This window comes from Molossus molossus, unplaced genomic scaffold, assembly GCF_014108415.1.
Source record: "Molossus molossus isolate mMolMol1 unplaced genomic scaffold, mMolMol1.p scaffold_m16_p_17, whole genome shotgun sequence".
Classification (NCBI taxonomy): domain Eukaryota; kingdom Metazoa; phylum Chordata; class Mammalia; order Chiroptera; family Molossidae; genus Molossus; species Molossus molossus.
In genome coordinates this window covers 16,084,415-16,340,728 of record NW_023425352.1, presented here as the reverse complement: position 1 = coordinate 16,340,728, position 256,314 = coordinate 16,084,415, and the positions used below count along the sequence as shown (strand labels likewise).

At 40.5% G+C, this 256,314-nt stretch overlaps 1 protein-coding gene and 2 pseudogenes across 8 annotated transcripts; 2 read left to right on the top strand and 1 right to left on the bottom strand.

The window, feature by feature from the left end:
- Positions 1–19,855: 19,855 nt before the first annotated feature.
- Positions 19,856–20,198, top strand: LOC118632771 (annotated as a pseudogene).
- A 54,593-nt stretch (positions 20,199–74,791) lies between these two features.
- ADD3 (adducin 3) lies at positions 74,792–201,122 on the top strand. Of its 8 annotated transcripts, none has more exons than XM_036264569.1 (15): positions 74,792–74,950; positions 169,992–170,212; positions 180,835–180,973; positions 184,972–185,123; positions 186,085–186,165; positions 186,979–187,128; positions 188,090–188,233; positions 188,345–188,443; positions 189,578–189,760; positions 190,337–190,594; positions 192,090–192,209; positions 192,620–192,706; positions 195,780–195,903; positions 197,789–197,884; positions 198,475–200,708. In XM_036264569.1, exons 2-15 carry the CDS (start codon positions 170,018–170,020, stop codon positions 198,765–198,767), a joined length of 2,121 nt encoding a protein of 706 aa, XP_036120462.1. In that variant the 5' UTR covers positions 74,792–74,950; positions 169,992–170,017; the 3' UTR covers positions 198,768–200,708. The 8 variants fall into 8 exon arrangements, with proteins under 8 accessions (XP_036120462.1, XP_036120461.1, XP_036120465.1 ...); XM_036264568.1 differs by lacking the exon at positions 74,792–74,950 and adding an exon at positions 76,738–77,039; XM_036264572.1 differs by lacking the exon at positions 74,792–74,950 and adding an exon at positions 77,152–77,734.
- Positions 93,714–93,956, bottom strand: LOC118632695 (annotated as a pseudogene).
- Positions 201,123–256,314: the final 55,192 nt, after the last annotated feature.

Here is a 256,314-nt window from a genome sequence, read left to right as displayed (position 1 = left end):
GGAACCCTTTTGCACTCTTGGTGGGAATGTAAATTGGTACAGCCATTCTGGAAAATAATATGGAAGTTCTTCAAAAAATTAAAATACAACCACCATGTGATCCAGCAATCCCACATCTGGGTATATGTCCAAAGGAAATAGGCCACCATCTTGAGACTGTCTGCACTCCCATGTTTATTACAACCTAAGTGTCTATTGATGGATGAATGGATAAAGTGTGGTATGTGTACACAAAGGAATATCATTCAGCTTTAAAAAAAAAAAGAAAAGAAAATCCTCCCATTTCAGACAACATGGATGAACCTGAAGGATATTATGCTAAGTGAAATAAGCCAAACACAGAAAGACAATTATTACATGATCTTACTTATATGTGGACTCTTTAAAAAAAAAAGTCAAATCATAATAGCAAAGTATAATGATGGTTACCAGAGGCTCGGGGTAAGCAGAAAAGATGAGATATTGATCTAAGGGTACAAACTTCTAGTTGTAAGTTGAATGAGGTCTGAAGACCTAATGTGCAGCATGAATATAGCTAATAATGAAGTATTATATACTCGAAACTTGTGTTCTCACCACACAAAAAAGTAACTATAGGAAGTGATGGATATGTTTGTTTCATTGTGGTAATCATTTCACAATGAATACATATGTCAAAACATCACATTGCATACCTTAAATATATACTTTTTTTGTTTGTTACAGGTAAATAAATAAATAAAAATTTAAGTAAACTAATGCTGCTATGAGCATTCATGTATAAGTTTTTTGTAGGTATATGTTTTAATTTCTCTTTTTTTAAAAATATGTTTTTGTTGGTTTTAGAGATAAAGGAAGGGAGAGGGAGTAGAAACATCAACTGGCTGCCTCCTGCACGCCCCCAGGAACTGAGCCCAAAACACAGACATGTGCCTGGACCTGACCACGGAATTGAACCAGCGACCTCTTGGTGCCTGGGATAACACCACACTCAATCCACTGAGCCACACCAGCCAGGTTATTTTCATTTCTCTTGAACATATACCGAGGAGTAGAATTGCTGGGTCATATGGTAACTTTATTTAATATTTTGAGGAACTGCCAAACTTTTCTAAAATGGTTATATTATTTTTATGCCCACCAGCAATGAATAAGGGTTCCAATTTCTGCACACCCTTGTCTGTTCTTACCATTCTTTATCAATATACTTGTTCTTCCTCCATCAACTCTCCCCAGACTTTAAATGAAATTCCTAATGACTTTTTCCACTGGAGAAGTGAGTTGGAACTTCATTTTAGAGTGAACCCGTACTTAGCCTCTCTTTTTATGGAAGCCATTTGAAAAAAAGTATACTTCAAAGGTCCCCCTTACTCCAGTAAATCAAATTTTTTCCCACAGTGCACCGTGTGAGTCTAAGCACCTAGTCTGGATATTTTAGACGCAAGCAAAAGAAAGTCATTTAATCACTTAAATTAAAGCCATAGATTTATGGAATTTTGAAACTGGAAGGACCCTAAAGATCCCTTCACCAAGGCTTTCCCTTATAAATGAGGATGCTCAAACCAAGAGATTCACGTGAGCAAGTCCACATAGCTGGTTTACTGGGGAAGCAGACTGGAACCCAGTGCTTCTGATTCCCTCAATCGCTTTGTCAGTTCAACCCAGTCTCGGTCAGCTGAGCAAACCCAGCTTAGCAAACATGGGGCACTTACAATTTCAAGAGCAAAGGCTGCATCCATACACAGACCAAGCAAAGAATTGGGTGATCCGCGAGATAATGCTTACCGCAAAACCCATTCAAGTGAAAACCTCGATCAAAAGTTGTGAACTGGGTACCGAGGCTTATCCTACATAGTATTCTAACATGTTTTTTAAAGTTATCAACTCATAAAAATGAAGTGATTCACCCCCACACACCCCCCCCCAAAATCTGCTTAAACTTTCCAACAAACAGGCTGGGGTTGAAAAACACTTCCCAGTGCCCACCCAATGGGCCTCTCTCATCATGCTACCTGCCTAGCTCTCGAACGTATTTAAATAGGACTCTTAATCCAGATAACAGAAGTACAAGAGGCTTTGGTGCCTTTATTGTGTGTAGGAGTACTACCACTCTACATGGCCCTGGTTAAAAGAGAGAAAGACAGACACCAGACAGACAGACACATACGGACTGGTAGGCAACTGAAACATTTGCAGGCTTGTAGGGCTTGGGCTGGGGAGGGGGAGGTGATCAAAACAGAAACACCAGAGCGCTGTGAGAAGTCGGTGCGGAGGAGGCTGCGGGGCCTCCTTTTGGCCTACGTTCACAAAATTAGCAGCAGATGCTGCAAGGCTTCTACAGATTTCAAAGAGAAATAAAGACAGTGTGTTGCCTCAGAGCACAAGTCCCCACAGAGAAAGTCTGGGAACAGCATGCAGTCTCGTGAGCAGTGGCCCTTCACCTCCCCCGGGCTCGAGGAGCTGGGCTTGTTTCCAGAAAGTGCCATCCAGTTTGCTCCGCTGTGCAGCACACCAGGCTCTTCTAATCAATTGCTGATTGGTGATCAGGAAAAAGGCTACCTGACTGCAAAGGCGATTCTGAAGACTAAACAAAAGAACGCAAGAAAAGCACTTTCCACTGTGTCTGGAGCCCAGAAAGGACACCATACGTGTCAGCTCTGTTACTACTGGTGAACTCTCACGGTGCATTTTGAAAATCTGTTATCAATGCATCTTCACAAAATCAGGACTGTCAAAACCGGAGGACTCCGTGGAGAGCGAGTTCACTCAACTTATGAGAAAAGCAGTTTCCTCCTCCAGAAGATGAGGTGGCGGCCTTGACGAGTGTGTGGTCCCATAGGTCTAGGGTTTTGTCAATGCCCTCGTTGTGTAAAGCAGGCACACCTGTAGCACGAGGGGAGCTTTGCCCATGGGGGAGGCCTCGCTGTTATGCTGAAGAGTCACCTTTCCTGGCGGCTTTGGCTGACGACTTAACAGTCAGAACTTAAGAGACCCCTGGGTGAGGCTCAGAGACAAATGAGCTGGGAACCCACGTGGGCGGGCATGATTTACATCCTCTCCCTCCTCCCTGGAGTTGCCCGAGTGTATGAGTGGGATGGAAGGCTCTGGGGTTGAAGTTCAGCACAGCTGTAAAAACAGCCTGTCCGCGTGGCTCTCCCCAGCTCTTTGGCACAGAGAAGCCGTGGAGTGGCTGGAGGAGGCAAGAGCAAAGGAAGAACTGCTTCTAAATGCAGGGAGAGTAAAACAAAAATCTCTGTTGTGTGACATCACCAACCAGGTCTCTCTCTTCCTTTCTTTGAAGTTAGGTGGAATTGGAATCATGTGGGTGCTAGGTAATTTTTTTTTTTTTTTTAAGAATAGATTCAAAATCGCTAAAGATTTTGTGGTATGCCACAGTCCCCAGTACTCAGGGCCTGGCAACTCCAAACGGGCTTTCATGGTACCTCAGGACCTTTACACATTATAGATGCCCTCGGGGGCGGAAGTTGTCCCAGAATGTCAACCGTGCTCCCAGTTGGGAGTAGGGAGGGTCACAGAGCTGAAAGGAAAGGGATCCAAACGATCTCTCTGAGAAGCAGAGAATGAACTGGAAGGAGAAGTGGTCCTGGCTCTTAGGAGACCTTGGTCTGCCTATTGCTGAGCTGTGGTTTGTGGACAGTCCCAGGGACTGTGGTTTGTGGACAGTCCCAGGGAGGACTGTCCCACTGGGCCATTACCCCTTATCTGTAATATAAAAGCCTGCATGATTCAAGCCCTGTTCTTGCTCTCGCCTCTGCTGACTCTACCATCAAGTGAAAAACCACAAAGATATCCTCTCCTAACAGGCAGACATACATACACACATTCATGTTCACCAAAAGGCACATACAACTGCAGCACTGTTCACTGTAGCCCCAAATCAGAAACTACCCAAATGTCCATAAACAAAATTGAATAGTATAAAGCCATGAGAATGGACAAATGCACAATATAATGACTCACAAACAAGGCCCAGACACCTAAGAGTATATGCTGTCTGAATCCTCCTTAGCACAGTTTAATAACAGGAAAACCAGGGAATGAAAGGGAGAAGCCCATTGTCTTTTCAGTTCCCAAGCCCATGTTCCATCCTTATAACTTATGCACTTTCTTGTAAATATATTATACTTCAATTAGACATTCATTTAAAAATACTTTTAGAAGAAAATACAGGAGACTATGCTTAAGGTCTTGGTGTAGGGAGAAATTTCTTAAATAAGACACAAAAAATACAAATCATTAAGGAAAAAAATTGATTAATTAATTACATGAATGTTTTAATTAAGGGGAAGCAGAAACAGTAACCACCATGAACTTGCAAACAGCTTCTGGATAGTCAAGAATAATACCATGAATAGGTAACACTTTGCTATGAACTATGCCAAGCCTTTTACAAATACTACCTATGGAACCCTTATAACTACCCTGTGAGGTCAGCACTATCATCATCCCTATTTTGCAGATGGGTGAACTGAGGCTTGGAGTTAAATTGCTTGCCAAAAGGCACTTGGCTAGTGAGCTAGTACTTGAAGTCAGGTGTGCTGACTTCTGGGCTCTTCCCCATTCCCCACTCGCCAAAGAGTTTAGAGGTCAGCTTGCCAGAGATGTAGGTTGGAAAAAGATGGAGGTCACAGGTCCAGACCCCAGGCCCCCACCCCAGTCCATCCCCAGCAGATAGCTAGACTTAGGATGCCGAGCAGACACCCCACTGAGATCAGGAGGCTGAGGTCCAGTCAGAACTCTCTCCTCTCCATGGGGTACTAAGCGTGAAGGATGGGACGTGGGACTGGGAACGGAGAAGAGAATGGGCTTCTCCCTCTCATTCCCTGTGCCCTTTACCAGCAGGGTGACAACGGTTTCCCAGCTCCTCAAAAGAAACAATCTGTTCCAGCCAATCCTCTGCTCCTGATTGTGGCCCCAACATGCCAGGTTAATTCCAACCTCTGCACAGTTTCAGTTTCTCCCACCTGGAAGACCCTTCTCCTCCTCTTCCATCTAAATCTGCCAGAGCCATACCTATTCTCTGAAATCAGTCTCTCTTACTCTAGGCCAGCACTGCCCAATAGTGCAAAGTAAAAATAATAATTTTGGCCTGGCCGGTGTAGTTCAGTGGTTGAGCATCAACCCATGCACCAAGAGGTCACAGGTTTGATTCCCAGTCAGGGCACATGCCCAGGTTGTGGGCCTGATCCCCAGTGGGGGGCATGCAGGAGCAGCCAATCGATGTTCTCTCTCATCGATGTTTCCATCTGTCCCTCTCCCTTCCTCTCTCTCTCTCCTATCAATAAAGAAAACAAATAAATAAATAATAATTTTGCACTATCCAGTATGGTGGCCACTAGCCACATATGGCTAGAGAGCACCTACTATGGCTAGTATGACTGAGAAACTGAGTTTTAAATTTTATTTACTTTTACTTACTTTATATTTGAATAGACACCTGTGGTTTAATAGCTACCGTATTGGATAGCACAGTTCTAGCCTATGCTGACTCCCTGTATTGCCTTGATTTTATTTCTCCAAGAACTAAATACAATTTGATTGGTTCTCTAAATATTTTATTTGCATAAGTCTTGTGTTTAGAGCCGGGCTGTTAGCATAAGAAGGGAGGCAAAGGTAGGAAAAATCTACTTTCTTGCTCTGCTATTGGTACACAGTATAGGCACAGACGAGGTTGGACTCCTGCTAAAATCCACTGTTGCTCAGAACAGGCAGAGGCAGACGGCAAGGTCTGGAGCACTTGGAAGCCAAAGTAGCTGATGCTCCAATGGAAGGGAGGTGCTGGGTGGAGTGTGATTCTGGGGAAGAAGCTAATAGCTCCCCTGTTACAGAAACCAGCGCTTAGCGTGCCCAGCTGAGGGCAGCTTTAGACCTGGCCAAGAACTTCCACCCCTCTGAGGCCTCCTGCATTTCCTGGAATCCTCTTCTTGCACCTCAGAAGTGGCTCACACTTCCGGTAAATGCCGGGTCTGGGCAGAGTGCAGACATGGTTACAATGCAGCAGGCTGGAAGGGGCAGGAGTTCCCCTGGGTGCTAATTAGAGGCATTATCTGTAGCATTCGTGAACTCTCCCTTCCCTTCTCCAAGCCTCAGAAAACCCTCATTGAGATTGTTCTCTCTGAAGTGCTGATTGAACAGCAGAGCTTGAAAGAAGAGCTGGGCTGGGGACACCTTGGCACAGGTCCAGTCTCTACAGCTTGTCCTTAGGCTCTGCTCACCGGTGTAGGGTGCTCTCCATAGGGACAGGCAGTGAGGAAGGGGTCAGCTGGGGCAGTATCAGCAATAGATATAAAGGAGAAGGGGCTGTGGGTCCATTGAGCAGGAAGATGACGGACACCAAGGGGTTAAAGCTTAGTAAAGAATGTCCATCAGATCCTCCCACGGCACAGGCACTCCCACAGGTCAACTAGGGATTCCGAAAGAGAAACCGATGTGGGCAGAGCTACAAGATGAAGGTAGGAGGGAAAGCGAAAGGATTTGGGGAGCCTGGACATTGGGGCAAGTAGTCTACACATTAGGCATTCTGGGAGGTCCTTGTATGGGGTATGAAGGGGCCCCCATACCTTCCTTTAGAGTGAGGTGGGAGGTGGAGAGGAGGAGAGATACCCATGTTCACCAAGATGTCCAAGCTACTGCTGGAGATGCCCCTGGACTGGGCTGGGGCCAGAGTGGGGAGAGGGCAGGAAAGTACCCGCACACCGCAGCACATTACAGATGGGTGCCCTGGGGTCTTTACCTAGTCTACAAGGAAGTGTGTGGGTCTATATGCTCTGGCCCACCCTCTGTAGCAGACCCAGCTCTCACCTCCTATGCCCACCCCTGTTCAGAGAGAGGAATATCAATAGGTTAAATGACCTGATACAAAAAGTATTTAACCTCTTTCAGGCACTGTTGGGAAGAAGATAGCTCTCCCTTTCTCTTCTCAGAGTTCTGTCTTCTCTTCCCTTGACCTAAAGAGACAGGCTCTGCAACACGAGGTCCCCTGTCCCTTCCTCCACTGCCTCATTTCTCCTGTCTACTCACTGACTCTCCCAACCAACACATCCCTGTGCAGGAGTCACCAATGACCTCCCAAATGCCAAACTGCACAGACACTGCTAAGGCCTGACTTGGTCTCAACAGACACTACCTTGGCCTCTGAGATGTCCCCTTCCTCCTTCATGAACTGTTCCTCCACTAGGCCTTTTTAATAAGGCGTTCCCCTCATTTTCTCCAGCCCCCCCTGGGTCCCTTCCTTTTCCCTCTTCTGTAGATGTCAGGACTCCTTCTCATTCACCCTACACTACCCCTAGCACTGGCCCTGCACTGCCCCTGCACTGCCCCTGGGTGCTCGCCCTAAACCCATTTGCCTCCACTGTCCCGTCTTAACTATCATACCTGTATCTCCAGCCCAAATCTGGTTTCCTGAGTACTGGGTCTTTAGTCCTAACTTTCTACTCAACAGTATTGCCCCTATACTCTCCAGACACTTGAAACTCAGTATGTCCAAAATTAAAATGATCTTCTCTCCTTGATATTGCATTCTCTCATTGTATTTATAAATATTCAATACCATTCTGTTCATTCATAGAAAGCCAGCACTGAATGAAACGCATTTTTGCAATCATTCCCTTTCCTTCTGTTGACAGTATGTGGATTTTCATTCAGACAAGAGCCCCTGGCCCTGGCCCCTCCCGGCCCCCAGCCTACGTGCATCTCGGGAGATGGTGCCAGGCACAGTCCTTGTTCACCAGCGTATCCCATCCTCTGGCCACAGTTTGGTTAAGGAATAGACAGTACAGGACCCAATTTGAACTGAGATGTGAGGAGATATTCCCTGGGGGGTGGAGGGAGAAGTGCCTCACCCTATAACCTCCTCGGACAACTGCTTTTCTCCTGATGGATGTAAATAAAAAAGCAGGTAGCTCTCAGAACATCTGGCAGCTGCCCTGCTATCATAAGGCAGCCAGAGAAGCAGATAGCCTGGAAGTCTGAGAAGAAAGAAAGGAGAAACTGGGTCTTTGAACTTCTGGATCAAGCTTTCCCTGAAGCCTACCTTACCGCTGGGCTTGTCAATAAATTCCTTTTACATTTTAAGACAGTTGGAAACAGATTTCCTATTACTTGCAATCAAAAGTACCCTGAGAGATACAACTAGTAATAAATCCTCAGTTCAACGGAACTATTGGTTGAATTGAACTGACCCCTAAAAATGCATTAATTATGCTTTGGCCTCCAGGCAATGTAATGCCTTTATCCAGTTACACGACACACCTCTCACTAAGGAAGCACTTGGATAGATACTTCTCCAAAGAGGAAGTACAGATGGCCAACAGACCTATGAAAAGATGTTCAGTGTCACTAATCATCAGAGACATGTGAATTAAAACCACAATAAGATATCACCTCACGCCTGTTAGAATGGCTACCATCATAAATCCACAAATGACAAGTGTTGGTGAGAATATGGAGAAAAGGGAGCCCTTGTGCACCTTTGGTGGGAATGCAGATTGGTGCAGCCACTGCGGAAAACAGTATGGAGTTTCCTCAAAAAATTAAAAACGGAACTCTCTTATCACCCAGCAATTCCACTTCTAGGGATTTATCCGAAGAAACCCAAAACACTAATTTGAAAGAATATATGTACTCTTGTGTTCATTGCAGCGTTATTTACAACAGCCAAGACAAAGAAGCAACCATTTGCCCATCAGTAGAATAGTGGACAAAAACAGCTGTGGTATGTATACACAATGGAATAATATTCAGCCATAAAAAGGAAGGAAATCTTACCATTTGAGACAGCGTAGATGGACCTAGAGGATATTATGCTCAGTGAAACAAGTTGGTCAGAAAAAGACAAATACCATATGATTTCACTTACATGTGTGTGGAATCTAAAGAAAAAATAAAAGAATGAACAAAATTGAAACAGACTGATAGACAGAGAGAGCAGACTGGTAGTTGCCAGAGGGGAGAGAGGTTGGGGGACTGGGTGAACGAGGTGAAGATTAGAAATACAAATTGGTAGTTACAGCATAGTCACGGGGATATAAAGCAAAGCCTAGGGAATATAGTTAATAATATTGTAATAACTATGTAGGGTGCCAGGTGGGTACTGGAAATATCGAGAGAAACACTGTGTAAAATATATATATGATTGTCTAACACTAAGCTATACACCTGAAACCAATACAAATTAAATTGAAAGAAAAACAATTTTTAATTGTGAAAAGAAAGAAACAAAGCACTTTGATGGCAGAGACTGCTTGTTTTGGAGGGTTCCAGAAATAATGGGCCTTTTGAAGTGCTTCAAGCCATAGCACGGCAGTAGCTAGCAATGTTGCCTACACGTGACCTGGTTCTCTCTCTTTCATTTCCCTGGTCTCTGAATCCAGGTGATAAAACGGTACTTCCTTCTACTGCCGTTGGGTCATGAAACAAGTTGGGAACTCAGAGGTTTTAAATTTTGTAAGGTGTTTTTTGTTTTGTTTTTTTTCCACAGCAAGAGGTATGGGTGCTGTCTATATAAAATAGGCCTTAGTGATTTCCTCCTCACTTTTGGGGGGGCAGTTTCTTTCTTGGAAAACTTGTGAGAAGAGGTCTTAGATTGGCTCCTTACGTTGAGAGAACCTCTAATGAGGTATCAAAACCACAAACAAAAGTTTCACTCATTATCCCCAAAATAAACTTATCAAACCACGAGAAAATCCAGAAGGTGACAGAGTTGAGCTAGATCAGAGGTTTTCGATGACACCTGCTCTAACGCACTGATAAGTCACAACCCGTTTGTAATGTGCGCTGTAAGCAATTTCTCACTAATAACTGCCTAGGGATCAAGTTTACTGTAGTGAAATCTGTTGCTTTTGTCCAGCCAGCCTCCATCCTCCTAGTTTCTAGTAACAACCCCTCAATTTTCCTTTGGGGAATCACTCCACACCCAGTGTTAGTCTACATGTTTTTGATGAGATGGACCCCACTCCCACCCCCCATGCCCATAAAGGAGGGGTGGGGGGAGAGAGAGAATGGTTGTATCCAATCAGCATATCCCATGACCCGAGTCCAATGGCCAATGTAGGAACAGAGGATAGTGTTTCCAAATCAGTCCAATAAGTCTTAATCCTAGGATTTATGCTGAAACTATTGGGAAAAGAAAGTTCTCTTTTCACAGAGGGTGATAAGCTTTGAGGATACAAGTCTAAGGCTTCCAGGAGCTATTTACCACTGGTGAAGAGACTCTGACAATGTCAATACAAAGAAAAGCAGAGCCTAGAGATGGATAAACAATTAAAGTCCTGATGAAACCACTGAGCCTCTGGATTCAGCCATGACTGAAGCATCTGCTCCTGGATAATTTTTCATTACAGAAGTCAATAAATTTGACCTTTTGCTTAAGTCAGTTTGGGTTAGGGTTTTGTTACATATGAGAATCCTGAGTTGCATTTTTGGGAAATAGATTGAACGAAAATAAATTGGGTGAAATCAAGGTTACCCTTATAGCCCTGGCCGGTTTGGCTCAGCGGTTAGAGCGTCGGCCTGTGGTCCAGAGAGACCCAGGTTCGGTTCCCGCTAGGGGCGTGTACTTCGGTTACAGTTTGTCCCCGGCCCTGGTTGGGTCGTGTGGGTGGCAGCCAGTCGATGTGTCCCTTTCACATCAATGTCTCTCTCTCTCTCTCTCTCTCTCTCTCTCTCTCTCTCTCTCTCTCTCTTCCTCTCTCTCCCTCCGGCTCTATCTGAATAAAAAATTGGAAAAATGTCCTCGGGTGAGGATAAAAAAAAAAAAAAGTTTACCCTTATAATAACATCACCCTCTGATAGGTTTTCTTGAGTGAGAGCATGGGGTGAAGAAAGCGCCCACACCCACAATGGCATTCAACCTATAATTTAGGTGCCTCTTGAAATGTGAGACCAAAAATATGAACCTACCAAAGTAATGTGTCCTGGTCATGACCACAATTCATCTGTGGCTCTTCACAAGACAAAGGTTGAAAACCTCTTTATCGTGTGCATTCTTAGATTTATTTCTCAGGTTCCTTCCAGAGTGTATACATGACTTTTATCATCACAGCACATTTCTGTCTATAGCTGTTTCGATTTCTTAGAGCACTTCCCTGCTCGACTCATAGACACACTTGCACTTAGACAACCCTAAGCTCTCTACAGCAGTCATGATACCACTTTACAGATGGAGACACTGAACCTGAGAGAGGTGAAGCAACTTGCCCAGCCCCACAGCAGGAGAAACTCGGGTTTGCTCATCCCAACCAGCTCCCTTTCCTTCTCTCTTGAGGGCAAATGAGATCATAAGTAGAAAAGTGCTTTGGAAAGAAAGAAACTCTATTGATGCCAGATGTATTATTATAAAGCCAAACCTAAGTACAGAATGACCTTGTTATCACCCCTGGAGTGGGGATGCTTATAGATCAGTCCTGTTTAATCTCGTGGTACCCTGGAGAGAGCATCTGGGGCTTTCTACAGCAGGGTTAAACCTTGCATGTTCCTGACATCTCTTTCCCCAGAGGGGACCCATCAGGAAGAAAGGAGTGACATCCCCTTTATTCCTTAAAAACATTGCCCCCTAATTATGCCCAGCTCAGGCCAACCCAAACGTCAGAGGGTAATAACATAGATGTAAATAATCAAAATTTATAGACAGTGTGGACGTGTGTGATAGTTTGTTTGGAGAAATGGATTTGTCATGTGCAAGAGATATGGCACCAGATAAAACATCCTGACAATATTACATGCTTGGGGGGGGGGGTGCACGAGTGTATTATTTTGAAAGCCCTCTGTTATGACATTTTAAAAATTCCAGAGTGAATGCTGAGTGGAACCAGAGGCTGATACAGTGCGGGAACATGCTGCCGGGCAGGACCATAAAGCATCCATTTTGCATCACAATGTGCATTTTTCATCTTCTTCTTTCTCAAGTCATGGAATTCAGTGCATTTTAAGCAAATTTGATTGGGGTATATTTAAAAGTGTGTCATGTAAGAATAATAATAAAGACTCATTTTTGAAAATACTACTTTAAAACTTTTTAAAAATTTAAAAACACTTTAAAATTTTTTTCAAAATTGCAAACTTTTTAACTTGAGAGCCCAGTGAACTGGAAATTACTCATTTTCTTGCCAGCTGGTCAACATAAGTGGCTGCCATCCTTTCCCAGGAGAAGTCTTGAGTCATGCGATGTGTTTGCTCTTTTACTTACGTGAGGTCTTATAAAGGGCACCCTCAGGTAAAATGCAACTTCCCTATACTCAGATGTACTGAATGTCTGTAGAAGGCTTATGATGTACGGGCTTTCCCACATCTGCGATTCTAAGGTTCACAGCGGCCTACAGGTAGATACCACCTCCTTCATCTCACAGAGGAGGAAATGGAGACTTGGAGGATTCCAGGAACCTGCCCAAGGTTCCATGGGCAGGAGGATGCGGAAACAGAACCCACAGGCAGGGCTTCTAATTTCTTATACCACAACCACCTTGACCCAAAAGAGGTGGCTGGAGCTTGCTCATCTAGCCACATCTAGCTGCCTGTGTAGCCCAGGAAGTGCGGTCTAGCTGTGCATTAAAGAAAAAGAGAAAATGGGCTGTTTGTGAACAGCTGTCAATCTATCACCGTCCGCTTTTCCAGACACTAACTGCCGTTTGCACCCTTCTTTCCACAAAGAGAGCCTATACTGATGCCCTTCTCAAAGAAGACACCCCAGAGCTCCACTGAGTCACAACATACACCTCAGGGTCTGGGATTCTTGAAGATGCAATATCTTCTCAGTCAGGTCTGTATGTGGTTCCTAAGGGCCCAGCAATGTATTAACTAAACGGCCAGTCCTCTGCCCCTCTAACAGACATCACTCTGTCCTGGTGGAACACGGACTTGATAACTGCAATAGGACTCTCATTCAGAAAAGGGAAGAATGGGAAAAACAGAGTCCTTGGTTAATAGCATGATGGAACCCTCTAGGTGGGCAGTATCAAGACCCTCTGCCTGGTAACAGGAAGATAAATCCCTTGCTTAGTCCTTTAATCTGCTTTCTGGGAGGAATTCATGGTCTATTTTTCTCTAGGGCCCCTTACTCCACACTCTGGATACCCTTCCTTGTCCATTATCCCTTTTGGCCACTTCTGAATTGCCCTCCTTGAACACTCTGCAGCTTTTACAGTCCACTTTCTGCTCCTGCAAATTTAGCACCAAAGGGTAAGGTTTCACCAATCAAAGATTATTTCATCCCAGCTTGTGACTTCTTTAGCAATACAATTCCCTCAAAAATTTAGTAAGCTTCTCATTTATTTGCTTCCAGTATATTCCAAGTGCCAGTAACCACACCCAAAATTCTTCCCTGGACATAGTTCTGAAGCCTAATTGTTTGCCTTTTTGCCTCCATAGCTTTCTCTCAATTTAATGGCAGCTACCTGGAGGCTATCTGAACAACAGACTTGAATGGGAAGGCTACATCCTTACTCTGATCTTCACTGCGGGGACTGAGCTGCAGTATTTAACAGAATTCTTAATGAGATTTAATCTATTCCAAGTCTGGGGTTTTAATTCCTTTCTTCTAATCTTATTTCTTACCTATTGATCCAGAACCAATACGTTTTCCCAAATTTGTGGGCTCTCTTTGTTCCTGTTTATTTCTGCTTATAAATTGGTCAGTTATTACCAGGGATATTTTTCTAGTAATAACTTGTTATAAGTAGCAAGACACTCAACTGTGACACACACTGACATTCTGTCTCTTTCTAATGGCTCTCCCTAGAACTACAGGTTCATCTTGGTCTGCCTTCCAGATGATTGCTGGCAACGGTTTTAACAAATATTTTGCCACTGCATAACGCAGCTCACCCTTTTATCAGCCTACTTTGTTTTCTTGTCTCTCGCTGCACACAGCTGCTGAGTACCATATATTTTAGGTGTTTCTTACATTAGCATTCCCTTTGTAACACCAACTTTTGTATTACTTAATGTAGGAAAACTGCTGTTAGAAATATACCCAAAATGCATAATGATTTGAGCAAAATAGAAATGTGTTTCCCACTCACATAACAGTCAAAGGCAGTTGTTTCTGATTGTTGGATGGCGCCCCTCCCACAGTGATTCAGGAGTCACACTCCCTTTTCCTGTGGAACTGCTGGGGCCACCACATGACTGCTGAAAATGAAGCCAATCAAACAGAAGGCAGAGCCTAGAGATGGAGAGAAACCAAGTCCCAATGACCTCATTTGAGTCATGAAGCCAGCCACTCCTGAAGCCATCCTAGCCTTGGGCTTCTGAGCCAGACGATCCAGCACATTTCCTTTTTCACTTAAATCCATTTGAATTGAGTTTCTGTCTCAGCAGAAAGGGCCCTAACTGATCGTCTCTCCCATCCTAGCAGTGACGGGCAACCACAGAGAGAGTGATTCTTATCATGTACTTAAGAATGGTGGCAACATCTCATTCTGACTTAGCACACCAACGACGAGTCAGCCTGGAACTGTGGACAAGTCCTACTGACGGTGACCAACACGCAACACTTCCCCCACTGAACCCTGCAAGCTGGTGAGACACTGATGGTTGGGAGCTTCCTCTGAATATTTCATGTCTCTGTCTGAGTTGATCAAATTTCTCAAAGCAGGTGAAGTGAAAGGCAGGGGTTCAGCAAGGCAGCTGTTTAATGATCCCTCAGCCCTAGGAGACCTTGGATAAAACCTGGCCAAGAAACAAAGCAGAGATTTTTTTCTGTCCGGCCTGTCCTGGGAAGGCCCTGTGTTATCCACACAAAGAAACCTAATGAGCGGTCTCTCTTCCTGGCGGAGCCCCCGGAGCTCTGCAGGTGCACTGGCAGAGCATGGAGGGCTGGCAAAGGGCAGGTGGCTTTGTTCTCCCTGCTGCCTGCTCCTCAGAAGTTGCTCATTACATTGTGAGACGGTGGTGTTGTATAACACGAACTCGGCCTGATTCCACCTGAGTATTCGGGAGATAAATTCCAAATGTCTTCAACACACAGCAAACTGAGAGAACATACATAGGGCCCTTTAGTTCCTCGACAGACAGGCAATGTGTTGAAATCATAAGATACCCTAGCCTTCCTGTGAGGTGCCCCTTATGAAGGCAAACACTTACGTGATAAGAGTCCTCTAGAGTAGGGTCAACAATAGCAAAGCCTGTGTTTCTAATGATTCTTGGCATCACCCAAGTAACTTCCCTCCACGGATCGCCGAGAGCTCCTCAAACATTTGCTGCAAAATAACTTCATGCATACACGTACTTTTAAAACTCTCCCTTGCAAATAAGCAAAAAGTAATTAAACATAGTCCCTTTTAATTAACAAACATGTCCTCCTATAACGACATGTCTCCTGTGACATACATAAGAAATTCAACACCCAGGAGATGGCAATGAATCGGTTGCTTTTTAACCCTTCGTAAAATTATGGGACTGCTGTGTAAAGCACGTGATTTCTGAGCAGAGGTATGTAGGGCAAGAATGCTGTAAGCCAATGAAGCACAAAAAAGCAGGAGCCCGAGAGGCCGTGAGCCTGTGGACAGTCATGCATGCACCTTGCTGAGTTCAGTCATACCTACCCAGGTCCCTTGGGGTCAATCTGTGAGGTCTCAGGGTTGGAAGCAGATCAGAGGAAGTTTTATTCAAGGAAATAAACAGCAGCCAAGCCAAAAAGAAAGTTTAAATCATGGTCATCTAGGAGAAAAATAGAAGATTAAAGCTAGAAATGTGCAGATGTGGGGTGAGGCAACTTCATGCGTAGAAAAATCAGCCTGAAGCTGGGAAGGTCAGGAAGGGAGGTCAAGTGCAAGGTGAGTCAGAGCAGAAGGTCCAGTAGGAGAGATATATACATATCTCAGTATATATATTGAGAGAGAAGAGAGACTTATTTTCAAAAATTGGCCTATGTGATTGTGGGGGCTGGCAACTCTGAAATCCACAGGGAAAGCCAGCATGCTGGAAATTTAAGTAAGAGCAGGTGTTGTAGGCTTGACTACAAAATATGTAGGGCAGGTCAATAGGATTTCAACTCAGATGAGATTTTACAGTCCTGAGGCAGAATCCCTTCATCTCCAAGAAACCTCAGTCTTCTTTCTCCAGACCTTCAACTACTTGGATGAGGCTCACTTGAATTATGGGGGTTATTCTCCCTTACTTAAAGTCAGCTGATTATAAATGTTAATCACATCTACAAGGTACCTGCACAGAGACATCTAGACTAGTGTTTGACCAAACATCTGGGCACCATAGCCTAGCCAGTTGACCCATAAAATTAAGCATCATGTGGTGTTTAAAGGTGCCCAACAGAGCCAGATGTTTCCTGAGTTCCTTACATCATAGAGATTTAGGGCTAAGAGAGACTATAGATGAGGAATGTAAGAACCAGACAACGGTGAAGAGTGACCCTTGGGTCAGTCAATAGAGATGCTAGAACTTAGGTCTCCTACAGTTTTGTTTTGTTTTTCTCAAACTCTGAAGCTAGGCTTCCTAAGCCTTGGTGCCAAATCCCACGCAGTTTCTTTCTTTTTTTTAAATCAAACTTGGTTGAGTATAAAACCAGACATGTGCCTTTAAATAAGTGCCAGCTAGATCACATTCTAATTATCCAATACCTAGTTCTTCAATAACTTCATGAGGAAGTTAGGGATAACCGAAGGCTAAGGACAACAACAAAATGCAAGAGTTTCCAAGAGACTGGAAAGCATATGTGGACTTGGAGCCCTGCCCTTATGGGTTTTAATTCTGAGTCAATGACATCTCAGCAGCAATTACTTTGGAAATTCTCATTTTCACCTATGTTCATTGATTTGCAAAAAATGAGTTACATCAACACGGGCCTGCATATCAAGATAGGGTTGTTCGCTTTTCCATTTGTTAGGGCTGAAATGGCAAAATCGGCTTGATTCTGACTTTTTGTGAATGAAATAACAGTGCTTGCCGTGTAGGACCATCTGGTCCATGCACGGTGTGGATTGTTTGCATCAAACCCCACCTGGCAGCCCTCTGAGGTCAGGACCCTCCTGTGGCTGTGGTGCCTCCAGGAAGTGTTCAGAGCAACAAAAAACTTGGCAAAAATAATCCACAAGAGCATCACGAATGCAAAAACCCTTACCACAACAGAAGGATTACCAGATAAGCCAGGCATTTTTCTGTGGGAACCAGGGTGTACTTGAAGGAATACCCAGAGGCCCAGGCAGAGAGAGGCAATCTGTTATCGTTCTCCTGATTTGGCCTGCTTTTATTTCTCTAAAACCGCAGCTTGCAACTGTGGGTGTTATCATGCTGATTTCTCTCCCAGCAGGAATGGCAACCATAAAAAACCTCCACACTGCATTTGAGCAAGTATTTGTGCACTTGAGTGGTACATATTGAATAATAAGAATAGCTCATTCAGAGCTTATTATGTGCCAAGGTATGTTCTGAGCATTTTACGTGAAGCAACTCATGGAATCCTCACAACTTACCCTATGAGGCAGATGCCATGATTATTCTCATTTTTTAAAGTGGGGAGATGAAACAGAGAGGTTAATTCAGAGAAAGATTAAACTTCCTAAACAAGTACCATAGCTCATCGAGAGGAGGAATTTTTTTCACATTTTAACATCACTGAAATTAGAATGTGCCCTACCATGGATGGCATTGGTAGCATTGTGTCAGAATTTAATTGACAACTACTGTTCATTCTTAGTGGTGCATGAAATAGTGCCGTGTTTTTACAGTCAATAGCATCCGAAATTCGATGAGATGCTGACGGTGGGAGAGACATGGTGGAGCCCAGGCGCGTGGTGCTGGAGCCTGTGTTCTCAGGCCACGTGGTAAGAACTTGCTGCCTGGTGAGAAGGGAAGGGGAAAGCAGGCTTCGACTTCAGCCAGCAGTTCCACAAGTTCCGTGAAGGTGATTTCCAGGGAGAACACGCCATTTACCTCGTTCTTAAACTGGTCGTTAAAAAGCAAAACTTTACTTAGTTGGTTTTGGAAAAAGAAAAAAAGAAAAAAGCTAAGGCAGCCTAATCCAGTTTCATTTTTTTAATCCTTGATGCTTTTTCCTAATATATATAATTTTTTTTTCTTTATTGATTTTATAGAGAGAGGAAGGGAGAGGGAGAGAGAGAGAGAAACATCGATGAGAGAGAAAATCGATTGGCCACCTCCTGCATGCCTCCCACTGGGGATCTGTCCCACAACCTGGGCATGTGCTCTGACTGGGAATCAAACTGGCGACCTCTTGGTACATGGGTCGATGCTCAACCACTGAGCCACACCAGCTGGCCTTTGATGCTTTTTTTTTTTTTTTTTTTTTTATCCTCACCCAAGGTCATTTTTCCATTTTTTTGTTGTTGTTGTTGTTCAGATAGAGTGAGAGGGAAAGAGAGGAAGAGAGAGAGAAACATTGATGTGAAAGGGACACATTGAGTGGTTGCCACCCACACGACCCAACCAGGGCCAGGGACAAACTGCAACCGAGGTACATGCCCTTAGCAGGAACTGAACTCGGGTCTCTCGGGACCGCAGGCCGACGCTCTAACCGCTGAGCCAAACCAGCCAGGGCCTTTGATGCTTTTTGATAAACAAAAATTTCATACTGGTTTCCTCCCTCTGGCACCCCCAGGACTTCTGATATGCTGACCCCACCATCACCCCACTCAGAGTGAGAACCTTTGACCTGAAGAATAGCTAAAGATTTTCTTGTTCTGTGTACAATTACACATGGGATTTGACCCACCTTTTACTTTCCCTACTTCTAGAGCATAATAATATTCACAGAGCACCAAAGTTAACTTTTTTAAAAGAGTAAAGCTAAGTCAAAGGTGAAGAGGGAGTTAAGTTTATATGTGTTTGCATGCTCTGTGTGTTGTTTGATTTTTTTATTTGCTTTTTGTTGTTTTGTTTTATATTTGGGGCTGGTAAGGAGGAAGTCCCTCCTTTGAAAAAAAAGAAAAAGAAAAAGAAAATCTGTAATTTAAACCAATTTATTATCTCCAGTATTTTTTATCAACAACACATTGATTTTGTTGCCCAGGAAACTGGAGAGAGTTTCTGGAGAATTAATTACCTCATTCCAAACCAAGCAGTCACTAAACACTGTTTTCAACTCTGTTTTCATAGAAACAAAGGACATTCCTTGTAGCTCACCTGAGTCTCTCTGAGTCTGAAACCTGAGCCTCTGCTCATTCCTGGGATTTCGCACTTCCTGCTGCAAACCATATGTTGGGTTATAACCGGGAAAACCCTATAGTTACAGTTGGGGAGGGGGAGGGAGAATGGGTGAGGTCACAAATCCCTGCAGGAGGCAATCGCAGCCCTAGCCCAAAGCTGCTAGAAAAACATGTTCCAATAAATTAGATAGCTTGTTTTCATAGCCCTCCAACGTCAACATTTGGCTCTTTACAGTTGGAAGTGTCTTTCCCTTTGCTCCATGTCAAACATGGGCTCTTTCTAGACATCTGCAAAAGCTAGTGGCTAGCCTGCCCTGGCCTGTAATCTGCCTGGATTTTGTTCCCTGCACCTGGAAAGTTATTTTAATTAGATGCATTTTTATTCCTCTCCTTTCTTTGGTGGAGACACCACAGAAGGACGGCCTGGGGGAGGTGAGGTCTCCAGAGTCACTAACCCAGACTGAGGCCTCTTAAGGGGCTTTGGTGGTGCTGAGAACCCACCTAGGGCTGCAGCAAAAAAGATGCCCGAGGGATCTAGACAAGAGCACCAGCAGAGAATTTGACCTCCCAAGGGCACAGGATGGGAATAAAGATTCACTGACATCCCTTTCCCCACACGCTGGTAAGGTGCTGGGTCCTTCCGAGGAAGCCAAGGCCAAGTTGGGGTGAGGCCCTCACTTCATCCAACAATTAGCACCACTCCTGCTCCCAGCAGCACGCACCCAGCTCTTGCCCACACCATGGCCTCTGTCTGGGAGCTTGCCTGCACCTACTCAGCCCTTATCCTGTACCACAGTGAGGTGATGGTGACATAGGATAAGGTCAGTGCCCTCATTAAAGCATCTGGTGTAAATGTTGAACCTTTCTGGCCAGGCTTGTTTGCAAAAGCTCTGGCCAGTGTCAACATTGGGAGGCTCATCTGCAATGTAGGGGCTGGTGGACCTGCCCCAGCAGCTAGTGCTGCACCAGCAGGAGGTCCTGCCCCCTCCACCGCTGCTGCCCCAGCTGAGGAAAGTAGAAGCAAAAAAAAAAAACGAATCTGAGGAGTCTGATGATGACATGGGCTTTGGTCTTTATGACTAAACCTCTTTTGTTACACATTCAATAAAAAGCTGAACTCTGTTTAAAAAAAAAAAAAAAAAAAAAGATTCACTGACATATCTCTCTGCCCCCTCCCATGAAGGAAGACCTGAGTGCCCAGGAGGACTCATTACCGATCTGAACCAGAAGAAATCTGTCCCTGGAAGTGGGAACATAGTCACTGTCCTGTAAGCAGAGGACAACAGGAGTGTTTCCTTAAAAATAACTGGCACAGAACTGACTCATATCAGGATGGTGAAAGAGAAAGAAAACAGGATTTGAAAGCTAACAGATCTAAATTTGAATCCTGGCTTTGCCACTTGCTGGGTGAGTGATCTGCAGTGAATAACCCAAGCTCTCTGAACCTGTGTTTCCTCCTCTATGAACTGAGTATTACAATATAAAATAGGATTCTTATGAGAATGAACTTATAGTATGTATTTACAGTGCCCAGCAGACTGGGCTGAAACTCTGTGGGGACACCCAGGATATGGAGGGCACTCAGAGTTTTTGCTGAGTTGCGGCCACAAAGGATGGTGGCCAGTGTGCTCCCTCCCTGAGCTGTGGGGAAAAGCAGCAGCCCCCCCTCCCCCCCGGAGATTCAGCCTTTCCCAGGTGAGGCAAAGAAATGAAAATTGAGGCTCATTAATAACCAGCATCTATCCCACCCTCTGGAAATCCTCTTATGCAGAATACCAGGGCTACATTCCAAGGCACTGAATAACTGAGACTACTAGCCACCAAGAAAAAGCTAGAGGATAACTGAACCTTTCCTGGGCTTGAAAATATACTCAGGAAAGTAAGACTTGACAGTGGTATTTAACATGGGCCCACCCAGGCTCATCCAAACCCAGTAGAGGGAGCCACAAACAGAACATCAACACCCACAGGGAAAATTTGGCAGGCTCAAAAACCCACTGAGATAGCCAAAATGGTGAAACAAAGAAAAAAATCCCAAATGAAAGAACAAGAGAACTCTATCAAAAATGAGATAAATTAAATGCAGCTAAGCAAATTATCAGAGGTAGAGTTCAGAGCCATGATCTTGAGGAAGCTCAACAGCATGAGTAAGGACATCAACACCATGAGTAAAGATATAGAAACATTGAAAACCAACCAAGTGGAAATGAAGAATGACATAGCAGAAATTAAGAACACATTGGAAGGACTAACCAGCAGAGTAGAAGAAGCTGAGGACCGGATAACGTGAATTAGAAGACAGGGTAGAAAAATTCGACCAATCAGAAAACTAAAAGGAAAAAATAATTGAAAAACAGGAAGATAGCTTAAGAGAACTGTGGGACACCTGGAAATGTAATAACATTCACATCATAGGAGTTTCCAAAGAGGAAGAAAATGGGCAAGGGTTAGAGAATATATTTGAAGAAATAGTGACAGAAAAAACTTTCCTAACTTGATGAAGGAAGAAGGCATTCAAGTTTAAGAAGCACAGAGAGCCCCAAGAAAGAAGAACCCAAACAGGCCCACCAAGACACATAGTAATTAAAATGCCACAAATTAAAGACAATGAGAGAATCCTAAAGGCAGCAAGAGATAAGCAACAGGTTAGCTACAAAGGAAACTCCATAAGGCTCTCAGCTGACTTCTCAACAGAAACACTACAGGCCAGAAGGGAATGGCATGAAGTAATCAAGGTCATGAAAAACAAGGATCTGAATCCAAGACTACTCTATCCAGCAAGGCTATCATTCAAAATAGAAGGTCAAATAAAGAGCTTTCCAGCCAAAAAAAAAAGGGGGGGGGGGGGCTAAGGGAATATATTAATACCAAACCAGCACTGCTAGATATGCTAAAAGGACTGCTATAATTAGTAGAAGAAATATGAAGAAAAATAGAACCACACTGAACAAAAATGGCAATAAATAAGTACATATCAATTATCAGCTTAAATGTGAATGGTTTGAATGCTCTGATAAAGAGACACAGAGTAGCTGACTGGATAAGAAAGCATGACTCACATATATGTTGTTTACAAGAAACCCACCTCAGAACAAAAGACTCACATAGGTTGAAAGTGAAAGGAGGGAAAAAATCTTTCAAGCAAACGGAAAGCAAAAAAAAAAAAAAGCTGGGGTAGCAATACTCATATCTGATAAAGTAGATTTCAAAATGAAGACCATAACTAGGGACAAAGAAGGCCACTAAATAATATCAAAAGGATCTATCCAACAGGAAGATATAACCTTGGTAAACATATATGTACCCAATATAGGAGCACCAACATATATTAAAAATCTTTTGGAGGACTTCAAAGGAGAAATCCACAGCAATACAATCATAGCAGGGGACTTCAACACCCCACTGACATCACTGGATAGATCTTCTAGACAAAAAATTAACAAGCAAACACAGACTCTAAATAAAGCACTAGACCAAATGGATTTAATAAATATCTATAGAGAATTACACCCCAAAACTACAGAATTCACATTCTTCCCAAGTGCACATGGGACATTCTCAAAGATAGACCACATATTAGGGTACACACTAAGTCTCTACAAGTTCAAGAAGATTGAAATCATATCAAGCATCTTCTCAGATCACAATGGCATGCAACTAGAAATCAATTGCAACAAGAACATGCAAAGACATTTGAAAACATGGAAGCTAAATAGCATGTTATTGAACAATGAATGGGTTACCATGGAGATCAAGGAAGAAATTAAAAACTTCCTGGAAACCAATGAAAATGAGCACACAACAACACAAAATCTATGGGATGCAGCGAAAGCAGTTCTGAGAGGGAAGTTCATAGCACTACAGGCCTACCTCAAGAAGCAAAAAAAATTTCTAATAGACTATCTAACCTCACAACTTAAAGAACTAGAAAGCAAATAAAAAGAAAACCCCAGAGCACTTAGAAGGAAGGAAATAGTAAAGATCAGGGCAGAAATAAATGACATGGAGACCAAAAAAACAATTCAAAGGATCAATGAAACAAAGAGCTGGTTCTGTGAAAAGATAAACAATATTGATGGACCCTTAGCTAGACTCACCAAGAAACAAAGAGAGAGAACCCAAATACTCAAAATCAGAAATGAAAGAGGAGAAATAATAACTGACACCACAGAAATACAAAGGATTGTTAACAAATATTATGGACAATTATACAGCAACAAATTCAACAATCTAAGAGAAATGAACAAATTTCTAGAAACACATAGTCTTCCAAAACAGAACCGGGAAGAGATAGAAAACTTGAACAGACCAATAACAACAGAAGAAATTGAAGATGTAATCAAGACTCTTCCAGGAAACAAAAGCCCAGGCCCAGACTGCTTCACTGGGGAATTTTACCGAACATTCAAAGAAGAACTAATACCCATTCTCTTCAAACTATTTCAAAAAATTCAAGAAGAAGGAAGACTTCCAAACTTGTTTTATGAAGCCAGCATAATTCTAATTATAGTGCCCGATACACAAAGGCATTGAATAAATGCTCTGCTCCTGTGCCATGCATCATCCAGATTTCTAGGACTTCACATCTCCATATGAGGAGATGAAGGCCACACCTTTGCTTCTGAGGAAGTATCTCTCCAAGATAGCAGTTATCCTTCTTTTTCTTGTCCCCAACAAAGCTCAGACTTATCCTATTCCTCAGCACATCTCAGCTGCTTTTCTCTGGAGCCTGGTGGGCCTCAGAAGTCGGGGCTGTGCCATTTCCACTTCCAACAAGGGACCAGGAATGCGGACCCTCTGGCCTTGCAGGAACTGTGCTGTTTGGATCAATCTGGGTTAATGTCATGGACAATTTACTGTCCTGTGCACTTTCAAAAACAGCTTACAGAGATATCTTCTCTTTCTTCCAGCTCTGTTCTGTGAATTTATTTCCATAATAAGTTCAAGTTAGAAGCCACTTGGCCAATTGCTGCTTCTATTAATCCTTTCTATGGCCTAAAGCCTTTAAAATCTCCTTTCTGCCTGATTTGAGAGCCCCACCTGCTCCATGAAGCCCTCTCCGGTTGCCCAGCACCCATTGCGCCCTCCCTTCTCAGAATTCCTGCAACACTACTAATCAGCACCAGATGGCTTAGCAGGAAAGGCTCCTCTTGCTCCATAGCGCCATCTGTGGTCATCCCTCTTGACTGCTGTTATGTCCCTTGCCACTGCCAATAAAATACAGGATGCCCAGTTAAATTCGAATTTCAGAGAAACAGCAAATACCTTCATTGTATAAGTGTGTCCCAAGTATTACATCCCATACTTTCAAACGCCACATCTGGTGACAATAAGGCCAGTCTCCCATGCTTCTGCTTCTGCTTCTACAACGGCCCTCAGCATAGAAGTGAGACCGTCCTGGGCCACGCAGTAAATAATTACTGATAACAACAACAACAATAACAACAGCTAGCATTCACCGCACATTGAGCTCCTATGTTTGCCAGATACTGTACTAAGCCCACAGACTGGGTCAAGGAGAAGACACATACATAAACATTGTTGACAACCCAAGGTGGAGTCTGATTTTTTTAAAGCCATGTTGCTTAAACATCGAGGGATGTTCCGCGAAGCCACATAGTCCAACTCTGCCATTTACTGTCCCCGTGACCTTGGGTGTTTACCTAGTCTTTCTTCATTTTCCTCATTTAGAAAATGATGTCTCTCCTCCTGGAGCTGTTTAATTCAGATACTACAATAAAGGTAAATGAAATAATGCATTAAGGACAGAGCACGGTGCTCAGCACATAGTAAGTTGTCAGAAACTGTTGAAGGTGTCGTGGTGGTAGAGATGGTGCCACTCCTGTTGGAATTTAGAGGGAGAAGCTCTTTGGCTTGAGTGAGCAACAGAGCCTTCAAGGACTGGGAAATGTGACAAGTCAGGGCAGCAGGACAGTAGGAGAGTGGGAGGCAATTTGGTGAGTCAAATGGTGAGCAGACTTATTTGTCAGAATTTAACAACCTAACTGCTTCAGTTTGCATGGCATTAACTAAAAAACTTCTTTACAAACAAAAATGTTGTTCATCTAAATCAATTTTAAGTCCTCGCAGCTAAAAATTTTACTGTGTTGTCTAGAATGATTTGTAGATCTAAGGACACGGGTTGAATATTTGAATATTTAGTGATATGATGGTTTTTTGTGTTGTTGTTTTTTCCCAGAAAAGGAGCCACCAGGTAAGGTTCTAAAACTTCATTTTTAAGCTTATCACAAAGGAATAACCTTCACTGAGGCACTGAGCTATTTATTGACTGAAACTATCAGTTGACAATAAAAAGAGATGTACTCTGTTGATAATGAACTGGGAGAATCCTCTCCAAAAATTCCTTTTGCCCTCTTCTTTGCAGCAGAAAGACTAGGGTACAGAAGCATGGACCCAGCCTCGGGACCTTTTGCAGGATCTGGACTTCCGGTGAGGTTTCTGCTTGGAGCTGGGGTTGTGGGAATGAAACCAGAGTGGGTGCCAGATGGCAGGGTGTGGGAAGTCTGGGACTGGAAAGGGATGGCCAAGATAAACAAGCGACTGGAGGTCTGAAAAATGAATGGATAAACATCCAGACCAAAGTCAACAGTGCTGGAGGATCCAACCCAGTCTCCACAGACGGGGACGTTTTGACACTAGAGTTCAGCCTCAAGTCCCTGAAAGAACTTTTGTGCATCTGATTCTTAAGCATCCCTGCCATGGGGTAGTGGGTGGGGGGCAGATCACACAGCTCCTGTAGCAATGCAGGAATTGTGTTTCATCCATATGACTTTCTGTAAGATTTCTGCTTAAAAATCAGATGACTGGATACTGGTTGATATTAAAAGAGGTAATGTTAATTTTTAAAATATGATCATGGTATTGTGTCTGTGTTTTTAAAATAACCTTTATTTTTAGAGCTACATATTGAACATTTATTAGATGAAAGAATATGATGTGTTTTTGCTTCAAAATAATCCAGGAATAGAGGCTGGATTCTCTCTACTTTTATATATGATCCAAAAAGTTTATTTTGTATCATAAAAAACATCCAAACTAGGCTCTAACAGAATATATGTCCTGTTTTCTTGTTTTGTTTTTTAGCACAAAGGACATTGGCTTCAGATCTACATAGAGCAAATGAAATGGCACACTGGCAAAATTGAGCCATTTGGAGAGATGGCATAAAAATCTTATATATCTGAATATTTCATGGCAGAATGCCTACACTTTCCTGTAAATTCACAGATAACGTGTACTATTGGTATTCTTACCTTCCTGGATAACTGGATTGTGTAGACCTGATCTCAGGAAACAGTAAATTCAAGGAGTAGAATTTATGTTGTGGATCTAAGATGCTTCAGTCTAGCAGTTATTACTTGGTTGGCTGGTGGCCCGTTTGCAGTTCAGTAGGGTCTTCGCACAGACTGTGGCAAAAAGAGGAAACAAGTACTTGAAAGTAAGGAGTCTCACACACTGTCCAAAAAATCCCCAGTGGAATTCTTCTCTGATTCAACTCATTTCCTCCTAGCCTTCTGGTACTATGGGCTTTTTGTTTATTTGGTTTGTCTTTTCCATCTCTGATAAATTTGAATTATAGTCACTCTATGATGTGTGCTATGGAAAAAAACAAAAAAGCAAACTGTTTAGAATCCTTGTTTAAACTGGAATAACTGATTCAGCTTTGAAAGTAATACAGGATCATTTCCTGACCAGCAAAAGACCCCAAATCCTGTGTGACCAGAGTTAGTATTTATGCAACTAAAATACCTCGAGTTTCTTTGCTGTCGCTAGGGGCCGAGTGGAAGTGCCCTGCTGGTTCTCTAAAGGATGGTTGGCACAGTCATGGACTGTATAATCGTACTTGATTTGCAGAGTTGTCAGAAAGCAGCGCGTGTCATGTCATGTTGTTTTTAATGCAGCGAAGAGTCAGATGATACTGTACAGCTTGCCCAGCACGGGAAGGCCATGTGCAGGCCTGGCTGCTCCGCTCTCCAAGTCCAAATCAATTATGCTCTAATCAGGACTGTTTCCGGAACTGGTCGGATGGAGGTTCAGAGTGAAAAGGAAAAATTGTTATTTCTCTCCAGATCCTGTTTGCATCAGCAGACTCCATCTGACACACATCCTGTTTGACCTCTGGTGTAGCGGGGGAGGGGAACTGTTTTGTTTGACTTTTGACTGTCACCAAGAGGAGGGCCTCCAATTTTTTTTTTTTTTTTTTTTTTTAGAAAAAGCTTAAATTAGTATTAAAACTCAGTCATCATTCTCAGTTCGTAGGATACACAGTTCGGACTGTTCATTTTCTCAAAGAGTGATCCCTAGATCATCAGAAGTCCCAAGAGGCTTGTTTAAAATGCAGATTTCCAGCCCTACCTTGAGACACAGTCTCTGGGAAGGTGCTATTCTGGCAAAATAGGAAGGTGATTCTGAAGTGCAGTCAAGTTCGAGAATTTACATCAGGATGAGAAATGCGAAAATCCAGGTTCCTAATCTTAGGCCACTGACTCCAACCAGGCCCAGCTTCTCTATGTGTGCTCTGATGCTGGGAGAATTGTTCTGAATTTTGGCACTCAGAAAGGACCACCAGAAGAGATGCCCCTGCTTGTGGGTCCAGGAAGACTTAGGACATCAGTTCCGTACATTCCCAGGGAGTCATTAGTGAGGACTGCAGGGTGAGCCTGGAGCAATGTGGGGTCTACCAGAAGGCTACTGTCAGACCCTTACCAAGTTTTGACCAAGGCATGTCAGAAAGAGAAAAGTAAGGGTCAAATTACATTTATATAAAGTATTTTGTAATTATATTAGCCATATCTTTCTGGAGATGTTAAAACATCTGTCTTAGTCTGTTTGACCTGCTATAATAAAATACCGCAGACTGGCTAGCTTATAAACAACAGAAATTTATCGTTTATAATTCTGGAAGCTAGGAAGTTTGAGATCAAGGTGCCAACATGGTTGGCTTCTGCTGAGGGTCCCCTTCCTGGTTCATAGCTGGCACCTTCTTGAAGTGTCACATGATAGGAGGAGCTAGGAATTTTGAGGGAGCCTCTTTATAAACCACTAATCTCATTCATAAGGGTTTCACCCTCATGACTTAGGCACCTCCCAAAGGCCCTACTTCCTAATACCATCACCTTTGGGCGTTAGAATTTCAACATATGAATTGGGGAAGGGACACAAATTCAGTCCATAACAATATCTTCTCTTTTAGATATTTGTTTTCTATTTTTTTTAAATAGTTGATACAAGATGCCCCATGTGCAAAATTCAAAATATGCAAAAGCCACCTGCCTTACTATGTGGGGCATCTCCCTCCTACCCCAGACTTCTGGTTCCCAAAGTCAGAAGCAGCCATGGTTCCTAATGTCTTATTCTTCAAGAAATGCTCTGTGTGTACACAAGCAGACGTGTTCATAGAAACTCATTTTTAGAACAGTAGGTAGCATCCTGCAGCTTGCTTTTATCACTTAATAACATATTATAGAGACACTTCATATCAGTATGTTTGGGGAATCTTTTTTTAAAAAACAATTCAATGATAGTGATGATATATTGTAGTTGGGCATTTTTTTAAATGCCCTAATGACTACACACACACACACCTATTTAGCAGCCTCATATTAGAGCTCCAAAAAAAGTCTAAAATTATTTTCTAGTCCATGAAATCTAAAAGCTGAAGCCACTGGCATAATACCAATAAATAATAATAATAATTTAATAATTACAGTATTATAATTAAAATTTTATAATAAAATATGTATACTATAATGATTTATTAAGCAATAATAACACACATTACAGAATCAAATACTGGGCTTACGTCCTACTTCTGTCATTTTCTAGCTCTAAGGACTTGAACAGGTTACTCATTACCCTGAGCCAGTTTTCTCATTTAGCAAAACTGAGAGTGGAATGAAGAATAAAATCTCCCTCCTGAAGTTGTAAAGTTTAAATAAAAATGAACAGAAAGCACCTGGAGCCTTGGACACAATAAATTATCAGTTCATGGGACATGGCTGTGGAGTCAGCGATGGACAAAGGCCCCGGGGAGGTCCTGGAAGGGCTGGAAGTGTGCATTGACTTTGGCAGTTGAAAGATCCGTGAAGACTCAGGCAGAACTCAGCAGGGTATTACCAGCAGAAACCAGAGCTGACAAGAGCGGAGAGAAGGAGGTTGGTGGTGAGGTCATGCATCTTTATTGAACTTGGGCACTATGTGGTCTAGTCTCAGAGTCTTTTCATTTCATTTTCAACAATTATCAACTCATGGCCAATTTCCTTGCACATACCCTATACCTCCCCCTAATACAGTGTGAACCAAATACTAGTATCTCTAAGTATTTTATATATTTTTATCTCTAAGCATTTCAGCATGTATCTCTAAAAGATAAAGATTTCTTACATAAAACTGCAATACAATTATCACTCCTTAAAAAAGGTAACAATAACTCTTTAACATCATCAAATATCCAACAAGTATTTAAATTGCCAATGGTTTCATGAATGTCTACTTACTTTTAACAGATTATTTGGGTCAGGATCCAGATAAGATTCACATATTACAATAACCTTAAAAAAAAAAAAAAATCAGTACGATCTCTCTCCATTTCTCCTCCCCACCTTGGAATTTATTTGTTGAAGAAATGTCTTCCCTTCAGTTTCCTTCAGGCTGGATTTCACTGATTGCTCCTCTGTCGAATAATGTAAAAATTGTAAATTACATCCGAAGGCTTAGTCAGAAGCAGGTTTGGTGTGACTAGTTCACAGTGCTTGCTTTCATCAGTTTTCTCCGTTATGTGATGTTAGCAGCCACTGATGTTCAGTGCGGCCTCCCAGTAATTTTTGGTTTTCCCATCCCCTTCGTCCACTGTCATATAGTGAACTCTTGCTTCTGGGAAAGGTCGAATCACAGATTAAGGTCTCCCAGCTTTGGACCACTAAGAATTTTCAGAAATCCACCACCCCAAAGTTATGTTTTTTCAGAATGACTTTTTTCCAGTTTTATTGATATAACATTGTATTAGTTCAAGGTGTACAACATAATTATTTGATATATTGGATTGCAAAATAATCACCACAATCATTTTAGTTAACACTCAATGCCTCTCATATAGGGTGGGGCAAAAGTAGTTTTACAATTGTTCATATGGAAAACAGTACAATTGATAAATAATAATACAAGAATAAACTGTTCCACATACTGACAACTGTAAACCTACTTTTACCCCACTCTGTAGTTACGAAGTTTTTTCCTTGTGATGAGAACTTTTAAGATCTACTCTTAACAACTTTAAAATATACAATACAGGCCCAACCTGTGTGGTTCAGTGGTTGAACAACTACCCATGCATCAAGAGGTCACTAGTTCAATTCCCGGTCAGGGCACATGTCCAGGTTGTGGGCTAAATCCCCAGTGGGGGACATGCAGGAAGCGGCCAATCAATGTTCTCTCTCATCGATGTTTCTATCTCTCTCCCTCTCCCTTCCTCTCTTTCTAAAATATCAATAAAGAAAAAAAAATTAAATATACAATACAGTACTGTTAGCTATAATGGCCATGTTGTACATTACATCCCCAGAACTTATTTATCTTATAACTAGAATTTTGTACCTTTTGACCACATTCACCCCCCACACCCCATCTCTGGCAGCCACCCATCTGTTTCTGAGTTCAAGTTTTGTATATTCCAGGTTTTTTATAAGTGAGATCATACAATATTTGCCTTTCTCTGACTTATCTCACTTATCATAATACCCTAAAGTTCTATACATGTTGTCACAAATGGCAGGATTTCCTTCTTTTTATGGCAAAATAATATTGTATTGTAGTGTGTGTGTGTGTGTGTGTGTGTGTGTGTGTGTGTGTGTATACACACACATTTTCTTTATCCATTCATTTACTGATGGACTCTTAGGTTGTTTCCATGTCCTGACTATTGTAAATAAAGCTGCAGTGAACATGAGGGTAACAGATATCTTTTCTAGATAGTGATTTTATTTTCTTCAGATATATATCCACAAGTAGAATTGCTGGATCATATGGTAATTATATTTTTAATTTTCCGAGTAATCTCATAGTGGCTGCACCAATTTGCATTTCTACCAAGAATGCACAAAGATCCCATTATCTCACATCCTTGCCTATACTTGTTATCTCTTGCCTTTTTTATGACAGCCATATCTCATGGTGGCTTGGGTTTGCATTTCCCCGATAATTAGTGATGTTGTGTACCTTTTCATGTGCCTGTTGGCCATTTATCAGTCTTCTTTGAGAAAATATCTATTTTGTTCTTCTTCCCATTTATTAATCAATTGTTTGTTTTTTGCTATTGAGTTGTGTGAGTTATTTATATATTTTGAACATTAACCCCTAATCAGATATATGATTTGCAAATATTTTCTACTGTTCTGTAGGTGGCCTTTTCATTTTGTTGATGGTTTCCTGTGCTGTGCGGAAGCTTTTTAGTGTGATGTAGTCCCACTTGTTTATTTTTGTTTTTGTTGCCTTTGCTTTGGTTTCAAATTCAAAAAATCATTGGTCGTGGCAATGTCACAGAGCTTACCCCCTGTGCTTTCTCCTAAGAGTTTTATGGTTTCAGATCTTATGTTCAAGCCTTTAATCCATTTAAGACAGGTTCTTTACCTGCATTTTTCTGAACAAAAAGAAAGGAAAAATAGTGTGGAGTGATATTTCTTTAAGCCCCACTTTTTTCTAATAAACTTTGCCCTGTTCTTGTGTTTCTTTCACTAAAACCGCCCCACCCGAAATCTTCTCCAAAAACATTCTTGCTAGTTAATGTGCCTCTTCCTCTTCTCCCACTTCCTTTCTGATTGTGTATGAAGAAAGTCCCAAGAACCATTTATCTGGCAATGACAGAATCCCTCTAAAGGATAGAACAATTCACAAATACAAAATCTTCTTGGGCTGTCAAGAGAGGGAAAAGGTTAGGAACTCTGCTGTTAATCATTTTTGTCCCTTCACAAATGAATGAATGATGGATTAAATCAGGCCAAACTCCAGATGGGATGCAGAGACCCATGGAATGAGCCAAGGGGTGTCCCTAAGCAAATCTATGAGGTGCTGTGAGAAGAATGTGTGCCTAGGACAAAGTGTGTGCTGCATTTAAAGTTAATTCGTTGCCCTGGCCGGTTTGGCTCAGCGGTTAGAGCGTCGGCCTGCGGTCCAGAGGGACCCGGGTTCGGTTCCCGCTAAGGGCACGTACTTCGGTTGCAGTTTGTCCCCGGCCCTGGTTGGTTGTGCGGGTGGCAGCCACTCGATGTGTCCCTTCACGTCGATGTTTCTCTCTCTCTCTCCCTTCCTCTCTCTCCCTCCCACTCTATCTGTACAAAAAATGGAAAAGTATCCTCGGGTGAGGATAAAAATAAAAAAAAAAATAAAAAAATAAAGTTAATTCGTTGATCACAGGTACCTAGCTGGACCAGCAAGAATGTATTTGAGGACAGAGATCATTCTAGAGCCTCTCTAGTAACTGTTAGGGGAGCCAGTTACTCTCTGCATATAGAGCTGGCATTCTTGACCCTGAACTACACACCACGCTGTGGTATGCCACCTTTTTTCATTTCTAAGCAAGCCATCCATGGCCAAAGCCCGACTGAGAAGTGCTGGGAGAATCCTGGGCAACAGGCCCAGTATCCCAAGGTGAACACATGACGGGCAAGAGAAGACAGGAGCAAAGGGGAAAGGGCTAGTTGCTTAGCTCTGGAAACATTCCAGGCTCCTGGGAATAGATGCTTCTCCGGCCTCTCTCCCCTCCACCCTCCTCCAGGAACATTTGAGCCCAGTTTAACAAACAGAAAGGTAGAAGATTTGACCTTGCATTAAACTTGGTTATTTTCAAAATGATACTCTGGTTTACTTAAAGGTGCAGTGCAAATAATTGGGTTCATATGTTTCTTTCACCAACTCAAATGAAAAATGAGTCTCAAAATGGGTAAATGATAACTCTCTTTTACACAGAGAAACTCAAACTAAAGGAGGCAAACCAGTGGAGTTGTGGAGTTGCTCAGAGCTCAGGCTTTATGATGAGAGAGACCTCGTCACACCCCGACTCCATCCATTTTAGCTGTGTATTTTTTAGCAAGTTGCCTAATCACTCTGAACCAGATTTCCCTTATCTACAAAATGAAGATAACTAACCATACCCACTTTACAACATTGTTGTGAGCACATGTGTAGGGCACTTGACACTGAGCCAACCAGACTGTGACAAGACATAGTTTCTATTGTTGCTGTTAGGAGTTCTTAGAGAATCAGACTTAATGAAAGTGCATAATTTTTTAAAGTAAACTTTAAATTTGGGGGATAATTTTACATTTATGAAAATTTTTCAAAAGTAGTCCAGAGAATTCCATCTACCTTCACCCAAATCTTTTAAATGTTAACATCTTAATTACTGTGGTACATTTTCCAAAACTGAGAAGTCAACATTGGCATATTCCTATTACTATTAACTATTACTATTAACATTACTATTTTTTTTATCCTCACCCGAGGACATTTTTGCATTCATCTTCAGATAGAGCAGGAGAGAGAGAGGTAGGAAGAGATAGAGAGAGAGAAACATCAATGTGAGAGAGACACATTGACTGGTTGCCACCCACATGACCCCAACCGGGGCCGGGGACAAACTGCAACTGAGGTACATGCCCTTGGCGGGAACCAAACCTGGGTCTCTCTGGTCCGTAGGCCAACGCTCTAACCGCTGAGCCAAACCAGCCAGGGCGCCATTCCTATTACTATTAAACTCAACACTTTATTCAGATTTTACAGTTTCTTATTCTAGGATATAATCTAGGATATCACATGGCATTTAGAAGAATGTTTTTTAATTGACACAACCATCAACATGATTAATCAATCAGTGACTCCATAGTCAAAACCTAAATATGCCTTTCCAAAACACTTGAGAGGTCTTGAAAACTATTTATTCTTTTAAGTAGTTTTTTTTTGTTTGTTTTTTTTTTATCCTCACCCAAGGACATTTTTTCATTTTTTATTCAGATAGAGTGGAAGGGAGAAAGAGGAAGAGAGAGAGAGAGAGAAACATCGATGTGAAAGGGACACATCGAGTGGCTGCCACCCACACAACCCAACCAGGGCCGGGGACAAACTGCAGCCAAGGTACATGCCCTTAGCGGGAACCGAACCCAGGTCTCTGTGCACCGCAGGCTGACGCTCTAACCACTGAGCCAAACTGGCCAGGGCCTTTTAAGTAGTTTTTTACAAACTGATTGACCTATATATTGGCATAGTAGATCCTTTTATATGGTTAGGGAAACAGTCAAATTCAGGTTAGCATCTATCTGAATTATCACAATATTCAGACTTGAAATTAGTAAGATTTTACTGTGTTACATAATCATGGCCTGCAAAGAGATACAGTGTCTGGCACTTAGTAGGTCTTCAAAAAGTGTGGGTTGCTAAGCTAAATGTAAAAGGGAATCCGGACCTCCTGACAGCTTGATCTGCTTACAGGCATAGTTAGGTGTATTGTTCCTTGAGCTGAGTCTTGTTTTGAATGATCTCTTAGAGCTTGATTGCCCACAGAACCTGTTTGTACAAGAATCTGAGCAAATAAGACTTACTGTTGTGCAAACCATGAATTCCTCTACCACCCTTCACTCAGCAAAGATTGTCCCTTGGGGGGATCAATTCTGATGTTGAAAATAAATCAGCTTCACTTTCATCTCTAAGGGAAAAAATTCATGTGTGTGAATTCAATTTCTTGGAGGTCAGTTGTGGTAGTTGCTATTTTTAATAAACAGCATGATGAGAATCACCAGGGTAGCTCTGGCAATGAGAAAGATAGAGATGAGGACGTCAAGCCAGCCGTGAGCTCCATGGTGTGACCAGATGGGTCTGCTGCAGCCATGCGGACCTCAGGGGTAAGTTATTACAAGATAGGTGTGGCAAGGGCATGACCACCTTCACCAGGGTTGACCAATACAGCATTCATAGCATCCAACTCATTCACTTAGTTATTCTTTAATTCCACATAAAATACCTATCAAATGGCAACTATAGACCATCTATTAGATTTCTGCTACTGAAAGTGTGGCCTGAGGAGCATCCATCTACTTGGGAGCTGATTGAAAATGCAGAATGTCAGGGCCCACTCCAATAGCCTGAATCAGAATCTGCATTTTGAGATCTGTAGGTGACCCTCGTGTGAGAACAAGAGCCAGGAACCTGTCAGGAGACAAATGATATATTTATTAGAGGGACTAGTAATAAGATTTCAGCCTGTCACAGGACACCAATAAAGAATGGTGAAGCACCCCGAAACTAGCACTAGCAGAAGGCTTTTACTATCCCAGCAGCAGCTGAAGCTGTCGGAGAGGCTGCGCAACAGAACCAGCGGTTTCTGGTAGAAGAAAATAAACATTACCCAACTGTATTTGGCAAGGAGCAAGCTAGGGAATAAACACCGCAACTTTTCTCTCATTCTCCTGCCAGTACCTCCTAAGCTAATGCAAAGCCAGAGGGCAAGAGAGCCCATTTGGTGCAGTCTGTAAATCATGTGCCCAAGGCAGAGAGCAGAATGGGAAAGCATGGAACGTGTCTCCGGTGGGGCCAGCAGAAAATACCCATCACACAATGAAATACGGCCTCTGTTCTCAGTGAGTTTGGTCTCTAGAAGATCTTATGTACTTGTGGGTTGGAGGTGATGATAGCCCCTAGTGTTCTGACTTAAACAAAAAATATATTTTCAAAGTGCCTTGAATTTGATATTCTAAGATTCTCCTAGATCCCTCTTTAACAAGCTAACCATAAATCTCAGTAGCTGTTATGTGAAAGGCATTCAACTAGATACTAAGAAGGAGATAAAAGTAATAGGTATAGTGCCTGCCTTCAAGAAGTTTGTGATTTTAGGTAAAACTTTGCAAAGAGGCTCAATCAATCAACCAGAATCCAATGAAGCAGTACATCGAGTTGAGAGCCTGAAATCAGACTGATGGATTCGAACCTCAGTCCTGACATTTACTAGCTGTGGGGTTGTGGGCATGCTGCCCAATTTCTCAGTGTCTCTATTTCTTCCTCTATGAAGTTGAGATGATAAAAAGTGTTACCTGCCTCAACAGGTTGTGGTGGTGGTGGTGAGGATTAAATGAGCTGGTATGTAAAAAAGTATTTTCAAGGGTGCTGAGCACATCATCAACCCTCTAGGTATTAGTTATTAAATCTAAGGAATAACCATGTTCCCAGTGGCAGAGAGCAGACTGTTAGGTTCATGATATACAGTTGCCCTTCTAAATTCACGTATTTAAATGAGTCAATTAAAGGAGAAAACAACAAATAAATAATTGTACATTTGGCACAAGGACAAGGAAGTATTGAAACCAAGAATTGAAGAAACCCTGACTCCCAGCTAATCCTAGCTCCTAAATTCCATACAGGGTCTTGTCTGAGTGTCCTTGGAGGATTAAGAGACTTTCTAGGGGACAGGTTCCTATGAAACTTTCTGGTTTAGAGGTCAATGAAATGTAAGTATAAAAATAGGAGTGCTTTTAAGAAACTGAAGTTATATACTCAAAACTAATTAAAGGAGTTCTAAATCTGTATGGGGTGCAGCTATTCTGGGTATCAAACGTGCTCTACAGCTGTGCTGATGGAAGTCATGTGCATGTCTGAGGACAGAAGTCGGCTCTTAAGATTTTGTTTACTTACCTCTCAGTCAGGATTTCCAAAATTGCAGGCTCCTTTTGTTGGATCCAGCACTTTTCTTTGCTTTTGGATGAACTTTTGACCTAAATTGTATTTCCAATCTCCAGTCATTGCATGGAAGGTCATTAGTGACTGGTTAAAAACACACATGAGCACACACACACGCACACGCACACATTCATATATTACATTTCCAGACCAATTGAATTACAGAAGGAACCAATTTGAAAACTTATTGAATTAAAACCCTGGGGGAGAGAGAGATGGGTTTTATTGTTAGTGGTTGGCATGACAACTTGATATGCTAGAGAGTAATATGCGCTCTGTTCACATCGTTGGAGACTCTGACAAGTTTAAGGCCAGGCCTTTGCCTCTAAATCTTGTTGCCAAGGTAATGCAGCATAAGGCCAGAGTCCACTGAAATGAATACCTCTGACAGTTCGTGCCAGCAGGAGCTATCTGATTAAAAGGGATCTTTAAAAAAAGAAAGAAAGAAAGAAACAGTATTTTAACAAGAGCAGGAGGAGAATGCAAAGGCGGGATATTGAAATATGGGCAACAGAAAATCTGAAAGGAAAGCAGCCAGTGGGTGCCAAGAAGTATCTAAATAAAGGAGTCTGTTTTATTAGCAAGGGGTTGGTGGTGTGTGAAGGTCTGCAGGCAGCCATTTCTGTAAGCAAAATGCTACTGCCCCAGTTTGGTTCCCTGGCTCAAGTTCAGCAGAATGATTTCACTTGATTGGTGGCCACTCCCCTTCCCACCGCAGACTTTAATTTGACAGATTTTCTTCTGTGATAATACCTTAAAGAAAATGGCTTCTGAGGGACCTTATAGGTCACACATATGTCCCAAGAAGATAAGGGAATTCACAAAAAACTCAACCCAGAGTAGAGGACACCCAAATGCCACTGACTTCAGCCACTAGAATGGCCTTTTGGATATTCTTCTGAGTCATGTCCCTGTGATGTGTTAGTCGGTGATTTACAGGATAGTATTCTCAGGATGATGATCCTATGGGATTCTTTTTTCCTAGTTTTATGTGCCAGTTGATCTTGGATCTGTTCATGATGAAACTGTGGGCCTTCAGTTTCTTATGCTATAAGAACAGAGAAGAACAAATCTTCAAGTTCATGATCATATTTCCCATCCAGATTTGATCCAGGTGCCACATGAACCATCTCTCCTTCACACTTTCCAGGGACTTAATGGGAATAATCAGTACATGGAGACATGTGGGTAAAAGGTGGAATCTGAAAGGAACTCAGAATTCAGATCAGCAGTTCTAATTTAAAGTTTCTACAAATTCAGATCAGAGTATTATTTCATAAGCAAATGTGGGAGTGAAAATTTACCACGCTCGTCCTGCCCTATAAATAGCTTCTACAATATAAGATATAATGGAGATGACTTTGGCCTTAGAATTACTGACCCAAATCCAACTCCTGCCTCTGCAAATGATTAGCTGAGTGACCCTGGCAAAGTATTTAACATGTTTGGTTTCTGTTTCTTAAGCTATAAAACAAGGTGGATGATCCTAGCCTTTTCCTATACCAGTAGTTCTCTACCTGGAATGTACAGTCAAATCACAGAGAGAACTCTGTAGAAATTCAGATTCCCTGGGCCCTGCCCCAATCTTTACTGAGTCAAAATTTGTACTTTCCAAGAACTCTACACATGATTCTGATTTGCATCTCTGTTTTCAACAATATTATGCATAACTTGTAAAGTTAAACAAGCTAATATATGTGAGTTGTCTTAAGCCTTTTAATGAAAGAAAGCTACTGCTAAGTTTAGCTTATTTTTTTAGGTTATATTTTTAATATTTAAAACGACAAAGAAATTAGGAATGTAGGAAAGTTGGCACGCATACAGTGGTTACATTACCATCTACCATTTGAAGTATTTGGAGATGTCCAAGCTTTAAATGCAAAGCTCTTTGAAGTAACTCTCTTTGTTCATGGTTTGCAATATTTCCCTCAGTCTTTATTGATCTGGACAGGATGATAATTGATGTTTATCTAATCTTACTGGCACTATTCTGAGTGCTTTATAAGTGTTAGCTCATTTGATTTTACCCTCTCTTACACACACACTGTGGACAGATTAAGTAACCTGTGTAAGGCCTCGTGAGTAGTAACAGGAAGAGGTGGGCTTTGAACCCAGGAACCCCACTCCAGAGCCCCGCTCTTCATCTGTGTGCTATTCACCACTTGGTAGGTCAAATATTTCCAGTGAGTAAATTAATCAACTCTCTCAACTGAAAACAAAAGCCTATACATAAGAGTTTTTCTAGGCCTAGATCATTGTTTCTTAAAGTGTGTCCTTAGACTTCCTACATCTGAATGATATGAGAGCTTATTAAAAGTGCAGTTTCCAGGGACTACTCCCAGACCTCATGTGTGAGAGCCACGGGTATGAGAGGGGCTGGGAATTGGTATTTACAAAATATACTTCTTAGGTGATTTTTTTCCAGCTTCATTGAGGTATGATTGACAAATAACAATTATATATATTTAGGTTGTCCAATGTGATTTTTAAAGGCATACAATGTGATGACTTAATATACATAGATATATTGTGAGATGATTACCACATTCAAATTAATTAATACGTCTATTACATTTTGTGGTGGGAGTGTGGTGAGAATACTTAAGATTTACTCTCTTAATAAGTTAAGGTGACTCTCAAGCCCAGCAAAGTGTAAGAACCACTGGCCTGGATCAATAGTTGTGGGTCACCATTGTTGGGGATGAGTAGGGGTAGAACATTTTGGGAACCACTGAACCAACGTTATTGTTCAGTCTCGTAGCTAATGAATAATTTGCTCAAGGAACAACTTCCGTGCAGGAACAAGTGATTATTGTCTATCAGGGAAGGAGGCCAGCACACTGACAGTATGCATTTTCCTTCGGGCCCATATCTCATTTCCCTTCAAGGGGCTCCCACTTGTTGGTAGCAAGACTAGCATTGGCCTGGAACTCTGATATTTCCTTTTTTTCAAGATCTAAATGCCAGGGAGGCTACGTGTCACTGCACACACAGGCACAATGGTCGAGTCAGGGAGCGTACTGTTTGGAATGTGGTCTGGCCCCATTAGGACTTTGAATTGGACTGGAACTTGCAGACTTTCACAAAAGTTCATCATGGTGTCTTTTTCAGAGGGGCAAAGAAAAGGAGGCCGAGGCTAACCGAGAAGGATCAGGGATTTGTACTTTGGAAGAAGTCCATAGTGATTTTTTTAAGGTATTGAAACTTCTTTTTTTTTTTTGCACTTATCTTCAGATAGAGAGGGAGGAAGAGAGAGAAACATCGATGTAAAAGAGACACATCGACTAGTTGCCACCCACGCGACTCCAACCGGGGCCGGGGACAAACTGCAACCGAGGTACATGCCCTTAGCGGGAACCGAACCCTGGTCTCTCTGGACCACAGGCTGATGCTCTGACTGCTGAGCCAAACCGGCCAGGGCCAGGTATTAAAACTTTTTACGTGAAGCTCACTGAGGTATAATTCACACGCAGTAAATGTCACTTTTTTGAGTGTGCACTTCAGTGTGCAGCTGCCCTCAGTATCATGCCACCAACGCCAGTTCACTCACGTCAGGTCCAACATCAAATGAGAAATAGGACATTTTTGACTCCCTGAAATGTTCCCTTGCACCCCTTTGCAGCCAACCTCACTCCCTTTCCCCTAGCCCTTGGCTACCCACTGATCTGATACATGTCTGTTTTCCAGAATGTCACATGAATGGAATCATACAATATACAGCCTTTTGTTGTCGTGTGTATCACTAGTTCTTTGCTATTCATTACTAAATAGTATTCCATTGTGTGGGTTACCATAACTCATTTACTGATTCACCAGATGATGGGAATTTGGGTTATTCTGAATCTTTGGCAGGGACTGAGCACTGATTCCATAGTGCTTATTGCAGACTGGAGAATGACATCGTCTATGCCCACAGCCTCTAATAAAAATCACCGTCGCACTGGGTATTCTAACACCCAAAGAAGGAGCTTCCTTTGGAGCCCTAGAAACAAATGGGAAGGGGGAGAATGCCATTACCTGTGCTGAAGTGACTAGAAGAGCATTTCATGCCCTTTGAAAAGCCCCGAATGATACTCCCCTGCTGAGACACGTGAGGGCGCTCTAACCAGACAGCATTAGCAAGCACTTTTTCACTCTAACAAAGGTTGTTTGTTTTTTAATTTATTGGAATGTTTTGTTGAAAACCCTGGTGAATTCTCACTCCCACCCTTGGTCTCATTGGCCACTCTTGGATGATAGAAAAGAATTTGGCATCAAGTGAATCCGTCTTTGACTAGTCCTCAGGGGTTTATTGTACCCAACCACAGTTTTATGGGGAGGCTCCAGTCGGCTTCCCTACTTCAACCTACATGGAAAGGCTTCCAAAGGGCTCTAGATTAGAATATCTTATAAATCACAGAGGGATCTGAGACTGTCCCTAAAGTTCCTTTTTTATTTTATTGTTATTGTCAGGCTTTCCCGGAATGTAGCACACAAGTGTTAAAAAATAATTGCCAAGCAACATTTTAGGAAGACTCTTCAGGCTCTCCTTTCACTGGGGGCAACAGTGTAGCTGGTTGAGGGTTGTTCATTCTTGTCAAAGGAACCACTGTGATCCACATAGAGGAAAGCTATCTTCACAACAAAGCAGCAGGGAGAGAGGACCGAGTTGCTGGGTTTGGCTTCTAAATGGCTGTTCAAAACAAAAACTGAAAAAAAAAAAGGGAAAAAGTTCTGGATACATTTAAAATTTTCTGAAAATCAATGACTCATTTGTTTAAAGAGGAACCAAGTACAAAATAAAAGACACTTCATAAAAATTCATTAGAATGCTCTGATGAGACTCTAAATGAATTTTGTGCAGGGGGAGGAGGGTACATGATTTTCTTGCAAGGTCTATAAAGTCTTAGACCCTTCCTCTCTCGGGGAAAGGGTTTGGTTCCACCATTTGCAAGGATGTCTTTGCAAAGACTTTTTACAATTAACAGAATAAAATGATCTCTTGAAGAAAGGAATCTCGTATTCAGTCATCCTATCCAAAATAATATAGTGATTGTTTCAAGGAGAAAATTATCTTTGGTTGTTATATCCAAATTATATAATAGCATGGCCTTAAAATTAGGAAGAAAATAGTGAAGAGATCATTCTAAGGATAGGGTATGGTCCTGGCCTGGATTCATGGATGCTTGGCACCAATGAGGAAGACCACCTGAGGTGCTCTCTCTCCCCATTTGGGTAAAATCCTGAACCACTCAACCAGACCTGAGCCCTTCATAGAGTCAGACTGTAGACCTCTTCAGTCATCCCCCTTCAAAAGGCATTCTTCGCCCTGGCCAGTTTGGCTCAGCGGTTAGAGCGTCGGCCTGTGGTCCGGAGAGACACGGGTTCAGTTCCCGCTAAGGGCACATACTTCGGTTGCAGTTTGTCCCCGGCCCTGGTTGGTCGTGTGGGTGGCAGCGGCAGCCACTCGATGTGTCCCTTCACGTCGATGTTTCTCTCTCTCTCTCCCTTCCTCTCTCTCCCTCCCACTCTATCTGTACAAAAAATGGAAAAATATCCTCGGGTGAGGATAAAAAAAAAAAAAGGCATTCTTCCATTCTCTCCTTATCTTATCCCTTGTTTCCAAAGCCCACGGGCTGTGTGAGTGTGGTGGTTAAAAAGATAAGCCAATGAATCCTAGCTGGCTATGTGAACTTAAAAAAAATTACTTTACTTCTCTAAGCCTCAATTTACCCAATATAAAAAGAGAAATTGTCATAGTATCTATTTCATAGCCCCACAATAGTACCTATCTGAAGTTGTTGGGAATATTAAATAAGATAATGCATAGAAAGCAATAAGGTAATGTATATAAACTAACGCATATAAAGATTCTGATACATACATAGTAAGCACTCAATAGAGATTGGCATTATTATAATCATCATTAACATTATTATTACTATTCCTAGTTTGGCCTCTCTTAACTATAATCTGATCCCCCCAATCCTGATAATCCATCTTCATATTCCCATGGGAAGAATCTTCCTTGTGGGAGACCGTTTGCATGGCATCCATCTTGTTAAAGTCTGCTCTGCTGTCTCCGGCCCCAGGGCGGGGCCTCTCCGCGTGCCGTGCCTCTCCACGTGCCGTGCCTCTATTCCTTTTGATAATTGTTTGCTCCGTTCTTTGCTTATTTGTTCCACCTGGGGTGTTTGCTGGGGTTGGCTTCAGGTGGGATGCTCATTGGCTGTTTCACGTGTTTTCCCCCTATATATTGCGTGAACTCCCCCTGAATAAACGAGACTTGATCAGAATCCTGTCTTGTCTCCATTTCTCGTGTCTCTTGTCCCACCTCATCCTCACTCCCCCTCTAGGGTCCTCGTTGATCGACCTGCGGGCCGGGTCAAGTGGCGCCCAACGTGGGGCTCGAGCACGGGGGATCCAGTGAAGGACGCCGTTCGAGTGGCCGGCAAAAAGGAAAAGAAAAGAGGGAACGACGTGGGAACCTGCTGCGTCTGCACCCCTCGGGTAAGTGAACGGCGATTATGGGTCAAGCATTGAGCCAAGATAAGACGTTCGTTGAAGGACTAGGAAAGGCTATAAAGGCACGAGGAGTAAAGGTGAAAAACAAGCATTTATGTCAGTATTTTGATTATGTTAAGGAAGTTTGTCCTTGGTTTCCTACAGAGGGATCTATAGATCAAAAACAGTGGAAAATAGTTGGTGACGCTCTTAGAGATTATTATAAGACTTATGGACCCGAGAAGGTCCCGGTAACTGCTTTTTCTTATTGGTATTTAATAGATGAGGTTTTATCTCAGAGACATTCTGATCCTCTCGTTGCCAATGTAGTAGAAAATGGCGAGGGTATATTACAGAAAGTAAAAAAGTGGAATGAAAACGAAAGTAAAGAATGTGAGGACTTCATGTCATTCGATAGTGAAAATGAGGAAGAAGAAACCGAGCCCACTTGGAATAAAATTATGCCTAAGGGCTCTCATACGGGGAGACAAGAAAAACTGACAGAAAGAGAGGGTGGAGAAATCAAAAGAACAAAAACTAGTGTTGCCCCAGAGGAAATAATCAAATCCAAGACAAAGATTTATCCCGACCAATCAGTATATTTGGAGACTGTTCCTGACAGAGGGGAGGTTAATTGGGATGAATTGGCGGATAAAGCTGCCAGATATTGTAACTCTGATTATCCGCCTGTTTCTCAACGCCCTCCGCCTTATAATAATAATCCCAGTGCTCCCCCGCTGGCATGTCCAGTTCTTGACCCTAGAAAAGAACTTAGAGACAAAATTGAACACCTCAAAGAACAAATAAAACTGGAAAAAGAGCACCAAGATCTCATAGCCCAATTAGAAGGACTAAAAATAGGAAAATCTAAAAGGGAGAGTGAAGTAAAACCAGAAACCCTTGGGAATCAAAAACCACCCATGAGGGGAGCCGTCCCAAAGATCCCTCCCCACTTGCAACTTGCACAGGAGCTAGATGATATAGAGGCTTTTCCAGTAACAGAAACAGTGGACGCACAGGACAGCCTTGGCGCCACCATAGCGGGTTTGATTTTAAATTAATAAAGGAGTTAAAGACCGCTGTAGCACAATACGGAGCCACAGCCCCGTATACTATGGCAATTTTAGAATCAGTAGCCGAAAATTGGCTTACGCCTGGGGATTGGCAGAAGTTAGCCCGAGCGACACTTGCTGGAGGAGACTATCTCCTATGGAAATCAGAATATGTAGAAAACTGTAGGGACATTGCTAAACGCAACGCACAGGCTGGTAATGGATGGAATTTGGATATGCTAATAGGAGAAGGAAATTATGCTAATAGCGATGCCCAAATGCAATATGATGCAGGTCATTTTGCGCAAGTTCAGGCTGCAGGCACTAGAGCATGGAGGAAGCTGCCCACCAAGGGCGACATGAGCTCCTCCCTTACTAACATTAAACAAGGACCTGATGAGCCTTTTGCAGATTTTGTTCACCGCTTAATTACTGCAGCAGGCAGAATTTTCGGTAATGCAGACACCGGCACGGATTTTGTTAAACAATTGGCTTTTGAAAACGCTAATGCCGCCTGTCAAGCCGCTATTAGACCTTATAAGAAAAAGTCTGATTTAACTGGCTATATTCGCCTATGCTCTGATATTGGGGCTGCCTATCAACAGGGCCTTGCCATGGCTGCCGCCTTGAAAGGGCATACAGTTAGCCAATTCTTGGAAAGATCCGCTAACCAACTCTTGGCATGGCCCAGACCCAGTCCTCATCTGGGGCTGAGGTTCTGTAGGCATTTACTCTAAGAAAATGAAATCTGCCAGATGGCTACCAGAGCGTCTGGTTAAACAGATTGATCAAGTTAAAGGAATAGCAGATAACCATATAGATAACTCCAGGGACGAAAATTCACCCTGAGAGGCTTTTCCTGTTTTTTTATTTCAGGAATGGACCAGAAGGCTGAAATCTTACTGCCAGGAATACTACTGCATCTTTGCCTCCTTGTGGAAAGGAGGTTTTGAGCCTCCTCCAAACCCTGACGAGCTCCTGAGGGCCCTATTTGGCCCCCCATGCAACTGCCTTGCAGGAACGCTGCTGCTTAAAAGAACTTTTCGATAACCCCCTTTGGAGCGGGCTAAATGGGGTGCTGCCTTATCTTCTCCCTCTGTTGGGCTCCTTACTTGGCCTTTTACTGATTGTGTCACTAGGACCTTTCCTCTTCAATGAGGTGATGGCTTTCAAGCAGCAGATGGATGCCATTAAGATGCAATCTATGCAGGTCCACTATTATAGACTTGAAATGGCCGACAGAGAAGCTCACTTTAGCTGTGAGTCAGTAAGCTATGACTATGCCCGAGATGGCAAATAGTCTCAAAAACCTCGTCACCTTGGTGCGCTGGGCTGGTTAGCCAGAGACGGGCAACTGGAACTCACACGCGTCACCAACCACCACCTAAGACAGGAACAAGGCCTTATGCTGCCTTGCTTTCCAATGACGGGTAAGGATAGGTTGGAACCGTGTGCAAGTTTCCTGACCTAAGACAGGCACAGTCCCCTCAAGGTATTATTTCGGCCTTAAAATTTAATAAAAAAGGGGGACCTGTGGGAGACCGTTTGCATGGCATCCATCTTGTTAAAGTCTGCTCTGCTGTCTCCGGCCCCAGGGCGGGGCCTCTCCGCGTGCCGTGCCTCTCCACGTGCCGTGCCTCTATTCCTTTTGATAATTGTTTGCTCCGTTCTTTGCTTATTTGTTCCACCTGGGGTGTTTGCTGGGGTTGGCTTCAGGTGGGATGCTCATTGGCTGTTTCACGTGTTTTCCCCCTATATATTGCGTGAACTCCCCCTGAATAAACGAGACTTGATCAGAATCCTGTCTTGTCTCCATTTCTCGTGTCTCTTGTCCCACCTCATCCTCACTCCCCCTCTAGGGTCCTCGTTGATCGACCTGCGGGCCGGGTCACTTCCTAGTCAGTCAAGCCCTTAACTTCTCTTGTCCCTTCATCTCTCCCAAGGATTGTCCTCTTCTTCCACCAGGGCTCACAAACCAAATGGAGCCAATGTTAATGAGCTTGTCGCATCACATAGAAGAGTTGTCTAAGAATACCAGGAATGTCAAATGGCCATCACCTTGGCTAACCATCAGTTTGGGATGGATTTACTTTAAAGGTGACACACACTTCATTCTATGATAAATCCCTACCCTCTTCATCCATCCAGAGGAGAAATGTGAGCATATTCTGCCCATCACAATCATCTTCTTATAAATGAGATGCAGAAAGAGTACAATGTGAGTGGAAAGGTATTCTGTTTAAGAAGGGAAAATGTTATTTTATATTATTCCAATTATGTTCTCAGCAAGGAACAGAGTCCAGGCCAAGGCTGACAGTTATAACTCCAAGTTTTGCAAGAAAAGTAGAACAAAAGAGAAGGAAATCCAAAGAGACAGTGATCCCAGTTTTAGAAAATTGCCTCTGGTGATAAAACTCTGCACAGGATGAACAAGGAGAATCAAAGTGCCTCAAAATAGATCTGTTAACATTTCCTTTTAAAGAATGGAAGGGGGGCATTCTTACAATTTGGAATAACTTGTAGTCAAGTTGTATTTTAAACAAGGGTTATTTTATTAGGTTTTGTGGTGATGTAGTGACTCTGGATCTGTCTAGCTGGACTGATATTCTGTCTCTGTCCCTTAACTCCCCTAAGCCTTGTGAAAAATGGAGGTAATATCATTGTCTACCTCATAGCATTGTAATGAATTAAATATAATTGTCCAGATACACCACCAGGCACAGTGTTTGGGATGAGAAAAGGAATGGAAGATTAAGATGAAAATAATAGAATAAGATTAAACAGTGAGAGACCTTGTCCAGACTAATGATGAGAGATGGTGTGAACCCACAAGTGTGATGAACTCAACCCCATGTACCTGAGGTCCAAGGAAAGCAGTAAGGTAAAGGAGATTTAAGATGTGAACTATGACGCCGTGTGTCTGTTCAGCACCTTTTGACTTATTTCCTCATTTTCCACTGTGTTTGATTAGGTGATAGGCCAAGTTCCAGAGCAAAGGAGTAGCAAACAAAAAGGAGCTGTAGTAATTATATATATATGCATAGAAGTAAATCCACAGACTAAAGGGACACTGGAGGTTTGTCAGGTCAACCCTCTGAGGCTGGAGAGCTTCGTGACCAGCTCAAAGTCATGCAGCTAAGGAGAGCCAAGCCAGGACTAGAGTCTGAAGGTGTCTTGGGTTCTCCACAGTACATCAGACTACAAGAGGAATGAAGATAATAACAATGATACTACTTTATTTCATATCTTATGTCCAATGAAAAATGAAAGAGAAGCTTCTATACAGGCATCTTTTGAAGTTCAACTCACAATAGGCTTTGCCCTTTAAATGGGTCACTCTATCACCATGGTGATTCTTCCAAAGTTTCCTGGAATCATCAGCTGTTTTCTAATGAGGACACTCCCAAAAACTCGCAACTCCACCAAACATGAATATTTCCCAGTAGAAATACTTAGGTCCTTAAGCAGTTTAGTCAGCAATTACTTTTCCTTCTCCACTTCTCACTCAAGGCAATAGTCAAGCATGCTCCTACATTTGCTTTACATGCCATCTAGTTCTTTTTTAAAAAATCTCGATTTTGCTGATGACAAGTCTGCTTTCCTGGTTTTTGTGTAATTTATATATTGAGAAACAACTACCTTCTTGCCTCCTATCTTTCTAAATGAGCAGTAAGAGTATCACAATTAAAAAAAACAACTTATAATAATATGGCTACTCCTCAAAATACTTTTAAAAATTACAACTGAAAACAGGGTCTTGAAAAGATATGTGTGCATCCATGTTCATAATAGCATTATTCACAGTAGCCAAAACCTGGAAGTAACCCAAGTATTCATTGATGGGTGAATGAATAAACAAAATGTGATATATATATTGGAATGTTATTCAGTCTTTAAGTGGAAGGAAATTCTGACACATGCTATAATGTGGATGAATCTAAAGACATTATGCTAAAATAAATTAGTCACAAAAAGACAAATATTGTATGATTCTACTTACAGGAGGTATACAGAGTAATCAAATTCATAGAGACAGAAAGTAGAATGGTAGTTGCCAGAGGTTGTAGGGGGAGGGGGAGGAATGGAGAGTTGTTGTTTAATATGTATAGAATTTTGATTTTGTAAGATGAAAAAGTTCTGAGGATTGGTTGCAAACAAATGAGTATATAGTTGACCCTTGATCCACACTGGTTTGAACTATGCAGGTCCACTTATGTGCAGATTTTTGTCAATAAATAAACAGTTGGCCCTTTGTGTCCCTAGGTGTCACATCTGCAGATTTAGCCAATCACAGGTGGATTTTTCACAGATGCATAGGGCTGACTGTATGCATTATTTTACACCATTTTATATAAGGGACTTGAACATCTGAGGGTTTTGGTATCCATGGGGGTTCTGAAACCAATCCCCCATGGAATGGTTGATATGGTAAATATTATGTCATGTATATTTTACCACAGTTAAAATTTTTTTTTTGAGAGAGAGATACTGGAGTGTCTAAGTCCCGTACAGTTTGTTATAAGCATACATACAGTTATTTTAAATAGTTTCATTAGTCTCATTATACTTCTCAGTCATAACTGTGAATGTTCACTGGTAAAATCTCAGGGCATTAAGGCAGCCAAAAACATGAGCTTAAAGCAGTGTAAATAGATAGCAAATGAAAGACCAACCAAGACCAAGTATTTATATGTTGTTTACCTGAAATTCTCAAACTTCCACTCAGCTCAGATTGATCTCCAGATATATATATCTGTAATTCCAGGTTTGTCAATATTCCCACAGTTCCTTTGTGTAAAATATGGTTTCTACCAACATTTAGAAACTTGGGTATTGATTCAACAGAGGGAAAAAATGGGTTAATCTCTAAAATGGACAACCCCAAATTCCTGAAGTTCAAGTCCTTACACATGACACAGTTCACAAAATTTTTATACTACTTTTATGGGTTGAATTGTGTCTCCCCACTCCCACCCCCACCAAAAAAAATGTATATGTTGAAGTCCTAATCCCCAGTACCTCAGAATGTGACCTTATTTGGGAATTGGATCCTATAGATGTAATTTGTTAAGATGGGGTCACAGTGGAGTAGGATAGGGCCCCAGTCCAATATGACTGGTGTTCTTATAAAAAGGGGTAATTGGGACACAGACATTCACACTTAGGGAGAATGCCACATGCACATGAAGGCAGAGATCTGCAGGCCGTGAAGCACCAGTGATGGCCAACAAACCACAGGAAGCTAGGGGAGAGGCAGAGATCCCTCCTGCGCGAACAGGACGCCTGCTAAAACATTGATCTTAAACTTCTAAACCCCAGAACTGTGAGCAGATTTCTTTTTTTTTTTCCAATGTTTTTTTTCTTTAATGATTTTAGAGAGAGAGATAGAAATATTGATGAGAGAGAACATCAATTGGTCACCTGCTGCATGCTCCCTACTGATTATCAGACCCACAAACAACCTGGGCATGTGCCCCGACCGGGAATCGAACCAGCGACCTCCCGGTGCATGGGTCAACGCTCAACCCCTGAGTCACACCGTCTGGGCGACAGTAGATTTCTTTTAAGCCAATAAATAAAAGCCTTGGCATGAGCTTCACTGACACCACCATTTCCTTTTCCCTTGATTCTTTTGCCTCATCGCTCCTGCTTTTATTCAACTCTCTTCCCTCCAGTTTCCTGCCTCTTGAGGTTTTTACTTACTCCGTGTGTCATTATATGGAGTTAAAAAACTCTCAGGCTTTATTTGTATTTAATTTTATTAACTTTCTTCCTTTTATTATAAAGTAATACATAGTCATGTTTAAATTTTTACTTTCATATAATTCAAAGGGAAGTAAAGTGAAGACAAAGCAACCTCTCTCTTCATCCCCACCTGGGCAGACCTCATCACCTCCCCAGGGGCAATCTGTTACAGTTGGGTGCAGTCCTCCAGAATTTTTAGCATGCATCTATGATTTATGCATTTGTTTTTAGAAAGATAAAATGTAATTTAAAAATGCTGTTTTATTATCTGTTGTTCTTCCATTAATAATATATCCTGAACAGTTTTCCATATCAGTATATATAGGTATGACTCTTCTTTTATATATATATATATATATATATATATATATATATATATATATATGTATTTTTCTTTATTGATTTTAGAGAGGGAGGAAGAGAGTGAAACATCGACGAGAGAGAACATCGATTGGCCGCCTCCTGCATACCCCCCACTGGGGATCAGGCCCACAACCTGGGCATGTGCCCTGACCGGGAATCAAACTGGTGACCTTTTGGTGCATGGGTCGATGCTCAACCACTGAGCCACACCAGCCAGGCAATATGACTCTTATTATGGATGTTCCTTAATTTATTTAACCAGTTCACCAATAAAGGGCATTTAGATTATTTCCAATTTAGTGCTATTGTAATGAGCACCAAAACTCCTTGTGTTTGAACTTGAGCAGTTATTTGAATATATCTATAAGATTAATGATTCTGCATCTAATTTACAATGTGGGAGTAGTTTCCGCACATCGCCAAGCAATTACCTGACAATAGCTGGGTATCCTACAATTCATCTCAATTTTGACACTATCTGTCCAGCTGGAGATAACATCAGATCTCACAGGTTAAATGCTCAGTCCTATAAGACTGTCCACCACTTCAGACATCATCACAATTGCAGGTTACTTCTTACAGAACAGCTGTGGTTGGAGGTTCTGACTCTCTGGTTGGGATGGATTAATTTGCTAGAGCAGCTCACAGAATCAGAGAAACGTTTTACTTACTAGACTATCGATTTATTAGAAAAGAATGTAACATGAGAACAGCCTTATGGAAGAGATGTATAGGGAAAGGACAGAGAGCTTTCACGCTTTCTGAGGGTGCCACTCGCCCCAAATTTCCATGTGTTCACCAACAGAGCAGAAGCTCTCCAAACCCCATATTTTAGAGTTTTTATGAAGCCTTCATTACATAAGCATGATTGATTAATTCATTGGCCATCGGTGGTTGAACTCAATCTTCCACCCCTCTCCCCTCCTCAGAGGTCAGGAGGTGTGACCAAAAGTTCCAATCCTCTAATAACATGGTTGGTACCACTGACAAGCAATCCCCATCCTAATAGAAGACACCCAATAAAAGGCACCTTTCTGTCTCTCTGTCTCTCTCTCTCTGTCTCTCTCTCTCTCTCTCTCTCTCTCATCACTTAGCAATTCCAAGGGTTTTATGAGCTGTATGCCAGATACTGACAAAGACCAAAAATATATTTCTTATTATAAATCACAGTATCACAAGGATAAATTCCTAGCAGAATTATTGGGTCAAAGGGTATATATGCTTTATATTTCCATGAACTTTAGTATCCAACAAGCAGAGACTGAATCTGTGCTCTGTCACTTACTAGTGGTGTTACTTTGGACAAGTTACTTTATTCATTCTCTATTTCTTGGCTATAAAATGAATATAATTTAAAGTCTATTTCACAGTTGTTCATGGATTAAACAATAGGTTTAGTTCCTATTAGTTAGGAGTTAGTTCACATGCACTCATCATCCCTCTCTCTTCTTTATTGTCTTTCTTCTAATTCCTCAGGTTTTTGCAAAGATCCCATTTCATTTTAAGTCAACAAATGTTTATAGAACGTCTAATATATGAAAGGTTTGACAAATGCTGAGGGACTCTAACTTTTTTATTTTTTTATCCTCACCCAAGGACATTTTTCTATTTTTTGTTTAGATAGAGTGGGAGGGAGAGAGAGAGAAAGAAACATCAATGTGAAAGGGACACATCGAATGGCTGCCACACACACAACCCAGCCAGGGCGGGGGACAACCTGCAACCGAGGTACGTGCCCTTAGCGGGAACCAAATCCGGGTCTCTCTAGACCGCAGGCCGATGCTCTAACTGCTGAGCCAAACCAGCCAAGGTGACTCTAACTTTTTTAAAGACACAGTCCTTTTTGGAGCTTATGATATTATTCAGGAAAATTAAAAAAAATCTCTCAGGTCCTAGTACATAGTGATTCCTGACTTAATATCATCAGAACGAACGCGTTAAGGACGGAAGGAATGTTGTTGAATGAGTAACACACTCCTTCTAGAAGAGAGCTCAGTTAGGTCCTGCCATCACAGAGTAGATCATGGAGTCAGGGGAGACAGAGATGAGGATTTTCAGAACTTTTCCTCTGAAGTCCACCTAATGGCAAGGGAGACATTGGGGCTGAAGGCCAAAGCATTTGCCTAGAAAATTACTTGAAGTCTTGTGGTTTATCAATAAACTTCACATAAAACTTGTATTTTACTTTATAACATATTGTTTGCTTCCATATAAATGGCATCCTTCTCCCCAGTCCCGGGGTAAAACGAACCCTCCAGAAAGATGTACAATATTTATCAGGTGACTCAAGCACCTCTTGACATGCAGCCAGGGATGTGCACACCTGAGATTGAGAAGCATGAGATTAAAATAGATAGTGAATAGGCTCTCACTTCATGCTTCACCAGCTATCTCCCCATCTGTCTGTCCCACACAACCATCTCACACCCCTTAGCAGTCTCACCCTTCCCAACGTTCTGCTACAGCTCTTCCCTATCGCTGTTTTCTCTTCAATCCTGATTTTGTTTTCTAAATTTTATGTTGAAACTCCTCAAAAATATTTAAGAAAAATAACTCAACTGCAAAACAGCACCAATAACCATTTGGGGTCATAAAGTCTAATGGGACCCCCCTTCATTAGTCCACATTGTGTTGGCTTTTGGTCTGTTTCATTTCTATCATCTAGGACAATAGACTTTTAGAGGGATGTGGCCAGCTTCACCTAAATCTTGACAGACACCCAGGCTAAGGCCGTTGCTCTGGATCTGAGCGCTCAGTGGAATGCTCTCTTCTGTGTGTGAAGGACAGTGTGACTGGAGCATGTGTTTCAAATTGCTTCTCCAGAGCTCAGTATGACTCTCTGATCTGCCCTCCTCTTCTCCACTCCCACTGCCTGGGCTCTGAGTCAGGCCTTCATCATTTCTCATTTAGATTATTGCTCTAGCTTCCCTGCATGGGACTTCTTGTCTTTCCACCCTCCTCCTCAAAGCTGTTAGAGTGATTTTCCTAACACAGAGGTCAGCCATGCCATTCCTGCTTAAAACTTAGGTGGCAATGGTCTGCAACTACATGCGAAGACATTGTTTCACTTACCAACATGAGTGAGAGAGCCAGACACAAGAGAGTACATATGCTAAATAAAGCACAAAACCAATCTTTGGTGTTAGAAGTCACTATAGTGGCCAACAAACAGGTACATGAAAAGGTTCTCAACATCACTAACCATCAGGGAAATACAAATCAAAACCACAGTGAGATATCACCTCACACCTGCTAGGATGGCTGTTACTAAAAACAAACAAAAACACAAATAGGGTTGTCAAGGATGTAGAAAAAAAAGGGAACCCCAATACACTGTTAGTGGAAATGTAAATCGGTGCAGCCACTTTGAAAACCAGTATGGCAATTCCTCAAAAAGTTAAGAATAGAACCACCATATGATCCAGAAATTCCACTTCTGGTGTTTAGCCAAAGGAATCCGAATCAGAATCTTGAGATGTCCCTGCACTCCCACGTTCATTGTAACATTCTTCTCAATAGCTAAGATATGAAAACAACTGAAGTGCCCATTGACAGATGAACCAATAATGAAAATGTGAGATATATATGTGAATATTTTCAAGCCCTAAAAGAAAAGAAGGAAATCCCACCATTTGTGACAACATAGATGAATCTGGAGGACATTATGTTCAACGAAATAAGCCAGATACAGAAAGACAAATACCATATGATCTCACTTATATGTAGAAGCTGAAATAGTCCAACTCCTAGAAGCACAGAGTAGAATAGTGGTTGCCAGGGAAGGGGAGATGGGGAGGTGATAGTCAAAGAGTACAAAGTTTCAATTCTGCAAGATAAATAAGTTCTGGACTTCTACTGTATACTGTAGTTCCCATAGCTAACAACATTGTATTGTATACTTTAAAATTTGCTAAGAGGGTATATCTTATGTTAAATTTTCTTATCATGAAAAGAAGAGAGTTATAATAAAGGAGGTAGGAGGAAACTTTTGGAGGTATGGATATGTGTACTGTCTGCATGGTGGTGGTGGATTAGTGACGGATTCTTACCCCCAAACTCACAGAGTTGTATACATTAAATATGTACAGCTTTTCAATCATATCTCAGTAAAGTGGTTAAGAGAAAAAAGAAGTTAGGATAGCAGTTCCTGGCAGGGATGGGAAAAGCAGGGATTGGTAGGGATCGTGAAAGGAGCTTTCTGGGATACTGTTAATGTCCTTTTTCTTGATCTGGGTGCTAGTAAAATAGATGTGTTCCATCTGTGAAAATCTATTAGACTGTGCACTTATGTTCTGAGCACTCTTCTCGATGTATATTCCTTCAGTAAAAGATAAAAACAAACAGCACTGTTTGCTTTCCCAGCACGATAAACCGTCCTTCGCATATCTCCTGCCTTTTTCCCTCCTAACCTCATTTATCTTCCCCAGGATCCAACCACACGAGATGACTCAGTGTTCTACAAACACAGCACACTTCCGACGTTTTCCTGCTGCTGCTCACTTGGACAGGAAGCCCTTCAGCTGGAAGTCGACCTGTCCTTTGAGGCTCTATTCCGATATCACCTCCTCCTGAGATTTCTTTCTGACCGCCCTCAGCAAATGATTCCCTTCTCTGTGCTTTTACAGTGCTTTGTAATTCTTTTCCTACAGCTGCAGTGACCATAGTTTCAATATAAAAACAAAACAAAAATACCCACAGGATTCTTGGTCTGAAGTGTGAGTGATACTTAAAGGGTCAATAAGATAGAAGACTGGGATCAGGAATGGCCTGGAACATACAGGCTGTGTATAAAACATTATAAAATAGTAATTTCTCTGAATTTATGTCTCCATCTAGACCAGAGGTTCTTAATCCTTTCTGTGCCACGAATCCCTTTGGCAGATTGGTGAAACCTATGGACCTCTCTTTTTAAAGTAACATGTTACTGAAGTACAACAACTGCAAGTTTACAAGTTACAGATGGGTGATAGCTCAATGGATTTGTACAAAGTGAGTTAGAATTCACATCACTAACATCCACATCAATGAGTAACCCAAAGCCGAAACACCCCCAGCCTCCACTCCACAAAAGGATAAATGCTATCTTGACTTCTAACTCCATAGATTTCTTAATTTGTTATTAAACTTCATAGAAACTGAATCAACAGTATGTTCTCTTTTGTGTCTGGTTTCTTTTTCTCAACCATATATTTGTGAGATTCACCCATGTTGCTGAACGTAGCAATTGTTTATTCATTCTCGTTGCTGGTAGTATTTCATTGTATGAATATACCACTGCCAATGTACCCATTCTTCAGTTGTTTCCCATTTTTCATTATAATAAAGAGCGCTGTTATGGACATCCTTATACAAGGTATAAATATATGGTATGTACTCATTTCAGAATGCAGTTTTTAAATGCATAAAATAAAGTACAGAGGAATGCAAAATAAATAAACTAATATACAGTTTTCAAAATATAAAACAAATTTTGAGATATAGTTATGTATGTGCTTCTTTATTAACACAATTCCCAGATCTAGCAGTGGGTTTGATTACTATGATAATTTCAAAGTAATGATGTGCATAAATAAAATTTCAGAATTTCTATTTTTTTTAATTAATTTATTTTTATCCTCACCCGAGGATATTTTTGCATTTATCTTCAGATAGAGCAGGAGAGAGGGAGGAAGAGAGAGAAACATCGATGTGAGAGAGACACATCGAGTGGTTGCCATGGATGCCACCCATATGACCCCAACCAGGGCTGGGGACAAACCGCAATTGAGGTACGTGCCCTTAGCGGGAACTGAACCCAGAACTCTCTGGTCCGCAGGCCGACACTCTAACCACTGAGCAAACCAGCCAGGACAGAATTTCTATAAAATTTAAACATGATTTCTGTTGCTGACAAAGTGACACATATTGTGAATATCTCTGTGATTTGTTATATAAATTCATAATTGAAAGACTGTTAAATTTCAGTTAGAGGTTAGTGTAAAATAAAGTTGTGATTTTTTTTCCCCCATCCAAGTTCAAGAAATCCCTGAATTCACCTCTGGTCTAGACTTAACCTCTTTAAAAAAGAGGATTATGTCCTAACTATATTAAACGTTCAGAATCTGCCCTGGCCGGTTTTGCTCAGCAGTTAAAGCAGTGGCCTGTGAACCAAAGAGTCTGAGGTTCAGTCCCAGTTAAGGTCACATACCTCTGCTTCGGTCCAGTCCCTGGCCCTGGTCAGGGTCGTGTGGGAAGCAACCAGTCAATGTAGCTCTATCATATTGATGTTTCTCTCTGTCTCTCTCTCCCTCCCTCCCTCCCACTCTATCTGATAATAAGCAGAAAAATATCCTCGGGGGAGGAATTAAAAAAAAAAAAAGCCTCATGACAACCTTTGACTACTGCCCCCATTTTGTAGACGAGGACTGGGGTCTTGGATAGGTTATATAACTTGCTGAGATTTTACAACCAGTAAGTGGCAGACCAGGAATTCAAACTCAAGTGTTCCTGACCCCAAGGTGCCCAGGGGACCACTAACTTCTATGTTTTACTGTTGACGACTGAATGGAGAGATAAATGGATAACTGAACAAACGGATGAACTTGTCCAGTCATACCCACTATTCTCCTAATCCTCACAGCTAGAGGAACAATGACAAAAAGCAATCAGCTGGAACTGGTGATACAGTCTGGTTGTTGAAAAATATTCTTTTGTGTGAGAAATTTGGTCCCTTGAAAATAATCAAACCCAAGTGCTCATCAATATTGTTCTTTAAGCAATTGAATTGGCATCGAGCCAATCGGTTTGGTGACCAATATTAACAGTGCTGAGCTTTAAAAGGCAGGCTCCTGGGCCACAAAGCTTTATTTATAGTAACCAGCACTTAACCCCAAGTGCACACATCTAGTCGCCTGTGGAAAGTGATCTGATGACCAAATCTCACCTCCTTTTAAGGAAGACACTCTTAACAGGCACACTCCACTCAAAACATTTTGCCCCATCTGAAGTCCACAGGAAGTAGTGGAGAGGTAGGAAGGAACCCTGATATGTCAGGGATTCCAGATTCCTCCCTTGAGGGCTTGGATAGGTGGGTGTCTTTCTAGGGAATCAAACAAGATGGTCTTTCAATTCTGAGATTCTTTTTAGCCAAGGGAAACAGGCTGACTTTATTCATTTCTCTTGAAAAGGTTATTTTCCAAGTGTGGACTCCTGAAATTTATGAAAGGGTAACTAAGTGCTTAAATGTATGTTCCTAAACTTAGGTATTCTTATTTCATCATTTAAAAATATTATACAAATAATATTTATACATGTAAAACCACTCAGATATATAATTATTTAAAGTAAAAAAATCAAAGTGTTCCTCACCTTTCTAACCCCACTGCTCAGAAGTCCTGTTAAACAGTAACAGTTTTTTAAAGATATGTTTTTATTGATTTTTTAGAAAGGGAGGGAGGGAGAGATAGAAACATTAATGTGAGGGAGATACATCAATTGGTTGCCTCTTGCATGCCCCCCAACCCCCCGCCAGGGATCAAGCCCACAACCTGGGCATGTGCCCTGACTGGGAATCAAACCGGGACCTCTTAGTCCGTGGGACAATGCTTAGTCCACTGAGCCACACCAGCCAGGCAAACATTAATAGTTTCATGTATAGATTTCTAAACTTTTTTTCTAAATACATACAAAATATATTTATATCTACATGCATATATACACACACACACACATATGTATATATACACACACACATATATACACATACAAATATACTTACATATATATAAACATGGCATTACTTTTTGCATATTGTTCTACAACCTTTTTTCCTTATATCATGGATGACATGTCATGTTAGTATATAAAAGTCAACATTATGTTTCATTAAGGTTACATAGTATTCTACTTCATGGGTCTATTATAATTGCTTTTATTATTCTCTTATTGAAAAAATTAGATAGTTGTTTTTTTTTTGTTTGCTATTGGAAACCAAATGGTAGTAAACATCTAGTAACCTGTTCAAATGCTCATACAAAGATTTCTGTAGGGTAGCTTCTTTTAAGTGTGTTTTCTTGATCAAAGAGTTACATGTTTTCATTTTCTACACTGATGGCCAATTTCAAGAGGAGATACTATGAAAACTCCATTCCTAAGGAAACTTTCTATGAAGTTTCAGCTGTGAGATCCAGAGCTCTGGGTTACCTCACTCCTAAACTCACAGAATTCTTTCATTCCACTAACATCAACATGTTCTCTGTATTATTATAATCTCTCTTCACAGTGCACAATTTAGCTCCTACCAAAACTATCCTTTATTTTAGAAGCAAACTATTTCTTTGCAGCAAAGCTCAGAAGCCCCTCCTGCCTCAAAGTAAAGGTTAAACTCCACCTCTACTGTGGACTTTTCCTAATTGGTCAGCATACACTCAACTACCACTTCATTAAGTCCATGGCCAAGCTTCTTTCATGTTTTTGCACAAGCAAAAGAACATGAGGATTTATTGGGAAGGGAAATATATAGGAAGTGATTATTTATTTAGAACTGGAACAATAGGAAAAGTTAAGAAAATTTCAGAACAAACTATTGTAACAGGAACCTGAAATCCTGCCATAAAACGCCTTAGGCCTTGCCCGGCCGTTGTGGCTCAGTGGTTGAGCGTCGACCTATGCACCAAGATGTCACCAGTTCAATTCCCAGATCAGGGCACATGCCCAGGTTGTGGGCCAAATCCCCAGTGAGAGACATGCAGGAGGTGACCAGTCGATGTTCTCTCGTTGATGCTTCTGTCTCTCTCTCCCTCTCCCTTCCTCTCTCTCTAAAAATCAATAAAGAAAAAAATAATAAAAAAACTCCTCAGGCCTCAATAAATATTGACTTTGTTATATTCTAAGAAAAAGAACCCTCTTTGTCTTCTTATTAAGCATTCCCTATGTAGAAGTATTTTATCTAAATTATTTCTAATTTTTCCAACAAACTTTCAGAGTAGATTGCAATTTCTTCAATTAGACACATAAAGAAAGTGAGCCTCATAGAACTAATGCAATTTGGTCAAGATTTCACAGCTGGTTAAGTTCTTGAGATGGGGTCTAGAGTCAGGCTGGCCTGATTCTCTTTCCGCTGTAGTATATTATCTCTTTTGTCATCCAAGTTTCTAACTCAGAACTTCATAGGAAAAAAGGAAGACCAATGAATGGAGGTTCGGAGATGTTCAACATCAGGAGGATAAGGAGATAAGAAGTGTTCTTTTATGGAAGGTTGGATCATTGGTTATCTGTAGATGAAATTCCTGTGGTTGATCAGAGGCTAGATCAAATAACTTCCAAGCCTACTAATGCATAGTTTGACTCCCACACCCACTTTACTGATAGGGAAATAGAGATTCAAAATCATTACATAACTTGCTCAAGTTCTCAGCTAACTAGTGCAGAACCCAATCATCACAGTGACTCTTCTACTAACCTTTCCACCAGAATACAAGATTGTAGACTTTCTAGCATTTTTGTTTAGGTTTGGAATCCCTTTGCTGATTTGTTGGTGACTTGAGCTACCTTAGGTGCCACCTTGATATCCTACCACAAATACATGATTAGGGGCAGGGAAAGTGATGCCTTTGTCCCCCTCTCCCTTTGTCTCTTCTAAGAGCAAAGGCACATGAGGCAGGACCATTTGGTGTCACCCTACATTCTTTTTTTTAATGCCATGGATTCTTAAATTCAGTACTAAAAGTATTAATGTTGTATATAAAGAAAGCAATGGCATGAGGGAAGGGTAGCTACTTATTCCCAGAAAATATAAGGCCAAGCCCAATCAGAGGGACATCTGATTTAAAAATTCTGGCAAACTTATAAAAAGAAGTCAGGGTTGGATCAATTTAATATCCACGGAAAAGAAAATTCTATATCTCATGGAAAATAAAAAGAAAGAGACTAAAAAGGGTCTTCAAGAAACTACCATCTTCTGGGCTGAAGCAAGTTGTATCGTGGCCAGAATACAGGGAAACTGGCTCAGAAAATCCACATTGTATTTGAAGAACCCCCAAATATTTGAGAATAGGACGTTTGATGTCTGCGCCATTCTCTCTCCGTACCCAGGTTACTCTTAGATGCAAATTCAGGATTGGTCTCTCAACCACTTCCTGGCAAAGAAGTAAAAGCCACCAATCAGAAAAGGAACCCACTTTTCTGAGAAAGATTGCGACTTATTGCCCCCTCTCAAATCCACTGGAACAAAGTATGAACTTTGGGGAATTTGAAAACCAAGGCCTTGTTCATGTATTTGTAGACCTGACTTAGATTCGATCCCTAAATTCTTACTATTTTACTTAATGTGAAATCCGAGTAAGTAAATTTCTGTCAAGGCTGCTGGAAAGGCTCATCGATTCATTAACTAGTAACATCCAAGCAATTTGGCTTCTGGAAAGCCTGTTTATTTTGATTTCCTGGTTAAGGTAGTTTTCAAAATATAATTTTAAATATTCAAAGTGAGGGTTATAAGGGTCTCAAATGATAGTAGAAGGAAAGACTAGGTGTTGTTTCACTAACTGAGCAAACAATGTTGGAAGTAGGAGAAGGGGTTGAGAGCCCAGACTGGAGCCATTTTATTATATGGACTCAAAACCCAGCCTCTTCCATTTACCAGCTCTTTGGACAAATTACTTACTTTCTCAGTGGCTCAGTTCCGTCATTGCTAAGCAAGAATAACAGGATAATAACTCATGAGGCTGTTGTAAAATTAAATGAGATATTTAAATTATAAAGCACGTTGAATAGTACCTAGTACATAGTTAAGTTCTCAGCAAATGTTAGTAATACTATTTTATGTTTCAATGATAAGAATTTGAAATGAAAACAATTAGCCATGAAAACTTTACATAGATTATATCCAGATTTTGTTGCTATGTTTAGTTTTCACAAATAGCAACCACTATTAAAAACAAAAAATAAAAATTAGACTTGGTTTTTATATTTTATTTTTATTTATATTGCCTATGATCTGCAAGTGATTAAATTTCACTTATATTATTCCTGCCAAAGTATTACATGCTCCTTATCATTCCCTGGGTGTGGTTCACACTCAGCATACTTAGTCCAGCATCCTATCTGTTGTGACTTAATTTCAGTAAACACTAGGAATGAGGTTGTGAGAAACTTATATTGCTCCAAGAATATTGCTTATAAGACATGAATTAAGTCAATTTCTTACAGTCTTAAAGCATTATAGGTCTTTTTTTAAATGGGGGGAAGGGAGAGGTCAGCAAATGACTAGGATTTAACCTAAATGATTAAAAGGACAGGATGTTCTTATTTTCCCCTAGGGGCCACAGAAGGAAATGAGTACTAAATTTAATATTATGAGTTCTCATGTTCATAAATTGATGTCTTAGGTTTATGTGTCCTAGTAATTATGCCCTGCTTTGGAAAGGCTTACCCTGAAAGTTTAATCTGAAGATAGAAACTCAGAAGCTGGGAGAGCTCAGCAGAAACTATGGAATAAAAGTATTGAGAGTTTCCAGCACGGTATTTATCTCATATGTAAACTCAGCGCAAACTTGTAAAGTGAAATTTCACATGTCCCAGTCATCCCTTTACTTCCAATCTCAGTGGTAGAACTGATGTCAAGCCACGGAGCCTTTCACTCTCCTCTGCCTGGTAAAGTGTACTGTTCAGGCTCCACTATCAAACATTTACACTATAGCGAAAACTTAGGTCAGTGTGTTCCTACTCCCTGGAAGGATTTGTTTTAAAAACTTTACCTTTAATTATAGATTGCAAGGATTTTAATTGCTGTTTCATAGATTATACTGCAAGCAACTGAAACCCCTTTAACTTAAAACAGGAATTTATTGGAAGACTAAGGCTTATGGCTTGTAGAATTGAAAGCAAAGCCGAAGAACTGGGTATTGGAAGACGGGCCAAGTCAATCTGTGTGACCCTTATAACAATATCCAATCACATTCTCCTCAAGGACCTCCCTCAAGATAACTCTAATCTTCTTATGTCTTCATGTTTCTCTCCTCAAGAATCAAATGCCAGAGACAGAACATCTGGTTGGTCCAACTTGGTGCTAACCCCTTGCTCAGGAAGAGGGCAGGGCATCAAAACTATAGTAACAGGGTGAAAAAAGGTTCTACGAAGGAATACTGAAGCACTCTTACTGGGAAAGGGAATGGATGCTGTACAAACAAAAACATTCATTTACTGTAATCACCAAGTAAAGGAATTTCACACACCTGTAAATAGGTGTGGGATACACACTGCTGAGATGTGGTAAAGGAGCAGTACTGTCCCAGCACTTAGGAAGCCACCTCTCTTCACATGAAGGTCCCTTCTAAGAGAACCCTACCTGGTCGCCAATGATAGCATATAAGTCAAATGAGGTAGTAGAAACTCCAGGATTCTTTCAATGATTTTCTCTCAAAATCTTTCAAATCAGCACCTTTTGATTTGAATGTATTTGAAAATACCATTAAATTCTTAAAGCCATACTTTGCACCGTTTTGGTATGGTTCTGAAATGTGGTTTCTAAGGAAAGTTTTGAATGGACACTAATATATCTAAACCACTGGTTTAGGCTATAGACCACTGCCCATCTACAGTGCTGGCTAAATATGCAGTTTCCTGAGTACAGCTCCCAGACCTAATAAAACAGAGTCCTGGTAGGGAGAGGTTAGGGGGAGGGCTGGTTCTGAATTTTTAGTAAGCTACCCAGGTGGTTTTGATGTACACTTAAGTTTGAGAACCGCTGAATTAGACTCAACAAATCCTAATATTTATTGAGCATATACTCTGTGCCATTTAGTGTTCTAGACTCTAGGGATATAATCATGAACACTACAAAACAATTTCTTGCTCTCTTGAAGGTTCTTATGAGGAGGGAATCAATGATGAGCAAGTACAAAAAAATTAACAAGATAATTGTAGAGTGGAAATAAGTATTCTGAAGAGAAAAAGAGGTTGATCTCAAGCTTAACACAACCTAACAGCAGTGTTCACTTTTATCTGTCATACTATTTCTTCTCAAGTCTTCTGTATCTCAGATAATTGTGTCTCCATCCACCCAAATGCTCAGGCCAAAGGCCTACAGATTATTCTGGATGGATTCTTCTCTTTCTTTTCATTTCCTTACCCTGCACAGGCACTCTATCAGCAAGTCATGTCAGCTCTACCTCCAAAATATACCCCAAGTCTGATCACTTCTCATCTCCACAGCCACCTCTACAACAAGACTCCATTTCCTCTTGTATGAATGACTTTAATGGCTGCCTAACTGGCTTCCCTGTCTCCAGTCAAATCTCTCCAGGGTCTATTCTTCACACAGAAGTGAGAGTAAAATTTCAAAAATGTAAACAAGACCCTATCCCTCCTTTGCTTAAAACTTCCCAAAAGTCAAACTCCCAGCCTGATCTACCAGACCTACATGCTCTAGTCCCCACCTAGCTCTCTGGCCAAATCTGAGGCCCCTCTGTCCCTTGCCCACAGTGCTCAAACACCAAGCGTATTCCTGTCTCATGACCTTTGAACTTGCTTTTCTCTCCAGCTGACAACTTGGGATCATTTGGGTCTCAGTTCAAATGCCACCTCCTCAAAGAGGCCTTCTTCATCCATCCTAACTAAAGCAGCACTCAACTCCACCCTAGTCATTTTCAATGGTCTTTTTTATTTTCTTCATAGCTCTTAGCACCTGAAATAACTTTATCAATTTGTTTATATGTTAACATCTGGGTTTTCCCAGTACAATAAAAACTTCATGGGTGCAGGGGTTTTGTCTGTTTTATTCTCTAGGCTATCCCTTGCACCCAGAAGAGTGGTTGATACAGTTCTATAAATATTGTTTTCTCAGTGAATGAAAATAAGTGAGTGAATTAATAAAAGTAACTGGAGATGAGGCAACCTAAACAGGCTATCAGAAAATGAAGGCTGAGCCCTGGTCGGTTTGGCTCAGCGGTCAGAGCATTGGCCTGCGGTCTGGAGAGACCTAGGTTCGCTTCCCGCCAAGGGCATGTACCTCAGTTGCAGTTTGTCCCCAGCCCTGGTTGGGTCGTGCGGGTGGCAGCCACTCATTGTGTTTCTTTCACATCAATGTTTCTCTCTCTCTTCCTTTCTCCCTCCTGCTCTATCTGAATAAAAAATGGAAAAATGTCCTCGGGTGAGGATTAAAAAAAAAAGAAAAGAAAATGAAGGCTGAGTTTTCAGGGTCATGGGTTTGGGGACTACATAAATTCTAACTTTGCCCTACACAAACTCTTCATTCCAGGCAAACAGGTTTACTTGCTGTTCTACGAACACACCTCATACTTTCCTCTGTTCAGTAAAGAGGCGTAGTCATACATTCACCATGAGCATGGCCCTGAGCAAAGTGCTAGGGACCTGTATCCAAAAACACACACATATTTTGTTCCTGCCACCTCCATCATCAAAGGCCTTTCTCTTCCATCGTTTCCTCATCACAATGCTGCTCTTCCTACTCAGAGATGTCATCCCTGTTTTCTCCAGCAGTTGACCTCTTCCCCAACTCCTTTTAAATTATTTTTTTCTTTTTTAGCCTCACCCAAGGACATTTTTACATTTATCTTCAGATAGAGTGGAGGGAGAGTGGGAGGAAGAGAGAGAGAGGAACATCGATGTGAGAGAGACACATCGACTGGTTGCCCCCCACACGACCCCAACCAGGACCGGGGACAAACTGCAACTGAGGTACACACCCCTAGCGAGATGGTCCGTGGGCCAATGCTCTAACCACTGAGCCAAACCGGCCAGGGCTATAAATACTATTTAGCCTGATGCTGGTATACTTGTTAAATGCATGCCTTGCACAAGTTATTTAACCTCTCTGAGCCTTAGTTTCTTCATTTGAAAAAACAACATGAATGATTCTGATTTTACAGGATTGATAAGATTATTAAATATAACATATATAAAATGCCAAGCAGAATGCTTGATACACAATCACTCATTAAATGGTAGCTATAACAATGATTATTTCTTCTTATTGTTAATAAAACTATAAGAATTATGTCTTAAAATAGAAAATAATAGTTATTAAAATAGAAAACAATATTGATAATATTAAAATAGAAAATAATATTGATAATAAGGCAGATATTTACTGAACATTTACCATTAGCTAGGAGTTTCACATTTATTATTTCATTCGTGGTGATTTTGCAATCCAGTTGCTTCATACTGTTGTGTTTTATTTCCCAACTAGATGTGTAGGACATAGGCTATGTCGTAAGGTGTTCTGTTTGTTTTTTAAATTTTTTCTTTATTGACTTTAGAGAGAGAGAACGGGAGAGGGAGCAAGAGATGGAAACATTGTTGAGAGACAACATCAATTGGCTTCCTCCTACATGCCCCCCAATGGGGATCGAGCCCAAAACCTGGGCATGTGCCCTGACTGGGAATCGAACTGGCAACCTCTTAGTGCATGGGTTGATGCTCAACCACTAAGCCACACTGGCCGGGCGGTGTTTTGTTTTGTTGTTAAGTAGTTTTCCCAGTGCCAGACTAGTTCATAATTTATAGCAACTGCTCATTGTTGCAAATAATACATGATCTGTAGCTTTGACTTGCATTACATCAGATTATAAGCTGGCCTGAAAAATCAGATCAATTTGGTTTATATTTTTTTTTTTTTTTTGTATGTGCCCCTAGTGGGAACCGAACCCAGGACTCTCTGGTCCGCAGGCCAGTGTTCCAACCGCTAAGCCAAACTGGCCAGGGCTATAAACTCCATTTTTGCCGTTGGTTATTCTTTCCAACAGACTAGTTCATATGTTGGAATCTAAGCACTTATAGAATATACAAAACATACAGCACAATGAACACTTAGGCTCTGGAGTCAGAAAGCCTGGGTTGAATCCCAGCTCTACTAATTCTTTGCTCTGAGATCCTGGCAAGTTACCTATCCTCTCTAAGCCTCAGTTCCTTCATCTCTAAAATGAAGATAATAGTGCCTACCTTTAAGAATTATTGTAGTATGAAATAAAATAATGCATATGAAGCATTCAGTACTGGCATACTATATATATATATATATTTTATCCTCACCCGAGGACATTTTTCCATTTTTTGTTCAGATAGAGCGGGAGGGAGAGAGAGGAAGGGAGAGAGAGAGAGAAACATCGATGTGAAGGGACACATCGAGTGGCTGCCACCCGCACGACCAACCAGGGCCGGGGACAAACTGCAACCGAGGTACATGCCCTTAGCGGGATCCGAACCCGGGTCTCTCTGTACCGCAGGCCGACGCTCCAACTGCTGAGCCAAACTGGCCAGGGCTGGCATACTATAAAAACCCAAAATACGAGCTATCATTAAATTATGAGTTCAAATTTCTCTACTCAGCATGCTAAGGACACTAGACGAGACGAATACACCTGGAAACTTATTTTTGAACAAGGAGGGAGGGCATGAACCTATGTTTAATTTCCATTATGTCAAGCATTAGAGTAGAAGTTCTCCATATGTCATTTAATCCTTACAACAACACAGTCAAACAGGTACCATTTTATAGGTGAGGTTAGTTGGACTCAGAGAGGTGAGTATCTTTCCCAAGTTTGCCCCATAGACATGGTGAAGCCAGAGTTAATCTTCTTCTTTGAATCCCTCTCACATAATAAAAGGACCCTACATTTTACTCATAGTGTCTCTGAGATTCTACACTCATTGCATTGTTTCCGTAGGATACGGTGCCCAAATTTTGCTGTACAAGAGAATCACTTGGTGTGCTTTAAAAAACCCTCAATCCAGGGGCCCACCCTAAAAGATTGTAATTCAAGGATGAGACCCAGGGATCAGATTTTTGGAAATTCCTAAATCATGACCATTAGAAAAGAAAGGTAGAGAATGGAGTTGCTTTAGACAATGTGCATTACAAGTATTTCTGTTGCAGCTAGTTCCTGATCACATTCTAGAAATAGTGCCATAAGGATTAAAACACCCAGTTTTTTCAGATATCACACAGAGCAGAATTTTTATCTATACATTGCCTAGGGCAGGAGAAACAAAAGAAAAAATTAATAAATGAGACTACATAAAACTAAAAAGCTCCTGCATGGCAAAAGAAACCAGCATCAATGGGAGAACATATATGCCAATGATACATCGAATAAGGGGTTAATATCCAAAATATATAAAGTACTCATACAGCTCAACAAAGGAAAACAAACAATCCAATTAAAAAATAGGCAGAGGACTTGAACAGGCACTTCTCCAGACAGAACATACAAATGGCCAAGAAAATATAAAAATGTTCAACATCACTAATCATCAGAGAGATACAAATTAAAACGACTATGAGATATCACCTCACACCTGCTAGAATGGCTGCCATTAACAAATCATCAAACAACAAGTGCTGGTGAGGGTGTGGAGAAAAGGGGACTCTAGTGCACTGCTGGTGGGAATGCAGACTGGTGCAGCCACTATGGAAAACAATAGGGTGTTCCCTCAAAAAATTATAAATGGAACTGCCATTTGACCCAGTGATCCCACTTCTAGGAATATATCCTAAGTAGCTCAAAACACCAGTAAGAAAGAATATATGCACCTCTATGTTCATAGCAGTGCTATTTGCAGTAGCTAAGATCTGGAAATAACCCAAGTGCCCATGAGTACATGAGTGGATAAAAAGCTGTGGTACATATACACAATGGAATACTATGCAGCTGTAAGAAAGAAAGGTTTCTTACCCTTTGAGATGACATAGAGGGACCTGTAGAGTATTATGCTAAGTGAAATAAACCAGTCAGAGAAAGACAAGTCCCGCATGATCTCACTTATTTATGGAATATAATGAACAAAATAAGCTGAAGATCAAAATAGATCCAGACATGAAAGTAGGGAACAGACTGACAAACCTCAGAGGGAAGGGGGGAGGTGAGGAAGAGATAAACCAAATATGTAACTTATATGCATATATGTGTAACCAACCAACAGACACAAACAATACTGTGGGGAAGGCGGGGGGGTGGGAGCAGGGAGGAGAGTGTCAATGGGGAAAAAGGGTAGTAGGCATCTGTAATATTTTCAACAATTTTAAAAAATACCATTTTATTTATTTATTTATTTTTAATTAATTAATTTATTTTTGTTACAGATGTTTCTCCTTTTTATCCCACTGATTTCCCCCTCCCTCTCCCTTCCCACCCTGTCCCCACCTTTGTTGTCCATGTCCATTGTTTATACATACATGCATATAAGTTCTGTGGTTTATTTCTCCTCCCCACCCCCTCTTCAGGGGATTGTCAGTCTGTACCCCACTTCCACGCCTCTGGGACTACCCCGTTCCTCAGATGGTTATGTTCATTATATTCTACAAATAAGTGAGATCATGTGATATCTGTCTTTCTCTGCTTGGCTTGTTTCGCTTAGGATAATAATTTCCAGGTCCCTTCATGTCATCTCAAAGGATAAGAGATCTTTCTTTCTTACAGCTTCACAGTACTTCATTGTGTATATGTACCACAGCTTTTTGATCCATTTGTCTACTGATGGACATTTGGGCTGTTTCCAGATCTTAGCTATTGTAAATAGTGCTGCTACAAACATGGGGGTACATATATTCTTTCTGATTGGTGTTTGAGGCTTCTTAGGGTATATTCCTAGAAGTGGGATCACTGGGTCAAATGGCAGTTCAATTTTTAATTTTTTGAGGTAACACCATATTGTTTTCCATAGTGGTTGCACCAGTCTGCATTCCCACCAGCAGTGTACTAGAGTGCCCTTTTCTCCACACCCTCGCCAACACTTGTTGTTTGATGATTTGTTGATGGTGGCCATTCTGACAGGTGTGAGGTGATACCTCATTGTTGTTTTAATTTGCATCTCTCTGATGATTAGTGATGTTGAGCATTTCTTCATATGTCTCTTAGCCATTTATATGTCCCGTTTAGAGAGGTGTCTATTTAGTTCCTCTGCCCATTTTTAAATTGGGTTCTTTGTCTTCCTTTTGTTGGGTTGTATTAGCACTCTATATATACTGGAAATTAACCCCTTATCTGATATATCATTGGCAATTATGCTCTCCCATACAGTGGGTAGCCTTTCCGTTTTGATGATTGTATCTTCTGCTGTGCAGAAGCTTTTGAGTTTGATGTAGTCCCATGTGTTCATTTTCTCCTTTGTTTCTGTTGCCTTAGGTGATGTATTCATGACAATTCTGCTGCATATAATGTCTGAAATTTTGTTGCCTACATTTTCTTCTAGGACTTTTATGGATTCATGGTCACATTTAAGTCTTTTATCCAAGGGATCCAAATGGGAAAGGAGGAAGTGAAACTGTCATTATTCGCAGATGACATGATACTATACGTAGAAAAACCCAAAGACTCCATCAAAAATTTACTAGACGTAATAAATGAATTTGGCAAAGTAGCAGGATACAAAATTAACGTCAAGAAATCGATGGCATTCTGATAACCAATGATGAACTCACAGAAAGAGAAACTAAAAAAACAATCCCATTTACCATCGCAGCAAAAAAGTTAAGATACCTAGGAATAAACTTAACCAAAGAAATAAAGGACCTATTCACAGAAAACTACAGGTCATTGAAAAAAGAAATAGAGGAAGATATAAAAAAGTGGAAGCACATACCTTGTTCATGGATTGGAAGAATCAACATCATTAAAATGCCCACATTACCCAAAGCAATCTATAGATTCAATGCAATCCCCATCAAAATACCAACGACATACTCCACAGAACTAGAACAAATACTTCAAAAGTTTATATGTAACCAAAAAAGACCTCGAATAGCCACAGCAATCTTGAAAAAGAAGAACAAAGTTGGAGGGATCACATTACCAGATTTCAGGTTATACTACAAAGCCACTGTAATCAAAACAGCCTGGTACTGGCACAAGAACAGGCATATAGACCAATGGAACAGAACAGAGAACCCGGAAATGGACCCAAGGCTATATGCTCAATTAATATTTGACAAAGGTGGCAAGAGCATACAGTGGAGTAAGGACAGCCTTTTTAACAGATGGTGTTGGGAAAATTGGACAGCTACATGCAAAAAAATGAAAGTAGACCATCAAGTTACACCATACCCAAAAAAATACCATTTTAAAACCATGTCATTCAGACATATATTAAAGATTAGTTGAAATCTTAAGCATATGATCATGTGATGAAAAGATGCATAGGTAGCTGACATATTTTAGCATTCAAAAACAACTGCACGCTTTATATTCACTTTGCAGTTTCTCGACATGGAAACTGATCAATTGATTTTGTATGAGTTTTTATATACTACCTATAAGTGGGTCTTTTATTTGGACTATCTTATTTATAGCAGTTGTTTATTTACTAGTTGTTTGTTTATTAGAAGTTATTTACTTAGTTGTGATGATTTTAAAAAGCTCACCTCACTAAATGGAAAATGAATAAATAAGGGTAAATACATTAAAAAAAAAGAAAGAGGAGAACCCTGAGGATGATAGTTCATTGATGTTACAGAAACTATCAGGCCTGATTACTTAAACAGTTGTATAAGGACGAGTCAGATATTTAGCTGAGGTAATTCCTTTAAAATAAACCATATAGGTCACATAGTGCTAATAAAATATGTTGATGAATCCTGAGTATTGCCCTGATTATGTCTCCTTGGGGAACAGAGAACTCATTAGCATGAGTTCCCTGTCAGTCCTTCCTGCTCTGTTCCCCAAGTACTTTCCAGATGGGCTTGGCATAAAAGGGTGATCAAAATGTATGTAGCATGGCCAAGTTTCAAATGAATGGCTCATCTAACCCTACTGATTAAATACATGACATTACGCAGTATGAAAAGGCTGTTGTGCTTCCTCGACTTTACTTTTCTGAGAGCTTTATAAAGGGAAATTTGGGGGAAGAGAGGGGGAGGCCTCTGTCTGTAAATTCTTAGCTTTTCATATTCAACTGCACATGCATATTTCCCAGACCAGGGGAAAGCTTCAAAACTGAGAAGTTAAACTCGGAGCAGCAGGGTGCATGTGCGTGTGCGTGTGCCTGTGTGTGTGTTTGTGTGTATGTGTAAGCACACAGGGAGAGAGATTAACCTGTTTGCTTTCTGAAACATTAAGTAGTAAAACAGGTTGTTTAGGATCAAGTCCCTTGAACTAGATATTTGATTTTAAGTACATCTGCCTATAATAACACCTTATATTACATAGTGCTTTGAAAATTTCAAAGCATTTTCACATTTATTATTTCATTTGAACTTCACAACAACCCTATGAAGTAGGTACAGCAGGTGTTATATCCACAACCACCACTTAAAAGATGGCTAAACTGAGTCACAAGCATGTCAAGAAACTTGTATGGGGTCACATAATCAGTTGGTGTCACAGCTAGAAGAACTAGAGCACCAGAATTTTGAAACAAGCCTGTGTTTTCTTGGCAGAAAGTGTCTCGGCTACTGTTTGATCTACTCAGAGTTCATGCGGAGATTTGTGGCTACAATTTAATTGGAGAATACAAATCAGGCATGCCTAAAGAGCTCTACAGAAAGGAGATTGTTTCTCTTAGATCAGGACTGTGTTAGAAAAGGGAGGTAGAGAATGGAGTCAGTTGTTTTAGACAATGCAAATTAAAAACAAACAAAAACACTTTGTAATCAGTTTCTAGATATTTTGGGGGCTATTCATTCATTAATTTGTGTATTCACTTTTTAAAGTACCTATTAAATGTCTTTATACAAGAGAGTGTGCTTAGCACTTTGGGGAAGAATCAAAAAATGCATTTAATTTGGGGGGTTTGCTTTGAATTATACAGATAATTGCTATTGGCCATTACCACCTGGTAGATTAAATAAAATGTCTTTTTTGCAGAAGAGTGAGATAAACAAAAACAAATGAAGAAATTAGGCAACTAATTTCTTTCCTATAGAAGGCATTTTTTTTTTTTTTTAAATCAAGGTGATAAATTGTTCTGTCAAGTAAACAAACCCAAAATTTGTTATGTCATCTAATATAACACAGACTTTAACTGTAATACCTCCTTGAAACTAGAGAGAGTGGGCTTAGTTTAGTGTCAGGTTCCTTATCAGGAATGCCAGATCAGGATTTAAGAGAAAATGTTAGTATCTAGCCCCAAAGTAACTTCCAAAAAGCATCTCTGAAGGCCAAGGTTAATTCTCTACAATACTTTCCCCTGCTGACTCCAAAACAAACTTCCCCTCTTGGTAGGCATACATAAGGATGTAGGCAAAAAAGAACAGAGGCACCAATAGGCATAAGAATACTGACAAGAGTTGAAGGCCCTTTCATTTGGTGAAACATAAGCAAATGTTTGCTAATGAGTGTTGTAAGTTTCCTTGGAGGTCACTTAAAAATAAAACATTCCCTGGACAAATTTCTTTACTTTCTAGCATAATCACCTCCAAACCAGAAGGCAAAACGTGTGCTAATATTTATACACGTTATAAGTACGTGTTTGATATATTTCTTTAGTTTACTACATGTACACAAATAGTGTCATTGAATGAAACTCCTTTTTTTTGTTGTTGTGACAGGTCCTGCTCAGCCCCCAGTGTAGGTATGTGAAACGATGTGTATGTTCACATATGTTGTTTATTTGCCTTGTGTGTGTGAAGAGTGAAGACTCAGAGTTAACTCTACCTCTGTCCCTATTCTGTCCCCGTTTTGCTTCTCTGTATTTCCAATTTTCCCACTTGTGATATTGCAGGGTTAGAGTCGTGAGCTCTAAACTATTTTGACCTTATCATCTGATGATGTTCCAGTTTTTAAATGTTTTTGTTGCTATTAAACATCCATTATGTATTCCAGTCATTGGAAATCCTTAGCCATATAGTAGGATCCTGCTTCAGGAAAACCTATCATAAGTCAAATAAAAATAAGTTTATTCCTGAAAAATGATAAATAACAAACCTGGTTATGCATTTAAAAAATATATATTTTTAATCCTTACCTGAGGACAGTTTTTGCATTCATAGAGCGAGAGGGAGAGAGGGAGCAAGAGAGAGAGAGAGAGACATCGATGCGAGAGAGACACATCCACTGGCTGCCACCCAGGGCCGGGGACAAACTGCAACTGAAGTACATGCCCTTAGTGGGAACCAAACCGGGTCTCTCTGGACCACAGGCTGATGCTCTAACCGCTGAGCCAAAACAGCCAGGGCTAAAATATTTATTTTTAATCCAAGTTTTCAGGAAAAGTAATTTAGACTGATACATGCATTAAATAACACATATATAAACATATAAATGTCATAAAATCATAGTATTTTTGGAATGCTATAGGGAAATTTCAATCCATTGTCCTCATTTTACAAAATAGGAAACTATGAAACAAAAAAGTTTTACTTACATGTTCCGGATCACACAAGTGGTTAAAAAGGCTGTGCAAAGAAAACCATTGCAGAACATTTTCTGTATCTTTCTCTATTCATATTGAGAGCACACTTTTGCATTTACCTATTAAGAAAAAATAACAGATGTTCAGTGCTTAAATCAAAGAATGTTATTAAAAATAAAATTTTAAATTAAAATCTAGTCTCTCAAGTTCCTCATGTGTGGATACATCACATTTTAATAGTTTAAACAGAAGATTTGCATGCATTTAAAGTTAATCTGCTTATGAGTTTAATTTTGCTGACCTTTAGGTTGTCACTGAAATAGCATAGTACTCTGCTATTATTTTCCAAAATTATTTTAGATGTTACCTATTTTTTGTTTTTCTATGAATAATTTTGTGATTTTTATAACTTGTGAACAGATTGGCCTCTGTCAATGTCATATTTTCTAACACTGATATACTCACTGAAATCCCAGATATGCTTATAAGTATTAGTAGGACTTGACTCCATTGCTCCCAGTCACATAAATGAGTTTTATTTTATTATTCTTTTCACAGTCTTGTGTTAAATACTAAATAACTCTCTTTATATAGTTTCCATTCTGGTGCAATGACTGAAAATTAAATATTAGCACAAAATACTAATCAGTTTAAATGCACACAGCTTTATTTTTGCATGGACCCAATGTTTGAAGTTATCAGGGCTCTTCAAAACTAGTGCCTCTAGCATTTCATTGACTCACACTAAATAGGTCCCACGATCACCCAGTTAATTTTAACTTTGACTCCCACAGCTGTACTGCTTTACTCAGTCCAAAAAAACTCCCAGCTTCCACCCTTTCTGCTTCTTATGAAGCAATAGCAGGGAGGAAAAACCAAACCCATTCCTTTAAGAAAGATACCGCCTCCTCTCTTATAAGCAAGCGCCTCATGCTAATTGTGGAGTCTCTACTAAGTCACACACTTTACTACTCAGCATTGGGAGAAGCAGCTGCTGCTGCTGCTGCTGCTGGCTGGCTGGCTGGCTGGCTGGCTGCTGTCGGCTGCCTTTGCCGCTGCTGCCACCGCGGGTCTGAGGCTGCAGCGGGTTTCTGTGCAGCATTGCAGAATCCACACCTAGAAGACACATACGTCTACTGCCCTGGACACAAGAAAGCCCTGGATTCTCAGAGGGTAAGCAAGACCTTTTATCCATTTTTCCCAGAAACTGTGGGAAAGGGAATGATCTTGGAAAAGATTGTTCCTCAGACCTGCTTAAAATGGGTTGTGTTAATTTGCCTTCCTTTGATGGGGGGGGGGGGGGGGGGGGGGGGGGGGACTAGATTTGTGACTGGCAAATGCCCTGTATAGTGGAGACTATTGTCTGATATGTGCCCTTAACATACTTTTTTGGTTGCTATTCGTAAAAAGGCTAACCTTGATGCATGCAAGGCTTTTCATTTTTTGCTTTTTAAATACAAAAAAAAAAAAAAAAAATTCTAGCCACTCCCAATCTCTCTCAAATACTGCAGATATTTTTTAAATGCCAAATAAAAATGACAGGCTGAGCATTTTTAAAGTATTTTTTTCCCCAAAGCCAGGAAGCCTTCCCCCACGATCCCATAGGAGTATTTAAAAATCATAAAGCATGGTTAGATTTTGAGCAGATGGGAGATGGTGGTAGACTAAAATTTCTATAGCCTTAGTCCAGGGACGAGAAAAAAAACGAGGATAAATGGATCACAGTTTGTGCCAAGACAAGGTTCGTTTTCCACACTTCATATGTGGGAAGAGGAAACTACATTTTAATTAGCACATTTTCATGGAAGGAGGGGATGAAGATGAGGGGATGGCGTTAGTATTTGAGGGGGAAGAGTCTGCAGAGGAGGAAGGAATGAAACGGACTATCGCCAGTGCCTTGGAAGCGAAGGGATCTAGGGTGGGGAATGAAGTTTGTTGTGTGCGTTAGGGTGGGGTTAACCCTAGGGACCATGAATAACCAGAATGGCGCTTGGAGGGGCGTGCTTGGGAGTGGATTCGTGCCGTGGAGGACATGTGTGCCGGAGGGATGTGCAAGTCGTAAGTGGCAGAGAAAGGTGTGCATTGCTGGGAGATCTGTTTCGAGAATAGGTTGGGGTGAGAAATGTGTCTGGGCGGCGGAGGTGGGCGGCCCAGTGTCACCTGTGGATGGCTCCAGCACCCTGTAATTGCACGTTGCAAAGTTTCCCAGGCCTCAGATTCATTTTGAAGGCTGGCAGTGCCTCGAGTTTCCGCCTCCAAGAGATCAGCTCTCATAAAGTAACAAGGCCAGAGGCCGAAGTGGGGGTGAAGACCCTCGATGGGTCGCAGTGTAGCAGAACTGAGAGAACTCCTGCCCTGCCCCTCTGTGGAGGTAAGGGGGAGGAGGCGCCCCCACTGGCAATTGAGCTCAGAAGAAAATCCAGGCCCCTCCAATGGGGGGCGTGCGGAGCTTGAACCTTAGCCGCGACTTAACCCTGAAGACCCAACAATCAGTGTGGACCTCAGAGGCTGACTCCGAAAGAGGCGGCTCAGCCTCCGGAATGGGGGGTGTCTCACTCAGGTTAGGGCCGGCGCCTCTACACCCTGGTAGTGGGGTTTCCATCACCTCCGACCCTCAGGGGATGCCGCCGATCCGCGCTGCATTGCCGGAGGAAGAAGTGCCAGGCGGCCGCCTTGCACCAGAGCCCTCGCGGAGGCCCTGAGGTTTCACAGACTGGGTGCCCGCGCGCTCGTGGAGGGGGCCGCAAGGGGCGGGGCCAAGGCTCTGGAGGGGCGCGAGGGGCCGAGAGGGGCGGGGCCTTGAGGAGGCGGAGCCCGGAACGTCCTGTGATTCCGAGGGGCGGGACTAGGGGCGCTCGGGAGCTGCGAGAGGCGGGCCTATAGGGGGCGGAGCCGGGGACGCTTGGGGGCCTAGGGGCGGGGCCACGGACGCCTGAGAGGCGCTGGGCCAGTCCCGCCAGAGCACGATCCGCCAGCCCGTAACGGTCGCGAGGACGCGGGGCGGGAGGGGAAGGAGTGGGGTTTAAATTATATTTTGAGAGCCAGAGCGAGAGGCTTCAGCGACTCAGGTGTCGCCGCTTCCTGCTACACAGGGCTCGGCGCCTAGGTCCCACCCTCCTCACGCCCCCTCCCCTCTCCGCCCTCCCTCTGGAGCCGTGCGGCGCTTAAGAATCGGCGGCGGCGGCGGATCGGGCGGCCGCTGCAACCCCGGCGGCCGCGGAGAAAGAGGGAGGGAAGCACAAAGCCGGCTGCGCGCGTCGAGGTAATCTTGAGGGCAGAGAAGGCGCTGTGGTTCGGCCCCTCCTCCTGGCGGGGACGGCGGTCGCTCGCGCTGACTGGGGTGCGGGGACCCCTCCAGGGGGTCGCGCGGGGGTAGAGAGCGCGGTGGCTCACGGGGCCGAGGGGACTTCCTATTGGTTGCCCCTGCGGCCTCAGGTGACCCCCTCTCCTCTCGAGGGGCCGGGATTGGAACTTCGGGCTGGTCCAAGGGGAATGGATCTGAGCGGAGGGTCTCGGGACGCCTGAGCGTGGGGTGGGCCCGGCTTTCTCCAGCGCCCCCTGGTTTCCCCCGGGAGGGTGGGGAGTTCTAACAATCCAGAGCTCGCTGAAGCTTCGGTGACCTGGGCACCTCAGACTGTGAAGGTGCGCTCCAGGAGGGTGGGAAGTTCCCGCGCTTGGTGGAGGTAACACCGGGGGAGTGTTGGTTTGGTTTGCTTTTCTTGTTTAAAAAACTTTTTGTTGCAAGTTGAAAGTGGTCAACCACCTTTCTCTTGTAATCCGCGTCGCCATCCCCCCAACACGCGCGCGCGTGCGCGCATACACACACACACACATACACACACACCACCCCTAGAAACACACATGTTCGTTAGGTTGAGCTTCCTACCCGGGATGACAACCCGGGTTGGCAGCAGGTCCGGTTTGCTGGTGTTTGGGACACGTCCAGCTTCTTTGGAGGTATGCTATTATAGCTGAGGCAAGACCACAGAGACAGGTAGAAAGAATAAGCTAGGCCTCTATTAAAATGCCAAGAATGGCCTCAGGTGAACTTTTTTGTTGCAGAGATTTAATTGCAAGTAGGTGCCCGTTTAAAATGGGAGCGTAAGGAAAACCACTAATTTCTTTGGCACATGTGCGGTTGCAGTTGACCTGCTGGAGTGGTATGGAGAGAAATGGAATTCAACTCAACCAGGAGACTTTTACAGTGCGATTATATGCAAGTTTGGTGAAGCAGTTGATACGGTTCTGGGGATTGGAACCAGCTACATGAACATGTGTGCACGATTACGTTAAATTACACATTTTAGATTTAGCAGTATGAAATGATTACTTTTTTTGGAGTCCAGTGCTTCTTAATTTTAGCTTTAGAAGACTTCCAAAGAGGGTGTTGTTAAAGAGAATAAAATAAAAGTACATCATTTGTCGTTTGAAAATTAAGATACTTAACTATTAACATTTTGTGTGTAATTAGGTATGAGACCAACTCATTTATAGGATCGAGTTACTTTTGGAGTGTGTTTGTGTGTGTGTGTGTGTGTGTGTGTATAAACATATATAGTTTTTATATTTAAGTCTCGATTGCATTATAATTGCCCTGTAACTCATTTTCCTATTCTTAAATTAAGCACATTAACTTTGCAGAGGGAGGACCTGAAATAAATGGCCAGTTTAGCTACATTTAACTTTTTATCTAAAGAATCCAGTCTGTGCTAACTCTTAATATTGACCTCAAGTGCTGGCATGTTGATAGTTGTCTTTGAAGAAGAAAAGAAGTGATGTGTCTATTTTGAATGTTAAACATAATTTATTACTCCTTGAGATGGTTGTTTATGAGGCATTCAATATTTTGTTACACGTGTGATATCAGGAAAAGTTTGGTAAACATTTGATATATAACATAGGTGATCATCTACCTGGGAAATATTTTGCATTGTAGAAGGATTATATTTTCAGAATATAAATTTGATGTTCTGAAAAAGAACAAGAAAATTGTTCACTTTGTTATTTCTAACCCCTCCCCCCTTTTTTCAATAATGTTATACTGGAATGAATGTGAGTTCTGCTCAATGATGTTTAAAGTATGGATTTGGTCTTTGTAAAACCAGAATGTCTTTTGAGACTAAGGACCTAGCGCCAGCCCACCTCTTACACACAGTCCTAAAACCTAGATATAGGGTGGGGCTCGACATCTGAGGTTGTAAAGCTTCCTGTAGCAGGTCTATCATGTGTTTTTGTCATAGCTAAGCCTTACAGGTTGTTAGCTGTTTAATGTCACCTATCTCAAAACAGTTTGTTAGCAGTACTGGGAAAAACTTATGCATGTCATCGGAGTATAAGAAGCATTTCTGTTAAGGGAAGAAATCACATAAAAGCATAGAAACCCAACTCTGAACAAACTGAGTTTGTAGAATGTGGAACAATAGTCTAAGAACCTTAGCTTAACCCACCTGTTATATGTAAAGTGCTTAGAATATAATCTGGTGCTGAGTAAGTGCTTTATGTATTTATTTATCATCAATATATAAAATGATACTTTTTTGAAGGTAGTTATATCATGCTACCCACCAAGTGAAGACTAGGCAAATATTTCTAACAGTCAATATTTATTTGTTCTACCTCTGTGCCAGGCACAGTTTTATATGATTTAATTTACTTAATCCTCACGACAACCTAGTGACTAAACAGAGACACAGAGGTGAAGTATTTTAACCAAGGTGTACAGCTACTAGGTGACACAGGCTAGTTCTGAACCTAGGGTCTGGCTCAGGAGTTAGCCTGTATAATTAGTTGGCCCTTAAACTTCATTACACTCCTGGTAACAGTTGCAAATCAATGATACTTCACAGTATCCCCAAGACTAAAGGTATGTATGTGGCTCGTTTAGCCACACTGTCCAGTATTAATACCACCAACAGGTTGTGTTTAAATCTGAAGGGCGGTTGTTAATCTTCATTAAGTAGAATCACCTTTTGACTTTGGAAAAGGATTCTCACACATATATTTACCTAGGATGCTAGAGTATGTTACTTCTTTTTAATTACTACTGACATTAAAGCCTAAAACAAACAAACAAAAAACAACCGCTTGCCAGGTTTATAGAGCTCCAACTGGCCCAGGGGGCACCTATGGGAGATTCAGATTCTGCACTAAATCATTGGGCCTGATCTTCTGATTATCAGCACCATATCCACCTGAGACGGATTTTTAACTTACATTTGTTCTAAATGCCACCTGAGTTGCATCCTAAAATTAGCTGTTAGTGCAACTGTGGCTTCACTCACATTCCTCAAGGAACTGTATGTTGCTGCTTCACCAGTGTGGTTGATACACAGATAAAATTAATTATAACCTAAATTGGGAGCCATTTCAAGTAATGTATAGGATTATTATTGTAGAGAGCTGATAAGTCATTTGTTGACAGTTTAATAAGTTATAATATAAAGGGAAAATGTTTAAAAACAAGTATACATTGAATTTAAAAAACTAAGGCTGTATTAAAGACAAGTTACTAGCTAATCTGTTTCTCACATTAAATAAACATTAATTTTTTTGGCTACAGTTAATATTCAGTGCTATTTCTGATTTCTTTGGAAATATTAAATTTATAGAGTTTGAGTAGAAAAAAATTTTAATATCTAATCCAGAGTACTAGTCTTCCTTTTAAACATAGACACCCTATTTTAAATTAATTTAGCAGTCATAGGCTGTGTCATGTCATCAAGATTAAAAATGAGTGCATGACCTAAGACTTTATTTCATGTCTTCTCTGTTAATGCTTTATCATTTAATCTTGGAGTCCATGCCAGAGTATTTATAGATGAGATTGTTATGAGATCTTTCGGGTTCTGCCAGAGACTAAATTCTCTTGGCCAAAAGTCAAGGCAGTCTCAAATTTTTACTTCTACATTGACAATGGCTTGAAAGAAAAAAAAAAGTCTGTTATCCCTTATGTATAATAATTAGATGAATTTAATTCTTTCTTCCAGCAGTAGCTATATATGGACATACATGTGTGTAACCATGCTACTTGGGGGATATTCTTCTTTCAGGTAAAGTTAAAAATTATTCCCCTGGCATTCACACAATATTTGAATATCAACAGTATGCACAGAACAAGAACAACAACTGAAAATTAACCAAAAGTGTTGAAGAATAAAGGTTCATGGGAATTTTCTTTGTTCATGTATCTGGACAAGTTTCAAAATAACATTCAAACTTATTTACACAGTTGAAAACATATTTGAATGTTCAGAAAGTACTGTATAACTTATCCTAATGCCTTAAATGATAGCATAGATGAGAATTAGTCTCTTGCTTCCTTAAACTATTTTTTGGGGGTATATTTGAAAAGCTGCATTAATTATCTTTTTGGTTTCTAGGACATTACTTATTACACTGAAGGAACAATTTAATGAAGAGTATCTTAGAGACATTAACGAATAAATGTGACTGTCAGTGCTATTATCTAGCATAACCCAACAAGTAGTAGCCTGATCACCAAAGGTATAAAGTAGATGGAACCCATTTTTGATGTTGAAAGGCTTACTGTTCTAGTAAATTTCCTTCTTTTGGAGATATTTTATTTTATTTTATTATTACTTTTTCGTTCAGGTAGAGTGGGAGGGAGAGAGAGAGAGAGAGAAACATCGACGTGAAAGGGACACATCGAGTGGTTGCCATCCGCACGACCCAACCAGGGCCGGGGACAAACTGCAACTGAGGTATGTGCCCTTAGCAGGAACCAAACCCGGGTCTCTCTGGACTGCAGGCCGACGCTCTAACCGCTGAGCCAAACCGGCCAGGGCTCTTTTGGAGATATTTTAGACTAGTTTTTAATTATGCGAAAGCTGTACTGTTATTGTAAAAGATGTATAGGCTTTGACGTATAGTTATATATATATATTTTTGTGTGTGTGGTACATACCCCTAGCAGGAACCGAACCCAGGACTCTCTGGTCCACAGGGCGATGCTCAGCTGCTGAGCCAAACCGGCCAGGGCTATAGTTATATTTTTATAACGAGTTTATATCTAAATAGAGCTTTTACCTGATGTCACTCTGATCTGCATCACCACCATATACTTTACATTTACTCTTTTTTTAAAGTTGGTTTTAGTTAGAGCTTAATTGTGAAAATATTGATTCCCTGATGTAAGATGAACTTTGAAACCTCTTTGTTTAAAATTGCCTGAAACTGGGCCTGAGGATATTGGTATATATATATATATATAGGTAATACATTAACTAGCATTTAAGATCGCTACCTCTTCAAACAATGCTACCCTTTTGAACCTCAGGTTATGAAACTCACTTTTTCTGCAGTAGGTATACACAATTTCCACAGGATAAAAATTTCCCACAACCAGCCAGGGAGTAAAAACACTTTTTAGAAACTTAAGGGCATAACAACATAAACATAGTGTTACTAAAAATCCATGTTTTAAGAAGTATACTATAGCCCTGGCTGGTTTGGCTCAGCGGTTAAAGCATCGGCTTTAAGTTACCGCGAAGGGCATGTACCTTGGCTGCAGTTTGTCCCTGGCCCTGGTGGCGGCCACTCGATGTTTCCCTTTCACGTTGATATTTCTCTCTCTCCCTGTCTCCCTCCCACTCTATCTGAATAAAAGATGGAAATATGTCTTCAGGTGAGGATAAAATAAATAAATAAATAAATAAATAAATAAATAAATAAATAAATTTTATTTTATTTTTTGTTCCTCACCCGAGGATACTTTTCTATTTATTATAAGATGAGTGGGGTGGGGGTGGGGGGGCAGAGAGGGGAAGCGAGAGAGAAAGAGAAAAGAAACATCAATGTGATAGAGCCACATCAACTGATTGCCTCCCACACCACCCAACCAGGGCTGAGGACAAACCGCAACCGAGGACAAACCGCAACCGAGGTATGTGCCCTTGACTGAAATTGAACCCAAGATTTATTGGTCCGTGGGCTGACACTAACTGCTGAGCCAAACTGGCCAGGGCAAACAATAAAAATTTTAATACTACAATGTGCACTAAAGCTAGTCATCATTCAGGCAAGCAATGGATTAAGCAAAATGAAAAACTAACTCTAAGTAACATACATGAAATTATTATTTTGGCTAACTCTCATATCCCTTTAAATTTATTCCTATAATTTTTTACTTCCCCATTTCCTACCTGGGAAGTACTTACCTCCTTAGAGGAAGAGGGGGAAGGACAGTGCAGGTGTGAGCTCAGAGCCTGCTTTATTCAGCTCCTATGACTGTTTTTAGTTGCCTACTTAGGGGAGCTGGAATTCCAACGATGTAGAACGCAATCAGGCTGGAGAAAATGCTGAGTTTTTCAATATCTTGGGGACTTGATGTATGCCTTTAATTTGTCATCATCAGCAGTGTTTCTATGTTCTTCCACAATGGCTCAACTCATCCTTTGCAAGGACAGCATTTCCTTTTTCCTTTTCCATACAATATTCTCATCCTGTCATCTTTTGATCATCTGGAATGACTAAATGCCATAGCAAAAAGATGGGTTTACTCAATATCCTCGTGGAGAAGGTAATTAGGCTTATTTGATATGTCTAAAGAAGTGTATTTGGGGATCACGACATCCCCAGGGACTCTTAAGAGCACTCTACTTTTAGTCTTTCAGAAATTAAATCGAGCAACTGTTAACTGTATTGTCACTTCTAATCTCACTTGTCTTATTACTACATAAGAAAGAGATTCTGTAAGGTCAGCCTTTTAATATCTAAGGAAGTGGTTGGGGAAGGGTGATGGTCAGAGCTCAAGTGGGGTTGTGAATGGGTTTAAGTGCATAGGATGAGAGGTGGAAAGGGGAAGGAGATTTGGCAGTGAAGTTGATATGTTATTGGTCTTACTCCTTATCTCTACTCCCAACTTTTTGTTTTTGTTTTTGTTTTGTTTTGTTTTTAACTTTAAAACAGTTTTCCTCTTACTTTCCTGCTATGACTTTTATTGCCAGGACTGAGTTTTATCTCTCCTAGAGAAAGGTGGAATTTTTATGGTGAGTCCCTATCATATTGCTGAAAAGTTTGGCTTTCAACCAGAAGTTACACTAAAAGGAATTTTCTTCCATCTCACTTTACAACTGTCAGTTTTTTAAATTTCAAAAAAAAAAAAAAAAAAGATCTCAAACAGAAGTGTGAGAAACCTTACTCATCATGTAATAGTTGGGGTCTATTATGTATTAAAGTAAAATACATATCCTTAATCAGAAGTCCATATTGCTGTACCCACTTTTTTGCAAAACTATATATATGGTAATTTTATATACGGATGTTCGACTCTTTTTAAGTGGATATCAAAAATTATTTGCAATAAAAAATGTTAAAAGTAATACATCTTTTATTGGTCTTAGTGAATGTTGATAATGACAGAAATCATAGTTCTCTAAACACTTTGTTAGTGTTAAATACCCTAATAAAATATTTGATGAGTAGACAAGGGTCTGGTTACTGACCACTTAAAGACAGTCACCTCTATAGTAGAATGTAATAGGGACGGAACATTTTATGCCTGAATAAGAACAGTGTATCTGCTTGACATAGTGAAGTTTCTGAGGAGCTGATCACTTGATAATCACTTAAGTTAGGTGATTTTGTGTTGTGTTTGATGTTTTATAATCTGAACTTTCCTGGGCTCTTTAAAAGTGTCTGGTTGTACCATCAGCTTTTGATGAATGTATTTCTGGAGGGATTGTGACTATCAGTTAAGTACTTTGAAGATAGAATCCCTGCTTTGTATCACACCTGAATGTCAAAGAACATATTTCTTTTAGCTTGTTTAATTTGGGCTCCAAGGGAAGAGTGCCATCTACTGAATGGCCAGCATCAAATTGAGCAGCCTCAAGTTTTTCTTAAGGAACTCTTATCTGGCTTTGAGAAACCAGGCTCAGCTTCATTGAAGGATTTGGCAGAATCGTAGTACCAAGTGAAATTGTTGCTTGCTTAATTTTAATTATGCTTCCCAGCAAGAGGCCCCAACACATGATGAAGAATTAATTCACCGCTTGTTGAAGTGCATGGGAAAGGAGAAACTAAGTTGTTGAGACTTTATATTTAAAAATAGCATAGCGATGGTGAAATCATTATTAAATTAAAAGTGGTAAAGAAAATTATTTCAGTGAGGCATGTGTCATTAATGGCTCTGGTTATTGATCGCTTTTGCAGACAGGAATGATGATGATTAAAATTTATTTGGGCTTAAAATCATCAAACAGATCATCTGCTTAACTAGAGGAAAGAAAGGGTTTTAAGAGACTTGATTTTTTTTTTTTCTCTTGCCTTTTTACTTTGTCTCAGTTTCTAAGTCAGTGATTCCTACTTGAGTCAATTCATTTTTTTCAGAGTGGATTTTTGTTGTTGGTTTGGTTTTCTTAAGTGGCCTCTTGTTTTTCTTTCTTTCTTTCTTTCTTTCTTTCTTTCTTTTTTTGGTCAAGTTTTTCCAAATTTCCAGAAAATGCTTATGGTGGTAGCTATGGGTAGAACTGGAGGTAATAGAACCAGTATAGGTCAGTGGAGGTTTAGGACACCTGCAGGTTTAGGCCTATCAGAGCCAGATAAGAAGGAACTTTGACAACTTGAAAGAAAGCTTTGAAATTGTTTTGATAAGAAGAATATCTTTGTTGTTATGTATCTATTATATTTAATTAATTAGTAACCATTTTTTTTCATCCCTTAGAACCTGCCTAGGATCATTTTAAACACTTAACATAAATTATCTGAAGATAAGTAACTTGCCCAAGATCATACAGTTAATAAGTGGGAGAGCCAAGATTTGAGCCCAGGGCCAGTTTCCTTTAAACACTATGCTTTACTGCTAATTCATTTAAGTGCATTCTTGTCTGCGATTGCACCAAGAATGATATTTCTGCCTCTGCTGGAAAACACTGTTGGTTTTTTGTTTGTTTGTTTTGCTGTGTTTAAGAGGATAATTAAATGGGTAAATAGGATTGAAATTTTACCAGAATTAGGAATTATATTATGAGATGGACCTTCAAATATTTGCTAATTGGTTTTGTCTGTAATGTTCATTGCTTTGTTCCTTTTCCTATATTATTTATTAATTTAAACCACAAGGAAAGTTTATTATTGAAACATTGGAGTTGTTTTACATTACTAAAAATATGCTACTTCATAGGAGGAGGGGTTGAGTTACTAAAGGGTTTTATGCTGGGTTTGGGGTGGGGTGGGGTTTTCTATATTTTGTCTTTCTATATTTTTATATTTCTATGTCTTTCTATATTTTGCTTGCTCCTAAATATTTTTAGGTAGCAGTACTTTTTGGTATAGCAGTAAATTCCCACGCCCACAGAACAGTAAAATTCAACCATATGCCAGTTTGAGGTCCTGGAGGAACCTCAACTTTTTGTGCACACCAAGTATGCTCTGTAGACCAAATGTATACTGTACCTCACATATAAGTACTAATACTTTTGAGAGCATGTACCCTCTCAATTCAGAGATATGTAATACCTGACTACTATTTGAGTATGGCTTTAGTTTTTAAAAACATTTTAATCTTAAAAGGCATCCTTATTACTTTGAAAGGTTGGGAATTATTGGTTTGGTACAGCCAAAATCTTCTAAACTTACAGTTCAGGGACGGTTGTGCTGTGTACTTTAAAACCCAATCACTTTTTTAGGACTTCTCACTCTTCCCCTTCATATCTAAGATAATTAATGCTTTACCTTCCAGAAAACCCCCATAGGAATATCAAATTTTGTATATAACTCCTTGGGATTCTGACTTGACTTTCCAGTCAAACATAGAAAAGGTCAGCAACAACTAAGATAACAGTACAAAAGATGTTACTTGACAGTGTGTGATGTATGCTAAATGACAGGTACAGATAACAAATGTCACAGGTCATCTGGTCAAGAAAAGAGTACCATAGATGGAGTGGTCAGAAAAAGATCCCCAGGAAAAGGGAATAAGGGTGGCCCTTGAAAGACAGGGTAGGATTTCACTACGTGTAGGCTATGGAAAGGGTTTTGGCGAGAAATTACTGTCCATGAAAATAATAATGATTTTCCTGTAGCATGACAGGAGATAGTTGATAACAGTGGTTCACAATCTCTATCCACTGTCAGGGACTTGAAGGCTAGAACATACATACTCCTATCACTAACAGTACCAAGGATATACTTCTCTAGGAGGTATATGAGAATATTACAGGGGTTGGCAGCTGGCAGAGAGGGTGATGGTGGTGGTGAAGAACATGTAGATTTTAACAACGCTCCCTCTGAACCCCACATAAAAAGGACGAGTTCATAAAACATCCTTATACTACTATTTTGAAGATAGTAATGCTTAGGAAGAAAGTTGGTATTTAAAAAAGTACTTTAGAAATCCTTATTGTTCCCACCACCGGACAAGGAAAGTCTCCTTTTTGGAAGAGGTTTACATTTATTAAAAATCTAAATTTGTCTATCATTTACTTTGTTTGCTGAATGTTAGAGTATAGTTCTGTAGTTCTGTTGATGCTTCTGTTATAACTTAAATCTAATGTGTAGATAGATAGAGTTGTTGATATTGAGATACAATCATTTCTACTTAATTTTTATAAATAACATTGTCTTAGACTTGCTAATGTTTATCACTTACTATTTAAAAATTCTTAGTGTATCTATTCAAGATATTTTGGAGCAAATCACTTTACTTTTTTTTCTTAACTTTAGTTTTCTTATATGTGAATATGTGAGGGGGTAGGATAGATCATCCTAAGATTAATTTCCATAGTTTGAAGATGCTGTGATTGTACTTCTAAGGGCGGTGAATTCAACAATTAGTGGTTTTAGTTGGAAGGTCGCCAAGAAATCTGTGATTGTACTGTGTGAAAGTACTGAGAGAGGGCCTAGTAGAAGGCCAAGGCCATGAAAGTCCTTGACTGTGTGTGGCTATTGAGAAAAGGACATGATCACTCCAGGAACTTGTCAACTTCCAGGGTTTATTTCAGTTCTTCAGAAGCTAAGGATCCTTGGCAGTGGACAATGGACAATGGACAGATCCTTTTCAAAAACAATGAAAAATGAGCAAGGATAGCAGTTTTTTAAAAAGCGAACTGTAGAAACATGGTGACATATTTTTCTAGAAACGGTGCTTTCCATTCTCATCCCAACTTTATGTTTAGTATACTAGTTCCTCATAAATATTTCTCTGACCTCTGTTTAGATCTTTTCTTTTCTGAGCAGCTTTATGTTTTCTTTCATTTGTTCACTTATTCATACAACAAATATTTACTGAGCACGTATGTGCTAGGCCCAGTTCTAAGTGCTGAAAATTCAGCAGTAAATAAAACAGACAAACCCTCTTGCCCTAATGGAGTTCACATTCTTGAAGGTAAATAGAAACAAGTAGATTGTGTGTTGTGTGGGTATAAATGTTGTGGAGAAATATAGAACAGGGAAGGAAGATAAAGGGAGTATTTGGGGGTAATGGCAAATTTAAATCAAGTGACAAGGTGAAGTCCTCACTGAGAAGGTGACATGTGAGCAAAGACTTGAGAATGTATGTGCTATCAAGGAGAAGATCATGGCTACAGGGAACAAGCCCAAAGTCCCTGAGGCCCAAGTGTATGTGGCATGGATGAAATAGAATGAGGGATGGGTAGCCACTGAATGACTGAACAGAAGTGGGATATGATCTGCCATAGGTTTTAAAACAATTCTTTTGGCTGTGTTTTAATACTAGAGCATACTGATGCTTTAATCATGGTGAGAGATAATGTATCTGGTCGAGATGGTGAGATAGATGAATTCTAGGTATATTTAATTTTAAAGGCAACAGGATTTACTAACTGGAATGTGGGGGTATATGTGCGAGAAAGAAGTCAAACTTGACACTAAGGTTTGGAGTCTAGGCAGAAGTTGCAGAAGGAACAAGTTTGGGGTGTGAGAGAGAATAGGCGGTCAGTTTGAAAAATGTTAAGTTTGAAATATCTACTGGACATCTATTTGGAGATTTTGAGAAGGAAATTGCTATGAGTGGAGATCAGTGCATAGTTATTGGCTGGCTGTATAAACTTGGGAGTTGTCCCTTTCCTTTTTATTAAAAAATTTTTTTCTTTCTTTTTTTTTTTTTTGTGGTACTTGCCCCTAGCAGGAACCGAACCCAGGACTCTGGCTTGCAGGCCGGTGCTCAACCACTGAGCCAAACTGGCCAGGGCAAAAATTTTTTTCTTTATTGATTTTTAGAGAGAGAGGAAGTGAGAGAGAGAGGTAGAATCATCGATGAGAGAGAACATCGATTGGCTGCCTCCTGCATGCCCCCCTACAACCTGGGCATGTGCCCTGACTGGGAATCAAACCGGCGACCTCTTGGTGCATGGGTCAGTGCTCAGCCACTGAGCCACACCGGCTGGGCTCCTTTTTCATTTTTAAATATTTGCATATTTAATCCCTTTGGTGACTAGAATAAACTTTGCTGTAATAAGTGTTTGCTATATTGCTTTACATCTTTATGCTTTGAAGACATTTAGTCTATCTTGCAAAGCCTTGAATTTATTTTAACTTCTAAGCACACTTATTCCCAAAGGAAATCTTCTTCTCTACAGATAGAGCAATTTGCTTTCAATCAAAATGTGAAAATAAAAATAGTGTTGTCACTGCCTGGCCGATGTGGCTCAGTGGTTGAGCGTGGACCCATGCACCAAGAGGTTGCTGGTTCAATTTCCGGTCAGGGCACATGCCCAGATCTGATTGTGGGCCAGATCCCCAGTGGGAGGCTTGCAGGAGGCAGCCAGTTGATGTCCTCTCTCGTCGATGTTTCTAGCTCTCTCTTCCTCTCCCTTCCTCTCTCTCTAAAATCAATAAAGAAAAAAAATTTTTTTTTAATAGTGTTGTCACTGCTTTTTAAAAACATGTGTATGGCCCTGGCTGGTTTGGCTCAGCAGTTAGAGCATCGTCCCGCTGACCGAAGGGTTGCGGATTTGATTCCCAAACAAGGGCACATACCTGGGTTGCAGGTTCGATCCCCAGTCCTGGTTGGGGTTGTAAGGGAGGCAACCAATTGATGTGTTTCTCTCACATCAGTGTTTCTCTCCCTCTTTCCCTTCCACTCTATCTGAAAATCAATAGAAAAAATATCTTCAGGTGAGAATTAACAAAAAAATAAAAACATGTATGAGTGTAAAATGGAACAGGTTGGCTGTTCTTCAAAGAGTTAATGTGGTTTAATGGTTAAAAATAATAAGTCATCATTATGAATCAGTAATCTAGGTATATTACTCAAGTGAAAACATGTTCACACAAACATGTACACCAATGTTGATAGCATGATTCATAATAGCCAAAAGTGGAAATAGCCTAAATGTCTGTCAACTGATTAATGGATAAATAAATGTAGTATAGCCATGCAATGGAATATTATTAAATCATAAAAAGGAGTGAAGTACAGATATATTTTACAACATGGATGAACCTTGAAAGTATTATGCTAAGCCAGATGCAAAAGGCCAATATTGTATAGTTCCATTTATGTGAAATATACAGAATAGGCATATCCAAAGAGACTGAAAGCAGATTAGTGGTTGCCAAAGGCTGGGGGCTGGGGCCTGGGGATCTAGGGAATGACTGCTTAATAGGTCCTGGGTTTTCCTTTGGAGTGATGAAAAAGTTCTAGAACTTGTACAATTTAAAAGGGTGCATCTTATCTCAATTTTTCAAAAAGATACCAGGAAAAAAGTGTGTGTGTGCATTCATGTACATGAGAAAAACTAAAACAACTTAAGTGGACCTTATTTCTGAAATAGAACTGCTTTTGCATAGAAAGTTGAGGAAGCAAAAATTGTTGTGCTAAACCTAGTTTAGCTTGCTTTACCTAAAGAGGCAGAGTTAAGATACTTTGATCATTCAGGTAGCAGTCAGGAAGAAGTTTGTCATCTTATCCTTGGCAGGTCAAGGGTGAGTCTAAATTTTTTTTAAATACCCAATTTTATGGAGATAAGCTAGATAAGCAAAAATAAATGCTTTATGGTTATCATTTCCATAGATTTCAGATAACAGGAAGTTAGTGATGGTTTGATTTTTTTTTTCTTCATACCTATAATTTTAAAATAAGAACTCAATTTTTTTTAGCCAACCAAGATGATATTTACCTTCTTAAAAACATTATTACCTGTTAAAGAGTTGCCTGTTGAAGAAGTACATGAAAGGATTATTTTTAACTTTCTTGTACTGCTTATCCTAATGTTATTTTAAAATTAAGATATAATTCATGTACCATAAAATTTACTCCCTAATTTTATTATGAATATATAGATATTTCTATATTCCTTTATTATAATGGAAACATCTAGAGAATAGAGGTTCATATTATTTGAATGGTTTGATATGTTTTCAGCGCTTTAAGGGAAGCATATGTGAACCAGACAAGAACTGTAGTAGGGAAGAGAGAGATTTATGTAACTGATGCCAACACCAGCCTGAGAGTTATGTATAACAGTGATTTAAAGGAAGTGCAGGTGGACACAGAGAAGGGAAATGTTTATCTCACTGGGGAGACATAGTTCATGGAGGAGCATGGCATTTGAGTTGATCTTTAGAGGATCTCTCAAATGTTGAAGAGGAGGGTGAGTTACAGACCAAGATAATAAAATATGCACAGGCATGTAGATCTGTTGATGGATGTGGTGGGAGAACCAGATCATGAAGGCCCTGGGTGCTATTTTAAGAAATTTAGATTTTATTCTATGGCACTTATTTTAGCTGATGAGAGAGGCATAATTAGATACGTCTGAGATTTGGTGTTATGAAGAATGTTGTGACAGTGTGTTGGCAAAGAGACAATTTAGGAGGTATATAGAGATAAGCAAATGAACTAAGGCAGTTGCTTTGAGATTAGAAAGGGAAGAATGGGATATTTTGGAAGCAGACATCTATATATCTCGCTGAACAGTGCAGGGGTTGGAGGGACATTTGATCATGGGATACAAATTTAAATGTTGCATTTTACTATGTTTCCAATACTCCGATTTGTGACAGAGGGAAGATATACCTATACTACTAGAAATTAGGTGGATTCAGCAAGTCTTGAAGATATCTCTTTCTTTCCATACATAAAAGACTTTAGGAACTTGACTATTTCTTCATTTTCTTTAATTTTTACTGCTTGTTAGCTATTACCCAATTGTCTAATCTTTGGATTTGTTTTCATTTATGCATTTGGAAATGGTTGAATAATCAACATTTTGACTAAAGAATAGTCTTTTTGTTTCCAAATGAAACTGCCTCCCTATGCTGTGTTTTTGTGTTTCATTTTAAACTTGTGTAATAGAATTTAAAAAGAAAGAATTGAAGACATTGAGCACTGCAATATCAAACATTGCATGCTGTTATTTACAGGAAGACATTGTGCCATCTTAAAGTTTCCCCTTAATAACATTTAGTGGTTCGTCTTAGAAATTCAGAAGTCAGCCTGTGTTAAGCATGTATAAGAAACAGAAATGTCAAAAGTGGCACATGCAAAATCATTTGTTTTTGCTATGTAAATTTAGTGGAGAATCCAGTCAGTGAGACTCTTTGCACATTTGCATAATAAAACAATTAATATGAGATTTGGCTCCTCTAATGTTACTCATAGCTTATTTACAGGCATGATGGCCATTTTTGTTTGTAGCTCCCTTTAATAGGACATGTAACAAAAGAGGGTGTTGACTAGAACATAATGATTTTATAAATGGGTGGAAGAAAGTACCAGATTTGACAGACTTAACTTCTAAAATATTGCAGTAAAAAACTTGCTTTCATGCTTAAAACTTTTAAGCATTAAATAATGTTTAAAATAACTTATTTATACAAAAGTAATTTAATGAAATTAAAACTACTTTATGGACAACATACAATTAAAAGTTTAAAAATTAAAAATGTAAAGAGCACTCTCACTGGGTTTTTTAAAAGCAAGAATGATTTCATTAACTTGGTTTCTAAGGTAAACTTACTATTTGAGTCACATTTTTATAAAAGCAATTTTATTTTTAAACATTTGAAATTAGTTTTTGAGTACAGAATGTAAGAGCATGGAACAAAAATCCAAAGGCACAGAAGAGTATACAGTGAAATTGTTGCCTCCTTCCTTCAACACTCAGCTATCTTCCTCTCTTGTATATTATTCCAGAGATATTTTTCATTGTTTATTTTTAAATTCCTGAATCAAGACTTAGCCTGCCTATACCTGATGGTGAATTGCTGCATAAGAAATAAGCTTTAGGCCCAGAACAACCTAGGGAAATAGCTAGCCCTGTTCTCCTAAGTATGGTTTCCAGATCCATTGTGTCTTTTATTAAAGATTATGTTTTCTCAGCTTCTCCTCCACTTACAGCAGAGCTGCGGAAAATGGGAGGTGGTAATTGTAATCATCTTTCACTCATATTTACCCTAGGCAATGGCACATAACTTTTATGAAATGATGCATGCTAACAAAGCAAATTCCAGCAGAGAAATGCTCCTACAGAAAAATATCTAGTAGGGAGGGCAAAGGAGAGGTCAGGAATGGCCAGCCTTTTCTATCTGTGTTTCCACCCTGTTAGGCCAGCTCAGCTGGACCTCTTCTAAAACTTTACTTTTTAGTACTTGGCAGTATTTTGTTGACTTTGCCTTTTGCCACCCACCAAATCATAAGATTTTGTCCTAAACTTTGGGATTACCTGACTCTAAATTTACTGTTACTAGACTTGGTCTTTTATCTTTTTTGGGGTGGTATTTAATAGAATGTGATTACTATGCAGAAACTATAAATAATAATAGTCTTATATTTTTTCCTGTTTTTAAATTTTTCAATATATTTTTATTTTTGTACCAGTCATCTTTTATTGGGCATTATTCTCAATTAGGATATGAAAGGATTCAGCAATGATTAAGTTCCTCAAGAAGTGGTACAGAGAAGCTAATGGTCAGGAATGCAGAGTGTGCCCTCCATACTGGGTCCTCTTCGTTATTACTTGCATAGCTGCTAATGTTTGAGTTCCTTGTAAGAACGGTGGTATTTGAAAAGCATGTAAGTTGCCAGCACCAGAGAAGCCCCAGCATGCTTCCTTTGTTCCCATTGATATGCTTGTTGTAATACAGGTAGTAACCTATTTGAAATACTCAAATGTGCCTTTAGGGGTTAAGTCCTGCATCAGTATCCAGGTTGGCACTCCCCTGTTTTAAGATCCTTCACTGGTACAGCTGATGCCATCTTGAAGTCCTGAGTGTCTGCTGTCCTATTGTGATAAAATACACATAACATTAAATTTACCATCTTAACCATTTTTAAGTGTACAGTCATTGGTATTAAATAAATTCATAATGTTGTGAATGCTAAAATTCTTCCTTTGTGTGAATCATCCAGGCTTTCTGTTATGATTGGAAGTGGGAATGTTCTGTAAACTTTAAAGTTTGGAGAGGCAAATAGGAGTAAAGAGCAGAATGACCTCTAGACTCAGAATTTTGGAAATGTCTGCCCCATTTTATGTGTGAAGGGAATGACATGGTCTTGTTGAATGAAGTGACATGGTTGAGTGAAGTGATACATCCTATACTTACAACTATGGTTCCTGACTCTCATTCGAGTGTCTTTTTTTTTCTAAAGAGGGAGGAAGAGAGAGAGACAGAGACATCCATTGGGTTACCTCCTGTTCACGCCCCAACCAGGGATCTATCCCGCAACCTAGGTATGTGCCCTGATTGGGAATTGAACCCACTACCTCAGGGGATGATGCTCCAACCAACTGAGCCACACTGGCCAGGGCCCAGTCCAGTGCTTTTTGACTTTACCACATTACCAGCTATCTTAACTCATTTAGGCAATTCTGAAGTGAGGGTTTCCCCAGAATTCCATTTGACCTTCCCTAGATTATAGGTTAGGCAGGATAAAAATTCAGTCTCTTAGGGATTTGAAGCTGCTTTTCAAGAAATAGTTGGTATCTGTCTCTGTTTTTGTTTCTTTAAATCATTCATTGAATTCAGGAAAATCTTATGAAGTTCTTTAAAAAGTCTGGATGTCATGAATTTTCTTGTTTTCTTGACAAAAAGCTATGCTGATCTGTATTCAGTTTTTGCATGTTCTTCATTGACTCAAGTCATGTACATGGTAAATGTTTCTGACATGTTTAGGAACATTATGTTGAAAATTCAAACTAGATGTATTTGGCTGCTTCAACATATTCTGCTGGAAGAGAACATATTTAAATGAGAAAGTCTCGCCCTGCTGGTGTGGCTCAGTGGTCGAGCATTGACCCATGCACCAAGAGGTCTCCAGTTCAATTCCTGGTCAGGGCACATGCCCAGGTTGTGGGCCTGATCCCCAGTGGGGGGGCATGCAGGAGGTGGCCAGTCAATGTTCTCTCTCATCGTAGTTTCTTTCTCTCCCTCTCTCTCTTTCTCTCTCTTTTTCTCTAACATCAATAAAGAAAAATTTTAATTAAAATAAATAAATAAATGAGAAAGTTTCCAATGAAAAGAAAAAGTTTTAGGTCATTTGTTTTAGTAAAATAGATTATAGAACTCATGGCCCCAATTTTCCATTATTTTCAAGAAATGGGCTATTACATACGGCACAATCAAGAAAGAAGTCTGTTATATTAGAAATGTTAGTGTTTTGATCTAATTTTGTAATGAAACTCACTTATCAAATAAGATTTTAGCCATCAAGAATGCATTTTATCTATGTTGCATATATCAAGGACTTTGAATGGAATTTATCAGATTTTTTTTTTAAATGTTTGTCTATGGCCTTTGGTTCATGAGAACAGTTTTAGAAGGCACTTTTCAAGATAGCCTGGTCTTTTCAAAATAAAGCTCTCTATAGTACATCCTTCTGAGGAACTGAAAAGATTCATCATTATGGTGAGGGGGTTTAAATAAAATTAATTTCTTTTGATCTTACTATGAATATAAGACACCTTTTAATCTTTATTAAAAATCAGGTTTTTTTTGCATCCTCACCTGAGGACATTTTTTTGCATTTACCTTCAGACAGAGTGGGAGGGAGAGGCGGGAAGAAAGAGAGAGACGTCTATATGAGAGAGACACATTGAGTGGTTGCCACCCACACGACCCCAACTGGGGCCGAGGACAAACTGCAACCAAGGTACGTGCCCTTAGCGGGAACCGAACCCGGGACACACTGGTCCGCAGGCCGATGCTCTAACCACTGAGCAAACCAGCCAGGGCTAAAAATCAGTTTTAATAGGAGCAAGTCCAAGGTCAAGGTATTTACTGGAGAACTTTGAATTCAGTGTTTTATAAAGTTGATTTAAACTGCTTAGGGACTAGCTGTATTTCATGGTGACAGTATTTATTTAAAATCTCATAGTTCAACTTTTGCAAAAACCATGTAATATTTCTTTTAACTTATTGATGTTTTTTAAAAGCTTCTGCTAGTGTTTATTCCCTCAGATTTTGGTTTATAGAGAATAAAATATTGATTAAATAGTAACTTCATTTGCCTGAAATTTTTTGGTTCCTCCAGTGAGAGGAGGACCAAATGATTAATAAAAATACAAATGGATTTCAGAGCCCAGCCCATGTGGCCCAGTAGTTGGGCATTGACCCATGCACCAAGAGGTTGCTGGTTCAAGTCCCGGTCAGGGCACATGCCCAGGTTGTGGGCCCGATCCCCAGTGGGGGACATGTAGGAAGTGGCCAATCGATGTTCTAATTGATGTTTCTATCTCTCTCTCCCTCTCCCTTCTGTTCTCTCTAAAAATCAATAAAGAAAAAAAATTTAAAAGAAAAACAACAAATGGATTTCAGGGATGTATTGGAATCAGTAACTTCTAAGTGCATCCTGTTGTCAGTGCACATTGACCCCAGTGTCTTCGTAGTCTCTATACTTGGAATCAGTATTCAGAATGAAGACCCTACTATCTTTTCTAAAAATTTTATTTTTAGTTACAGTTGACATAACAATATTGTGTTTCAGGTATACCACAGAGTGATTAGACATTAAAATATCTTACAAGTGATCACCCCAATAAGACTGTACTATCTTATGACTTTACAAGTCATAAGCAGTAAAGATACTATATTCATGAAAGTATATGAAACTGGAAGTTGCAGTGATGGTTTTTAAGATTTAGGGGGTGGCATGGAAGAGAAGGCTACATTTATTTGGCTTATTACTATATGAGTTAACATTTATTTGCTATTTCTGGTCAGAATAATTTTATATGTCTTCCCAAACTGTTTTTCTTTTGGTCATCTACTACATTTTCTTTTAATGAAGTTTAATCATAAGGGTTTGGGCCTTCTCTTCAGGGAGACTGTTGTATAGAGGGATGGCTTTTGAACAAATTACCTGCATAGTTTGAAGTCTCATAGGAATGCCCTAGACTACGATTACTCCTCCCCCAAAATACATATGTAATTTAAAAATTTCTAGTAACCAATTTTAAAAAAGAAACGGGAAATTAATTTTAATAATATATTTAACAGTTTAAAAATATCTTTCAACATGTACTCAATATTAATGAAATATTGACTCATTGAAATATTGAGTCTGTGAAAAATTAATGAGACATTTTGCTCTTTTCTATATGCCAAGTCTTTGAAATCCTATGTGCATTTTACACAATAGTACATATCAGTTCAGGTTAACCACATTTCAGGTATTCAGTGTCACATGTGACTGACTAGTGGCTGCCAAATTGGACAGCACAATCTTAGAATCTTTCTCTTTTTGTCCTGTCAGTGTTGAGGAGTCTTCTACTAGAAGTTTATTTTTGGGGGGCTAACATCTTGCTATCTCTATGTATACGCTTCTGTTATTAAAAGGAAAATGAAACACTTTAAGAGAAAAACAAACATCCTGAGGCATGATAGTTTTAACCATTTTTTGCCTTTATAATATGATAATCAAAAACAAATGCTTCTGAAGAAATGCAGATGTTATTGAATGAGAAATTTAGAAGGCAAGTTCAGTTGGTTGTACTAAAGTGGGGGGGGGGGGGAGAGTCAGCATTGAATAGTCCAAATAGGACAGGTTTTGCTATGAGACAGATCTTCGAATCCTGTTGGCCTCGAGCACATTACTTAACTTCTCTGAGCCTTTTTACTTTGTTTATGTGTAGAATTGGGGCACAGCTACCTATCTCTTAAGTTGCTATGAAGATCAAATGAGATTATGCCTCGCTGGTGTGGCTCAGTGGTTGAGTATCAGCCCATACACGAAGTGGTTGCCTGTTCAAATCCCGGTCAGGACACATGCCCAAGTTGCAGGCTCAGTCCCCTGTGGGGGGCATTTGGGAGGCAGCCAATCAATGTTTCTCTCTTATCGATGCTTCCATCTCTCCCTCTCTAAAATAATCAATAAAAACATTTTTTAAAAAACGATTAAATAAGATTATATGTAAATATGTCCTGTGTATTTGATACTTAGGTGCTCAGAAAATTTATGTTAAATTGAAAAATGATTATTGCTTACTTATATTCCCTACTCCCAAATTTCCGCTTATGAGAAAGAAAGAGGAAGGAGGCATGGCTAAAATGAACATTGAAATATATTCAAGAACTTAAGCCCATGTACTGTATTGACTAGGATTAAGTGTTTGTCTAGAACAAACTAGTCCCTGAACATTGTAGTTAATTGAGATTTTAATTCAGGACCATTATCTGAAAGATTCAGAAAGTGATGGTATGAAATAGGTTGTACTGTACATTGTTTAAATAGTGAGAAATGAGTTTTGCCTATTTTATTTCGGTGTACTTTTTCCATTAATTAGTAAAAATAGCATATGTAAATGTTTCTAAATTTGTTTCAATTAAGAGAAAAATCTCAATTATTAAAGATACTTCTTTTTCTAGATAGACTACAAATACATTGCTTTTCATTAAGTTTTATTGTAAGGTTATTGCAATTTGGAATTTAAATTTGTTTTGCATCTCCTGTGGCATGCTTGCCTACCAAGTACATTAATGATTGTAAACTTGTGTAGTAGTTGGAACTAAGGAAAACTTTTCTAAATGGAAGAAAACTGCCGCTCTGTGACCAAACTTTGTTACAGTGCAAGTGACCTGTTGTTCTGGTTCAGGTATTAACATCAACTTGTATATTTAGATAGAATGACATTAGCTGTATGATGTGTTCTTAATCTATTTAGTAGGAGGGAATTTTCTTTCTTTGTTAATCCTCATCTGAGGATACTTTTCTATAAATTATAGATGGAATGGAAGGGAGGGAGGGAGGGAGGGAGAAACATCGATGTGAGAGAGACACATTGATTGGTTGTCTCCTGCATGACTCTTATTGGGGCTGGGGATAGAACCTGAAACTCAGGTAGGTACCCTTGACCAGTAATTGGACCTGGGACCCTTTGGTCCATGAGTCAACACTCTAACTGCTAAAGCAAACCAGCCAGGGCGAGGAAGGAGTTTTTAATCATACGTACAGGGTGGGGCAAAAAGAAGGTTTACAGATGTGAGTATGCAAAATACAAGAGTTTATTCTTATATTATTTATTAATTATATTATTTTCCATATAACTGTAAACCTACTTTTGCCCCACCCTGTATATATTTTTTTATTTGCTATACATTTTGAGAAATTTACTTTATTTGAAAATTTGAGACATCATTGAAATGTGTGGGAAGGCATAGAGAGATCTGAATAGATGATTAGATTAGATACAAGCTTTTCAAAACTGTATACTCACCCATATGTAGGCCACATCTATAGTAATGTTCTTGGAAATCAGTCACATTTGAAAATCTAGTTCTTTGCCAACAGCATCTGGTTCCACTTTACGTTACATACTTTGAAAGTACTTCTTGAATTTTATAAAAGCAAACCATATGACAAGCTTTCCTTACCTGATTGAAAGTTGTTTACAGTTATAGTTGAACTTTAACAAATTTAACATAACTAAAGGCATAATTGTCTAAATGCATGGATTATCACAACACCTCATAGAGAAAAGATTCCTCTATCAGCTTTTAAAATTTGTCCAGACTTTTACATTATTCTAGTGACCCCTTAAAAGGTCTTATTTATGAAACATTCTTTCAGGTTTGTGAAATTTTGAAGGTGCTGACCTGATTGGAATACCCTAGTAATGCACAATCAAGAAATGTGTTGCTTGATCTGATTGGCATTCCCCTACCAATTTCTTACACCTCCCAACTGCTGTTATTGGTTATATACTTGTGCATATGTTTGTCATAGCTGACCCTAAGCTTTTGATATGCAGGTGTCTTATGATTATAGTATTCTAGGGCTTGCAACCTCAAAGATTTATGAGATGATTTTAAGTGGCATAGATCTAGGCTAACCTGTCAACTAGGTAAATATGTCTTTGGTTCTCTTAAGATTCCCTTCTCAACACCCCCTTTTTAGCTTTCCTTTACTTTTCCAGCCTCTTAACTTCCCTGGTGGCTAACCTATCTCAGACAATCCCTGCTGAAATGTTAGCTGACCAGTTTACTGCTTTTTCAGAGACATTTACATTTTAAAAGTGATATCTTTTTAATAACAAGACTTTTAAGGCTCCTCGTATAATTGTGGAATTACAAGAATTAGGGTATATTTTCTGGACTTTTGGCCCAAGTTTGTTGCCAGGATTGTAGAACCCCACTGTCCAATACAGTAGCCACTAGCTCTGTGTGGCTATTGGCCACTTGAACTGTAGCTACACTTAATTGAGATGCACTAAGTGTAAAATACACACTGGATTTCTAAGACTTAATGTGGGGAAAAAGAATGTAAAATACTCAATGTTTTATATTTATTACAGGTTGAAATGAGGGTATTTGAGATTAAATAAAATACATTAAAATTAACTTAATCTTTTTTTTTTTTTACTTTTTAAATGTGGCTACCAGAAAATTTAAAAGTATTTGTGGCTCACATTATATTTCTATTGGACAATGCTGCTGTAAAAACAAGAGAGTTTATATTGTGGTCTTATTGGTCTGGTGGGAACTTGCAGAGGTTCAGGGAAATGCTCCCTGGGGATGCCTTGGCTGCAGTTATTTCAGCTGACTTGGCTGGGCCACTTTGTATTTCAGGGCTGTTTTGAGGGCTATTGCTTACAAGTAGCTACTACCTCTCTTCCTTCTCTAACTCTCACAGTTCATGAGGTATTAAAAAAAATTACTCTACCACCACTTCTAATGGTTGCTAATTTCTGTCCAGCTTCTTAAATACAGGTGATTTAAAAAATTAAATTTATAGCTACTATTTATTGGGCACCTTCCATGTATTAGATACTGTGCCAGATACTTTATGTAAAATATTTAATCTTCACATCAGTTCTGCAAGATTGATATTACAACATAAAGAGATTCAGGTATATAGTAACTTTGTGGTGTGTCAGCCAGTAAGTAGCAGAATCAGGATTCCAACCCAAGTCTGCCTGGTTCTAGAGCCATTGTTCTTTCTGTTATATTATGCTCTTCTTGTGTTTTCCATTAACTGTGTGTCCTTTATCTTGAAGCAAAGTACCATATATAAAGGGGTCTCTTGCCAAATGGTGTTGACTGATCCTGGAGTTATTTTCCTTTGTCTTGGTGAATAATTTCAGTGCCCCTCACTCCAGGACACCCTTCTCCCCTGTCTGGTACCTAGTGAGTGATCCCGACACCATTGAAGAGACTTTTTGACAGCCTATTGAGCAAGCTAGATCATTGAAAAGCTACTTGTGAAAGAGCATCTTTCCTATCCTGAAAATCAACAAAGAATATTTCATATGCTTTCAGGGAGAGATACAAGAAGAGTCTCCTTCTCTAAATACCAGAAATACAAAATCTTAGATTTCAGAGACTGGCCATAGAAGGAAAGGGCTTTTTATAGACAGAGGGTTGAAGTAAAATAATGGGATAGAATAAGCGTATTGAGCTGGATAAGTCTTGTATAATCCTAGGTCATCTCTTAATGGCTGTGTCCTTGACATTGTTGCATTAAGAATGAGAGCAAAGGGAAATAGTCCATGTGTTGGCATGATAGTCTGTAAATTAGAATAGATATAATCAGAACTCATGAGTGCTCTGGGAGGCTGGATGCTGCATTTACTCACTATTGCTTTCCCTTGGTATCAAGCAAGTTGTGGTGACTTTGGAAAGATAGAGAAAAGGAAGAACAAAGATCTTTGAAGAGTAAAAATAGACTGGATGTGGGCTGCAGGGAGGTTTGGGCAAGTTCAAACTGCAAAGTCCTTTATACCTACATATGTACATTATATGTATACTAAAAGCTATGTAAACTGTAAAATACTATTATTTAAGAAAAGAAACTGTGATGTACTGGAAAGAAAATAACATTTCTAACTAGGTGTTCTGGATTCAATTTTCCCAGCTCCATTACCCTTACTGGGTAACTTTAGGAAAGTATAGAATCAGATTATAATTGTATTTTTACATATCTTGCCTTTTTTTCACGATTTAATAAGATTGTGATGAATGTTTAAAAACTTTGTGTGCATTCCTGTGCTATATAGGTGTTGTTACTGTTTATATACCATTAATTATTTGCTCTTCATCTGAAGTATTGCCTATATGAAACTTCTTTGAGAAGGAAAAATGTATACCTAAGAATACACACATTATGATTAAGGAAGTGAGAGTTAAATTAAATGGCCAACCTAAATAGGGCTAATTTGGCTTTCATTCCTAATCTTTATAAAAGGGACAGTGGCAGCCTTGTGGGAGAAGGGAATGCAGGCCTAAGTACTTATTTAATTTAATCATTCATCCCTTTAACCCCTTTTAAAACTTGACTTTTGTAGGTCAATTATATAATGCATGAGCAGGAGAATACACACATGGTGTTTCTCTTTTAAGAGAAAAGCTCTATTGAATGGCTATTTTAGAAAAAGATTTTGATATATTCATAGTAATAAACCTGGTTTGCATTTCTTTGAGGGTCATGGTCTTCAACTTCCGACCTAGTAAAGGGTTGCTATAACTACCAGATGTCAGTCTTTCCTAATCCAGAGTTAGATGCCAACAGACTAGTACAGAATAGATGTAAACACAATTTAAGCACAGAATTTGAAGTATTATTTAAACTGTTCATCTAGGAAATTTAGCATAAAGAGGACAAGTTGAATATATTCGTGTTACCATATAATTGTTTGGTTCTCAGGGCAGTTCCAGAATGCATCTTTAATGTGTGTTCCATGTTCAATGCTGGGTACAGGGATATTTTGCCAAGTGCCAGTTTGAAATTTACTTGGGATCCATCCAGCTGGCAGATCGGTTGTACTAATCAGATGAGCTCATTTCTGGGGAATGGATTTCATAGCAGGAGCAGTGTTCTTAACTTATTTTTAAAGTAACTATACTTTAACTTTTAATTTAAAATTTTCATGTGCTTTAATAAAATGTATATAGTATAAACATTGTAATATATATAGTACAAATACTTCATGCATGTTTGTAAATAATAAATAGCAGGCACAATAAGTTCATTGTATTGTACTCACTTGTTTTTCGTTTCTATTTTGAGTTCCTGGGATCACAGCTTGCTTCCTTTTTAATCTGTAGGAACAAGAAAGATGCTGAAGTGCAGATGAGTTAAGCCTAATAATTTGGGTAACTAACTTTCTGTGTGGAATAAACTCTAAACTAATACTCTGTTTAAGGTAAACAGGTAGATAGGCCTCGTCAAAGATCACTTGGCACATTTTAAAAGGAATTCAAACATCATACGTGGGATTAGACTTGAAGAACTAATATGGATCCTTTTTAACCTGAAGATTAGCCTTATAGTATAAGTGTAATACATTGTCATTTTCACATTAGAAACCTCATGCCCCAAAGTAGAATTTCCCACAGTATGTTTTGTAGGTCATTAAATCTAAGAGATTTCCCAGGAAAAGTTGTTCCAAATATGTTTGGGAAACTACTTTCTGCACTCTTCTGAAGGTTCATAATGCACATCAGCATAGCAAAGACTGAGAAGTATTGCTAAGTACTGGGTTTACCTTTGGGAAAAATACTCCATGTACTGCAAATATGCCACATAGACCAAGGAAATCAATCTCTAGTAAAATATATTAATAGCCCATGGAACTCTTGTTTTTTAGAACATACTTGGGGGAAACAATGACTTTAAGTAATGTGTTAGCAGTTCTCAAGAGTTTATGTTTGTGATTAATTTTTTTAAAAATCACAATTAAAATTATATTTGGCAGTTATAGATAGCCTGGGAGATATAATGCTTGTGTATAAAAATTTTGTTTTAAAATTTGTATTATAAGTCAGTTTTACATAGAAATAGTCATTTCTATGGGATATGTCTTTATTTATTATTTTATTTTTTTTATTAACTTATTTTTGTTACAAATGTTTCTCCTTTTTCCCCCCATTGACACCTTTCTCCCCATCCCCCACCCCATCCCCAGCTTTGTTGTCCATGTCCATGGGGTATGTCTTTAAATTGATATTATCTTTGAGGGGCATTCAGATGTTTTACCATATATTTAAAATTTTATATTTACTGTGGTTAGGCCAGATAATATTGTTTTGCAGGCTGTTTTCAAATTTAAATTAAAAATTTCTCAAGAACAAATAAAATGTAATTGTTTTAAATTCATTAGGTAAAGAGACATTTCAGTAGCAGTTAAACTAATCTGTAATTGTTTTTATTTGAACTGGAAGGAAAACCAGAGCTTTTCAATAGCCCAAGATATTGCCATGTAATTAATTCTATTTTGAGACTGTCAACTTAGACAGTAACAGTATAAGCATAAACAAATTACTTATCTATACCAAAGCTTACTATCTATATTCCCTAACTTGAGTATATATCAAGGGTTTTAAACATTTTGCTTTCCATGAATTCCTTAAAAGTGACATCTCAGAATGGTTTTTAAAATGTTATAGCTAAATGTGGATCTTGAATCATCCCCAGGTTAGAAAAATGGAAAGTTATGTCATATTGTGAGTAAGAAAATACTAAATATATTCAGGTTTCTAAGTTTGAGCCAGAACATAAATTAAATCAAACAAGCTTAACCAGCCATGTTTCACGTTTGGGGGCATGTAATATATACATGTAACCTCCTGCTGGAAAAGAAATAGTTCTCTTACCATTAACCACCAAACCAAACCATGAGACAATATTTTATTTTTAGTTGTATTTGGAAAACCATGTATCTGTTAGCTTTGGCTTGCCATTTACTGAATAACTAAAAATGGCATGTTTAATGCTAAGTAGTATTTATGACTAGGCCATCAAACCCCAGATGGAATTGAGGTGGGGATTCTTTCATACTGAAATATAAAATAAATATTTTTTCCTTAGTGTTAAATTAGACAGTACAAGATCCTTAAACTTAACTCTTTTATGGAATATAACATCATCTTATGGAACATATGGATCTTCCATATGGTTTCCTTTCTTCAGCAGGTCCATCCACTCAGCTTCCCTTGGCTGCTAATAACTCTTTTTCATTGATATTCCCTTTCCACTTCCATTGCCCAATCCCACCCCATCAGCATCCCATGTTTTAAAAGAATTACAGGTATTAGGGAATAGACCCACTAGAACAATCTTTATTCTAAAGGATATTGCGTGGTGAGGAAGCCTAAAGATCAGAGTGAAAACTAACTAGGAAGCCTAAAGATCAGTGATAACTAACTACCAGGAAGGAACTGCTCAGCAGCAGAAGTGGGACCAAAAACTCTAAAGCCAAGTTAGAATAGCTCAGTAAACAGAAACTGCACATGTGGAGCTGTCCTCTACCTGTAGTGGGACCAGCTCTCCTTTCTACCACCAGGGATAGCATGAGTCCTTTTAGACTAGTGGTTCTCAGGGCTCATTTTAATTTTAAATACAAGCATACCTCAGATATATTACAGTTTGGTTCCAGACCACTGCAAAAACGTGAGTCGTAATATTTTTGCTGATGGAGGGTCTTGCCTTTAATTTGTACAGAACACAAGACTGCCAAGCACAATAAAGTGGAACAATAAAATGAGATATGCCCCTAGACTAGGCCCTCAAAATCAATACCAGCTAACATCATACACCTCACCGAATTAGCCTGACCAAATATAGCAGGCTAATTTTTATTTTTATTTTCAATGTCATTTTTAAAAATTTATTTATTTTTGTTACAGGTGTTTCTCCTTTTTCTCCCGTTGACACCCTCCTCCCCATTCCCTCCACTACCGCCCACACACAGTATTGTTCTCTATGTCCATTGGTTATGCAAATTTACATATAAGTTCTTTGGTTTATCTCTTCTTTTCCCCCAGCCCCTTTGAGGTTTGTCAGTTTGAACCCTACTTCTGTGTCTCTGGGTCTATTTTGTTCATCAGCTTATTTTGTTCATTATATTCCACAAATAAATGAGATCATGTGATATTTGTCTTTCTCTGTTTGGCTTATTTCGTTTAGCATAATACTCTCCAGGTCCCTCCATGTCACCGCAAAGGATAAGAGATCTTTCTTTCTTACAGCTGTATAGTATTCCGTTGTGTATATATACCACAGCTTTTTTATCCATTCATTTGTTGGACACTTGGACTGTTTCCAGATCTTAGCAATTGTAAATAGTGCTAGCAGGCTAAATTTTAAGTTGATAATTTAGTATGGCCCTCAAATGGTGTTATAAATATCCAAATGGCCCTTGGCAGAAAAAAGGTTCTCCATCCCTGCATGATTTCCACTTTCTGGGGGTAATGCCATATATGTGATCTTCTAAATTCATATTGGCTTTTTTTGTTTGTTTAGTTTTTTGTTTTTTTAATCCTCACCCGAGGACATTTTTCTCTATTTTGTTCAGATAGAGTGGGAGGGAGAGAGAGGAAGAGAGAGAAACATTGACATGAAAGGGACACATTGAGTGGCTGCCACCCACACGACCAACCAGGGCCGGGGACAAACTGCAACCGAGGTACGTGCCCTTAGCGGGAACTGAACCCGGGTCTCTCTGGACCGCGGGCCAACGCTCTAACCGCTGAGCCAAACCAGCCAGGGCCATATTGGCTTTTTAAGGTATGAAAGTATTCCTTAGAGGGGTGTGCAGATCATTGCCCAGCAGTAGTAAGTAATGTCATGACCAATCTGCTAGAGTTAGAAGTTAGGTGGGGCGAAACAGAGTATCCTTCTTCAACTATTGCTTTAGCCACAAACAATATAGCCTCTTTTGTAATGATTTCCTACCTGAGCCATGATTAATCAGAGGTAACCAAGTACGGAGTTCTGAGGACAAGCAGGAGAGTTTTCTGGGGGATAGAGAGTTATAGGAGCACTAGGTGCATCATAATAAAGAAAATGTTAGTTGGGAAAAACTGTTTCATAGACCTCAAAGGTTGTGTAGTTCAGTGTTCTAATTTTACACAGTAAGAAATAGAACATTCCCTGCACTTACCGAAGGTCAAATGGCTAGTTAATCACAGATCACTGGACCACTCTTTCCATCTTGCCTCAAAGCTTCTGCTGCTCTTTGACACCGGCATGAAGGGAAATTTTGTGGCACACTCTAGTGGTAACTAGCCACATAGTTCAGCTTCTTACCAAATTAGAAGCATAAAATATTTAGTTTTTAAATAATGGTTTTTAGTAATTTAAAATGTATATAAATTCAAAGAAATCACTGCCATATAACATATACTGTGTGCATGTGTGTCTTCAGCACTATTTATTTTTTTAAGTAGTTTGTTTCTGACTGAAAAAGTAATACAAGCTCATTATAAAATGTTTGAAAAATACAGATACAAGTTAGTAAATTAAAACCAGGAATAAACCACCCAGCGATAGCCTGTTGTATTAGAATAGACTATCTGTGCTTATAAACACCTCCAAAATTCAGTGATTTAATGCAGTGGTTTACTTTTCACTATGTGCAGTTCAGCATAGATTGTGAAGGGGGTAGGAGAGAGTTTGTTCTCATACCTAGGCTCATTCATCCAGTGGCTTCATCCCTAAGGCCTTTAAATCCTGCATTGGATCGTAGATCTTATGCAACCAGCTGGTAAGTGAGGAAAGTGAGACCATGAAGGAACCCATTGTAGTTTATAGGAACTGGCACTCAAACCTGGGACAAGAGTCTAAAAACAATTTTGTATCTTACTATATTAAAACATTTACTTACCATTTGCCCCTAGTCATGAAATATCATTGGAATATTATGAAACCCTTACAGACAGTCTCACTATTAACCATATGGTTTTTAAACATACATGAAAGACAGCTTCTCTACTTCAGCTGATCTTTAAAAGCACATTTTCGCCCTGGCTGGTTTGGCTCAGCGGTTAGAGCATCGGCCTGAGGTCCAGAGAGACCCAGGTTCAGTTTCCGCTAAGAGCATGTACCACAGTTGCAGTTTGTACCGGCCCTGGTTGGGTCGTGTAGGAGGCAGCCACTTAATGTGTCCCTTTCACGTCGATGTTTCTCTTTCTCTCTTCCTCCCTCTCTCCCTCCTGCTCTATCTCAAGATAAATGCAAAAAAAAACAAAACACATTTTCTTGATGCCCTCTTTCTGAAGGTGTGTGTGTGTGTGTGTGTGTGTGTGTTAAAATGTTTTATATTCTTTGACTAATTCTCCCAAGAATTTACCAAGAGAGCAAAAATGTAAAAAGTTGTATGCATAGGGATGAAAATTATATCTGTAAAATAGTAAAAAACTAGAAAAACCCTGAACATACTGAAACAGCCTGGTCAAATAAATTTTGGTTACTATACATGACATTGGAATCCATATGTAGCCATTAGCAGTGATGATTTTTATTTGCTTAGAAAGATGTCACAACAAGTACAATAGGTAGAGGACATGTGTAATATGTAAAATTGAACATGTGAATGTATGTGAAGAGATAGGTGTCTTTATGTGTGTATGAAGGATGTTTACCAGAATATTAACAATGATTGAGTTAGATTTTTTTTTTGGTCAGCTTTTCAGAAATATTTCAGTATTTAATTTTAACAATGGGCATGAATCGTTTTAGTAAAATTATGATTAGAAGATTAATATGCTCAGGGTTTTTATATATTGATTTACTCAGATGTTCTCTATAGTATGTTTTCAACCTCAAAGTTACACATTCTTTAATTATTATGGGACAGAATTATAAAGTCATATTTGTCCTGTGGAGGAAGTCCCAATATAGTCAGAGCTCCAGACATAGTGTGTAATGATCCTTTGCCCATGAGGAACTAGCTTAAATGCTGAACTTATAAACCTTACACATGGGAACTACGTTCATTTGTGGACTGCAGGCCCTATTATATGATATATTTTTGGACTGTTGCTGTGTTTTCTTACTGAATCATTTCTTCCAGAGTTATTGTCATGTGTTTCTTCTATTTATTTACTACTCTATCCCTACCAGTCCATTATATTCTTTCTTTGAAAATGGATTTGGTCTTTAATCATAGTTAAAATGTGCATACAGGACCTGAAGTAACTCCAGAGCCCAAAGTCATATCCTTTCCGTCCCCTTCTCACCTTCACAGATAACAGGTACCTAAATACCTTTTATGGTTCTGTTTCATAGTGTTTGGGTTTTTTCCTTTAAAGTTGGTATATTACTCATGTTTGAGAAATGCTGCTTTAAGGAATTTCTGATGATATATGAGAGAGGGGAAGAATTATGTGCCTCATTTTTATAAGAGGAAAGCATACATGAGCACTCTCTAATGTTAAAATAAGCAAACTCAAATACTATATTAATGTATTGCTGTGTAACAAATCACCACAAAAGTGAACAGTTCAAGACCACAAACCTTTATTATTTCACAATTTCTATGGAATAGAAGTTCAAGAGCAGCTTGGCTGGGTGTTCCTGGCTCAGAATCTTTTTTGAAGTCGCTGTCAGGCTGCTGACTAGTTTTTTAGCCATCTGAAGGCTTGACTGAGGTAGGAGAATCTGCTTCCAAGCTGACACACTTATTGGCACACCTTAGTTCAGCATGGGCTGGAGAGCCTCCGTTCTTTGCCAAATAAGCCTTGCCACAGGGCTGAGTGTCCTTAAGACATAGCAGTTCGCTCCCCCCGGAACAAGTGGTGTGTGTAACAGAGAGAGAACCTTGCATAAGAGTGTGACTGCCAGGAGGGTGGCAGCATTGCAGGGCATCTTAGAGGCTGTCTACCACAAATATCAATGTTCTTTTTAGGTAAATCATCAGGGAAATTAATTGTTTTCACAGATTTCTAACCTTTTATCTTATAAAATGTTAGACATTGCCAGAGATGCTTGTTTGGGTGAGAATGCACTCAGTGGAAAACGTGATATGGCTTTTGTCTTACCCTAGTGAAGAAAGATCATGTAAAACTTTTGCCGAGAATGAGAGGTGATTAATGGGCCAGCTTAACTGAAAGAAGCATCATTGAAAAGATTGGCCCTGGAAGGATTACCCAGCACACATCCAGCTTAACCAATTAGTATATTTATACTTACACAGTAATTTTTAAATGATCATCATCCATTAAGGACTCATTATTTCATTGCAATGTAAAGCAGATAGTAGTTTTATAGCAAAGATCATATCATGGAGAAATTTACATACCATGTTAAAGAATTTGAACTCTGAGAAATGGGGAGCCACCGAAGGATTTATAGGAAGTGGAGTGATGTGGTCAGATTTTGTTTTTAAAATCTCATTTGGCAGCAATAGCAAAAGTAGATTGAGGGATGAAATGTTGAAGATGAAGATGATATTATAGTATTCCAGGAGAAAGAAAATGAATGAATAAAATAAATCAGTAGTCTTAGGGATAGAGAGGAAGAGAGGAAAAATGGTAAAATCAGAAGAAATTGGTTATCACCTGGATGTGGGAGGTGAAGGTCAAGTTAAAGAAACTCCTGGGTTTCTGGCATGGAGAAAGAAAACTGGGAAAAAGATCTCTCTCTCTCTAGCTCTGTAGAAGACTCTGGGTCATATGAGTTTTATTTATTTTTTTAATTTTTCATTTATTAATTTGTTTTTGTTACAGATGTTTCTCATTTTCCCCCCATTGACACCCTCCTCCCCTTCCTCCCTGCCCCATCCCCAGCTTTGTTGTCTATGTTCATTGGTCATGCATACATGCATGTAAGTTCTGTGGTTTATCTCTTCCCACACAAACCCCTCCCCCTTCTGAGGCTTGTCAGTCTGTACCCCACCTCTATGTCTCTGGGTTAATTTTGTTCAGCAATTTGTTTAGTTCATTATATTCCACAAATAAGTGAGATCATGTGATATTTGTCTTTCTCTTCTTGGCTTGTTTTGCTTAGCATAATACCCTCCAGGTCCTTCCATGCCATCTCAAAGGATAAGAGATCTTTCTTACAGCTGCCTGGTATTCCATTGTGTATATGTACCACAGCTTTTTTATCTACTCATCTACTGATGGACACTTGGGTTGTTTCCAGATCTTAGCTATTATAAATAGTGCTGCTATGAATGTAGGGGTACATGAGTTTTATTTTTTATCATTTGGAAGTTGAGGGACTTGGACAGCAGTAGGAGATAAAAGATGAGCAGTTTGACAGAGATCTGGAGCACAAGAAGTTTGACAGAATTGTAAATATAGATGTTTGAATTATGAGAGGAGAAATGATAGTTGGGGTTGTAGGAAGAAGATGAAGTTGTCCAAGGTGAATGTGCAGAGTGAGAGTAGTATGTCAAGGACAGAACGTTGTAAATACTAAGTAAGGTGCTCTATAAAATCGTTCTTCTGAAAACAGCAGTCCATAGTAAGGAAATACCACTGTAGGGATCCATTCAAATCCCAGCCCTGCCTGAGGTTACATTGATTGAAGTAACAGGACTCCTGTGTGACTTTGAACCAACTGCCTAAACTCTCTGAGCCTACGTTCCTTCAGCTATAAAATGAGGGGGTTAGTTAAATTTTTTTTTCCCTTTATTGATTTTAGAGAGAACGTAAGGGAGAGGGAGAGAGAGAAACATATATGAGAGGGAACATCAATTGGCCACCTCCTGCGTGACCCCCACTGGGGATCAGCCCACAACTTGGGCATGTGCCCTGACCAGGAATAGAACCAGTGACCTCTTGGTGCGTGGGTTGATGCTCAACCACTGAGCTACACCAGCCAAGCGAGGGGGTTAGTTTAAATCAGTGGTTCTCAGGCTTTATTTTTCTGCTAGATTATGTGTAACATAGAATGTTCACATGCACCCCACATTTTTACAAATGTGCTCAGAATTATAGGCAGTTTTATTACTCTGACTCTGTCTTATGAGAAATGCAAATAAATGAGAAGTTAATAAAAAGATAGTATTGGGTCTGTTTCATTGTATGTTTCAAAAAGCAAATATTTCACAAACGAGTACTTTGTCAGCAACAAGTAGTGTGTGACAGATATCCCACAGCTGATTGGCATGTATCAGTGAAACCAGAATTAAAACCCCCAGTCTAGCCAGGCAGGTGTTGCTCAGTGGTTGAGCATCACTCCATGCACAAGGAGATTGCTGGTTTGATTCCTGGTCAGGGCACATGCCCAGGTTGTGGGCCCGATCCCCGGTCGGAGGCATGCAGGAGGGCCAGTCAGTGTTCTCTCTCATTGATGTTTCTGTCTCTCCCTCTCCCTTCCTCTGTCTCTAAAATCAATAAAGACAAAATTTAAAAAAAAAAAAACAAAAAAAACCCTGGCTGGTTTGGCTCAGCGGTTAGAGCGTCAGCCTGTGGTCCAGAGAGACCCGGGTTCAGTTCCCACTATGGGTGCGTACCTCGGTTGCGGTTTGTCTCCAGCCCTGGTTGGTCGTGTGGGTGGCAGCCACTCAATGTGTCCCTTTCACGTTGATGTTTCTCTCTCTCTTCCTCTCTCTCTCTCTCCCTCCCTTCCTCCCTCTTTCCCCCTCCCACTCTACCTGAAACAAAAAATGGAAAAATGTCCTTGGGTGAGGATAAAAAAAAACAATCTAGTTACATCACTTCCTTTTGGGGGGTCACAGGCCACTTGAGAATCTGATGAAAGCACTGGACTCTCCCCAGAAAACTGCACATTATAATGTTTTGTATTTAATTTGAGAGAATTCAAAATTTTCTGAAGTTTATCCATGGAATCTCTTGGGATCCATGGACCAACCTGTGTTAAATTCCGTATCTAGAAAAAATCTCCTCCTTGAAGATTTTATGACTTAATATGTTTTAAAAGAAACCCTCATTCTTTGGAAATATACTTTGTCATTAGATAATTAGATAATTGTAGGTAAGGAATCCCATAGTCATTTTTAAATAGTGTTGTTTCTTAAAGGCATTATTATTGTTGATATCAGAGCTTGCCATAATTAGAAAATAGCTGCCTAATGTGGGCAAGCTAGAGCCACATTAACATGAAGAATAAAGTGATTTGAAACAACCATATTAAAATAACTATTAGTTATTTTAAACTAACATTCTATATTGTCTTCTTGGGAGGGAAGCGGTGAGGGCAGTGGTAGCCAGGCATCCAGAAGGTGGCAAATAGCCAGGCATTCAGGAAGTTTGACTAGTTCAGAGTGTTTTGCTTGATCACGGCAGCGTGTTTGTCAAAGTCTGTATTGCCCAGGTGACTTAGAGGTGTTTAGGTGAGTTGAGAAATAAATGATCCTATAAATCTTTTTACAAGAAAACCTCATGCTTTAAAAAAAAGAAGAAGTAATTTATTTCAATTAAAATGCTATTTTTAATCAGGAAAAATTCTTGAATAACATGGATTGTGGATTTTAATTTAGAATCAGCACACTAACACAATAATAATAATAATCTTACTCATAACTGAGTTTTGTGTAGTAGTTTTTTTGTTTTTATTTTTCACTGCTTAGGTTCAGGAACCAAATCTAATTCTCCTGATAAATAAGTACTACAATAATTTTTTCATTATCCAGTTGTTTCATAATGAAACTTCCACTAATGGTGAAACAGTTTGATTTGGTTCTTTGTCTAAAATGATACACATACCAAAGAAAATTTAATTTTGATCTAAGCTAGTTACTAAAACTTTGAGAAAAGTATAGAATGCATTTTTTAAATTTTAATGGGTCGCTTTTTCTTTTATTTTTCATAAATTATCTTGTATGTCAGGTTTTAGGCAAATTGCATGCACTGGGCCAGTAATAATTAATCCTGGTCCATTGGTCAAGAATGTTGATTTTTTTAAAAACTTATTTCCAGTGGAAATAAGTGGAATAGCCGAGGGAGAGCATAATAATTCTGTTTGCGTTTAAGTTGCATGCTGGAGACCTTGTCTTGCGGTGTTGGCCCAGTCCACATTCCAGTCCATCCGCTGGCTCTTCACAGGCCTTTCTTCCTGTTCTTCTCCCTTTTATTTCTTGTAGTACTTGTGACTTTACTTGAGATTGTCTTGGCCTTTAGATCCAGATGAGTTAGTTTTTGGCCGAAATAATTTTAAGCATTTAAAAATAGGATTAGGACTGGCCCATGTGGCTCAGTGGTTGAGTGTCGACCCATGCACCAAGAGGTCACCAGATCGATTCCAGGTCAGGGCACACACCCAGGTTGTGGGCCACATCCCCAGTGGGGGGCATGCACAAGGCGGTCAGTCAGTGTTCTCTCTCATTGATATTTCTACTCTCTCTTCCTCTCCCTTCCTCTCTCTAAAATCAATAAAGAAAAAAAAAATTTTTTTTTTAATCTTCACTCGAGGACATTTTTCCATTTTTTGTTCAGATAAAGTGGGAGGGAGAGAGAGAGAGAGAAACATCGATGTGAAAGGGTCACATCGAGTGGTTGCCACCCACACGACCCAACCAGGGCTGGGGACAAACTGCAACCGAGGTACGTGCCCTTAGAGGGAACCGAACACGGGTCTCTTTGGACTGCAGGCCAACGCTCTAACCACTGAGCAAAACCAGCCAGGGGAAGAAAAAAAATTTTTTTAATAAAAATAAAAATAGGATTAGTATATCTGTCAGACTTTATTGATATTTTAAAATCATGTAATAGAAAATTTTCAAATCTTCACATGTATATTTTTGAGAGAATGAGTATTTATGTTCAGCTGTATCTGAAGTAATGTTTTTAGAGAAAGCTATACCATTATTATGTAAAGAAATTTATTCCCGCCCCCTCAGTGTTTTCTAACAATTCTACTTATTTTTTTAAGTATAGCTAGTCTTTTCCTGTGATTTCCTACCTTTACTGTATAAGTTGCATTTGAATGATTTAGAACATTTCACTTACCCATTTGCTGTTCTTCCATTTGTATGGGTAACTTACCCAGTTTGCTTTTTTACTTTTGACCAAGAATGAATAGCTTGGGAAGAATTACATGGTAAAAAGAACATATCTTTCTTTGAGGGTGGAAATGTCACCTTTGTAGCCACGTTTTTCCACTGAATATGTTTTCTCAAAAATAGATTGGGAAATATTTAAAGCTACATTAATTTCTTGAAACTGAGATGCTGTTTTTAAATCATTACATTAAATTATTCATTTAATAAATATTTTCATTCTTGCTGGTACTAAACAGGATAGAGGACACAAAGATAAATATGAGATAGATTCTTTAGGAATATCAAGTCAGTGGGGGAAGATATGCTGTATACTTAACTACATTGTAAAGTACAAAGTAGTAAGAAGGTACAGATCAAGGGCTGTGGAAGCTCAAAGGAAAGATGGAGTATTTTCGATTTGGGAGGACAGAGAATTAGGGAAGATAGTCTGAGTCTTTTATGTTAAAATTTGTTAAGTACTTAGTAGAAAAGAGAGACTTCTGGTTGTATAAATGAGACTTTATACTTTGAGTATACCCTATAGGAAACTTTTGGCAAGAATTTATCATCATCTTTATTGTGTCTTCTGGTTTATTACACCATTGGCCCCTTGACAGTAAGAATCATATATTATCCTTGTGTTGCCAGAACTTTATACTTGATCGATGTTTATTACATGATTCTTTAGAGAATGAATCAGCTAGGAACCTAGAAATTTATTCACTGAATCAAGACAAGCATTTCATATAGTTTTGTGTTCTAGTCTAACATAGATACTGCCCTCTGTAACATGAGCTTCAAAACATTAAAAATATTCACAGAACATCTCTAGTTTATAAGTAACACTAATGAAATTTTTATTCCAGGATAGTTAGTGATGGGGAAAAGAACAAATATACTCCTTCACAATAAAATTGTAAACTATAGAAGTAAAATGTGTCAGGCGGGTTGGTGGTAGAGTCTTCAGATATTTCCTATGAAATTAAAAAGTAATGACCTTTTAACTCAAAATGGGAAACTATTGTGATTTGTACTTTGGAGCTAGGTAACTTTACAGTGTTATCAAGTACTATTTCCCTCCTCCCTCCCTCCCTCCTCCTCCCTTCCTTCTCCTCCCTTCCTCTTTATCTCCCCCCCTTCCTCCTCTCTCCTCTTCTCTCCCCTTCTTCTTTCCTCCTCTCTCCCTCTCTCTCTCCCCCTTCCTCCCTACTTCCTCTCTGTAAAAATCAATTAAAAATTATCCTCAGCCTTGACTGGTGTTACTCAATGGTTAGAGCTTCAGGCCACACACCAAGGAGTTGCAAGTTTGATTCCTGGTCACAGGCGCATACCTGGGTTGCAGGTTTGAAACCCTGCCCTGGTCAGCGAGAGTAGGAGAGTAGGAGAGTACGGGAGGCAACTGATTGATAAACGTGTCTCTCTCATGTCAGTTTCGCGCTCTCTCTCCCTCTTTCCTCCCCCCTCCCTCCCCTTCTCTTTCTCCATCTCCCTCTCTTTCTCTCCACCCTTCCACTCTCTCTAAAAATCAGTGGAAAAGATATATTCAGGTGAGGATTAAAAATATATATTTATATCTCCTCAGGTGAGGATTTCTTTTTTTAAAAAAAGTAAAACCTGAAATATCGTCCTAATTCAGCTTATTTTGTACCTTTTTTGGTTTGTTTCATGGAGTTTATATTCAGCACTGCTGAGATCCAGTGCAATTCTGAACTAATGTCTACTATAAGCCATTGAAGTTTGTCCATAGGTCACAAATGCTGATTGTTTTGAGGTGAAGTATCTGCCATCCTAAAAACCAGTGGAATGGAATTTTCCCCAGATCACTTGGTACTATATGTTTTAACGGTCATGTTTTCCTAGTGTGCCTCAATAATAAGGATAGTTAGTTCAAAGTAACTGAATATATGTTATTCATTATTTTTTTTTTTTATCCTCACCCGTGGACATTTTTCCACCTTTGTTCAGATAGAGTAGGAGGGAGAGAGAGGAAGTAAGACAGAGAGAAAGAAAGAAACATCGATGTGAAAGGGACACATTGAATGGCTGCCACCCGCACGACCAACCAGGGCCGGGGACAAACTGCAACCAAGGTAGGTGCCCTCAGCGGGATCTGAACCCGGGTCTTTCTGGACCGCAGGCCGACGCTCTAACCGCTGAACCAAACTGGCCAGGGCATCATTATTCTTTAATATTTACCTGTTGGGCAGCTGTAAGTGTCTTCCTATTGATAGATCATTTGTATGTTTAAAACTCATGTAAATAACTTACTATATAAAAAGAATTGTTTTTATATTTTTTTGGTTTAAATAAATTGATTATAAAAATCATTTTTTAAACAATTTCAACAAAAATTTTTTGTTGATACATACAAATTAATATATTTTAGCAAACATAACATTGAATAATATTGGGCTTAGGCAGTTTTGTGTAATGTATTTATAGTTGGAAGACTTGGATTCTGTTACATAACCTTGGGCAAGTCACTTGGTTAATTCAGCCTCATGTTGCTCATCTGTAAATACACACTGTAACACAGAAACGTTAATACAGAAGTATCATAATGGTTATATGAGTTCTAGTGGTTCTTAAACAGAGAGGTGCATTAGAATCAGATGCTAGCATATTACAAGTGTGTGTGTGTGTGTATATATATATATATATCTGGACCCCATTACAGGTCTTCTAAGTCAGAATCTCTCTTGGGTGAAGTCTATATAATTTTTATACAGATGCTTAAAAACCTTTTTACAAATGAAAATTTGTGCAACCCTTATCCTGTAATATTTATTCTTCCTTGAATCTTAAATGAGTATTTTAGGGCTACTGGAGAGAAACACTTGTCATGCTACGTATCATAGGTGTTTTAGGAAAATAAGAAAAGACAACTGTAGGAAAAAGACTCAGTTGCAGAACAAAAAGTGAGTGTCTTAGAAGCAAATATAAAGAACAAGTTAAATACTAGTGCTTTCTCACCAAAAAAATAGTTTCATGTGTATCTCCAATCAAAGAACATCTGGAGAGTATCGAGGAGTCCTAAAGTAAAAATGAGTATATTTTAAAATCATATTCAACTAATGAGAATCACCAGCCATGTGAAACAAACATATTATAAAAATATTTACCTAAGCATGATATTTATAAACATTATTAAAAAGATAGTTACCTAAGTGTAATATTAAATATATCTTTCTCAAGCCATATTATATTGCTCTCAAATGTGTTTGGATGATATGGGAAATGAATCCTCTTCAATATCAGGAGGAGGATAAGTTTGGTATATCCTCTTTGGAGGGCAATTTGACACTATCAAAATTAATATTGCCCCAGAAATTAAGCCTACCATATATGATCAGTTGACAGCCAATACTGTTTAATAGGGAAAGGACAGTTTTTTCCAACAGATAATACTAGGAAAACTGGATGTCCTGATGCAACAGCGTAAGTAAACCCTATACCATATATGAATCAAAGACCTAAACTAAAAGCTAAATCTACAAAACTCATAGAAGAAAACAGTATATGACATTGGATTTCATTATAATTCCTTGAATATGATACCTAAAACACAGGCAACAAAAGAAAAATTAGAGAACTTGAACTTCATCAAAATTAAAAACTTTTATACATCAAAACTTATGTATCAAGAGAGTGAAATAATTGCAGAATAGGAGAAAATATTTGCAAATTATGTATCTGATGAGGGATTGATATCCAAAATATATGAAGGACTTTTATAACTCAACAAGACAACCCAATTCAAAAATGGATAAAAATGGGACTCGAATAGATTTCGCCAGAGAATATATACAAATGGCCAATAAACACATGAAAAGATGCTCAACATCACTAGTCATTAGGAAAATAAATGCAAATCAAAACTATAAGATATCAGTCACTTCATGCCAAGAAGATGGCTATTATCAAAAATAGTTAATAACAAGTGTTGGTGAGGATGTGGAGAAATTGGAAATTACTAGCAGGAATGTACAGATATTTGTACACCAATGTTCATAGCAGTATTATTCACAATAGCCAAAGGATGTAAACAACCCAAATGTTCGTTGACAGATCAATTGACAAATAAAATGTGATAGATACATGCAATGGAATATTAGTCAACCTTTAAAAAAATGAAATTCTGTTACATGCTACAACATGGATGAACCTTAAAAACATTATGCTAAAAAAAAATAAGCCAGGTACAGAAGGACTAATACTTTAAAGTGGGTGAATTTGAATAATGCTGTTTTCTGGTTGGGCTTAAAGTGAATTTTTCTTTTTTGTGTCAAATGATAATGAGATATGAAATAGCTTTTCACTTTTCATTGAGCATTTCTCAACATACCATCTTTTTGGTTATTACTATTAAACCTCTGGATTGGATTCTACAAAGTCACTATTGGGTGTTTAGATGTATTTTATGTTTGCATTTCTAATAATACTCTGTAGAATCCAGTATATGCTCTAGTGCCTAAAATATTATTTTTCTGTGCATGAACTTAAAGTAGTAAAGTTTGTATCACAGAATGTACTTGAATTATTTATTTATTTTTATAGCTTAATTTTTTGTTTGTTTTCTTAAAACACTCAATAATTGGAATCTTCACTGACTGTCAGCAGGCTAATCTTTCCTGGGAAGTTAAAACCACTGATTTCTTTTCCTTGAACATTTTTGTGTTCATCAAATATAGAAATAAGAGTGGGTGAGGTTTCCCTGGAAAAGAAATTATAAATGAAACTTTAATGTATACAGTGGTAATGAGACTATTAATAAGTTCCAACTTTTATGGAAGGCAATTTGTCCATATTTATCAGAGGTTAAATATGCCCACTCCTTGACCCATCAATTACGTTTCTAGGAATTTACTTTATATTCCCCCCTAAAATGTACAAAGTTGTATGTACAAGGATGTCCATTATAGCAGAGTTGGTTATGATTTAAAAAGAAAATAAAAACCTGAAAATGGCCTCGGCCGGTTTGGCTCAGCGGTTAGAGCGTTGGCCTATGGTCCGGAGAGACTCAGGTTTGGTTCCCGCTAAGGGCATGTACCTCGGTTGTAGTTTGTCCCCGGCCCTGATTGAGTCATGCAGGTGGCAGCCACTGGATGTGTCCCTTTCACGTCGAGGTTTCTCTCTCTCCCTCCCTCCCACTCTATCTGAACAAAAAATGGAAAAAATGTCCTTGGGTGAGGATTTAAAAAAAAACCACTAAAAATGGGTGATGACCATGGCATAATCATACACCGAGACCACTGAAGAATGACATCATTCAATATATACTGAGGTGTAGCCCGGCCAATGTGGCTCAGTGGTTGAGTGTCGACCCATGCACCAAGAGGTCGCCAGTTCAGTTCCGGGTCACGGCCCATGCCTAGGTTGTGGGCCAAATCCCCAGAGGGGGGCATGCAGGAGGCAGCCAGTCGATGTTATCTTTCATTGATGTTTTTGTCTCTCTCCCTTCCTCTCTAAAATAAAGAAAGAAAAAATAATAATAATAAAACTAACGTGTAGAACACAATATATGCTGAGGAAAAGTATGAAAAAATACCTGACAAACTGATTAAAATTTACTTCTGGGAAATGGCATGTAAATATGAGTATATATTACTTCTATAATAATACATTTTTAGAAATCAGAAATGTAGTATAAAGATTAAAAACTATAACTCTTTTTTTAATCCTCACCCAAGGACAATTTTTCATTTTTTTGTTCAGATAGAGTGGGAGGGAGAGAGAGAAACATCGACGTGAAAGGGACACATCAAGTGGTTGCCACCTGCACAATCCAACCAGGGCTGGGAACAAACTGCAACCGAGGTATGTGCCCTTAGCAGAACCCGGGTCTCTCTGGACCACAGGCCAACGCTCTAACTACTGGGCCAAACCAGCCGGGGCAAGATTAAAAGCTGTAACTCTTAATCACAAAATATTTTAGTGCTCTCAGACAGTGCTAATATTATTCGTGTGCAGTGGATGGAGCACTGGGTTTAGAGTTAGAAGTCCTAGATTCATATTCTGGAGCTACTACCCAACGAGCTGCAAGACCTTGGAAGAAAGCCAATCTTTAGGAGCCAATTTTCTCATTTTTAAATGAAACTAGTGTAAAATATTTTGCATCTTGTGGGTGTCCAGTAATTTTAACTGTTATTATAATGCTGCTGAAACCTTTCTTGATTGACATCAAACTGGAAAAAATACCAGAAGGACAAGAAACAAGAATAAGCTGTGATAATAAAACATCTAGGCTGGAGTTTTCAAAATATTTTACTGAACTGCTGAACTTCTTGCTCAGGTGTTCTGAATTATCTTGGCATTTTGTAGATATATAGAGAATAGTGGTACATTAGTGTGTTTACATAGACCACTGAGCAGCTTATCACTATTAGCCTTAATTTCAGAAATACAACATGTGATACTTCCTGAACATTACTTTGCTTTAAAATATGTGTATTTGGGGCTAAGTGCTGAATACAGGATTCCATATTTGGTAGTCAATCAGAAACCTGGTTTACCCCTAAGTGTCTAAAAGCAGATGAATGGATAAGCAAAATGTGTAATGTACATAGAATGGAATATTATTTAGCCTTTGAAAGGATATTTTCACACATGCTACATCGTGGATGAGGATTGAGGACACTATGCTAAGAGAAATAAGCCAGTCAAAAAAAAGGCAAATACTGTATATACCACTTATAAGACATACTTTGAATAGTCAAAATTGTAGAGACAGAAAATAGAATTGGTGGTTACCAAGGGTTGGGAGAGGGGAAATGGGAAGTTATTGTTTATTAAGTATGGAGTATCAGTTTTACAAGATGAAAAGGGCTGTGGAGATGGGTGGTGGTCATAGTTGTACATTATGAATGTATTTAATACCACTGAACTGTTTACTTAAAAATGATTAACATGGGCCCTGGCCAGTTTGATTCAGCAGTTAGAGCATCGGCCTGTGGACCAATTAGTCGCGGGCTCCATTCCGGTCAAGGGCATGTACCTTAGTTGCGATTCATCCCTGGCCCTGGTCAGGTCATGCAGGAGGCAACCAGTCGGTGTGGCTCTATCACATGAATGTTTCTCTCTCTCTCTCTCTCTCTCTCTCTCTCTCTCTCTCTCTCTCTCTCTCTCCTCCCCCCCCTTTCTCCCACTCCATCTAATGATAGAAAAATATCTTTGGGTGAGAATTAAAATAAAAAAAGATTAAGATGGTAAATTTTATGTCATGTATTTTATCATAATAAAAAATTTGAAAAATGAGTTACTAAATTAAACAATCTAAGACAATACCCAATAACTTAGCCCAGTAACTAAGGTTTAAAGTCTCTAAGTATTTACATTGTTAATAATTTATTTTTCCTTGATTTTATTCAGACTATAAGAAAAGCACAGATTTAAAAAACTGATAAGCTGCCCTGACCAGTTTGGTGCAGCAGTTAGAGCATCAGCCCGTGGACCAGAGAATCCCAGGTTCGGTTCCCGCTAAGGGCATGTAACTCGGTTGCAGATTGTCCCCGGTCCCGGTTGGGGTCGTGCAGGTGGCAACCAGTCGATGTGTCTTTTTCACATCTATGTTTCTCTCTCTCTCTTCCTCCCTTTCTCCTTCCCACTCTATCTGAAGATAAATGCAAAAATGTCCTCGGATGAGGATAAATAAATAAATAATAAAAAACTGATAAGCTAAAACTTCAAGTGACTAAAGTATGACAGCTCACCTGCCTAAGAATAGGGAAGTGTCAAAAGACTTGGATTCAAATCCTCATTTCACCATTTATAACTCTTGTGTCCTTCTGGATTTAGTCTATAATGGAGGTAATAATTTTACAGAGTTGACTTAAGCGTAAAATGAAACAGATATGAAAGTGTTGTAAGCTAGAAGACGCTACATACACTTTTTCTAATTTAGACTTTCTTTGCACAGTATGTTTTATTAGAAGACATAAAAGCCCATCATGGCAATTTTTCTAATGAAATGAGACAATAATGATAAAATGGAACACTTATTGTAAATCCATGCTAACCACTATGAAATCTTTTGGCCTAGCTAAACATGCAGACTAATGTAGTGCCTGTGGTAGTAAATATGAACTTCTGACCTGAGGACTGTTAAATTGCAAACAGATTTTTTTTAAGTCAGCAAAAATATTAATCTAAAATCACATAGTAATTCCAAGTGTTCTTAATGAGATGACTAGCTGCATAACTGTCATTCTCCCACAGTTCCAAGGTTTAGGTTTGGAGAGGAATTCCTTGGGTTGCAACATCTTTTGATGTCAAAATCTTTTGAGGTGGTGTATGAGGGTATTGACTTAGGCAAAGGGATTTTTAAAATATATTCTTCACAATTGTGACTAATGTAAGCTCCTTGAGGACAGGAAGCTTGTTCTCCATTGTGTCCTCAACATGTAAACTGATATTTAGTGTATAGGAGGCACTCAAAGGATACTTTTTATTGAATGATCAAATATGCTTGTTTCAGATCAGTTTAAATTTATTTAAAGAATAAATCATTTGCCCTGGCCGGTTTGGCTCAGCGGTTGGAGCGTCGGCCTGCAGGCCAGAGAGTCTCGGGTTCGGTTTCCACTATGGGCACGTACCAAAAAAAAAAAAATTATTCAAGCATCAGTTCTTTGAAATAAAGTAAAATAATCTGAACTATAAGAATGAGTGATAAGTTAGTTAAGAAACATAGATCCTTTTTGTGTATGTGTAAGAAAAGCTGAAACTAGATACTTATTAAAATATGTATAAATAAAAATCCCTGAATGAATATAAAGTGCATGTATGTTCTATCATTCCCTTTAAGCAGATTTGCACTTGAGATAATCACTGGGACAAAATTCAAAATGATGAATCCACTAAGGCTAACTTCTACCATGAAACCTTTTCTTGATTTAGTTATTTTCTCCTGTATCTCTTGAAAAAGATGTCTGCTTGTTGTATGCATGTATTTTGCTCTTCGTGTGTGTGTGTGTGTGTGTGTGTGTGTGCGCGCTTTAAATAAAGACAGTGCTCTGTCTCCTTCCTTCAGGAAACACCTTTTTTCTGTGTGAGGCAGTTTTTGTCATTTTCACTTGAATGTGAATGAAGAAGTCATCCTTTCCCCGTGTAAAGAAAGTTTCCCAGCTGTTTATAAATTGTGAAACCTGCTGTGGAAGAGGGCAAGATTTCAGAAGAAGTTCCTTCTGTCTACTCCACATGTTCTCTTGTTGCTTTTTTCATACAACTGATCTTTTCATTTCTAATGTGTACCATCTGAAAGTTAGCTGTGTTTGTGTGTTAGACCCATGGTGATAATACTTGGTGAGGACTGTGGCAACACTGGTATTCTCTCCTCTGATTGATTTAAGAGGTAAGCTGGGAAAATCAAGAAATTGAAAGGAGTGTTATTTTTTTTATTAATTTTTTTTTTCTTTTTTGATGTTAGGGAGGGTGAGATAGAAACATCGATGAGAGAGAACATTGATTGGCTGCCTCCTGCATGCCCCCCACTGGGGATTGGGCCCACAACCTGGGCATGTGCCCTGACTGGGAATCGAACTGGTGACCTTTTGGTGTGTGGGTCGATGCTCAACCACTGAGCCACACTGGGTGGGCCCATGTGATCATTTTTGAAGAGAAGAACTCTACCAAAATGTCCCAAATTAGATTTTCAAAGAAGATCTTTTTTTATTATTACCTTTATTGTTGAGAAAGGGTGTTATTTTTAAGGTAATTCTATAATGTTTTCTTGATTAAAATGCTTACCAATTCCTCTCTTCTCTAAACACACCCATTTGAGCATATCATCGTTTCCTTTGTTTTGAACCTCTTTTATTTATGTGTGCAGAACTACCATTTGGAATATGATCTCCTATTGATGCACCTGGGCACTTCTACTCAGCATCTAAGTATCCAGCTAACTGACTGTTTTCAGTATTACAAAATCATTAAGGATCTGGCATACTACTGTTAATTATCATTGGTCCCAAATATACCATTGCTTTTTATCATGCTGTTCCAAGTGCCTAAAACACACTCTTGCTGCTGCTTTGCTTAGCTAATGCTGTCCTTTTATTTTTATCCTCACCCGAGGACACTTTTTCGTTTTTTGTTCAGGTGGGAGGGAGAGAGAGGAAGAGAGAGAGAGAGAAACATCGACGTGAAAGGGACACATCGAGTGGCTGCCACCCGCATGACCCAACCAGGGCCTGGGACAAACTGCAACCCAGGTACACGCCCTTAGTGGGAACCGAACCCAGGTCTCTCTGGACTGCAGGCCAACGCTCTAACCGCTGAACCAAACTGGCCAGGGCTAATGCTGTCCTTTTAAATTATAATGTATAAATCACACATATATACATCTATATGTGTAATTTATAAATCATGTTAGCTCTCTTATGAAATGCTTCCTTTCACCTTTGTTGCCTTGGCTTGGGTTAGGTTCCTTGTTTGTTAGCTCACATAGTATTTTGCAAAGGTTATAAAAGAAAATTATATTTTTTTAGTTATATTTTGGTGCCATGGAAACAACTTTCAGAAATGGGAAACTAAAGATCATCCATATAAGTGTGAACTTCTTAAAAGCCAAGACTGGTTTTGTCATTTTCGCTGCATCCTGTTTCTTCAGAAGAGTACAGCCAACACAGCTTTTTTATTTGGGGACATCATAATTAAAGTTTATTCTGTGAACTTGCCATCCATCAAGTTCATCACTTTGTTAAGGCTATTTGATTGGGTGTATCACACAGACTGGTGGTCAAAGGGTGACTGTATGCTAGAAATGTGAAGTGAAGGGAATAGAATTTGGGCTTGGGAACATTTATATTTTTTAAATTGCTACTTCCTGTTCAGCTAAAGGGAGTTCTGTAACTTTGCTGATAGCTAAGGAGATAGTCCTGAAAGCTTGACAGATCACAGCTGTAACCTATACTTTGTGTGAAAATGCATTTGCTTTTCCTCCTGTTCATTTACTTTTTCTAATTTCCTAATAAAAGTTGATTCCATTGTTTCATGGAGCAGAGGTTGGATATATGCCTAGATGAGGATGTGAACAATGGTTAAATACTAGGGTATAGGCAGAGAGTGAATTAAATATGGGGTATGTGTGCTGTAACAACTGAATGACAAGGAGAAACCCGTTCTGAATAAAGTTTTTGTTTTGTTTTTGCAATTTTTATTTATTTTTGTTACAGATGTTTTTTCTTTTCCTCCTAGACACTGTTCTCCCGATCCCCCTTTCCCCCAGCATTGTTGTCTATGTCCATTAAAAGAAGTTCTCAAGGAGAGCATTTGGATGTTTTAGATTAGTGCTATAATTGAAGCAGTTCTGTTTCTTCTATAAACCACACAATTCCTTTACAAAGAATCACATACTTGCTCTGGATTCTAACAGTTCCACCATTTTATTCTCTCAAAGATCTAGAACAATATTAGGTTGTTATTTCTTTCATCTTACCATCCTAAACATCTTTGATTGTCACTGGAACAATATTAATTACCCAGAACCCCTCCCACCCTCCCTCCCTTCCTATGTTATACTCTGATTTTTGTTTAAGCCTAATACACTAGTAGGTTGCTCACATCAGTGCAAGTTCATTTCTTGATATTGGGCAGATAGCTTGGAGATGTTCTTCATTATCTCAGTTGACATGGGATGTTTCATTGATGATACAGAGGAATGGCCATGAACATGTTCCACAGGGGAGAGTATTACAATTTTAGCATTCTTTCCTGAGTGGCAACTTTGATAGGGTGGAAAGAGTACTGACCTGAAATCAGGAGATAAATTTTTTGTATGACCTTTGGTAGCAGCCTTAGGCATCTCTGAATTGTCACAAATGAAGAAATTGGACTAGATGGCCTCTAAGGTCCTTTCCGCTGTATTTGACATTCACAGAGCCTAAGCTCTCTGCTTGGACAAAACATAGTTGTCTCTCTTATTATGTTAGTGTCAATACTCCCAAAGACCCACTATATAATATGAAAGGTGGGAAGAATGTAAGCCTGTTGAGCTGTTTGATTTAGAAGGATGAAGCCTCAGTGTTCCATATAGTGAGGCTCAGGCAGCAGGCCACAGGCTACAGCCAAAGACGAAAGTAACACTGATGGCCTGGGCAGTGCAGGTAGTGGACAGGGCTTATGGATTGATTTATTCAGTGGCACTCGTTTTTACTGTTACAGCACAATCTAGAAAAGGATTTTTTTTTTTTTTTTTTTATAGCTACTTGGTCTTGGGAAGCCAAAGTGAAGGACTGACTGTAATCAAGTCTTCCTTTGGGAACACCAAGTGAGAGCATCTTCAAGAAATACTCTTGTAAGGAATGAAGCAAATTGGTACTGTATTTCACACTGAAGCTCTTCCTTCAGTGCACATAAAAGTTGAAATACATAGATGAAATCTAGGCACTGATAGCCCTGGCCAGTGTGGCTCAGTTGATTGGGCGTCATCCTGTGCACCAAAATGTTGCCTGTTCAATTCCAGGTCAGGGCACATGCTTGGGTTGCAGCCTCCATCCCCAGTAGGGGGCGTGCAGGAGGCAGCCAATCAATGTTTTACTCTCACATCAGTGTCTCTCTCTCTCTCCCTCTCCCCCTTCCTCTCTCTAAAAATCAATAAAAAATATTTTTAAAAATCTGGGTGCTTATAGAGGAATAACAAATATCCATTTGCGTGGAGACCTACCATAACAAATGCACTGGCTAATGAAGTATTAACTATTTGCTTTTTCTTTTGTGTTGCTGTGTTATTTTTTATCTAGGTAGCATAATCAATGTAAATTTTTAGTCTGAGATACATTCTTTTGTATGCTCAGCATTATATGAAATCTTTGAGGGAATCTAGTTCTATTCCCACATTTGTAGTTGAGAAAATTGAAGCTGAAAGAGAGTAAGTATTAACTTGGCCAAAATCATGCTATCAATTAAATTTGGAGTTAGAATTGAAACTAGAATGTAGTTCTGATTACTCCTAGATTTTTACTGTTGAGAATACAAACCTTGAAAGTATGAAGTGTACCCACAAAAATTTCCAAAATGGTAAACAGTTTTTAGTAAGTTAGCGGATAAGACTAAGTCTTCTTCTTTTTCCCCATAGGAATTATTCCCCCAGCCTTTGTTCTTCAACAACTTCTGAAAGTTGTATGCTGCCAATAGATGTATGTTGATATCATATTCTCTGTCAGAATCTTGGACTGTGATATAAAACAGTGTTAGGCTATAGTAGGATAACATGAATGTAAAGTTTCTATACAGTAAGAATCCAGAAAATTCTCTTATGACAGAGTAAGATTGTGTAACACTGAAATATATTAGTTTTGAACAGAAATTTTGGTCTTAACTCATCAGAGAATGTGATAAAGGGAAAAAAAGAATCCCTGATTATTTGCTGTTCATTAGTGATTACATGCAGTTTTTTGTTTTCATTTTACATAATTATTTAGTTTTGAACAATGTCTTAATTTGTTTAGTGACTATGAGGTCTAATTTATCTTCAGTGTTTTGTAAACATGTTGGGGATGTTCCTAATCACTGAAAAATGGCACCAGGATATGAAGGTTGGAGAAGCTGTTGAATACATTGAGATAATGGAACATATTAATACTAAATATTGCTATTGGCCATAATGATTGATCATTGTGATCATTTAAGTTACCCTGTACAATTTAATCCATTCATTGTATTATTAACGTGGAGAAGTGTAATATGTAGTATGCTGATTTGAGACCTAAATTCTCTGAGAATTTCTTAATTTATTATACCTGCATGCTGAGTAGTTAAAACTATTACATACTTGTTTCTGTTTTTATAGGAAATACAATTTAACATGTAAAAGAGCTTGCATTATTTCTTCTAAGAGTTTAGATTTAAAGAAAACGCTTTGGCCCTGGCCAGTTTTGCTCAGCGGTTAGAGCGTTGGCCTCCGGTCCAGAGAGACCCAGGTTGGGTTCCCACTAAGGGCATATACGTCAGTTGCAGTTTGTCCCCGGCTCTGGTTGGGTCATGTGGGTGGCGACCACTCAGCGTGTTCCTTTCTCGTCCATGTTTCTCCCCCCCCCCAACTCTATCTGATCAAAATATCGGAAAAAAAATAGTCCTTGGAAAAAAGAAGAAAATACTTTGGTTTTGTGAGAAGAGGTTTTAACAGTGTCTCTGGAGAGCTAAACTAGCCAACAGAAAAGATGGCATACGTTATAAGCTCTTGCCACAGAAAAGAGTCTTTTCTCTCTTTTAAATTATCTTAATTTTAATTTTTTCAGATAAATCTTAAAGTGTGAGTTTAACATACATATAGAAAAGTGAACAAATCATGAAGTACCCTTGATACATACATACAGAGTGAACACCCTACGTCTCACATAGATCAAGAAATAAGCACCAGAAACACTCTGATGTCTCTTCTCAGGCATTACCCCTTCCTGTCGGGTAGCCATAATCCTGACATAGGTTAGTGTTTCCTTCTTTAGAGTTTTATATAAATCTAAGTACTCAATATTTACTTTTTTATATCTGGCTTCTTTTGTTCTATCTATGAAATTAATTCATGTTGTATGTAACAATAGTTCTTTATTATATGTAATTCATTTTACGAATATTCAGATTGATGGGCATTCAGATTGTTTTCATTTTTAGTGTATTAAAAATAATTCTACCATGAACATTCTGTTTTATTTATTTATTGGTGTTCATATGTGTGCATTCCTGTTGGGCGTATTCCTGGGAGAGCGGTGGCTGGATTACAGGGCATGTATGTGTCTAGCTTTTGTAGATAATGTCAAACAGTTTTCCAAAGTATTTATACTAATTGACACAAGGACTTGTAGTGTTTAAGAGTTCCAGATGCTCCTCATCCTTGCCAATACTTGGTATTAAGTTTTTTATTTTTGTTTTTATTTCAGCCATACTGGTGGGTTAGATAGCAGTATCTCAATGTAGTTTTAATTTGTATATTCCTGATGACTGATGATGATGGGCACTTCATGTGTCTTTTGGTTATTTGGGTGTTCTTTCTTTTTTCTTTTTATTGTTGAGAGTATTACCCCCTCCTCCCTGCACCCACTCCCCGGGTGTTCTCTTTTACAACGTGCCTGTTCAGATCTTTCACTGATAGGCAAAATTAGGTTGTCTTTTTCTAAAATTTTTTTAGTGGATTTTACAATATATTCTGGATAATCTGATTAAAGTTTTATCAGATTAAAGTTTTATGAGTTTAAAGTTAATAGCTATCTCTCCCCTTCTGAACAATACAAGGATCTTTAAAACACTTTAACTCTTATTCTCCATTCCCATCTTATATGATCCTATTGGCCAGAATTTTAGTTCCACCTTTTACACCCTACATTTATTATTGCTATTATAATTTTATATAATATTTTTTTGTTAATCCTCGCCTGAGGATATTTTTTCCATTGATTTTTAGAGAGAGTGGGAAGAAGGGAGAGGGAGGGAGGAGAGAGAGAGAGAGAAAAAAAAAAACATGGATTCAATGTAAGAGAGACACTTTGATTAGTTGTCTCTTGCACACTCCCTGACCTGGGCCAAGGATCGAACCTGTAACCCAGGTATGTGCCCTTGACCAGAAATTAAACCTATGACTTTTTGGTGCATGGGCTGACACTAACCACTGAGCACACTGGTGTGGTCAGCATTTTTAAAAATTACTCATTTACCAATAATACTTTGCTTACTTTTTCTTCCATTTCAGTTCTTCCATTCAATTGCTTTCTGAAATTCATCCTTTGACAGTTTCTTTAATGTGTATATAGAACTCTTCAGTGAGGCAATGTTTTACTTTACTTTTTTTTTTTTTCCTATTTATCTTCAGGTAGAGTGAGAGGGGGAGAGAGAAAGAGAGAGAGAAATATGGATGTGAGAGGGACACATCAACTGCTTGCCTCCTGCACCCGAGGGTCAGGGATGAACCACAATGGAGGTATGTGCCCTTGGCCGGAATCGAACCTGCGACTCATTGGTCTGCTGGCCAACGCTCTACTGCTAAGCCAAACTGGCCAGGGCTGTTTTACTCTACTTTTGAAAGAGTCTTGTTTGATATACAATTCCAGGCTGACAGTTATCTTCTCCCAGTACTTTGAAAATATTATTTCTATGTCTTATGACTTTCCTCTTTTGAAGTCTACTGCAAATCTAATTGCCAATCCTTTATTGGTGATTTGTCTCTGAAAGGTCTAGAAAATTTCTAGCCATAATCTCCTCGGATGTGACTTTTCCCCCATTATGTCTCTTTTAGGAACCTCAAGTATGTTGAAACTTCTTTATGCTGTCTTTTAGCCTCTTAGCCTCTCTTTTTTATGTATTCCTTTGGGGATGGGGGTGGGGGCTCTGTGCTTCAGTCTAGTTAATTTTTTCAAATCTATATTCCAGTTTATTCTCCTTCCATTGGGTCTAGTCTCCCGTTTAATCTATTCATTTTTTTTCAATTATTATAGTCAGTAGTTTTTCAGATTAATTGGTCTTTATAATATCTTGTTTCTTTCTCATGTTTCCAATTCTATCTTTAAGGATTTTGAACATTTAAAAAATACTTATTTTAGCCCTGGCCAGTTTGGCTCAGTGGTTAGAACATTGGCCTACGGTCCAGAGAGACCCAGGTTTGGTTCCCGCTAAGGGCATGTACTTCAGTTGCGGTAGGTCCTGGCCCTGGTTGGGTTGTGCGGGTGGCAGCCACTCGATGTGTCCCTTTCACATCAATGTTTCTCTCTCTCTCTCTCTCTTCCTCTCTCTCCCTCCTGCTCTATCTGAATTAAAAAATTGAAAAATTTCCCGGGTGAAGATAAAAAAATAAAAATAAATAAAAATTCTTATTTTATATTCTGTATATCAGTATTCTATTGTCTGCAGTTGTAGGGTGGGGGAAGGGGATAAGATGTCAAACTACTCTGTTTTTTCTACTGACTTTTGTTTAATGTTTTTTTTTTACTCATGTGCTTTGTAATTCTGAATTTTGAACTTGGCAGGATTTATCTGTGGGGATCCTTAAGAGGTCTGTTTTGAGAGCACCTTTATCCAGACAATAGTTTATGTTTCCTTTTTGCCAGGTGCCTAGGGAGTGGTACCAATATAAGACTACCTCGTATTACTCTCTAGGCTTAAACTGGACCACGCTAGTGTGTAAATTCAAATTCTAAACTCTCAGGAGAGGGTCAGACTGTTACAGATTCTCAGGGGAGACTTTCTTTTCCCACTCAACATTTTGGAAAAGACTAATGTTTTTGGTTTGTTTGTTCTTTTTTTTAATTCCCTCTGTTGGTGGACATATTTTCTGGGTGTGTGTGTTTGGTCTACCTTTTAACTGAGGGTATTACCTTTCTAGGACTTTGGCCTCTGACTGTGTGTGTTGGGGGTCTGTCATTACTCCCTATCTTACAGGAAGAACTCTCTGTCTACCCCTATAACTGGTGACCTGAAGAAAACCTGGTTTCTAATTTAGCAATTTTTGTCTTCACAACATTGAGCTTATCATTTTCAGAAGACCAGGCAACTTTTTTACTGCTGATCCTACTCACCCTGGTAAATTGACTGATTCTTCCTTTCATAAGTTTTAAGTTGTTTATAGTCTTTGTGATACAATTAAATGCCTAAGGTGTTTTGTTTTGTTTTGTTAATTACTCAAAAGAATATTTCTTGAATAACTTTTAATAATGATATGATCTATATAATGACTTTATATTGAGAGAGGTTTCCATGTTTAGATTTCTCTTTGGAGCCCTAGCTACAAATTTTGTTTTTAAACTGATGAGTCAGAATCCTAGTGCTGCAGGTGATTGCTCTGTTCCGACTTCTCAAAACATTGGTCTAGATGCACTGATTGCTTACTGGTTTATCAGGTACATCTTGACTTTTGTGTGATGGCAAAGGCCAACATTTGTTGAATGTACAATGTTCTGTTTCCAGTTCTGTGGGAAGGTACTAGTGAATGCTTAGAAGCATGAACAAATTTGATTAATGTTATAAATCATCTGCAAAAAGCATGAAATATTTTTTTCCTGCTTTTCTTTCTGGGGGTGTAGCAAAGGCAATAAATAACTGTTAAACTTGAAATTAAAGAAAGTAATTTGCTTCTGGCAGAAGGTCTTTCCAAAATCCTTTTTGTGATTTTTAGCCACATGATTAAAAAATGTAGTAAATGTGTATTATCTTATTGCTTCTCATTTCTACTTTTTTAAAACTTAAAAGCAACTCCAAAGGTATGAGTTTGGGCCTTCTTTCTCTCCCTCACTCCCCTTTTTTATTTAAAACATCATATCATTTATTATATTGGACCAGCAGGAATCAGTTTAAAGGGTTTGAGAGCTGGTTTAGATTAATGGCTTGGCAACTTGGAAATAGCCCACTGGAGTCACAGCCCTGCTTATCTTGGAGTAAGTTTTAAAAACTTTGCCATTGAGAATTGTTTCTGTAAGCTGCCAAAGTGAAAGTTGGAATGAAGAAAAACTTGACACTGATCCACATACCCCCAAATTCTTGTCAGGATGCTTTATGGGGATCTTTTTGTTTGGAGGATGGTAGAGTCCACAGGATAAAAAGCTTTTCATGACAATAATGCTACTCTGGGTTTACATGAGTTTGATAGTGTTTTTCCTCAAAGTTCTCAATTTTTCATTTTCATGTATACTTTTATTTTTTTATTTTAATATTTTTAAGTGACAACCATTTATTACACCCTAACTTTTTCTGCATTAGAAAGAACACCCCTTCTTTTTCCTTTTCCCATTTGTAGGATTGCACAACCTTTCAGTTAAACAAAACCAAAATTGTTCACTGGCTCAGTTTCCACCCCCTTGAAATAAGCCACATAGCTCCCTGTGGGTGTGCCCAGCCTCAGAAGCTGCCACAGTTACTTGATCCTCCTTATCTCAAACCACTCTGGGCTCCTTAGGTTGTCTCTTCATCTTCTTTCTGGGCTCCTCCTTTTCCCTCTTCCGTCCAGTTTTTGTACTGCTCTAGTCAGGGCCCTTCTCAGACTCAAGAGCAGTTCTCATGAGTTTTTTTTTTTTCCTTTTCTTTTTCTTTTCTTTAAATATTCTGAGGAAGGGACTTATACACTCGCCAAAGATCCATGTTTCATGGAGGAATTCCTACATGAAGATTAACCCCCTGAGTTTGAACATTTTGCAGAGATTTTTTTTGTTTTTCTTACTTTTTTGTCAGAGATTGGGTGTTAATAGGTGTGAATTCATGAATATAAAGTACAGATAGCCCTTGCTTTGTGTAAATATGCGCTCTAAAAAGTTGGCTATATCCTATATTAAATGTAGGGGAGATTACTATCTAAAAGAACTTGGCAAGGAATCTTTAGAGTAAAGAGTTCACAATATAAATAATACTACCTACTTTCACTGTTTTAAGATTGTTTTTCGTTCACACTGTTATATAGAGTGTGTTGTAAATAATGGTTTTCATAATAGTCTATGTAAAAGAGAATTTGTTATTTATGTGTACTTGGATGTAAAAACATATCTTAAAAGGTAACCTATGGCATTTTCACATCAGTAGTAACTTGATCAAAATGGGTTATCTGTTCTCAGCAATTTAACATGGCATCTTTTCACCTTTCATCAGACTGGCCCAATTTTCCAACCCACAAAAGTAACTTTTCTATATGTGTCAACATCTTTCTGGGCCAGTGAGCTTGAGAATTTAGGTGTCTTACAAGTGCTTGGAGATTAGTTGTGTTTTTCTTTTTTCTTTCTAGCCCCTTCCATTAAATCTACCATGCTAATACTTTTAAGGATTTGAGCTCATAGGGTATGGCACCGGTGTTCCATGTTAACCATGTCTTTGTTTTTTGACCTTGGCGTTAACCTAGAACATTCTTATACTCCTTCCATAATGATGTGGTTGCAGAATACAGTTTGAATGCCTTCAAGATAATTGGTCTTAATTATTTCTAAGTCATTGGTTAGTACAGTGTAAAAATAAGCATTGTTCCAAAAAAGTGTATACATGGCTTTTGAGGGGTTTTTTTCTTAGCATACAAGTCAAAAAATTGGTGTGAAAGCAAAAGCATCTGACACTAAACTGTATGGTTTGCTAGTAGATTGTAGGGTTCCCGTAGCTTAAATTATACAAACCAGTATAAGTTGTTAACTGGTGACATTTCTGTTTCCCTTTTGTATTAGTTGCAGTGTGTGATCCTTTCATTTAAAGTAATGTGTCATTGTACCAGTTTAATAAGAAGTATGTTCTTTGCATATCTTTCTGCCAGAGTAGTACATCCTGCAAATACCAAACTCCAGTTATAACCTGCCCAGAACATTTCAAATTGGCTCCTTTCTCTGGGTCTGTAATACATCTATTATAATACAGGAACACAGTGTGTGCTATATAATTGTTTAAGAAGCTGTCTGTCCTTTCTCCTCCTCCAATCAACTGACTAAGTTGCTATTAGCTTAGGATCAGGGATAATGTCTCATTCATTTTTTGCATTCTGTACTGTGCTACCCTTTCAATTGTAGCACATAATAGGTGTTGAATGATTTGTTGCTGAAAGAATAATTGAATTTAAACAGAAAGTAGAAAGATTTGTTGATTAATTGATTTACCAACTTAGATTTAAAGATAAAATTTTCAAATCTAAAATCACAGATTAAACTCAATACAGCCATAGATTTGGCACAGAACAAGTTACTCTCCAACTTTAGTAATACTTGGGGGCAGAAAGTGATGCAGTAAATTGAACCGCCCCTAAAATGCAAAGAAGAGATGTGTTTATAGGCCAGCCAGTTCTGGTTTTGTTTGTTTTTATTTTAATTAAACGTCCTATCATGCCTGAAGAAATAGAAAAGTGACAAATCTACCAACCATCCAAACATAATTTCACTGAGGGCAGGTAGAACTGGAAGGGTGAGGAATGGGAGTGAAAATGGGGAGAAAATTTCTAAACCTATGTCTTGCCTTGTCTTAGAAAGAGCTTATGATAGGATTTGGGGACTGAAAGCTTTAATTTTAGAGAAAGAGATATGATTCTTATCATGAAGAGGCTGTCCATGTTCTAGAGCTCAATGTTGGAGAAATTTAGTCTTCTAAGTCATCTGATTTGTCAGTTTGACCACCTACCTATTTTATAACAGTGTTTGAAGCTAAGTACTTGAATTGTTTAGATAAGAATACTTAAATTTCCCAAGATGTAAAAAAAAAATTTTATGGGGTAAATTATTTGAAATGTGAAACATATTTTTCCAACTAAAGAGATTTGTGTCATATTTAGAAAAAGCAACAATTAAACCTGGCCGGTGTGGCTCAGTGGTTGAGTGTTGACCCATGCACCAAGAGATCACCGGCTCAATTCCTGGTCAGGGCACATGCCCAGGTTGTGGTCCCAGTGCCCAGTTGGGGGCATGCAGGAGGCGGCCACTCGATGTTTTCTTTCATCAATGTTTCTCTCTCTCTCCCTCTCCCTTTCTTTCTCTCTAAAGTCAATAAAGAAAAAAAAAATTATCCTCACCCGAGGACATTTTTGCATTTATCTTCAGATAGAGAGGGAGGAAGAGAGAGAGAGAAACATCTATGCGAGAGAGACATATTGACTGCCACCCATACGACCCCAACTGGGGCCAGGGACAAACTGCAATCAAGGTACGTGCCCTTAGCGGGAACCAAACCCGGAACTCTCTGGTCCGTAGGCCAACATTCTAACTGCTGAGCCAAACCAGCGAGGGCAAGAAAAAAATTTTTTTAAAAGAAAAAGCAACAATTCATTTATGTCTACATAGTCCTATACTCTTAGATAGAACCGATCAAGGCAAAAGGAATTTATGTATTTTTTACTTTAAATAATTTTTTTATTTTTCAATTATTATTGACATACAATATTATATTCTTTTCAGGTGTACAACCCAGTGATTGGACTTTATATAACTTACTAAGTTATCATCCTGATAAGTCTTATCATAAATCTGACATCATAGTTATTAGAATATTATTGACTATATTCCCTATGAATATTAGAATATTATTGACTTTACATCCCCATGACTATTCTATAACTACCAATTTGTACCTCTTAATCCTTTCACTTTTTTCACCCATCCCTCAACACCCTTCCCATCTGGCAGTCTTCAAAATGTTCTCTTATCTATGAGTTTGTTTCTGTTCTGCTTGTTCATTTATTTTATTTTTTTTATATTCAGTTGTTGACAAATATGTATTCATTGCCAGTATTTATATTTTTTATCTTTTATTTCTTCTTAAAGAAGATCCTTTAACACTTCATGTAATACTGGTTTGGTGGTGATGAACTCCTTTAGCTTTTTCTTGTCTGGGAAGCTCTTTAAATGTCCTTGTATTCTAAATGATAGCTTTGTTGGGCAGAGTAATCTTGGTTGTAGATCCTTGCTTTTCATCACTTTGAATAACTCTTGCCAGTTCTTCTGACCTGAAAAGTTTTGAAAAATCAGTTGACAGCCTTATGGGAACTCCCTTGTATGAAACTAACTGCTTTTCTCTTGCTACTTTTAAGATTATTTCTTTGTCTTTAACCTTTGACATTTCAATTATGATATGTCTTGGTGTGGACCTCTTTGGGTTCATCTTGTTTGGGACTTTGTACTTTATGGACTTGTATGTCTGTTTCCTTCACCAGACAAGGTACTTTTTTCTGTCATTATTTTTTCACATAGGTTTTTAATTTCTTTCACTCTCTTCTTCTGGCAAATGTTGGTATGCTTAAATTTGTCCCAAAGGCTCCTTATACTGTCCTCATTATTTTTATTCTGTTTTCTTTTTGCTGTTCTGACTGTGTGTTTTCTGCTTTCTTATCTTCCAAACCTTTGATTTGATCCTTTGCTTTATCTGTTCCACTATTGATTCCCTGTAATGTATTCTTCATTTCAGTTAATGTATTCATCATTTCTTACTGTTTTTTTTTTATGTTTTCTAGTTATGTTTTTATGTTTCCTAACTCTTTGTTGAAGTTTTCACTGAGCTCATTGATCCATATAACCATTGTTTTGAACTCTGCATCTGGTAAATTGCTTGTCTCCATTTTGTTTAGTTCTTTTGGAGTTCTGTTCTGTTCTTTTGTTTGGGACATATTTCTTTTCCTCCTCATTTTGGCAGCCTCCCTATGTTGGTTTCTATGTATTAGGTAGAGCTGTTACATCTCCCAGGCATGGTAGAGTGACCTAATATAGTAGGTTTTCTGTAGGCACAACATTCCTGATACCTGAGCCGGGCACTCCAGGTTCATCCTCTCTCCTGTGTGGGCTCTGTACACCCCCTTCTGTTGTGGTTGAGCCCTGATTGCTGTTGGCACATCAATGGGAGGAATTAACCCCTAGGCCAATCAGCTTCAAGGACTGACTACAACCGTTGTGGAGGTTTGGCTGTGCAGTGGCCCAACCACAGCTCAGGACTTACTCCAGCAGGGTTCTGGTTCCCACTGGGTGTACCCTTTGAGTGTGTTGTTTGTGGAGGTGGTTCTGGGACCTCTGGGAGGTGCAGGCCAAGGTAAATAGCCCCCTGTATGCTGCCTGGGGCCACCTGGCTTGAGCTACAAAGTGATCTGTAGATGGCTGCTACTTCTGTTGGGCTTGGAGGTGCCTAGGAGAGGCCAAGCTGGGAACATTTAGTGAGACTCCAGACAGGCCATTTATATGGAAAAGCCACTGGAAACAGCATGAATGGGCCCACAAGTAGAGTGGGGCAGTTATCAGGAATCACCAGGGTGGGAGGATAACAGTTTAGCAAGGTTGATGGAGACTCAGATATGGCGCCTGCCTCCTGGCTCTATGGGGAGAGGGCTCTGCAAGTAAACAATGGCTTTTGGCAGCACTTCTGTCTAGAAAAAAAGCTGTCCCTTCACCCCGAAGCCAAAAGATTTAGTTCCTCCTCTTGTGTCCCTGGTTTTTTGAGCTCAGAGCAAGTGAACCCAAGTAAGTCCATATGTGGGCCCTTTTAGAGGATTTCCTGGGACTCTGGCAGCCCTTTGTCTCTCTCAGCCACAATCCCCACTGGTTTTTACAGCCATAAGTTATGAAGGCTTCACTTCCTGGCACTGGGACCCCTTGCTCCTCACAGGAGACCTCCAAAGCCAAGATATTCCTTAATCTGCCACACATGTCTTTGGCCCTCCTACCAGTCTCCATGTAGCTTCATCTTTATATCCTTAACTGAATGACTTCTGTTGAGCTAGATTTCAGGTGTTCTGAATGATGGTTGTTCTGTAGTTTAGTTGTCATTTTGATGTGGTTGTGGGAGAATTCAAGTAGTGTATTTACCTATGCCACCATCTTGACTGGACAAGATCATAAAAGTAGTATTTCTAACAAAAAATTGCATGTATAATGAATATTTTCATATGTTGTATATTCATATTACATTTTATTTTTACTTGCTTTCTGTTCTTTTTTTTGGACTTTTTCTCCAAACAGAAATTATCTGTGAATTCAGGTTTTTTAATAGCAGATATGTATTGTGTCGTGTGTGTGTGTGTGTGTGTGTGTGTGTGTGTATGTGTATGTGTATGTAGTCTTGGTCTTCCTCTAAGAGGTGGTCAATAAAATAGGTTGTTTTTGAAACATAATGCCATGGTAGAGTCAAAGCCACATATTGTTTTTTTCACTTCAAGTTTGGATACAATAGAAACTCACTAGTGTAGTTCATTATTGTTTTAAATGGGGATCATGCCTAATTTTCAGACCTAATGATTTACTGAATTTCGACCTCAGCTTTATTAGGCTTAACTTGCCAATCATTGTAGGTTATGTTTTTTACATTTTTTTTTTTTGTCCAAAAGAAAACCTATTTGAACACTAACCATATTTCACTTATCCCCAACCTTGCAAGCTTTTCTTTAATTGCTTCCTCTTTAGATCCTGGATTACCTCTTTTAACAAATAACCATCTATCAAATATTAACTAGGCAAAGGACAGTATTCATTTACCATCCATAACATTTTTTGAACTTGTCCTGAGGGGCCCTGAGCACTCTACCAGCACAGACAGTTGTGAGTTAATGTGTGGGAAGTGCTGTGTTGGAGGTAAGCCAGGGCTGTGGGGTTTGAGGCTTTAAACTTCAAGGTGGAGGCTTTCCTTCACAAATCCATCTTTTCAAGGGAGGCAAAACCAGGGTATTCCTAAATGGGAAATTACAGAATGTAGCCAGAGATGCCCACAGACAGAGTTACATTTCACCAGCTTGGCAAGGCTCTCATCTTCTGAAGCATGAACATCATGAGCAGCATTTTTATCATGGAGTTATCCATGTTGTGTTATCACTTCCAAGAAAAGTATTCCAGTGGAGGATAGCCATGAAAGAGTAAGATCTACTCTTTAGCACTCCTAAGCTTCCAGGGCCACCTCTAACCAAGGTTTCATAACTCCAGGATGGTAGACTACTGTGTGAAGAGTTCTCCTACATAGAACTCACCTCTTATCACTTTAGCTTTGGTTTGTTTTTGGTCCAGGCTTTTCTTCTCCCCTTGAGTGTTGTAGTCTCATCAGTGAAAGGAGCATAATAGTACTGTATGATAGGGTTGTTATGGGGAGTACATGGGATAAGTATATGAAACAGACAGTGGTCTGCCTTATTCCAGTGGCACTTCAACTGCTTAGCAGCAGTCACTTCTCTGAGAACACAAAAGTTTACACACAGTTGGCTTTTAATCTCTTTTTAATTTCATGCCTTTTACTGTGCCCTATGATCATCTCCCTGCCCTCTATCTTTCTGTCCCTCTGCTTTCCTTTCTGGTGTGTTCAGCCATAGGTTTTTTGTTACTTGGACTGTAACTGAATACCCATTACCCAGACATACCCATTCAGCAGACATGGATGGTTGCAGTGTGCTAGGCATTGGATACAGAGGTGCTCCCATTCAAGTAGGAGAAACCCATGGAAACAGCCAGCTGGTAAGAGGAGTGCTGGGATGCTGTTGTTTAAAGCATGGTGGGGATACATATGAAGGAGCTTTACATTTTTTTGGAGTAGATCAGAAAAGTAAGTTAGATTTTTAACTGGGCCTTGAATTCTCACTTGATGGATAAAAAGAAGATCCTGCCAGGCAATGGGAGCTGTTTATAAAAAGACAGGTGAAGATACAAGTATATAAGGTATAAGTAGTCTCTTTGGACTCAAGTCTGTGCTTTCCTTCTCTACCACATAGTAGGAAGGCAAAGAGAAAACAAGTAGCCCCTTTTTAGATGTAAAAATTGCTCGTCTCAGTAGTAAATAAAGAGTTCTGCTTTATTTGCTATATTGCTGTTGTTTTCTTTGCACGTACAAAATGGGTAAGGATAGCACAGAAGCTTAGAAGCAGTATGTGAATGTACATATTCTTGAGCTCTGCCTTGTACTATCAGTTTTCCCTCCACTTCCTGTGTTTCTTTACTTTGATCACTTTCTACATGTCAGGCACTTTGCAGTGATTATCTCTTTTAATCCACACAGCTTTAAGAGTTAAGATTTTCCTTGTTTTTTTTGTTTTTTGTTTTTTTCCCAGATGAGAGCACTGAGAGTCAAAGGAGTTTTAGAAACCAAAACCAAAAAAAAAAAAAAACTTATTTAAGATGCCTAGCCTGTAAGTGGGAGAACTCTTCCTTGGAGCCAGCATTATCTCCAAAGCTTCAGTTCTTTTATCCTAAAATGAAGTGCAGAGCTGCTGCTTAAGAGCCTTACACTAGGCCCAGCCAATAAATTACTGACCAGTTGGATGACTGGTACAGGCAGCCAAACTTTCTAAGTGTGTATTTCCTTCATCTAAGAAGTGGAGTAGTTGGAGCAGATGAAGCTACACTTCTTTTAACTATGGTTTTATTCTTAAGCTCTTTCATCTATTTTCATGTCTGATTATTTTGTGCAACCAAGTATAGGTTATGTCATGTAGTGGAAAATGTTCTAATGCACAGGTTGCAAAAGCATGGCTATTTGGGGTTGTTTTAAATCAAAATAGTGATTGCCTCTGGGGAAGTGGGAGAAGGGATTGTCTGGGAGAAGGCATGAGGGAGCTTTCTGGGGTGAAAGGTGATGTTCTATATCTTGATAGGAGTTTGGTTATACAAGTATATACTTACTTGTTTTTGCATATCATTGTATGTAAATTTTACATCAAAAGAAAAAAGCCATAAACAAATATTGACTTCTAGATAATGATATGCATGCTAAAGTATTTGGGGGAAAGTATCTGGTATCTGTAATTTACTTTAAAATTCACTAAATAGCCCTGGCTGGTTTGGCTCAGCAGTTAGAGCATTGGCCTGCGGACCAGAGAGGCCCGGTTGGAGTTGTGTGGGTGGCAACCACTTGATGTGTCTCTCTCACATCGATGTCCCCCCACCCCCCCCGCTCTACCTGAAGATAAATGCAAAAATGTCCTCAGGTGAGGATAAAAAAAATAAATGAAAATTTAAAATTCACTAAATATAAGATAGATTGTCCTGGCCAGTGTGGTTCAGTGTTTAGAGCATTGGCCCATGCACTGAAGGGTTGCCAATTCAATTCCAGCCAGGTTCAATCCCCAGCCCTTTGCATGCAGGAGGCAACCAATCATTGTGTCTCTCTCACATTGATTCAGTCTCCCCCCCCCCCCCACACTTCCTTCTCTTCCTTCCACTCTCTCTTAAAAAACAAATAAACAACAAAAACAAAAACAAACAGTGGAAAAATATTCTTAGGAGAGGATTAATAAAAATAAATAAATAAGATTAATAGAGGGATGGCTAGATGAAGAGATATGTGATAAAATAAGTATAGTACAGTGTTAATGTACTGTACTTATTTTATATATAGTGTTAATGGTAGAGTCTAGGTGGTACATAAATGGTTTTCACTGTAAAATTCTTTCAAATTGCTGTATTTTTGAAATTTTTTTTTTTTTTTTAATCCTCACCCGAGGACATTTTTCCATTCCCTGTTCAAGTAGAGTGGGAGGGAGAGAGAGGAACAGAGAGAGAGAAACATCGATGTGAAGGGACACATCGAGTGGCTGCCACCCGCACAACCGACCAGGGCCGGGGACAAACTGCAACCGAGGCACGCGCCCCTAGCGGGAACCGAACCCGGGTCTCTCAGGACCGCAGGCCGACGCTCTAACCGCTGAGCCAAACCGGCCAGGGCTGAAATTTTTAATAGAAAAATTGAATTGACAATTTCATATCAACAGCCTTCCCCTCCTTGAAGGGTCTTTGTTAATGCCACCCCAGTCTCTAGACTATCATGAGTTTAAGTGACCTAATTTAAACAGCTCAGAGAAAGCTTTTCTTTCCTTAGCCAACCTGTAGGTTGGGAGGTTTCTTCCTGTAGACATTTTATTTATTTATTTTTAAATATGTTTTTATTGATTTTTTTAGAGAGAGATATAAACATCGATGTGAGGGAGAAACATTGATCAGGTGCCTCCTGCATGTCTCCCACTGGGGATCGAGCCTGCAACCTGGGCGTGTGCCTTGACCAGGAATCAAACTGGGAGCTCTCAGTCCAGGGGACAACGCTCAGTCCACTGAGCCATACCAGCTGGGCTCCCTTAGACATTTTAAGGTAGTCTGAATGTCTCTCAGAGCTGAAGCTTGCCAAGCAAAGCTCATCCCTGTGGCTGTTTGAGTCACTGATAGTTATATTTCTAGAAGTTATTGTCACCATCAGGCAAAGATGAAATTTTTCCTTTGCTCCCCCTCCCATCCCAGATGTACCATTGATCAGATGATGTTAAGGAAATAGCCCCCGTTTTTGTTTTATGCTTTATTTTTAGCCTATCACATGTTTGATATGCCTTGTATTTCTTTAACAAATCACACTTGGTGCTTTCATGGCAATTTAGTTGGAGACAGCTTCTCATTGTTTTGGTTTGAATTCTGGCACTTAAGAGCATCTTCATTCTGAAGCTTATGGAATGAGCTTTTGTACTTGGACCAAACAGTTTACTTTTTCTTCATTGGTTAAGCTCCAGCCCCTAGTGGTGCCCAAAATGAGTCTCATCCAACTTGTGTTTGAGAATGTAAAACCATTAGGAGTGCAGGAACTCTTGTGCAGCAAAAGGAGAGAGCAATGAATTATGTTAGAATGATGAAGTCAATCATGGGGATACTTAGTTGTATATATTAAAAAAACAGTTAAGATAGCTAAATTATATTTTGAATTATTTTATAATGTTCTAAAAATGTTATTTTTTCCTAATTTTTATGACTAACTAATCAAGTTATTTTTCATACTAAAACAAGTTAAATATTATATGTTTGAAAATACAACAACAAAATGGCATTTTACAAGATTTAAATGAAATAAATATTTGAAATAAAATTGGAATTGGAGAGCAGGAAGAGAAGGGAGATAGAATACTTCTTGAGTTCCACATGCACCAAACTATTATTTGTATTAAGCCTGTAGCTCTTAGTAAAGGAGTATTTTTACTTAAAATCCACAAAACTGATGGGGAGAGGGAAGGAGAAATTTGATTGCTTGAGAGTTACCCTAAAAGATTGGATCTGTAAATTTACATGAATCCCTGAAACAGGCAGGTGTATGTGAATGCCAGATAATGTCAGAACTAACCAAGAAAAACCTGCTTTTCTGCATGACTGTGGTGAAAGCATTGGTTTCCAACAACTTACACGTTTATAAGGATTTTTTTAAGGGACTAACTTCACATTGGAGAAGCAACTATGTAGTCCAAAAAGTATTGGCTGGATTTAATGTACTGGGGGCATGTGGATTCCTAAGAATGTCACACCTTGTCTATGCCAGTAAATCAGAGTGTCTATTTTTGACACTAAATCTGATGTCATTGGCAGATTTTCCTCTTTATTAGAAGGGTGATATTAAGAGGGGAGAATATTTTTTCATGTATTTTGCTCTTTCTGTGATTGGTGTGTGTGTGTGTGCGTGCGTGTGTGTGTGTGTGTTTTAAGCTATGAAATATTACTGGCAAGTCCCAAGAAAACTAGATCTGGATTTCATTTTGTCTCTTCAACTCTGTGTGATCTTGTGCACATTCCTGACATGTTACAAACAGCTTGTGTCTCTGAATGTGCAGTATCAATTTTCAGTGGTGAAAGCCCCAAAAGGAAACAGACTGATTCTTCCATGCACAAACAGCTGGGCAGTTGTGGATGGAATTAATTGCTGATATATATTGGCCGTGTTTTTCTTCTCTTGTCATTTCCTTTGCAGCTGTGAAAGTGAAGTTTGACTTGAAAACAGACATTTCCAGCAGTGCAAATCCAAAAAGTATCAAGATGGGATTTTTCAAATATAATGTCTAACTCTGCTACCTTTGAATTGTTCAGTTTGGGGAGGAGCAAACAGATGATTTATAATTGCATAATATGATTGAAAACATAATTAAATCAGGCACTTGAACTATGAAAGGATTATTTTGGAATGAATTGATTTATCTTATAGTAAGAGTGACCTCATAATTCAACAAAAGGCTGGATCAGTCAGCATCCCCTCCCTAGGATCCTGAAAGAGGGTGTTCTAGACCATCTCTCAAAATATTGAAATAGTCAATGCTCCAGACTGATTTATTGTTCCAATGTGATGGGGTAGCTATTGAGACATGTATCATTAAAATAACATTTTTCTGTTTATTCTCCCAAAGCCTTTTCTATTATTTGTTTTAAATTCTATGTAAATTATTATATAGCTTTTTTACATGCTTGGGTATTTCACTGAGAAACACTTTTTATTTCATGAGTTACAGGAGTTAACTTAAACAGTTGGTTGTATTTATGAATGTGTATATTAAGAAAGTAGTATGAATTAAAATCACTTTGAATAATCAGATGTTTGGTGTCAGTTTCAATAACTAATAAATTATTTTAGATACCATTAAAAATTTTAGACAATATGTATTTATCCTACTGAATATCTTATTTGAAACTAAATTAAACATTGTGAAAAATCAAAACTCATGAGATTATTTTAAAAAGTGGGTATTACAAAATTTTTCATAGTATGCCTATTAGTGATTTTCATCAAAATAATTTATGTATTCATTTTAGTTCTACCAAAGGAAGTTCATAAATCAAATCCCTTATTTCTTAAAACAGTATTTACTAGTTAGTTGATAAGAAAATTTTTAATGTTCCTGATTGCCAGAAGAGCTAGAGCATTGGTACAGAAGGGTAGGTAATGCTTATGTTCATGTTCAAGTCCCCTATTTTGGCCAGATGGGCCAAAGTCAAGTTCTAGAGTGAGCAGTGTTGCTGACACCTTGAGATATGTAAAAGCTTCTGTTGCTAAACTTAGAAGTTGGCTTGGTTGGACTTCCTTTGTAGTAGTTCACTTCCACCTAACATTCTATTTTGTTGGTTGAGCTGTGCCATCTACCTTGCATTTTACCTTTACTTTCTTCAAGAAAAAGAAATGAGTCTCTTTCATTTCATGGCAGGAAAGCTGTTCTATAAACATAAACTTTCCCCCTGTTTCTTTGAGGAGGGCTAACCAATTAATTTTGACTCTGAGACCCTGAAAAATGTTATGGCCATATTAACGTGCAGTTTGCTCTCACTGAAGTCTGCCTGGGTGTGTTGTTTCCCCCAGAGTGGGCTCCACCCTTGCTCTAACCACACCGAGTGTGGATATCTCGCTGTTTAAAACAAAGTTCATTTTTAGGGCAGCATTTCATCAGAATTGCCACACAAAATCGAGCTTAAGAAATGTACAGCAGCTTCTATTTTTTTTGTAAGTAATGGATTGTCTATTGTCATACTGATAGCACACAGCTTAGAGGGCAGTATAAATAAAATAGATGGTTAATTTTATGCCAGCTGCTAGTAAAGTGCAATATTCTTCTTGGGGAGGAGCCTATGGCTTTATCACTCAACTAAATTTTTTCCTATTCACTTGTTCACTCTATATTTCTTAAGCAGTTTATTGAATTGTTGTGTTTAATTGTTTTGAGGATGACTCTGTTTAAACTAAGGAAAATACCGTTAATCTCATAAATGTGCTAATTATTTAACATAAAAATACATGACGTAGTGTTTTGTGCTGAATTTATTGGATGCATTAATAGCATAAACTGGCAGTACTATGTTTCAAGACATCATGGCATGAACTTTGTGTGTAAGAGTGGATTCATTAAATTAAAAAAAGGCAGCATCTAAAGCGCCTTTATTTCTGTCATAATGATGCTTTGTCTTGTGGCTGTTGGGTTATTTGTCAGAAGAGTTGGGAAAGGCTGCAGCCCGAAGTTCTGTTCCATGCCTTGTCTGTGCCTCTGTGTTCTTTCTAGAGTTTGTGACGTGAATGGTAAGTTGAACTATAGAAGAATTATTGTTATTCAATGAGGTTCATGTTCAGTAATTTTTTCTTTGCAAATGGGGTCTGACTTTTCCCCCTTCACATATTGGGGTTCAGTTTATAGCTGGGTTTTAAATGCCTGTGAAGTGTTTAATTATGCACTGACCAGAGTGGGTATGTTGAGAGGATGTGCTTCATGATGTCTAAACTGTTTTCCTCCTCTTGTGCATGTTCATTGTGTACCCTAGTGGGGTAGACACACCCTTTCCGTACAAGCAAGTTAAACCACTTTCCCCAGATAAAATCAGAGCTAAATGTTGAAATTGGTAGATTTCAGTAAAGCTTGCAGGGGTGACATTGTGTCATCCTTTTTGAACTTCGACTTCTTAGCATTTCCTTGCTTCAGCTTCCTCTTTGTAACTTGGTAGTAATTGTGTTTAGCAATTTTCTAATGTCATAAGGATGTAAGAATAAAGTAAAATCATTGTATCATAGGAAAAAGCACTAGCCTGGAAATCAAGAGGCTATTTCTTTGAACAGTAATTTTTTCACCTGTAATATTAGGAATTTTGGTTAGCTCTCTAAGATCTTTTCCAGCCTAGAATTCCCTAATATTCTTTGTAAAGACACATGCCTATTCCAGAAATACTAAAAATAATGTATTAGGATTGAGAAGAAATGTTTAGATGCTAACCCAGAATCACTCTTAATAAATGACATGAAAACCAAAGCTTTGCTCTAAATAAATTGTGTGTGTATATATTTTAGAAATTTTGCAGATTTACTTTTTAGTATCTGAGCAGTAGAATTAGCTATATAAATCAACTCAACAAGAAAATAATTTTCAAGTTGAAACTAGGTAAACCTCTTGTCTCAAGTGTTGTGTAGACATTTTATTAAACATTACCTGTACTCAGTGTACAATTCTTAGTTGTGTCACCTTGGATAAGCAGCTTTAAAACTCTCTTTCAGTGTGTTTTACATCATGACCCAGTGTGTACACCACATACACACCACTTAATCACTATAATAAATTTCTTGTATAACATAGAAAACACTGCTATTTTTTGCTCTTTTCCTTCTTCTTTTTTTTTCAATGTTGGTTTCTACTTTCTCTTCTCTCTTTCTTGTTTAAAATGGCTTTCTGCTTCAGCTCAAACTATGATCTACTTGACTAATTTTGCTATCATAGGACTGTTTTCCTATAATGATTTAAAATGTTTTAGACAAAGTTTGTTCAACATCCTATAGACTGGGAATTGATCCGCAACCTCTTGGTACATGGGTTGATGCTCAGCCACTGAACTACACCGGCCGGGCCCATGTTAATTTTTATATCAGAGGATGATTTCTACTGTCTCTTTGAACTCTAGGAGAATACAGTTACTCTTAGACATTTAAAGTTGCTCCAGGGCAAAGCTTGCCAACCAGTTTGCTGTTAAATATTGAAATTATAAGATTTTCTAAATAGGCTTCATTTGTAACTTTTGAAGAAAGTCAACAATTACTATCCCCAGTAATACTTTTTTTCTTATAATAATTCTGTAATAGAAAGAAAATTGAGTGAATTTTTTCACCAAGCACTGTAGAGCTGCCCTCAAATCCTCTTCTGTTTCCTCTAGTATGCTATACAAATTTTATCCTATTTGTAAAAACTAAGACACATTCCATGACATAAAAAGAGATGGGAAGTCTTTTCTAGAGAATTAGATATAATGTGTAATGTAGATTAGATGTAGAGTATCAAATTACTCTTGATAGACCCCCATCTTTATCCTCACCAGAGTTTTTTCAGGGCTCTACAAAAAGATCCCTTTTCTGCTTTAACATACTTACTAAAAAGTGTAAATTTTATAACTTAAAAAATGCACATGGTAAAAAGATGAAACAATACAAAGGGCTTATGATAAAATGTCTCTTTCCTACTAATTCCTGAACTCTATTTCTGGGGAATTGGGAGCAGTTTCCCAGAAAATTCTTATGACTATGAATGGAAATCTTTTTTTAAATCCAAATAAAATTATACTGTGCATACCATTTTATATATATCATTCTTTTTAATGGCTGTATAGTACTTCAGTACATGGCTAGATGTACTATAATTTATTCATACATCTTTTGATAAATATCTGGATTATTTCCAAGTTTTTCCCTTTTTCCACTATCAGATATATTTATGCTATTAGTCTCTCCTACCTCCATTTTGGGACAGAACCCAGAACCCAGGTACTATAGGAAAGAGGTGACAGTATTGTGTGGAAGTAGAAAAACCCCTCATCAACTTCTCTTCTAGCTAGAACACCAAAGGTAGGCCCTTACTGTCCTAGCTATTTACACGTAGGTAAGCACTGCCCTAGGAGTCTTTTTTTTTTTTTTTAGCAGATTAATGAGATAATGTTGGATTCAAAGTTCAGTAACTTGAGTGTGAGATTATGGGCAGATCATCTAATCGTCTTATTCCTCAGTTTTACCATCTATAAAATGAGAGGTTGTAATAGATGAGTTCTGATGTCCCTTCCAACTGTAATATTTACCTAGTATTTTTGATGGAATATTGACTTAAGCTGTATAACCTAAATTATATGAAGTTTCTGGAATTTAATTGAAAACATCTTTTGTATATATTGTGTGGTCTGTAATTTATTTGACCTGCCATATGGCCTAAGCTCTTTGAAAGTTTAAGAAAAAATAAAATTATATATATATATATATATATATATGGAAGTTGAATATTACACTATATTTTACATAAACTCTTCTTTGTAAAATGTCAGTTTCCAAAGCATAAAACCCATTCCAGAAGTAAAAGCAAATCCTTTTATCAAGCTTGAATACTTGAGGAGAAGATTCCAAGTGAGATGATGTTTGTTTTTAAAATGGATCCTTGTAATTTTCAATGAATCTAACCATTCAAAGCTAATCCTAAGAGCTTTGAAACTTGGCTTCAGCCCCCTTGTTTAAATTGTTTTCACATTCTAGCCCTCTAATCCATCTCCTTGTTTCACTGAGTGTTAAAATTGATATTACTTGACATAGCTAAAGTTTTCTGATTTGGTGCTGAGGCAGCAGCATAAAGGTGAACTGCATACCATCATCCTGCCAGTAAAGTCATCAAGTTTCACAGCAAAGTTATCAAGTAACAGAAGCAGGAATCTTTGCTGCATCACACATAGGCTGTTTAGCATTGTCTGTTGCACATTTTTATTTTTGTAATCTGTCAAATGACAGGCGCCCTGAAAGCAAAATGGTATAAGAACTCCAATGTTTGGTTTGTGTAATTACAACAGGAAGATAAAAAGATATTTTCTTGGCCTGGAGGTAGGGTAGTCTGTATGCATATGTATGCTGGTTACCCTAGCTTCTTGGCAGAAAGCTTGACATACTTTGAATGAGTATACTTTTCTAAAATCTGAGATAGTTATTATCCAAGTAATATTAGATAATTATACTACTGGTATTCAGTGTTAATTTTTTTTCTTTATTGATTTTAGAAAAAGAGGAAGGGAGAGGGAGATAGAGATAGAAACATCGATGAGAGAAAACATTGACTGGCTGCTGCCAGCGTGCCCCCCACCGGGGATTTGGCCCACAACCTGGGCATGTGCCCTGACTGGGAATCGAACTGGCAACCTCTTGGTGCATGGATCAATGCTCAACCACCGAGCTACACCGGCCAGACCCATGTTAATTTTTATATCAGTTGTTTGACATATGGTTCAGTTTATCAAAATGTATTGAGGGCCTTCTAGGACCCAAGCACTGCATTAAATGGTGGGACTACCTAGATGACAGACAATCTCACTAGAGTCTACTAAAATGACAACTAATCCTATTTATTTCATTGTTGGAGTTTTCTGATGTTCACTATTAAGTGGAACTAGACAGAGAAAGTTCTTCAAATTTTAGTCTGTGGAAATAGATGAAAACAAAGCATATTTGCAGTATATAAAAAGGGGTCTTCGTGTCTTGGTAGGGCATGTCAGTTACTGTGCAGATACATTCTTCTATATGTGGGTCTGCTAGGGAATCAGTTTCGTACTAATCAAATTCTAAATGAAATAAACTTGTGATGCTGGGACTAATTGAGCCTCAATTTTAGCCTACTAAAATGTGTCTGAGTTATAAAAACCTGCTGTGCCTCAGATAGTCTAATGACTTTAACAATTGCTTGTATGAAATTAACCTTGAAAATGATCACACTATGTCTTGATGACACATCCTGATACCTTCTTTGTCAAGTTACCCTATCCATTGTGGTATTTATGACTAAGGAAATTCACTATAGTTAGAAAGATACAGGATACTGCTGTCTACAGGATGTTGAACAAGTTTTGTCTAAAACATTGTAAATCATTATAGAAAAATAGTCCTATGATAGCGAAATTAGTCAAGTAGATCATCTTCAAGTTGAGCTGAAACAGAAAGCCATTTTAAACAAGAAAGAGAGAAGAGAAAGTTTAATCATTGCTTTGGTCTGTTATGCAATCCCAGAAGGGACTGATGTTTCTCCTTTGGAGCCCACCCAGCTTTTGGCTAGGGTCCTGTGACACACAGTGGGAATTCACTTCCTATCAGGAAACGCTGTTTTTCAATGCATTATCTTGTTGAGACAACCACAGTGAACAATAGGCTATTAATGTATTAGAACAACAAGTGTCATAACTAAGCCAATATTTGCTTTGTTTTGAGTGTTACACTTTAAAAAAAATTTTTTTTGGCTGGGCTTCAGAATACATTTGTATGCTTGACCATCAGTGACTGCTGGACATAAAAGCCATGACACTTAAAAAGAACACAGAAGAAAAAGTGCTTTAATAATGGTGGTGAACTTTTGCAGGTTTATTCTACTCTATTCCTGTCCACAAAGAGACAAGGATAAATTTAATAATTTCAAATGCATCTTTCAGGTATGAAAAATGTCCATTTAAAAGTCTGTTTTGAGTTTTGGAAGCCACAGCAAGAAACTGGCATAAAGAATAAAAGCCTCCAACTCAAGTTCTCTTATGAAATATCAAACCCTCTAATGAGATATCACATTCAGTTTTATATATTTAAAATAATTTTATAATACTGCTTATGTGAGGACTGACAGCTTTTTAAAAGCTGTTATTTTTCATAATGATTAAGAAGAAGAAAACTCCATTTAAGGGATAGTCAATTAATACCAAGTCAGTACTATAACTATGTGATAAGAGTATAATGAAATTTCAGAGCTGGAAGGTGAACCTAGAGGGCGTATGGTCTAACCACCTCATTTTATACATTAAGAACTTCAGATCTTACCTGTTCATTGAAAAATTCTTTTACTATCTTAATCTAAAATTATATTTATTAGCAATCCTCAACAGCTCTTAGAAATCTTATATTTATCTTTTTTTGGCAGTTGTCACAAACTTTTTTTTACTGTCATCTTTCCATTTGCTCATGTTTTAGTTCTCTCTTTGATTAAACTGGAAAGTCCTTAAGGGCAAGACCAAGATCTGTGCCTTATATTTCTTTATACCCTTTACTTAACAGCTGATTTAGTGTTTGCTGATTAGTTGAATCAATAGTTTTTTGGGATTATTATTTTTTTTTATTAACTTATTTTTATTACAGGTGTTTCTCCTTCTACCCCCCAGACACTCTCCTCCCTATCCCACCCCCCACCAATCATTGTTGTCTTTGTCCATTGGTGATGCATGCATGCATATATGGGATTATTTTAAGATGACATTTTTGTAGCATTATTCGTACTAGTCTCAAAACACAGCAGTAAGTATAGACTTTAAGTGGACAGTGAAGAAGGGAAAATGATGTTGACTCAGTGAATGGGACAGACAGACATACTCAAATAATTTATTTTTATTTTTTTAATTTTTTTATTTGTTACAGATGTTTCTCCTTTTTTCCCCATTGATATCCTCCTCCCCATCCCTCCCACCCCATCCCCAGCTTTGTTGTTCATGTACATCAGTTATGCATATAAGTTCTGTGGTTTACGTCTTCCCTCCCCCGCATCCCCTCTTCTGAGGATTGTCAGTCTGTACCCTACTTCCGTGTCTCTGGGTCTACCCTGTTCCTCAGACAGTTATGTTCATTATATTCCACAAATAAGTGAGACCATGTGATATTTGTCTTTCTCTGCTTGGCTTGTTTCGCTTAGGATAATACTCTCCAGGTCCCTCCATGTCATCTCAAAGGATAAGAGATCTTTCTTTCTTACAGCTGCATAGTAGTCCATTGTGTATATGTACCACTGCTTTTTTATCCATTTGTCTACTGATGGACACTTGGGCTGTTTCCAAATCTTAGCTATTGTAAATAGTGCTGCTATGAACATGGGGGTACATATATTCTTTCTGATTAGTGTTTCAGGCTAATTAGGGTATATTCCTAGAAGTAGGATCATTGGGTCAAACGGCAATTCAATTTTTAATTTTTTGAGGTAACACCATAGTGTTTTCCACAGTGGCTGCACCAGTCTGCATTCCCACCAGCAGTGTACTAGAGTCCCCTTTTCTTCACACCCTCACCAACACTTGTTTGATGATTTGTTGATGGCGGCCATTCTGACAGGTGTGAGGTGATACATCATTATTGTTTTAATTTGCATCTCTCTGATGATTAGTGATGCTGAGCATTTCTTCATATGTCTCTTAGCCATTTGTATGTCCTGTTTGGAGAGGTGTCTAGTTCCTCTGCCCATTTTTTAATTGGGTTCTTTGTCTTCCTTTTGTTGAATTGTATGAGCACTCTATATATTTTGGAAATTAACCCCTTATCTGATGTATCATTGGCAGTTATGCTCTCTCATATAGTGGGTTCCATTTCCATTTCGATGGTTGCTTCTTTTGCTGTGTAGAAGCTTTTTAGTTTGATGTAGTCCCATGTGTTCATTTTTTCCTGTGTTTCTGTTTGTTGCCTTAGGTGATGTATCAGTGAAAATTCTACTGCGTATGATATCTGAAATTTTGTTGCCTACATTTTCTTCTAGGATTTTTATGGATTCACGGGTCACATTTAAGTCTTTTATCCATTTTGAGTTTATTCTTGTGTATGGTGTAAGTTGATGGTCTAGTTTCATTTTTTGCATGTAGCTGTCCAATTTTCCCAACACCATTTATTAAAGAGGCTGTCTTTATTCCATTGTATGCTCTTGCCCCCTTTGTCAAGTATTAATTGAGCATAATGTCTTGAGTCAATTTCCATGTTCTCTGTTCTGTTCCACTGGTTTATATGCCTGTTCTTGTGCCAGTACCAGGCTGTTTTAATTACAGTAGCTTTGTAGTATAACCTGATATCCGGTATTATGATCCCACCTACTTTGTCCTTTTTGAAGATTGCTGTAACTATTTGGGGTCTTTTTGGTTCCATATGTACTTTTGAAGTATTTGTTCTAGTTCTGTGAAGTATGTCGTTGGTATTTTGATAGGGATTGCATTGAATTTATAAATTGCTTTCAGTAATGCAGACATTTTAATGATGTTAATTCTTCCAATCCATGAACAAGTTATGTGCTTCCACTTTTTTATATCTTCCTCTATTTCTTTTTTCATTGTCCTGTAGTTTTCTGCAAATAGGTTCTTTACTCCTTTGGTTAAGTTTATTCCTAGGTATCTTAATTTTTTTGCTGCAATGGTAAATGGGATTATTTTTTTAGTTTCTCTTTCTGTGAGTTCATCATTGGTGTATAAGAATGCCGTCAAGCCCTGGCCAGTTTGGCTCAGCGGTTGGAGCGTCGGCCTGCGGTCCGGAGAGACCCGGGTTCGGTTCCCGCTAAGGGCACGTACCTCGGTTGCAGTTTGTCCCCGGCCCTGGTCGGTCGTGCGGGTGGCAGCCACTCGATGTGTCCCTTTCACGTCGATGTTTCTCTCTCTCTCTCTGTTCCTCTCTCTCCCTCCCGCTCTACCTGAACAAAAAATGGAAAAAAATGTCCTCGGGTGAGGATAAAAAAAAAAAAGAATGCCGTCAACTTCTTCACGTTAATTTTGTATCCTGCTATTTTGCCAAATTCATTTATTAAGTCTAGTAGATTTTTGATGGAGTCTTTAGGGTTTTCTATATATAATATCATGTCATCTGTGAATAATGACAGTTTCATTTCCTCCTTTCCAGTTCGGATCCCTTTTATTTTATTTTCTTTTTTCATGTCTGATTGCTGTGGCTAAGACTTCCAGTACTATGTTAAATAAGAGTGGCGAAAGTGGGCATCCCTGTCTTGTTCCTGTTCTTAAAGGAAATGCTTTTAGTTTTTGCCCATTGAGTATGATGTGGGCTGTAGGTCTTTCATATATGGCCTTTATTATGTCGAGATATGATCCCTCTATTCCCAGATTGCTGAGTGTTTTCATCAGAAATGGGTGCTGGATTTTGTTGAATGCTTTTTCAGCATCTATTGTTATGATCATGTGGTTTTTATTTTTTATTTTCTTTATGTGGTGTATCACATTTATTGATTTGCAAATATTGTACCAGCCTTGCATCCCTGGGATGAATCCCACTTGATCATGGTGAATAATTTTTTTGATATATTGCTGGATACGATTTGCTAATATTTTGTTCAGGATTTTGGCATCTATGTTCATCAGGGATAGTGGCCTGTAGTTTTCTTTCTTTGTAGTGTCTTTTTCTGGTTTGGGAATTAGAATTATGCTGACCTCATAAAACGAGTTTGGAAGTCTTCCTTCTTGAATTTTTTGAAATAGTTTCAGGAGAATGGGTGTTAGTTTTTCATTGAATGTTCGGTAAAACTCCCTCATGAAGCTGTCCAGGCCTGGGCTTTTATTTGCTGGGAGAGTCTTGATTACATCTTCAATTTCCTTAGTTGTTATTGGTCTGTTCAAGTTTTCTATCTCTTCCTGGTCCAGTTTTGGGAGAGTATGTGTTTCTAGAAGTTTGTCCATTTCGCATAGATTGTCGAATTTGTTGCCATATAATTGTTCATAATATTTGTCAACAATCCTTTGTATTTCTATGGTGTCGGTTGTTACTTCTCCTCTTTCATTTCTGATTTTGTGTATTTGGGTTCTCTCTCTTTGTTTCTTGATGAATCTAGCTAAGGATCACTCAATCTTGTTTATTGTTTCGAAAAACAAGCTCTTTGTTTCATTGATCCTTTGAAGTGTGTTTTTGGTCTCTATGTCATTTATTTCTGCTCTGATCTTTACTATTTTCTTTCTTCTACTTGTTCTGGGGTTTTCTTTTTGTTTGCTTTCTAGTTCTTTAAGTTGTGAGGTTAGATAGTCTATTAGAAATTTTTCTTGTTTCTTGAGATATTGCCTGTAGTGCTATGAACTTCCTTCTCAGAACTACTTTCGCTGCATCCCATAGATTTTGTGTTGTTGTGTGTTCATTTTCATTGGTTTCCAGGAAGTTTTTCATTTCTTCCTTGATCTCCTCGGGGACCCATTCATTGTTTAATAACATGTTATTTAGCCTCCATGTGTTGAAATGTCTTTGCATGTTCTTGTTGCAATTTATTTCTAGTTGCATGCCATTGTGATCTGAGAAGATGCTTGATATGATTCCGATCTTCTTTTTTTTTTTTTTTTTTTTTTTTTTTTATCCTCACCCGAGGACATTTTTTCATTTCTTATACAGATAGAGCGGGAGGGAAAGAGAGGAAGGGGGAGAGAGAGAGAAACATCGATGTGAAGGGACACATCGAGTGGCCGCCACCCGCACGACCAACCAGGGCCAGGGACAAACTGCAACCGAAGTACGTGCCCTTAGCGGGAACCGAACCCGGGTCTCTCCGGACCGCAGGCCGACGCTCTAACCGCTGAGCCAAACTGGCCAGGGCTGATTCCGATCTTCTTGAACGTGTAGAGACTTAGTTTTTGTCCTAACATGTGGTCTATCTTTGAGAATGTCCCATGTGCACTTGAGAAGAATGTGAATTTTGTAGTTTTGGGGTGTAATTCTCTGTAGATATCTCTTAAATCCATGTGGTCTAGTGCTTCATTTAGAGTCTGTGTTTCCTTGTTAATTTTTTGTCTAGAAGATCTATCCAGTGATGTCAGTAGGGTGTTGAAGTCCCCTACTATGATTGTATTGCTGTCGATTTCTTCTTTGAAGTCCTACAAAAGATTTTAAATATATTTTGGTGCTCCTATATTGGGTGTATATATGTTTACCAAGGTTATATCTTCCTGATGGATTGTATTATGTATTATGTAGTGACCTTCTTTGTCTTTAGTTATGGCCTTCATTTTTAAATCTATTTTATGAGATATGAGTATTGCTATCCCAGCTTTTTTTTTCTGTTCGTTTACTTGGAAGATTTTTTTTCCATACGTTCACTTTCAACCTATGTGAGTCTTTTGTTGTGAGGTGGATCTCTTGTAAACAACATATATGTGAGTCATGCTTTCTTATCCAGTCAGCTACTCTGTGTCTTTTTATCAGAGCATTCAAACCATTCACATTTAAGGTGGTAATTGATATGTACTTATTTATTGCCATTTTTGTTTAGTGTGGTTATATTTTTCTTCACATTTCTTCTACTAATTACAGCAGTCCTTTTAACATTTGTTGCAGTGCTGGTTTGGTGCTAATGTATTATCCCCTTAGCCTATTTTTGTCTGGGAAGCTCGTTATTTGACCTTCTATTTTGAATGATAGCCTTGCTGGGTAGAGTAGTCTTGGATTCAGATCCTTGTTTTTCATGACCTTGGTTACTTCATGCCATTCCCTTCTGGCCTGTAGTGTTTCTGTTGAGAAGTCAGCTGAGAGCCTTATGAGGGTTCCTTCGTAAGTAACCTGTTGCTTATCTCTTGCTGCGTTTAGGATTCTCTCTTTGTCTTTACTTTTTGGCATTTTAATTACTATGTGTCTTGGTGTGGGCCTGTTTGGGTTCTTCTAACTTGGGGGTCTCTGTGCTTCTTGAACTTGAATGCCTTCTTCCTTCACCAAATCAGGGAAGTTTTCTGTCACTATTTCTTCAAATATATTCTCTAACTCTTACTCATTTTCATTTTCTTCTTCTTCTCCTCCTCCTCCTCCTCCTCCTCCTCCTCCTCCTGCTCCTCCTCCTCCTCCTCCTCCTCCTCTTTCTTCGGGGACTCCTATGATGCGAATATTATTACGTTTCCAGGTGTCCTATAGTTCTCTTAAGCTGTCTTCCTGTTTTTTAATTGTTTTTTCCTTTTGGTTTTCTAATTGGTTGATTTTTTTTCTACCCTGTCTTCTAATTCACTGATCCAGTCCTCAGCTTCCTCTAGTCTGCTGTTTGGTCCTTTCATTGTGTTCTTTATTTCTGCTATTTTATTCTTCATTTCTTCTTGGTGGTTTTTCATCTCCAATTGGTTGATTTTCAGTGTTTCTATGTCTTTACTCATAGTGTTGATGCCCTTACTCATGCTGTTGAGCTTCCTCAAGATCATAGCTCTGAATTCTACCTCTGATAACTTGCTTAACTGCATTTTATTTACCTCATCTTTGGTAGAGGTCTCTTGTTTTTTCATTTGGGATTTGTTTCTTTGTTTCACCATTTTGGCTATCTCAGTAGGTTTTGGAGCATGCCAAAATTTTCGTATGGGTGTTGGTGTTCTGCTGTTTGTGGCTCCCTCTACTGGGTTGGATGAGTGTGGGAGGACCCACGTTCAACACCACTGTCATGTCTTACTTTCCTGGGTAGATTTGCAAGCCCAGGAATGGTTCAGTTATCCTCTAGCTTTTTGCCTGGAGGCTATTAGTGCAGTTACTTGAAGAGCCTTCGGTTCCCAGTTGCATGAAAACCTTCCTCAGGTGTTCTGCATAAGAGAATTTCCCCAGGGTGGGGCAGATGCTGGTTGGTAATGAGCCTCAATTTGCATTTCAATGGCCCACCTGGGTGGGATTGAATCTTTGAGGGTGGGGCTGCCACCTCTCCTGAGAGCCCTGGGAAGGAGTAAGATGGCCACTGTCCTGTTTGGCCACAAGTCAGCAAAAGCTCTGAGCGCCCTGTAAATCTCGAGTGTCCCACACAGTTCCAGTCCAGTCTGCCCTCCCTCTGCCGGAGCCCAAGATGAGTGGTTGTGGCTATTTTAGTGCTCTGTCCTGGCCCTCTGTGCTGTGGAGACACTTGGCATTTTAACCCCGAGGGCGCTGCTCACAGCTAAGACCACTGCTGTATGTGGGCTGCCTCCCCCCATTTTGGACCTCCGCAGTCCTACCAGGATCGATTCAGTGTCCCTGGTAATATGATCCTTGCAAGCTGCTTTTCTGTTGCTTTTTCACAACGATTTGTCTTTATTTTAGTTGTAATTTCAGCTTGGTCCTGGGAGATGGTCTGTGTAGCTTCCATTCACTCTGCCACCATTTTGGAATCTTCAACAATAGACATCACATGAAGATGAGACTCCCCTCCTCTGCAGTCTGCCAGTAGTTTAGCAGCTGTGGGTGCATTTGCTCAGGGAGGTCGGGCATTCCACCAGCCAGGTCAACAGGCAGCAACCGAAGAGCCTTGGTGAAGGCTTCCTATCTGGTGACAGCAGCCGCAGTGTGCTACATACTCAAATAACTTAAAAGCAACAGAAACTACGACAAAGTGCTTTGGGAACACCAAGGGGAAACAAAGGCTAGTTCTGATGGAAGAGATTGGGGAAGCCATAATGTAAGGATGTGGCTTTTGAATTAAGACCTCCAAGTTTGGGTTAGATTTTGAATGGATAAAGAGGCGAGAGGAAAACAGTTCTAGTATATGAGAGATAAGGCAAGCAAAGCCTCAATCAGGGAAATGGCTCTTGTTTGGGAGAGGCATAATTTTCCTCTAAGTCTATAATGGATGGACTTGAAGACTTTTCCATCCTATTTTTAGAGCCTAGATTTTAGAAACCCCCAGGCTGATTCCTAAATTTTGTTTTGTTTTATTTTAAGATGGGACTCTAGGATGCTTTTTCTTTTTCCTTGAGGCAGGAACTAAAAATGATATTGTGATAAATTATAGTAGGTAGTTTTGTGCTTCTCAGTTGTAACCATGAGCCCCAAGGGTTCTGGTATCCATATTACATTTTAGATGTTTTAAATAACACTTTTCACCACTTTACATCTCTATGGAACCCTTCCCTGATAATAGAGATCAAAAGTAGACACAAAATATTTACCAAACTCTGGAGAGCTACTTAAATTACTAAGCTCTGTGAAGTTGCTTTTTATTTGACAATAAAGTGCTTGATGTGTGGTTTAAGTCCAGCTAAATAAGTACTGTTGAACTAAGCTATGAGTCTAGTCTTTGTGAGCCTCGGAAAAACAAGAGTCCTACTGCAAGCCTCAATTTAAAATATAGCAAGCAGTTTAAGTGGACCCTTCAGGTATGTGTGAGTGGGCACAAGAAGCTGAGTCATATCATTGACTCTCTAGTGAATTGCTACAAAAGCTTGAAAGAAGTATTCTCATAATTTAAAAATGGTATAAATGGCCCTAAATTCTAATGAAAACACATTTAAAATATCTATTTTGTGTGTTAACCTTGGATGCATACCTACAAACCCCTAAAATTAAGAAATTGGAGCTTGAGTCATTCATTAGGTGCTTTTCTTTTTCATAAAAGTTAACATTTTATTTAATGTAATATAATGTAGGGCTATCATAGCAAAGTACCACAAAATGAGTGGCTGAAAGCAACAGAAGCTTACTCTCACAGTTCTTGAGGCCAGAGGTAAAAATTCAGGGTGTCAGCAGGGCTGGTTTCTTCTGGGGGCTTTGAAGGAAAATCTGTTTTATGCCTCTCTCCTAGCTTCTGGTAACTGCCAACAGTCCTTGGTGTTCTAGGCTTACAGATGCGTCAATTCAGTCTCTGCCACCATCATCACATGGCTCTTCCCCTGTGTGTCTCCTCTGTGTCCACATCTCTTTCACTTTTCTCTTATAAAGACACTAGTCATTGTGTCCTAATCTAGTATGACCTCATCTTAATTTGGCTACAGAATAATACTATTTCCAAGTAAGATCACATCCTGAGGTAATGACATAAATTTTAGGGGATGCTATTAAATTCAGTACACTATGCAATGTTGAACTTTAGATGTAAAGATGATTCATTTGAAAAAGCTAGTTTTACAAAAATGGTTTGTTTGTTTGTTTTTAACAGACAGATTTATGAGATTGATAAATTTCTCTTTTCATGGACTTCCACTTAAAACTGTTATCAGATTGCTAAAATGACAGGTTATGACCAAGTGGTTTTTAAAATGATTTCCAAGTACTATTATCTGTATTTAATAAGTTGCATTTCCATGGCTCAATATTAGACTTTCCATGGGGAGAGTTGGGAGGGGGGGTATTACAGGGGACAGGTGAGGTGGTGATGATCTTGAAATCCTCCTTACTAGCCAAAATCTAAAGGTAGGAGCTCCTTCAAATCAAACTTCTTTGCAGTAATGATGTATTGCGTTACCTACAGCTTTTGGATTGACTTTCACAGCTGTATTTTATTAGTTATAGCCATAAAAGCCAAAAATCTTTAGCTGGAATACCTGAAATAGGAGATCAAGGTGAACTCTTGGGACTTACTCATAGCCTGTGTTCTTTAACATTTACTGGTATATATTCGTATAGTGTTTAAAATAAGAAACTTTGCCTCCTATTCTTTGTGCCCTTCCAGCCTCCCTCCTGTCACTCACTGGTCACAATGACCACATTAGGGATGGCTCTATTAGAAGTATTGTCCACAGTAACAAATCAATTTTCTAGGTTAGCCTTTTGAATGAAAGTTTGGGTTTGCAAAACTCAACTCATTTTTAATAATGACCTTTGGAGGATTGTTTGCATTTCTTCAGAGTTAGGAACTAGAATTTTTTGAGTTCAAAAATCCTTGAGAAATAGGCAGATGTAAGATTGGAATTTCAGGGAGTTAAGTTTTCTATATTACTTGTATTCTGATACTCACTTTGGAAAGTTTCCCAGGTTTCTAGAGTAGATATGAAATAATAGGTAAGAGTGAATTTGACCTCAAACATTACTCTCAAGAAAATGTCAAAAGCAAAGGCTTTAAATTTTCAAGCTCAGTGCTGGACAAATACTTAAGTAGAATTTATTTAGTTCATGAAGTATGTGAGGGTAAATGTTTCTTTAAAAAAAAAAAAAGCTTTATGCCCAGAAGAACTATGTACCTAATAGTAAAGAACCGAAGACTTAAGGTATCTCCAGAAATTGAGAGCAATGAATCTTTCTTTAAAAATCATAATCTCCAATGATTCCATTTTTTGAAACCTCTCATTTATCATAAGCTGTCAAGTTCTGGACGGTTTCCTGGATCTCAATTTAAAAAATTTCAGTGATAGCAGGGGACTTAATAACAGAAACAAAATGTCTAAGAGGCACATTTGAGTAATCAATCCACTTGTCTTTGTCAACTTTCTCTTAGGGGGGAAAAAAATTCCACTTTTGTTATTTTTCCCAACCATTTCCAAAAACTCCCATGTTGTAGACAATGATGAGTGAGGGAATATATGCAGAGCATTCATCATATTTTGTAGAAAGGAGGGTAAAGTCACCAAGGCATGTGTGTTTGGATTCTGCAAGATACGTGAAGGATTCTCTCTATGGTTGATTGTTTTATTAATCATTTTACAGGACTATATGTTAGTTTATTGAAAAATCAGTTTAATATTTGCTTTTACAAATGATTCATGTTGGGAACAATTTGAGCTAAGTCTGGATAATGATTGAGTTTGGACTTTAGAAAATAGATTTCCTCTGAACTTTTTGTACACGTTTGCAAGTTTATAACTCTGCTTCTTGTTGGCCATTATCATTGGTAAATTTATAACGAAAAAATTTTTTTCAAGTTACCAGTGAATGTTATTTCCACTCCTACCAATGTATTTAAGCAAGTAACTGCCTCTCTTCTCCCCAACCTCTACTTTTCAAATACACAAGTCCAGCTCACTGCTCCTTGCAACAGGTATTGTTGATCAATAAAATGTTCTTCATCAATCATTGGTACTTTAGTGAGAGAGGGGTTAGATTCATCCTCTGCTTTGTACAGCAGTGAAAGCCTGCTGAATGTTGACCTAGCAATCATCTACCTGAAATTTGTGCTCTGCACTTACACTTTGAATGACGTGTATTATGATTGCATGTAACTACTACTATCTGTTCCAGTTGTACAAGTACAGGATGCGTTTTTCATGTTTGCTAAAAAAGTTTATCTTAATAAGCAGTGTTATTTTTATTTATAAAACAAAGTTAGAAACCAAAATACTCATAGCTGTGCCCTCCAATTGAGTTTTCTTTCCTGTTTTTTTAATGAACGCCGATCTAGCTGTCAACTTCCATTAAGTATAGGGCACTTAGTAATGTAATGGGTTGTTGCTACTGTTACTAGTTTATTTTGTTATTATTGGTATGTTTTCCTTTACACTGGATTTTTAACTAAGGCTTAGATTAATAGTATATTTTACTAATAAACTGTAGATTTATTGTTTCCTACACTTTTATTTATTTATTTTTTTTGTACAGATAGAGTGGGAGGGAGAGAGAGGAAGAGAGAGAGAGAGAAACATCGACTTGAAAGGGACACATCGAGTGGCTGCCACCCGCACGACCAACCAGGGCCGGGGACAAACTGCAGCCGAGGTACATGCCCTTAGCGGGAACCAAACCCGGGTCTCTCCGGACCGTAGACCGACTCTCTAACCGCTGAGCCAAACTGGCCAGGGCTGTTTCCTACACTTTTAAATTGAAATTTAGAATTTATACTTTTATTTTAAAGATATACTTAACAGAAGTCATTTCAAAACAAAACAAAAAAGGATTCAGAAATTTAAGAATGATTTGGATCAATGTTAAGATTCTGGCAATAGGCCAGGGAGAGTTAAGTTTCTACATTTATATCAGTTTTATAGCCATAGAAGGCTTTTTAATTTGACTACTTTGAGAACATTTACCATTTCTATTTTGGTGCTGAATATTGTGATCCTGTATTTCCAGATACCACAATAAAGGAAGGCCATAATCAAGGTTGTAATAGCTAAATATGCTTTTGGGAAATGACAGTCCTTTGAGCCATTCCATCTTTTTTGGTCAACTCTTCCACACTTATTAATATCTGTAACCATGAATAATTCCTTATTTGAAGAACATTTGGTTATCTGAAGCAAATTATCAAACCTCAGTTTTTTAATCTATGAAGTGGAGATGTAGCCAACATAATCTTTTTCTGAGAGTTAATTTGTTTCATTATAAATGGTTAAAGGCCCTCAACTCTTTCAAAATGGTGCTGAATTAACTTGAATGGTAAAAGTGTAAACTTGAACATTATTTATTGTTACCTAGGGCACAATCAATGTCATTTCGAAAACCGCTAATTAAGATACAGTAGTCATCTGATATTTGAGCATTGTAGCTTTAGAAAAACCACTCAAGCCCCGCTGGTGTGGCTCAGTGGATTGAGCATTGTCCCATGGACTGAGAGGTCTCGGTTCAATTCCTGGTCAGGGCACATACCCAGGTTGCAGGTTCAATCCTCTCTCTCTCTCTGAAATCAATGAAAACATTTTTTAAAAAGAAAAAAGAAAAATCACTCAACATCTCTGAATATAGTTTCCTCTAATCAGTAAAATGTGACCTTTGAATCTAGTCTGAAATGTTCCAAGACAGCTGTCACAGCATTAATATTCATTATAGCAATAAATGCTTTGTGGGATAATTAAATCTTCTTCCATTGGGTACTTAGAAAGTGTCATCGGTTCTACTCAATGCCAGTTTGTGTGTTTGTTTTTTCATTTTCCTTGACTTTTATCTACTTTTTCAAATCTATTAATTTCAAGTCAGTTGTATATAAAAATTTGGCTAGCATTTGAAAGTAGTTCATGTCTTTTAAATTTTAAGATGAATAAAATTTCACTGGTCAATATGAGGATGTGACTTGTCATAGTTTGTGCCAAGTCCAATTTGTTTTCTAGAACTTTAAATACCTTCACAATTTTATAGTACCTTTCATCAAGAAAAATTCTAACTCAATAAATAAGCTGTTGTTGTTGTTACCAAATATCCTGCTTTGAAGTCTTGGCATATCTTTGATTATTGTTTTAAATATGGAACATTGAGCCTGGTACTTGAAAGTAGAGGATTTTGTTGCTTATATTCTAGAGAAAGCTGTTAAAACTGCCAAGAATTTTAAGTTTGGAAAGACTTTTTATAAGTAGTAACTTCTCATAAGATTGTTTTTACCATTCCCAGCCTAGAAATAATACAAACCAGATTTATTTGAAAGGAGCTGTGATATAGTAAAATAATTCATTTCAGCCACCACTTATGGAGTACTCTGCCATTATGAGGACTACAATCTCTCTCTCTCTCTCTCCCTCTCCCTCTCCCTCTCTCTCTCTCTCTCTCTCTCTCTCTCTCTCTCACACACACACACACACACACACACACACCCCTCTTTTCTTTTTTACTGTTTCTCACCTGATCATCACTTGAATTTTTAGGATTGTGTTTTTCAAACTGTGGGTCACAACTCATTAGTAGATTATGAATTAATTTGACCTGCATTTTTTAAAAAATGAAAATATAATGTACCACATAGTAAGGGAAAGTATCATATCATGAATTTATTTCAGTTATAGATCTCATGTATTTGTGATAATAATATAAAGTATATTTCTTAGTATTGATTGCCATTTTTAAAAAGTTTGAAAGCCAGCTTTCTAGAGCGTTTTATCTATTTGTGTCTTGAACCTAATGTTCTTTAAACATACACGTTGAATAGTTACTGCATAAATATTTGGATAAGATTTTTAAAACTAGAATTTTGTTTATGCTTGATATCTTGTTTCTAATCTACATGTCCAGAGGAAAACCCATAGTGCTGACAAGTTTTATAACATTACTTTAAAAAAATACATTCTTTTTCCACATTTTAAATTCAAAGAACACTGTTAAAAGACAATTTTTTTTCTTTTTTTAATGGAGTTCATGCTGGTTTGCACTGGTTTATATTGCTGTGATGTTCTAGAAAGCCTGATTGTGTAGAGCAGTGGTGGGGTATTAAAAACAGGGTTCATTAATTTTAAAGAGAAGGAGCCCCGGAACTGAGTTGTTTCACATATCACCTGGAAGTAGAAATATTTGTTAGATTTTGGTGTTCAGGGTTAAGAGGAACTAGAATCTACCATTTACTTCACTTAAAACATCCTTCTTTTAAGGCAGTACAGTGGAAATATATGGCTCTCATTCAAGCCGTGGCAATTTCACCCCCCAACACACACACACACACACACACACACACACACACACCCCGAAACCTGTATAAAACCAATCAGAGATACTGAATAGCTGGAACTGGCATTTGAAAAGAAATTACTAGCTACCCCTGGGTCTGGATTGTAATTAAGATCATGGGCTTTAAAGTTCTACAGACTAGATTTAAATCCCTGGTCCACCATTTATCAGTTCTTTGACCTGAAACAAGTTACTTCTCGGTGACTTTATTTCTTCCTGTAAAATGGAGATAATAACACGAACCTCATAGGATTTTAAGGAGTAATGGAGCTAATGTATGTCAAGTCCAGTGGCTAGCACATAGTAAGGGCCCAGTAGCTGGGTATTTTTAAATATTGTGATAACTGATCACTGAAGTAAGGAACACCGAGTTATTGGTAGAAAATCACTAGCTGTTTTACTAACCTAAATCAAGGGTCTTTATCTGCCTCATTGTGGGAATAGATCAAAGGACATTAGCAAAATCATATGATCTAAGACCTCAGGAAATCTGAGGGGTCTTTTGAGATAGTCCTTTCATTTTACAATTGATCGTGGCACCTGTATGATGTAATTGCCATTTTACACATGAAGAGCTGTTTCTTATTTGCCATTGTATCCCCACATAGTAGGACCTTGGCAAATAGTAGATGCTCAGACACTTGAATGAATATTCCATGGCTGTTCTAATGTAGCACAACAGTTGATAGAAATGCAAAGACTTGAGTCCAACAGTTGAGTTAGTATTTCCACTTACTGTGTCTCCTGGCTTATAAAGACTAATTTTGAAATCTCAACAGTATCCATTAAATGCTTTTTTTACAATATTTTATTTTGTCACACCCACCTCCCTCCCTTCTCAATACACCTCTTTCCTCTTGAGCATATCCCTCTTCAATTCCTAGCAACCACTAATCTGTTCCCCATTTTTATAATAATCTCATTGGAGAATACAGTAAGTCCTCACTTAACATGGTCCATAGGTTCTCCGACTTTAAGCAAAACAACATATAACAAAACCAATTTTACCATAAGCTAATTGATATAAACAGGAGTTAAGTTCCTATAACATCTCATCATTACAACAAAACATTATTTGGGACCTGCTATACTATATAAATGGAATCATGATCTATCTAACATTTTGTGATTGGCTTCTTTTTTCTTTTCTTTTTTTACTGAGCATAATTCACTGGAGATTTATTTAAGCTGTTGTGTGTATCAGTAATCCATTCCTTTTTATTGTATTTATAATATAGTATGGATATAACACAGTTTGTTTCATCATTCACCTGTTGACGGACATCTAGATTGTTTCCAGTCTTTGATTGTTACAAATAAAGCTGCTATCAAAATTTACACATATATTTTTGTCTTTTGATATGAAAATATGTTTTCCTTTTTCTGGGTTAAATGACCAGGAATGTAATTAATTAGTAGGTAATGTGGTAGTTGCATATTTAGTTTTTAAAGAAAATGCCAGCCCAGCCCGTGTGACTCAGTGGTTGAGTGTTGACCCATGCACCAAGAGGTCACCGGTTTGATTCCCGGTCAGGGCACATGCCCAGGTTGTGGGCCCGATCCCAAGTGGGGGCATGCAGGAGGCGGCCAATCGATATTCTCTCTCATCGATGTTTCTATCTCTCTTCCCCTCTCCCTTTCTCTCTCTCAAATCAGAAAAGAAAAAAAAAAAGAAAGGAAACAGTTTTGATGTGTTTTTCAAAAAATTATTTTTAACAGAATGAGTTGACATTTCTAGGACCAGAATTAATGCAAGAATTTTTAATGCCTTATCATTAGTTTGCATGGGCTAAGTTGGGTCAAGGTGGCTTTAGAGATGAAATCTATCACAGAAGACTATTGTTAGAGACAAATTGGTTGTTACTGTGTTTAAAAGGTGAGACCAGATGTGTCTTGTCTTTATCAGGGATTCAGATCCCTAAAATGAACATGATCTTTTTTGCCTTTCCCCTTCTGGATCTATCTAGAAAAGTGTCCTTCTGGTACTTTGAGGTTGTGAAGAATTTGCAATTGTGGGTACACAGAAACTTCTCTCCCCTTAGTTTTTGACATAAATGGAAAAAGAATACTTGGATGTTTTACATTTAACTCCTCCTATTGTGAAGTGATTCATTCCACCAGATAAATAATGACTTAAAAAATACCATTTTGGCCCTGGCCAGGTTGGCTCAGCGGTTGAGCGTGGGCTTGTGGACCGGAGAGTCCCAGGTTCGGTTCCCACTAGGGGCACGTACCACAAAAAAAAAACCCACCATTTTGTAGTTAGTAGGAATGGTTTTTCTGTTACTCAATCATTTATATTGAATAGGTTTCATGAATGGAAGTCACCACCTGTAAAGAAAACCATGTTAAGCAAAACTATTTTTATAATTTCTATTTTGTTTCTTTTTCTTTATCCTTGTTGCACATTTTTGCACATTCTATATGCAGTTCAAAAGAACTAGTGAGCCTGGCCAGTGTGGCTCAGTGGTTGAGCATCGACCCATGCACCAAGAGGTCGCTGGTTCGATTCCCAGTCAGGGCACATACCCAGGTTATGGGTCGAATCCCCGGTGGGGGCATGCAGGAGGCAGCCAGTCAATGTTCTCTCTCATCGATGTTTCTCTCTCTCTCCCTCTCCCTTCCTCTCTTTAAAAAATCAATAAAGAAAAAAAAAAAGAACTAGTGAAAGGAATACACCAATCAATTCTCTCCCTTTCTTTTCATTTAGGCTTACTGCCATATCACTTCAAAAAGTTTGAGGAATCATTCCTTTATTTGGCAGTGACTATTACTCTCTGCTGGATCATTGCTCCTCCAAGTGCCAGGATCTAGTGCCAATCTGCAGACTGGACTGTGACAAATACAGACTATGATATTAAGTGTTTAGAAACTTCTTACAGTTTGACATTGCCAAGACATCTAAATGCATCATTTTGTATTTTACAAAAATATTGGCCCACAGCAAATTGGAGAAAGTCACCATAGACAATTTGAAAAGCACCAAGCTAGATGATGTCAACTTCTAACACAGAGATCCCAGGTGGAGGTGAGGGGAAATGTTAAATGGCTGTCCTTTGATCTAGCTATAATTGGTTAGATGCTCAGTTGGTTAGATGTAGCAAAAGCCCAAATTTGTTTCCCTAGCATAAAATCGAAGATAATCCTAAGTGTCAGTGACAATCATGATAATGAAATGAATCAGCTGTTCATGTATTTTCTGAATAGCTTTTCATTGTTTCTTACTTGGATTTGAACCACTGTATGCTGAAGTTATATAATCTAGCAACCTTAATAATACCTACATTTTCCTTGGGAAGTTGTTGAATATTTAAAAAACTTAAAGCTGTGTTTCTCTCATGTTAGTAAGTTATAGTCAATACAAATGTAGTGGCTTTTAAATATGGCCAACGTTTGGGCTAACATCAAATCATGAATGAGAGAGAAAAGAGCTCTACTGACAGTACTCACTAATTGTGAAAATTTGACATCTTAGATGTGGTGTGTATATTTTGATCTTGCTTCCTTTAAAAATACAGTAGCAGTTGGTGACATTATTATAATTGAACCACAAGTTTCCATTAGCTCTGAAAATATCAATTTCCAATTTAGCAATTTAAGACATTTTTACCTTAATAAAAAAATTGTTCTAATATTTTTTGAGAAGCTACTTTTTAAAGAAAGCTACCACTGTTACTCAGGGGGGGGGAGGGTAAGTTCTGCTTGGCCCATGTAAAATTTGAGTTTTATAATGAATTTACCATGAATTTCCTCCTTTGTGTTTATTAATACAGATAAGGGGAATCAGCAGGCTTGAAGCATGAGTTCAGATGCCAGCCAAGGCGTGATCACTACTCCTCCTCCTTCCAGCATGCCTCACAAAGAGAGGTATTTTGACCGCATCAATGAAAATGACCCAGAATACATCAGGGAGAGGAACATGTCTCCTGATCTGCGACAGGACTTCAATATGATGGAACAGAGGAAACGAGTTACTCAGATCTTGCAAAGTCCTGTGAGTTGAAATAATTAGAAGGCTATAATTTTTCTTCTTCTTTGGAAACCTTGATAATAATGAGGTAGCAGGTATCTTAACTCTCCGCTGAGAAGAGGGGTGGAGGAAGAGTGATGATTTGCCCCCAATCTTGCAGAGGCAAATGCACACCTAATTTATATATTTAATTTGCAAAGCTTTAATAACAAACTGATATTGTCTTGATGATGTCAATTTTCTTTGGGTGATTTCTGAATGTAATGCTTCATTAAAGGAGGAAAAAAAGATACTTCTGAGTTCATAAACACCCAATTCAGACTGGATATCTGTGAAGAAATAAAAGGCATGACTGAAGTGTTAGAAACCAAGAAAGGAGTTAGGTACATCTCATGCACTTATTTTCTCCTTCCATTGGGTACCTTGACACTCAGAGCAGCATAGGAAGACATAAGGTTTTGAGATCTGTGATTTGGCAGCTTCATGTTACAGACACCTAATGCAAGCACACTTATATATGCCTATACACCAAATTAACTGGATTAGAACTGGATTATAATCTAATCTCAAAATGAAAATTCTGTCTTCACAGTAGTATCTAGATTTTACAAATCATATTTAAGTGATTTGTTAGTTTTCTTATCCTTAGTGGAATTGCAAAGGTCACGTATAAGTGATAGAAAATGAGAGAACAGCTTAGTTTAAGATGCAAAATTAACTCATAACTTTATGCATAATGAAGGTCATGGGCCCCTTAAGGCAGACAGAGTTCAGCACACATAGACACATGATGCCCAGGTTAGGGTTATATTAGGTTTCCAACTTAGGTGCTAAAATAAGCACCGAGGCATAAAACTGCCTGGGGTGGCCCTGGTAAATCATTTTTGTTGTGCCCTTGTGAATTTAACCACAGAGGTTAAGTCCAAAACCAAAGGGGAATTCCACTCTGAGTAATTCTCCTATACCAGTGGCCTAGATAAAAGCAAGTACAAGTTAGAAAAGCAGTGCAAGCTTTGAGGAATTTAAGTATAGCTTAAATTTAAAGCTATCCTTTAAATAAATCCTTAAAGAAACCCTTTCCCAATGGAAAGGAGATTAACCAGACTTCATCATGAGGGAGTAAATGTTAAGTGCCTCCTTTTATGCAAACCTGAGTTTCTGTGTTTAGAAATATTTGAAAGGCATGTCAATTATTTAGATCAAAATAGATATATTTCTTCTTCTAAAGAAACCCCACTTTTAAGATCTAATTTATTAGATAAATGATTAGTAACTTATAGTATAAATTAACTGAAAGAGTGAGACAACGTTCAGATTTTGTTTGGGTTGTTAAATATTGAGATTTCTTTGGGAAGTGCTCCAAAGAGGACCATTCAATTCTAACTATAAAGTTTAAAAGGAAGAAATACTAAACTGCATTCCCATGTGAGGGTTTTTGTTTTATAATCTCCCCATTAAACAAAGACAGCATAACTTTGAGTAGAATATCTAATTTTGTTTATGTTTTATTGATTTTTTTTTTAGAGAGAGAGAAAGGGAGAGAAAGATAGAAACACCCATGTGAGAAACTGGGGATCAAGCCCACCACAACCTGGGTATGTGCCCTAGGAATCAAACCGGGACCTCTCAGTTCATGGGACAATGCTTAATCCATTGAACCACACTGGCCAGGCTTTTTTTTTTTTTTTTTTTTTTTTTTGGTACGTGCCCCTTGCGGGAACCAAACCCAGGACTCTGGTCCGCAGGCCGACGCTCCAACCACTGAGCCAAACTGGCCAGGGCTCTAATTTTTTAATACTTATGTATTTTCATTTGTAACTTGGCTTAAAAGTATCAATTTTACTTACACCTTAGGGAACTTAATAAAATGAGAAAGGGAAGATATAGATTGTGATTTCCATGTTCATGTAGCAAGAGCAATGATCTTCAGCCCAGAGAGTAGCAAGGAAGGTGTCAATGGGGGGGAAAAAGTGACACATCTGTAACAAAAATTAATTAATTAATTAAAAAATAAAAAAAGAATTGTGGATTATTTTTTGCCCTAGATTTTTGCTAGTGAATTTAAAATCTTGTTTGTGAAAGTCTTAGTGGCCGGTATTAGTTACCTATTGCTAAATAACTAATTACCCCAAAACTTAGCAGCTTAAAACAACAAGCTTTAATTATCTCATTGCTTCTGTGGGTCAGAAATTTAGAGTAGCTTAGATGAGTGGTTCTGGCTCAAGGTCTGCCATGAAGTTGCAGTCAAGACATCAGCCAGGGCTGCTGCCATCTGAGGGCTTGCCTGGCCCAGAGGGTCACTCACGTGGGTATCGGCAAAAGGCCATAGTACATTGCCACAGGGACCTTTACCTGAGGCTATTTAAATGTTCTCTTCCAGAGCAGGTATCTGAGAGAGAGCAAAGAGGAGCCTGCAGTGCCTTTTATGACATTCAACACTGTCATTCCTACCATATTCATTAGAAGTGAGTCGCTAAGTTCAAGCCATATTCAAGAGGAGAAGAATTAAACTCTGCCTTTGAGGAGAGGATTGTTCACTCTCTGATCACAATTTATTTTAAAATACTACAGTATGCCACAGTTTATTTACCTTCCTCCCAACTGCAAAATATACTCACCTTCTAACCCCCCTGCAAAAGTCTCATTTCTGTACCATATTAGCCTGAATCCAGAATCTCATCTAAATCTGGTCCAGGTGTATAATTCATTAAGTACAGCTCTTCCTCTCAACCTGTTGACCTAAGAACTAAAAAGACAAGTTTATTGACCTGAGAACTAAAGAGACAAGTTTATTGACCCAAGAACTAAAGAGATAAGTGGCGGGGCAGGCAAAGATAACTGCTATAACATTCCTTTTCAAAAAAAGGGGAAAATTGGGTTACAAAGGAGTAATTCATCCATAGCAATTCTGAAATCCATCGCGGCAAATATTTGGAAATTCTCCTGATGAGAACTCAGTCCTTCTACTTATCAGGGATGAGTCTCCTTAGCTCTTGGCTCAGCCCTCTGGGCTTTTGGTTTCATCCTCTGAGTCATCATTCCTTTTTCTTGAAAGGTATCCTGTGTTCGCAACTGTTTTTTTCTGAACATGCTTCTTTCTTGTAGAGGTTTTGGAGTTCAAAGACCTCTTTTCCTTTTGTACTGTCTTTGTTCCTTTAAGCCTAAGCTTGCATTGTTTCTGCCAATATAATTCTCTTAAAACCTGTGGGTCTCCTATGAATATTGGGGTTCACTGTTAGACAAAAGCCTATAAAATAAAATTCAAAGATATTCCTAATTCGTGTATGTAAGAAATGAATTTGTAAGCCTTCTATTTAAAATGGTAAGTTTATTTGTGAAGAAAGGAAATCAGGAAAGAAATTAATAAAAGTGAAGCATAATACTTTTTTTAAATTAAGCACTTACTGTGTGCCAGGAACTTATTATGTATTGAATCCTGTTTAATCCTCATAAACTCAGTCAAAGAAGTATTAGTATCACTAGTTTACAGACGAATAAACTGAAAATTTGAGACATTAAATAACTTGCTCAAGTTTTTACAAGTTTAGTTAAATGCTGGGGTTTGAATTTAAACTCCAGAATTCATACCCTTAACCACTAAGCTGTACTACTTAAAACATTCAACAATGAAATAGTTTCACCCATATATTACTTATTCAGCTTCAAATTCTGTTGCTCAAGTTAATTCAACACAACTCAAGAAGAGTTTTCAGTCAGAAGACTTTTTGGTGTTTATAAATTTGAATAACAAACATAGTACATTATTGTCTTGAGCTGAGAAAATAAGAGCATAGAATTTATCTCATCTGGACTCCAAGTACTACTTCATTTCATAACCTTTTGTCAATTTTTTTTTTAATTTAAGAAAGTATTTGTCTTAGAAATAAAATGCTGGTGAGTAAACTGGTTTAGCTAGAGATTTTGTCAATGCAGTAGAGAGAAGCCACAGGTTTTATTTGCCTCATTTATATGTCTGTGGAGACCCTAGATTGTCACTTAACCCCTTGTCTCAGAATGAAGTGTTCATGGCAAACCACTAGAATTAAGTGATGCCTCATCAAAGTTAAAGAAGCATATAAGTTGAAAAACTAACGGCACATTGTGCATAGTAGATATTTAGTAAATTCTGAATACATGGATGAACGGATATGTGAATAGCTAGGTTGGCTTTGAATCATTAAACACTTGAATGTTGTCCATAAGCTGCTACAGAAAAACAATTAACACGGAAAACAATTGGTGGGTTTCAGAAAAATAATGAGAGTTCTTAAGCCTTACCGCTCATAGGAAGCAGTTTAGACTGGTGCAATACAGAAGTGTGCAATGTTATTCTGACAGATAACACAACAGGAGTGAACGTGGTGAGAGTCTAGGCACATGATACACTAACATTTCTTATAACAGGGCTATGTGTGATGCTACAAGCTTATTTTGAAGATAGGCAAAACTTCAAAGTCATATACATTTTAGAATATCACTGTAATTAAGGCCTAAAATTTAACGGCATCTTAATTAAAATAGTTGGTCAAAATCACCATGATTTATCTGGGCACTTTGGAAGTTTAAGATGCAAGTATTCTTTATAAACGGTTTGCATTTTATTATATACCAGCTTCAAGAAAAAATATTATTCTAACCTTTAGCATTATATTAATTAAGACTTAGATATAGGAGAAAGACCATCCAGAAGAAAATTTGGTTTATTTGTTTTTTCTCCTTTCAACAGGACCAGTGGTAATCTATTTCCAAATGAATACATTTCTTAATGGAGAATTTCTAAGTAAGTTTGTTATGCTCCTAATCCCTCTTTAGGGGAGAGATCTAATAACATAATTGCAGGGTGCCTTGGGAGCAGCAAGTCTGTAATCTTTTCTTCATTTTGCTCCAAGTTTTCTCTCTAGTAATTATTTTGAGGTAGAACATCCACATGTGGATATTTTAAATCCAGCTCTGATATTTATCAGTATTTTTACCTGATTTCCATGAGTGAGATATTACTTATAAATTAGCCCATATGATATTTTTATTTATTTATTATTATTATTATTATTTAGTCTTAACTGAAATAATTGCATCCGGTCAGTTTCTTTCATCAAAGTGGTACTCTTTTTTGTAAGGTAAAAAATCTTTTATCTATTGGCACTTTCTCCTAAAAGTTCTGATCTTAGATGCAGAAGCCTTAAGATCTGACATTTTAAGTTAATTCTACTTTTGGTTTATAGTATAATGAGTATATATATACATATACTTAAAAGTATACTCTTACCCTACATGAATCTCAAATCTCTGAATCTTTCATGTTGTTATAAGTTTATTTTTATGCATACCTTATGAATTCAAGTTTACAGGATCACTCCCTTACCACTGATAGAATAAAAAGGTATAAGATTCAGATAAGGCTTTTAAGGCACCCTCTCTCTAACATAAACATTTTGTTTTTCACCTAGTGATTTTTTTTATCATACTTTTTTAGACATGTGTTTGATCAGGGAGCTGTCCAAACTGTGATACTCTGGGACAAACCAAGTTTTCAAGTATAATTTTATTTGAGTTGAAGACTTAAACGACTTTTTAAAAATTTATAACATTCATTGAAGATTCATTTCTTTTTAAAAAAAAATAACTTCTCCCATTAGATGATGAGCAGGGCTAATTACACAGGAGGACTTTCTCATTCCAGTGATAGACTGATGAGACTGTTCTCTAGAGCTTTAGATTCCAGTACTAATAACATATAAAATGGATCTTTGCTGTCATTAATTCAGTCAAGATTGAGATCGGATTCTTTTTTGTTTCTTATATCTAGGAAAATAAGAAGAGAACTCTAACTTAATATTTTATTAATTGATCACTGAACTAGACACTCAGAGAGACTCTAGGAATGTGGGAGGTGCACTGTGGAATAGTAGAGAAGGAAGAACAAATCACAGTCATATGGTAGGTGCCCTAAGTGTAGTATAGGCATATGTTAAAAGAATTCAGAATGGGGTGGAAAGAAAAGAAATACGAAGATCTTTCCTATCTGGGGTGATTAAAGTAGAGACTTAAAGAAGAAGGTGGCATTTAAGATGAATGTTGAATAAAGGGTAATTCGTTAGGTAGAGGAACAGTGGAAACCAGCATTTTCATTTGATGGAATATAGTGAGCAAGGATAGAAAAATACAAGTTGTTATTAGACAATGCTTGAGTGAACTTCATAGGCTAAACCACAGCACAAGGTGGTAATGGTAGATACAGACAAAAAATTACATAACAAATTATAGAGGTCCTGGAGCAATACCAGACTATTTTGGTCTAAGTTAGGGGTCAGCCCATTTTCTCATCATTTCCAGTTTTAATCTGTTTATACAATTTTTTTATACATACATATATGCATATAGTAGTTGTTTTGGACCTGGGTTCACTATCACTTATTAGCTATGTGACACCGAGAAACTCACTTAACTTGATCTTCAGTTTCCTTGTTGGTAAAACGGACCTCATACGGACCTCATGCTGTAACAACATAAAAGCATATAGTATAATACTTAGTATATAGTAGGCAAATAATTTTGTGAAAATTGTATACATAAAGTTATATACAATATTGCTAATTTAAAACATTTTATGCTTTTGTGGCAACACTTTGACGATTATAATCATAATTCCTTAAACTGCATTATGGTTTTTGAAAGTCTCAAAGAATCTATTATACTGATGGCACTCTGGGGTATTCACATTCCTGTTTTCATGTGTTCAAGGTTTATCAACCCCTACTACTTCCTCCTCTTTGCTCTTCAGTATCTGAGATGGAAGCCACAGTTTATGCTTATATATATGTGTTATTTGATCTTTTAACTTGACTTCAGAAGCCCAGCATGTGATCTTGCTGCTCTGCTCTAAGTTACTCATTCTGCTTTGATTGGAGAATTCCTAATTGTAAGAGGACAAGTACCCCAGGATCATCATAATCTGCTGCTATGTAATTTTTTGCTCTATCTATCATTTCAACCTAATGCTGTAATCTAGCCTAAGAGATTTACTCAGTATTTTTTTTTCCTTCCTCCCTTCTCTCCTTCTCTTCTTCTCTCTACTCAGTATTTCTGATCATGCCTACTGCCTTATTAGTTGTATTTGGTTTCAGTGATACAACCTATCTCTGATAAAATTAGGAAAAGATCACATGCCCAAATGAGAGTCCAGATTGGAATCTTGGTTTTATTATGTATTAGCAGTATAACCTTGAGCACATCATTTACTATCTCAGGACTTTGTTGTGAAATTCAAATGAATCAACTATAAAGGATTATTTTGTTAACATTGGATTTTAGTAGGAATATGATTAATTATCCATCATAAAGATAAATAAAATTTTTATTTTTTAGTGTTTTAATGAAAGTTTAATAATTGTATTGATGAGTTTTGAAAACCAGCTGAAACAATTTTATATCATTAGTCATTTTTACACTAACTTTTATGACTTAGATAATTATCTGAATAATATTTCAAAAATATTTAAAATGTTAAAAATTAGTTATAAATGTTATGACAAAAAACATTACATCTTTTGGAATAGAAAAATTCTTATCTGTTAAAGCACTGTCAACTATATAAGAAGGCCAGGGAAATTTTATTTACTTTTAAATTTTCCTTTTCTTATACTTTATAGAAGCTATTGCCCATCTTTAAAGGAGGAAGTAATATTTTTTTAATTGATTACAGAAGGGCTTATACATTCCCCTGTATGACACCATGGATCATCCCAAAGCTTTAGGATGGTACTTGCCGTATTATGGGATATACAGCAGTGGAAAAAAGCACTTTCACTAATGAAAAACCCATTTGACCCGAGTCTTTGCCTCTGGCACTTGACAGCTGTGTGACCTTGGACAAATTTTTCAACTTTTCTCATTTAGCTTTCTCATCTCACTCAGCAGAAATTTCTCATTAGCTTCACAAATAGTTGTGATTCTCTTGAGCAACTGTTTAATTTTAACTATAAGGCCATTGTAAATAAACACATTGAGCAGATTTTCTTGATTCATGTTGACTGCTAGAGAGTTTAGATAAAATTTGACTCGTCTCTAGTGAATGCATAAAATTTTATAGCATGCGCTTTGTATCTTAACCTCTTCCATGGCTCTGTCTCACCTCCTTATAATTATTTCTCATTAGCTTGACTTTTCTAACGTATATTTAATTTATTTGTGTATTATTTTAATCTATGGAATCTGCCTCCAGTTCTTCTTGGAACAACATTCAATAAAATAAATAATACCTGCTTCTCAGAGCCATTGTAATGTGAATAATGAGTGATATAGTAGGTATCCATAATTTTTTTTAACTGATCAAAGACTATTGGTTATAGCTGTTTTGAATTGAGGAAAGTTTAAATAGAATTTGGTTTTAAACAGAAGATAACATTTCAAAAGAGCAGATTGGCCCATTGCCAGATGTCCAGAAGTTTTCTTTAGTTTATATAAATAAGTATATCTGGAAGATTCTTTTCTTTTCAGCCTTAAACATGGTAAAATACTCATGTTACTCATCTGTATGAAGGCATCTGTCCATCTTATATACAGCTCATACCGCTTTATGTTCCTAAGATCTTAGAAATATATTAATGGAGTTTTCTGATCAATTTAATGTATCTTTGTGGAAGAGATTTTATAGGATAGTTGCTCTAGTTTAAATCATGTATTTAAATCAACTAGATACAGACAATGGAGTTCAATGTTTAGAATTTTTATAATTGTATTAATGATTTTCATCTGACAAGCCTTGAATTTGTCAAAGAAAAGCCATATTCAACTGGTGTATACTGCTCCATGAACTCAGAATTCAAATATGGTCACAAGCTAGTATTTTTAAAATTAATCACTCAAACATCTACCTGCTCTATTAGTGGAAGGTACAGCATCTTTCTCTTGGAATTTCTGCTTTCCCCTACATTGTCCCAAGAAGTTCAGTGGTTTATATAGTAAGTGGCCTCCATATCCAAGATGTGGTGTGCACATCTGTCTGCCTATGTGAGTCACATTAAAGTCTGTTGAGTCCACCACTGCCACTGCCCCTTTCTGGGACATGGTGGTGTTGAAAACTAGTCTTACCCTGTCCAACAGAAGGGGGAGGTTCACTATTGACCCAGATGCCTGTGCAGGCCACCATGGTGCATTAGGGAAGAATGACCTCCCTGTCCCTCTTCCTGTGCTAAGCTTAGTTAGGGTGTTCCAGGATGCCCCATGATTGAGTTCCCAAGATTATAGCTGTTAACACTCAGTTCTTTCAGTTCATGTTACAGATACCTCTCAAATGTTCAAAAATCAACACGAGTATTGTTTCAGGACTTGTCCTAATATCTGCCATTTCATAGCCACAGAGCCACATTTTCCCTTCCCACTATGGGCTCCTATGCTTTTTTTTTTTTTTTTAAGTATTTTTTTCTGAAAACCTCTAAGTTATTCAGCCATTCTCTAAGCAAGGCTACATCTAAGCAGGAACTCCAGGGGATCCTACTCCCAGCCCTATGAGGAAGGCTTCTATCAGTGACTCAGAGATTAACCCTTCTAAATAGTATTTCCTCGGTGATCTTCAGGGCTTTCATACCTACCCCTCTTGGAGGCAGTGATTCCAAAGCAATTGTCTGCCTTCTTTCTCCTAGGTGAAGTGGGCGAAAAATTGAATTCAGTTTCTGGCAGGACATTCTGCTACACATGTAACCAATCTCAAATGCAAGAGCATAGTTTAGGTGATTTATAGTGCAAGAGCCTTCATGTTTAAAATGAATGAGAGTAGACATGAACAAGAGAACAAATGATGAATTTAATAAAATAAGTGTTGGTTGGGTATGATGGAAATAACAAAACCAGCTATTTCAACTAATGTCAAAAATTGGGAGAGATTTCAAATGATCAATATTAGCAACTCAAGGGTTACTGGAATAGAGAATTTCTCTTAATGTCCAGGATTTTTATATAAACACTTTTTGCAACACACACTGCCCTCCCCCACCCCCCAAAAAAGAAAAGATACAGCAGAGCTCCGGAACAGGAACATACTGTACCCAAAGTTGGGGGGAAATGTTCTTTCTTTAGTACAGTGTTGCAGAAGGGGAGTAATCACTTCTCAACTCTTCTTATCAGTTTGCTTTCAGAGTTCATGGAGCTAAGGCACTGCCATGGAAATCATAAAATGGAAGCCACGATTTAGTATGACTTAGCGAAGACTTTTGCTGTGAAGCACTCTGTAGTCCAGAGTCGTGCCCCATTCAAACAGGGACTCTATTCTAACCCGAATAATGAGGCTGCTGGGCAAGGAACGGGTCTGTGTTAGTTATAAGTCCATACTTGGTGTTCTAGTTTGCAAATTATTAACAGATTTGCTTTTACTATACCTATACTTGTCTGTAGTAGATATTATAATAGCTAATTTTCTTTGAGATTAAGAATGCCTAATGATTTTTTTCTCTCCTGAAAACAAGCTTCTTGCTTCTTCCAGTGTTTTATGTTTATTATTTTGTATTTTATATTTGAAAATAGTGTAGATGAAACCTATTCAAAAGAAGGGTGGGGAGGAAAAGATTGATTATATCAGAGCAAGTTAATGTTTGTGTTGCTCTGCTCCAAGAGAGATGTATGTGCTCAGTGGTTATTTTTGTGTATTGCAGGCCTTTCGGGAAGACCTGGAATGCCTTATTCAAGAACAGATGAAGAAAGGCCACAACCCAACTGGATTGCTAGCATTACAGCAGATTGCAGATTACATCATGGCCAGTTCTTTTTCGGGCTTTACTTCACCTCCCCTCAGTATGTCAGTTTTGGAAAGTTTAAAAAATGATAATTTTATCTCTACTTTGACCCCTGTACATCTCTAGCAGCATATTCTGCTCTGGCTCAGTAAGTTTAAACATCTAATACTTAGAGTAACATAGTGTTAGAATCTCTTACTTTTTCATATCCACCAGGCATCCACTAAACTTTGTAAGGATTGCAAAATAATTACAAGATGTGGTCCCTGCCCTAGATAAATGTATATTTTAGTTGAGGACACATACCATGAATGCACAGAAGATTAAAACTGCAAGATTACTGTAGAGGAAAATTATAAAGCAGTTCATGAGCAATTGTCTAATGACTCTTAACAAGTCATCATGCTGTGAACTCAGAGTTGGATTGATTATTGGCTGAAGTAGACTGAGAAAACTTGGGGGAAGAAGAAAGGCCTAAACTAACCAGCTTTAAAGGATGGAGTAGTTAGAACTTGGTGTTAAAGAGGGGTTAGGATATTATATTACTAATAGTTCTCAGTGAGAGCACCACGTTGGTGAGCTGAACACTGGAAGGCTATCAGGAATCAAAAGACGCTCAGTTAAAGCACTTTACACCTCAGCGATGTGTGTAGAGCTCCCTGCAGTCCCAGGGCCGGTGCAGATGCCAGAGGGGCTCGGGGGCCGCGCCGCATCAGTCCGCGGTGAGCCTTCACGTCCGAGTCTAGGGATTGTCTTTTCCTCTTTTTTCTTTAATTTTTTTCTCTTCCTTTGTTTTTCCTTCCTTTTTTTCTTTCTGGTTAAGGATTTATAAGTAGGAGTTCAAAGATTTGAGGTACTTTCCAAATAGAGGAGTGGCGTAAAGGGAGACATGATGGTGGAGACATGCAGGGTGTGGGTATGTCTGTAGAACTTTAAGTGGACAGGTATGTTAGCACGTACGTACTGGTTCAAGAATCTTTGAAAGCGTGAGGTGTAAGTGCTTGAATTAAAGTAGTGGTTGTGGTTACAAGAAGGAAGAGATCAATGAGAAAGGCCTCACCAAGGAAGAGTAGAGAAGACTTGGCAACAGGTTTGATGTGGTGGGACGGGGTCCTGGGAAGAAGGATGAGTTCCAAACCCACCTGCTCTTCTAGCTTGGGAGAGACATTCTGGCAGAAGAAACTGAAAAGTTAAAAGGTTGGGCGAGTGTGGTTTGTTGTTTCTGTAATATTGAGTGTCTAGTATAAGTCAAGCACCTTCCTTTTTGGGATAGGGGATACAGTGGTAAGCAAGACAAACAAGATTCTTTTGCTTGTGGAGACAGAAATTAGACTAAGTAAATAAAGAAAATGGTCCGGTAATAGGAAATGCTGTGCAGAAAATGAACGTATAGTGATTCCATAGGAGTAAGTAGGTGACTGCTTTAGATTGAGTGATCAGAGAGAACCTCTCTGAGTGACATTTAAACTGAAATCTGAATTGCAAGAAGAAGCAATCCATACCAAGATCGAGAGAAACTCTTCCAGGCAGAAGGAACAAGAGGTGCAAGTGTCAGATGGGAATAAGGTGAGAATGACTTCAGCTGCCTCTTCAGGGAACAAAAATAAAAATTATATCTAGAGTTTTCCTTTGAGGGGACAAGTAGAAAAAGTGATGTCAGAAACAGGCAGAAGCTAAATTATATAGGTTTGGAAGTTTGGATTTTATTCTAACTTTGGAAAGCCACCTTAAGTAGGAGGAGGATGTAGAAAGACCACTGTAGATTCTGTGTAGAGTCAACTGGGAGATTTCACAGTGATATTAGATAAGAATAGGAATGTCCAAAGTTGGGGATCTAGTTTGGCTTGGGGAAAAAAAGGGCATTTAACTTTAGGCATGCCAGAGTTGCCGAGAGAGGGTTGCCAAGACACTGCAGCAGCTGGAAATGCAGTCATAGAGCCCCAGAGAGTGGCTTGGCAGGTGGACATAGAGAAGTATTACTCAACGCTGTGGATGTTGATTAAATAAGCATACAAGAGGGTATAGGCAGAGAAGAAAAGAGTTTTTAAAAAAAAAGAATTCTGGAAGTTGAGAGAGGAAGACTAGTCAGAAAGACAAATAGTAGGAGGAGCTATCCTAGATACCATGGCAGGAAAGAGGTGCTGGCTGTGATGTACAAAGCTGTGGCAACAGGAAAGTCATGTCCTCGTGTTCAGAGCTCATGGAGTAGAAGTCAACCAGGTTGGCTAGAATATATATGTTGTGCTGTGAAAAGTGAAAGTTAAAGTTGGAAAGGTAGAGAAAGTAAGAGATAGGTTAATGGTTGACTTTTTTTTTTTTAATCCTCACCCGAGGACATTTTTTGTTCAGATAGAGTGGGAGGGAGAGAGAGAGAGAGAGAGAGAGAAAAACATTGATGTGAAAGGTACACATCGAGTGGTTGCCACCCGCATGACCCAACCAGGGCCGGGGACAAACTGCAACTGAGGTACATGCCCTTAGCGGGAACTGAACCCGGGTCTCTCTGGACCACAGGCCAACGCTCTAACCGCTGAGCCAAATGGCCAGGGCTAATAGTTGACTTTGAAATTTTGCCAGAAATTATACTATTTTGTATGGCTTACATGTTAAAAGTATTCCTTTGAATTAGTTCACAACATTTAAGAATTCGAATACCTCACACTAGAGCGTTGACTTGGGGCTTCTCTTTAATTGTTCTAATAGTCCTACACTCAGAACATTTATACCAGGTGTGTACTCTCTCGTAGCCTCCATGCTGCACCAGGCCCAGTTTCTGCATTTACAGTGATTTCCTGGTGTCCGTCAGCCTTCAAGCTTGGGGCCCCTGCAAAACTTTGGGCAGGAGTGTAGTGAGATTAAAGGTAGTACTTTAGGAAATTCAGTCTGATGGCGTTATGCAGAATGGGTTTACAAAGAGAGGGATTATGAGCAAAGACAAGAAAGAAAGCCATTGCAAGGGTCATATGTAAGGTAAGGCCTGAACTCAAGTATGGAAATCAGGGGTCTTGTAAATAAGAGAGTGATAGAATGTGGTGATCAGTTCCATGTGGTGGCCCAGGAGAGGGGTAGAGGTAAAGGCTTCTCGGTGTTTGAGCCTGCAGGGATTGTAATACCATCAATATCAGTAGAAGAGAGAAGATAAAAATCAGAGGAGATAAAATCACTTTAGACCCTTTAATTTTTATGTTATTATGGTTGAGGCAGTTAGAAACAGTAGGCTGAAGGAAGGGGCAGGAGGGCCTGGTCAGAGGTGAAAATCATAGTGTCACCCACACAGAAATAACAGTTTGGAAGCTTGAAAGTATATAGTGTTTTCATGGGGAAAAGTGTAATGAGAAAGGAACATCATGGAGGACTGAGCTTTGGTAAAAGAGCCACAGTGTGGGGTGGGGGAAGAAAGGGAAGAGAAATTGGCAAAGAAGGAAGAGGCAGGAAGAGAAATTGGCAAAGAACAAAGAAGCAGGTGAAAAGGGAACAAGAGATCCAGGACAGGATCATACAGACATGGAGAAGACGACTAAAGAAGAGGTGGTACATGGTGTCAAAGGGAATGGAGACTGAGCAAAAGTTGAACATAGCATCTGAGTCATTAGAGACCACTAGTAGTTGTTTGGTGAGGGCAGAATCCAGACTACTGTTTAAATGTATTCTTTTTCATCTTAAATATTTTTTGGTTGAATAAAAGTGAAAGCTATTTAGAAAGTAGCTTTCTGTTGTGATTTTCATCATGAAATTAGCAATAACCTCAGTACTAATAACACTTTCATCAATGGGGTCATGAGACCATTTCCCCCGGTAGTGTGAGACTCACTCCCTAACAAGTCACTCCCTAACAAGTTCTAGATGAAACAGCAAAGAAGATAGCTGATGCGTGTTTTTACTCTCAGCGTATTTCTCTGAAGGAAGATAAGCTAATGAAACAGTGTGTGGGCTGAGAGTTTCAGATCATTATGTACAAGGCTGGACACTCTGAGACTCGGCCTGCTTCCTGGCAACTAATTCCCAGGTAAGGGATTACTTGACCTGAATCTCTCTCCACAATCTTTCCTCTTCTAGGTCTCGGCATGGTTACACCTATTAATGACCTTCCTGGGGCAGATACATCCTCCTACGTGAAGGGAGAGAAACTTACTCGTTGTAAGCTTGCCAGCCTGTACAGACTTGCGGACTTGTTTGGATGGGCACACCTGGCAAATACATACATCTCAGTGAGTTCTTGGGTTTTCTATTACTTTTTTTTTTTTTTTAATCCTAACTAGAAGATGACTATACTCTTCTCACCTTTACTCAGAAGTCCAGTTTTCAGACTTTATTCTCTAAACCTAACATGCTGGATCACAGCCTAATCCCAATTTAAACCTTATCTCTAAGGGAAAGGCTGTAATTACCCCAACTTCTCCATTTACTATCCGTGGACATCTTTTAATTCAGACCAGTTTTAGAACCTGTACAGGAAGAAATCCTTCTGGCAGAATTTTCTCTCCTTGTTATTTATATCTGAGCGTCAGTGACATTAAACAAGTATTTGGGGCAGGGAAAATAGATGTGGTTAGGGAAATATCCTCCCTGGTCTTTATTTTTTAAATATATTTTTTCATTCATGATCATCTTAATTTCATGTTGCCACACTTGGTAGCAAGACAATATTTGGAAGCAAAAAAGTATGGAAATAATTGTGTGATGGAAATAGCACAGATTCGAAGTGTGCTCTCCCTACAACTTCCCTTTCCCCCCTGGCTTTTTCTGTTACCCTTTCCATCTCCACCTTAATTCCTTCCTAAGAAGAGACTTCTCTCTTCTTTGTCCATTTTACCTTAATTCCCATGCTGTAAATCAGAAGTAGAGTCATTACCACATTCCGTTGAATGATATTGGCATTTGTTTTGCATGAATGTCAGCTGACCCTAAGCAACCTTAGAACCCCCAAAATAACACTTCAGACAAGTTCAGTAAATGAGAAACTAATGTTGGAATTTTCTAGCAAGTACTTGAGGTTTGAGGAAAGAAAACCTTTCAGGGAAAGTTTCATGTTGCACATCTTTAGTTTCTGCTTTGTTTTTTTTTTTTCCTCTCCCAGATCTCTTACATTTATTCCTAGTCATGTTTATATTGCAAAATATGAACACACCTCACAGTAATTCCCTTTTCTTTCTTTTTTCTTTCTCCCAGGTAAGAATAAGTAAGGAGCAAGACCACATTATAATAATTCCCAGAGGCCTGTCTTTTTCTGAAGCCACAGCCTCCAATTTGGTATAATTTTCCTTCACTACTGTGTTACTTTTTCTGTTTCCTTGATCTTTTCTGACAGTTTTTTAGCTTTTACTACAGGATGGAACAATAAAAGGTATGGATGGAAAAAATACTAGGAAACAGAGAAAAGTTTGGGAAGTTATATTGACTTGTAAGAAAAGCTTTAGGGTTCAAAAAAACCAAAAACAAGGTAGTTGAAGAGACTAAGAATGAGTTGGTCTTATCAGTTAACCCGTCCATGTTTTGAATGGAATCTTTTCAGTTTTTTTCCACTCTGTGCACTCTTGGATTTGTTTTTAAAAATGCACACACACACACCACAGTCGATCTGTATTTCACAGATTTAAACTAAGTTCAGTTGGTAAGGGCATAGGGTCTGACATAGCATTTCATGTTCCCAGGGCTGTACTCCTAGCCACTACCCTCACCCTGCCGAACAGCAGGGACCACGTTGGTTCTGGGCGCTGCAGTGTTAGCGGATGGAAATTTTCCTGCCAGTTCAGTAAATGCTAAACTGGCCCAGACCTTTGGTGACAAGCTTAAGTTATTCCATTTCTTAGGAATTGTGCTTCTTGCTGAATACTAAGTTTTGTTGTATACTGCCTGTTCTGTAAAGTTTTATAGGAAGAAAGCCACACCTACTTTTTATAGTGGTTCATGTCTGCTTTTGTACTATAGTGGCTGAGTTGAGTAGTTGCAACAGATCCTATCTGACCTTTGATAAAATAGTTTGCCACCCCCACGGTTTAACTTGTGGAGCATGGGCAAACTTTGATACTGTGTACTAATTTAATGTCTTTCTGGTTTTTCCAGGTGAAAGTCAATATAATAGGAGAAGTGGTTGATCAGGGAAGTACTCATTTGAAAATTGACCATACAGGATTCAGTCCCCATGCTGCAATCTATTCAACACGTCCTGATGTCAAGTGTGTGATACACATCCATACCCTTGCCGCAGCAGCTGTAAGTCACTGAGGCCAGAACCAACAATGACTCTGGGAAGTGTATTATTTTTACACGATACTCTATTATCAGACCCCATCATTTAAACCTATATTTGAAATATTAATCCTCTGTATACCCAGAGAGCAAAGGCCCTTTGGTCCAAATGCTGCCATTCTAGGAAACAACAGGAGAGATAGCATTTACATTTTTTTTTAATCCTCACTCAAGGATACTTTTTTCCCATTTTATTCAGATAGAGTGGGGGATAGAAAGAGAGAGAGGGAGAGAGACATCGACATTGATGTAGAAAGACACATCGAGCCCTGGCCGGTTTGGCTCAGCAGTTAGAGCGTCGGCCTGTGGTCCAGAGAGACCCAGGTTTGGTTCCCATTTGAGGGCGCATACCTCGGTTGCGGTTTGTCCCCGGCCCTGGTTGGTCATGTGGGTGGCAGCCACTTGATGTGTCCCTTTCACGTGATGTTTCTCTCTCTCTCTCTCTCCCCCCCCCCCTCTGTCTGAACAAAAAATGTCCTCGGGTGAGGATTAAAAAAAAAAGAAAGACACATCGATTGGTTGCCTCCCACACAACTCTAACCAGGGTTGGGACTAAACTGCAACCAGAGCACGTGCCCTTGACCAAAATCAAACCCATGACTCTTTGGTCCGCGGGTCGACACTCTACCCCTGAGCCCAACTAGCTAGGGCCACATTTACATTTTTTGACTAATCAGTTTAATAATTGGGTCATTGAGTTCTTTGCAGCAAAGGTTCTTGCATAATATTTGACATAGCATTTAAATCGTGTGTATCCCCAAAGTCCTTTTTTCTGGAAGGAGCAAAGAACTAAAATGGTTGGTGGGTTGGAATGATGAACACACTAAATAGACCAATGTTTCCTGAGCTGACTAAAGAATCAGGTTCCTGTGAGGGTGTAATTAGTAACTGAATATGTTATTTTGGCACGGACCCAATCATGTAGGTATCCTCCATGAAGTGTGGAATCCTTCCCATTTCTCAAGAGTCTCTGATCCTGGGAGATGTTGCCTATTATGACTACCAAGGGTCACTTGATGATCAGGAGGAGAGAATTCAATTGCAGAAAGTTCTGGGGCCAAGTTGTAAGGTATGTAGTAGAGTTTCTGTCTAAGGAGCTATTTTTGCTGCTGTCGCTGTTGATGAAACAGTGAGCACTATGCCAGTTATTTAAAGTGATTGCTTTGGAATTCTATTTTAGGTGCTGGTACTCAGAAATCACGGTGTGGTAGTACTTGGAGAAACAGTTGAGGAGGCTTTTCATTATATTTTTAGTGTGCAGATAGCCTGTGAAATCCAGGTAGGAATAATTATTCAACCCCTCACCCCCTTATTTTTTTTGCTTTGTTCATTTGTTTATGGAGTTGGTTTTCATGTTATTTCCAGTCTTATTGGTGACTGCTGTTTTGTTTTGTCTTTTAAGAAAAGTTCTGCTTTACTTGAATAAAAAGGGTCAACTCAGTTATCTCTTGAATTAAAATTAGGAAGAAAGAAATTTTAAATTCACATATAGACACACACACACATAAGTGCCTCATAAAGATTATTTTCCTTATAATTCTGCTTTTTAAGATAGTATAATTGCACATTTTTCTGTTTTCACCCTCTAGTGGTATGGTGCTAATTGAGACACAAAGGCAGCCAACAAGCATCAAAGATCAGATGTGTTGTGGCCACTTCTATAAAGAATGTAAGAGCAGGGACAGAAGTTTTAGGAACTCAAGCAGTTTCATTATTTCACAACCTCAGCCTTGTTATTGTAATAATAGGTTGAATATTTATTAACCAGTTTTTTCCTCAGAGAAGCTGAATGTATTTAATGACTCCAGTTTCTCTCTTCAAGAAAACCAAGCAAGTTCTCTTGAAGCAAGTGGTAAAAATCTTAATTTATTGGAAGGGTCACAAAAAAAAGGTGGCGCGGGGGGACCTTCTTCTACCAACTTTCACTCATCTTAGCAGCCATTCTCTTTTTGCTTTAACAGTCCTTCCTCTTCTCAAATGACCCTATAAAGAGCTTAAATAAATTAAGATAATGAGCTGACTTCTTCTGCCTAAATATCCTTAAATCCAAAGTATAGTGTCTATATTCCTTTAAAATTATAACTTTCAGCAAAAGTATTAACTGTATAGCCATGGGAAATCTGCCAGAAAAGAACTTTAAAATTTGGTAAGAGAATTCAGTTTCTTGAAATGTGTTAAAAAGTATTTTTTTAATCAGGGAGGATCAGAGTCCTGTCAAGTATCTTTTTCAGATAGAGGGAAAAAGATGTTTCAGATACCTACTTTCATAAGTACATTGCCTTTTTTTTTTTTATGTTTATAGCCCGAACTAGTATTAGATATTTGCTGGATTGAACATGTGCCTTTTTAAAAGTGAAATACTTCTTATAGTCTTCACAGTTTTGTGCCTGTGTGTCCTTTGCATTGGTTCCAGGTGCAGGCCTTAGCAGGGGCAGGTGGAGTGGACAATCTGCTTGTACTGGATCTTCAGAAGTACAAAGCTCTCACTCACACCATCGCCGTGTCTGGAGGGGGAGGAGTGAATATGGGCTCCCATCAGAAATGGAAGGTTGGCGAAATTGAGTTTGAAGGGCTGATGAGGACTTTGGACAATTTGGTAGGTGAAAATTGAACATAAACTTCTATTTCATACCTTCAGATTGAAGAGCAGATGCTTCCACGTCCCTTGGTTTTGGAACATGCTCCTTACTCCTCTGGGAGGCGAGTTTGACGCTAGGATGGCATTCCAGTGTAATCTTACCTCAAGTTTAAGAATCAAACAGTGAAACCTGCTCATGTCATCTTACCTTAGATTTTACCCTCTTCTACTAAGGGTCAGAGGCAGGCTGCCTTCAGACCCAGGAACAAAGACTTAAATGAGCACTGTGATTTGGCCTCCAGAAAACCAGTTTATAGCTAGGAAAAATGCTTCTGGTCAGCAGTTTTGAAATTACCTCTGTCAGGAACAGTTGTATGAGTGGAAATTGCATTGTCAGCTGGAATAGTTTTGACCAGATCTTGAAATTTGCTTAATTTCAACTCTAGTGTAGTGTGGGGTTTGGAAGGATGTTTTCCCCTTTATTTGTTTTTCAACAAAGAAGTCTTTTTGAATCATTTGTTTAAAGAATTGGAATCCAGATGCTGTGTTTGGTACAGGTTTGATTGCTTCAAATGTGGTTTTTCCCTCCCTCAGGGGTATAGAACAGGCTATGCGTATCGGCATCCTCTCATTCGAGAGAAGCCCAGGCACAAGAGTGATGTGGAGATCCCAGCAACTGTGACTGCTTTTTCCTTTGAAGATGATACCGTGCCACTCTCTCCTCTCAAATACATGGCACAGAAACAGCAGCGTGAGAAAACCAGGTGGCTGAACTCACCAAATACGTACATGAAAGTGAATGTGCCTGAGGAGTCTCGGAATGGGGAGACCAGTCCCAGGACCAAAATCACAGTATGCCGCTATTTTACATGGTTTGCCTTTAACTAAATGCTTTCCTAGTTACTCATGAATTGAATGCTCTATGTCTAAAATATTGGGAAAGTAGAATATAATATTAACAATAATTATATCACTATCATTTATCAGGTATTAGCTTTGTGCAAGACACTTTTCTTACATGAGTTATCTCATCTAATTCTAATATGGAGAGGATGCTGTTTTTCTCCCCCATTTTATAGATGAGAAAACTACATCACAGAGAGGTTAACTAATCACTTGTAAATGATTTGAATATAGTCTGACTCTGGAATCCAGTTCTTACCCACTACCTGAGACTGCTTTGCAGTTTGTATTGTAACAGTGAATCAGAACTATAAAAGTTATCAACATGCCAAAGTTTCAGGAATTTCTACCCAAAGCTACTCTTATGTAACATCTCATAGATAGAGAAATGGGTTCTTTTATCTTTTTCAGTATTATGCTTCAAATTTGGTTTAGTTTTAGAGTGCTTATCACCAAATATTCCCTAGATACTCAAAATTAGTTCATCCTATCATATACATCAGCAACATTTTTTTTTTTATCCTCACCCAAGGACATTTTTCCATTTTTTGTTCCGGTAGAGTGGGAGGGAGAGAGAGGAACAGAGAGAAACATCGACGTGAAAGGAACACATCGAGTGGCTGCCACCCGCACGACCGACCAGGGCCGGGGACAAACTGCAACCGAGGTACATGCCCTTAGCGGGAACCGAACCCAGGTCTCTCTGGACCGCAGGCCGATGCTCTAACCGCTGAGCCAAACCGGCCAGGGCACATCAGTAACATTTAATATGGAAATGTTTAGGCATCAAAGAGTTTTTCCCTGGTCTTGAATTAATTTTATTGACAGAGACTGATGGCCCAACATCATTAATCTTGATGAATATTAGCCTGTTTAAAAGATGTAGGGTAGGGTAAATAAGAATTATACAAGGCTCTTCAATCCTTGTGACTCTATTATACTGGAGATTACTACCAAATTATCCCTTTTCTAAAATGCCGGTCAGGGCCTTGGCATTTTCTGTCAGCCAAAAATAAAAAATGAAGTCTGGAAAACTAAATCTTAAGAGATTCTTTCTGTCCTTTTTGGTGATTTCTTAACCACCATCAGTTGAAAATGCAATGCAAGTGACAACTCTGAATGTGAGTTAATGTGAGATCAAGCTCTATGTCTATGCTTGAAATATTTTCAGCATCATATTTCAAATGCCAAAGGAGACAGTTTACACAGCAGCAAAATTATATATTCATGTGAATATCTAACAATATTTGTTTTTTTAAGTGAACGCTGATTGTGAGCCTTTTTCTAACTAGTGTGGGATATATACTAATTGACCACTAAATACTGCTTAGTGAAACTCTTTAGACTATTGGCAGTATATGTGCCCCCTCCTTGAGTCAAAAAAACAGAACCTACCATATTTCTTAACAAATAATTTTCTAATATAAAACTCTGTATTCTTTAGTGGATGAAAACGGAGGACTCTTCTAAAGTTAGCAGTGGAACACCTATCAAAATTGAAGATCCAAATCAGTTTGTTCCTTTAAACACAAACCCGAATGAGGTACTAGAAAAGAGAAATAAGGTAAGACATGGTCTTCTGTGCCCAGGTGAGTGATTGGATCTGATTAATAATACTAAGCTCAGGGGTTTGAATCCAGAAGAATTTGAAATGTCATTCAGTATAATTTTAGCTTGTATCGAATACTTCCAGCTCTCTGCTAGTCACTGGTGAGCAGGCTACATGGGGAAGAAGTATTAAACCTATTTCTGCTGTTAAGAGCTGTAGCATTAGTGAAAAATGTAGTTCTCTAACAATACAAGACAACAGGAAGTCGCATGTCAAGAAGGATGGAGGAGATTAATGTGAGTTGTTAGGATGGTAAAGGAGGGCTTTATGGAGGTGGGAGTTAAAGAGGCTCTCTCTGGTGTGATCAGGTAGTAAGATCATCTGCATAGTTGCCCCCAAGAACTTGTTCTTGTTTTTCAATTCAGATTCGCGAACAGAACCGATATGACCTGAAAACAGCAGGCCCGCAGTCTCAGTTGCTTGCCGGGATTGTTGTAGAGAAGCCTCCTTCTGTAAGTCCGTGAAGTAGTACGACCTTTTATTGTTTCTTCTACCATATTAATGTCTTTGCTTTCTAAATATGAATATTTATTTTTATTACAGTTAATATAAGTACAACTTAAAAAGTCAAGTAAGTAATCCATAAGACTTAAAATGTCACCTTCAATTTCCAATTTCCAGGGACAGGGACTTTCTTCTAGCATTTATTACCTTCACGTTTCCAAAGAGCAACTTTATTCTGCTTTTTCTTAATTTGTCACTTTTAGACCTCACCTGTATCTCATCAAATCTATATCATCAGCTGTAAGAAGTACCATTATTTTATGCATCACTAAAAAAGAAACAACCCTAACAATTATAACAGTAAGAAGCCATCAATTATAAGATGAATCGCAATGTTAGAGATAGAGAAAAGTACAAGAGAGAATCAATGAAAAATGATAGTGACTTCTTCTATAGAAGATGAGGAGTTAGCCTGTGTACACAATGCTTTCCTTTTTCATTCCCCCACTGAGGTTATATCACAGTGTGTGGTTTTTTCTTAAATCACCTTTTACTCTTTATATTATTAATAATTACTGCTGATTCAGATAGTATCCTGTGATTACATTCTCTTTCTTATACAACTTTTCTCCCCCTGGAATTAATAATTACCTTCTTTATTCATTGCTTAGTATTTTGAGTACACTGGTTTAGTTCTTCCCAAAGTTTTCAATAGAATTATAGACTTCCTTTTTATATTATTTTCCATGGGGTCAAAGGTAACAGGTAATCTCTCCATTCTAGCCCCTGTCATTGTGGTACAGATTTGGACTGGTGGCTCTGCAGGCCAGCTGCATAGGCTCATTGTGAGGATTCCTGTGCTTCTCGCCTATGTAGTATCCCATTTCCTGCACCGCGTGTCTTCCACTCTCTTGATTTACTCCTTTATCACTGAGCGCATCCTGTCATGGCTTTCTGAAAAAGGATACATAGCGGTAACCATCTGAAATCCTGTATTCTGCCTTCAAACATGCATAGCTTGGATACAGAATTTTAGTTTAGAAATAATTTTTCCCCAAAATGTGAAAAGTATCCCTCTATTGTCCCCTAACTCCATGTTGTTATTAAGAAGTAGGAAAGTATTGTGATTCATGTATCTTTGTATAAGTCGTTTTTTGTTTTTCTTTTGGACCTATTTTACATCACTGCTATTCAGAAATTTTATGATGGTGTGCTTTGTAGTAGATTTCATTTAAGTCTTTGTTCTTAGCATTTAGTAATCCTTTCCAATCTGCATATTCTTCAGTTCTGGGACTTTTAAAAAAGTGTTTTTTAAATAGTTTTTTCCCCTCCTACTTTCTTTTCCATCAGGATGTACTGTTAGTTGAACCTCTTTGACTGAGCTTCTGATTTTTCTTTCCTACTTGCCATCTCTGTCTTTCTATCCTACTTCTTGGAGATTTGCTTTGGACTTTATTTTCTAACCCTTCTAATTTAATTTTCTATTCTGTTGTCTTTTTTTTTAAATGTAAGACTTCTTATTCCCTGAATATATTTTATTATTATTATTATTATTATTATTATGTAACATCCGGGTCTTTCATCATTACAGTATTTTCTCTTATTGCTCTAGGGAATCAATTTTAAATTTTCTTCAGCTGCCTTTATTTTCTTTGTTTCTTCTGAGTTTCCTTTTTCTTGTTTATTCTGGTCTCTCTCACTCCCATGTTGGAAGCTTTCCTCAAATATCTGGCAATCCGTGGTAGTCTGTTTATACTTAAGAATGGGGCACAGAGAGCCAGTCAGAAGCTTGGGCGTGTGCAGAGCTTGGGGATGGGTGAGCTTCACTGCAGGGTGATTGGATGTGGATCAGGTTGTTTTTCTGGGGAATTCCCAAATGTTAATATCTGTAGTTCTTTTATCTAGGGCCATTAATTTATCTGGAGAATTCTCTAGTCTCCTGCCAGTTTGCCATCAGTGTTCTCTGAGCCCTCATCTGTGCCTTGTGTCCCCTAATCAGCTGTTCTGAAGAATAAGCCTCTGATCTTCTGCAGAGATGGGAGAGGTAAATGCTTGGCTCTGCGGAATAGGAAAGGAGACCTGAGACTCTGTTCCTTACTCAGACTTTTAGCTTGTCTCCCTTTTCACGTTCTTCACCACACCTTCTGTGGTACCTAATGCCTCTAGTTTCTGAGCCGTTCTACAGGGCAAATGAGCATGTTGTTTTGTTTTTATTTGCATCCTTCTTTTTGGGGCTTAGGTTCTACTTAACTCTGCTACCCACTCTGTCACCTGTTTTCTTTCCAGCTTCCAAAAATCCTCTGTTGTCTCCTCTCCCATTCTTTTCTTTTAAAATACCATGTTTGTTGTTGATTTGTTACTATCATTTTAGTGGGGTTTGAGTAAGGACTTTTTTTTTTAATTCATGGGCTTGTCCTGCCCGGTGTGGCTTGGTGGGGTGTTGGCCCACGCACCGGAAAGTTGTGAGCTCATCCCACGTAGGCAGGAGGCAGCCGATGGACGTTTCACTCTCATATCATGTTTCTCTCTCTCTCTTCCTTCCTTTCTCTCTCAAAATCAATAAAAATATATTTTTAAAAAATGCATGGGTTCAATCTGCCAGATGAAATATCATTAATTTCTTTCCTAGAGCAAATAGAAGTTTATTTTCATAGCAAATTTAAAGAAGTTCTTTTGGTACCATTTCATTTTTCTAATACTTTTTGGAAATGCAGCAATTCTTGGTTTCTAAGATATTTCTTAGTTGTGTGAAGCTTACTAAAACTTAGGCTTAGTTTTATTTATTTATTTTTTGTGAAAGAGTTATTAAAATTGACCTATATAGGCTTATTGAGGAAACAGCACTGGAAATTTTAGTTCATCGGATCAGTAGCCTAAAAGCACTAATCTGATATGAATATTTCAAACAAAGCATGTTGCTCTATCATTTCTTGTGATTGTTATAAGGTATTACAAACATGTATACATTTACATGTATGTGTATGTGTGTGAAATCATGTATATCTATGTAAATATATATAGGAATCAATATATAGATATATGTGAAACTCTTGGTAACAAGTTGATGTTTTTCTTTGCAAGACCATGCAATTTGAAGATGATGATCTTGCCCCACCAGCTCCTCCCAACCCCTTCAGCCATCTCACAGAAGGAGAACTTGAAGAGTACACGAAGACAATCGAACGTAAACAGCAAGGCCTGGAAGGTAAGTTCATTTTTAGATTAAGCCTAGGATAACCATACTGTTGACAGTGAAGCACCTTGTGTTGGATGATAGAAGATGGTCAGTGTTTTTTTGAAATGTATGTTTCACAATTGATTGTTTTATGTCATCTCTCCCAGTCCTGAGTATAGATGAGGCTGAACTTTAAAGAGCTACCACAGACCACGTATGTTAGTTAACATGTAGTGAAAACTCTTTTCCTCAGAAAGTAATCCGGTTTGTAACAAAACGTCTTCTAAAGTAAAATGAAATCTCCAGATGAGTAAAGAATTCCTAGCTGAAGTACATGTACATGTTAATAGACTTAAACATTTTATAGTTTGCGGCTTTTTGAAAACGCTTTACTTTGACATAATCATAGATTCACAAGTATATGTTTATTAAATGCTTTGTACAATCTCTATTGTTCCTGGTGTCTCAAGGTACCAGGATTGTAATTTCAAAGTCAAAATATAAAGCAAACTGCTAGAATTTTGATGTGCCTTTTCTAAAGCACATGGGCACTCTAGGTTGAGTTTGTCTGACTTCAGAACCTAAGTAAGGATTATAGTTAAAATTTTTCATGAAAACACCTAGCTCAAATACGAGGTCCCATTTTCTCAAGAATAAGGGATTTTTTTAAAGCAGGGGTTCTCAATCTTGGGTCTTTGGATAATATTTAGACAGTTCATGAGCCATCTTAAAAATACATGCTTGCCCAGCCAGTGTGGCTTGGTGAATTGAGTGTCATCCCATAGACTGAGAGATCCCGGTTCAATTCCCGGTCAGGGCACATGCCTGGGTTTCAGGCTCAGTTCCAGTAGAGGGCGTGCAGGAGGCAGCTGATAATGTATCTGTCTCACATTGATGTTTCTCTCTCTCTCTCTTCCTCACTCTCTAAAAAATCAACAAAAACACTATATATATATATATATATATATATACACATATATACATATAAATATATGTATATATATATACACACACACATATATGCTAATTGTGCATGGTATTTGGGAATGGGGTTCAGGGTGGGAGACAAGAAATCTGTGGTCCCAAAAGAGGGAATGAGCCTCTGCTTTAGAGCATCCACAATATGCAGTTAACTTTTTACCCAAAGCAAAGCAGAACTAGTAGTTGAAGAATGTTTGTCCATGTTAGCTATGAAGTAGGAAGAACGAATGACATTTGGATCATCCAAGGAACAGTTTTAATCACTGTGTTAGTATCATCACAAAAGGGAGTCATCCTGATTCAGTGTAATTGTACTAAATGCTCTGTGGTATTTTGAATTTGTTTATTCTAACATCTGTTTCTGTATTTTGTAAAATGTTCCTCTTTAATCTCTTATTTTTTGAAAGCCTAAAGATGCCAGGTAACAAATATTATACTCCAGAACCACCACCTTTTATCTATAACTTTACAATTTCTTCCTCATTCATTATGACCTTCTGAATTAGCTCACTAATATTGCCCTGACAGAAATCACTAATTGGGTATTGTTCAGAAACTCAGTGAAGCATTCTGCCCCATTAATGTAGCATCATTGGTGAGGCCTCATAATTTTCATCTGGCTGCTCAGTGTATTTTAGTTTTCTAACACTCTAGAAAAAAGCTACATGCATACATGTTATTTGCCTGGGCTACCAATAGCCATGCTTCCTTAGTAAGCATGCGTATAAAATTAATATTCGCAGCCAGAGATTCTAACACACTAACTTCCTCCTGATGCACAATTACTGAGATATGGGGTAACCGTTAGCATGCGCAGCTCATTGCTGAAGAGTCTCTCATCTCTGTGTATGCAGGCATTTGATGTATGCACTAACCCCTGAAATCTTAGGCTTCTTTGGTTTGCATGGCTTTTAACTAAACTCTTATCCAACAGATGCTGAGCAGGAATTACTCTCAGATGACGCTTCATCTGTTTCACAAATTCAGTCTCAAACTCAGTCACCGCAAAATATCCCTGAAAAATTAGAAGGTATTCAATGTAATTTCCCATAGCATTCACTGGGTTAAACTAAAGAATCTGTTCCTCTGTCATTTGTGTTTATGTAAGGAAAGTGGACACCTGATTGCAGTAAGTTTGCCATGGATTTTACTTAAAGCTCCTGATTATTTTATATTTTTTATTAAGTGGGGTGCCACTTTTGTAAATTGACTTACCTTAATCTGGATTTTGGTAACTCATAGTTCTTAAGAATTTGTGAAATTAAAATTGCTTTGTCATATGTCTTCCAATCAGAAGCATGAAATCTTTTCAGTTTTGATTCCCAAATGACCCCAAAGTTAAAGAAAAATATATGTTGTCTTCCTCACTTATATTGACTTGATTTATAGTGAAACTATCAAGTCATCAAACTGGACTTACCTAGCCTTCAGTTTTTGGTCTAACTTTCCCCTATATACTATTTAAGAAAATGTGCCTCATGCTAATAGGTCTATTAAAAAAATGATCTGTCTTTATTGGAATTAAATAATGCCTAGTATATTGCTAAAACATTTTTGTTTTGTAAAATAAAGCAAAGATGTTAACTATATAAAATAACCAAAAACCCTCTCCTTTTGTAGAAAATCATGAGTTTTTTTCCAAGAGCTTCATCTCCATGGAAGTGCCTGTCATGGTGGTGAATGGGAAGGATGATATGCATGATGTTGAAGATGAGCTTGCTAAGCGAGTGAGTAGGTTAACTACAAGCACGACCATAGAAAACATCGAGATCACCATTAAGTCTCCAGAAAAAATTGAAGAAGTCCTGTCACCTGAAGGCTCACCTTCAAAATCACCATCCAAGAAAAAGAAGAAATTCCGCACTCCTTCTTTTCTGAAAAAGAACAAAAAAAAGGAGAAAGTCGAAGCCTAATGAAAGTCTTTATATTACTATTATTACAATGTGACGTTGCACATTTAAATACCACATTTAAGTTGATCATTAATATGCAGTGGTAGATCAGATTGGGGGTATGTAGCAAACTGGACTCTGAGAACTGGAAAGGGGTTTTACTAAAAAAATATGATGAAGAAAAGTTTTCAAATTCATCTCTCATTTTATATGTTGGAAAAAAGGCTTTGAATTTTTACACAATTGCTAGTTTTGACTAGCTCTACCCTCATGAGGTATTGTAATCCACCACAAACAGGTACTGTCTGAATTACCACTTCAGGCCTCCCCTATAATATCTGCTGGAAAGAATTACCAGGGAACAAGGGAGAGAATTTTTATTTCTCTACACCTGCTTTACTTGGTAATCAGATTATAATTTTTTATCATTGATTATTGACTGTACCTTTTTGGTTCCCATTGTTTCAATGGGCATTAACAGAATGCTTTAAAAAGCTTCTAAGAAAAGAATCTATAGCATTAGTATACACTGGCACATAATTTTTTTAAAAGAAAATATAAGAAAAGATTCATTTGGAATTTTATTCATAGTATAAAATTTCCTCACCTGAAGTAACTTTGTTTGCCAAAAAAGGTCATTTTTAGTAAAATATAATTTTTGAAAACTTCCTTTTTTATTAGTTTAGAAAGCCCCTTATTTTTCAAACAAGGGGATTTTGTACACATAACATGGGTTATTTAGTTAACTGGCAAAAACGATTTTTGTATGTTGAGATGTTTGTATACCATTCAGTATAAAAATGTCATAAGCATAATAGCCAATCATTTAACAACAGCAGATTTGAGGCTGCTTGGTACTAAGTATACTCAAATATAATTCAAGAATCCAGGGACTTGGTATCAGCCAGGATTAGAGGATTTAAAGGTATAACTAGATCTGTATTTGAACCTTACAATGTGTTGTTCTCTCAGTATTGCTGATGAATGAAGAAGCTCTCATGTGGTAACCAAATGAAAAACAGAATGAGAAAGTGAAGAAAGGAGGGAACAAAAAGGTGTTATGAATAGAATTCTAGTTTAATAATGACTCATAGGATTTGAAGTGTAATTTATTTGAAACAAGTCCCAAATTTATAAAATTCTGCTTCTCTACCAAAATTATTGTATTTTTTGGTTAGTAGTCCAGTTTTAAAGGGTCAAATCGTTGTAACTGCTGTACCTTTAGAAGGCAGCACTAGAAGAAATCGGCAGGTCTGACCTCCCTCCCCCAATGAGAAAACTACCACTTCTTATTTTTACAAATTTTTTTATCTTTTCAGTTAACTTTCTTTCTAATGTAAATACAAATTTAAACTTAGGTTTAATATAGTTTGTTTTCCCCCTTTACCCAAGTGATGTCACAAATCAATGTAAAATCAATGATCCAAAGTGGTCAGTGGGTAAAATAATCCAAAGTGTTTCTGGAGGGTGAGTTGGCATGTAAAACATTACATTGATAACAGTGTGTTCTGGGCTGGTTCTGTTTGACTGTACGTGTATGATGATGAAAAGTTGAAACGGAGCCAGAAATGTCATTCTAGATCTCACCAACTACTGGAATCGGTGTTTTAATCTCTTAGTGGATACTTTCAGTTTAATTCTGTGTTTGAGGATGTTTTTCATGTTCTACATCTTTTATATTATATTACAATGTATGTAGAAACTGTAACCTGTGAACTATGCTTTTCCATAACTTTTTAAATATATATATATCTTAAATGAATGCAGTGTGCATTAATATTTTTTAAACTACAACAGTGAACTATTTGCACCTTTTGCTAATGCCTCTATTTACTTGCTTTGGCATAAAGAATGAGCCAATGAACTTCTGTGTCCTGTGGAAAATGTATAAATGATATCTGATATTGCTCTTAGATGTAATGCTAATTAATGTGAAATCACAAATAAACAGTATTTTAAATAGATGGATTTGGTATTATGACCTTTCAACTCTGGGTGGTTATTTAGCCTGAATTACCTGTGGAGTGAGTTTTATACTGCAGTGAGGTTTTGAGTAAGATTTATGCTTCTGAATAAGGGATGTCCTGATAAATTTATTTCCAAGTTAGTTTAAAATTAACTATATAAAACCTTTCTTGTTTCAGCTTATATTGAAAGAAATATACTCCAAGCGACCTATTTTTTTGTCTTGATAGGGTATGGTGACCATAACTGTATCTCTGAGATCGAAAGATCTTGAAGGATTTGGAATTCTCATGCTTAATTCTACTCTTCAGATCTTCGGATGTAGAATAGAAAATGTTACAGAATGTATGTGCTGAGTTTATATACATTACCCTTCTCTTTGATTTTTATGGAACAATGGAATAATAAGAAAACAGCAGAAATAGAAAATAGGTTAAAATTCCACCACATTAAAAATTTTTTCAAAACACTGTTTATTCCTTTTCAGCTCTTGTTCACGTATGTGTGTATTGCCTATGTAACAGTTATCATGGTGTGAATGTAATTTTATTCTGCTCTTTTTTTTTCCTTCTTCACATAATTCATCCTGGAAGATTTTCAGACTAAATTCCTCACATGAATGATTTCTTGTGATTTTTTTCCACTTTGTATTAAAAATAGAGTGCATGAGGGGAAATCATGTTAATTGAAGGTTCTGGTTAATTGAAGTTTTTACTATACTTAACCATTATAAAAATGAAGGGTTTGGGCAGAGAAGAATAGATTCATAGTTCTTGGGCATATTTAATTGTTACCTTGGCTTGTAAATAACCCTGTGGTGAAAAATTGCTGTTTTAGAAAGATGCTCATTTCAGAAGTTCCTTCCATAAAGCAACAAAGACCATTGTCTTCAGGACTCACTTGAGCGTCGACGACAAGGGGATGTTGCCTGTACCTTTCCTTTATTCATTATTATTTTCATTCAGCAGGGAATAAAGAGAACTGAATGGATCAAATTGTGACCACAGTGGTTTCTCTTAACATTAGCTTTTTTTTTTTTTTACATAGAAAACATAAAATATACACATCTAAGTTGCAGTTTGGGCTAAACCAGGTTTTTAAAAAGAAGTCTTTGTGGCCACTAGAGGGTGCAATGCACCTAACAATCTAGTATGTTTCTAGTTACTGCACTGAACTTCCCTTTTACTAGTCTGTAGATAACACCATGTTTCTTGTGAAATGCCCAAAATGTAAACTAGAAGACATTTCCTTTGTTGCTTATCATTCTCCACATTCGACTGTTTTCAACTTTGTTGTCCCATTTTCCCAGAACCTCTGATGTCTATGGAGAGAGCACATTGGAAAATTGTGGTAGTCTCAGAAAGAAACCATGATAGAAAATGACTCCTCAGGGGAGTTCTCATGCCTTTGAGTGGCAATGTAATTTTTCTTTTAAAATATTTGGCTTTCTTTTTGACTGAGGAGATAATTGACGGTATCTATCACTTCATGCTACGTGCTTTTCATATATTACCTTATTAGCCTTCCCAACATCCGAGCAAAGTAGATGATATCCCTATTTTATAGATAATGAGGCCAGGGCTTGCAAAAAAAAAAAAAAGGGAGGTGCAAGTATTTCACCCATAGAGATCCCGATGTATAAAATGACAAGTGCGATTTGTGTGCCTGGCCCGGTTGGCTCCAGTGGACATTGTTGTGGAGTTTCTTTAGCAAGAGGCAGTCTGCTTAGTTTGGACTCTTAAGTCCAGCCATGGTGACTTCATGTTTTGATACAAGATATAGGTTGCGGATAAAATACTAACTTCCGATTTGGAAGACTTTTTTTCCCCAACAAATTGCCTCAAGAATGAAGAAATTGATGAAAACCTGGGGAGGGAATGGCCAGTGGTGATGTCATCCTTCAGGACGAGAACCAGCTCTTGAATCTTCAGCATGACACCTGGAAGGCAAGGTATCTATATAGACCTTTGCTTAAGATGCAAAAAGACTTGGGTAGAAGCCCTTTATCTTTTACTTTTTTTTTTCTTTCTGATTTCCAATGTTGGGGGCAGGGAGAGACCGTCTAAGGGAAGTGTTATTTTAAAAACCTGAAAAGACTTTAGTTAAAGAAGTAGTTTTAAAGAAATATACTGTATCTACTTACAGCTTTAGTTAAATGAACATACTTGGAGATTATCGTAGAGAAAAACCTAGTGTATGTGCTGGAGATGAGAACAAGGATAAGCCTTTGAGAATTTTTCAGAGAAAAAAAAAAATTGTGAATTCAAGTTTTCAAAGAGATTTTATTTCTGAGATGACCATTAGGGGGCAATCCCGAGTCTAAATCTAGTTTTAGTTCCTTGAGGCAACTTCCTTCAAAATATCTTTGAGCTCAGACTGAGAACTTCATTCTGACTGTGCATTGCTAGACACAGTTTAAAGTTGAGGAAAGTTTATGGAGCCCATATTACTTCATTCGTTGCTTACAGTCTAGTTATTTTGTTCTGACTTAGGAAGCCTGTCTTCCAGGGATGTGGTGTTTGCCTAACCATGCAACTGGGAGGTGGCTATACCAGGACACAAGCAAAGGTCTTGAGCTTGCATCCCATGCTTTTCTACTAGAGCAGTCTCCCTGGGAAGTCCCTCAGACCATAACCTAGGAATAGACACAGTAAATAAATACACTTCTCTAAAGTTCTCTGCAAATTAATGTTTAGAAATTCATTATGGGAATAATTAAAAGATATATTACAGGACCAAGGTTGGTTCTTACTTATCGATAATTGTTTGTCCTAAAATTTCAGGTATGTTAGATGTTCTGTGAAAGTCTTTTGTGTATTTTCTCTAGTTAATCATGATGCTGAGTTCTTTACTACTGCAAGCTATATTTTACATGCTGTTGTTATACCTTAAATGACGTACCTTTTGCTAAGGAAAAAAAGTAATATGTTTTATTTAGCAGGAAAATAGATGGCTATATATCCAGTCCACAATTATTTTTAAGGACTATATAATTTCTGGTTGGGTGAGTCTTGACCGAAACAGTGGTGAAGGTTATTGATTATGCTAGCTTTTGTATTTTTCCTACACAAACTACTTTAGGTTTTGTCCTTCTCCAGGGCCAGCCTTGACCTTAGTAATGGTTTTTGTTGTTTGTTTGTTTTCAATCCCATATTTTCAGTCTAGGTAACTCCTGTCTCTAGACAAAATAATAGTTCCTCGTTAAACTCCATACCTTAAAATAAGTAGCAATGATTTTATTCTAATTTGAATTTGCACAGAATATTATATTTCTAAGAAATTCTAAAAACTTTAAATGCACTTTTGAAATGACAATATGTAGTATAAAATCTTGTACACAATATTTTTCCTCATTGTTTGTCTACTTATATTAGACTGCCCCTCCAAAAGCCAGTAAATATGAGCCCCATAGAAAGACCAGTTTGGAGTGTTAATTAATTGGACCTTTTAGACCAACAATGTCCTAACCTGTTGATATTTAGACTTGAGATTTTTCAAGAAGAAACTTGGACTTCCCAAAGCTGTGATGTCCTATTAGACAGGGATGGAAATGAAGTGGTATGCTTATAAAATGCAGGAGTTAAGAGATAGACAGTTCTGTGGATTTCCCACCAGTACTCTTGACTTAAATGATCTTTCCTGGGTTTTTAAGAAAAGTTGGTAGTGACAGTGCCAGCCTGGACCTGGAGCTGCAGTGTTGCTAGACTCTTTTCGATGATTTGCCAGACTAGTGTCTGTCCTTACTAAACACAGGGCATTCTCTTTCATGAGCAGGGTTTAAATGAATTGCTTTTTCTAAAAGTAATAGGATCTGACGATTCTCACTGAGCAGGAGCTATGGAGGAAGTCGTTGCACTCTATAACTCACCCCTTTCCTGTTGAGCAATGTTCTAGGAGCTGGACTTCAGCGGTGACTAGTTTGATAGACTTTGACTTCACAATAGATGACCTCCTGACAGTTTTATGAGGGCACATGAGATACAGCTCAGTTGTTGGCAGGCATAGGCATACTCTTCCAAAGGTGTTTACTTGACTAACAAGTTAAGGTTAAACATTACTTCCTACCTGATTTCTATTCTGGATATGTTGGCTTCAATTGTTTCGACTGAAATAAAAGTTATTTGAGGCTGTTAATACAACCAAAAATGCATTCTAAATATTATCTACCAGTTCACAGGGGGAGGGGCGGGGCTCCCACTGCACCCGGATGTTTGGGTGTGTTAAGCCTTTTAAAATATGTTGTGGGGTAACTGAGATGTTTTCATTTTCAAAATGTCTTTTAAATAGTTTTATATTTTAGAGCCACATGTATGAAATAATTTTGTATAGGTATGGTCTTATGTCTCCATCTTGACCTTTAGGTTAACATTGAGCAAGAGCACACATACATGCACTTGCTAAAGTCAAACTGAGCGTGGCTCAATTCACGGGGGAGGAACAGGGCAGACTGGGTGGGGCCCGCTCTGGAATTCTGCCCACCCACTGAGCAAAGGCAGGCTTTGGGGGAACAGCTGGAGCCAAAGCAGCTATTCGGAAGTCCAGCCCAGCAGGTGAAACATGGAATCTGGGAGACGGGCAATCAACCAAGAACACAGTCTGGTAAAGTCGTCTGCGTCGGGGAAATGAAGAGCCTCAGGAATCTGGTGCAGGGAAGCAGGACTGCAGAAGTGCGGAGCGTGTGGAGGAGCCCAGCCCCAAGCCCAGCTTCAAGAGCAGCACTTCCTCCACTTCCTGTGGGGCAATGGCAAGATCGAGGCAGGACTCGGGCTTCAGGGGCCTGAGCAGAGTTCTTCAGGACAGGAACTCAGATGTAAGGAGGATGACAGCTGGCGAGCCCATGATCAGAGCTGGGGGACATGACACTGCCCAGAATCCCAGGCACAAGTCAGTGCTCAGAACCAAGACAACGTCACGACGAGCCTGGAGACAAGTACGGCTCAATGCTGAGTGAGTTTCAGAGCCTGGAGCTAGAGCTGCCTTAGTTCTTCCTGCCCCAGGACTAGTCCTGGAGACCACAGCCAGGAGAGGGGGTCAAGTGACCCCAGCCGGGGCAGAGGACCGCCACTGAGCCAGGCAGGGACCTGACATCCACGATAAAAGCAGCCCCACGTGGCACGCAGCTGTGCTTCAGGCCAGCAGTGGGTCACTATTCACACCGGAAGCTACCGGGAGGGTCCCAGTGACTAATGAACAAGCGCAAGTGCTACCCCGGTACTCGCTGTGAAAATGGCCGTATGTTTCTTACAAACTAGTTTTCCCTATCTGAAGGCCCAATTTCACCGTAGGAAAAAGCTCTCGTGATGACTCTGGCCTCTCTACTGGGAGTCACTACAAGATGTTCCTCAAGAGCAGTGATTGGGTAGAAGAGAACCAGAGAGCGAGTGGCCTGTTGGCTCGGCCTGGAGTAAATGAGCCCATCACTGAAGGCCCGAAGAACAGCTTGCTGCTGCCTGGGCGGCCCCATAACCCTCTGGTTGTGGTACCAGCCTTTTGCCCCTGAGTTGAAGACCTATCTGATTTGTCTTGCCACACCTGCCCAGATAGTGACTCCTCCGTTCACTCCTTGGCCTGCTACCAGCGAGATGGCTTCCTCAGACCCTTCCCTGTAGGAGCTCCAGTCTGTCGTCATCGTCTGTGTGAACCGTTCCGTCTTCCACTCCAGCAGCTGTGCACAGAACACCCTCCTGCTCCCTGCACGGCCACTCGGCACCCACCTCCCCTCACCTGCGAACCCAGCTGTGCGCAGAACACCCTCCTGCTCCCTGCACGGCCACTCGGCACCCACCTCCCCTCACCTGCGAACCCAGCTGTGCGCAGAACACCCTCCTGCTCCCTGCACGGCCACTCGGCACCCACCTCCCCTCACCTGCGAACCCAGCTGTGCGCAGAACACCCTCCTGCTCCCTGCACGGCCACTCGGCACCCACCTCCCTTCACCTGCGTACCAAGCAGAGCGCTTGCACCCTCCCAGCTGCCGGTCCAGCTCTCCAGGCAACTCCACCTGGCCCCCAATGGAGGATGCTTCTCTAATCAAAAGGACTTTCTTTTACAAACTCCAGGAGCACTTTAGGATCATACTTATCTCAGCCTGTCTTAAGTTAACATGATTGATTATAGATCTGTCTCCCTACAAGACCGTGAGCTCTGGGAACACAGGCTGTGTAATTAAGAGCGTATGCCCTGGAGTGTAGAGTCCTGCGTTTGACTTCTAGCTCTCCACTTTTCTATGAAATGGGTATGATAATTCCCTACCAGCTTAGGGTGGTTATAAGAATTAAGCAAGAGGGTTGGGAGAGGTAGGAGAGGGTATAGAGGGTATAAATGGTGAGGGAAGGAGACTTGATTTGGGGTGGTGAACACACAATACAGTATACAGATAATGTAGTATAGAATTATACACCTGAAACCTATATAATTGTATTAGTCAATATCATCCCAATAAATTCAATAAAAAAATAAACATGAGACAGATTAACCAAAGAAAATAACCAAATGTAATTACATACATGGGAGAATCAAAGACCCTACATACATGAAAGATTACCCCAAAATTAAACAACATTATAATATACACAAAACTTAGTATGGAGCCCAGGATCAGCAAGCCCTCAGTGTTGGTATGATTGATAGTGCCACTGTTTTGGATCTGAATCTGCTAGAAGAGAATGCATATTAGGATAAAGACTCTGGCTGGCTTGCCCCTTTTAGTGTTATCCATTTGAAATGTTGCCCTTCTCCATTAAGAAACCTTGTTGGGAGGTGTGGTTTGTGCCCCGGGAAGGCAATGATGAAGGAATTATTCTGTTGATTCCTCCCAGACAAGATCCCCCAGATGCCTCGGCCTCAGGCAGCTTCCTGGAGAGTCCTGAGGACTGACAGATCGCTGGGCTCTGAGGTGTGTTTGGTGGAAGCCCCCATCTTTGGGGCTCTTCCTGTGAAGGACCCCACTTCCTCACTCTGCCCCTTGAGGCTGAATGCCATCACACAGGGGTTGGTCACCCGCAGGCTCTGTGGCCCCAACAGCCTCGTCTGGGCCACCTAAGGGAGTCCTGTATGAGCGAGCTGACTGATGCCTCTTCACGATTTCAGCTTTCCATCTTGGGGGTGCTCTGGTGACAGGTCATTCTGAGCTGTCCTCACAGCAGCCTGGAGAAGACTCCGAAAAGACAAGTTCCTATCAACCCTGGGCTGGGGAGAGCATTATTAAGAAAATAAACATGCCTCTTAAGAAAAGTCTGCAGATTCTCATGATATAACAAATGGTCAGTGGCGGGAGAAAGGGAAAAGGGTGTACATAACAGTAAGTAGAGGGGACCTCAGAATGTAAACTCCTTCCTACGATTTGAAAAAGTAAACATATCATATATACACTTTCAGATTCATGGGGGAAAGACAGGAAGGAAGACACCAGAACAGCATGTATCCAACAGTGGTGAATTCTTGGTGGTGGGATTACAGTGTTTTTTATATTCTTGACTCTTTCTTTCCAAATTATGAGTTATATTAAAAATTCAAGCCCAGCTGATGTGGTTCGGTGGATTGAGCATCATCCCATGCACCAAGAGGTCATCAGTTCGATTCCCAGTCAGGGCACCTGCCCAGGTCGTGGGCTCGATCCCCAGTGTGGGGCATGCAGAAGGCAGCCAATCAATGTTTCTCTCTTACATCGAAGTTTCTATCTCTCCCTTCCTCTCTAAAAAAGTCAATAAAAACATATTTTTTAAAAACTCAGGAAAATAAAAAGGTATGATAATTAGGGAAAATATTATTTTTAAGACATATGTAAATATTGAATAGTAAAAAGCATAGTGCAGAACAGTGCCTGTATTATGCTACCGTTCATGCATTAAAGGGGCAAACAATACCTATCATTTGTTTGTATTTGTATAAAATATCCCTGGAAAATTAAACCAGAAACCAGTCACGGAGAGTTGACCACAGGAAAGGATCTGGCCTGTGGGGGGCAGGAGTGAAATGAAGACTTTTCACTATAAATCCTCTAATGCTATGTTTTTATCTAGTAACTATGAAAAAAGTTTTAAAAGTACACTTTGTCTTTTTCTCTCCTAATTTTGTAATGCCACAAGTCCCTAAAAATGGTCAGAAAACACATCACTGTGAGTGATCTGTGTTCACCAGATGAAACCTGCTCAGCATGATCCAGGTGGAATGTCTGCGGGACCCCAAGATGCCATGCCCCACACTGTGTGACGCTGTTTGTCTCAAGGCCCCTGTCAAATGTATAGCCTCATTCAGAGCCAAAAGGAGAAAACATAGTTTTAATACTACCCATCGAGTTTCCGTTTTCACTCTGACTTCCAAGAAGCCTAAAGCTGTGTTTTGTCTTCAACCAGATTTTCCAGTCGAAGGGAACAGCCACACTCCTGCCTATAACCACCCCATGTATTACTTCTTTCTCTTCTTTCAAATCTTGTTCCAATGGCTCCCCATTTAGTTATTGCTATGCCTTTACCTATACATAGTTTCAAAACCTTTTTAGAAGAAATGGATATATATTAGTTATTTATTGCTATGTAACAAGTCATTCAAAAATGTAGAGACTTGAAGCAACAGTATACATTCATTATATCTCGCAGTTCCTGGGGGTCAGAGATTCAGAGACCTTCTGGCTCAGGGTCGATCAAGAGGTTGCAGCTGTCTGGGGGCCTGACTGTGGCTGGAGCCCGCTTGCAGAGGTTGACAAGTGGGTGCTGGCTGTCGGTGGGAGACCTTCGATCCTCCCCACATGGGTTCTCTAGGGGCTGCTTGAGTGTCCTCGTGACAGGGTGGCCACAGAGCAGACAACCCAAGAGCGAACAAGGCGGAAACCACGATACCTTGCCTCAGAAGTCACACGCCTTCACTTCTGCCATATCATCTTCATTAGGCGTCACAAAGTCCAGCCACTCTTCAAGGGGGGGGGCGGGGCACTCATATTTTCCACCTTTTGAAGAGAAGAGTGTCCAAGAATGTGCAGTCATTTAAAAACCACACAGGGAATCATAATCAGAATGAGTCCACATCAAAGTAGTGGAATAAGAAGACAAAGATGATGAGAAATGAAAGGAAGGTCCTTTTTAGGAGGAAACACCCACGGAGCGCCTGCTGGGCCCTGGGCCCTGGACTTCACATTCGGGATCAGGTTTAATTTCAGAAAAACGGATCCTCAGTTTTACAGATGAGGGAGTGAGACTCTAACAGTGGTTCTCAACCTTCCTAATGCCGCACCCTTTAATACAGTTCCTCATGTTGTGGTGACCCCCCACCATAAAATTATTTTTGTTTGCTACTTTATAACTGTAATTTTGCTACTGTTATGTCTTAGGCGACCCCTGTGAAAGGGTCATTCGACCCCCAAAGAGATCACGACCCACAGGTTGAGAACCACTGCGTCTAAGAGGATGTATTACTGGTCCAAGATCACGTAGCTAGTAAGTGTCAGAGGACCATGGCAAATTCCTGGTGGCCTGGAGGCACAGGTGCATCACCCCTACCTCGGTGAGAAATGGAAAGTATCCCAATCACTAGCTACCTTGGCCTGTCTCAGCCATGGCCATGCTGCTGCCAGGGAGAAATGGGATTAATACTCCAAGCTGAATGAATTCTAACAGAGATGTTTAATTCCTTTCTAAATCCTCTGCAATCAAACAGGTGATGCTTCTCCTTCAGAAGCACGTGCCCTGGCTCTGGCATTGCCGGTGTTTGCACAGTGCCATGCCTGTCCTCACCCCTGACTTTGAAAGCCAGCCAACTTCTCTTCCCATGGCAGCTGGCCGTGACATGGAGGCCAGTGGGTGAGGTCCGTGGAGTAGGGTGACTCAGAGCACAGGGGTGTGTGAGGACAAGGCCCTCCCTCTTATGGGGACTGAGCCAAGCCCAATAGGGTCGAGACGAGACAGCTCATCCACCCTGGTGCCATGCTGGACTGCGGGAGCCTGATAAGGCCAGGGAACCACCTACCCAACCTGGTGTTGTCTTCCAAATATAGATTTCTCCCAATACTTCCCTCCCGGCCGTTGATTGCCACATGGCTACTTGCCTCCAAGGGCAGCTGGCGGCCTCTTTGCTGCTGCAGGATGGGACCGGATCCAGGGCAGGACCAGCCCTTTGGGATGCGAGGCCAACTGGCCAGGGGCTGTGGAGAAAGCTCTGAATTCCTACCTCTCCAACCCCCACTTCTCAGCGCTGGCCACTGCATTCCTCTTAGGAAACAGACTTTCCCGGTGGAGTCTCTGGTCAGCACCGTCCTTGCTGCTGAGAGCTCATGCCTGCAGAACCACTGGCCTCTCAGCCGCCCGGCACATGTCTTCGTGCAGAGAACATCCCTGGGTTGGAAGCTGACGGACCAGGGCCGTTGTCGGAGGCAGAGCTGGAGTAAGCAGGGGGTCAGCTGGGCTGTTGGCCAGGGCTCCGGCCTCCACGGGCACTGAAAACCATCCTGATGAAGACAGAAAGGATGAAGAACGCCAACTTTCCGGAATTCCTCTTAGGAAGTACCTCCCAACCGTCTGGATGAAAGACCACACGGTGAACCGCTTCGAGGTGGGCACTGAGACCTCCTGCTTCAATTTACTGCCAAGGATGAAGATCTGGTTAACCGCAGGGCCTTTCCTCTGGGTGTGGCCCGTGCATGCGAAGCCCACTGCTGCCCCCACCTCACCCACCCACCCGGTCCTCCACCCTTCTCTCTGCTCAGCCTCCTCTCTATGTGAAGGAGTAAAAAGTATTGCGAGATTATCAGCTAGGGACCACCACCAAGTTGTTAGCTCACACAGAAGCCCCGGGGCTGGTCTGTCCTGGTGACAGCGGTGTGTCCATGGGGCAGGCTACCCTCTGAGCAGGGTTCTCTGGGCTGGATTCGAGCTGGCACTCACGGATACAAGGAGATGCTGCCGGCTGTCCGTCTTCCCCTCGGACCTTCCTCCTGGCTTCCTGGTCAGCAAGTAGGGCTGAAGTTTCCTGTCCCTCGGCTGGGGCCGACCACTCACTTGTGAACCCCAGGACGTGTGAAGTGATGACCAGAGCAGCGTGAGCCGCAACACTGCCTGCCTGTTACGTACAGGGAATGAAAGTCTTGCCTGGCGGCCTGTGGCCTTAGCCACGTTGCCTGAACCTTCAGTGTTCAGCATGGGCCCTGGGAGGAGCCAGCCTACGGCTAGAACGTGCAGGAATGATAAACTCCATGTCTACAGCAGTGTGCTGGGAGCTTTACACGGATGACCGCATTCCTGACGACGGCGGGGGCAGCCACCAGTGTCACTGCTCCTGTCTTCTGAGTGCCGACCGCAGGCCCATGGCGGCTCACGTCCTTGCCCGTGACAGTGATCAGTGGGGCTCCGGATTCGAAGGCTGCTATCTCTGGCTCCTGAGCCCTTTGAGCTACTGTGTCTCTCCGGAGAGAAGCTGCTTCAAGGCTTAGAAGCCCCCCACCCCCACCCCCAGTTCTTGCCCCTCTGTGTCTCTGCCCTGCCCCACCTTCCCCTGAGGATAGAGGCCTGGCCCCTGGCCTTGGGAGCTGTTAGGGCTGCCCAGCTGCTCCCTGCTGTGACAGGATCTCGCCCAGAAGGGATCTGGGGCCTGAAGCGGGGCGTGTGTGTCCCTATAGAAGGCAGGGCCCAGCTTGGTGAGGAGCTGGGTTGTGGGTGCCCAGGCCTGTGCTTACAGCTGACAGACTGACTGTGTCAGGACGAGGGAGGTGGCTGAGAGGGAAGCAAGCAGGTGAACTTTGGAGGCAGAAGCTCTGCACAGACCAGCTGCGGGCCTTGGGCAGTTTCTCCCCAGCTCAGTTTTCTCAGCTGCAAAGTGGCGATGAGCCTGTCAACTCATGGGGTTGACGTTGGGGATGCAACACTAGTGAGTCAGTGCCAGGCCCTGGAGCTGGCGAGCTCCAGGCATCCAGATGTTGTCACTGAAGGGCACGCGAGGCCCCTCCTGGGACCTCTCTCTGGCCCAGCCCAGCCGAACCCCTTCTATTCCTGTCTCCTTCCTCTTCTTCCACCTTCATGACTGAGCCCTCTGAGTGGCCAGAGAGATGTGAGTGAGTGTCCAGTGACACTCAGGGAGGGGACAACTGGCCATACCTGTTGGTGACCTAGAACACTTCCAACCGCAGAGTCAACTGGGCCAGGCCCAAGTCAATCAGGGAACATGTGTCCCATGACAACCACACCCATACCTCTGGCCTTCACACCCACCCCTCACTCAAGCATCTTGCCATGTTGCTCTTCAGCCCTGACCTCTAGCCCAGGAGTTAGGGTTGTGGTCTGGGAGAAACAGTTGACAGAAAAGAGACCACAGCCATGGTCCCACACCCAGAGGGTCTAGGCTTCCAGCACTGGGTGGGTTTTGACTGAGGAGGGAGAGAGTGGCCTGGTCTGCACCTGGGCCCACGCCCACGCTCACGACGAGATGGGCTGGCTGGGCATGGTGTCCGATCACTCGCTTCAGTCCACCAGAGCTCAGACACGCCAGTCAAATCACCTCTCGCTGAGAACAACTGTCCTCCCTGGCTTTCCCTCCCTTTTCCATTCATCCCAGGCTTCACTGTGTAGCTGCATCTTTCCCAGAGAGACACCAAAACAAAGAAAGCAAGCAGACAGGGATCCAACTGTACCCTGCTGCTTCGAGTTTGGACAAGTCACTTCCTTTCTTTGAGCGGGAAACGGGGTCCCTCCTTGCAGGGTTGTTGTGAAGATTAACAAGGCAAGGCCTGGGGAACACCAGGCCACCGCAGAGGCCACGTGGCCGTCATAGTCCAGTGATGCTACTTCACAATTTCTAGCCCCATTGTCACAGTCATCCGGGCTCCTCACTTCTACCCGGATTCATTTAAACAGCCCCTTCCTGGTCTTGCCGCTCCCAGTCCCAGCCTCTAGATCAGCCTCCCACTGCTGGGGAGAGCTCTTCGAGATGTCAGCCATGGCCCTGTCACTCCCCACCCAGTGTCTATGACTTACAAGAAATTGAACTTCAAACTCCCTTCACATACAAGGAGCTCACTGGGGATCTGGCCCCAGCTGCTTCCTGGCTTTACGCTCACTCCCCGCTGCCTCACTCCAGCCCCTTACTTTCACACCACTGTGTCACTGCACGTGCTGCGTCCCAGGAGTGGCTGTCCTGCCCCAGCTCCGACAGCCAGCTCTTCATCCTCCCAGGGCAAAGGGGGAGGGACCTGCTGTGGGCTAGGCACTGAGCTGAGCATTTTATTTGTATTATGATGTAGGTACTGTTATCAGCCTCCACTAAACAAGTGACAGAATCAAAGTGTCAAGTGGTCGATTGTGCTCCCAAATCCATGCTCTTCTATTACAGTTGTTTCCCAGCTCAAACGCTTCCTCCTCCACAAAGCCTTCCCCACTCCCCGTGCGAGTCGTTTCTGTCCAGGGAAAGTGCACGCTCAGTCCAACAAGCGTGGATTCAGGAGTTCTGGTAGTCAAGGGACAGGTCCGGGGTTTGGCACCCGTTGGTGGACAAAGACAAGTGCTGGCAAGGATGTGGAGAAATTTGAGTCTCTGTGTATTTCTAATGAGAGCGTAAAACGGTGAGACCACTTTGGAAAACAGTTTGGCAATTGTTTGAAAAGTTAAACATAGAGTTATTCTGTGACCCAACAATTCCACCTCCTCAGTATCTACCCAAAAGAACTGAAAACATATGTCCACATAAAACTTGTACACAAATGTTCACAGAAGAATCATTCATAATAGCCAAAAAGAGGAAACAACTCAATATCCATCAAATGCTGAATACATAAAATGCGGTTCTTCTGCACAATGGGGTATTATTCAGCAACAGAAAGAAATGGAGTACTGATAAATGCTACAGCGGAGATGCACATTGAAAACATTACGCTAAGTGAAAGAAGCCTCCCTTATTATATGATTCCATGTATATGAGTGGTTAAGAATAGTCAAATCCATAGATGTGGGAGACCGTTTGCATGGTATCCATCTTGTTAAAGTCTGCTCTGCTGTCTCCGGCCCCAGGGCCGTGCCTCTCCACGTGCCGTGCCTCTCCACGTGCCGTGCCTCTCCACGTGCCGTGCCTCTCCACGTGCCGTGCCTCTCCACGTACAGTGCCTGCATTCCTCTAAGATAATTGTTTGCTCCGTTCTTTGCTTATCATTTGTTCCACCTGGGGTGTTTGCTGGGGTTGGCTTCGGGTGGGATGCTCATTGGCTGTTTCACCTGTTTTCCCCCTATATATAATGTGAACTCCCCCTGAATAAACGAGACTTGATCAGAATCCTGTCTTGTCTCCATTTCTCGTGTCTCTTGTCCCACCTCATCCTCACTCCCCCTCTAGAGTCCTCGTTGATCGACCTGCGGGCCGGGTCACATAGAGACATAATGCAGATTAGAGGTTTCCAGGGACTAGAGATATGGCGACTGCTAATGGCTATGAGATTTCTTTTAGGGGTGTTGAAATGTTCTAAAATTAGACAGTGGGGATGGTTGTAAAACTGTAAACACACTAGAACCACTGAGTTGTATACCTCAAAAGGTTTCATTTCATGGTATGTGAATTATCTCTCAATAAAGCTGTTATTTTAAAAAACGAGATACAACCTAAATGCCCAACAATAGGAGACTGGCTGAGAAACCTGTGATACAACTGTTTGATAGAACACTCTGCAGCGATGTTCAATGATATACATGTTGATATGAAATCATGTTAAGGTTATTGAGCAGGCACAAAAGGGCTTGCAGAACACGAAATAGAGTGTTTGGTTCCATTCTTAAGTAAATGTGAGGTGAGTGTCTGTGTGTGCACACGTGCCCAGGAAAATGGAGAGATCCCCCAAATGTTACAGTCCCAGCTGGGGCATCTTGGATACATTTTATCTTTTTTGGGAGAGGAGAGTTGCTCATTGATTTTTCTGATATTTCCACACAGTGAACATGTATTAGTTGTGTAGTTTCTAAAAAAGAATGAGTGAGCCTGGCCGGTGTGGCTCAGTGGTTGAGCGTTGACCCATGCACCAAGAAGTCACTGATTCGATTTCCGGTCAGGGCATATGCCCAGGTTGTGGGCCCAGTCCCTAGTGGGGCGCATGCAGGAGGCGGCCACTCGGTGTTCTCTCTCATCGATGTTTCTATCTCTCTCCCTCTCCCTTCTTCTCTCTTTCTCTAAAAAAAAAAAAAAAAAATCAGTAAAGAAAAAAAATTTAAAAAAGAGTGAGTGAGAGGTCGTCCATGCTCTCTACCACCACCACCAAGGGCTCACTATATAGAAGGACAAACACACATGTTATGAAGGGAGACTGACATATTGGGAGAGGGTGGAGTTAAGTCTGACTGGTGCTCCAGGGAGATCTGGAGCAGATGGAATTTGAAATTATGGCTGGAAGAAGGCATCTGGGGAGCAGAACCAGAAAACTGGGCCAAAGACCCTTGGTTTTCCTGGGGACAAATGTGCATTTCTCATCAACTCTTTCCAAAGGCCCTGTATCCTGTGACCCTGTCCCTCCTGCTTCCCCAGTGCTGGGTGAAAAATTCTAGATAGCAATTTTGCTCTTCATACCCCCACAACCATTGGTGGGAGAGTGGGTACATTTATTAAAGCCAGTAACAGAGCATTCGTCCAGGTTGGTCCTGGCAGCATTTGAACAAGGACTGGGCCAGAGTTCCGGGGGAGCAGCCGCCCTGGTGGAGGGGAAGGGGTCCCACCTTCTCAGCAAAGTGGGTAAGGAGAGGCAGTTTACTGAGCCTCAGTACCCCGCTGTTTCCCACCTTCCACCTTCTCTTGGTCTTTCTTTTTTAACTGTTGTTTCCTCTCAAGCTGGGGAAGTGCCCAGTGGGCTGTGAACAGAAATCAGAGGCTGTGAAATAGAACAAGCTTCAAGATCAACAGGAAGCAGGGAGATAAATCACAGGAGAATGACTTGGGGAGGGCGTGTGCTGGGTTTGGTCTTATTTTCAGTGGTCATGGTGGTCATGGTGGTGGGGAATTGAGGCCAGAAGCAGGAAGCTGGGTTTCCCAGCCTAAGCTTTTGATGGTTTCCGGCTCCCCCAACCTTGGGCCTGCAAAGAAGGGACCCGTCTCTGTGATAAACCAGCCTTTTTAAGTCGCCTTTCTCTTTGAGAGGTGTTAACATGTTCTTGTAAACTGCTGCTCCTGTGAGGGGTCCCTCAAGCCATGAGCAAAGCAGAGCACGTTGACCACAGCCTGAGCATTGCCCGAAAATCGCAGCATTATGAGTGAGCCCCCAACACCTGCACTCACGCATGACGTTCATCTTGATCTTCACGGGACCACAATCTGCCCCAAATTAAGAATCACTATGAGGGAGGGGAAAGCACCGGCCGGAGTCAAACATGAGGTCTGAGCCTCAGCCTTGAGAATGATCTGTTGTGAGATTTGAGATGTTATTGAATGTCTTGGAGCCTTGGTTTCCTCATCAGGAAGTGATATCTACTCCCGACGCGTAGGCGCTCAGGGATACTGGTTGTGTCCGAGTCCCAGAGCTGGGACCGGCTCTGGGACAGGTGAGGCCCAGGGGCAATGCGGCAGGGAGGAATGGGGGGGGGGGGCAGGTGAGGCCCAGGGGCAATGCGGCAGGGAGGAAGGGGGGGGACGACAGGTGAGGCCCAGGGGCAATGCGGCAGGGAGGAATGGGGGGGGGGGGCTGTGGGGCTTATAAACAGTGCAAAGGGGCTGCCATAGAGACCACTTCTTTTTCCTGTGTGTCTCCCTCTTGCCCTCTCCCTACCAGTACCTCACCGGAACCACTCCACACATCTGCCCAGCGAGCACCCTGCTCCTGTCCGTCCGCCTTCCGAGCTACCACGTTTGAACTTGTGTCCCAAGTCCTCCAGAATCAGAACTGAGTGCGCCCGGGTTAGAGAAATGACCTGGGAGGGGAAAGAGCCGACTGGGGTCCAACACACCCGCTTGAAGCCTGGCCCTCCCTAGTCGTGAGACTTCGGGGCGCTGGATCCCTGAGAGCGTCCGTCTTTTCATCCATGAAAAAGAAAGAACTGAGAGGACCTTCCTCGCCGGATCTGGCGTGGAAGGTTAAACAGGGTGCTGCGTGTAAAGGGAGAGGAAGTGGGCGCTCAGTGAGTCGTGCATGTGGAGCGCAGCACTGAGCAGAGCCTCAGCTCCCGGACGCACCAGGCCTGGTGTCTGCCGGTCCCACGCACATGCCCTGCTCCGAGTGGGTGCGCTGCGCTGCCAGCAGCCGTGAGCCGCCGTCCCTGCTGCTCCGCGTCCGCGCCGGCAGTGCTGTTGGCAGTGTTGCGGCTGTGCCCGTCCCATCGTGTGCACCGGACTGCGTTGCTGTGGCGCCTCGTGTTTTTATTAAACAGGGACGCCCTGGACACGGGGACACAGCAGCGAGTGAGCCCCACAGCCACGAGGGGATCCTGTTTTTGTGGAGGGAGATAGCTGGGCCGGTCACACAGCTCAGCCGGTTTCTCTCGAACAAGTTCGAAGACCTGTTCCTCAGCCGGGGTTTCGTACATGAGAAGTGTCTCCAGAGTGGAGCGAAGACAGGAGTTGAGCACAGTTCCGTGCTGCCCTTACCCACCCCTGGGAAACTCACACAGCAGAATCACGAGGAATAAGGAGCGGGGGTCCCCCATCCTGACTTTACAAAGGTGAGGAAAGATTGGAGTGGGCGTGTGCCTTACCTGAGGCCACCCAGGTAGACAGGGCAGAACACACCCCACATTTCCTGGGTCCACCCCTAGGACTTGATTCTACACACACTCTCACACAGGTGAGCACAACTTAGACACACAGTTATCCGCTGCAGCCGTTTCCAGCAGAAAGCACTGGATCCATGTTCACGGAGGGGAGGTGAACCATCGTTGACGGGCAATTTTACGCAGAAATTATTCACGTCACCGGCTCTTCTCTCCTAACTGCGTATGAAAGTGAAACAATCTAAATAAACTTCAGTATACTTTATACATAATGAATTTAAATGAAAGTTGGTACCTATCTGCTATATATGATATTATATACATATTATATATTTTAGTAATTTTTTTGGTGTGGTTTACTGTAGAGCAATCACCTTTTGAAACACACACTTTACAATTTCTAGTTGGATTTTTTTTTGTACCAGTGACTATTTTTTCTAAAACGTGGTCTTTTAGTTGCCCTGAGAGCCTAAAGGGTGAGTCGGTGTGAGGAGCTCTTGTAGAAGGACCAGAAGTGTTAGGTTCTGAGCTGCACGCATTTGAACCAGCAGATACCCTTTCCCTAGCTACTTCCAGAATATAGAACCGTGTGCTGTTTTTTGAACTTCGACCCTCAGTGTGAAGAATCACAAATACAATAATCCTATATTACCCTGAGTTTCAAAAATTGAAATAGCTAATGCAAGTGCAAACACGAGTTAACTTGTGAGCGGTCAACAATGTGTTAAATATGCTGTGATGCGTCGGTAAGTGGCCATAACGGACACAGCAGTGGAAAAAAGTAAGAAAACCCTTAGTGTCCGAACAGGGGTCAATTTCTAAAATCCATCATTAGGTTAAAAAGTGAGGTGCCAACAGTGTGCAGAGTGTGCTCATTTGTGTTTAACACCGAGTGTGGGGTGGGTATGTAATATATGCCTGTTTTTGTAGCTGCAGATCCTAGAAACAGGTGCTATTGGTTGACTCCAGAGAGCAACCAGGTGATTTGACAACTGAGCTAGGAAGGACATTCTTTGTTTTTCGGAAGAGAAAAAATATTGTTATATATCCCCGTGTTTCTTTTGTATCAGAGAAATAAGTGACATATTCAAGATAGGTTCTCAACGAAGGCAGCAGAGCCGTCCTACACATCTGAACCTGGGTCCTCAGCCAAGGCTGCCAGGGAGCACAGCGGAAGCAGAAAGCAAGGGGTGGGTGGCATAATTACTGTGGGAGTTACTTAACCCTGTTCAGGCATGGAGGGGAGGGCAGGACAAGCCCCCTCCCCTTCTTGCCTCCAGGGAGGTTGAGGAGCTAAAGGTTCTTCAGGCTGAGCTCTGAACTCCTGGGACACTAAGCACAGGTCCCTGAATGCAGCCCCAGGTGGCGGGTGGCATGTCTCCTCAGCCCTTCGGGAAAGTGGCTCTTCAGGAACCCTGGGACTGCCTGGGGCTCCCCCATCAGATTGAGAGTCAGGAGGTGTGGCTCTGGCCCCAGCTGGATGTGGCAGATCAGATGAGTCAGGGGACCTCTGTTTCAGCTATGCTCCTGTCGCACCCATCTCTCTGGTCTCACAGGGACACAGCGAGAGGGTCACAAAGAATGTGATGCAGCCAGGCCCTGATTTCTGGGGAACACCAATGCTCCCATGAGCGAGTAAGTGGCTCTGTGGTTCAAAAAAAAAGTCTGGGAAAGGCTGGGTAAGCAGAGTTCATCAGGTCCCCCACTGCAGACCTTTTCAGAGCCTTCAACGTGCTCAATGCATTGTGACACGTCAAGTGTGGTTATAGTATGTATCATTCCCCAAACTTTTCTGACCACAGAACCACTTTGGAGGAAAACATCTACTCAGATCTCCCCGAAGTACTCCATGGAACACGTTTGAAAACTACGGGCTGGAGGAAAGTTGGGTAAACACAAAACTATTCAAAGGCACAAGGGTCTAGAGAGTGGCTGCCATAAAAATTCCATCATTAACGCCTCCTATTCAGTTTCCCCGACCACAGTGCAGGTGCGTTAAACTGTGGCTCATAAACCATTAGTGGGGAGTGAAATCAATTTAGTGACACAACCAGCTTTAAAACAAATGAATTCGGATGGAACAGAAAGGAACAGTGCACTGCACTTATCTGGGTATTTTTCCTGAGACACATACCGACATGGACAAGCTAGATTGTGACACTAAAGGTATTTCTTATGGTGACTTGTCACCAGAAAGTTTGAAAAACACTGCACCTCCTCTCTCCAGAGGGAACTGCTACAAGAGGGTCACCCCCACCTGCCGCCTGAACCTGGGTGACTGTCTGATGAGGGCTTTGGGGACAGGGGCCTCTCCCTGGCAGCGTGGTTGCGGGGTAGATTTTAGGATTAGCAGTGTCACCTTGCTGGACCCGGAGAACGACAGAGGCCCCCTTTGTTATTCTCCGTGCTCCAGAAATGTAGCTGATCTTTCCTTCTATTCTCAGGCTGCTCGGCCCCGGCCAGAAAGCACCTCTCCCCTGGGGCCAGGCTTGCGGTGGCTTCGGCTTCTTGGCTTGACTCGGACGTTCAGAATGCAACCTCACCTCTCCAGGCTCATTTTAACTTTGTCTCTAGCTGTTGAAGTTGTTTTTAATGTTGTGCCTTGAACTGCATCATTTCCTCATTCTGGTGCTAAGGCTCTGTGACAGGTGAAGATTGTTGAGCACTTTGGGGAGTTTCACGCTGGCCAATTAGAGTAAACAACCTGTGGATCTTTTTTTTGCTTTTAATCCTTACCCAAGAGTATTTTTACATTTATCTTCAGACAGAGTGGGAGAGAGAGAGAGAGGAAAACATCCATGTGAGATAGACACATCGACTGGTTGCCACCCACATGACCCCAACTGGGACGGGGAAGAACCGCAACGGAGGTACCTGCCCTTGGCCGGAATCGAACCTGGGACTCTTTGGTCCGCTTGCCGACGCGCTAACCGCTGAGCCAAACTGGTCGGGGCCAACCTGTGGATCTTTATTCCTCACTAACATGTGCCTTGTCGAAGACCCAGCTCAGCCACCAACGAGCTATGTGCCTTCGGGCAGGTGACCTGCCCCCTCTGTGCCTCTGCCTTCTCATCTGTCCACTGGGCGTAATAAAATCCGCCTCCATCAGACATTCATCGCAGTCTGACGCATGGTAAGAGCTCAGCTAAGAGCTGATTTAGTCACCACTCCTACTGCTTCTCGTAATGTAAGTCATCTGTTTACTTCAAGCTCCAGGTGCTCTGGGCCAGGCCTCCTCCAAGGTTTGTAAAAGGGCAGAAATAGTCAGAAGTAGGTCCCCGAACCTCCAGCCTTTCCACCTCCTTCCTTTCTTTCACCTCCTCTCTGGGCAGAGAGAGTCTAATGCCATGAAGATTTCAGGAGGCCCTTCTGTGCCTTGGGGGAGCACTTGGGGCCTTCTGAAGGTGACCTCAATCTGTCTTCCACGTAGGGTCTGCCCGGGACTTTCCCTGGAAGTGCTGTGTCTGGGGGGATCCCCTCCATCCCCAGCAAACCCTGTAGGTTAGCCACCCTGTTTCCCAGGTTCCCCTCTAGTCGCCTCTTCGCTCCCACTCGGCAGTCACACAGCCTCTCCCAACACCGTGTCCTGCCCGCTGGCTGGGCTCCGGCTCCCACACGGCCTGGTTCAAATGCCCCAGGTTCACTGGCATTTCTCGTTTGACTTGTCCGTCTTTAACTCTGCTCTGGGTCCATACAGGCCAGGAACCGTGTCTGGTCCTTTCAAATTCCATCTGGTGGCCTCAGCCGCTCTCACGGCTCAGAGCAGACTCAGCAGGAGGCTCGGTAAGGCCACCAAGAGGCTGCCGGTGAGGGAGGAAGTATGGTGGCTGAGCACGGGGCAGCCTGCTGGGAATGGGGGCGGTGCTGGGAATGGGGGGCGGTGCTGGGAATGGGGGCGGTGCTGGGAATGGGGGGCAGTGCTGGAAATGGGGGTGGCACTGGGAATGGGGGCCAGCCTGCTGGGAATGGGGGCCAGCCTGCTGGGAATGGGGGGCAGTGCTGGGAATGGGGGGTGGCACTGGGAATGGGGGGCAGCCGCTGGGAAGAAGATCCAGGGACAACCTTCTCCTTTCCTCCCGGCTCAACGAACACCCCCGGGAGCCCCTGCCCGGCCCCTGCCCGGCCCCTGCCCGGCCCCTGCCCGGCCCCTGCCCGGCCCCTGCCCGGCCCCTGCCCGGCCCCTGCCCCTGCCCCTGCCCCTGCCCCTGCCCCTGCCCCTGCCCCTGCCCGGCCCCTGCCCGGCCCCTGCCCGGCCCCTGCCCGGCCCCTGCCCGGCCCGGCCCCTGGGATTCTCCACTGTTGTCCAAGCAAGAGTAGAATTGACCACAGCCCTTCTCTTGACCACACTGCCAGCAGGAAGGGTGATGTGGCCTCTGACCTCAGTCGGACTCCTGTCAACGGGCCACCACCTCGGGGACACGCGGGGCTTTTATATAAACACCTCTGACCGGCGCCTTTAGAATCTTGGGGCTGGACTTCCGGTCAGGATGGCGGGTAGGTAAACGCGGTATTGCGTCCTCCCACAACCACATCAAAGTTACAACTAAACTATAGAACAACCATCATTCAAAACCGCCTGACATCCAGCTGAATGGCAGTCCTACAACTACGGGATTAAAGCAGCAGCCGCATGGAGACTGGTAGGAGGGGCGGCAGCGCTAAGGGCTGGTCCCACACCCACGTGTGGCGGATAAAAATCAGGAGGCTCCCACGGCTGGGAAGGTTCTCCCTGAGGACTGAGGGGTCCCCATCCCACACCAGGCACCCCGCTCAGGGTTCCAGTGCCAGGAAGAGAATCCCCATCACTTCTGGCTGGAAAAACCAGCGGGAACTGAGGCTCAGGGAGGCTGAGGTGGCTGGAGCCCCAGGCAGCTCCTTAAAGGGCCCGCGCACGGACTTATCGGACTCTCTCCCTCTAAGCTCGGAGGGGAGGCAGCTTGAGGGGCGCCAGAGACATACAGGGAAGAACTGGGCTGTTTAGCATTGGAGCGAGGGCTGGAGAGGGGGCTTTCTCCGGGACAAACGTGCTGTAAGAGGCCTTTGTTCCTTTGGTGAGCCCTTCCCGGGGTGGCAGACAGTTGCCATATCTGGGACTCCAGCCACCTGGCTCACACTGGTAGCCCCGCCCTGCTGACTCCCTGAGACCCCGCCCCACCCAACCCCACCCAACCCCACCCAACCCCACCCAACCCCACCCAACTTTCAAGCCCACCCAACTTTCAAGCCCACCCAACTTTCAAGCCCACCCAAGCTGTTGCCACTTGCTTAACCATAGGATTGGCCGGTCTTGGATCCTGCTTCAGGTTTTTCCTAAATTCTTTCAAACCAGCAGCATCTGGTCTCAGCGAGCCCCATACCTCTCATTAGTAATACACTGAAACAAACACAGGGAGGCAGCCAAAACGAGGAGACAAAGAAGCAGGTCCCAAATGAAAGAACAGAACAAAACCTCAATAAAAGAACTAAGCGAAATGGAGATAAGCAACCTAACAGATACTGAGTTCAAAATACTGCTTATAAGGATGCTCAATGAACTTAGTGAGAACCTCAGTGAACTTAGGGAGGGCCTCAAGAGCATAAAAAAGGACCAGTTAGAAATCATGGATACACCGTTAGAATTGAAGGAGGCATTAACTGAAATAAAGAATAATTTACACAGCTTCAATAATAGAGTATGTAAATCCAAGGAGCAAACCATCGATTTGGAATATAAGGAAGCAAAAAATGCCCAATCAGAACAGCAGAAAGAAAAAAGAATCCAAAAAAATGAGGATACTGTAAGGAGCCTCTGGGACAACTTCAAGCGTGCCAACATTCGCATCTTGGGGGTGCCAGAAGGAGAAGAAAGAGTGAGAACAAGAAATTGAAAACCTGTTTGAAACAATAATGGCAGAAAACTTTCCTAACTTAGTGAAGGAAACAGACATACAAGTCCAGGAAGCACAGAGAGTCCCAAACAAGATGAACCCCAAGAGGCCCACACCAAGACACATCATCATCAAAATGCAAAAGGTTCAAGACAAAGAGAGAATCTTAAAAGCAGCAAGAGAAAGGCAGCTAGTTACCTACAAGGGAGTTCCCATTAGGCTGTCAGCTGAGTTCTCAAAAGAAACTTTGCAGGCCAGAAGGGAGTGGCAAGAAATATTCAGAGTGATGAAAACCAAGAACCTACAACCAAGATTACTCTATCCTGCAAAGCTGTCACTTAGAATCGATGGACATATAAAAACTTTCCCAGACAAGAATAAGTTAAAGGAGTTCATCACCACCAAACCATTATTATATGAAATGATGAAGGGTCTTTTTGAAGAAAAAGATAAAATATATGAACAAACAAAATGGCAATGAATACATATCTATCAACAATGGAATCTACAAACAAAATGAACAGGTAGAACAGAAACATTCTCATAGATACAGAGAACATTTTGTTGGTTGCCAGTTGGGAGGGGGGTTGGGGGAATGGGTGAAAAAGGTGAAGGGATTAAAAAGTACAAATTCATTGCTAGACTGACAAACCTCAAAGGGAAAGGGGTTGGGGGGGAGGGGGAAGAAATAAACCAAAGAACTTATATGCATAACCAATGGACACAGACAATAGTGTGGGAAAAGGTGGGAGGGGGGTGGGAGAGGGGAGGAGGGGGTCAATGGGGGAAAAATGTGGAACATCTGTAATACATTCTACATCCAACAATAAAGATTTAAAAAATAAAAAATAAATAAAAAAAGAATCTTGGGGCCCAGAGCCCTGCCTTTGAACAGGTGAAGCTGATGTAAACTAAGTTCGAAGACCCCTGTGACGTAGTGAGAGCACTTCCTTCACCTGACCCCCTCCCATGTACCTTCCTGGACTTGACCCCAGTCCACACCCCACCAGAAAGGCAGATGGAGACCAGTCTCAGGGCACTGGGGCAGGTGTGAGACAGGCCTGCCCAACAGCACGGTCTTTGTTCAAACTACCAGGGAAACTTTCCCCAACCTCAGGGCAGACCCCAGCATCGGCCCTTTTCCCCGGCCTCGGGGCTGACCCCAGCATCGGTCCTTTTCCCCGGCCTCGGGGCAGACCCCAGCATCGGCCCTTTTCCCCGGCCTTGGGGCTGACCCCAGCATCGGCCCTTTTCCCCGGCCTCGGGGCAGACCCCAGCATCGGCCCTTTTCCCCGGCCTCGGGGCAGACCCCAGCATCGGTCCTTTTCCTCGGCCTTGGGGCAGACCCCAGCATCGGCCCTTTTCCCCGGCCTCGGGGCAGACCCCAGCATCAGCTTGTGAAGGGAAAAGGAAGGCTTCAGAGCCGCTGGGCCAAAGGCCCCAGGCCTGTGCTCCCCTCCTCGGTGTTCTTTCTGGAAGCATAAAGCCAATCTTTGTTTTCAGGGTTTGTGTTTTTTTTTAATTAATCCTTAGGTATCATCAACCTAGAACTGGACCCCAAAAGAAGATCTCAGGAGAGCCCCAAATCCACTGAAACTGAGCACACAGCTGTGTCTCCGTGTGGGGGGCACATCGCAGACCCTCGGGTTTGCTTCCAGAACACCACTTTTATTTCCAGTGTCACAATAGAATGGGTCACAGTCTTTTTGCTGGTGGAGGGTCTTACCTTCAACGTGTAAAAAAACACATGACATCTGTGAAGCATGATTAGGTGAAGTGTGACAGAACCAGGCTGCCTATACGGCACAATGTCAGTGGTGTGGACTTCGGAGTCACAGCCCAGGGTTTGAAGCGTGGCCCAATCAGCCTGCCACTGCTGACACGTGTGCTCCAACGTCTCTGGGGCTCTGTTTTCTCATCTGCTAAATGGGAATAATGACAGCACCCTTTACAGCTGGTGCTGGAATTAAGTGAGTCAATACATGAAAGGCACCTAAAACAGTGTCCAGCCCATGCTCAACATTACTGATCACTAGCTGTGGGAGCAAAATAATCGCTGTTGGCACATCTTCAGAATGAATAATCCAAAAGGAAGTTAAGAGTCTGAACAGTGGGGTGGTTAGGAGTGTGGTATCACACTCAATGGGATCTGAAGACTCTGCCAGTTTGTATGGGGCTGGGGACACATCACCTCCCCTCTCTAAGCCTGTTGGCTCATCTGTAAAATGGGAGCCATCATGGTACGTATCATGAGACTTTTGTGGGTTAACCACGAGGCTGCATGGAGGTTGCTCAGCAGAGTGTCCAGCATAAAGCGAGCATTCAGGAGGGCTCCCCATGCTCTCCCATCATTCTGGTTCGAGGAGGCAGGATGAGAAAATGGTCTATGGGAACATCCTTCCCTCCATCCGTGCTCTCTGATAAGTAATAACTTCTCTGCAAGCAAGGACAGGTGTGGAGAGAATCCGGGACCGCCCCTCAGCTGGAAATGAAAAGCCTCCTCCCTCTCACCTCTTCCCCTCGGTTCTCTGCTCTCCCCTGGCTCCCAGGGCTCCTCCCAGCCCTGCTCCACGTATCTGTGGGGCATCAGGGTGGCTCTGAAGACAGCGCGGGTGCCCCGGAGACATCAAAAGGTGCCAGAAAGTCTGACACATTGGTTCAGGGAGGACCTGCCGAAACATATAATGACAAAATCTTAGGCCACACAGAGACTGGGAGCCCTGAGAAGTCTGGTCCAGCTTCCTCTCTGTGCGGGACTCCCGCAAACCTGGCTTCTAAGTTTTGCCTAGCGCTTGCCAAAATCAGACTCTGGGGAACTCCCCAGGGATTCAGCTGTGGTTCTGGGGTGAGGCCTGGGGAGCTGGGTGTGGAAGGGCATCTTGGGTGATTCCTCTGATCAGGTAAGTTACAGTACCTCGGGGAATGAACTCAACCAGCCTCTCTAGAGGGGGTGGGAGATGATAGACTTAATGGTTGAGCGTGGACTGGAGCCACGTGGGGGCGGGGCCCTCAGCTTCCCCAGAGGCAAATTCAGCCATTTAACCAGTTAACGCCACTGAGTTTAATTTTTCATCTGTGATGTTAGGGACACTAATTCACTGCAGGCATCTACTTCCCAGGTGGTCGGGAGGTTTGCTTAAACCAGTGTAGATGAAACTACTTAGCATAATGCTTGACACTGTCCTCAATGCATCGCAGCTGTGAGAATAATAACACCGACAAGAGAAAGGAGTCTTGCGGTCTTTCTCATGTTAAACTGACATCTGCTCCCCTGGTTGTGCACCCACCGCTCTGTCCTCTGAAGCCTCTCCTCCCTTCTCTTTTTCTGTGACAGCCCTTCAGGCAGATGCCACACTCCACATTTCCCCAGCTTTATTGAGGTGTGATTGACAAATATAAATCATATATATGTAAGGTATAAGCCCCCTGTTTTGATATACATGTACATTGTGAAATGATTACCACAATCAAGCTAATTAACACATCTATCTGCTCACCTAGTTATCTTTGTGTGTATGTGATGAAAACACTTGGGATCTGCGCTGTTATCAAATTCTAAGTATATCATACAATATTTTAAACTATGTTTACCATGCTGTGCAGAAGGTCTCCAGAATGTATTCCCATATAACTGAAAGTTTGTACCCTTTGACCAGCATCTCCCTATCTGCCCCTCCCCACAGGCCCTGAACATCACCTTTACTCTCTGTTGCTATGAGTTCGACTCTTCAGATTCCACATAGAAGTGAGATTATGCAGTGTTTGTCTTTCTGTGTCTGGCTTATTTCAATTAGCATGAAGTCCTCCAGGTTTATCCATGTTGTCTCAAATGGCAGGATTTCCTTTTTCTTAAGGCTAAATAATAGTCCACTGTGTATATGGATGTATATATAAAATATTATATGTATATATATAATATTATACATAAAATATATAATATATACACATAATATGCACACATATATACATGCTATATTATATTATACTTATATATGTAAATATAACAAATCATATTTTCTGTATCCATTCATCTGTTTATAACATTTAGGTTGTTTCCATGTCTTGGCCAGACCCCACTTAATTCTCCCATCCCCACAAAGTGGTTATTTTTGTTTTCTTTTTGTTTTTTGTCCCTTGAATGGGAGGCTCCTCGAGGCTGGGTGGCAATGTCTCAGGCTCAACTTGAGGAAGAGGTAGATGCTCCCTCAGATCTCCTGTGGTGCCACAAACCCCCAACACTTCCCATCATTACTTCTAAGAAGACCCTGTAGAAATGTTTGTGACCCCAAGGAGGGAACAGGTGACTTAGTGGCAGCCGACAGCCTATGAGAACAACTTAGCTTTAATGCGCTGGAGGAGAGCAACGTGCTGAGGGAAAGGGCCCAGGGCCCAGGGCCCGGGCTCTGCCGGGCTCGGCATCCCAGGTAGCTGGCAAGCCAAGGTGATCCCAAGTGACCTCTTGGTGCTAACCGTGCTCCTTCCTCAACCCCCACGCTCCCACTTCCCCTTCCATTGGAGTTCATTGGTGTGCCCCAGGATCTCTGGAGTAACTGCTTCCTCTTTCCCAGGAGGGAAAGGGACCCTTGAAAACTTCCCATTGACTGGTCATCGTGGGATGGAGGCCACTGTGGATCTTTTGCAACTGTGAGAGAAGCCAGGATCCACCCCTGGGTGTACTGGTGAGAGCCCGGGCCCTGGAGCCAGACAGCCGCTGTGCCAATCTCGCCTCCATCACTTCACCTCCCCAAGCCTCGGTGTTCATCTGCAAAAAAAAAAAAAAAAGGATAATAACTAGTATCCACTTCACCTGGTTACTTTGAGCAATCAACAAGCTAACCCACATAAAAGCCTTTGCCACTGTTACTAATAGTAGAAGCTAAAGCTACTCTTGAGCTCCGGGAACGGTACAAAGTGTCTTTTGCTTTGCTCCCCTTGGTTTGAGCAGCCACAGCTGGTCTGCCTGTTTCCACAGCTGCGAAATATTTGGTCTAACATCTAGGTGTCAAAACACCACACAGGGTCCCCGAGAGCCTGCAGGCTGGCTGGGGAGACTGGAGCCACTGTGTGTCCATGGATAGAGGCGCATAATTCTGGACCAAGGGCTGGGGTTTTGCCAAGTTGCTAGTGTGAAGCAGTTGAATTGATGTCACCTGGGGCTGCTCCTGGAGCTGCCTTGAGTACCTTTGTGACCCGGGGTTCTGTTCATGGCTGCTGCCCCAGGAAAGGGATGACCAGTGTCCATGTCCTTTGCTCTGAGCTTGTGGCAGTAGACTTTGGGGCCATGTGCAGGCTTGTCACTGGGGCAGGCAGGAATGGGTGTGGCTTTGCATCAGAAGAGGTTTTCTGGTGACCTGGGAGGTTGGGGGAGGGAGAGAGAGGGACTCTTTTCTCTTCCTAACAGCCTTGAGCAGGGACTTGGCACAGCCAGGATTGACTTTCCACCTGTCTGCGTTTGAGCTATGGAGGTAAGCCTGATACAGGGCTTCCCAGAGATGACCCCACCTTGCTGCCTTCCTCCCAGCCCACTGATTGTGTAGCCGCTGTGGGCTGCTGGGCCACCAGTGCCCAAAAATATTTTTTTAAACTTCTAACAAAGAAGACTTCCTCTATCCCACACTGCACTGAGGGTCAGTAAACTTTCTAACAGAGATAGGAGATCAGGAGTCAAAATATGAAATCATAAAAAAGCTCTCATCCTGTTTCCCTGGTGGGTTTGCTGCAACCTGTTGAAATACTTTTGGCTTTGTAACATCCCCGTTTGCTTCCTGCCCAGGTCGGAGCCGAAAGCTGGGTGGGGTGGGAGCAGGCAGTGGGGGTGGGAGGGGTGCTGGTGCTGTCCTGTCTTACAGTGACTCCCCTTTGGAAGGCAAGGGTCTCTCTTGGAAAGCAGAGTCTGTTTTCTTTCAGGTCTAGTGATTCCCCACTTGAGGTCTTGGTAGGCTCCTCAAGGCTCTAGCTGGGAGGACCTCACCACACAGAGAGCCCAACCCTTATTTCATAGAAGAGAAACCTGAAGGGAAATGACTCACCCAAGATCACAGCCAAATGAGCCCTGGAGGGAAATCACACTGTTTCGGAGTTGGACAGAGCTGTGTGCGCCCAAATCATCACTGTATGATACTGGACTAGAACCGATCTTTCTGAGATACACATTCATCCATACAAAATAACGTCTCCTTTTGCAGTTGTTGTGAGGATGAAATTACTGTTTACCATACCTGGACTTTAACAGGTCACCAACTAATCATCTGACCAGCCCCGCCCTCCCCCTGCCCCCACACACAGATATTAGTCACTCCCTTCTCTGCCCTGGTTCCCACATTCCTTGTATTACTCTCAGGGCACTTTTTAGTATTTTATCGTAATAGTTTGTTTCAGTCAGTCCCGTCCTCTAACTGTGAGTACCTTGAGAGAGTCGGAGGGTCAGAGAGGCACTTACTCCCATTCCATTCTTGTGCCGTCCCAGACTGAGCCCCAAACTCACACACACCTCAATCCATTCAAAACAAGATGAAAGATGTCATACACTATTGGCCACTGGTAGCAGAGATGGTATCAGTCAAGTTGGGTATAAAGTCCTTGGCTTTCTGGTCTTGGCCTCCCTGCAGGGGACAGGGGTCTTCCCGGAGGCAGATGGGATGGTAAGGGCTGGGCTAGGATGTGCGTTTTTAAATAAATGGAAGCCTTTTAGCTCAGCGCTTCTCGAAGTGCCGTCCTGGGACCACATGTATCAGCATCCCCTGTCAGGCTCGTGGACAGAGTTCCCTCTCTGAATCAGAACCAGGTGCCGGGGCCCTGGAATCTGCATACGTATGCATCCGAGGTCCGTCTCAGACTGAAGTTTGAGAACAGACAGTAGAGTCTCCGGCTATGCACTGGGACACTAACTCCCGGCCAGAGTAGAAATTCCAAGGGGATACATGCACTGGCCTCCCTTGAACCCCCAGAAACACCCTACATTAAACACCTGATAATAAAACTTGGCTTCTTCTAAGTAAATTGGATGCACAGCTCACCTTCTCATTGTTTGTATTTGTTCTTCCTCATCATTATACAATGCTATTTACATTAAAACGCAAGACAAAAAAATCAATGACAAAAAAACTTGAATGCAGGTCGAGGACCTGCCTTCCATGTGCTGCAGGAGCAGCCGTCACTGATGCCATTTGAAGGGCACCAAAAAGACCTCCCTACGCTCCCAAACTCTCTCGCAGCCGTCTGGCCCTGCGTTCGGGATTCTATCATGGCTACTGCCGCATGTTCTCTGCGTGTGGCCAAATGCCCTTAGGAGAGCCAGCTCGGCGGTGATACATCATTAAGCCACTCAAAGTCCAACTCTTGAATAATTACAACTTTTCCTAATCCCCCCACCACGGTGCACTTATTTTCTTCTCATTTGCACTATTGGCGTTTTGCTCAGTGTTCTGGAAGCCAGATGGCATGTGTCTCTCTTGCTACTTTCTAGACTTTTTTAAAACTGCACATTAATAAGCTCATATATCCCCAAAATACAATCATGCCCAGTTACCTTAAAACAATTGCTATGTTTATTTTGTGATATCTTCCTATAGTCATTATCACTGTGCAGAAAAGGTTTTACACAGATGTAACCAAGGCTTAAGAATTGATTTACATTCTGCCCTCACCCAATACTATTTCATAGATGCATTCCCATGGATCTACTTAAACTTTATTGGTATCCTTAATGGCAAAGTAATATTTCCTCAATTTGATAAAACAAAGTTTGCTTAACCAATCTTCTTTTGTTGGGCATTTGGGCAATTTCCAAATTGCCATCACTCTGAATCATGCTGCTATTAATATCTTTATACAAATAGCTTTTTGACTTTTGATCAACTTCCTGGCTGGAGATGGCTTCCCCAGGAGGGCATTTCCCAGAACCTGGTTGGACTTTGAGCTCCTGGAAGGCAGGAACGGTACTGGACGGTTTCACTGACATTTCAAACCCTCCACGCCCACCTCTCAACCCCTGATCTCTCCCAGGACAGAAATCTGCCCACCAGGAGTGACCTGTGCACATGCTGACTGACCTTGCGGGGAGCGTGGCGGGAGCCCTGACTTTCCTACTGGAAAGGGGTCTATAATCTTCGGGAAATACCATAATCCTTGGAGGATTCAGCTGCCGGGACACATTGTCCAGCGGGGTTTGGGTAGGACTCTCAGTAGAGTAGGCTGGGTGCCGACATGTCAGCCGCAGGGTTTGACTGGGATCATTTTTCTTGAGAACTGTTTCGGATCCTTTTATTTCATGGCAGTAAGTGATGAGGACAAGGAGATGTTCTTCACCTCAACCAAAAGTTTCCAGAACAGAAAGAGCCCAAGACCTCAGTGCTGAACCAAGGTGGAGTCTGAGCTGTGTTTCCAGGAGAGCTGGAGCATTGCATTTGAAAGTGGATGCATTCAGGAACCTGAGAAGCAGAAGCCAACGTGCCCTTAGTGGGGCTCCCCCTGGGCGTGGGCCCTCAGTCTAACAACGGGGATACTGAGGGCAGCGTTAGCCCTGGGAGCCCAGTCCTGCCACTTACCAGCTGTGTATCTAATTGGAGACCCCCCCTTTGTTCTTTCAAATGAAGCTACGACCTATGCCTTCTCTCTAGAGCATCAGGTAACTGAGTTGAACAGCTCAGCCTTGTCAAGAAAAATATGAATCCGGTCACTATGTACTGAACGTTACATTGAGCTTCCTGCGGAAAGAAAAGGGGAATCTGGGTGTCAGACTCTTCCCCAGCCATTACTTGATTCAATTCTTACTACAACCTCATATGATGTTATTTCCATGTAATGGAACATAAATTACTCATTAAAGGCCCTATCTCTGTACATATCAAATTTGATCTCTGGAATTTAAACTCTGTGTCTCCGACTCCAAGGCCTATGTTCTTGCCCGGATACGTTACTGTCTCTCTGTCCCTGGGGACCGTAGTGTAGATGAGTAATGGGTCAATACATTTAGATAGTGAGTACTACAGGAGCGGGAAAGTACATTAATAACTTACTATATGCACCAGTTAGTTATTGCTGTATAACAAACCACCCTCAAAATTTAGTGGCTTAAAATAATAAGCATGTATTTAGCTCTGGAGTCTGTGGGTTGGGTAGGTGGTTCTTCTGGTTTAGAATGGCCTCATTCATGCTCCTGTGGTCAGCTGTGGGTTGCCTAGGGGTTGGTTCATTGATTATTGCTGGATTTTCTTATATGTCTGGGGCCTCTGCTGGAACAATAAGGCTGACTCATCTCTGCCTCACTTAGTCTGTTATCACCCAACAGGCTAGCCTGGGCTTGTTCTCATGGTAGAGCCAGGGTTCCAACAGAACAGAAGTGAGTAAGACCTCTTGGGGCCTAGAGTCAGAACTGGCCCACTGTCACTGGCCAAAGAAACAAGCTGACTCAGTTTCAAGGAGTGAAGAAATAGATTCGAATTGCTGACGGGTTCCTGCAAAGCCACATTGCAAAGGGCTGTATACCGGGAGGATATAAACTGAGGCCATCAGTGCAATAAATCTACAGCACCATAGTTCTGTTCTACATGCTTTATCTACATTGAGGTATTCGATCCTCGTGACATCTCTTTGAGATGGAAATGACTAGTGGTCCTGTTTTACAGATGGGGGACACTGAGTTATAGATTGATTAAGCAAATTTGCCCAAAGTGGTACAACTGCTAAGTGACAGGGGCAAGAGGTGTGTTTACAGCTTCCCTGGGGAAGGCAGAAACCAAGGTCATCGAAGGAGAAGGGACAGGTCACACAGCACTGAATGCCTGACTGTGCAGCTCTGGCAGGTGGTCAAGTCAACCAACTTATGTGACCTTCTTCTCCTGAGAAGGTGCTGATGGAAGACAAGTAATGGGCCCTGGAGGATGTCACAGTCCAGCCTGAACCACTGCTGAAAATACTTGTTTTGTTACAGTTAATTTTTTAGAAAGGTCCCCTGGCTGGGACTTCCGGTGTCTGGCTCGGTCTGCAAACTATTTGTGTGGGGAGAGCTGGGAAGCCCTTGGACCTCAGAGACCAGGACAGCTCAGCATTGTCACAAAAATAGCCCTTCTTGGGGAAGGCAGGTACTTCCTCTGCTGTGTTTCCCTCTCAGTCCCGCCTGGCCCTCAGGAGAAAAGCCACAAGAACCAACTGCCTGCAGGATTGGGACGTGGCTGGTGGGCGGGCTTCGTGGGGATTCACTGGGAACAAAGGGAGGAAATGAATATGCAGTATCAGTAATTACACTGCACCCGTCCCAATCTGTATTTCAATATGTCATTTCCATAGTAAAACTGCCAAAGCAAGAAACTAATGACGTGAACTCAAGTCAGCGAGTTGGGGGTGAAAGGAGGGAACAGGAGTGTCCCCCCACCCCCAATAAGAAAATTGCCTTCTGTGAGAAGCTCTTTTAAGGCAGACGGGCTGTTTCCAAGGTAGATGGATTCCAGGAGCTGAAGGTGCAGCCCAAGTTCCATAACCACACGGAACTGGGCCCAGGACAGGGATGCAGCCTGCAGGACCCCCCAGACCCGCTCAGAATAGACTGAGATGAGCTCTGGGCTTCGGAAAGTCCAGAAGACAAAAGTGAGCTGGCAACAACAGCCTCGTGGACTTGGCTGTCCGGGCCCAGGCTTGGGAACCTATTATGCTGCAAATCTCCGTGCCTTGACACACGCAGCTTCTTCCACTTGGAGCCCTTTCCTTCCCCCTCTTTGCTTAACTGCTTGTTTGTTTTCACTCAGCATTTGGTTACCTCCCTAGAAGCCAGCCCTGACCACCAGTCTCCAGTGACTGATTCCCTATTCTGGAGGGATCTGCCCTCCACAGATTCAGATGACCTCTGCAACACTTACCACAACACGTGGGGATGTCACTTCACTTCTCCCATCCCCCACTGGACTGTAAGCCCCTGAGGGCAGAGTTGCTGGGGCTTCTGAGGAAGGGCAAGGGACCATCTCCTCCTCCCCACCGTGGCCATTTGAGACTCATATGGCTTTGCCCAACCTTTATTTCCCTACTTACAGATGGAATACAGTGTGATCTTCGGGAAAAATAACCAAATAAATGTCTGGGCATGAAAGAATAATAATGGTGCCCCATAATTGTATGGTGCTTTACCAATTACAGACCTCTTTGTGGACCATTTCAACGGATTCTCTCATGACAACACTGTGAAGTAAGCAGGCAGGGATTATAATTATTCTCGTTTCACAGAGAGGAAGCCAAAGCTATAAGAATAGGCGACCCATCCAAGGTCACATACGTGTGTGCGGAGCTGAGACTTGAACCTGCGTCTTCAGTTCTGATTCCAGAGGTCTTCCCGCTGATCTGGATTGTGTCTGAGGTGGTTTCATAAAGTAAACTGGTCATCGAGCTCTGGTGTTACAATAGCACTGGAACTAGAGGGCTTGAGTTGCCTTTAGCTCAAATTTTTTGAAGACGCCAATACAAAGAGACTTAAAATAATATATACAGAAAGAACTTGCCTTTTCTGAAACTAACAGTGAATGAATGTTCCTTAGAAATACCTTCTAGTGGACATTTATTTTAGCACTAGAAGTTTGGGGCAGAATAAAAAGTTCTCTAGCTGAAAGATGCCCTCAAACGTGAGTTTTTCAACTTAAAAATATTTATATCTAGTTCAATCTTTAATTCCTCTAAATTTCTGTTGTCATTCATTGTCTTGTCCCCTCAGTCAAAAATCACACTTAAGTACTTCATTTTATCATAAAAGACAGAACAAAATCAACCAATAAACAAATAAGAAGCATCTTCCTTCAGCTTCAGCTTCCTTTCTGTCCTGCATGACACTTCTAGAAAGATCTTGCCATCTTCTCTCCAGTCCAATGTGTGTTTAATTTTCAAACCACCTGTTACATTTGGACCCTCCATTTCTCCTGAACAGACACCTCAGCCTCCTGAGGGCTTTCTCACCTTTAGCCTCCCCTGACTCAGGTCCATCCTCCTTGCTGACCATCACGGTGAGCCTCCCAAAACCCCCTGTCTCAAACAGGGCCCCAACCACTCACTCAGGGCCATGTGTCTGACATGGCTTAATTAAGAAGTCTGTGCTAGCCCGGTCGGTGTGGCTCCGTGGTTGAGCGCTAACCCATGCACCAAGAGGTCGCCGGTTTGATTCCTGGTTAGAACACATGCCCAGGTTGTGGGCCTGACCCCCAGTGAGAGGCATGCAGGAGGCGGCCAATCAGTGTTCTCTTTTATTGATGTTTCTATCTCTCTCTCCCTCTCTCTCTCTAAAATCAATAAAGAAAAAATATTTAGAAAAAAAAAGAAATCTGTGCTAATGCTACTGGCTTTGAAGATGGAGAAAGTGACTACAGGCCAAGGAATGCAGGCGCCTCTAGGAGCTGGAAGAGGCAAGAAACATAGCCCTGTGGGCACCTTGATTTTAGCCTAGTAAGATCCATTTTAGGTGTCTGACCTTCAGATCTGTAAGATAATGCATTTGCATCGTTTTGAGCCACTAAGTTTCTCATAATGTGTTACAACTGCAATAGAAACTGATACAGGGCCCTTTGTCATCTTTCTTTGACCTGCCTTGCCAACCTCATCTCCTGGTGACGCCCCCTTCACACACCTGGCCCAGCCACGGAGTCCTCCAGGCTTAAGGACTTCCTGCAGATGCACCATTTTCTTTCAGGCCTCTGTGTTTTTGCAGAGGCTGTTCCCTCTGACTCAAATTCTCTTCCCTTTGGGCTGCCTGTGAATTCTTCCTCGTCTTTCAAGACTGATTTCAAGTGTCATCTCTGTGTAAAACTCTTCCTGCCTCTTCGGCCAATCAAGCTGCCCCCTCCCCCACCCACTGTGCATCTATCTCCCTTTCATTCGACCACCTGAAGTAGGTTCTACGCATTTTTGTCCGTTTCGCTCGCTGTACCCTCTATGCCTACAGTAGGCACTCAGTGAATATATGTTGAACGGCTTCCCTAACAGAACGGGGGATCTTTGTATCTCACACATCGAGCACACTTACTGGAAAAATGGAATCTTCCATATCAAGGCAGCCCACAGAGCGGCTTGCTCGGTGTCCTGTCACCTTTTTCAACTGACTGAGCTTACTAAGTGTCCCTTGCAGTCACACACATCCCCCACCCCCACCCCAGTTTCTGCAGAACAACCCAGTGTGGTCCGAGCAGTTGTGCCCCTTCGCCTATGAAGCAACTGAAATTCAGAGTCACATCCGTAAGATCAAGAAGAGCTCGTCAGCCTCGGAGGCTGGAATCCAGTCCACATCTGTTAAGGCCAGGGCCGTGAGTCTTTCCACCCCAGCACTCACGCGGACTGCTGTCTCCCTCCCTTACAGCTCTGCTTCCTGCCAATGAGTGTGGGGATAAGAGGAGGGAAGAAAGGAGGTGGTGGGGGGGGGGTGTTGACGTCACAAACTAGAATGACAGCTATGCTGTGTGAGCAGGGTATCCTGAAGGGTACACAGGAAACAGGAAGCTGAGTGGCAGTCGTTCAGGAGTGGAAGGAGACATCCTTTCTTTGTTGGGTCACTGTGTTTCAGGCACTGTTTTAGGGACTTGGGACACATCAGTGGACAAGATAGACACAATATAGTCCCCTTTGTACTATCTGACTTTATGTATATATTTGCCCTTCAGAATAACAACCATTTTGATAGAGGGGGAGAAATCACATCCATACTATTGCATATTATGCACCTAGTCAAAAGAATAAAAAGAACACCAAGATATATTCTATGTTAAAAATCACAATTTAGCCCTGGCTGGTTTGGCTCAGAGGTTAGAGTGTCAGCCTGCGGACCAAAGAGTCCCAGGTTTGATTTCGGCCAAGGGCACATACCTCAGTTGCGGTTCATCCCTGGCCCTAGTTGGGGTCGTGCAGGAGGCAGCCAGTTGGTGTGTCTCTCTCACATTGATGTTTCTTTCTCTCTCCCTCTCTCTCCCTCCTCTCCACTCTATCTGAGGATAAATGGGAAAATATCCTGGGGTGAGGAATAAAAAAAAAGGAGAAAAAATCAGAATTTATACTCTATTATTTTTGTGCATAAAAAAGTGTACGTCTACAAAATTCTGTTTATTTTTGCATAGGTGAATGCAAATATAGAAACAAATCTGGAAAGATTGTGGTGTGTGATCTGGGTGGGTGTAGGAGGCATGAGAATTGTACTTTTTACACTACTGCATCATTTCAAATACATTTATGTGTAAAAATATATAACTTTTTAGATTAAAAAAGACCCCAGGACCCTGAGGCCATAGCTGGCCTCCAAACGTGGGTCCCGGTGGAGGTGAGGTTTCGTTGGTCCTTGAGGCCCCTTCAACTCCAGGTTTGGGCCGGCATCCCAAATCCAGCGGTAAATCTCTCCCTTCTCTTCTCTCAAGAGAAAGAACACCTTTGAAAGCAGATAATGCTGTACCTGAAGCTGGGGCCAGAGGCGTCAGGGAGGCTGGAGGGGGTGGGAGGGCCCTGGCGCTGCTGCAACAAGCCACATTGTCAACGCTGTCGCCGGGCCCCCACTCCAGGAAACAACGATGAAAAGATACTGGCGACTTTGCCATGGAGGAGTTCTGTTTTGAGGACAAAGAGCCACTTGCCCTGACACATGCTCATTTAGGAGCTAAGCCAGGGAGCAGTGGGAGAGTGTTTTGCCAGGGTCCTCAGGATGCTGGTACACAGATGCTGCCCTGGGAGCCCGAGGTCACTGCTGATCAGGACTTTGCCGGCTGCTGGAGAAGAGCTGTGTGAGCAATGACGGCCCTCGGCCAAGCCAGGGAATCTGTGAAGTAGTGACTGTGAAGCCCAGCTCGCCGGGTGGACGAGATTACGCGAGACTCTGCATTTCCGGTTCTTAGCCTGAGACCTAGTTGATATGGTGTCACTGTGATTAGTATACAGGCAGTTGTGTGTGGTGGCTAAGAAGGTGGGCCCTGGGGTCAGACCACCTAGGTCAGAGTCTCAGCTCCCTCATTTACCAACTATGAGACTTGGGCAAACTCTTGAGCACTGTGTTCTTAGTATACTTGTCAGTCAAATGCGGATAATGCTAGCACTTACCTGATAGAGCTGTTGCTAAGATTAAAGGAGCGAATCCCTGTTAAACCATATATGCCCAACTGATGGTGGTCAGAACTCAGCACATATTAAGGGCTAGTAATGATAACAAACACAAGGCAAGCAAGTCCTGAGGGCTCAGAGTCTTTATGCCCAGCAGCATTTTCCAATTGTCCAATCTCGTGAGGTTGGAAGGCATAGGAACAGGACATCTCTTCTTCCTGTCACCTGGATGGATGAAACGAGGGGACAAGGTTTCACTCCACAGCCCCAGCTGCCCTGCCAGAGAGCTGAGATCCAAGACCTCATTTCCCTGGTTTCTGGACCAGCTCTCTTTCCTTCAGGCAACTCCAGGGCAGCCTGGCCGGGCAGTCAGTGACATGCACTGCGTGCCCACCTGCCAGGCAGCCTTGAGTAGGCCCCACGCGAGTGAAGATGGCAAGCACAGGGCCTCCTGTGTGCAATTTGAAACTAGAGTTGTCCTAGAAGTGGGTGCTGCCACCGCTGCAGCTGGCCAGTCTGGAAGTCCGGGAAGAGGTGCTGCGCATCTGTCCTAGTGGGCCAGCGCCTCGAGAGATGGGCTCAGCTGTCTTTAGTGGAATCATTTCTTCCCAAAAGGGGTGAGGAGAGGAGAGCGCCCACCAAACCGCCCTCCAATGTGGTGGGCAGCAACTGGGGACACCCCAAAGATATCTCCTCTGACTTGTGAGTGCTAACAGCAGACGTTGCAGAGGTGTGGTCCATTGAAAGGGGACGCCACTCACACTAGCCTCCTCAGACACCCACATCTAAAGTACAAATTGCCACAGGAAGGGTCCAAACGTATGTCATCAGCCTAAACCTTTAGCAGTAGTTAAGAGCTAATCAGGTATTAGTTGACAGCTCCTAGAAAATCAGAATGGTACCCACATGATGGGGACGTTGTGGGGGTTGTTGAGAGAGGGTGAGACATTGTCATACACAGCGAATGAGGAAAAATGAACTGCAGGACAGTTTGACAAAGCCTCTGTATACCCTTAAAAATTGCTGTCATGTACCTAGCCACTCTCTTCCAGGAATGTATCCTAAGGAAGGAAGGAAGAATGTGCATGGAGATTTTGCTCCAGGATATTTAATGTACCATTGTTTATAACAGCAAAAAGTATTTAGAAACTATTTAAATGTCCGCCATTGGGAGACTGGTTATGGTCCAGTCATACAAAGGAATATTGTGCAGCCATTATAATATTGTAAAAGCTTATTTATTGACCTGGAAAGATGTCCATGATTCATTATTGAGTGGAAAAAAAAGGTTACAAAACAGCCTATACGGTATGATCTCATTTTTATTTTAAAAATGTGTGTGTGTGTGTGTGTGTGTGTGTGTGTTTATAGTAGCTAGGGAGAACATTCTTTCAGGGAAGACTTTGCTACAGGCACATGTAATACAGGAGCGTATGCAGTGTCCTTTGCATTATGGTAATACAGCCTTTTCACTTAACACGTTTTGACTTGACCCTGGAGGGGAGGATGGTACGAATTAAGGGCCTGAAGTGTGAAAATAAGTATGTTTCTATGTATGTACCAACCCAAATGTGATCAATAGCAGCTGGGATTTGGATAACTTTTATTATCTTGTTTATTCTTCTCTGTATTTCTGTAATGATTATTTACTTATTTTAAATTTTTGAGTTATTAAAAAAAAGACAAGAAGAAATCCAAACTAGATGGCTAGAGAACCTGAGACCTGGGAGGGAGGGGGGGGGAGTTGAGAGAGCAGCAAAGTAAACTCCAGGGTCTCATCCACAGTCTCTGAGGGACAATGCCACAACCTTACCGGGCCCCTGGGACACATGCCATCAATTGCCAGGACCTGTTTTCTGTAGTCTCGTCTCCTTAGGTCAATCGAATGGGCGTGTGCTGGGCTCTGTTTCAGGGCTGATGCTGAAATCCTTGGCCTGACTCTGCCACGTGGTCACCTCGTTTTTGGTGAAGCCTGAAGGAAAAAGAAACAAATGAAACCAAACTGCTGCCGTGCGGGAGAGCTGCCCACAGAGGAAAGAAAACTCCAGCCCAGCGCTGTGATGACACTCAGAAGAGAGAGCCTCTGCCTGCTTTGTTTTGTTTAGCTGCAACCATTACTTAATGAAAATGCCATTTAAATATAACATAAAGCAATGATACGCTCATTGTGCCAAGCATTTGTGTTAGAGACGCTCTGTGCAACGCTAATGCATTCTTTTCTTTTCTGAAATTTTGCATCACGGTAAGATCATTCTAGTTCTCTTTGGCCCAGAGGTTCTCATCTTTAAGTAAAATGAGGTATACTGTAACATACTTTAACTCTACACTGATGAATGGGGAACATGGTTGTGACTTCCAAGGGTAATTCTGATCCTCCCCCCCCCCAGAACTGTTTCTTAAAATTAAATGTTTATTGTTTATATAATTGTAGATCCTCTCTACTCTTTATCTGGTTGCCCCCAATGGTAACATCTTACAAGTACACTTGTGTGTGTATAAAAATACAGCTTTATTGAGATATAATTGACATGGAATATTGTATAAATTTAAGGTGTGCAGTGTGATAATTTGATATACATATATATTGTGAAATGATTACCACAATGAGGCTAGTTAAGCTAACACACCATCAGCTCACATAGTTACTTGTGTGTATGTGGGGGGAGGAGTATTTTTAAGATCTACTTTCAAGTATACAATACAGTATTATTAGCTATAGACACCATGCTGTACATTAGATCCCCAGAACTTACTCATCTGATAACTGGAAGTTTGTACCCTTGACCACCTTCACTACATTTTCCCCACCTCACCCTCACCCCTGGTGACCACCAATCTAGTCTCAGTTTTTATAGATTCCGTATTTTTAGATTCTACATATAAATGAGATCATATAGTATTTGTCTTTCTCTGTATGACTTATTTCACTTAGTAGAATGCTCTCAAGTTTTACCTATGTTGCTGCATGCAGATGGAAGAATTTCCTTCTTTTTCAGGGCTGAATAATATTCATTTATACATATGTATATATACCACATTTTCTTGATCTATTCATCTGTCGGCTCACATTTAGATTGTTTCCATGTCTTGACTACTATAAATAATGCTGCAATGAACATGGAGATGCAAATATCTCTTTGAGATTACTATTTCATTTCCTTCAGATATATACCCAGAACAGAATGGTTGGATCATGTGGTTTCTTGAGGAATCTCTGCACTGTTTTCCACGGGGGTTGCGTCAATTTACATTCCCACCAATAGTGCATGAGGGTTCCTTTTTCTCCATATTCTCACCAGCACTTATTATCTTTTTTTTTTTAATCTTCACCCGAGGATATTTTTCTATTTATCTCCAGATAGAGTGAGAGAGAGGGAAGGAGGGAGGGAAGGAGGGAGAGAGAGAGGGAGAGAGAGGGAGAGAGAGATTGGTTGCCTCTCTCACCGCCCCAACCAGGGCCAGGGACGAACCACAACCGAGGTACATGCCCTTGACGGAACTGGAACCCGCAACTCATTGGTCCATGGGTCAACGTTCTAACCGCTGAACTAAACCATCCAGGGCACTTATTATCTTTTTGATAATAGCCATTCTAACAGGTATGAGGTGGTATTTCACTGTGGTTTTGATTTGCATTTCCCTGATGATTAGTGATGTTGAACACCTTTTATGTACCCGTTGGTCATTTGTATATCTTCTTTGGAAAAATGTCCATTCAGATCCTTCGCTCACCTTTAAATTGGATTATTTGGTTTTTGGTTTCTTATGCTATTCAGTTTTATGAGCTCCTTATATATTTTGAATATTAACCCCTTATCAGATATATGATTTGCAAATATTTTTCTCCCATTCGGTAGGTGCCTTTTCACTTTGTTGACAGGTTGGTATGTTTTTTGTTTTTTTCTTCAGAAGCTTTTAGTTTGATGTAGTTCCACTTGTTTATTTTTGCTTTTGCTGCTAGTGCTTTTGGTGTCATATCCAAAAAATCACTGCCAAGACAAAATTCAAGGAGCCTTTCCCTTATGTTTTCTTCTACGAGTTTTACATTTTCAACTGTTACATGAAAGTTCTTAATTCATTTCAAGGTAACTCTTCTGAGTGGTGTAAGGTATGGGTTATACTACATAAGTCTTGAAATCAAGCAGATAGGGTCCTCCCACTTTGTTCTTCTTTTCAAAATTGTTCTAGCTATTTTAATTCATTTTCCTTTCCATATATATACATTTTTCTCTGGCTGCTTTCAAGATATTTTCTTTGTCTTTAGTTTTCAGAAACTTACTTATGGTGCATGTTGGCTTGGATTTCTTTAGGTTTATTCTGTTTAGGATTCACTCAGTTTCTTTTTCAAAATTTTTTATTGCCCTGGCTGGTTTTTCTCAGTGGTTAGAGCATCAGCCTGCAGTCCAGAGAGACCCGGGTTCGGTTTCCACTAGAAGCATGTACCTCAGTTGCATTTTGTCCCCGGCCCTGGTTGGGTTGTGCGGGTGGCAACCACTCGATGTGTCCCTTTCACGTCGATGTTTCTCTCTCTCTCCCTCCCACTCTATCTGAACAAAATATGGAAAAATGTCCTCCGGTGAGGATTAGAAAACAAAATTTTTTTATTGAATGTATTGGGGTGACATTGGTTAATAAAACCACATAGGCTTCAGGTGTACAATTCTATAATACATTTTCTGTATATTGTGTTGCGTGTTCACCACCCCAAGTCCAATCTGCTTTCATCCCCCTTTCCCTCTGGTAATCACCATACTGTTGTCTGTGTCTATGAGGTTTTGTCTTTGCTTAATCTCCTCACCTTTTTCACCCAGTCCCTCAAACCCCCTCCCCTCTGACAGCTGTCAGTCTGTTCTCTGTCTATGAGTCCATTTCTATTTTGTTTGTTAGTTTATTTTGTTTTTTAGATTCCACATATAAGTGAAATCATATGATACTTGTCTTTCTCTGACTGACTTATTTCACTTAGCACAATACTCTCTCCAGATCCATCCATGCTGTCACAATAGGTAAGATTTCTCTCTTTTTTATGGCTGAGGAGTATTCCATTGTGTACATGTACCACAGCTTTTTATCTACTCATCTACTGATGGGCACTTGGGTTGCTTCCAAATCTTGGCTATTGTAAATAACACTGCAATGAACATAGAGGTGCATGTACTCTTTCAAATTAGTGTTTCGGATTTCTTTAAATAAATTCCCAGAAGTGGAATTGCTGGGTCATTCATAAGGAAGTTCCATTTTTCCTTTTTTTAAGTTACTCCATACTGCTTTCCACAGTGGGTTCACCAATCTGCATTCTCACCAACAGTGCATGAGGGTTCCCTTTCTCCATATCATCACCAACACTTGTTGTTTGTTAATTTATTGATGATAGCCATTCTGACAGTTTTAATGTGCATTTCTCTGATGACTAGTGACATTGAGCATCTTTTCATATGTCTATTGGCTATCTGTATGTCTTCTTTGAAGAAGTGTCTATTCAGGTCCTTTGTCCATTTTTAAATTGGATTGTTTGTTTCTTTGGTGTTGAGTTTTATAAGTTCTTTATAAATTGGACATGCAAAAAAATAAAACTAGACCACCTTCTTACACCATACACAAGAATAAATTCAAAATGAATTAGAGACTTAAATGTTAGACTCGAAACAATAAAAATCCTAGAAGAAAACGTAGGCAGCAAAATCTCGGACATTTCTCTTAACAGTATTTGTTCTGATAGAACTCCTTGGGCAAGGGAAACAAACAAAAAAATAAACAAAATGGGACTGCAAAAACTAAAAAGTTTTGCACAGCAAAGGAAACCATCAACAAAATTAAGAGACAACCCAATGAATGGATGGGAAAACAAAGTTGCCAATGATACATCTGATAAGAGGTTAATATCCACAATTTATACATTATTCACTCAGTTTCTTGAAACTATAGTTTACATCTCTCAAAAATTTTGGGTAGTTCTTAATCATTATTTCTTCAAGTATTTTTTCAGCCGTGCTCTCTCCTCTCCTGGGACTTCAATGACAGGATGTTAGATAGTTTGCTCTCATCCCATATGACCCTGAGGGTCTCTGTTCACTTTTTTTTTCCAGTGTCTTTTCTCTGAGTTGTTCAGATTGGGTATTTTCTATTGTTCTAGCTTCCAGTTCACTGACTATGTCTTCTGTCTCCTCCATTCTGTTGTTTAGCCCATTCACTGAGCTTTTTATTTTGGTTATTGTACTTTTCAGTTCTAAAGCTTCCATCTGGTTCTTCCTTATATCTTAGATTTCTTTGCTGAGAACTTTCTTTCTTTCTTTTTTTTTTTACTTTTTTCAAGCACATGTTCTCACTGTTTTTTTGTGTTTTTTTTTAAAATTTATTTTCTTTATTGAAGTTAGAGACGGAGAGAGATAGAGATATCGATGAGAAAGAACATCGATTGGCTGCCTCCTGCATGGCCCCAGTGGGATCTGGCCCACAACCTGGGCATGTGCCCTGACTGGGAATCAAACCAGTGACCGCTTGGTGCATGGGTCAATGCTCAACCACTGAGCCACACCAGCCGGGCACGTTTTCTCATTGTTCATTAGAACACTTTTAAGTGGCTAGTTCTCTGTTCTAGGTGTTGGCATCTATTGGTTGTCTTTTTCATTTAGTTCAAGATCATCCTGGTTCTTGGAATGATGAATGAATTTCAACTGAAATGTGGACATTTTCATATTATAAGACTCTGCATCCTATTGAAACCTTCTGTTTCATGTGGCTCCTCTGACTATGGCAGGAAAGAGGGAGCACTGACTTGTTCCTGCCAGGTGAGGTTCCCCTCTTTGCCTCCACTGGCCCCTGAGGAGAAGGGCACTTTGTTAAACTGCGCAGGGGTGGGAGTTCCCAATGTGATCTGTACTAACAGTGCAGAGGGATGTGCCTCATTCCTGGCTGGTAGAGTTCGAGGTTCTGGCTCTCTATTCTGCCTTTTCTGACACTGCTCTGACGGAGGATGTTGGGGAGCCTTGTTACAGCCTGGCTAGGGTGGAAGTCAAGGCTTCCCACTTGGCCTTTACTGGTGTCAGTATGGGTAGGGTCACAATTTTTCTGCGGTGTTTGGCTAAAGCAGAGTGGTTATTATCTAAAGGATTTTTGTCATGTGAGGCTACCCCTTGCCTGGTCCTTTGGAAAGAGGGAACAGGTTTTCTTGATCATTTTTTTTCTTTTGGTCTTCACTTTATGGTTTCAAGTTGCTGGCTTCTTTCGCTCCAAGTCTGGGATAAATGAGGCAAAATTAAAACCCAGAGAACTCAACCCTGTGTTGTTCCCTGGGTCCAGAGGTCCCTAACTGGTCTCCCTTTCTTGCCCCACCTCTAACAGTCTTCTTATGTTTGTTTTATATGCAATTTCCAAGGTTTTTAGTTGTGCTCAGTAGGAGGAATAAAAAAAAACTGTGTCTACCACATCTTGGAAGTGAAAGCGCTTTCCTTCCTGCCTCTACCTACACCTCAATCAGAGCAAAAGCCCACTGGGATTTTAGGATCATGTCCACTTTTAGCACAACTTACCAATATTTTTAAGTGGTCAGAGTCCTTTGCTAATAGAATATCTCCATGAGATATTTTGGGCCCATCTTTCCAGAGAGATAATCAGGCCTGAATTATGCAAGGATCATCTCTGGGTAAATCTGTTATCACAGTAAAATTAAGCCCATCAAAGGATGTTAAATCTTGCTAGTTCAAAGGGGGGAGGCAGAGATAGTTTTACACCCAGAATGGCTATCCTAAAAACACCAACATGCCCAGCTGTTGGGTCTTGCTTTACCATGCCCAAACTGCAAATGTGTCTAACGGTGCCCCTCAAAATTAGTTCTCTGAAACCCCCACTCCAACCTCAAAATTAATTATATGCAACCCCCACCCTAACCTCAACATTAATTACCTGCAACCCCCATTCCAACCTTTTACAGTTGATTTCCCAGAAAAACGGTCCAAATTCCTATTTTTTTTTTAGCACAGCAAGTTATCAAAACCAAATCAGAAACAAATTTCTGAATATTATTAATAAAGGAGGAGTTTCCTCTGAACAAGAGTCTTTTAAACTGTGTTTCCTAGAGATTTCCTGTGCTGCTTCAAAAGGAGTTCATGACCACTTTGATTAGGACTTTATCTCAAGCCCTAATGAAGATAGGTGTGTTCTCAGAATATCCATCAGCATGAACATTAGCCAGTTATGTTCCCTTATAAAACAAGCAACATAATGCATCTTTGGGATCTCCATTAATGAAATTATTTTCTTCATCAGAGGTGACAGTTGGTTTTTTTCTCCAACTCTGAGCCCTGTGGCAGGAAGACTTCTGGAAACCCAAAGAGGACTTTTTATTTTATTACCTGAGTTGCTCTTAGGTCCCCCCTAATATTAAGCACACATGGACAAAATGCCGTCTGCTGAAACCAGAGTGTTTTATTGCACTATTATTTCAGTCATTTAGGGGCTTGGAGAAAGATGGTGGGATGGGGGATGGCTAATGGAGACAGATGGCCTATGCAATTACCACTTGAAAAACAGGTTTGTCCTTCAAAAATGACAACAGCAGTGGACTCCAACGACAGGTGAAATTTGAAAAAGGATTAGGAAAGGATTACTTAAGAGAAAAAGAACAGGTGTATCCAGAGTGCTCCAGTCTGGGTTCGGGGGGGAACTTCAGCTTTTGAATGATACCCCCAAAATAGCCCCTTCCCATTTTGGTTATATTTGTACCCATGGACTTTGGCAATGGCCAGTGCTGGTGAATTTGTGACCATCTTACAGAAGGACAAAAGGTGGAATGAGTACAGCAGTTCCCTTCTTTTTTTTTTTTTTTTTGGTTTGAGTCACATTTATCTTGAAGACATAATGTTTATTTTTTGTTTATTTGAATGTATTGAGGTGATATTGGCTAATACACAACTCAAAGGGGGAAGGCATGTGTACCTTTTCGCAAAACAGAAGTATATATGTACCTGAGAGAAGGCAGGAGAGTCACAACTCTCAAAGCTCTGCACCCTGCAGGACCCCAGTGTTCAACTTCGGGACCCTGGGAATAGGTAGAAAAGGAATCTTAATTCTCTGGGGGGAGAGAGTATGGAGTATGGAGTCAAGGCCAGAATTTCTACAAGTAAGCTGATCATTAGTTTCATTTGACCTATATTCATCTTACGGATGAAGAAACATCCCTGTGCAGGTCGAAGGCCTGCCTAAGATCATGACCAGTTAGTGACAAAGTCACAGCTGGAATTCAGGGAGTCAGGTCCCTATTGTGCTATCTAAGCCATGGTTTTGTGCCATGAGTAATCCTATCTTACCAGGCTTGGTCAAGGGCTCAAAGCCAGAAGGGTGAGAACCAGAGGATCTGAGCCCACGTTCTGTCCAGCAGAGGGACTCCTTGGGGAGCTCCAGGTTGTTCTTTTGCTGCCAAGCTCTGGGGGAGGAAGATCTGCTGAGTACATCTGGGAAAGGTAGCCCGATGAAATAATAATAACAGCTACTTATTAAAATTCTTAGCGTAAGTATGTCCTAGAGATTGCATGGGCTATACTTACACTAAAACATTATTTATTGTTTCTCTGAAATTCAAGTGAAACTGGGCATCCTGTATTTTCAGCTGATAAATCTGGTACTCTTATTCTCAGGCCGTCCTGATGCACAGCGCAGGCTGAGGACCTCTGTCCTATGTGATGACGATTCTTCCATGTGCACTTATGAGTTGCTCTCAACTTCAAACCTCTGGTTCAGGCAGTAAACGTGTGTTTTCTTAGGGCCTTCTGTGGCACCACGTCTAGCCTTTGACTCGGCAGCAGAATTAATTGTGTAAAGGGGAGGACAAACCTTGAGAGATTAGCTGGGGCGCCAGTGGGAGATTGGTGATGTCTGATAAATGACACTGAAGGTGCTGCCTACTCCCTGGGTTGGTCTTGTGCTGAGCTCCTATAATCAAGGAATGTCTTCTGCACACTTACGCTATGCAGGGTGCTTGTTAGGCACTCAGGAGATGCCACTGAAGTGCTGGAACAACCTCAGCCTGCGAAGGCAGAATCCAAGTTTCCTTTATTGGAGAAATTTTCAAAATCTGTTGAGGATTTGGAACAAGCACCCTTGTTATGCATGTAAACCTGGTTAGCCAGACAGCACAAGTTACCACCCAATGCATGTGCGGCTGGGCAGAACCAAATGAAGGTAAGGGCTATAAACAAAAAGAAGGAACATTCTGCTCTGCCAGTCTGGGACCAAGGAGCAATCCCAGCTCTGTCATTTGCTGGCTGTGACATCTGGGATAAGGCATTTATTTTCCTCTGCCTCCATTTTTCCATCTGTAAATGGGGGTGATGATAATACTTCATGGAGTGATTATGAGGATGAAATAAAATTGTGCTTGAAAATAAGGTCTGGAATAGTATAAGCATTTTATGAATAGCAGCTCTTATATTTAACAGTATCTCTAAGACAATCTGGGACCACTTTAAACATGTGTATAATGAACTCAAAAGTGTTTATGTCTGCCCTGGCCTGTTTGGCTCAGCGGTTAGAGCATTGGCCTGCGGTCCAGAGAGACCTGGGTTCGGTTCCCGCTAAGGGCATGTACCTCGGTTGCAGTTTGTCACCGGCCCTGGTTGGGGTCATGTGGGTAGCCACCAATCAATGTGTCTCTCTCAAGTTGATGTTTCTCTCTTTCTCCCTCTCTCCCTTCCTCTCTATCTGAGGATAGATACAAAAATGTCCCTGGGTGAGGATTTAAAAAAAAGTGTTCATCTCCAAAGGATATAAAATTTAAATTAACAAGACGAGAAGACATTTTCCTTAACATTTGTTCAGCCAGAGATTTAATAGAGCCCAGTTTTTCCACAACTTTGAAACATGGACAGGAAATGAACTTCCCAATTCTAGCCTCTGTGTCTGGGATTTTTTTATTCAATTCTACTTTAACAGTGATGCAATTAAGTATCAAAAATCTAAGGCAGATTCTTGCAACTTTATGCCAACAAGTTATTCTCATGTGCCTGCCTGTCTGGGGTGGGTGTTTTTAGGGTGTAGTTATATGAAAATAGCCTCTGATTACGTTTCTGACTTTTCCAGGTAGGTTATAATTTCAGACAGTTGTTTTGGTGACTCCTTGGCAGCCACACATATCTGTGAGATCAGATGAACTCTGTCAATTAGAATGACATGAAGTTTTAAAAAATTTAACTATTCCGATATATAATGTGGTATGCCTTACTACTGTGAAAACATGCCAAGGGTCAGTCATATGCAAACAAAAATTAATTTCCAATGTAAGCAAGAAGAGAGAAGGAGACACATGAAGGCAAACACTTTCTCCCTCTCTCTCCCTCTCTCGTTTTTTTTTTTTTTTTATCCTCACCTGAGGATGTGTTTATTGATTTTAGAGAGAAGGAAAGGGAGAGAAAGAGAGAAAAACATTGGGCAAGGGAAACATCGAGCCGTTGCCTCCTGGGGATCGAGCCTACAACCTAGATATGTGCCCTGACTGGGAATCGAACCCGCAACCTTTTGGTGCACAGGACGACACTCCAACCAAATGAGCCACTCAGCCGGGGCTCCCTCTCTTTTATGACTATTTCTATGGTGCATTAGAGGATGTAGTGGTCCCTCTGGATGAATCCCTATTACTCTGTCTCCAACTTGGAGTTTAATTTCATTTTCTGAAAGACACAGTAGTAAAGGGGACTGTGAGTGCATGTCTGTGCCCATGTGCATACCTGCATGTGTAGCACTGGTCCTATGTCTACATGTACACCTGGGTAAGAAATCAGTCCCGTGAAAATGGAGGTTTTGGCTCTTGACTCACCGCTCTGTCCCTAAACCTGGAATAAGTCAGACACATGTAAGATCACATCTTAATTAATTAATCTGTATGTTGAGTATGTGCTCATGCGTGTTATCCCTGATGAATGTACCCACTTCATTGCTCATCAACCTTTTCACCATGAGAACTGAGCCCTGAGTCAGGAAAGGGAGAGGGCAACTGACAGGGCTCCAGCTGGAGGCTGGAAACAGAAAAAGAGAGAGTAGGTGTCAGGGGAGGAGAGGATGGGGGTGGGCAGGTGTCCAGGCAGAAGGGCAGGAACTAACCTGTAGATTTTGTATAACACCTGATGTGGGGGCTGCCTCCAAGATTATTGAACCAGTAGTTCACAGACTGGGGTCCTGAGCCCCCAGATTCCTTGAAGACAGGAGTGTGGCTCCTTCAACATTTTGTTTTGTTTTATTTAAAGAAGAGGAAGCAGCAGCAGCAGCAGCAGCAGCAGCAGCAGCAGCAGCAAGGGGAAGCAGGCTTTTCCCAGAGGTAAGGTAGATTGGGTGACCTAAAACGCCAGTTTCTTTGCTTTGGGCTAGAATTTTATCAGTGTGGTCATTCTGGTTCTCCCTTACTAATCCAAAACCTCAATGGGCAGTCACATCCTAGCCTGTGATTAATGAATATGGGGAAGCTGAATTAATGATGCTTTTTGGAATGGGGGAGAGGTGGACTGAGGCAGTGAAACTCTCCCTTCACAGGTGAGGACCCTGATGCTGGAGATGAGGAGGTCATTTATCAAAATCACACGGTAATACTGTGGAAGTGCCAGCCCAAAACTCTGTGCTTCCAACTCTCGCTCCCACCTTTTTGTCATTGTTTTAATTTTCCCTGAAAATCTTTCAGGACTCTCCTAGCCTAATACTATCCTGACATGTGCACAACACTTTACAGTTTCCAAAGTTCCCATATATACCCCTTCATCAAGGCAAACCTTGTTCTTCCCACTTCATAGATGAGAATACTGAGGCTCTGAGAGGTTAAGTGACTTACACAAGTTCATCCAGCTAGCAATCAGGAGGAAGATCCTTTTCTACCTGAAGATCCCTTCCCTTCCATCACCTGATACCTAGCATTTCACCATTAAAACTTTATTCTTTTATCTTAAGGCATTGGCCACCTTAATGCCAAATGTCTCTGGGAATGATTGTATTTAATTTAGTATCGTTCACTAGTGCCTGAATTTAGAATCTTTGATTAATTCCCTTTTTAAAAAATATATGGAGCCCTGGCCGGTTTGGCTCAGCGGTTAGAGCGTCGGCCTGCGGTCCGGAGAGACCTGGGTTCGGTTCCCGCTAAGGGCACGTACCTTGGTCGCAGTTTGTCCCCAGCCCTGGTTGGGTCATGTGGGTGGCAGCCACTCGATGTGTCGCTTTCACGTCGATGTTTCTCTCTCTCTCTCTCCCTCTCACTCTATCTGAACAAAATATCGAAAAATGTCCTCGGGTGAGGATAAAAAAATATATATATATATATATGGAGATGTTAGTCGGGGCCTGAAGGATCCATCTAGAAGACACCCCAGAGTGAGAAGATGGGGGGGGGGGAAGAGCTGTATATAAATCCCACCTTGATCTCAGGCCACTGCCTTCACAGCCTGATGATATCTGAAAAGTCTCCATCAGAGGCTTCTTATTCTTCTTATTACAGAGGAGAACCATTCTGTTCCCAGATCTGTAGAGCAGCAAGAACAGGGGAAAGGGAGGCTGAGCCTCTATACTTTTGGGAAGGGAACGTCAACCATCTGGCTCCATGGGTTTCTTGCTTCTCCACTGAGACAGCATCTTGATATTTAAACTTTAATGTGAGTGACTCAGAAATAGTTTTACAGACGGTGTCAAATGCTTCTTCTTGCCATGCTGGAACAAGGAAGCCATGAAGGGCCAGCACCAAGATTCCAGTCAAGAAGGAGAGGGCATTCATGCCTTCGACCTTCATGGCCGTGGCCCCTGTTCTGTGTCATGCATGTGCTGTGCCAGGTGCCAGGAGCTGGGAATGCCAGGGGGAGCGAGGCGTGCTTCCTGTCCTTGATGAGCTCATAGTCTAATGAACCCTGTAAGTACTGGGCGTTGTATAGAAGAAGCCCAGGAGTTGTCTGAGACAGGAAGGGCCTGCCAACCTCAGAGGTCCAGGAGGAGGGAGGGCAGAGTCCAGAAGAGCAGAGATAATGCCTCAGGAGCAGGTGACACCCAGGCAAGCTCCAGTGTAGGGTGGAGGCTATTTATCCTCTGCCCATGTCTACACCCGCTGGTGAGTGTGTGGGTGGGGGTGGGGGTGGGGGCCTGGGGAGTGGTTGAAGGAGGCCTGGTCAGCACTTTTAAGGCTGTACCAGGAGCCACTGGGAGAGGCAGAGCCCCACCGCTCTTGTTCCTGACATGCTACTTGTGTCTTGCAGCTCCTGACTCTCTAGTCCTGGGCTTTCCTTGAAGCCACTGCTCCCTTTTAATAGAAAGTAGATGAAGACTCCCAAGGAGAGAAGGAGCCCTGAGCCAGCTCTTCAGCTCATTGCTGGATGATCCCTTTTCAAAGGGAATGGTGCCCAGAAAAAACCTAGCTGGGAGAGCTCTGGGGATTAGGACTCAAGTGTCAATGCAGAAGACAGAAGATCTCTTGATGGTATTTACCAAGCCTAGTACAAAGACCACAGGTCAAAGAGCAGGGAAGAACCTGATATGGCCATGCTGGCAAGTCCAAAGAAAAGCTAGACTTTGGTTGGACAGATTCAAGCAGAAAGGACTAGTGAGAAGAGAACAAGTAAGGAGGAAGGGCAGAGCTAAGGAGCCCAGGAGAACCAGAATGGTCCAGGATGGGGAAGAGCATCCCATCCGATTGCAGGATGGGGAGGTCTGGGGCAACTCTCCTAGCGCCATCTCAGTAATTAACCAGCCTCTGTGCACCTGAAGACACAATTACAGACAAAACAACTCCTTTGATGTAAGAGTATAGAATGTCTGGGGGAAAGAGGGGCAAATAAAAGAGAGATTGATCTTGCTTTAATATGCAAACAAGGTTGATGGAAAAATATTACCAAATAGGCTGAACAAAGAAAAAGAAGTTTGGGAAGATAAGACTCATGCTGAGCAGGCACCAAGACACCTTGGGCCTTAGGAGTGTTGTGGCTGGCCTTGCTGGGCACTGCAACAAGTCACTGCTTTCCTTTCAAAGCGTGCACACGTTCTTATCAGGCTGGCCACCTGCCTTCTCATCCCCTACCAGTTTCTGCAGAAATTCTCAACCAGTTTCCAAAGAGGCCTGTTTATTTATGGAGTCAAAGCTCTGGAGAAAGTGAGGTGCAAAGGGTTTGAATGGCTCCTCCTGGGAAGCAAAGCTAATCAGGAATGGAGCTGAGCTTGTAACCCAGCATCCTGGATGCTTGTCCCATGATATAACCCCTGAACCACCACTTCTTCTGTTGAAGCTCACTTTATTAGAGAAATCCGTTAATTGGGGACACTGGGGGAGGGAGGAGAGCAATATGATGCTAACATGATTTAACACTTGATGGGCTCTGAAAAAAAAACCAACAAGAAAAGGGCTTTGAGCTTTAGCTCAGCACATTCATCATTCCACATACATGTTATCCAAATGAATATATGCAACCAAACTACATGTGAGACTCTGGGCTACAATAGCACAGACTTTGTGAAACAAAAGAGCATTTCTCCTGCCTCCACTGTGTCTCTTGTGGTGCCATTGTCTGATGCTAAGAACTCACATAATAACAAAAAACAATGCCCCTATGATGGGGGGAAAACTTGATTTGGCACCAGCAGTGGTGTTTTCCATGGGAATGATGGTGGGGGCTGTGGCCGACTGTGGGAATAGTGCAAATCAGCACTTTTTTTGTAGATTTTCTTCAAGCCATTGTTTATTTTGGCTTTGGTCAGGTTCGTGGCCCAGCTTGAAGATTCCCACTGGGCTTTCTGAAGCTCACAGACCTATGAGAGATGAAATAAGGATAAATAAATAATTACAAAACACTCTCCTACCACCCCTGCACTCATTCGTGGGGTGTGCCTGTCTCGGGTGTGTGTGTGTGTGTGTGTGTGTGTGTGTGTACATACATGTAGGTCACAGGACTGCATATGTGCACATTGACCCAGGCCTCCACTGGGGAATTAGAGAGACCAAGGTGTTTAGGGTCTGGGCTTCCCTGGTTTATTGTCTCACTATCATCTTTCATTTGGGGCCAGGGAGATTTCACACAAGTGCCAATTTTTGCAAAATGGTATTGGATAAAACTTGCTTGAAACCGTACCTTCCTAAAGCCCCTAGACATTTATAGATTTTTAAACATGAATAACTTGGGTTGTGGTTCTAACAGGAACAAAAAGTCAGTAATTGTGATAATGGAAGGTGAACTTTTAGCTCTTAGGAATACATTGGCTTTAAAATGTCAATTACTGATTGTTACTGTCATGCCAGCAGCATGTTATTAGTATACAGTAAGTCCTCACTTAACATCATCCATAAGTTCTGTGACTTTAAGCAAAACGACTTATAATGACACCCATTGGCTAATTGATATAAATGAGAGTTAAGTTTCCTTCAGCTAACATTATAACAAAATGATGCTATTTGAGGACCTGCTGTATTCTAAAAATACCAAAGACTTTGAAGGCTCTGTGAGGGTGTATGTACTCTTAAGTTTTTATTAGTATTTTACAAAGAAATGCACTTTATCTCTTTTTCCCCCCACAAAGTTTTCATTTCCACTAATAGTCTTCCTGACAGATGTGCATGAAGCTGCCTCTGAGCAGGTTGGCTGTGTGGCACAACTGTAGGGGGCAGCATTCCCGTGCCTTCTATGAAAATGGTTCCCCTGGAGGAAAACAGCTGGCCTTGCAACGTGGGCTTGTTGCAGAGATGTTTTCCAACAAAATGCAGAAGAGCCTTGTTTCCTGCAACTTATTTTCTCTTGGATATAAGTAGGGGGCCCAGGCTCTTGTCTGGGTCTGGATTGGAGGAAAAGTACCTTACTATGGACCAGGCAGTGCAGATATAAACTAATTAGTGCTCAGTGCAGATATAACCTAATTAGGACAAGATTTAGAGGTTTCACAGGTGGGGAAACTTAGGCCAGAGAGGTTAGGGGACTTGCCCAAGCTCACACAGTCTGTATGCAGCAGGGGTAGGACTTGAACCCTTCTCTATGGCACTCCCCAGAGGCCTTCAAATATCCCTGACTCCAGGGACACTTCCCAGGCCTGGAAAGTGCCCAGGGTTCCTGC

Coding starts and splice junctions, on each gene's coding strand:
- ADD3 (XM_036264569.1), top strand. CDS start 170,018: ATGAGTTCAGATGCCAGCCAAGGCGTGATCACTACTCCTCCTCCTTCC. Junction 170,213..180,834: donor CTCAGATCTTGCAAAGTCCT/GTGAGTTGAAAT, acceptor TGTGTATTGCAG/GCCTTTCGGGAAGACCTGGA. Junction 190,595..192,089: donor GTCCCAGGACCAAAATCACA/GTATGCCGCTAT, acceptor TGTATTCTTTAG/TGGATGAAAACGGAGGACTC.